This window comes from Cotesia glomerata, linkage group LG4 (genome assembly GCF_020080835.1).
Source record: "Cotesia glomerata isolate CgM1 linkage group LG4, MPM_Cglom_v2.3, whole genome shotgun sequence".
Lineage (NCBI taxonomy): Eukaryota > Metazoa > Arthropoda > Insecta > Hymenoptera > Braconidae > Cotesia > Cotesia glomerata.
In genome coordinates, this window is record NC_058161.1 from 19820491 (window position 1) to 20089371 (window position 268881).

The window sequence follows — 268881 nt, forward strand, 5'->3', positions numbered from 1 at the left end:
TTATATCTTTAAAATTGTCAATAGTTCCCAAGATACAAAGTCATTTCTTAATTATGTATCTAGAGACAGCAATTTGCGATTAAAAATTCAAAAGGGTAATTTAAAAAAATTTTTTTTAAAAAAATTGTTTATAAATTAAAAATAATAATATTCAAACTTTCCCCACCAAAATTTAAATATAAATTTTTCCGCTTGAATTCAAATTTAAATTTTCTTGTCCACCAGGTGTCACTAAACAACAATTACTACACCATTATATTACCATCCGACCAATAATGTGGATAAAGAAGTAAGTGACATTAAAAATATATAAAATATAAGCACAAAGTCGGAATATTTTCCAGCAGATCTCGCTGCTGGAAGAGCCCACAGCCTGCATCAACAACCAGTATTTTTTTGACATCTCCAACTCCCGTCCGTGTCCCAGTGCATCACCCTTATTATCAATAACCTCAACAAATTCCCCAGGTGAAGTGAATATTTATGTGACGTGATGATGCACCCGAGTCGCCGAAAGAAAAAGCGCATTAATTACGGAGTCCGGGCCGTGGAACTAGTAAGAGGCACGAAGGGTTACGGCTTCACCATATCCGGACAGCAGCCCTGCATTCTTTCGTGCATCGTCTCCGGGTCGCCTGCCGAGCAATCTGGCCTCAGAGCCGGGGATTACTTGGTGGCTGTGAACGGGTACAGTGTCGCCAAGTCTCCCCACGACGATGTGGTCAAGCTAATTGGAAACTCCAAGGGCGTCCTGAGGCTACAGATAGCTGAGAATTATTACTCGGACTCCTCTGATGAAGAGGGACACTTGGCTGCTCGCACCAAGCCTAAGTACTCTCACAGGTCTCGCAGTAGTCATCAGATCAATAGTTCACTTTCTCAAAGTAATTATTTTTGTTTTATTATTATCAAATTTTAATCAATAGACATCTGTCAAAGTTTTTATTTTATTTTAGAATTTAATAATATTGACATTTTGATATCGATACATAAGTAAGAAAAGAGCTTGTAACTTGGTAACTATTGACATTTTTAAAGATATGAGCTCATCCCGATGTAACACTCATTGAGACCTTTCATTTGAGTACCCACATCAGTTTTTCATATATTTTATATATTTATGTATATTACATACATGTATATATGAAAAATATATCAAAAATGCATGTGGGTACTCAAATGAAAGGTCTTGATGAGTGTAATGTCCGGATGAGCTTATATCTTTAAAAATGTCAATAATTAAGAAATTATATTAAATTTTGTCAACTTATGACAATTTTAAAGACATAAGCTCATCCCAGTGTTACACTCATCGAGACCTTTCATTTGAGTACCCACATCAATTTTTCATATATTTCATATATTTATGTATATTATATATATATGTACATATGAAAAATATATCAAAAATGCATGTGGGTACTCAAATGGAAGCTCTTGATGAGTGTAACATCGGGAAGAGCTTATATCTTCAAAAATGTCAATAATTAAGAAATTATATTGAATTTTGTCAACTTATGACATTTTAAAAGATATAAGCTCATCCGGACAGTATGCTCATCGAGACCTTTCATTTAAGTACCCACATCAATTTTTTATATATTTTATATATTTACATATATCACATATATGTATGTATGAAAAATATATCAAAAATGCATGTGGGTACTCAAATGAAAGCTCTTGATGAGTGTAACATCGGGATGAGCTTATATCTTAAAAAATGTCAATATTTAAGAAATGACCTTGTATCTTGAAAGCTACTGACACTTTTAAAGATATAAGCTCATTCCTATGTTACACTCATCGAGACTTTTTATTTGAGTACCCATATGAATTTTTCATATATTTATATATTTATATATATTACATATATGATTATATGAAATATATGTATATATAAAAAATATATCAAAAATGCAAGTGGGTACTCAAATGACAGCTCTTGATGAGTGTGACATCAGGATGAGCTTATATCTTCAAAAATATCATAAGTTGACAAAATACAATATAATTTTTTAATTATTGACATTTTTAAAAATATAATCTCATTTTAATGTTCCGCTCATCGAGACCTTTCAGTTGAGTACTCACATGAATTTTTCATATATTATATATATATATATATATATATATATATATATATATATATATATATATATATATATATATATATATATTTGTGAAATATATAAAATATATAAAAAATTCATGTGGGTACTCAAATGAAAGCTCTTGATGAGCGTAACATCAGGATGAGCTTATATCTTTAAAATCATCAATATTTAAGAAAGTACAGTGTAATTTAACAAAAATCATTATTTAATCACTCACAATTCACTGCAGTCACATAGTGACTATAAAGTTGCTTATCAATATACATCTTTCAGACGGGGACAAATTCAAATGTACCGTCGAAAAGGTAGTAAACGACCTCAAAACCGGCGCGATGTTCGACTCGCAGTCCTCAACAACCCGCCATCCACCACCACCACCCCCCAAGATGCAGTGCAGTCAAACCGGCAGCCACCGCCACCTAAACCTAACCTGCAGCTCAAGCTTCGACAACCTGAGCGACAATCCTAGCACCCAGGAACTCTTTTCTGTCGGAACAGCCTGCTCATTATTAGCTCCACCGCCTAAGAAGCGCGAGACCGAGAAGATAGTCCACCGAACAGTAGTGGGCTACCTTGGGACCATCGACATCCCCAACCAATTGCATCCAAGCATGATGATGCAGGTATTAAAGAAGTGTATTAAGAGGTTGAAGCAGGAGAAGCGGAATCCAACGACAGTTCTCCTGACCATCCACGTGACCAACATAAAATTGACTAATGCTGACAATCAAGTAATCGCTGAGTATCCTTCTTACAGAATTATTTTTTGTAATGCTTTTTCGGAGAGTGATAAGCAATTCTTCGGAATTTTGACCAAGTCTGCTGGAGAAAACGACGGAATTGTTTCTAATTCCTGCCACGTGTTCATGATCTTCAACAGGTTGATTGAACATTCATTACACGTCAGTACATCAAGTGCATTTGGGTTCGTTTGCACTCGGACGACTGACTCTAATGTCTGCCAGGAGTTTCCTGACAGTTGTATGGGCCTTATAGGCGCGATTCAGACCCTTTACATCGTCGACGGCGAGGAGAACTACGCGGAGAATATCAGGAGGCAAATGGAGGCTGTGAGTCCTCAACCGAGCAACCTAAGCAGCTCCACGGCTCACTCTAGTAACAGTGACTCGGGAATTGGGTTCCGTGATGACTACGGCCAGGAAGTCTTTAGACAACCTTTCCCTGTTAGGAACAGGGATGAGGATCCCTGGGTCAGAAGAAGGGATCAGCTAATTGATGACAAGGCCCAGCTGGTTGCTGATGATGGTTGTTGTAGCAGAGAGGGGGGTGGTAATGTTGGAGGGGACGACAGCTGCCAAGTAACATCTGCTGGGCCAGTTGCCGCTTGGTCTCTGCCTAGGAAAGTTGAGAAAGGGATGGAGGGCAAGGATTGTGTTAAGAGTTCCAGGAGTGAAATGTGCTGCAAGTTGAGTCCCAAGGTGTTCAATGTTGCTAAATCTATGGTTCATAGCTTGGAGAATCTTAAGGGTGATGATCAACAGTTTACGAAACTGCTGAATTCTTTCGCTGGGAAGAGTTATGAGGCGAGGCAGTGGACCAGTTTGCAGGAGATTAGGAATTTTGATGAGTTTCAGGAGGAATTGGTGAGTTTTTTTAGATTTTAGCTTGTTTCTTGGGAAATATTGAGATTTTTAGAGATATAAGCTCATCTTGGTGTTGAAATCATCGAGAGCGTTCATTTGAGTACCTACATCAATTTTTCATATATTTTATATATATATATATATATATATATATATATATGAAAATGCATGTAGGTATTTAAATGAAAGGTCTTGATGAGTGTAACATCGGGGTGAGCTTATATCTTTAAAAATGTCAGTAATTAAGAATTGACATTGCTATTTTGTGAACTATTGACATTTTTATAGATATAAGCTGTTCGCGATGTTATACTCATTGAGAGCTTTCATTTGAGTACCCACATCAATTTTTCATATATTTTATATATTTATATATATTATATATATGTATATATGAAAAATATATGAAAATTCATGTGGGTATTCAAATGAAAGGTCTTGATGAGTACAACGTAGGGATGAGTTTATATCTTTAAAATATGTATTATATATGTTACATAATTAAGAATTGACATTGCTATTTTGTGAACTATTGAAATTTTCTCATTTTGATGTTACATTCATCAAGACCTTTCATTTGAGTACCCACATCAATTTTTCATATATTTTATATATTATATATGTGTATATATGAAAAATATGTAAAAAATGCATGTAGGCACTCAAATTAAAGGTCTCGATGAGTGTAATATCGGGACGAGCTTATATCTGTAAAAATGTCAATAATTAAGAAATTATCTTGTATCTTGTGAACTATTGATAGTTTTAAAAATATAAGCTCATTTTGATATTACACTCATTGAGAGCCTTCATTTGAGTACCCATATCATTTTTTCATATATTTTATATATTTATATATATGTATATATGAAAAATATATAAAATTGCATGTGGGTACTCAAATGAAAGCTGTTGATGAGTGTAACATCCGTATGAGCTTATATCTTTAAAAATGTCAATAATTAAGAAATGACCTTGTGTCTTGTGAACTATTGACATTTTTAAAGATATAGGCTCATCTTGATGTTACGCACATCGAGACCTTTCATCTGAGTACCCACATCATTTTTTTATATATATGTATATATGAAAAATATATCAAAAATGCGTGTGAGTACTCAAATGAAAGCTCTTGACGAGTGTACTATCAGGATGAGCTTATATCTTCGAAAATCTCAATATTAAATAAAGTATAGTGCAATTTAACAAAATTCATTATTTAATAAGGCAAAATTTTATTTATTTATAGTTGACAAGTCACGGCAGTCACGCAGTGGCTGTCAGATTGCTAGTTATAATTAAAAGATCAAAAATACGATAAAATTAATGAGAATTTTTTCTGTAGAGTTTTAAATTTCCTACAAAAAAGCTCTATTATAATTTTCCCCTATCTCAAATTTTAACCATCTAAATTTGAATTAAAATTTCCCTACTGCCGCGCTTTGGGTTGTACCTTTATTTTTCCAATGACTATAGCTCCAAAACTACTTGTCCAATTTTCCTAATTTTTTTTTTAAATTATCCTAAAATAGTAGACCTTTAATCCCTCCTAAATTTCATTTTAAAAATCTATTAATAATAATATTTTTCAATCTTACAAATCTCATAATTAAAACATAAATAAACTATAATCTAAATAAATATATTTATCCATTCATACTATAAAAAATTTTTTTTATTTCTCTTGCACGTTCTATTGAGGACGCCATAATTTCCTGTTAGGGCTTTTAGATCATGCAAGAGAATGTGAATATAAGTGCTCCATATATATTTAATCACACACACTTGCACACAAATATGTTATACAATTCATCCAATACAAAGAATGAAAACCGAGTCACGCACACTCTCTATATTCATTCTAATAAGTCCATGTATTCCTTATATATTCTTCATGACTAACATCACACATCATCACATTTATATATCATTATTATTATAAAATACAGATACACAAAGAAGTATTACCATGACGTGTCGGTAGTTGTAGTTTTGTGCATGCTGTCAAGCGCACGTTTAGAGCAATCTTCTAACTCTGGGCGGCGCCCGTAAATTTTATTTTTTTAAATTATTATTTATTATTAATTTATTTAATTTTTTAGTCTAAAACATTTAAAAAAAAATTTTTAATTAATCTAAAAAATTTTATTAAAAAAATATATATGAGTAATTTAATAATTGTTTAATGTTGTGCGCTATTAGTTGTTTAAATTACTTACACATGGGATTTCCGTACTATGGATTAAAACTTTCTCTGTATAGACATGGAATTTTACATAAAGTCAGTATGTATTGATATATTATTATTTTTATTATTATTATTGTATTGTGAAGTTGAAGATAAGTTGAAGTGTTCTTTTATTAATTTATTTATTTTATTAATTTTATTGAAGGAATTCAATTAATTTGACCTTCAGTTTTATTAGTTTTTGTTTAGATAGTTGTGAATTATGATGAAGATTTATTTATTTATTTTTTTTTGTTTTTAATTTAAAGTAAAGAAATTTGTGAGTTTGATAAAAAAATTTTGAGCAATAATAATGATAATAATAATTTTGAAAAATTTTTTGAAATAGAAAATTTTCAAAAGTTATTTTTTAATTCTAATTTTACAAAATTTAATAATAACAATAATAATGATGATAATAATAATGATAACATTAATAATAATAATAATTTTGAAAAATTTTTTTTAAATATAATTTTACAAAATTTAATAATAACAATATTAATAATAATAATAATAATAATAATAATAATAATAACTAAAAAAAAATTTTTGAAATATAAAATTTTCAAAAGTTATTTTTTAATTATAATTTTACAAAATTTTCTAATAACAAAATTAATAATAATAATTTTAAAAAATTTTTTCAAATATAAAATTTTCAAAAGTTATTTTTTAATTATAATTTAACAAAATTTAATAACAATAATATTGATAATAATAGTAATAATTAAAGAGTTCTATATTTCAAAGCCATTATCCCCGATCCAAATTGATGTTGAACTAATTTTAAATTTTACATAGTAATGAAAAAATAGTAATAATAATAATCATAATAATAATAATAATAATAATAATATATAATTTTTTATTTATTAAATTTCTTTAAAACTTTCTTTGCACTGCATTGAGAAGTAAATCTAAATGCATTGACATTTAAAATCAATGCGATTAATTAATTTTAGTCAAAATTTTCAATAATTTAACAAAAAAAAATAAATTTAAATAGCTTTTGAATACTAAATAATATTTTTATACTACATTAACTCTCAAAATCAATGCATTTTTTTATAATAAGTGTTCTTACATACATTAAATTATTAATTATCAGAAATTGGAAAAAAAAACCTATTTTACATTACAAATAACTTAATTAAGCTACATTGACTATTAAAATCAATGCATTGATTTTTTAATTGATACTACATTAGTACTACAAACTACAAATTAGTTTCTGTCATAATTTTCAATATTAAAGGTAATAAGTTGGATAAGAAATTCCCTTATACTATATAGTATTATATAATTGACATTTTTGAACTACATCGAAATCAATGCAATCATTTTTTTTTTTGTTTATATCTCATAATTTACTTAATTAAATTTATATGAAAATTTAAAATTGTAATTTAACAATAATAATAATAATAATAATAAAAATAATAATAATAATTATTATTATTATTATTATTATCCATTTGTTTATTTATTTTTTAATTTTTTTTTTTTAATTTTTTATTAGACTAAAATTATATTTCAATAATAATGATAATAATAATATAAATCTTAAACATATATATTTTTTATAAAGTTGGCAGTACATAAAATGTTAAAAACTAAAACGGGATATAGTCGTGAGACAATGTTTCGGTTGGGTTCACCTGGTGAATAAGCGCCCATTGTTACTGTCGAGATTTTAAAATAACATTATGGCGATAGCTGCTCAACTATTTTTTTTTTCTTTTAAATAAATTCTAATTTATATCAAACAACTACAACATTCTATAAAGTATTATATTAAATTAACTTCAATTTTGTGAGTGATTGTCATGTTCTTCGTCGAAATTTCGGTAATTTTTTTCCTTATGTCAAATACTATCAAACTTTATCATAAAAATAAAAATAATTTTAATATACTTATAATTTATAATTACATTAATAGTAAATGACATTTTTTTAATTATATTACTTTACAATTTAAAAATACAATAAGTAATAATGCTAAGAATTTAATTTAAAATTGAATTAATTGACTTCCGGTGACTCATTAATTTTATTTCAAGCAAATTAATTTAATTAGTTAATTGATAGAACAAGATTTAAATAATTTGTAATTATAATTTTTTTTTATTTATTAAAATTTTTAATAAATTTTTTTTATTAATATAATTATCTATATTATAAAGACAATAAGAAAAATAAGTATTAAGGTTGCATTCAAAAATTCTTTATCTCTAGATACATAATTAGAAAATGACCTTATATCTTGTGAACTATTGACATTTTTAAAGATATAAGCTCACCCTGAGGTTACACTCATCGAGACCTTTCATTTGAGTACCCACATCAATTTTTCATATATTTTATATATTTATATGTATTACGTATATGTATATATGAACAATATATCAAAAATCCATGTGGGTACTCAAATGAAAGGTCTCGATGAGTGTAATATCTGGATGAGCTTATATCTTTAAAAATATCAATTATTAAGAAATTACCTTGTATTTTGTAAAATATTGGCATTTTTTAAAATATAAGCTCATCGCGATATTACAGTCATCGAAACCTTTCATTTGAGTACCCACATCAATTTTTCATATATTTTATATATTTATATATATGTATATATGAAAAATATATCAAAAATGCATGTGGGTACTCAGATGAAAGGTCTTGATGAGTGTAACATCGGGATGAGCTTATATCTTTAAAAATGTCAATATTTAAGAAAATACAGTGCAATTTAACAAAATTCATTATTTAATAAAGAAAAATTTTATTTATTTATAGTTCACAAATACTTAGCAGTCACGTAGTGACTGCAAGGTTGTTAGTCAGTTATTTATTAAAAATTTTTTTTTATTTCTTTCTTATAAATTATTAATTATTAATTAATGTTACAGCAATATGGAAGTACCGATTCATGTGATAAAGAAGATAATAATTATGGAGTGCATACTTGGGCTTCAGGATTTGAAAAATTATTAAAAGATCCCGTTGGTCTACAAACATTTGCCGTAAGTTAATTTACTAATTTTTACACTCAAAATTATTAAAATAAAAAATTAATACAAAAAAATATATTATAAATATATAATTATAATTAATAATTAATACAAATTTTTTTAATATTCCAAATAGGAATTTTTGAAGAAAGAATTTAGCCATGAAAATATTTACTTCTGGGCAGCTTGCGAGAGGTACAAAAATACCGAGGACACGTCAAATAGACGTACACTAGCTTGGAAAATCTATGAACGTCATCTGTCAGCGACTGCTGGTGAGCCAGTAAATGTTGACAGTCATGCGGCTGGACAAATTACGCAAGAATTAATCAATTATGCTCCTGCTGATCTTTTTCTGCAGGTAACTATTTAAAAGAAAAAAAAAAAAAAAATAAATAAATACTTGATTGTTATTCAAATTAGGTAATTATTATTCATCAGGCAAATTGAAGATGTTAGATTGATGAATTAATAGAATTTTAATTTTTTTTTTTTTTTAATCATTTTTAAAGTGTTTTTTATTTTCTTTTTTATTTTATTATTAATCATAATTTTTTTATTTAATTAAAAAAAATATTTTTTGGAAAAAATTTAATTAAAATTTTTTTCAATTATAGAATTTAATTAAAAGTACTTTAATTTAATAATTTTTATTTTTATTTTGTTTAATATCATTTTATTATTTTATTTTCTTAGGCGCAAAAACAAGTATTCAATTTAATGAAATTCGATTCATACCCACGATTCCTGCGATCTGATTTATATCGTAATTGTTTAGAGACTGGAAGTAGCGTTGTAAGTACCGAAGACTGTGATTTATCTCTCACCAATTCCCCGAGTGTAAAATTAAAAAAAAGCCACTCGGATGCGGAGGACAGACGTAGGAAGTCTATTTTACCTTGGAATCGAAAAAACAGGTAATAAAATTTTACTTGATTAAACAATGACTTTTGTTAAATTGCACTGTACTTTCTTAACTATTGACATTTTTAAAGATATAAGCTCATCTCGAAGTTACACTAATCAAAAGCTTTCATTTAAGTACCCACATGCATTTTTGATATATTTCTTATATATTCATATATATAGTATATATAAATATATGAAAAATTGATGTGGGTACTCAAATGAAAGGTCTCGATTAATGTAACATCGGGACGGGCTTATATCTTTAAAAATGTCAATATTTCACAAGATATAAGGTCATTTCTTAATTATTGATATTTTTAAAAATGTAAGCTCATCCTGATATTACACTCATCAAGAACTTTCATTTGAATACCCACATGCATTTTTGATATATTTTTCATATATACATATATGTAATATATATAAATATATAAAATATATGAAAAATGGATGTGGGTACTCAAATGAAAGATCGCGATGAGTGTAAAATCGGGATGAGCTTATATCTTTAAAAATGTCAATAGTTCACAAGATACAAGGTCATTTCTTAATTATATAATGTATATTTTGAAGATATAAGCTCATCCCGATGTTACACTCATCAAAAGCTTTCATTTGAATACCCACATGCATTTTTGATATATTTTTCATATATTTATATATATAGTATATATAGATATATGAAAAATTGATGTGCAAGATACAAGGTCATTTCTTAATTATATAAATTCTTTATATATATATATATATATAAATATATATAAATAAATATATAAATATATATATATATATATATATATATATATATATATATATATATATATATATATATATAAATATATGAAAAATTGATAATAATGAAATTTTCAGGTCCAAATCAAAAGACAGGGGCGAAAGCGAGTACAACAAAATACCAACCCGCGTCGAGCCAATGTACAAAAGTTTTTCTTCAATGAAACGCGACGAGAGCTCCAATCATAATATCAATAATAATAACAACAATAATAATATTAACAATAATGAAGACAATATATCGATTTCCAGCAGTCGATCTTCATTAGCGTCTTGGGACCTGGCGCTACGACAATCTTTCAGCAAACATGTAAGTATTTAAAAAAATTAATTTTTTTTTAGCATTTTGCTCATGAAAAATTTTTAAAAATTTTAAATTATTAACTGTGTGTGTTTTAGTGTTTTTTTTTATTATTTAATATTGTCTTGTTTTATAATACTGAAAAAAAAACAGACATCTGAAAATTTTTATTTTTTTTGTCATAAAAAAACAAAAATAATTTAATTTTTATTTTTTAAATAAAATTAAAAATTATCCAGCTGTCTGCTAATTTTTGTATTTTTTTTTTTTTGCTTTTGTGAATTAAAATAAATAATTATAGTCCGTTGCGTCATACGATGGCCAGAACGATAAAAAAGAGGCCCATAGCAAGTGCACGGGACTGTGTCGTGTGATTTTACCTGATGGATCTACAACAGTAGTCCCTACAAGTCAAACCGAGACTATTAAAGATGTGATAACACGTCTGCTAGACAAGCGAGCCTTGAAATATCTCAATTACGATGTTCTCATACTTGCCACGGACGAGGTCAGTTTTAAATAAATAAACAAATAAATATTTAATATCAGCGTTGGGCGAAAAAAAAAATTAACTAATTTTGTACAAAATTAATTAAAAATGTGTTTATTACATTTATTTCAATATTAATTCGGTAAAAATAATTTTTCTGCACTCGTGTTTTAGCACACACTCATTGCTCGTTGCATCAACCGCGCTTATATCTTAGAACTAGATTAATTTAATTTTATAGTTAAATTTATTGTCAATCGATGAAATTGTTTGCATATTTTGTTAAAGACGAAAAAATTTTAATTTTTAAATTTAATAAATAATTCCTCTGGATACATAATTAATAAATGACCTTGTATCTTGTGAACTATTGACATTTTCAAAGATATAAGCTTACCTTGAGGTTACATTCGTCGAGACCTTTCATTTGAGTACCCACATCAATTTTTCATATATTTTATATATTTATATTATTATTTATTATATATATGAATATATGAAAAATATATCAAAAATGCATGTGGGTACTCAAATGAAAGCTCTTGATGAGTGCAACATCGGGATGAGCTTATATTTTTAAAAATGTCAATAATTAAGTATTGACATTGTTATCTTGAGAACTATTGACATTTTTAAATATATAAGCTCATCCTGATGTTACGCTCATCGAGACCTTTCATTTGAGTACCCACATCAATTTTTCATATATTTTATCTATTTATATATATTATATATGTATACTAGTTGTTACCCGCCCGCTCCGCTGGGCACTTGATAGAATTGCATTTTCAGATCTAGACTTGAAATTCAATTGGAGTATTGTTCTGACTTGCACAGATTCAAAATTCTATCGGATTGGCCTGTACCTTTTATCCATGTCATAATTATAGCGAATATCCATTGTAACTTTCAATGTGCAATCACTATAACATTCCCGTGGCTTTCTCCAAAACTGAATAATCATTTTTGGATTTACGATTTTAATTTTTGATTTTACGAAATCTCTTAAAATGAATAGCCAAATTTTTTTTCCACATCTCAAGTGATTAGAAAATGTTTTCATTTTAATCTGTTACATTCCCGCGATCCCGTAATAAGAACAATTCATTGGTTATGTGATCAGCAAAAATAAAATGTATGCAAAATACTTAGTCCGTTGACTATATAGCTACATGTAAAGTTAAATTTTAGAAACCTTACAATGACTTTTTCGCCGCTGCCAAAGAGACGATTGTGGTAAGAAAATATAATTATTAAAAAAGGAAAATATTTTAATCCGTTGACCTTGGAGGCCATCCCTGTAATTACCTGTTTCTCTTAAGATTCTATCGAATTTTATATCTCTAGGAAATATATTTGAAAAATATGAATTTTTTGACAACTATCACTCCCGCACTCTTATGTGAGAGAGAAATTTCGTAAGATCCTATTCGAAATGATTTTTACATTAAAAATAAAATATTCCAACAAAACTTCGAGTCCATAGAAACTATTGTTTTGAAAAGAAAGATTTTCATTGTTAACGCCTCCGCAGTCCCTTTGGGATTGGAATTTGATAAAATTCATTCTTAGCTGAACTTGACATGATACATGAAGACTCCCACCAAATTTGAAGTCTGTCGAAGTTACAGTTTAGAAATTAAAATTTTAGATTTTAACACCCACCCCCGCAATTCCTATCGGAAGTAAACTTTATTGAAATCCATTTTGAGATGATCTCTACAGGAGAAATAACAGATTTCTACCGAATTTAGAGTTTTCAGAAGCTATATTTTGGAAATAAACATTTTTTATTGTCAACACCCACTCCCGCGATCCTTATTGGAGATGATTCGTTGTAAAATCCGTTCTTAGATCATTTCTATATCACATATAGAAGACTCCTATCAAATTTGAAGTCTATAGGAGCTATAGCTTTGAAATTAAAAATTTTAATTGTAAATACCCACCCCCGCAAACCCCTGTGGGGTGAGCTATCGTAAAATTCGTTCCTATATTATTTCTACATCTCTAACAGAAAATTCCTACCCATTTTTGAGTCTATTGGAGCTATAGTTTGAAAACGGGAATTTTTTATTGTTAACGCCCCCGCAATCCTCTTTGGGGTATGATATCGTAAAATTCGTTCATAAATTATTTTTACATCACTTACAGAAATTTTCTATAAAATTTGGAATCTGTAGGAGCTATAGCTTGAAAATTACAAATTTTTATTGTTAATACCCACCCCCGCAACCCTCTGTGGGGTGTAATATCGTAAAGTTCGTTCATAGATTATTTCTAGATCTCTTACAGAAGATTCTTACTAAATTTGGAGTCGATAGGAGCTATAGTTTAAAAATGGGAATTTCTGATTGTTAACGCCCCCGCAACCCCATTTGTGGGTGGAATTTCGTTAAATCCGTTCTTAGCTGACTTCTACTCGGTAAAAAGAATATTCCTACCAAATTTCAAGTCTCTAGGTCTTATGGTTCCAGAGATATCGTGATGAGTGACTATATACGTGGAAATCTCATATATATATAAATGTGGGTGAGTGCATGGATGGATGCGCAGGAGTGCATGGATAGATGCGTGAGAGTGCGTGGGTGGATGCGTAGAAGTGCATGGATGGATGCGTGAGAGTGCGTGGATGGATGCGTGGGTGGATGCGTAGGAGTGCATGGATGGATGCGTGAGAGTGCGTGGGTGGATGTGTGGGAGTGCGTGGGTGGATGCGTGGGATGGTGTGGATGGAGAAGCATTGAAAGCGTAGAGTTGATGTTATACATTTTTCCGACTTCTTTATAAGCTAGAAAAAAAAAAGAATGACGAAAAAACGATCGTCTTTTGTTTTATTGACGGAAACAAAAAACAAATGACTACACACATAAATTAATAAAAAAAATGGGAATTTTCTATTGTTAACTCCCCCGCAAGACCCCTTGTGGGTGGAATTTCGTAAAATCCGTTCTTAGCTGACCTCTACTCGGCAAAAGGAATATTCCTACCAAATTTCAAGTCAATCGACCTAATAGTTTCTGAGATTTCGTGATGAGTGAGTTCAAAAAAGGGATCTCCTATATATATATATAATAGATAATAGATAGGAAAAATATATCAAAAATTCATGTGAGTACTCAAATGAAAGCTCTTGATGAGTGTAACATCGGGATTAGCTTATATTTTTAAAAATGTCAATAATTAAGTATTGAAATTGTTATCTTGAGAACTATTGACATTTTTAAATATATAAGCTCATCCTGATGTTATGCTCATCGAGACCTTTCATTTGAGTACCCTCATCAATTTTTCATATATTTTATGTATTTATATATATTACATATATGTATATATGAAAAATATATCAAAAATGCATATGGTTACTCAAATAAAAGCTCTTCATGAGTGTAACATCGGGATGAGCTTATATCTTTAAAAATGTCAATAATTAATAAATGACCTCGTATTTTATGAACTATTGACATTTTTAAAGATATAAGCTCATCCTGATGTTACACTCATCAAGACCTTTCATTTGAGTACCCACATCGATTTTTCATATATTTATATATATATATATATATATATATATATATATATATATATATATATATATATATATATATATATATATATATGTATATATGAAAAATATATCAAAAATGCATGTGGGTACTCAAATGAAAGTTCTGGATGAGTGTAACATCGCGATGAGCTTAAATTTCTAAAAATGTCAATAGTTAAGAAAGTACAGTGCAATTTAAATAAAGTCATTATTCAATAAAGCAAAATTTTATTTATTTATAGTTCACAACTCACGGCAGTCACGTAGTGACTGCAAGGTTGCTAGTTTAAAATATTTAAAATTTTTTTTTTAAATTAAGTAATTAAAAAATAATTGCCCAACACTGCAATCAAAAATTTTAAGCACTGAAAGAAAAAAGAAGATTGCAATAATTAATTAATTAAATAAACCCGCGAGTCACCAAAATAAATAAATATTAATAATGGACTGTAATAATTGCATGGCTTTGTGTTAACGCACGCATGTTAAATAAACTCGCTTTCTAATTCTGCACCTGCATTAGAATTAAAAAAAAAATAATTACTAATTAAAAATTGTAAATTACAGCTGATGAATCTCAAGTACTCGTCATCGGTGTTAGCAGGCCAAGAAGTCGAAGTAGTACCTGCAAAAGTATTAAAAGTAGATTTACCGTCTCGGCGAATAATCACAGTGGTTGCGCACAAAGGACGAACTCTCAGAGAAGTACTGAGGCCATTGTTGAACAAGTATGGGTTCAAGTTGGAGTTAATAACGATCTGGGGTGACGGTCACCCGATATCGCTGGAAATTCCAGCAATTAATGCTCCAGCGAGGCTAGTTCTTACGTCTAACAATGAAGGTGAAATTTTTTAATTTTAAAAATTTTTTAATTTACTAAATTTTTTTTTTAGTCGGTCAATACTATCTAAAAGAATAATTTTGTAAAGTTTCATAGTTTAAATCACAGTAGTTTAATTTTTATTGAGAAAAAAAAATTAAAACTGGAGATTAATCTCGTCGCTATTTTTTTTAGTTAGCGGGCATGATAAGTAGGTAATTTAAAAATAAATGTGCAGTGACATCTAGATTATTTTGGCGCGAAATTTAAATTTGAAATTTATTATTGGCGCGAAATTCAAATTTTAAATTTTAAATTTATAAATTTGATTTTTTAAATTAAAAATTTTTTTTATTTCAAATTTAAATTCAATTTTTAATTTTTTTGGTTTCAAATTTAATTTTTAACTTTTCTTATTTTAAATTTAAATTTAATTTTTTTTTGAAAATTTGAAATTTTTTATTGGCGCGAAATTTAAATTTGAAATTTTTTTAATTTTAAATTTAAATTTAATTTTCAAAATTTTTAATTTTAAATTTAAATATAATTTTTTAATTTTTTTTTCCAGATTTTCAACGAGACGCTTTAAAATGTCAAGAAAATATTCCTCAAGGACAAACAACGTTGGATGAAATTACAAATAAAGTATTTGAAGAATTATTAGTTGGAAAAAGTGCTAATAAATATCAAAGCGAAGGTTCCTGTAAAGTAAGTATTTTTAATTAATATTAAAAATAATAATTAAATTATTAATAATAAATTTTGTAATTTAGTCAGAGGACCAAAGATCGGAAAGTTCGTCAATTTTATCGAATAAATTTTTCTCCCGAGACTTGGCGCTGTCGGGGAAGAAAAAGTCTAAGTCTAAAAGCAGCAATCTGAGCGAAAAAAGTCATTCTGATTGCGCTGAAGAAATGACACAGACTACGAGGTCACATGCTCCTTTGATTGCTAAGTGGCGGAATGGTGTTAAGTTACAATTACCTGGACGATTTGATGGTGATGGTAAATTTTTTATTTTTTTTTTTTGTAATTGTATAAATTTTGATTCATTGGTTTTATTAATGTATTTTTTATTTTCTTAGAATTATACGAGGGATTGAAAAGAGCTCAAAGATCACGTTTAGAGGATCAAAGAGGAACGGAGATAAATTTTGAACTTCCTGACTTTTTAAAGGTTAATTTTTTTGGTTTTAAAAATTTAGATATAATTTTATGAGTACGGAATTATTTTAATTTGAAATTCAAATTATTCAATTATTAGAATAGTTATTTGATAATATTGTTATCTATGTCATTAGTGTGATGAATATCATCAAATCATGATGAATATCATGATAAATATCATCAATTTTATAATTGATATCGATGTCATGATGAATATAATTTTTTAGATCATTATGATTATTTATGTCAATAATTTAATAATATCAGTATCATGATGAATATCACTAACAACATCATGATGAATATCACTGTTAATATCAATTAATATCACTATCAATATTTTGATGAGTATCGATAGCAATATCACTATCAATATTGTGATGAATATCGATAACAATATCATGATGAATATCACTATCAATATTATGATAAATATCGATAACAATATCATGATGAATATCACTATCAATATCATCATAAATATCGTTGTCAATATCATGATGAATATCGATAACAATATTAAGATAAATATCACTATTAGTATCATGATGAATATCAATATCAAAATAATAAATATCGTTGTCAATATCATGATGAATATCACTACCAATATCATAATATATATCGTCAATATCATGATAAATATCACTATTAATACTATGATAAACATTGATAGTAATATTATGATGAATATCACTATCAATATCATAATAAATATCGTTATCAACATTTTGATGAACATCGATAGCAATATCATGATAAATATCACCATTAATATGATGATGAATATCAATATCAAAATCATAATAAATATCGTTGTCAATATCATGATGAATATTACTACCAATATCATATTAAATATCGTCCTTATCATGATAAATACCACTATCAATATCATAATAAATATCGTCAATATCATGATGAATATCGATAGCAATATCACTATCAATATTATGATGAATACCGATAACAATGTCATGATGAATATCACTATCAATATCAATATCATAATAATATATCTTTATCAACATTATGATGAATATCAATATCAATATCATGGTAAATATCATTTACAATGTCAATATCATGATGAATATCATTAATAATAGCACTATTATAAGGAATATCAATATCATGATGAATATCACTATCAATATCATAATAAATATCGCTGAATTCGATAACAATATCATGATGAATATCACTATCGATATAATAATATATAGTTATCAACGTTATGATGAATATCAATATCAATATCATGATGAATATCATTAATAATAGCACTATTATGAACAGGGCCAGGAAGTTGGCGTTTTTTCTTTATTCAAATTTGAGGTTAAACATATGAATGCTCATTTAAACAACTGCGAAAGTCCTGGCCCTGATTATGAATAATATCAATATCATGATGAATATCACTATCAATATCATAATAAATATCGTTATCAACATTATGGTGAATATTGATAGCAATATCATGATGAATATCACTTACAATGTCAATATCATGACGAATATCATTAATAATAGCAGTATTATAATGAATATCAATATTATGATGAATATCACTATCAATATTTTTATTTTAACCATAAAACTATTTTTTTTTTATTTTATAGGATAAAGAAAACAGTAAAAGCAAAGATGACAAAAAATTACGACGTGCTAGATTGACAGTATCAGCAAATTGCGAAAATTCAAGTTCAAAATTCTTTAACGACGTTTCGATACCTGAAAAGACTCAACACCCACCATCAAATTTCATCGACAGCTCGATAGCAAATCGAGTGATGATAAATGAGTCTCGCAATCAACCATCAGTTCCACCACAGGAACAATTTCAATCAACAATCTCAACGAACAAATCCAGCTTAGACAGTTCGTTGAACCTGGACGTGACTTTGGAAGATGCTGACAAAACAATCATCGACAAAAGTATCGAACTATCTTCTATCGCTAACACGTCGATGTCCCCTATGTCCACGTCGACCTCGACATCTTCTTTGGGAGTGATGGATTCTCCGTCTACGTCTCCGACGAAGCTGTCCAGGCCGCCTCCGTTGCCTCCGAAGCCTAAAGGATTATTGACTAGTGTTAAGACTAATCAATTGTTGTCGAAAAATAATTCAAGGTCCACGATTATCAGTGATTCTTGTGAGAACAAAAATGTTTTTTAGTTTTTTGAGGAAAAAAGTGTAATGAGGCTTTAAAAAAATTAAATTTTATTTTTTTTTTTTAAATTAAATTCAGAATGTTTTTAGTGTTAAAAATGCTAAAAAAATTTTTTTTCTTCAATTAATTTTTAAATTTATATAATAAATAATTATCTAAAAAAAAAATTAGAAAAATTAAATTTTTTGATAATAAAATATAAATTAAATTGAATATTAAATTAAATTGAATATTAAATTAAATTAAATATTAATTTAATTTTATAAAAATAAATTTTCTAAAATTTATTTTTTTAGTTTAAAAAAAAATTAAATATTAATTTCATTTTTTAATTAAAAAAAAAAAAAAAAATTTAATTAGTATTTTTAACACTTGAAATTATTTAATTAAAAATTTTAATAAAAATTAAAAAATATAAATTATTTTACAAATTTTAAAAATGCGAACAAAAAATTAAGACTACTATTAAATTAAATTTAATTTTAATTTAATTTTCTAAAATTTAATTTTTTAATTTAAAAAAATAAAAAATTTAATTACTATTTTTAACACTTGAAATTATTTTAATAAAAATTAGAAAATTAAATTTATTTTACAAATTTTAAAAATGCGAACAAAAAATTAAGACTCCAATTAAATTAAAAAAAAAAAATTCTAGAGTACTAATGATATATTTTTATCATGACTAATTATTAATAATGAGTTTTATAAATAAATATCAATAATTATTTATCATAAATAATGTATTTATACGCTCACAATATTCAGCAATATCACAATAAATTTACAAACTATTTATTAAGTAATAAAAATTATCATTTATCAATATTAAAAAATAAATATATATATAAATAAATATATATACTTGTATATAAATGTTATTACCTATAATTATTTTTTTAAACTAATAAAATAACAATTTTAAAAAAGTTATTTACAAAATTAAAATTTTATATTTTTCCCGCCAAAAAAATTTTAATTAATTAAATTACAATTATAAAAATAAAGTTAAAAAATTTTTATGATTTTTTTTGTTAAAAAAAAATAAAAAAAAAATTTTTTTATTCAAAATTTAAAAAAATATGTGCAATTTTTTAAAAATAATTTATAATTATAAATTAATAAATTAAGCAAAATATTACAATTTGAAGCGAAAAATTTAATTTAAAATATTAATTACAATTTAAAAAAAAAAAATAATTATTTTAATTATTTAAAAAAATCAAATTTAATATTTTTCTCGCCAAAAAAATTAAAAAAATTTTTAATTAATTAAATTACAATTAATTATAAAAATAAATTTAAAAATTTCTATGATTTTTTTTAATAAAGAATTATTACAAAAAAATTTTATTAAAAAGTTAAAAAAATATAAGTGCAATTTTTTAATAGTATATTACACACCTAGGGAAGTAAAGTAAGAAATGTCTCAGATCACATGTAATTGTTGGCCGAGGCGAAGCCGAGGTCAACAAACATGTGATCTGAGGCTTTCTTATTTATTTCCCGTGGAGTGTATACTATTTTTTTGCTCGACGAAGGCAGGAAGCGGCAATTTCGTCTAGCGCAGCGGGCCGAAAGTTGACGCTTTCTGCCCGTCGAGCAAAAAAAATATTTTATAATTATAAATTAATAAATTAAGCAAAATACAAAAATAATTATCAATTAATTAATTACAATCTAAAAATTATTAAAAAAAAAAATAATTAAATTATTTTAAAAAAAATTTTCCCGCTAAAATTTTCCAGTTAATAAAAATTCAAAAGAACCGCTTAGTGGCGCCACCACAGTGAAAAAAGTAAACCAATCATTTAAGAAGTGCTCGTTACTGGACACAGCTCGAGTTGCTGAAAAATAATTAAATAAATTAGTAAATAAATAATTATTGAGTCTTAATTAATTATTAAATAAATAAATAAATCATTTTCGCGCCTGCGCAGTAGTAAAAATAAGAAAGTCATTTTAATTCACGAATTTAGTGCGGAACAATTGTAGTATCGTCTCGCTAATACCGCCCATTTGATAATTTGCTAGTGAATGTGCTATCAGAGATTGGACGTGGTCAGACGTTGCTTTGTTTCGAGTTCCAGGTTTATTTTATTTTTCTCAAGTAAGTTTTTTATTATTTATTAATAAATAAATAAATTATTTATTTATTTATTTTGATTGAATTAATTGTGACAGCTGATATGTTGGTCAAGATATTTGATCAGTAATTTATTAATTTTATTTGTTATTTATTATTTATTATTTATTATTAATTGATTATATTAATAGGATTTATTTTTCAGCTGGCTAATGAAAAATAATCCTGGGTTAATTTTATAATAAGAGGATTATCTTGCTGGTGGCCGGATGGTGTTTCAAGGTAAGGTGACAGCATTAAATTAAATAGTGACAGTTGATAGCTGATAAATAGTGTGTAGAGTGAGTGTCAGTGAGTGTTAGTGGTTGTCATTAATTTATGAATTATCAATAAAGATTTTGGTAATTATTTGTGTAAATTGTTGGAAGAAAAATATTGATAAATGGGTTAGAAATTATTGAGGGAAAAATGGCGGGAAATGTATCTAGTATTTTTGTGGGAGTTTTTTTATCGTTTTTTTTTTCTATTAAAATTTATTTAAAAGATTATTGATGATTTAAGAATTTTTTTAACAATTTCATTATGAAAAAAAAAAAAAAAATTGATAATACTAAAGTTAGCCGACGTTTTTAATTTTTTGATTTTATTTTCAATAATTGAATTAGAATAAAAAAACATTTAAAAAAAATTGCACGAATAGTTTTTCAAATTTTCTACATGTGGAATTTTTTCTTTTAATTTTTTTGTAGTAATCTTATTAATAAAAAAATTTCTGAAATTGTCAGATGTCTGCTAATTTTATTTTCATAAAAATTGACAGAAATTTTAAAAAATTAAAAATGCAATTTTTTATGATACTAGCTGACGTTTTAAAATTTTTTTATTTTTTGAGATTAATTAAATTATAACTAAAAAAATATTTGAGGAAAATTACATTTTTAGTTTTTTAAAATTTTATTTTTTTGTGATAATTTCTTTGATAAAAAAAATTTTTAAAATTGTCAAAAAAAAAGTTAAAAATTGGTCAAATGACTGCTAACTGTAATATAATTTTTTTTTTTTAATAATAAATTAAATTTTTTAAATATTATTAATTAATTAATTGAAAATTTTGATGATTTTTTTTTTATTTAAATCCTAAGTTTTTTTATTGGTAATATTTTTTTGGGATTAGAAATTTGTGAATATTTGGCACTTATGAAGGATTTAAAAAGTTAGGTAATTTTTTTTTTTTTTTTTTTTGGGAGTTTAAGAGTGCAGAGGATATGAGGGCTTAATTGTATAAATTTTGCGGGGATTATATGATGAGGGGCAATAAGAAATTGAGAAGATGAGAGAGGTCGTGTTAAATATCAGTAAGACCGTTGGAAATTTTATACTTTATATCTTTTTATATTATTATTATTTTTTTTTTTAAGGAATTTTTAAATTAGAACTAAGTTTGAATGTGATAAATAAAATTAATCTTATTGGGAACTTAATTTTGATTTTTTATAATTGATGAAATGATTAGAAAAATTTGGAGTAAAATTTTTAATGAATTTTAGTTTTATTAATTTTTATAGAATTATAATAATAATAAAAATAATAATAATAATAATAATAATAATCTATATTATTAAGAGAATAAGAAAAATTTTCTTTCCAGGATAGTCACATAATAAAATCGGTTTTTTAAAATGAAATTTAGTCTCATTGCAAAGGTACCTTTCATTTGAGTATCCACATCAATTTTTCATATATTTTATATATTTATATAAATGTATATATGAAAAATATATCAAAAATTTATGTAGGTACTCAAATGAAAGCTCTTGATGACCGTAACATCGGGATGAGTTTATATCTTTAAAAATGTCAATAATTAAGAAATGACTTTGTATCTTAAGAACTATTACCATTTTTAACGATATAAGCTCATCCTGGCATTGCTTTCATTGAGACCTTTCATTTGAGTACCCACATCAATTTTTTAGATATTTTATATATATTTTTATATATATTACATATATGTATGTATGAAAAATATATCAAAAATACATGTGTGTACTCAAATGAAAGCTCTTGATGATTGTAACATCAAGATGAGCTTATATCTTTAAAAATGTCAATAATTAAGAAACGACCTTGTGTCTTGAGAACTATTAACATTTTTAAAGATATAAGCTCATCCTGATGTCACACTCATCGAGACCTTTCATTTGAGTACTCACATCAATTTTTCATATATTTATATATTATATATATATATATATATATATATATATATATATATATATATATATATATATATATATATATATATATATATATATATATATGTATATATGAGAAATATATAAAAAATACATGTGGGTACTCAAATGGAAGCTCTTGATGAGTGTAACATCAGCATGAGCTTATGTCTTTAAAATTGTCAATAATTAAGAACTGACCTTGTATCTTGTCAACTAACGATATTTTTAGAGATATAAGCTTATTTCGATGTTACACTCATCTAGACCTTTCATTTGAGTACTCACATCAATTTTTCATATATTTATATATTATATATATGTATACATGAGAAATATATCAAAAATGCATGTGGGTACTCATATAAAAGCTCTTGATGAGTGTAACATCGGAATGAGCTTATATCTTTAAAAATGTCAATAATTAAGAAATGACCTTGTATCTTGAGAACTATCGACATTTTTAAAGATATAAGCTAATCCCGATGTTACACTGATCAAGAGCTTTTATTTGAGTACTCACATGCATTTTTGATATATTTTTCATATATTTATATAATAATATATATAAATATATAAAATATATGAAAAATTGATGTGGGTACTTAAATAAAAGGTCTCGATGAGTGTAACATCGGAATGAGCTTATATCTTTAAAAACGTCAATATGAAAAAAAGTATAGTGCAATTTATTAAAAATCATTATTTAATAATGCAAAATTTTAATTATTTATAGTTCTCAAGTCACGGCAGTCACGTAGTAACTGCAAAGTGGCTAGTAATAATAATAATTTTCAAAAGTTATTATTTAATAATAATTTCATAAAATTTAATATCAATTATAATAATAATAATAATAATAACAAAAATTGCATAACTGATCAAACTACCAAAGTAAATAAATAAAGCATAAAAAAGCGTATATACAACAGGAAATGGTTTGTCAACGGTCGTTGTCTGATTCACATTCGACCTCATGCCTCATGCTCTGTTAAATACCAACATTTATTATTATATTTATTATTATTATTATCATTTATTAACCCGGGTGGCATGCCCCCATACAAAGTCATTTTTTTTTTTTTTCTGGCGCACATACATCTAACTTTCGCACATCTTATTACATCACACATTCACAAATATTCCACATGCATTATATACTTGTATGATAGTACCTAATATATAATAAGCCATAGTTTAACTTAATATAAGCCACATGTTTTATTTTATCGTCGCACATGTAATATATATATATATATATATATATATATATATATATATATATATGTGTATACCTACATAACAGTACATATTTAGGTATTTAACCTCGCACACTTTAAATTAGACAATGTATTATTTTACAAGTGTATTAGTGACCAACTGTCATATTTAAGTTATATACATATTTAATTATATATATATATATATATATCTATTGATTTAGTCAAATATTAGAAAATTATTTATAAATTTTTATTTGTGAGTAAATATTTTAAGTTATTACTATTGTAAGAATTTGTCAACAATTCAATTATAAATTTTATATATTTATATTTACATACATATGTTATATACTTTGAAATTTTTGGAATTTTTGTTTTCTTATTTTTTATTGAAATTAAAATTTAAGATTTTATAATTGAGAAAAAAAATTTTTTTAATTAATTAAAAAGTGCAAATAATATATTTTATAATAAATTCTAAGAATTTTAAACTTAAAAAATAATTTATAATAATTGAAACTTAGAAATTTTTTATTAAAAAATTAAATGAAGTATATTGTTAATATTAAACTAGCAACCTTGCAGTCACTACGTGACTGCCGTGACTTGTGAACTATAAATAAATAAAATTTTGGTTTATTAAATAATGACTTTTGTTAAATTACACTGTATTTTCTTAACTATTGACGTTTTTAAAGATATAAGTTCATCCTGATGTTATACTCATCAAGAGCTTTCATTTGAGTACCCGCATGCATTTTTGATATATTTTTTATATATACATAATATGTAATATATTTAAATAAAATATATGAAAAATTGATGTGGGTACTCAAATAAAAGGACTCGATGAGTGTAACATCGGAATGAGCTAATATTGTTAAAAATGTCAATATTTCACAAAATACAAGATCATTTCTTAATTATGTAATATATATATTATATATTTTAAAGATATAAGCTCATCCTGATGTTACACTCATCAAGAGCTTTCATTTGAGTACCCACATGAATTTTTAATATATTTTTCATATATACATATATATAAATATATAAAATATATGAAAAATTGATGTGGGTACTCAAATGAAAGGTTTCGATGACTGTAATATCGCGATGAGCTTATATCTTAAAAAATGTCAATAGTTCACAAAATACAAAGTCATTTCTTGATTATGTAATGTATATAATATATAATTAAAAAATTAATTTTAATATCTAAACAAAAAATATTTAGATAAGAATAAAAAATTTCAAGTGTTAATTACATAATTAATGTTTAAAAAAATTAAATCTATTACGTATAATATACATATATGATCACTGAACTTCTTGAGTGGCCAGTATTTATTTTTAATATTTATATTTATCATTCTTTAGATAATATGAATGAAACCGTTTAATATTATTATTTTTATCACATAACTTCTCACAAACACACTTGTATATTATCAACGAAAATTCTTACATAAATTTAACTGTAGTAGACAGCTGATTAAACTCAAAAATTATCATCATAATTATTATTATTATTATTTAAAAAAAGAATTTTTTAATAAAGTATCAAAAAATTTTTTAGTAACACTAAAATAACTATAACTTTTAAAATAATGATTTTTAATAAAAATCATAAGAATTAAAAATTATAGCTTAGAAAATTTCCTATACAAAAAATGTCTTTATAATATTGAACTATCTTTAATAGTTTAGGAGTTATAATAGTTTTATTAGTGCTCATTATCGACTTATAATATAAATTACTTATAATATAAATATAAGTTATATACCAGTGAAAATAATTTTTTTGTTTCAGATTAAAAAAAAAAAAAGAAAAATATTGTGAGAAGTGAATATAATAAATATAAATTAAATTCATAAACTTTAAACGGTCAGTGGATTATAAACTTGAAACATAAAACAATACTCTAAACTATAAAAAAAAAATAATAATAACAAACAATGAGTAAGCGTAATAATCGAAGCAGTGAAATTCTGTGTAAAATAATAGAAGTTGATAACGAGGACGTTAATTCTCCAACGAAAATTATGTCGCCGATGACGCTGATAGTTGAGGAATTTCAAAAATCTTCTTTAGCTGGTGACACTTCGAGCCGTAAAAGAGGTAAGTAATTTTTTATTTTATTTTATTTTTGTGTCAAAGGACCAAAGATACAAAAAAAGATACGAAACTTTTTCTTAGACAATTTAATTTTCTACAAAAAAAAAATTTATATTATTTTATTTTGTATTTTTTATATTTAGCCCAAAAATTTGATTTTTAAATTTAAAAAATAAGTTTTTTTTTTTAATACTTCCTCCAAAAAAATTTTTTTAAGACTTGTGACTCAATTTTTGACTAAAGAGTTGAAAATTAAAAAAAAAGTTTGGAAAATCCAAAAGTGCACGCCTCATAACGCTCATTCATTTTTTAAGAAAAAATAAATTGTGTAACTGATAAAAAAAAAAGAATATAATAATTAAGTAATTTCTTACAGAGTATTTTTTTTTTTTTTTAAATATCAGCGCCCTTTTTTCTTGTTATATGCGCACGCAGTCTAAAAAAATCTAGCTTTATCAAGTGGCGCCATAGTTTTCACGTGACAAATAAGAAAAATTCGTTTGTCTTTGTACGGTTATATCGTAATAAATTTTAATAAAAATTCAATTTAAAAAAAAAATACGTAAACTAGGCTACTGATATGAAATACGGACCCAGTTCATCGCATTCGTAAACTAATAAAAAAGGTCCGGTCTTGAAATATCAATTTGTTCGGGAGTAATCATTGGTACATCCAAAATGGGGTGACATCCGGACGTCCACGTAAAATTTTTTTCAAAACGTTTTTTTTTTTTTCAAAATAGCTACATGAAATGATTTTAGAATTTAAAAGATAGTTTAATTTAAGTGTTTTCTCCGTGTACATCTACTTATATTATTGTATAGGTAAGTGTAATATGGTTGTGATAGAGACGTTTAAAGATCACAAAATTGCTTGACCTTGACGAGTCGAGTATAAAGCACAACCTCACGCGCTTCGCGCTATGAGGCGTGCAAAAAATTATAAGGACCTGTTTGTAAAGGATTAAATTTACTACAAAAAAAGGTCTCATCATTTTTTTGTATCTTTAATATTTAATCCAGAATTTAGATTTTGAAACTTTTAATTTTATATTTAGGAAGAATTTTAATTAATTAAATTATATTAATTTAAATTTAATGTAAACATTTTTAAAACATTTGATTAATTAGCGTTTAAAATATTATATTGATTTATAAAAATAAAAAGTGTGAAACCGAAAAAAATGTAACCGTAACAAAATGAATGTTAGGCGTATTAAATTAATAGGGGATTCCCCGTCCTTGAATCTTCGGTTCTTATACGTCTACCCGACAATACTCCCCGTGGTTCTCATTTTTCTTCATTCATTCAAATGGTGACACACGTTAATATCCCCGGACAAAATATCCCCGCGACAAAATATCCCCGCGTTTTTGTTGGTTTAATTTTGAATAAATACACAAACACACTAAAAAAATAATGTTAAGATTAATTTTCAAATTATTATTGATGAATTTTTATATTTTTAAGAATTTAGTCCGGGGATATTTTATCGCGGGGATATTTTATCCGGGGATATTAACGCACGTAACCCATCCGAATAATTTTTTTTTCTTTCTTATTTCTTAAATAATATTTAAGGAGATCCAAGTACTGTTGAAACTTTAAATTGTAGGTTAAATATCAGAGATAGGAAAAAATCATAAAAAAACCTTTTTGGTAGGAAATTTTTTCCTCTTCAAAAAAGGTATTTATCAATTTGCACTTATCTCTGACCTTTTAGCCAAAAATAGTGTAAAAAGTTTGCCGATAACTTTTTAAAGAAAAATTCCAATCAAAATTTTATTTATCAAACGTACTATTCAAAATTTTAGTTTAAAAATTAAAAATATAAAAAAATCATAAAAAACCTTTCATTATAGAAAGGTCCTCATCAATTTTTCTCTATCGCCAAACCTTTCATCACAATTACAATTATAAAACAATTTCTATCCCAACTTCGCATTTTTTCCAAATTTGTATTTTTTGCAACTAAAAAATTGCTTATTTTCCAAGGTGTCATATTTTAAATATTTTCTCTACACAGAAAAAAAGGTTGATTGAGCCAAGAAAATATTTTTTCCTAATTATTTTCTTGAGCGAAAAAAAAACTTTTTTTACGCAAGAAATTTCACTTATTCCGATAAAATTAATTCTCTTGAAGAAATACGTATTTTGATCCAAAAAAATTCATTTAAGGCAAGAAAATCTTGTTGTTTTGAGAAAATTCAGCCTCGAAGCTCCAAAAAATTTAGTTCTTGATAGAAGTTAATTTTCTTGTCTTGAGAAAATTTCTCTCTTGCTCCAAAAAATTAAATAGAAAGATAGAAATTAATTTTCATTAATATTTTTATTGATTAACATGTCAATTGGCAAGATCAAATAATATTTCATCATTTTTTTTCATTCAATATGTATAATTGCACGGTAAAATAATATAAAATGGGTATCAAATATTCTCGAGAAAAATTGTCTCAAGGTGAGAAAATTTTTTTCTCAGCTGAAGTAGGTGGCGCTGCTTCCCTAAAGTATCTAAAAATCTTGATCAAATATAAAAATTTATGTATCAAGTATTTATGATAATAAGAAAAAATGACTTCGACCAAGAATAGAATTTAAAGAAAAATTTTAACTTCGGTCAACACAACTTCGGTCTTCCTTCAGGCACCCGACAAATTTTCTTGAGCCAAAAATTTTTTTCTCCAGTCAAGAAACTTTTCATTCTGTGTACAGAAAAAAAAGTTCACTTGAGCGAAGAAAATATTTTTCTTCTTAATTATTTTCTTGAGCGAAAAAAAATTTTTTTTTTGACACAAGAAATTTCACTTATTTTAACAACATTAATTCTCTTGCTTTAAGAAATACGTATCTTGATCTAAGAAAATTGATTTAAATAAATAAAATCTTGTTGTTTTGAGAAAATTCAGCCTCGAAGCTCCAAAAAATTTAATTCTAGATAGAAGTTAATTTTCTTGTCTTGAGAAAATTTCTCTCTTGCTCCAAAAAATTAAATATAAAGATAGAAGTTAATTTTCATTAATATTTTTATTGATTAACATGTCTAATGGCAAGATCAAATAATATTTCATCATTTTTTTTCATTCAATATGTATAATTGCACGGTAAAATAATATAAAATGGGTATCAAATATTCTCGAGAAAAATTTTCTCAAGGTGAGAAAATTTTTTTCTCAGCTGAAGTAGGTGGCGCTGCTTCCCTAAAGTATCTAAAAATCTTTATCAAATGTAAAAATTTATTGTGTCAAGTATTTATGATAAGAAAAAATGACTTCCACCAAAAATAGAATTTAGAAAAATTTTAACTTCGACCAACACAACTTCGGTCTTCCTTCAGGCACCCGACAAATTTTCTTGAGCCAAAAATTTTGTTCTCCAGTCAAGAAATTTTTCTCTCTTAGAATTTCAATTATAAAACAATTTAATCTCAACCCCGAACTATTTCAAATTTTCATTTTTTCCCCTTGTCATAATTCAAAAATTCTTCCCACTTCAAAAGAAGACAACCGTAAGATTAAGTGGTTAAAAAAATTCCCTCAATAAATATTCCAAGGGTTTAAAATCACTCGTCAAATTTACACATTCAGATACTATAAATTAAAGATTCACTTAAGTATACAAATGTCCATAACTTTTCATTTTAAAGTGTAAGGACTAGACTACCTATTATATTAGGCACAAACTCAAAAAGTATAGACTGAGAACCTTTTGGGATCTTTACCTAACCTAGAGGCAAGTAGCTCGTGCTGGTTAAGATGGACCAGGTGCTCACCTGCCTCATTATGAATGGAAGTAGGTAGAAAAGAGAAAGAACTAAGAGCGAGACTGAAGACTGAGGGGTTTCGAGCCCCTTTTGACAGTAAAACTTCCATACCCGGCATATTTCGCGAGTATGTGTTGAATGGAGAGAAAAGAGACCTCTATATATATATATATATATATATATATATATATATATATATATATATATATATATATATATATATATATATATATATATATATATATATATATATATATATATATTCGTGGCAACATCTGTAGAGGCGGGGACCCGTAAGTTAGCGAAAATCTGTGCCCTTTTGGGGCACTGACCTACCCCCGAAACGGAATTCACTTATTCTTTAAACGCGACCGTTATAGTTGCTATCAGCTGTTGATATTTTCTTTTCATTAATTTTCGGCTTTGATTTTTAAAGGTCTCTGTGGGTCAGAGGGACAATACTAGGCTAATGGTCAAGAAAAGTTTGAAAGAATTTGGGAATTATAATTATTATAATTGAGGGTGAAATTTAGAATCGGAATTTTTAGATAAAATTTTCGAGGGAACTTCGGGATACTGTTTTACGTTAAAATGTAAAAAATGAAGACAATTGGTTGAGTAGTTTCGGAGTTATAGTCATTAGAAAGTTGAGGGTATACCTCAAAGCGCGGTCGGAAAATTTTAATTGCAATTTCTGGATCAAAGATTGAAGATAGGGGAAAATGAATTTTGTTAAATTGCACTGTACTGTCTTAAATATTGAAGTTTTTAAAAATATAAGCTCATCCCGATGTTACACTCATCGAGACCTTTCATTTGAGTACCCACATCAATTTTTCATATATTTCATATATTTATATATTTATGTATATGTATATATGAAAAATATATCAAAAAGTCATGTGGGTACTCAAATGAAAGCTCTTGATGAGTGTAACATAGGGATGAGCTTATATCTTTAAAATATATATTACATAATTAAGAAATGGCCTTGTATCATGTGAAATATTGACATTTTTGAAGATATAAGCTCATCCCGATGTTACACTCATCAAGACCTTTCATTTGAGTACCCACATCAATTTTTTATGTATTTTATACATTTATATATATTGCATGTATATGTATATATGAAAAATATATCAAAAATGCATGTGGGTACTCAAATGAAAGCTCTTGATGAGTGTAACATCGGGATGAGCTTATATCTTCAAAATATATATTATATAGATTACAAAATTAAGAAATGACCTTGTATCTTGTGAAGTATTGATAATTGTAACGATATAAGCTCACCCTGATGTTACACTCATCGAGACCTTTCATTTGAGCACCCACATCAATTTTTCAAATATTTTATATATTTATATATTTATATATATCTATATATGAAAAATATATCAAAAATGCATGTGGGTACTCAAATGAAAGCTCTTGATGAGTGTAACATTGGGATGAGCTTATATTTTTAAAAAGGTCAATATTTAAGAAAGTACCGTGCAATTTAACAAAAATCATAATATAATAAAGCAAAATTTCATTCATTTATACTTAACAAGTCATGGCAGTCATATAGTGACTGTAATAATTATCAAAAATAAATTAGTCCAAGCTTCAGGTTGGTAATATTTTATGGAAATATATTTAAAAACGTCCGGTACATAATATTAAGTAGAGTATGAAGTAAGTAGAAGAAGAAGATTATTGTAATATACAAATATATTGGGGTGTGGTCACAACATAAAATGATCCTGGTTTTGGTCCTAGTCTAAATCCAACCCTCAATTGTAAAAGCAAAGGTAAGAAAGACAACTGACTGGTCAAAATATGTTCCCATTCCAGTACGGGCTTTAAATATAATAAAAAGAACCGGGTGGGACTTATTATATTGTACACCGTTGAATAAAAAATCGACTATTTTACTTTTATTATTCTCATTTTGAATAATTTGTTTTTGACGAAACAAGTCCTATCTGTCGGACTACTTTTGTATTCTAAGGACTAGACGTTTGCCCGACTTTCATTTTTAATTCAGTATCGGCTCGTGAGATTTATCGTCGGCTCACTTGGACACGACTTCTCGGACAAATTCACTCATAAATTATTATAATTTCTAGCATATCAAATAGACTTTTAATTGATACATAGAAAATAATTTAAAATTTTTAATTAAAAAAAAAAATCTATTAATTCCCAATTCTCGTTAAAGAGTAAGAGATAAAGGAAAATAATAAGGAACCTTTTTTGTAGAAAATTGAATTTTTATTTTTACTCTAGAAACAATTTTTTAATAATGATTATAAGTTACTTAAAATTGTCCTTTAAAATTTTTAAAATTTTCTCCATGTCAAATATCTCTACATACATAATTAAGAAGTGACCTTGTATCTTGAGAACTATTGACATTTTTTAAGATATAAGCTCATTCTGATGTTACACTCATCAAGACCTTTCATTTGAGTACCCACATAAATTTTTCATATATTTGATATATTTACATATATTACATATATGTATATATGAAAAATATATAAAAAATGCATGTGGGTACTCAAATGAAAGCTCTCGGTGAGTGTAATATCGGGATGGGCTTATATCTTTAAAATATATATTATTTATATATATGTGTTTATGAAAAATATATCAAAAATGCATGTGGGTACTCAAATGAAAGCTTTTGATGAGTGTAACATCAGGATGAGCTTATATCTTTAAAATTGTCAATAGTTAAGAACTGACCTTGTATCTTGTGAACTATTGACATTTTTAAAGATATAAGCTCATCCCGATGTTACACTTATCGAGACCTTTCATTTGAGTACCCACATCAATTTTTTATATATTTATATATATTATATATCGCGTGCCAAAAGGTAAAAGGGCGCATAATTTTTTTTTTTTTATCACCAATCAACTGGTTGACATATTCTTCGCCTAAAAATGAAGCATCGATTTCCTAAAGCTAACAGGGCGTATGTCCTAAAATGCTTATTTTTAGCCTAAAAATTAAAAAAAAAACGGTAGAGTCACACGAGAGAGGCATATTCTAACTAAACATATACTCTTTTAAAATTACAATTAAAAATATTTTCAAAAAATTGCTAAATATGCGTGATTGTAGTAATTTATTTTTTATTTGAAAATTATTTCAATCTCATTAGTTTTCGATTAATTTATTTATCTATTGCTTGTATAAAAATAGTTTAAAATTATTATTTCTTCAAAATTGTTTAAGTACTTAACAGCCGATCTCCTCTTTTTTTTCGCGTCGCACTCACTGTAAGAAACGGTATTATCCTTGTTGCACTCATAATTATAAAACTATTGCAGTTTTATTAGTTTTTCTTTTAAACAAGTTTAAAAGTTTAAGTTTTTATTAGTTTTTCTTTTAAACAAATGAGAATTTCGAAAAAAAACGCTCTGCTATGAAATAGATAATTAAAAAATCTATTACGTAGCAGAGTGTTTTTTTTTTCAAAATTCTTCTTTGTCTAAGAGAGAAATATAAAGTTACAATCGTATAAGGACCGGTAGTTAAGAAATTTTTTTTTATTTATTAAATTTTTTGATTTCATGTCTTGTGAAGCTATTTATCAAAATTTTATACAAAAACATAAATTTTTTTTATGCGCCCTTTTAGCTTTAGGCACTACTTTTCTAAAAGCTAAAAGGGTGCATATCTTGAGTTACGCCCTTTTAGATTTAGGATGCTCGAATTTTTTTTTTTACATATCTTTGTGTTTCGAGTGATTTTAAGAAGAATGGCAAAAAAATTTTTTTTTATGCGCCCTTTTAGCATGGATCCCTACTAACCTGTAGCTATGCGCCCTTTTTGCATTAGTCACGCGATATATTACATATATGTATATATGAAAAATATATCAAAAATGCATGTGGGTACTCAAATAAAAGGTCTCGAAGAGTGTAACATCAGTATGAGCTTATATCTTTAAAATATATATTATATATATGAATATATCAAAAATATATAAAAAATGCATGTGGGTACTCAAATGAAAGCTCTTGATGAGTGTAACATCGGAATGAGCTTATATCTTTAAAAACGTCAATATTTAAGAAAGTAAAGTGCAATTTAACAAAAGTCATTATTTAATAAAGCAAAATTTTAATTATTTATAGTGACTGCAAGGTTGCTAATAATAATAATAATTTCGTTATTAAAAAAAAATTAAGAAACAAATAATGTAATAAAAAACCTACTACCCGAGATAATAGATAAGTCAACGCCCTCGGTTATAGTTTTTTACAAGAACAGGTGAATAAACGACACCATAAGGTGTATTTTCATTTTCATAAACATCCACCCGTGCATAGGCACATTATAAATATACATTCTTTACACACCTTAATATGTTCAACAAGATTCTGGCACGTGCTACGAGTTCTGCCTACGCCATACGTTTTTCCGTTAGACCTATGAGTTCATTCAGCCAAGCGAATCTCTCTTTTTTCAAAATTTCACCCTACTTCGTCTCAGTCTGATTAACTTCCAAAATTATTTTTCAACGTCTTTTAAAAAAAAAAAAAAAAATTTCAATTTATGTTTTAGAAAAAAAAATCTCATATTAATTTGCATGTTAGCAATGCGGACATTTTGTTAATAACACCCGGTATAATAATGTAGGATATGTTAATTATTTTTTATATTTTTTTTTCAGTCGAAGAATTCGGAATTTAAAAAACGTTTTTTGTAAAGTTTAAATACCCCGGTTGGGCCTTTAAATCGGCAAACTATTGGGACCAGTGTATGGACCCAAACCCTAATAATATTCTTTAGAGGGAGAGAGAGAGAGAGAGAGAGAGAAAGATCTGTTTCAGGTACGGCGACAAAAGAATACAATAAAATAGCGGATTACCCTTTTGAGAAGTATAAATAATAAGGATACCGTTTTGTTATAGTTTTTTTTTCTTTAAGTAAAACGTCAAGAATTTTAAAGACAATCGCTTTTTTTTTTGGACTTTTTGAATCGCTGCTTGGCGTGAGAATAAAAATATACGGACGAAATTTTGAGTATTAAAAAATTTTACAAAAATTAATGATCTAAATTTTTTGAAATTGTCAGAACTATAAAATACAGAAAGAAAAATTTTTTGACTGGAGAACAAAATTCTTGGCTCAAGAAAATTTGTCGGGTGCCTGAAGGGAGACCGAAGTTGTGTTGGCCGAAATTAAAATTTTTCTAAATTCTATTCTTGGTGCAAGTCATTTTTTCTTATTATCATAAATACTTGATACAATAAATTTTTATATTAGATAAAGATTTTTAGATACTTTAGAGAAGCAGTGCCACCTACTTCAGCTGAGAAAAAAATTTTCTCACTGAGAAAATTTTTCTCGAGAATATTTAATACCCATTTTATATTATTTTACCGTGCAATTATACATATTGAATGAAAAAAAATAAAATATTATTTGATCTTGCCATTTGACATGTTAACCAATAAAAATATTTATGAAAATTAACTTCTATCTTTATACTTAATTTTTTGGAGCAAGAGAGAAATTTTCTCAAGACAAGAAAATTAACTTCTATCAAGAACTAAATTTTTTGGAGCTAGAGGCTAAATTTTCTCAAAACAACAAGATTTTCTTGACTTAAATAAATTTTCTTGGATCAAGATACGTATTTCTTAAAGCAAGAGAATTTATTTTGTTGGAATAAGTGCAATTTCTTGTAATAAAAAGAAAATTTTATTTTCGCTTAAAAAAATAATTAGGAAGAAAAATATTTTTTTGGCTCAAGTGAACCTTTTTTTCTGTGTAAATATATATTTATCCATTCATACTATAAAAAATTTTTTTTGCACGTTCCACAAGCATTTTTGATATATTTTTCATATTTATATATATATAAAATATATATTTTAAAGATATAAGCTCATCCCGATGTTACAATCATCAAGAGCTTTCATTTGAGTATCTACTTGCATTTTTGATATATTTTTCATATATTATATATATAAATATATGAAAATTTACAAGGTAATTTCATTATTTTTGACAATTTTTAAGATATAAACTCACTTCGATGGTACACTCATCCTTTTATTTCAGTACCCACATGGCATTTTTTATATATTTTATATATATATATATATATATATATATATATATATATATATGCCATATATATATATATATATATATATATATATATATATATATATATATATATATATATATGATATTTGTGAAATATATAAATATAGAAAATATATGAAAAATTGATGTAGGTACTCAAATGAACGGTCTTGATGAGTGTAACTTCGAGATGAGCTTATATCTTTAAAAATATCAATCGTTGATAAGATACAAGGTCATTTCTTAATTATTGATATTTTTAAAGATATAAGCTCATCCTGATATTACACTCATCAAGAGCTTTCATTTGAGTACCTACATGCATTTTCATATATTTTTCATATACAGAGTGTCCCAGAAGTAACGGACGCCATTGTAGCATCTGATAAACAAAATAATTCTGAGACGAAAAGTCATTAGCCAATTTTTAATCAGACGCATAGATAATTAATTATTAATTAAAATAATGTCCTTTTATGCGTTAGAGAGAGAGCACTAGTGTCAAGTCAAGTGCGTTCTAACGAAGACGCTTGCACGTGTGAATGTGTACGTAAATATGTGTGACTACGTAGCTATAGAAACTAGTTAGTCATACAGTTAGTTGTGTCTTTGTTTGGCATATACTTTACTGGACACTGGCGCTCTCTCTCTAATAAATAAAGAGACGTTATTTTTAATTAATAATTAATTATCTATGCGGTTAATTAAAAAATGGCTAAGGACTTTTCGTCTCAGAATTATTTTTTTCATCAGATGCTACAATGGCGTCCGTGACTTTTGGGACACCCTGTATACATACATATATAATAAATATAAATATATAAATATATGAAAAATTGATGTGGGTAGTCAAATGAAAGCTCTTGATAAGTGTAACATCGAGATGAGCTTATATCTTTAAAAATGTCAATATTTAAGAAAGTACAGTGCAATTTTACAAGAGTCATTTGATAAAGCATTATTTGATAAAGCAAAATTTTTTTTATTTATAAATCACAAGTTACGTCAGTCACATAGTGACTGCAAGGTTGCTAGTAATTTTAACTCACAATTTTAAAATAAAATTTTCATTCCGAATAAAAAAAGTTAGTTTTGAATTTTCATCCAAAATTTTGATTAATATATCTAAATTTTTAGAAATTATCAGGATTATAATAGAGTTTCAACGTTTGACTAGAAATCCTGGCTGAAAAGATTTCTTATAATTTTTCCGAATTTTTAACATTTAGTCCAAAAATCTCAATTAAATTTTCCCTGTTGCCGCGCTTTGGGTTGTACCTTTTATTTTTCAATGACTATAACTCCGAAACTACTCGACTTATTATCCGGATTTTTTAAAAACTTACCTTTAAAGAGCGTACCCTAGGTCCATACAAAAAGTAAGGATAAAAAACACATTTTTAGTCGATTAGAATAAATAAAAAAGGAAATTAAAAATTTATTAGAAAAATGTAAAGTTGATAGAATATTAAACAGTCAAGTGTAAATAATTATAGAGGTATGTGTATGAATAAAATGTAAAGTGACTAGTTTATTTATACATGTATATTGTATATAGAGATCCTATCCGTTAGGTGAAAAATTCGTTGGGCGCGTGCCGGCTGCGACTCACCCCTCGTACTCATGCTCATACTCATATGTACAGACTACACACGTTAAAGACCGGCCTTGCTTATATTCCCGAATAGAATGTAAGAGCAACCCCCTGTCTACTACTGTATTACCGTTCCACCGAATATAGAGAGTAATAATAAAACCAGCCCGTCTGTCTACTATCACCGTTCCCGTAAAAACGTGTCGCCAATTGTACTTTTTATCGATTCGCTTCACAAGTTACTCGATACCACTACCTCACGCAAAATCCGTTTGCTAATAAATATTCCACCACTATTTCTCTAATTATAACTAGCAACTTTTCAGTAACTATGTGACTGCCGTGACTTGTGAAATATAAATAAATAAAATTTTGCTTGAATAAATAATTACTTTTGTTAAATTGCACGATACGTTCTTAACTATTGACATTCTTAAAGATATCAGCTCATCCTGATGTTACACTCATTAAGAGCTTTCATTTAAGTACCCATATGCATTTTTGATATATTTTTCATATATACATATATGTAATATATGTAAATATATCAAATATATGAAAAATTGATGTGGATACTCAAATGAAAGGTCTTGATGAGAACAACATCGGAGTGAGCTTACATCTTTAAAAATGTCATTAGTTGACAAGATACAAGGTCATTTCGTAATTATTGATATTTTTGAAGATGTAAGCTCATCCTGCTGTTACACTCATCAGGAGCTTTCAATTGAGTACCCACTTGCATTTTTGATATATTTTTCATATATACATATATGTAATATATAAAAATATAAAAAATATATGAAAAATTGATGTGGATATTTAAATGAAACGTCTCGATGAGTGTAATGTAGGGATGAGCTTATATCTTTAAAAATGTCAATAGTTAACGAGATACAAGGTCATTTCTTAATTATGTATCTATAATTTATAAAAATGATTTTTGTTTATAAGCAATCTTCATATCATATGACATTGCAAGCGAAGCAAATTCACTCAACAAAATATATATTAACTGTTAATAAATACTTATTAACTATTAATAAATGTACTTTCCTCCCAAATAAATATTTATTAAATGTTAAAAAATATTTATTAAAATTAAATAAATTAAAAAATTGTCTTCAAATAAATTAAATTATTAATTATTAATAGTTAATAAATCCTTTTATCAGTGTACTCGACCGATTTTCCTGATTTTTTTTGAAACTTTTAAGAAATTTAATTTTTTCAGGGCTAAAATTTAGAAATTAAATGAAAAAAATATAAAATTAAAATGACAATAAAATTCATCCGTTGGCGGTTAAAGTATTTACAAATTAAACAAAACATAAAACGCCGTTTAACTTTTCTTACAATTGAATTTAACGTTTAGAGTGATGACAGAAAAGGATATTTATTTTTTATTATATTGCTGTATTATAAGAATAAAATAAAATATAAAATTAGTGGACATTTTAGCTTTTAGCGGCGCTATAGTTGTAGTTAATAATTAAGCCATATGGCAGTATCTTGCGTATCTCGTGCACTACCGCAATAACCAACGGGTGTTTCGTGCTCATCAGGGCGCGACTATCAATGATATGAGAAAAACGTGCTACTAATTATACTATATTATTAATATACACATATGTTTTTTACTTATTTTTATACTATATATTAATTATGTCAAATTTTTTCTTTAAGAATATATCTTTGAAATTCAACATGTTAGAAGCGAAATTCTCGTTTGAAAAAATTATAAACGAGATTGCAAAAAGGGAGATGGTTTTTATTTATTAGCATATCTCGTAGGGCAGGTCGCGACAACATTTTATGCTTTATATATAAAGAATATAAAATGTAGAACCTTTCAACGGTTAGAAGACGAATTCCTAATAAACTTTTTTTAATTCTGATTGTTTGAATTTTTTACTTGGAGAAAAATTCATTTTTTACAGTGGAGATAATTGTTTATAAAATTGTTAATTTAACAGGTTATGGGCCCCAATTTAAAAATGATTTTTTTTAGGGAGCTAGGGTTCATTATTTTAGGAAAAGTTAAAAAAAAAAAAAAAAACAGAAAAATCGGACAAATAGTTTTGGAGTTATAATCATTGGAAAATTAAAGGTACAACCCAAAGCGCGGCAGCAGGAACTTACAATTCAAATTTGGGGGCTAAAGAATAATTTTTAGATCAAATAATATTTCATCATTTTTTTTCATTCAATATGTATAACTGCACGGTAAAATAATATAAAATGGGTATCAAATATTCTCGAGAAAAATTTTCTCAAGGTGAGAAAATTTTTTTCTCAGCCGAAGTAAGTGGCGCTGCTTCCCTAAAGTATCTAAAAATCTTTATCAAATATAAAAATTTATTGTGTCAAGTATTTATGATAAGAAAAAATGACTTCCACCAAGAATAGACTTTCTTGACAAATTTTTACTTCGGCCAACACAACTTCGGTCTTCCTTCAGGCACCCGACAAATTTTCTTGAGCCAAGAATTTTGTTCTCCAGTCAAGAAATTTTTCTTTCTGTTTACAATTATAAACTACTGAGGCTTTAAATTAAATTTAGGGTTTAAGGATTAAAATTATAAATAAATTGATAAGAGACCTTTTTTATAATTTAATTTAATACTTATGGATCGTAATGGAAGATAAGAAAATTAAATCAGATTATCTGAATATATAATGGTTCAATAAATAAATATAAAATTAAACGGGTGGAGATTGCAGTTTTAATAATGTAATGTAACGGTTATTGAAAATAAGAGAGACTTGTTCGTCGGGTGTGTGGGGGGTGAGGTCATGTGGTATTTTTCGGGTCGAAAAATGTGTGGTGGAACTGTAGGATGCAGGGTGTAGAGTGTAGGGTGTAGGGTGTAGGGTGTAGAGATAGTAAAGTATTAAGTATTATGAAACGAAAAAGAATGAATCACGTACGCGTGTCTACTTGTTGAGTATGTGAATGTAAATGTATAACGAACTTGCCCGTTTTTTACTTTACATATATCGGTCGGCTCAGACACAGGGGGTAGATTGTCGACTATGGACTAAAATAAGAAATAGCCCTATGCTACTGGTTCCACAGTCCACAGTCGACTTAAATCAAGGGCTTATTGTTATTTACATACTCTCTATGTAGATTTTTAAACTTCTCCGGTGATCAAATTTCGTTGAAAAAATTATTCTAATACAAGTGGAAGAATTATTATTATTTAATTTTTTGGGATGATATTTTGTACGAAGCTAGGGGGACACTATTTAAAAATAAGTTTTTAAAAAATCAGAGAAATTGGTCGAGTAGTTTCGAAGTTTTAGTCATTGGAAAATCGCAGGTACAACTCAAAGCGCGGTAGCAGGAAAATTTTAATTGATTTCTGGGTCAAGGATTAAAAATATAAAAATTACAAGAGATCTTTTTTGTAGAGAATTTTATTTATTATCAAAAAGGTTATTGAAATTTTTTTGATATCCAAACCTTTAGTCAAAAATTGAGTAAAAAGTTTTAAAGACGATTATTTTAGATCAATTTAAGGAGATCCTGTAAAGTAATCAAATTTTTAAAACTTCCTGAAAATTTGTAAATTCAATCTACGTAGCCTAATAATTAATAATAATATTAAAAAACAGTAGGTTTCCGGGATATTTAATTAAATAATTAGGAAAATTGTAATTTTTACATGTAAAATGGAAATTCCACCCGCCGTGTATTTGGTTAAGAATCTAATGCAATTAGCGATTTGAAAAAAAATTTATTTTCATTGAATTTGATTGTAAAAATAATAAGCTAAAGATTAAAACGATAAAAAAGTAGCTTTCTGAACGTATTACGGAGATATTTTATATTTTTTATGAAAAATCACTCGGACACTTGCGTTCTTTAAAGTCTTGTATTTGACTTGGCAACACCGCTTGCTTAGTTACCCAAACCATAAGTGTACAAGGTTTTTTTAAATGCTAGAACATCTTAGTTATTTTAGTTAGACAGTAAACAGAAATAAATTTTAAGGTTAGGGACACTCTTTTGGTGTTGCCAAGTGTAGACCGGTAATTCAGATTGCTAGATTTTTTATTAGATTTTTTATTATTATTTAATGAGTAAATTTATCGGAAATTTCCTCAAAAATGTTATTAATTAATTTAAAAATTAATTTTAAGACAGCAAAAGTATTTCTACGTATTATTTTTTTTATACACGGAAAAAAGTAAACTGTTATATTCACTCGGATTCCGGTTAATTTTTATAGTTTCAAACAGTAAAGTGGACATCGGGGTGGCAAAAATACAAATATTACAGAACTTAATGTAGAAAGTATAAAAGCCACAATTTATAATTTAATATCCAAAATAAGTGATTAGTAGCTGTCACTATAGTAAATAACGGCTCTTTTATCTTAAAAAATTACAGTTTCAAACAGTAAACATTTCAATATATAGTCGATATTATGAGGAGAAGGGGAACTTAGATGAAAGAGAAGGGGGTCTCACTCTGGGAGAATTTAACATTTCAAACAGTAAAAATTATACTTTTTTTGCCCTCCGGGCGGAAAGTGGCAACTTTCGTCCCGCTGCGCTAAACTAAGTTGCCGCTTTCCGCCTTCGTCGGACAAAAAAATAGTATACACTCCTCGGGAAGTAAATAAGAAAGCCTCAGATCACATGTTTGTTGACCTCGGCTTCGCCTCGGCCAACAATTACATGTGATCTGAGACATTTCTTATTTTACTGCCCTAGATGTGTAATATACTATTAAAATATACATTTTACCAGTCCAAGCAAGTCAATAATTACAGTTTGATTTTTAGCGTTGCGTTTAAAATTTACCATTTTACTTTGTAAATATTGACTTTGCTTGTATTAGAAATTGACTAAATTTATTTTATACTTTTTACATATCATTGCGATCATTTTTTAGGTACGAAATGACAAATATTAAAGTCTGAATTCTTAATTATTATACTTAAACATTTTAGACATTTACATAGTAAATATTACTGTTTGAAATAGTATTTTCTTCCATGTAAAGAGTAAATTGTAACGTTTAAATGGTAAATATTATAAAGTAAATAGTAAAATCACGATTTTACTGTTTGAAATGGTAATTTTTAGCAGTTGATCATTACTTATTATAAACTGACTGTTATTTATTACAGTTTACTTTCTTCCGTGCACGGAAAAAAGTAAACTGTAATATTCACTCGAATTCCGGTTAATTTTTATAGGTTTAAACAATAAAGCGGACATCGGGGTGGCAAAAATATAAATATTACAGAACTTAATGTGGAAAGTATAAAAGCCACAATTTATAATTTAATATTCAAAATAAGTGATTAGTAGCTGTCACTATAGTAAATAACGACTCTTTCATCTTAAAAAATTACAGTTTCAAACAGTAAAAATTGCCATTTCAATATATAGTCCATATTATGAGGAGAAGGGGAACTCAGATAAAAGAGAAGGGGGTCTCACTCTGGGAGAATTTAACATTTCAAACAGTAAAAAATTATACTTTTAAAATATATATTTTACCAGTCCAAGCAAGTCAATAATTACAGTTTGATTTTTAGCGTTGCGTTTGAAATTTACCATTTTACTTTGTAAATATTGACTTTGCTTGTATTAGAAATTGACTAAATTTATTTTATACTTTTTACATATCATTGCGATCATTTTTTAGGTACGAAATGATAAATATCAAAGTCTGAATTCTTAATTATTATACTTAAACATTTTAGACATTTACATAGTAAATATTACTGTTTGAAATAGTATTTTCTTCCATGTAAAGAGTAAATTGTAACGTTTAAATAGTAAATATTATAAAGTAAATAGTAAAATCATGATTTTACTGTTTGAAATGGTAATTTTTAGCAGTTGATCATTACTTATTATAAATCGACTGTTATTTATTACAGTTTACTTTCTTCCGTGCACTCTTTACACTAGGCGAATACTTGTATCTCCTTAAGGATAGAAGCCTTACTTTCTTTAAAAAAAAAGAAACAACTATAAGGATGCACCGAATGTAAATGTCATTGACATTGACACTTATGAAACCATACAGTAGGTATCTTAACGAGCACGTGCCACCGCTACAAATTCTCCCTCGCATTACATCAGTTTTTGTATTCATATTTATATTTATATTTATATTTAATAAATAACAGAAAATTTATGATTCAGCAATATCGCGATCGATAAATCAATCTATCATTCTACGGATCACGGATGAAAATGAAATTACGGATTATAATTTAGGGAAAAATAACTATAAATTCATATTATTAATGCAATATAAAAGTCTAGGGTGGAAATTCATGATATAAATTGGGGTTGGAAAAATTTTCTATCATTATAGATCAGATAGTATCTCGACATCTGCAGATGGTGTCGTTGACCCACGAGTTGTAGTTGTAAAAGTGAAGGTGGAAGATGAAGGAAATGGAAAAGGTTTACGTCGGGAGTCAGTTGGTCGCATCGTAGAGCGTTGCATCGAGGTTAAAAGGTGTAGTATGTTTGTATGATAGTTGCACTGTTCTTATATTTATATTTATTTATAGGTAGGAAAAGACGAGTAGAGAATGGACGTATATGCATGCAAGGAAATAGAGACCATGTGTCGTTAGTCGTGCTCATTAGTGAAACGAAACAGGTGAAAACTACCCCGGCGTAACGATAAAATCCATCGGGTTTTAATTTTGTTACATTTTTTGAATATTTTTTTATTATTTTTATTCGTTACAATATTTGAGTTTTCGCGGAAAATTTAAATCTACCGCGGGATTTTTTAATTTTAATTATATTATGAATAATTTAATCATTTTTTTTTATCTAGTCATAATCATTTTTTAATCATTTTTTTTATCTAGTCTAATCATTTTTTTTATCTAGATACTTATTGACTTATAGATAATTATAATAATATTAACTTAAAATTTTAAAATACAATTTTTATTCTGGCTAAAAAAAGTTATTTTTGACATTTAATCCCAAATTTTGGCTAAAATATCCAAATTTTTAGAAATAAAGTATTTAGGCTGCATTTGAAAATACTCTATCTCTAGATACATAATTAAGAAATGACCTTTTATCTTGTGAACTATTGACAGTTTTAAAAATATATGCTCATCTTGATGTTACACTCACCGAGACCTTTTATTTGAGTACCACATCAATTTTTCATATATTTTATATATATTTATATATATATATATATATATATATATATATATATATATATATACATATTATATATATATATATATATGTATGTATGTATATATGAAAAATATATCAAAAATGCATGTGGGTACTCAAATGAAAGTTCTTGATGAGAGTAACATCGGGATGAGCTTATATCTTTAAAAAGGTCAGTAATTAAGAAATGACATTGCTATCTTGTGAACAATTGACATTTTTAAAGATATAAGCTCATACCAATGTTACATTAATCGAGACCTTTCATTTGAGTATCCACATCAATTTTTCATATATTTTATATATTATGTATATGTATATATGAAAAATATATGAAAATGCATGTGGGTACTCAAATGAAAGCTCTTGATGAGAGTAACATCGGGATGAGCTTATAACTTATAAAATGTCAATAAATTAAGAACTGACATTGCTATCTTGTGAGCTATTGACATTTTTAAAGATATAAGCTCATCTTGAAGTTACACTCATCGATACCTTTCATTTGAGCACCCACATCAATTTTTCATATGTTTTATATATTTATATATATTATATATATGTATATATGAAAAATATATCAAAAATGCATGTGGGTACTCAAATGAAAGCTCTCAATGAGTGTAACATCAGGATGAGCTTGTATCTTTAAAAACGTCAATAGTTAAAAAAATACAGTGCAATTTAACAAAAGTCATTATTTAATAAAGCAAAATTTAATTTATTTATAGTTCACAATTCACAGCAGTCACGTAGTGACTGCAAGGTTGGTCGTAATAATGATTTTAGTAAAAAAAATTACTATTTAAACTAGAATATAAAAATTGAAGTTCCAAATTTTCAAAAATAACACCTTGAAAAAAAAAAAAAATAGATGAAATAGAAATGAAAAAAAAAAATAATGAAACATATAATTTAGAAGCATAGCGATGGCACGAGCCAAGTCCAAGGGGGTTGACTCGAATCATGTGTACTTTAATACTCTGGTGTTGGTCGATGAGGGGTGACTGCACATGCTCATACTAATACTAACACAGAGTCGCACTCACGCACACTCGATAGGGTGCAGAATGTAGGGTGCAGAGCACTGGAATATCTAGCTGCGCCAGGTGGTAGTGACAGTAGCAGGGTTCATATTCTCTTCAACAGTTTAGTACTACATACACACTACATACGTTATATTATTACGATCCATATGTGTATATACATATATACTGTATAAAAATGTGGAGGTAAATTTACCCATATGTCATGTGTTACATGTCATGTGTAATCTAACTGTTTCAATTACTCACATACAACTTGTCATAAATCAGCCATTTTCCAATTTTTAATTATTAAAATTGATTTTTGATAATATTATTTGGTATAATATAGAGTATGTAATGTATCGATATTGTGGAAAGATGAATTACATATTCGTTAAAAGCAATTTGATCCGACATCCGAATGTAATATCCGAATGAGGGACAGTAACAGTGCAACGACCTTTGAAAGGAAGTTACCTGCGGCTCTAACTTCTAATATAAGTTCAACCCTTTTCCTTTTTCTTCCGCACTGAAGAGAGGATAGGGTTCAATTAAGCTTATATTCAAAGATTGACAGACAGGCTGAGAAACAGATCAATTTGATTTGATTTCACTGAAAAGAAAAGCGAAAAGTGTAAATTATGGAAATTTTGAGGTTTACAGATTTGGAAAAGTTGATTTTTGTTTTTTTTTAAGGTTTGATTCTTAAAAATTTTTTTTGAAAAATTGGCGATAATATTGATAATGATATTCATCATGATATTTATCATAAAAGTATTATTAATGACGATATTCATCATAAAATTGTTACTGACATTAATATTCATCATGATGTTAATTATGTTAATTAACATTGGTAATGATATTCATCATGAAATAAATATTGATTAAGATAATATTATAATTCATGATATTGACGATGATATTGATATTGGTGAGGATATTTTCCATGATATTGATACTGACAATGATATTTACTATGATATTGATGATATTCATTATGATACTGATGATATTCATCATGATATTGATGATATTTATGGTGATATTCATCATGATATTGATAATGATATTCACCATAATATTGACGATTATATTCACCATGATAATGATTATGATATTCATAGTGATATTCACCATGCTATTGATGATATTTATCATGTCATTGATATTGATAAAGATATTTTCCACGATACTGATAATGATATTCACCGTAATATTGATGGTGATGTTCATCCTGATATTCATTCTGATATTCACTATGATGTTGATGATGATATTCATCACGATATTGATGGGATATTTTCCATGATATTGATACTGATAAGGATATTCACCGTGATATTGATGATATTCATCATGATATTAATGATATTTATGGTAATATTCATCATGATATTGATGATGATATTCACTATGATATTTACGATGATATTCATCATGATATTCATCATGATGTTGATGATATTTATGGTGATATTCATCATGATATTGATGAAAATATTTATCGTGATATTGACTTTGATGATGATATCCATCATAACATTAGAATTGATAACGATATTCATCAAAATATCGATAATTACCATAAAAATTTAATTTTTCTTCATCAATTAATCAATTTTATCTAAAATTTCTTCCAATTTCCCTCAATAATTCTTCCGTTAAAAACGATCCGTTGAAAACTGAATCCTAACACCCTATAAATTATAAACTTTCTCCCTAATAATTAGACCCTTCAGAGCATAACGTACTCTATTTTAAGTTCAATAATACTAAACAGTAATTTACACTAATTCCAAATCATTTCCTACAAGTTAAGTTAAGGACTCTCGAACTTAAAGACATACGACGTGACACAACTAAAACAACAAACATTGACAACATTTAAAAGGTTCTTGCTCTCGACTATTCCGTATCTCGAGGATTTTCCATCCTTCCGTTCTAAAATAACCATTCATGTCCTCTAAGTACTTATTTTATCCATCAAAAATTTATATTTAGGATGGACGAATCCCCAGAAGGATTTCCGTTGGCGCGTGTCGTTAAATTTGACGAGAAACAAGACTGGTTATGTTATAAGTTGTCTCCCCTCTTCTTGAGGGGTCAAATGAATCCTTAGTTATAAATACGCATACTTTTGTGCATGTTGAATTTAATTTTGAATGGGCAAATTGAATTGAATATTAGATAAAGTTTCAATTGCCAATAAGTCGTTAGAATTTTTATTCTTCTTATACTTTTTCTTCAAAGTCGTTGAATGAATTTCATTTATTCCGGAAGCGTATGTATATTTAATCCATAAATATAAACTTAAAGAGATAAGGCTTCCCTGTGTGGCGTAGCCAGGTCGCGTGTTATATCTAGTGCCCAACAGGATGACGAAGAACGTTGAAAGTTTGCTGCAAAAGGTCGAGGGCTAAATAGAGGAAGGAATCACAGCTGAAGGCGTTTCATTTATTTCTTGTTTATTGTTTTCTTTCTTTTTTATGTATTTTTATTTGCAAAATATTTTTTACGCTAATATTTGTTAGAGAGAATTTTCACGGCTGATTTTTTGTAGAGACCTTTATGACACTATTTTATGAAAATTTATGAAAGAAGTAGAAAAATCGGACGACTAGTTTCGGAGTAATTTTAATTGAGATTTTTGGGCTAAATTTCCGTCTCTTATTATTACCTCAAAAAATCAATTTAAAATTTTAATGTCTAACTATTTACACAGAAAGAAAAATTTCTTGACTGGAGAACAAAATTCTTGGCTCAAGAAAATTTGTCGGGTGCTTGAAGGAAGACCGAAGTTGTGTTGGCCGAAGCTAAAATTTTTCAAGAAATTCTATTCTTGGTGGAAGTAATTTTTTCTTATCATAAATACTTGATACAATAAATTTTTATATTTGATCAAGATTTTTAGATACTTTAGGGAAGCAACGCCACCTACTTCGGCTGAGAAAAAAATTTTTTCACCTTGAGAAAATTTTTCTCGAGAATATTTGATACTCATTTTATATTATTTTACCGTGTAATTATACATATTGAATGAAAAAAAATAATGAAATATTATTTGGTCTTGCCATTTGACATGTTAATCAATAAAAATATTAATGAAAATTTACTTCTATCTTTATATTTAATTTTTTGGAGCAAGAGAGAAATTTTCTCAAGACAAGAAAATTAACTTCTATCAAGAACTAAATTTTTTGGAGCTACGAGGCTGAATTTTCTCAAAACAACAAGATTTTCTTGACCTAAATAAATTTTCTTGGATCAAGATACGTATTTCTTAAAGCAAGAGAATTAATTTTGTTGGAATAAGTGAAATTCCTTGTGTCAATAAAATTTTTTTTTTGCTCAAGAAAATAATTAGGAAAAATATTTTCTTGGCTCAAGTGAACCTATTTTTTCTGATCCGAAAATTTAATAACATTAAAAAAAAAAATTTTTTTTTAATCAATTATCTACAAAAAAGATTTCTTATGATTTTTCAAAATTTTCAATATATAACTCACAGTATTAAAATTAAATTTTAATTATTTTCATTTTGGCTAGAAAAATGATGTTTTGATTTTTGACCTTAAATTTTGGGTAAAATTTAGAAAACAGGAAAATTTATCAGGATCTTTTGACAAAGGATAAAATTTCCTACAAAAAAGGTTTCTTATATTTTTTTCATATTTTATATTTGTCCCGAAAATTGCAATTTAAATTTCCTGCTGCCGCGCTTTGGGGTGTACCTTAATTTTGCAATGACTATAACTCAGAAACTAATCGATCGATTGGTCTGTTTTTTTTTTTTAAATCGTGAAATAGTGTCCCCTAGGACCCCTACCTAAAGTAGAGAATAAGTTTCTTGACCATGAATGCATTATCCTTAAAAAATCGAAGATTTCCTTCCATATTACCGACAGTCGATGAAAATCGTTGATAAAGTTGGGTCCAGAGTGTCCGTGCTTCAAGACTTTATCCCGAAAAATCTTAAGATCTCGGGTAATTATCGACGTTAAACGATCTATTACCCTTAGTAACTTACCAAAAATAATCTCTTTGTCTGTCTGAGATTTCTATATTTAGTCCATTAAATCATAACACAGAATCTAGAGTACTTAGTACTTCCGCAGGATGTTAACGCACCCGCCGTGAAAAGTAGAGTTAAAAGCACGGTTATCAGTGGCATGTGCTTCACATTTTGTTTCCACCCAATTAACTCGGCGTTTCTCCTATTTTCTAACGCATTATACATTAAATTAAAGTTCAACAGTTTAGACTACCCTAAATTATTGACAAACTGAAAATCAAAACCGTCTTTTCATTTAAATCTGAAGCAATTCAATTTTTTTTTAATTGGTTTAAAAAATTAAAAATTTATAATTATACATAAAAAAAAATCCACTTGAGCCAAGAAAATATTTTTCTTCCTAATTATTTTCTTGAGCGAAAAAAAAAATTTTTTTTGACACAAGAAACTTCACTTATTCCAACAAAATTAATTCTCTTGCTTTAAAAAATACGTATCTTGATCAAAGAAAATTTATTTAAGTCAAAAAAATCTTGTTTTGAGAAAATTCAGCCTCGAGCACCAAAAAATTTAGTTCTTGATAGAAGTTAATTTTCTTGTCTTGAGAAAATTTCTCTCTTGCTCCAAAAAATTAAGTATAAAGATAGAAGTTAATTTTCATAAATATTTTTATTGGTTAACATGTCAAATGACAAGATCAAATAATATTTCATTTTTTTTTTTTCATTCAATATGTATAATTGCACGGTAAAATAATATAAAATGGGTATTAAATATTCTCGAGAAAAATTTTCTCACGGTGAGAAAATTTTTTTCTCAGCTGAAGTAGGTGGCGCTGCTTCCCTAAAGTATCTAAAAATCTTTATCAAATATAAAAATTTATTGTATCAAGTATTTATGATAAGAAAAAATGACTTTCACCAAGAGTAGAATTTAAAGAAAAATTTTATCTTCGGCCAACACAACTTGGGTCTTCCTTCAGGCACCCGACAAATTTTCTTGAGCCAAGAATTTTGTTCTCCAGTCAAGAAATTTTTCTTTCTGTGCAGTCAAAAATCGAGTATCAAGTCTTCAAAAATTTTTTCAAAACAATCTAATCAACGTTAAAAATCAAAATTTTGGATTAAATATTCAAGAAAAAATGATAAGAAACCTTTTTTCAGAAAATTAAACTCTTCACAAAAAAAGGTTCTTATTACCTTTCGCTTATTTTCAATTTTTTAGCTACAATCTCAGTTCAAATAAAAAAAAACCATCTTAAGAGTAACTTTTCAAGGATGTTTTTGTTTGATCTTGACATTAAATGTTTATAAGCGTCTCATATGTCTCGCGTATGCATCATAACACTTCCAGCCGTTGACTGTTGAAAACATTAAGAATCTAGAGCAGCTATAACCGTTATTTATAATTTACAGTGAGTAAAACAGAGGGTTAGAGCGACTAGCAAGCTGCGGTTAGTTAATTAGTCATGTGATCTCGTGTTTACTTCCCACGTCTCTCTACTTTTTTTCTCCTCTCATCAGCGAGAACATATGTCGTGCATCTTTTGCTCCATATAAAAAAAAAAAATTATAAACAAAAATGACCAAATTCAAAAAATTTGTCACATGATCACTAGAAGTGGATCAATTTTTGAATAGACATTTTTCAATAAAGTAATTTGTTCTTGCCAAGCTCCTTTATGGGTTACAAGCCCCATGATTAGCCTAAAAAGCATGGAACACCGTACGAAATCAATTTCTTTCTCTGTCAATATCCAAAAAGACCTTTTCTAGAAGTCGCTTTCTATCTTTAGAGTCAAAAAATAGTCTTTTTATTTTCATGCTAATGATTCGTCTTCAATTTATCCTCTTCGCTTTTTGTCAAGTTAAACTTTTTGAGGTATGTAGTTTATCATGGAATGATTATCGAAGTTGTCCTTTTTGAAGTGGCTTTTCATCATTTCCTTGGAAGTTCTTTTTTAGATAACAAAAGTCGGTTTCTTTTTGAAAATTTGGAAAAAAAATTATAATTTTTTGGTATTTTTTTCTGTTACTATAACAGAAGATTTTAATTTTATTAAAAAAAAAATAATTTTTTACTCTGGGTTGACATTAAAAATCAATTAATAATACAATGTATTATTTTTTAAACCAGTAAAATTAATTAATAAGCCATAATTGTCAATATTGTTTCAAAAATTGAAAATGACTTTATAAATTACATTTTTATACTATATTGACACTCAAAATCAATGCATTATTAAAATAATTGCAAAAAAAATTTTTTTTGGACTGCATTGATGTTCAAAACTAATTCATAATTGTCTAATTAATAAAATAAGGTAATTGTTGTGATAATTGTCAACAATATAGCGTTATATGATAGATTAAAAGTTCCTTTGCTCTAAAAATGAAAATTTTATACTGCATAGACATTAAAAATCAATGTAATATTTTTTAAACCAATAAAATCAATTAGTGTTAACCATAATTGCCAATAATATTTTAAAAATTGAAAATGGCTTTATAAATTACATTTTTATGTTGTATTGACGTTCGAAATCAATGCATTATTGTTAAAATTAGTAAAAGAATTTAATATTAGTGTTAATTTACAATAATAATAGGCTACAAAAATGATGTTTTCGTACTGCATTGATGTTCAAAATCGATGCATATTTGTCTAATTAGTTAAAAATAAGGTAATTTTAATGATAATTGTCATTAATATAGCGTTATAAGTTATATTTAAAGTGCCTTTGTTCCAAAAACATGTCTTTGCACTAAAAATGACATTTTTGTACTGCATTAACGTTCAAAATCGATGTGATATTTAAAAAAAAATCATTCTTAATCCGATTGAGACCGAATTGTTGCTAAAATTGACTCAAAACGTAACAAAAAAAGACTATTCTACAATAAATGAGTTATTTTAAACTGCATTGATACTTAAAATCAATGCATTAACTTTTGAATCTCTACTACTAATTAATTTCATTAAGAACTCTTGCTATTTTATAATTAAAAACTAAATCTAAAATACATTGTCCTAAAAATCACACTTTTGCTACATTTATACCCAAAATCAATACATTATTGGTAAAATTAGTCAAATAATTTAATATTGGCCATAATTCACAATAATAACGGGGTAGAAGTTTAATAAAATATGTTTCTGTACAAAAATGACGTTTTTGACCTTAAAAATCAATGTAAAATTTCGATAAAAAGCATTATAAATTAATTTTTGTTCTAAAATTGTAACTAAAATTGCTCGAAAAAGTAACTAAAAATACCATTATACAATAAATGACTTATTTTAAACTGCACCGACACCCAAAATCAATGTACTTTAACATTTTCATCAATATTTCAAGGCCAAATCAGCCAATATTGTTCAAATTTTGATGTTTATAAAACTGAAGCCTCCTAACAATAATAACATCAAAACAGCCTATTTTTAACTGCAGTGACATTAAAAATCAATGTAATATTTTCATAAAATACCCTCTAAATCAATTTTAGTTCCAATTGTTACCAAAGTTGGCTCAAAAAGTAACTAAAAATACTATTATACACTAAATGACTTATTTTAAACTGCATTGACACTTAAAATCAATGCACTTACATTGTAATCTATATTTCAGGGTTTATTCGACCAATTTTATTCAAATTTTGATATGTTTTTAAGGCTGAAGCCTTCTAACAATCCTGACAATTATAACGACAAAATAGCGTACTTTAAACTGCATTAACATACGCATAAAACAATTTTGTTGAAATAACAAAAGACGGGATAACTAAAAAATATGTTGTGGTAATAAATGAGTGTAGTTATAGCAACAAATCCATTAGTTGCATTAACAAAATGTTTCAAGTTGTACTAACAAACCAGTTTGTTAAATTACAAAATCAATTTTTCGCTCTAACAAAATCATTTTGTTGCTGTCACAAAGTGACTTTGTTATTGCAACAAAATGATTTTGTTCCTGTTACAAAGTGATTTTGTTGCAATAACAAAACTAATTTGTTGCCGAAATATTTTCCAAATCAGCTATATAGCTGATTATAGCATATTTTTAAATGTATTCTTATAAAATTTACTGTAACAAATTTATATGTTATTCCAACAAATTCTTATTGTTATTATTACAAATTCTCTCTATTACTTCAACAAATTGTTTTTGTTACTCCAACAAATTCTCTTTGTTATTTTAATAGAATAATTTCGCTGTTTCAACAAAAAAAATTGTTATACCAACTAAAGTATTTTGTCGAATCAACTTAAAGATTTTGCTATAGTAACAAAACTGTTTTGTTGTTATAACATATCAATAACTTGTTATAACCTCAATTTTGTTATTTTAACATATAATTTCATTTGTTACCATAACACATCTTAGGTTATCTTAACAAAATTTTTTTCTGCGTGGCACTTAAAATTAATGCATCGCAAAAATCTTACCAAAGTACTCAAAAATAATGAAATTTGGATGACCAAAAACTATCAAAACTTCCTTTCTTTATCAACTTTCGACCACCTTCCAAGAACTCTCAACTTTCACGACAGAAATTAGTCAGTTCCTTTTAAAAAACACCCTCAAATACTGTCATAAAGACAGTCCTTGTTTATCTTCATCTGAAAGGTGTTGGCCTAAAGACCAAAGACCTAGAAGTAACAAGTGGCGTCGATAATAATTAACATAAAATCAAACAAAGTGAAACCCAGCCCAGTCCAAGTTCAAATTTTGGTCCTGGTCCGCACATGGCGTCCACATGCAGGGAGATCTATAGTATAGATATCCGGATAAAATTTCCCAGCGGGTTCCCTGGACTTTTAAATTTAGTGAATGAGTCCTTGCAGACTTCGGATCAAATCTCGGCTAGAAATAATTTTAACCTTCAAGTTAAATCTCGGGCTATTTTCAATTGCATTTTCTTAGAACGGCCAATGGATTGTTCAAATTTTTCCTCAGCAGCAGTTCCTTCCTTTTTATTTTTCTTCGGATCGAAAAATCGTGTCTTGGACCCCCGACCACTACCAGGAGAAAAGATAGCGGTAACTTTTTTATAATGTCCAAATTTTTGTAGTTTTTTCAAAATTTTGGGTCAAATTAATTTTATTGTACAAGTTTTTGAATTTGCGGCAGATGGTTGATGATTCATTCAGTTTTATCAGCTTGATAAGTCATAGATGGTAACAACTACTGCCGGATCGTTTGATTTAATAGCAATAATAATAATACAATAGTTTGGGGTGCGGAGTAAATTTATGATAGGGTTGTTTTTTTGGATGAATAACTAATCAAATATTGTTTCTTTTTTTTTTCAGGTCTGGGGGAGGATGCAGACGACAATGGGTGAGTTTGAAAATTTTTTTTCTGACAATAATAGTAACAATAATTTATAGTAATTGCGCCTCCGTTTTAAAAAGTTATTAAAATTTGTAAGCTTTAAAATTTTGATTAAGAATTTGAGGCTGGTTTTTTGAAGAGACCTTGGAGGCACTATTTAAAAATAAGTTATGAAAAAATCTGGATAATTTAGGAATTTACAAGTACTTTAATGTAAAATATGAATTATAAGCAATCGTGCAGTCACTATGTGACTGCCGAGACTAGTGAACTATAAATAAATAAAATTTTGCTTTATTAAATAATGACTTTTGTTAAATTGCACTGTACTTTCTTAAATATTGGAGTTTTAAAAAATATAAACTCATCCTGGTGTTACACTCATCAAGAGCTTTCATTTGAGTACCCACATGCATTTTTGATATATTTTTCATATATACATATATGTAATATATATATAAATATATAAAATATATGAAAAATAGATATGGGTACTCAAATGAAAGGTCTTGATGAGTATAACATCGGGATGAGCTTATATCTCTAAAAATATCAATAGTTCACGAGATACAAGGTCATTTCTTAATTATGTAATATATATAATATATATTTTAAAGATATAAGCTCATCCCGATGTTACACTCATCAAGAGCTTTCATTTGAGTAGTCACATGCATTTTTGATATATTTTTCATACATACATATATGTAATATATATAAATATATAAAATATATAAAAAATTGATGTGGGTACTCAAATGAAAGGTCTCGATGAGTGTAATATCATGGTGAACTTATATCTTTAAAAATGTCAATAGCTCACGAGATACAAGGTCATTTCTTAATCATGTATCTAGAGCCACAAAATTTTGTTTTTTCTCTTAATAATATCGATAATTAATGGTCGATAATTAATGGAAGTGATTTAAGTCTCAACTATTTAACGGCAGAGACCTGTGAGCTCTAAAGCGATTCCTAGAACTTTAAAACGTTTTCTGCTTGTCGTACAACTGAACGGAAATAGTGCGTCCAAGACGCCGGGCTGAGAAAAGAAGAGAAGTCTAATATATAATATATAATAATAAAAAATGAAAATAAAAAAGTATAAAAGGTCCTCAGTGGATAGATGTACCCCGCGGATGTCCTTTGTACCTTGTAGCCACATAAAAGCTCCGTGTGATCTGAATTAGTTTCGATACTCTGTGCGATTTTCACGTTGTTTAGTCGGATTTTTAGTTAAAGTTTGAGCCTTTTTGTCACGCCTCAAGTCACTTTTTATTCATGAGGAACCGAAAACTATTTCAGCAGCTCGTGCCGGAATAGAATCTGCTGATCATGTTTTATTTAATTCGCCGGAAATTATTATTATTACTATTATTATTGGTTTATTATTCACACGAATGATGATGATATTGATGGTAGATTTTATTATTGTGCGTGTCTGGACCGCATCCTCGTTAAAAATTGGTTTTACGCCAACAAAACCGCAAATTTTAATAGCAATTTAACGAAAAAATAAAAATCAGTGTTATTTTATGGTTGAATTATTTTTTTATTTAAATATTGAATTATATATGGTTTATTATTTGAATTTATATTGTAAAAAATTACGAGCTGATTTTTAGGTTAGAATTCAGAATTTTTGCTATAGAAAAAAAAATAAAATTTTGCTTTATTAAATAATGACTTTGTTATATGTATTAAATATAAATATATGAAAAATTGATGTGGGTACTCAAATAAAAGGTCTCGATTAGTGTAATGTCGGAATGAGCTTATATCTTTAAAAATGTCATTAGTTCACAATATACAAGGTCATTTCTTAATTACTGATATTTTTTAAGATATAAGCTCATCCCAATGTTACACTCATCAAGAGCTTTTATTTGAGTACCCACTTGTATTTTTGATATATTTTTCATATATACATATATATAATATATATAAATATATAAAATATATGAAAAATTGATGTAGGTACTCAAATGAAAGGTCTTGATGAGTGTAACATCAAGATGAGCTTATATCTTTAAAAATGTCAATAGTTCCCAAGATACAAGGTCATTTCTAACTTATGTATCTAGACATAGTGTATTTTCGAATACAACCTAAATATTTGCCATAATAAATTGACTATAAGTGAGAATGAAATGAAACCTTGAAAAGGCACAAATTCAAGTCATAACCTTTTTAATGACACTAAATTTCACTAAAAAAACCGATTTTATCATATGACTATCCTGAAAACAAAATTTTTCTTATTCTCTTAATAATATAGATGACTTTTAATAAAAATTAAATAACTTTTTTCCCTTTCTAACATAAACGAAATTCCGTAAAAAATTTTGAATCAATAAAAACCTTGAGTCCGTTGAAACCTCGAAGGAATTTACAAACCTACCATTGGAAGGAAAAAAGGGACCTTTAAAAGTAGACAAAGCGCGAATGATGCCCACAAAAGGGATTCTATTACATTTATATTTGAAGACACGTATTCCGGAATAGCCGGCAAGTTTACAAAACACTTGGACACCAAAGAACGAAAATTAAATAGAAAAACCGATATTTTTCCATACTATTCCAATCCGAGGATCTTTTACGACCTGCCGGAGAAAAAATAACACAAAACCTGAGCCCTGGACCTCCCGGCAAGTGGAAATTATTACAAGCGAATAGGAGAATATTTTCCAACCAGGTGCTACAATCATTCAATTGCACATTGTACGAAATGACGTCCCGTGTCTTGTAAGATTTTTTACAAGTTATGAATCGCTCCAGTTTGTTCTTTTATTGGACAATTAGCCCTAAGATGGAAACGATTATTCTTTGATGGGCTGCCAGATTTTTTATCGCTCGATTTATGTATCCTGGAGGGCTTTTTGTTGGTCCTTTCTGTGAATGAACGCTAACTTTAATTTTATTCTTTAACTTTAAAGCTGAATGCTTCGAGGAAGACTCAATAATTTTTATTTTGTAGGATCGCGTGCTGCTTTTTGATAGTCTATATTTTTACGGGCGTAGTTTATATTGTTAACAATTGTTGATGTATTTACTATCGGGAATTTTTATTGAGTTTGATGGTATCTGGTGAGAAATGTGTCAAGTGGATTTATCTGATATAAAAAATCGTAATTATGCTGGTAGAGATTTTTAGTTAAAAATACTCGTGATTTTTTATTAGGCACAGATTGTGTAAAACTTTTGTTTACAGATTTATGAGCCAAGGAGTGGAGACATGGAAAAATGATAAAAGAGTTTTTTGTCTCTTATTATTTTCACAAAAAAATCAATTTAAAGTTATGATTAATTTATTGTTCAGGATAATAATACAATTTTGCTTTATTAAATAATGGCTTTTGTTAAATTGCACTGTACTTTCTTAAATGTTGGCAATTTTAAAGATATAAGCTCATCCCGATGTTACACTCATCAAGAGCTTCCATTTAAGTACCCACATGAATTTTTGATATATTTTTCATATATATATATATATATATATATATATATATATATATATATATATATATATATATATATATATATATATATATATATATATAAAATATATGAAAAATTGATGTGGGTAATCAAATAAAAGGTCTCGATGAGTGTAACATCGAGGTGAGCTTATATCTTTAAAAATTTTTAAAGATATTTAGTTAATAGTTGACAAGATAGAAATGTCAGTTCTTAATTATTGACATTTTTAAAGATATAAGCTCATCCTGATGTTACACTCATCGAGACCTTTAATTTGAGTACCCACATCAATTTTTCATATATTTCATATATTTATATATACTATATATATATGTATGTACGCAAAATATATCAAAAATGCATGTGGGTACTCAAATGAAAGCTCTTGATGAGTGTAATACCAGGATGAGCTTATATCTTTAAAATATATATTATATATGTTATGTAATTAAGAAATGACCTTGAATCTTGTGAAATATTAACATTTTTAAAGATATAAGCGCATCCCGATCTTACACTCATCAAGACCTTTCATTTGAGTACCCACATCAATTTTTCATATATTTTATATATTTATATAAATAAATATATGAAAAATATATCAAAAATGCATGTGGATACTTAAATAAAAGCTCTTGATGAGTGTAACATCAGGATGAGCTTATATCTTTATAAACTTCAATATTTAAGAAAATACAGTGCAATTTAACAAACGTAATTATTTAATAAAGCCGAATTATATTTATTTATAGTTCACAAGTCACGGCAGTCATATAGTGACTGTAAAGTTGCTAGTTTTACTTAATATTTTAGAAGATTTAACCCTTCAAAAAATTGATTTTTAATTACTGGAAGATAATTTTGATAAAGAATCAAATTTCTAACTTTGATTCGATGAAAAATGATAACTTTGAAGTGTATCGTCACTTTAAATCAATGTTATTCAACTTTTGGCCATTAAAGGAATTTAAAATTTTTTTTTGCAACAATTGTAAGAGAAATTAACAGAAAGAAGTTAAAAAAAATACAAATTTTGAGCTAAATAGCAATCAAAGGAATTGAAAAATCATTAATTCCGCGGACTCGGAAGTTTAAATTGTAATTTCTGGATCAGGGATTGAATATAAAAAAAACGCTCAACATTTCACTTATTTTGTTTTTGAGCTCTTTGAGCTCAAAAGTACAATTTCTGTGTTATTTTGAGATCTCTGAGCTCAAAGAGATAACTTTTTTATGCTTTTGAACTATTCGAGCTCAAAAGTCTGATAGAAGTTTGATAAAACACTATTTTTTGAGTTTTCAAACGGCAATAACTTTTGACTGAATAAACCGATTTTTACGCGGTTGGTGGCATTCGACGCAGTTTTTGAAACCTCATAACGGATTTTTAAGTTTAAATGGATCGAACAAGGAATTCCGAATTAATTCCAAAAAAACACTTTTTTTGAAATTTTTCGTTTTCGATAACTCTCGAACGAATCAACCGATTTTGACGAGACTGGTGGCAATCGACGTGGTTTTTCAAGCTTAAGAGCGGAATAGTTTTTAGAATTGATCGGTGCAACCGTTTAGAAGTTATTCCAAAAAAACGATTTTTTGAAAATTTTATTTTTGAGATTTCTCAAAATCTAGCGAACCGAATTGATTCAAATCTTCACAAAAATTAATGGCAATGATACTCTTTGGATCGCCACCTATTTCGATCTGATCGGTCAAGCCGTTCAAAAGTTATAAGAAGTTTACACACACACACACACACACACATACAGTCGCATGGACACCATCGCGGGAATAGTCAGGGAAGCTTCCTGTGACCTTAAAACGTCGAGATATGATGAAAACTCAATTTTCGCAAAACGGAGTGAAACCAATAACTTCCCGAATTTTGAAAATCTTCGATTTTCTTAGCGGAAAGTTAAAAATCATAAGAAACTTTTGTTGTAGGAAATTTAATTTTCTATCAAAAAGGTCGTCAATTTTTCTATATTTAATATTTTAGCCAAAATTTGGGATTAAAAGTCAAAAATAACTTTTTTTAATTGTAATAAAAATAATTAAAATTGTGAGCTAAATATAGAAGGTATAAAAAAATGACAGAAGACCTTTTTTTTTTTATAGGAAATTCGATTCTCAATAAAAAAGGATTTTATCTTTAAGAGCGGTTGATATTTGATTTTCAAACGAGTTTTGTTCATGAATGAGATAAAATTTTGAAAAAAACGCTTCGCTCTTCGATAGATAATTTAATTATCTATCGAAGAGCGAAGCGCTTTTTTAGAAAATTTTCATTTATTTATGCATAAAATGCGTTTTAAGATTCCATAAGTTGTACAAGTATGACAGAGATACTTTAGAGGGCGAGAGAGAGAAAAAATGTAAACCCTTCTTTAAATAGTCAAATTTTCCAAAATTCTAATTTACAAAAATTTCCGACACCCGCACTGAGAAAACAGTTCATTTAAATGAAATGAGGCTCGTTAATTATAAATAAATCTCTTATTTAAATATCACAAGAAATATTTATTTGATACAAATAAATTGATTTATTTGAGACAAAGTTACAGTATATTTGAATGAAATTCAGATTTGTTTATAGTTAACAAATATTTCTTAGGTGCTAACAATGATATGTTTCAACCAAATCAGATTTTTTAACTATAAATAAATGGTATGTTTGAATATACTCAAAGCAATGATTTTTAGTTTTAGGTTAGGAAAGTAGTAAAAGTAGACATATCGAACGTTTGGGGTTAAATGGGCACTTCTTTTGGAATTATTAATTATAATGTAATTAACAATAATACTAAAGTTAGTCAACGTTTTTAATTTTTAATTTTTTTATTTATTTATTAAATTTGAACTAGAAAAGATTTTTTAAAAATTGCATTTATAATTTTTCAAGTTTTTTACGAACGAAGTTTTTTAATAAAAAATTTCTTTTGTAACAATTTTTTCAATAAAAAAAATTCTAAAAATTTTTAGATGTCGGCTAACTTAATTTTCATAAATTAACAGACATCTGTCAATTTTTAGGACTTTTATAGTAATAAAATTTTAATTAAAAAATTCCAGGTCTAAAAATTAAAAAAAATTGCAAGTGCAAATTTTTTTTTTAAATATGTTTTTTATCGTTGATCTGTAATAAAAATTTAAAAAATTGACAGATGTCTGCTAACTTCAGCATCATAATTATTAATGTCTATTATATATATATATATTTTTATTTTATTTATTTCTATAAAAATTATACAAACACATTTGTAAAATGAGTTAATTCTCATTATTTACTTTTTACAAATCACGTCGAGAAATAACAGTGGCGACCGCAGCGGCACCAAGCGTAATTTACTTAAAGTGAGATTTGTTAATAGTTAACAAATCTTTATTTGAATGAAATAAATGAGTCGATTCAGTTAAATAAACCAAAACGAAGTAGTATTTGATTCAAAGTAATATATATTTGAATGGAAGAAATTTGTTAACATTAAATACATATTTTTAATTTATTTCAAATAAATCTGCGCATTTGAGCCAAACAAACTGTTTTCTCAGTGGCGACACTTGAATTAGAGTGTTTAAATTCAGGAAAGCCGTTACAGAAAATCCCTGACATGTACACAGATGAACACGTGTTAGATCGGAATTCCATGAATGAAAATAGTATTGAATGAAAGAGTAGTATTGGAAGACTAGGTCGTCGGAATGTTTTTATATGACACATATAAGACATATATGTACATAAATGTGAAGTGAAGAAGAATGATCGGTGGTTTATATTCTCACAAAAGTAAAAATCGGTGAGTGTTTAACATAAAAGCGGTCTGTGTCTACTTTACCCTTTATATATATATATATATTTATGAAAAGGCAAGTAAGGTAAAGGGTATTTTAGTCTACATATGATGTGTATATATTTACAAGGGATGTAGAAAGGCATCGTGGCACGCACTCTTAAGATGAACTCCCATAGTTTGTGTTTATTGTAAAGGCACGAGACACAAAGAGCAGACCCGATATATCCGCTTTTTTTTTCGATATTCTTCTTAATTCACGTGATGGATGTCTCAGAACTTTTTATGAGCCACCTACGACGTGGGAAATAACGTGAATTTTCTTGGAATGCGATGGTCGTTATGATTTAGGATGTTTCCGCTAAATTTAAGATAACGTACGTTTCACCGTGTGGGAAGTAGGAAATCCGAGTGATCTCTTACTTATAAGCTATTTTTATTTGATAAATACACGCTTCTTATTGATACACTCGGCTGTTGAGAGACGAGAAGGTTAATGGTTCTCACAGAAGGGTGGGGGTGCCATTTTTGAGCTGGTTTTTTGTCGAGTCCTTGGGGATACTATTCTGATGTTTTGAAGAAATCAAAGCAATCGGTCGAATAGTTTATGAGTTATAGTCGTTAGAAAGCTTAGGGTACAACCCAAAGCGCGGACAGGAAATTTAAATTGAGATTTCTGGGTTAAATATTGAAAAATTATAGGAAACCTTTTTTTTATAGGGAATTTTATATTTTGTCAAAAAGGTTCTTACCAATTTTTTGATATTTTAGCCAAAATTTGGGATCAAAAGTTAGAAAAAACTTTTGGTCGGAATGAAAATTATACACGGAAAAAAGTAAGCTGTAACAAATAACAGTCGGTTTATAATAAGTAATGATCAACTGCTAAAAATTACCATTTCAAACAGTAAAATCGTGATTTTACTATTCACTTTATAATATTTACGATTTAAACGTTGCAATTTACTCTACATGGAAGAAAATAGTAAATTTCTAATGCAAGCAACGTCAATATTTACAAAGTAAAATGGTAAATTTTAAACGCAACGCTAAAAATCAAACTGTAATTATTGACTTGCTTGCACTGGTAAAATGTATATTTTAAAAGTATAATTTTTACTGTTTCAAATGTTAAATTCTCCCACACGGAGAAAAAAGTATTGCTATTTTCACGATACAGTATAGTGATGATCACGATCTTCGTATGACTATACTTGAGATGTGCATATGCCCGATCTAGTGGATCGTGATTATCACGATCCACATGGATTCGGATATCGAGTGTCTATTATTGCTATGGTTTATAGATGATTAAGTTGTCTTTAATTAAATGTTAATTATATTTTATTGCAGATTATTGTTTTTTTAGTTTTTTGGTATATTATTGTTATTAACATAAATAAAAATTCCTATTGTAGCTTGATTAGTTTAAAATTTTTGTGTAGATTATGACAGTCAAGAATTGGGTTAGGTTTAAAAATTTTTAAATAATGACTTACAGCAGTTGGACTTTATCTTATATAACTTTTTTTTTTATTTTTATAAATATTATTAGCCTAGAAATTTGTATTATCGAAATATTCATTTAAAAGAGGCAAATATTTTTATCATAAGAGAAAAATTTTTTAATGGAATTTTTACTCCTTTATTACTGAACGTACTCCATACAATTATATTTTTTTGTATAAAATAGTATGGGATCAAATCATTTATGCTAAAAAAGACTTTTAATCTTTTATGAAAACAAGAATTTTATTTATTTAATACAATATATAATGTACATTGTTTCTTCTTATCAACGCAATAGAATTATATACAATAACCACGGACACGACATTAACACAGTTAACACAGGAAGATTTATTTCTTTACTATAGCCTTCAAAAATCGACACAAGTTTTTCAAGATTCCACTCCAGTAATTTATCAACAACCCAATCATCCATATCACTGTTGATATTAATTAACTAATTTATGTAATTATCACTATTTCATCAACAAAATTGTAAACAAATCTACTCGTAAGAGTTTCAGACTTGGTTATGCGTGGCGGCGCTGAAGGCGTCGTGGATCGTGATAATCACGATCCGTTTCGCCGTAGCAAGGAAACGTTTCTTTATGATCGCAATACGTTTTGACATATCCACAGATTCGGTAGAATCTGGCGCCAAGTTCCGTTCAAAAACCATTCAAAACTCCCGTTGTAAACGGAGCGCCAGTCTACCGACTGTGTTTACTGTAAGCAGAACGGTTTTTTGGAGTCGCGAAATTTTATTTAATTCTGCGGTACTTTTTTGACCTAATTTGTTAATTATAAGAGTAATTAATAATTTAATTTACCGTATTAATTAATTATATTCACTTATAACAATTTATTCACTTGAAATTATTAAATTTTTTTAGCACATACTATAGCTCGCTCACGAATTCAGATCCTGACTTTTTTTCGATGGGGAATATCAGCGCCACAGACTAGATAAAATAAAAATGTGTAGTAATCCTTCCTATAGACACGCAACTACAGTAAAAAAAAGTGATTCATAGCTTGCATCTATGGCCGCCAGGGTGCACTGGAATTACATCTACATAAACTGTAGCTTCAAGGGGATAGTTTGCAGTAAAAAATGCAGTCAACACGAGATTTAAGTTGTTATCAATTGTAAATTTTCATTATAATTACAAAAAATACTAAAATCCGAACAAAAACAGTTTCACTGTAAAAAAGTCGCGCCAAGTCCACGTTCATAAGACTATTAGGAAAAAAAAAAATTTTTTTTTCTTTACAAAAACATACAAAATAAAAAAATTAAAAAATCCAAGTAACCGATATGATTGTTTATGATTTTCGGAAATTAAAAAAAATTTTATTGTAAATTTAAAAATTAAAAAAAAAATTTTAGAACGTACTTGGTGTGCGTCATTGTGTATTTCAATTTTTTTAAAGTCCTAGTAAATAGATTTTACGAATTTCATTAAAAGTAAAATATTTTGCAACCACGCACACTAAATACGTTCTAAAATGTAACAAAATGTTTATTATCGACAATTTAATTAATCAATATTTTTACAAATTTTACTCGTTAATGTTTAACCGTTGCCATGGTAATCGTTGCTATGATAACCATTGCCAAAAAAGGTCACCATAGCAACGAAAAGCGACAATAATGAAAACGTCACATCAACTTTTTAATAAAGGATTTTAGCGTGCAATTATACATATTTAATGAAAAAAAAATGATGAAATATTATTTGATCTTCCCATTTGACATGCTAATCAATGAAAATATTAATGAAAATTAACTTCTATCTTTATATTTAATTTTTTGGAGCAAGAGAGAAATTTTCTCAAGACAAGAAAATTAACTTCTATCAAGAACTTAATTTTTTGGACCTCGAGGCTGAATTTTCTCTTCACAACAAGATTTTCTTGACTTAAATAAATTTTCTTGGATCAAGATACGTATTTCTTAAAGCAAGAAAATTAATTTTGTTAGGATAAGTAAAATTTCTTGTGTCAAAAAAAAATTTTCTCTTCGCTTTTTTCTCTTCGATTCAAAAATTAAAAGTTAAACATTGAAATTTCTTACAATTTTATTAAAAACAAATAAAATCACTCTTTTATTAATCACTTTTAATAATATACGTCAACGCAAAATTTATAAACCGCTAAAAATGACACAATAACAGTTATTACCTTTAAAGCAATCTTTTTTACAGCTTCCATAATAAAAATAATCTAAAATTCTCTCTGTGAATCTTCAGACAGGAAGTACATTTAAATCAAAATCAAAAGGCGCATTAACCTCGCCCGGATACCGAATCAACCCTTCGTCAATATAAATAACTATTTTCTCATACCAAAAAGGTTCTTTTGAGAAGAATCCTCAATTGCGAACAAAAGTTGACTTTGTCCAACATAACACTTGTACTCGAAAATTTTGTGGCTTTCACTCAAAGTTCTTTCATTATTGTCCACCAGTCCAGCTCCGGTCATTTCCGTTGGTGGTCTCACTTTTATTTGGAACGTAAAGTGTCTCGCCAGAGAAACACAAAGTTATGCTCCATCTTCATCTTCCTCAAAGTCTTTAAATAAATTTCTAACAAAACACCCCGGGATGTTATCAAGGCTCATGATTTTCAGTAAATATTGTTAATGTTGTATAGTTTTAGAATGAAATGAAATTTTTTATTTTTTATGTTGTGGTCAGTCATATTTCTTTGTTCGATTAAGCTTTTAAGTATCCGCATTATACCCCAGGGTTTTTTTTAGTACCTTTCGCTTTATGATAACTAAAGTTGACGCTGCATTTTTTTGTGTTGGTCTAGGCTCTATTGTTCTTTAACTTATTTGTTACTGGTATTATAATAACCTTAAGAATAACTGTAACGGATAGTCCTGAGAATATTTTACAGCTCGGTATAAATTTAAACTTGCAAATCTATATTATGAAGAGAGGAAGCAAAATTTTGTGGCAAGTATGACCTTGTATCTTTTGAACTATTGACATTTTTAAAGATATAAGCTCATCCTGACATTACACTCATCGAAACCTTTCATTTAAGTACCCACATCAATTTTTCATATATTTTATATATTTATATATATATATATATATATATATATATATATATATATATATATATATATATATATATATATATATATTATATATGTATGTATGAAAAATATATCAAAAATGCATGTAGGTACTAAAATGAAAGCTCTTGATGAGTGTAACATTGGGATGAGCTTATATCTTCAAAATATGTATTATATATATGTATATATGAAAAATATATCAAAAATGCATGTAGGTACTCAAATGAAAGCTCTTGATAAGTGTAGCATCGGGATGAGCTTATATCTTTAAAAATGTCAATAATTAAGAACTGACATATGGCTATCTTGTCAACTAATGATATTTTCAAAGATATAAGCTCATCCCGATATTACACTCATCGAGACCTTTCATTTGAGTACCCACATCAACTTTTCATGTATTTATATATATATGTATATATATATATATATATATATATATATATATATATATATATATATATATATATGTATATATGAAAAATATATCAAAAATGCATGTGGGTACTCAAATGAAAGCTCTTGATGAGTTTAACATTGGGATGAGCTTATATCTTTAAAATATGTATTATATATATGTATATATGAAAAATATATCAAAAATTCATGTGGGTACTCAAATGAAAGCTCTTGATGAGTGTAACATCGGGATGAGCTTATATCTTTAAAAATGTCAATATTTAAGGAAGTACAGTGGAATTTAAGAAAAGTCATTATTTAATTGAGCAAACTTTTATTTATTTATATTTCTCAAGTTACGGCAGTTACATAGCGACTGCAAGGTTGCTAGTATATTGTTAAAGGTGATTAATCAAGTATTAATTTTATTTTTTTAATTAAAATTGTATGAAATTTCAATATTTAACTGAAAATTTGTAAATCGAATTTTAATCTATACGAAATTTCATCCAAAAATTCCCATTTGTTCGCTACCAACCATCAAAACCTATTTTATATCTTTCTAGTCATTACAGCAATCTTTATAAACTCAAAACTGCTTCACCAAAAAAACAGTTTCTTTGTCCACTTCAACCTTTTTATCTTCCCCAGCAAAACCAAAACCCAAAATGACAACTTCAATTTCCCTAGTTCCACGAAAAAGCCATCAACAACATCAAAGCCTCTCTTTATTTCCCAACTCCCAGAATTTTAAACTTTGAAGCTCAACAATTTCAAAGTAACCCTGGCAACCATCAGAAATCAATGACATTTATAGCCGAGCGACTTCTTGGCATTATTTTCAGTACTTCCATTAAAAATCCGACTCCAACCACATTGACCATATTTTAACGAGTAGTTTCTCAAGAAAAGCGTCTCTACATATGCTCGAAGTTTACTTAAGAGCCGTATGTTGACGCGACGACAGAAAATTCCCCCCGGTCCCATGTGTGGTCTTTTTCTCACCAAACACCCTGATCCTCCCTCAGACTCAGAAATCGGACAAATACCCTAAATTCTATCGCAGCAAGTGAGTTCTACATAATCCACCCAGTAAATTCTTCAAGTTCAGAATAAAAATTTTAGTATGGGTGCTTTGTATCGCTGGGGCATAAGCATAATAAAACAGTCCTCAATACTATATGCTCGAAAAAATTTAATTTCAATTCTAAATTAACAATTATTAGGACTAAATTATAAATCCTCTTTAATATACCTGAAAAATTTAACTAACAAGAAGAGAAAAAATTATTAGCATTGTCAATTATTTTTACTAGATTATGATAGTAAATTCAACAATATATTACTTAGTTCGATGTATGTTATTTATAAATTACCATGGTAGATATTAAATTTAAAAATGTCCCATAGTAAAAGTGTAAGAGGAAGCTAAGACTTATCACACAGCACTCGGTCCTATTAGTTTTGTCTATAAGACCGTTGTAGGTTAATATATAGTATGTCCTCGAGCCAACAGACCGAAGTTAAAGCCAAATACTTACCGATCCTTCTTGGTTAAGTAGCATTTTAAATGGTTAGTAGCTGGATCGGTGACCCTCACCATTAAATATTATTTATAATCTAATTTTATAACAAAGTATTGTTGTAGCTTTACATTCTCGGTCAAAAGACTCTCAATTATTTTGACAAACACACAAAGTTAATAAAAGGACAAACAAAATCACCGTAATCAATAAACACATTCTATGATCTTGAAAAATTTTATCTTGCTCCAGATAAAATTTAGTTAAAACAAAAATAAATAAATTTTCATGTTAATCTATTGAAAAGTTTTAGTAGCGCTCGTGTTAATTTTTAGTTTAGGCACTAATTAATTTTACTATGTTATATGTAGGAAAATAAATATGTAACATACTAAAAAAAAAATTGTTATGCAAAGTAAAAAATTTAGAGAGTAAAACGAACCCAAATTCCTTCGCGGATCAACCTACCGGCTATTATAATCCGAAAATTGCCGATTGACAGGCTCAAAAGCGTGCCCTTTAACTGACAACATACCAAGCATTGATCATCAATTCACCTGAGATCAACAAATACAAGTTCTTGAGCGAAGAAATAGAAGAAGCTTAACCATATTAGCCACTTTGCTCCTTATACGTCGACATCCGTTGCACACATGAAGTCTTTATTCGCGAGGCAAACAGTAACTTTCCAGGAACCAGAAGAACATTTTTCATTATTCTATTGAAGATAAATACTTATATTGTGAATAGAAGGTTGAGCGGCGCCAGTGAAATCCACCGACAAAATCCCCGTAAGGTTTCCGTCGATATTATATTTTCATTCTTCAGAGGACAATAATCAACAGACCAACCATCAGATTCAATTTTATTCTTTTTATCTTCAACTCGTGCCAAGCCGCCGAATTCAATGAGAAATAAGGGATGATATTCATTCATGGGAAGCTTTTTTGGGGATGAATCGCACGTTTTTATTTATAATCTAGCCTCTCTTCTTTCCTTTCCTACCAGCTACATTCCAACTATTATTTTTTGTCACACACAACTTTGCCACTCACTTGAGGGAGTTTATTGTCGCACAGGTACCCAAATTCCTCAAAATTGGTCTAGCTTGAATGAGATTGATTCGCTTTTTGGTGGTGTTTTAATACACTGGTCGTTGTTTTGGTAATTTTGAGGTAATTGAGAGACAATAAATAATAGTTTAAAAAAACTAAAAACACGCTTTTTATAGAAAACCAAACTAAAAAATAGAAAATAAATTTAAATTAAGAATAGTGTTAAAAATTTCAATAAATATAAATTAATAATAGTGTAAATAAAAAAAATGTATTTTATTTTAAAAAAAGCGTGAGGTGCATGATGTCAATAGTTATAAATATTTTATTGACAGATATGAGTAGAGTGATTATCATTTTGATAATATCTTAAAAAGCACCCACGCTTTTTAAAATAAAATACATTTTTTTATTTACACTATTATTAATTTATATTTATTGAAATTTTTAACACTATTCTTAATTTAAATTTATTTTCTATTTTTTAGTTTGGTTTTCTATAAAAAGCGTGTTTTAGTTTTTAAACTATTATTTATTTTTACTTTTAGTTTGGTTTATTTATAAAAGCGTGATTTTTAGTTTTTAAACTATTATTTGTTGATTATCAAAAATATTCAGGCGCGCAAATTACCCACGGAGAGTTACATACTGACATACTGACATACTGACATACAAGTGAAGCTAATAAAAAAATAATTATTTATAAATATTATAAATACGGGGAATCAGAGTTCGATTTCGGAGAGCGAGCCTGAGAAACGGCTACCAGAACCAAGGAAGGCCGCAGGCGCGCAGATTACCCACGGAGAGTTACTGACATACTGACAAACTGACATACAAGTGAAGCTAATATAAAGCGTGTAAAAAGGGGTAAAAATTAAGCTAAGGTGCCTAAATTGTTGTTTTTTGGAAAAAAAAAAAAAAGATGAAATTTTGGCTTCTTCTCAAAATTATCTTTTAATAATTTCAAATAAATAAAATGAAAGATTTAAATTATTTAAAAAATGAAAATAATGATTTTTCATCAACATTTATTCTTTTTTATCAAACTAGAATTAGTAATTTTTGTCTAAAAAAAGACTCGAAAGTCTTAAGAAGATCCACGCGAAGTAGTCAAATTTATAAAACTTCCTAAAAATTTGTAAATTCAATCTACTGATAATTAATAAAAAAATTAGGAAAACGGTTGACCCTAAAGGCCATCCCAGCAACTTCCCGCTACCTCCATACCTAAGTGCTCAACAATTCACTTATTTTTTAAGCTCTTCGAGCTCAAAAATATAATTTTCGTATGTTTGAGCTCTCCGAGCTCAAATAAATCGCTGTTCTGTGCTTTTGAGCTCGAAGAGCTCAAAAGGCTAATGGAGGTTTTATAGAACACTATTTTTTGAATTTTCAAACCGCAATAACTTTTGAATGAATTAACCAATTTTCTCGCGGTTTACGATATTCAACGCAGTTTTTTGAGTTCTTTAAAAAATCTTTAAACGTAAACTGGTCAGACTGAAAATTTCATAGAAATTCTGAAAAAAACATTTTTTTCAATTTTTTCGACAACGATATCTGACGAACAAATCAACCAATTTTGACCGGGCTGGTGGCAATCGACGTGGTTTTTTGAGGTTAAGAGCTCATTAGTTTTTGGAATTGATTGGTTTAGCCGTTTAAAAGATATTTCAAAAAAACGAATTTTTGGAAATTTTATTTTTGAGATTTCTCAAAATCGATCGACTCAAATTCTAAAAATTAGTTTCAGAATTCTAGGGACAAAAGAACTCTTCAGAACGCCGCTTATTTCTATCGAATCGGATGATCCGTTCAAAATTTATGCGAGATTTACATACACACACTCACACTCACACACACACACACACACACACACACACACACACACACACACACACACACACACACACACACACACACACACACACACACACACACACACACACACACACACACACACACACACACACATACAGACACGGTGACGTCACCGCGGAAATAGTCAGGAAAGCTTCCTAGGACCTCAAAACGTCGAGATCTGATGAAAACTCGATTTTCGAAAAACGGGGTGAAAACAATAACTTCCCGATTTTTGAAAATTTACAATTTTCATAGCGGGAAGTTAAAAATTAAAAAACAGTAGGTTTCCGAGATATTTAATCAAATAATTATGTTTATAATTGTAATTTTAACATGTAAAATGGAGATTCCACCAACCGTGTATTCGGTTAAGAATTTAATGCTATTAACGATTTTAAAAAAATTTTATTTTCATTGAATTTGATTGAAAAAATAATAAGCTAAAGATTAAAACAATAAAAAAAGTAGCTTTCCGAAGGTATTACGGAGATATTTTATATTTTTTATGAAAAATCACTCGGACACTTGCGTTGTTTAAAATCTTGTATTTGACTTGGCAACACCGCTTGCGCAGTTACTCAAAGCATAAGTAACCGCGGTTTTTTAACGTAGTTCCAGCGTGGTATAGTATAGTCAGAGCATTTACTATGGACAAAAATTTAAAAGCCTCGGCACACAGACGTTCACACATACAATTACATATTGTTAGTCTAGTGATCTGGCAACGTTGCTCTTGAAAACCGTGAAAGATTTGAATTTCCCGCTTTTTATGCTACACTATTTCAGGGAGCGTTGCGTACGGCGTTGCCGAATCGCTGTAAATTGTTCAATGAGCAGGTTAGAAACAGATCGAAAATTATTTCTTCTAATTATTATATCTCGATAACAAAACGGTGAGGTGAAATTTTTATTTTTTTAACTTATTCTAAAAACATTTTTCAACACTCTCCTAATTTTTTTTCCAATTCTGTCGAGAGAATTTTTTTATATAATAAAAAATAGTTGGAGAGACCGGACATTTTACATACTTTAAATGGAACATGACCCTCAAAATCGCCAACTTTGACTTTAAATATCTCGCGATCTAAACGGTCAAAAATTATGAAATTTTAGGAATTTATAAATAAAGCTATTCTGAACACGTAAAAAAAATTTCAGCCGAATCTGTCGAAAAGTGATTTCATGCTGGAACTATCTTAAATGCTAGAACATCTTAGTCATTTTAGTTAGACAGTAAACATAAATAAATTTTATGTTTAGGGACACTCTTTTCGTGTTGTCAAGTGTATACCGGTAATTCAGAGTGCTATATTTTTTATTAGTCAATTAAATGTTAATAATTATTTAATGAGTAAATTTATCGGAAATTTCCTCAAAAATGTTATTAATTAATTTAAAAATTAATTTTAAGATAACAAAAGTATTTCTACGTATTATTTTTTTATAGACATTCTTAACACTAGGAGGGTACTTGGATCTCCTTAAAATGGCCAAAAATTGAACTGCTTGATTTTGAGAGACAATACGCGCCAAAATTATCATTTTTTGGAGAAAATAAGGTGTAATTTTTGGTTTTTCTTGAAATTAACTTTCAGGAACTTTGAATCACTTTATTTAAGTGTTAAAATATGGAATATAATGATTTTTTCTTATTTTTCAACTAATGTTTAGTCTAACATTTGTATTTTATTACTTTTTTTACTATAATCGATAAAAATTGAATAATTTTGAATGACGGAACACACTAAAATGATAATTTTTCATATAACTAATCGTGCAATTTTAATTTTTTTTCAAAATTATACTTTTAAAACTCAAAATTAATTTTTCTAAATGTTGAAACTTCTACAATATTGATAATAATTAAATTACAATCTGTAAAATATCAATCAAAAATACGGAAAAATTTATGCGAACCATTTTTGATAGAAAATTGAATTTCCTGACCCCAAAATTGCAATTTAAACTTTCTGCTCGCGCTTTGAGTTGTACCCTTAATTTTCCACAGACTATAACTCCGAAACTATTCGACCGAATTTTTTATTTCTCAATAACATATCTTAAACTAGTGTCCCCTAAGTTCCCACAAAATTTCATCCAAAAATGTCCAATAATTTCCTTTTAAACAAACAATTACAAAATCATGTAAATTAACGCTATTAAATCTTAAATTTTACAACCGGCTGTTGGAATAATTTAAGATAAGACCAACGGAAAAATATTTTCTGACCTTCAAAGATAAGACTGTGAACTAACAAGTGATTGTTCGACCGAAACAAAGCTTGGGGTAAAATATTTACCTTGTTAATTATTAACAGAATGATAAGAAGAATTTTAATAATTGATATCTTTTTTTGCTGCATAATGATCTTGAAGATTTTAAAGCGGCGCCTAAAAATCATGATCTGAAATTATCCCCTTGTTAGATGGCTCATTTTATTTTCTCTTCTCACGCATTCCACGGCACTTAAAGATGTAATTTTAAAAATCTAAGAACAAGACCTACCACCAGGACTAAGACTAATGTGTTGTAGAATAAGATTTTGATCAGAGGGAAAGAAATTGAAGTGGAAGTTAATTTTAAAATGTTTGATGAAAGTTACAAACAAAGATAGCGCTTATTCAGATGGTTAAACTTCTCCGAAAGTGACTAAAGCCTGTTCGCGCTGCTTGATACTCAAAAAAAGGCCCAATTTCTTCAAAGAATGAAGATAATTTTTTAAAAATTTTTCTGAAGGGGCTGCACCATCGAAAAGTAAATAATAAAAACGATTTCTCTTCATTGGACACGAAGTTTTCTTTTACTTTGAGGTCTTCGATGTTGATGACTAAGACACCATATGTTTTTTAGATTTAAAGGTCCGGTCTCTAAAGACGGGGCTTTAAATTCTACGCCGAATTAGAGATTTGATGGTTCGGGTCTTTAAATTTTTTAGGAATTGCGAAAGAGGAAATTTCGGATGTTTCATTTTATCTCTAATAGAAAATTAAACGTGCTTTTGTTAAATTGTTTATTATCGATAATTTAATGAATCAATATTTTTATTAATTTTACTCATTAATATTTAACTGTTGCCAAAGTGGTCAGTTACCATACACGGAAAAAAAAAAAAAAAAAAAAAAAAATTACATTATAAATAGTAATAAGTGTCCCGTCGTATTAAAAACTAGAAAAATTACAATTCGAAATAACATTTTTTTAAATTTAAACTTTGAATGTTAATTTTCAGAGCTTTCAACGTAGTATTTAGGGTAAATACCCCAATAGATGGACATATATTATATCTAGAAGTAATTACATTAGTTTTAAGAACAAAAATCTTAAGTCGTTATATTTTTTTATGTCTACAAATAGTTCTGAGAGCGAAAAGTAATTTTTTTTTAACCTTTTATTTATAATATTAGTTTAAAAAAATTATTTAAATTGGACGTCTCGAGGTTTTGCTCCGAGAGCGCCGCCACTAGTAAGCGTGTGACAGATAGCTGGTGGACATTATTTGTTATTATTATTAAAAATAATAAAAAAAGTAAGATTTGTACATATAATTACGCTTATATTTCACTAAAAAAGCTAGAAATATATTTGAATGATAAAATCGAAAAGAAATAATAGAATTTAGTGTCCATCTATTGGTGACACTTTTCTAACCTTTATCCAATAGATGGACATTGAGTTTATATGATGAATTTTCTTATTTTTTTTTTTTAATTTTATTGGTGGATCAATGTGAGAAAAAGAGTAAAGATTATAGCAAACATACATGTACTGGAAATGAAAGTATTATTATGATTATTGAAGAAATTGAAGAGAAAAAAGAAAACGCTGAATAAAAGAGAAAATTGAGAGAAGGAAATTTAAAAGCAAAAGAGAACATATAGGTATACCTATTAAAAGGAAGAAGAAGACAACATAACGTTTTTAACGTTGTGTTTTATAAATTTATATTGATAATTTATTAATTATTAGTATTCTTTATATTAATATATTTTATATGTTACTTTACATGAGAAAGCATCACGTATTCAAAATTAATAAAATTACTTTATGATGTATTTTGAAAATTACCATCCGATTTATGACCTTTTCTCTTTAATTTTATCAAGCTTTATTTTTTAGTAGAAAAAATTAATAAATTAATTATTTCTGATATAAATCATGAATCGAAAATATCGCTTGTAAGTAGTGTCCATCTACTGGAGATTTTGTCCATCTACTGGGGTTTTGGACTTTTTCTTACATTTTTCTTTTTTATTAATTACTATAAAGTCTTACGAAGTTTTACTTATTTAATCCTGGTTAATTATATATTTTTACATAAATATAATTTACTTTATCACAACTTATCTGTATATTCCTATATTATTTTTTTAATAGAATACGAGAGTTTGCTTAACCGTCCATCTATTGGGGTATTTACCCTACATTTTACAATGTAATTCTTTCAAAATCTGTAATAATTACAATCTAAAACTATAATTTTTCCAGTTTTCATCACGGAGCGCCACGTTACATTATATTATGTAATTTTTTTATTTTTCTTTTTTCCGTGTAGCAACGAAAAGCGACAACAATGAAAATGTCACATCAACTTTTTAATAAAGGATGGTTTTTTTATTTTGCGGAAAAATGGGTGAAGTAACGAGAAAATTAGAGATTTCAGAGATAGAATGCGTGGTTTGAAAGATATTGAGGAATTGGTTTGATAAAAATTGATAAGAAGGTGGTTTTTTTTGGAATTTAAATTTTTGGAGTTATTTTTTGGAAAAATAAATAGAGTTACTAGAAAAGTGAAGAAAGATTTTTTGAAGGAAATATATTTTGAAGAAAAAAGGTCTTATGAAGTTTTGCGATAAAGTATATTGTTTAGAAGATATAATAGAAAATAAAATTTGGAAAATGTAAATCAATAAAACACCACTTTATCAATTTTTATTGAATTCTAAAAGACCTTTTTTATTCAAAATCAAATTTTCTTCAGAAAATCTTTTTACTTTTCCTGTAACCTTAACCATTTTCTCAAAAAATCCAAAAAAATAGATTCCAAAATTTTAAACCTAAAAAATACCACTTTATCAATTTTTATTAAATTAATTTACAAAATCTTCTATATCTTCTAAACAATACACTTTATCGCATTTCTCCAGAATACCTTTTTTGTTCAAAATTAAATTTTCTTGCGAAAATCTCTTCAATTTTCCTGTAACCTTAACCATTTTCCCAAAAAATCCAAAAAATGAGATTCCAAAAATTCAAACTACCAAAAAATACCACTTATTCAATTTTCATTAAGTTAATTTGAAAAATCTTCTATATTTTCTAAACAATGCACTTTTTTAAAAGACCTTTTTTGTTTAAAATTAAATTTCCTTCAAAAAATCTTTCTACTTTTTCTGTAACCTTAACTATTTCCTCAAAAAATCCAAAAAATGAGATTCCAAAATCTTCTATATCTTCTAAACAATGTACTTTATTGCATTTTTCTAAAAGACCTTTTTTATTCAAAATTAAATTTCCTTCAAAAAATCTCTTCACTTTTCCTATAACTCCACCCATTTTCCCAAAAAATTAAAAAAATGAGATTCCAAAAATTAAAACTACTAAAAAATACCTCTTTATCAATTTATCAATTTTTATCAAACCAATTCCTAAATTCTTCAATATTTTCCAAACTATGAATTCTATCGTTTTTTCCCAAAATTCCTTTTTCGTTTAAAATTAAATTTTCTTCGAAAAATCTCTCTACTTTTCCTGTAACCTTAACCATTTCTCCAAAAATAAAAAAAATGAGACTTCAAAAATTCAAACTACTAACAAATACTACCTTATAAATTTTTATCAAACCAATTCCTAAATTCTTCAATATTTTCCAAACTATGAATTCTATCGTTTTTTCCCAAAATACCTTTTTCGTTTAAAATTAAATTTCCTTCGAAAAATCTTTCTACTTTTCCTGTAACCTTAACCATTTCTCCAAAAATAAAAAAAATGAGACTTCAAAAATTCAAACTACTAACAAATACTACCTTATCAATTTTTATCAAACCAATTCCTAAATTCCTCAATATTTTCCAAGCTACGCAATTTACCGCAATTTTTCAAAGAACCTTTTTTGTTCAAAATTAAATTTTCTTCAAAAAATCTCTCTTTACTTTCCTACAACTCCAGCCATTTTCCCAAAAAATGACTCCAAAAATTTAAACTACTAAAAAATACCACCTTATCAATTTTCATCAACTCAATTTACAAAATCTTCTATATCTTCTAAACAATGCACTTTATCGCATTTTTCTAAAAGACCTTTTGTTTAAAATCAAATTTCCTTCAAAAAATCTCTTCACTTTTCCTATAACTCCAACCAATTCTCCAAAAAATGGCTCCAAAAATGCAAACTACTATAAAATACCACCTTATAAATTTTCATTAAATTAATTTCTATAATCTCTCTTCACTTTTCCTGCAACTCCATCCATTTTCCCAAAAAGTAAGATTCCAAAATCTAATTTAAAATTAAATTTCCTTCAAAAAATCTCTAAAATTTTTCCTATAACTCAAACCAATTTCCCAAAAAAAAAAAAACACCTAATTATCATAAGCTAATTTCAATTCCTTCGAGCGATTGGTTATCGTTGAATAGTTCAAATAACTCATTAAATTTCTGTAATGTATTACTGTAATGTATTAAGGCGTGAATGACCATCAAGTATCCTAGAACAAATAGCTGCTTAGAATCCTGCTTGTGCTAAAGAAAGAGGTAAAACGTCAACATAAATGTAATAGCAATAAATAGAAAAACATTACATTACTTAAAGCAGAATGAGTATGTGATGTTGATGCTAAGTCCAGGATACTCTCCAGGTCCCTGGTGAATGCAAATGATAGAAAGATTCTCGGAAGAACGTCGGAACATCTACAAAGTCCCTTTATATTTCTAATGTGTGGGACAGGCTTGGAGGCTTTTTGTCTTCGTCATCCATATCCTCATCTTCCTCTTATTCTTATTCTCCGAGCTGGTCGGTCGGGTTCCACATCAACAGAGCACAAGTCTTGTTGCTTGTTGCTAAGTCCGATCTTTAAGCTACAAACATATCCTATAGATTTGTTGAGGTTCGCGCCTAAACTTGGTCCCGCCAAAACAAACCGCCGGATCAGCTGATCGGGGATCCCTCCAAATCCTCGGGCACATTCATTCACTACAGACGCACTAGAAAGATCGGTGGGGTATCAACAACAAGATGTATGTTATGTATTGCGTGTTGGTGTGTGAGAAGAATGCGGGGCTACTTGACCGGCTAGAATTCATTAAAATAAGAAACTAACCAACGTGGCATATGTATGAGTGGTTTTATTTTATTTCATAACAGTTCGGTTGGGATTTCTGTTATCAGGGAACATGATAGCCGATAACACTATCGGAAATTGTTGGTGTTATTTTTAAGATTTTTGCTGATTCATTATTTGGAGTGTATAGGAGCCTTGGAATAAAAGTTAAAGAAGTAGATTTTTTGGTAATGCAAGGTGGTAATTTTAAAGAGGCATGTAATGGAATTGATGGGGGGTCAAAGAGGATTCTTATGGTAGAAAAAAAATTTTTTTGATGGAAGAAAAGGGATGAATATAGGTATCAAGGACGAGTTTATAATGAATATTGATGATAATGTCGATATTATGATGAATATTTTTCTAATGAAATATTTTTTATCTGATAATGGAGTGATGTATTGATGTATTTATTATAATGTATTAATAATATCTGTAATACACTACTTTTGTTAATTTACATTCATTGTAATGTATTTTAAAGGGCTACAAGGAGCTACGACTCTATGGCTTTAAAACAATAAATAATAATAATAATATCAATAAGATAAATCATGATGAATATCTTTATTAATGTCATTGAACATAGTAAATAATATAAACGATAATTTTTTACGATGAATATCATCATTAATATTGTAAATCATGAATATTATTACCAAAAAAAAATTTCATGATGAATATAATTATTAATATCATGATGCATGATGAATATCTTTATTAATGTCATAAAATATGATGAATATCAGTCTTAATGTCAATCATATGGTGAATATCATAAATCATGATGAATATTATTGTTAATATCATAATACATGATGAATATCTTTATTAATGCCATGAAACATGATGAATATCTTTATTAATGTCATGAAACATGATGAATATCATAAATAATGATTAATATTATTACCATAATTAGTTTCATGATGAATATCACTATTAATATCATAATACATGATGAATATCTTTAGTAAAATCATGAAACATGGTGACTAGCAGTATAAATATCAATTATATGATTAATATCATCATCAATATCATGATTTGTAATGAATATTGTTTTTTAATAACAATTACATGGTAAATATCACTATAAGTATCATGATTCATGATGAATATCGTTATCAATATCAATTCCATAATGAATATCACTATCAGTACGATGAAACATGATGAATATCTTTATCAATGTCATAAAACATGGTGAATATCAGTATAAATATCAATTATATGATGAATATCATCATAAATCTTGATGAATATTATTGTTAACGATAATTTTATGATAAATATGATTGTCAATGTCATGATACATGAGAAATATCATCGTCAATATTAATTTCATGATGAATATCATCATCAATATCATGATTCATAATAAATATTGTTTTTAACAACAATTACATAATAAATATCACTATAAATATCATGATAAATTATGAATATCGTTATCAATGTCAATTCCGTTATGAATATCACTATCAATATCATGAAACATGATGAATATATTAATATCACTATCAATATCATGATACATAGTGAATATCGGTACAAATGTCAATTATATGATGAATATCATCATCAGTATAAAAAATCATGATGAATATTATTACCAAAAAAAATTTCTTGATGAATATCATCATTAATATCATGTAACATAGTAAATATCATCTATCTTATAAATCATGATGAATATCGTGAATATCATCAAGATATCAATATCATCATAAATATCAATATCATGATGAATATCATCATGAATATCACCAATTCTAAAAAAATCCCTAAACTCATTACCTACCGCAAAAAACTACCTTTTAAAAAAACCCATCAACAACTCATAATCACTCTAAAATATCTCTAAACTTTCTTTAACTTCTATATTACCTCTCCGAACTCTCAATTCAATCTACTAACCATTTATAAATTATTCTCACCCATCCCCTAATACACTAGCTCAATAATTCTAACCAAATCGATTAATGCTCCATTCACAAAGTACTCTTTTCCCCGAAAATTTAATGCCTTTTCCACACACATTTGCCGTGTAATTCCCACCAAAAACCGCCAGATCACCTCTCATCTATCACCTTTATTTAATAACACCTTTCTCGAGAAAAATATCCTTCTTTATACTAAATATTTGATGAAATCTTCAAAATTCTTCAACAAATTTCCAACTTTCTTCTCTGTTATCATATATTAAAGCAGTTTGATCCTATCAATGATGAATATCATCAATTTTGCAAGCAGGATGCTTCAAAATAAGAGGGTGGGCATTTAACAGGTACTATAGAACTCTGAAGCGAGTCTTGAATGAAATTCAAGTACAAAATCAACAACTTAAAATCTAGCAATGTAGAGAATTTAAAATCCACCATCCTCTGTGGGTTGTTGTGTGCTTTCACATCGACATTAAGAATCTAAGAGCAGCATATAAGAAAGATCTATTCTGTGTCTGCAGGTAGCGTTGAGGTTTTAAACTTGTATAGACTCTACAACAGGTACAACCGTATTATAATGCCAGTTAGTCTTCCCACACGCTATTCTCATTTTATTCCATGCTATTCTGTTATTATATTATACTCGAATAAAAAATTTCTAAGCTTTTGTCCGAATGATCCCAATCGCAAACTAAAAACTCAAAAATTCCGAATTGGTCAGACGGCTTTTCTTCATTTTTCTTAAAAGGAAAATGACAGCTCGTTTTTTATGTCAAGAGAGAGATGTCGTAATTGGAACACATTCCGCCTTTAAACTTAAAAGTTTTCAAGTTCAAAAGCAAATTCTCAAAAGTTTACAATGATTTGCAACACTTTAAAATGTCATTTTAGAAGATTGCCATCAATGGAAAATTTTTATTTCACGGAAAAATATAAACTGTGATATTCACTCGGATTCCGGTTAATTTTTATTGTTTCAAAAAGTAAAGCGGACATCAGGATGGCAAAAATATAAATATTATACAGAACTTAATGTGGAAAGTAGAAAAGCCATAATTTATAATTTAATATTCAAAATAAGTGATTAGTAGCTGTCACTATAGTAAATAACAACTCTTTTATCTTAAAAAATTACAGTTTCAAACAGTAAAAATTGCCATTTCAATATATAGTCGATATTATGAGGAGAAGGGGAACTCAGATGAAAGAGAAGGGGGTCTCACTCTGGGAGAATTTAACATTATAAACAGTAAAAATTATACTTTTAAAATATACATTTTACCAGTCCAAGCAAGTCAATAATTACAGTTTGATTTTTAGCGTTGCGTTTAAAATTTACCATTTTACTTTGTAAATATTGACTTTGCTTGTATTAGAAATTGACTAAATTTATTTTATACTTTTTACATATCATTGCGATCATTTTTTAGGTACGAAATGATAAATATCAAAGTCTGAATTCTTAATTATTATACTTAAACATTTTAGACATTCACATAGCGAATATTACTGTTTGAAATAGTATTTTATTCCATGTAAAGAGTAAATTGTAACGTTTAAATGGTAAATATTATAAAGTGAATAGTAAAATCACGATTTTACTGTTTGAAATGGTAATTTTTAGCAGTTGATCATTACTTATTATAAACCGACTGTTATTTAGTACAGTTTACTTTCTTCCGTGCACGGAAAAAAGTAAACTGTAATATTCACTCGAATTTCGGTTAATTTTTATAGGTTTAAACAATAAAGCGGACATCGGGGTGGCAAAAATATAATTATTACAGAACTTAATGTAGAAAATATAAAAGCCACAATTTCTAATTTAATATTCAAAATAAGTGATTAGTAGCTGTCACTATAGTAAATAACGACTCTCTTATCTTAAAAAATTACAGTTTCAAACAGTAAAAATTGCCATTTCAATATATAGTCGATATTATGAGGAGAAGGGGAACTCAGATGAAAGAGAAGGGGGTCTCACTCTGGGAGAATTTAACATTTGAAACAGTAAAAATTATACTTTTAAATATATTTTAAATATTATAAAGTGAATAGTAAAATTACAACTTTACTATTTGAAATGGTAATTTTTAGCAGTTGATCATTACTTATTATAAATCGACTGTTATTTATTACAGTTTACTTTTTTCCGTGTGGAAAAAGTTGGAGCTTTGATGGATTTTGGCGATCTTATGGTTATCTTTTGAAGAGTGTGGGAGCGTTGAGATAAAGTTTAAACGCTAAACCTTGGGATCTTGAGCTGGAATTCTCGGAGTGCTCACTGGCGGGAGCACAACAAAAATATGTGCGTGTTGTATGTAATGGGAGCCTTGACAACAAGCCCCGGTATTATATCTTTAAGGGAGCGAGCGAGATGGAAGAACCTTGGGAAGAAACGTGCGGGGTCTTTAAATCTCTGCTGGGATGAGAGGGATTTAAAAATGGCCGGTTTGTTTATATTCCCGCCAATTTTAGTGGTGGGAGAGATTGTGTGAGATTCTGGCAGAAGGAAAAGAGATAGGGGAAAATTTAAAGAGACCTTTTTTATTGGATATTTAATTTTTCACAATGAAGATTCTTGCTAATTTTTCAAAATTTTCAAAATTTTAGTCAGAAATTGAGTAAAAATTCCTAAAAAATTTTTTTTCGGAATATTCTAATAAAAAATTTAGTTTTTAAAGTTTAAATTCAAAATTTTGGGTTTAAAAAATTATTTAGGATTTTTTTTGTAGGAAATTTAATTATCTACAAAAAAAGTTCTTATTAATTTTTTCATATCTTTAATTTTTAAGTCGAAAATCGGGTCAGAAGCCCTAAAAAATATTTTATTTCCAATCAATAATAAAAATTAACTATCAATTATTGTTAATCCAATTCAAATCTATATTATTAAGAGAAAATGCAAAACTTTGTAGCAAGTGTATTTATATGATGAAATGGGTTTTTATGGTTTCATATCAGTCAATTTATGATGATAAGTATTTAGGCTTCATTCGAAAATGCTCTATTTCTAGATACATAATTGAGAAATGACCTTGTATCTTGTCAACTATTGACATTTTTAAAGATATAAGCTCATCCCAATGTTACACTCATCGAGACCTTTCATTTAAGTACCCATATCAATTTTTCATATATTTATATATATTATATATAGATGTATATATGAAAAATATATCAAAAATGCATGTGAGTACTCAAATGAAAGCTCTCGATGAGTGTAACATCGGGATGAGCTTATATCTTTAAAAATGTCAATAATTAAGAACTGTCATTATTATTTCGTCAACTAATGATATTTTTAAAGATATAAGCTCACCTCGATATTACACTCATCGAGACCTTTCATTTGAGTACCCACATCAATTTTTCATATATTTCATGTATTCATATATTATATATATGTATATATGAAAAATATATCAAAAATGCATGTGGGTACTCAAATGAAAGCTCTTGATGAGTTCAACATCGGGATGAGCTTATATCTTTAAAAACTTCAATAGTTAAGAAAGTACAGTGTAATTTCACAAAAGTCATTATTTAATAAAGCAAAATTTGATTTATTTATAGTTCACAAGTAACGGCAGTCACATAGTGACTGCAAGGTTGCTAGTTATTAATAATTATATATTAAAAATAAACAGCTGATGATTATCAATTAAAAATCAATATTAATAAAATTACTAAAAAGCTAAGTAAAAATAAAATTTTCTCACGTATTTTCTTTATCCTAATAAATAACTCACCCTATTTAAATCTGACACTAGAATATTCCAACAACAAATCATATTTTATAATTCATAATTTATAAACCTGTTTACATCCCAACTAATTTCTGGGTTCAACATAGTAATTTCTAATGACAGGGCCTTTTTTTTCCTTCTTCCTCTTTCTCCTTTTTTATTTTCTTCACCTTAATTTAGACACGGATACGCCTTTGAAGGTGCGAAATTTATCATCATTGCTCCGAGCTCAAATAAAATTCCCTAGAAATTGAACTGATGAAATTTTCTTTCACCAACTGACAACTATCGTAGCAAATTTTGTATCCGATATTTTCAGACAGTGTGGGTGGCTAAAATCTATAATTGAGGGTATTTATTGTTATTTAACCATCAAGGGAGGGCCGGGGCGTGAATGCTTTTCTGAAAAACTCTCCTGGATTGTGGACCTAGGATTTAATGTGCCAACTGTAACTATAACTTTGATGCCCTTCGTCTTTTGGCTGATATATATCTTTCGTTTCTTCTGGAGAGTTATTCAGAGGAGGTCTGTCTCTCTGAAGCACCGAAGAACCAAAACCGGTCCGAAGATTCTTGCCTGGATGGCGAACAAATCCCCAGCTCCAGGGTTTCTCAAACAGAAAACTCGCATTTTTTATCCTGTCCGCTCCAGACCGTTTATTATATTTCAAACTCATTATGATATTACTCGGTTGAACTTATATTGAAGCAAAATTATTTTTTTTCTTTTTATACAAATGCAAAATCTTCAAGATAAATAGGGAAAAACTTGTAAATATTTTATTAGGGTTGATTTAAATTCTGGCTAAAATATCGAAAAATTGATTGGGGCCTTCAATGTAGAAAATTTAATTTCCTACAAAGTTTTCTTATTATTTTTTTGTATCTCTGTTTTTTTTTTTAAGAAGTACACAGAAAGAAAAATTTCTTGGCTGGAGAACAAAATTCTTGGCTCAAGAAAATTTGTCGGGTGCCTGAAGGAAGACCGAAGTTGTGTTGGCCGAAGATAAAATTTTTCTTTAAATTCTATTCTTGGTGCAAGTCATTTTTTCTTATCATAAATACTTGATACAATAAATTTTTATATTTGATAAAGATTTTTAGATACTTTAGGGAAGCAGCGCCACCTACTTCAGCTGAGAAAAAAATTTTCTCACCTTGAGAAAATTTTTCTCGAGAATATTTGATACCCATTTTATATTATTTTACCGTGCAATTATACATATTGAATGAAAAGAAAATAATGAAATATTATTTGATTTTGCCTTTTGACATGTTAATCAATAAAAATATTTATGAAAATTAACTTCTATCTTTATATTTAATTTTTTGGAGCAAGAGAGAAATTTTCTCAAGACAAGAAAATTAACTTCTATCAAAAACTAAATTTTTTGGAGCTTCGAGGCTGAATTTTCTCAAAACAACAAGATTTTCTTGACTTAAGAGCATGTAATTTTCTTGACTTAAGAGACATTCAGTCTGTTGTCAGTAATTCAGTTTGGACTAGTGATAACAAATGCCAATTGAATATGTCAGATTGTTTATTTGAAACACATAAAATGCACTGAAGATTATCAGGCTGACTGTCAATACTCCCAACACTGTTCAAAAAAATTAAATTATAGTTTATTTACTATAGTAAATGAAATTTTTTGTTGATAATTAGTTTTCTATTCAAACCTAGTTGCATTTTAATAATTCTGTCTTATAAGTAATCTAAACTAAAGTAAAGATTAACCAAAAAATTCAATCAATCTTAAAGATTATATTGGTTGTAAGTTTATGAGTAATTTCTTTATAGTAAAGTTTATTTACTTGAATATATGATGGGCCCGGAGATAAGGCAGTTTTACGCGCGAATTCTACCTACTTATTTATCATTTTGTTATTTTTTTTCAATGATTAAATTTAAAAATAGAAGGATCAATTTACGAAGGATTATTATTAACATACTCCTGCCAAGTTTAATGATTTTTTGTTCAAAAATTACTTGGTCAAAAAGCGTGTCTCAGTATTTTGTCCAAAATTTAAATATTCTCTGTCCCACATGTTCTTAAATAAATTTTCTTGGATCAAGATACGTATTTCTTAAAGCAAGAGAATTAATTTTGTTGGAATAAATGAAATTTCTTGTGTCAAAAAAAATTTTTTTTTCGCTTAAGAAAATAATTAGGAAAAATATTTTCTTGGCTCAAATGAACCTTTTTTTCTGTGCAGAGAATGAAATTTCAATAATGAACCCAGAAATTAGTTGGGATGTAAACAGGTTTATAAATTATGAATTATAAAATATGACTTGTTGTTGGAATATTCTAGTGTCGGATTTGAATAGACTGAGTTATTTATTAGTATAAAAAAAATCCGTGAGAAAATCCGCGGAATTATTCAATTTTATTTTTATTTAGCTTTTTAGTAATTTTTTTAATATTGATTTTTAATTGATAAACATTAACAGTTTATTTTTAATTTATAATTATGAATAATTAAAATTGGATCAACAATAATTGATAGTTAATTTTTATTATTGATTGGAAATAAAATTTTTTTAAGGCTTCTGACCCGATTTTTGACTTAAAAATAAAAGATATGAAAAAACCGATGACTTTTGTTGTAGATAATTAAATTTCCTACAAAAAAGGTCTCAAATAATTTTATAAACCCAAAATTGTGAATTTAAACTTTAAAAACTAAATTTTTCATTAGAATATTCTTAAAAAAATTTTTCTAGGACTTTTTACTTAATTTTTGACTAAAATTTTGAAAAATTAATAAGAATTTTTTTCTAGAAAATTAAATTTTCAATAAAAAAGGTCTCTTGTAATTTTTCCAATGACTGTAACTCCAAAACTACTCGACCAAATTTTTTACTTTATCAAAAAATTATTTTAAAATAGTTCCCTTTAGGTCCCTACAAAATCTCACTTTTTGCAAGCTCTGTAATTAATAATAAAAAATTAGTACCTAAAATTCAATTTAAAAAAATTTTAATAAATAAAATATTATATTTAAAACCACAATAAAGAAATTGCATCAAACTGGAACAACCACAGCGCAATTTACCAACTATTCCGTCCTCGTAACGGTAACCCAACGAATTTTTCATAAATTCAAAGATGGCTTCATCTTAAAGATTGTTATTGGCCCTTACAATAAAAAATAATTGAATACTTTAAAATGCAGGTCAAAAACATGAAAATATTTTTAATAATTTCCCATAGTTACTTCCATTTGACCATAAATTTGTTTCACCACCGACAAAAAACTTGTAAAATATATATGTATAATAAAGTGAGGATCTAGAAATTCTAGCGGTTCAGTTTAAAGATCTTTAAAGGAACTAGACGTCTTGTTAGCTTCTCAGAATCGAAAAATTTACCAGTTTTATTTTCTGTGCATGGTCATGGCCATACCTAATACTCTACATTTACCATCTAACTTAAAAAACATCCTCCTGAAAACACATTTTAAACATAAATAATAAAATCCTTTTCGGCACCCAAACTCTTTTAAATTCAAATAATTGTCTCTTTTATTGTTATCGAAGTTAATTCTCTTGTCATTGAAAATTTTTCAATAAAATTTTCTTCTGTTAAAATACCGACGGTTTTTTTTTATTTTCTTTAAGAAGAAGCTTTGAAAAATTTTATTAAAATATCCAAAAGTTTTTTTTTAAATGTCTAAATCTGAAAGAATGATAATGATAGTGTTTTCTTAGGATTTGTTTAAAGGAAAATTTTTTTTTCTTAAGGATATATGTATGAGAAAAAATAAAAAATTGAAGAATCATTAATCAGACTGAAGACTAGAGACACTTTGAGTTTTAGTTTTCAACAGACGTTGAACATGTTTATTTTTTGGAGTCTAAGTAAGTTTTCATTGGAATTAATGTTGGTGATTGGTATAAGTCAAGTGTGAAAATTATTTCTGTGTTAACACTTGTTATATATTTATTATTGGGTTATAATGAATATTATTGATAACTAGTAACCTTGCAGTCACTATGTGACTGCCGTGACTTGTGAACTATAAATAAATATAATTCGGCTTTATTAAATAATTACGTTTGTTAAATTGCACTGTATTTTCTTAAATATTGAAGTTTGTAAAGATATAAGCTCATCCTGATGTTACACTCATCAAGAGCTTTTATTTAAGTACCCACATTCATTTTTGATATATTTTTCATATATTTATATATATAAATATATAAAATATATGAAAAATTGATGTGGGTACTCAAATGAAAGGTCTCGATAAGTGTAATGTCAGGATGAGCTTATATCGTTGAAAATGTCAATAATTCACAAGATACAAGGTCATTTTTTAGTTATGTAATATATATAATGTATATTTTAAAGATATAAGCTCATTCCGATGTTACACTCATCAAGAGCTTTTATTTGAATACCCACATGGCATTTTTGATATATTTTATATTTTACATATATGTAATATATATAAATATATAAAATATATGAATAATTGATGTAGGTACTCAAATGAAAGGTCTCGATAAGTGTAATGTCAAGATGAGCTTATATCACTAAAAATGTCAATATTTCACAAGATACAAGGTCATTTCTTAATAATGTAATATATATATAATATATATTTTAAAGATATAAGCTCATTCCGATGTTACACTCATCAAGAGCTTTTATTTGTATACCCACATGGCATTTTTGATATATTTTATATTTATCATATATGTAATATATATAAATATATAAAATATATGAAAAATTGATGTGGGTACTCAAATGAAAGGTCTCGATGAGTGTAATGTAATGGTGAGCTTATATCTTTGAAAATGTCAATATTTCACAAGATACAAGGTCATTTCTTAATAATGTAATATATATATAATATATATTTTAAAGATATAAGCTCATTCCGATGTTACACTCATCAAGAGCTTTTATTTGTATACCCACATGGCATTTTTGATATATTTTATATTTATCATATATGTAATATATATAAATATATAAAATATATGAAAAATTGATGTGGATACTCAAATGAAAGGTCTCGATGAGTGTAATGTAATGGTGAGCTTATATCTTTGAAAATGTCAATAGTTCACAAGATACAAGGTCATTTCTTAATTATCTATCTAGAGATCGAGAATTTTCGAATGCAGTCTAAATACTTGTCATTAGTGTTTATAAGAAAAATACTATTTTGATTTTGAGTGTCAATGCTACCGCAAAATATTATTTATTATGTAAAAGAATTTTTAATTCAACTTTTGATGTTATTTTAGTGATAATAATTACTAAAATTAGTCAATATTATTTATTTAATAAATACTGCATTGATTTTAAATGTCAATGCAGTCTTAAATTTTATAATTATTATTATTATTATGATAGAAATATTGGAAGTAAAAACAAAAAATAAATAAGAATGAGGTTAAATAAAAGCATATTCCGGAAGCAAACAGGTGAAAGAAGCTCAAGTGAAATCCCATTCAATGAAATACTTGTGATAATAATAATAATAATACCACCAACAAAATAAAAATAATTTGATCCCCCGTAAAAGGACCTACTGAGGCAGACATCCAACTACTTACATATATTCTTATACTTATATTGTTAATGCTCGGTGCTGGTCCTTTTTTGCTTGAAATTAAATGTCAACACGCGCTTATTGATACCCTTTTTAATCGTAAAAGTGAAATTATATTTTCACTTTTATCATTTCACTTTTAAATTATCGGCCTATCAACCTAATTACAATTATCAATTTCAATTAATTATTATCGGAATTTTTATTTCAATAATCACTAAATTATTCATATTATTATTATTACTAGCAACTTTGCAGTCACTATGTGACTGCCATAACTTGTGAATTCTAAATAAATAAAATTTTGTTTTATTAAATCATGAATTTTGTTAAATTGCACTGTACTTTCTTAACTATTGACATTTTTTAAGATATAAGCTCATCCCGATGTTACACTCATTAAGAGCTTTCATTTGAGTACCCACATGCATTTTTGATATATTTTTCATAAATACATATATATAATATATATAAATATATAAAATATATGAAAAATTGATGTGAGTACTCAAATGAAAGGTCTCGATAAGTGTAACATCAGGATAAGCTTATATCTTTAAAAATGTCAATAGTTCACAAGATACCAGGTAATTTCTTAAATATTGACATTTTTAAAGATATAAGCTCATCTTAAGGTTACACTCATCAAGAACTTTCATTTGAATACCTACATGCATTTTTGATATATTTTTCATATATACATATATATAATATATATAAATATATAAAATATATGAAAAATTGATGTGAGTACTCAAATGAAAGGTTTCGATAAGTGTAATGTCAGGATGAGCTTATATCTTTAAAAATGTCAATAGTTAACAAGATATAAGGTGATTTCTTAATTATGTAATATATATAATATATATTTTAAAGATATAACCTCATCCCAATGTTACACTCATCAAGAGCTTTCATTTGAGTACCCACTTGCATTTTAGATATATTTTTCATATATACATATATATGATATATATAAATATATAAAATATATGAAAAATTGATGTGGGTATTCAAATGAAAGGTCTTGATATGTGTAACATCAAGATGAGCTTATATCTTTAAATATGTCAATACTTCACGAGATACAGGGTCATTTCTTAATTATGTATCTAGAGATGGAGCATTTTCGAATGCAGCCTAAATATTTATCAAAAAACCGATTTTATCACCTGACTATCTTGGACACAAAATTCTTCGTATTCTTTTAATAATATAGATAATAATATTTTCCAATTAAATTCATCAATGCCATATAGTATCCATCAAGTACATAATAACATTAGAAATCGCTCTGGGAGTTCTTGTCCTCTGCATTGGCATAAACACCGTGACCGTATGGTATGACGGCGACGGAGAAAAAGAAGAAGGAGGAGGGGGTGTAGGGGGCGAGGTTGAGGTTGAGAAAAACAAGTGAAGGATAAAGAAGACAAGCATTATGTGCTCGATGGTTCAGGCTTACATTAGGTTAGTATTAGTGAGAATAATACTGAGAATAAGGATAAAGATAATGGAAGAAGAGGAGATACCAAAGAGACTGTAGCTGAACCAGAAGATCCTCCTCGTGTTATAATATTATGTTATATGTTGTTTAGGCGTCGGCGAAGAAACCGTTGCTGTTGCGAGGCAGAACCTCAGCGCCACTCTCACACACAAATTCGCTGTTACGTTTGTGTGTTACGGGAAGAAAAAAAAATCACGGTTAAAAAATAAAACTCTCTGAGGAAAGAGAAGAACCTTCTCAGCAGAAATATACACATATATATATATATATATATATATATATATATATATATATATATATATATATATACATGTATATATATAGTGGTCCTGGTGGAGGTGGAGATGGATGTTGGAATTGAGAATCGGGAGAAATAAAAATAATAATAAATGACTTGAGAATAAGACGACGATAAAAATCATGATGATGAGAATAAGAACCACCGAGAGTAATATAGAGGAAGTTACGCAATTTTTAACCGTCGTTTTGATCCATTACAATCAATCTTTTTTTTAGAGCATAATTTTTCTTGTAACAATTGCAATTTGTGAGAATTGGAATTAATTTAAGAACTTAAGAGGGAGATTTTTGGATTTTAGGGAAAATTTCTGAAAAAATGAATACCCACATGACCTAATTCGCAATAAATGAATATATGTGATCACATATGTCAAATATGATCACATATGTCACATATTGCACATATGATCACATATGTGACATATGATCATGTGATCACAAATGAGCATATGGTCATGCGATCACATATGACCATATGGTCACATATGGACATATGATATTATCACATGTGATTATATGATCACATATAGTCACATATAATCATGTGATTATATGATCACATATGGTCACATATAATCATAGGATTACATGATCACATATGTGACATATAATCATATGATTACATGATCACATATGTGTCACATGATCATGTGATCACATATGATTATATGATCACTTATGGTCACATATGGACATATGACCACATATAATTATATGATCACATATGGTCATATATGATCATATGATCACATACGAGGAAATATAGGCGTGTGGGTAGTCGTTGGATAGGGAATTTTAGGCTCTCTTGAAATTTTTTGATTAATTTTTGAATAGTAAAAGATTTTTCAAAAACCAAATTTTAACACTACCCAAAGCGCAGGATTAGTAAAATTTTAATTGAAGTTTGAAGGTTAAAGATTGGAGATAGGAAAAAATTATTATTAATTTTTCCGTATTTTTGATACTTAAGCCAAAATTTGAGATCAAAAATAATTAATTTTTGTAACTAAAATAAAAATTATAAATTTTTTCTTCTGGAGGATCATAATATTTCATATTTTGAGATTTAACGACTATTGATCCGAAAATATCTAACCGTTTAGTTATGTATTGCAGATATATATAGATACAAATGTCAATTGACACAAAACTCATTCATAAACTGATAACCAGATAAACTTCCTTTCAATTCATAGTTACAAGGCTAAATATAGAAATAAAATAAAAATTGTGATACTGTTATCTATTACAGAAACTGTCAGTTGATAAAAAAAGATAATCTTTTTTAGAAAAAAAACTATCTCACCATTTATTAAGTTATTATCAAACAATTAATTATTACATTTTTTAAAAATTAAAAAAAAATTTTTAGATAGGAGAATTGAAATTGTGGCGAAGAATTATTTAAAAAATCTTTGATCGAAACTTAGAATTTAAATTTTAAGCTTAATATTGACAATATTAAAAAATTATGAGACTTTTTTATAGAAAATTTAATTTTCTATAAAAAAAGGTCACATCATTTTTTTGTATCGTCAATATTTAACTCAAAATTTTAAATATTTTTATTTTAAATAAAAAAAATTGTTTTATATTTTTGATCTTAAATTTTAGCTAAAATATCAAAAATAAATCAAAATTTTCCTGCTGCCGCGCTTTGGGTTATGCCTTTTATTTTCCAATGACTATAACTCCGCAACTACTTGCCCGATTTTTCCGATTTCTTCAAAATTTATCTTAAAATAGTGTCATTAATATCCCCACAAAAATTCACTTAAAAAATCCTACCCCAAATTAGCAATCAACACATCCGTAAATTTAAGCAAATTTTTTTAAATAGACTTAACTAATATATTAGCAAAATTGTCAACCATGACGAGTTACCGAGAACGCAGTAGTAGCGGTACATTAACCGTCTCCTGTTGGAATTTCTTTCTTCTCTTTCTGTTCTTCTTATTATCCTTATTCTTAACATCTCCGCACACATACAACACAAGCTCAGAGGTAAAATCTCAAAGCGCTCATCTCAAGAGTGCAGATCGAATACGGAGGTAAAAACTTAAAATGTTTTTTTTTCTCAACACAACCTTCTGGGATTTTATCTTTAGTTTCTCCGAACCCAAAAATCAAGACAAAATTTATTATTTAATTATTGTTAAATATATTTGTTCTTAAAACTCGAAATTTTTGTGTTGAGTTAAGGGTTAGGGTTACGGAGGATATATGGATGAATAAATGATAGCATATGGTTATCGGGGAACTACATCAGGTGTAATTGTATGGAAAAAGTTCACGGAAGTCGGTACCGTGTGGGTTACACCGGGTAGCTACATGCTTGAGTTGTTGAGGCAGGTAAGGTTACTATTTTTAAGGATTAATTGTCGGGGAAAAATAATACTATAAAGTTTTTTTTGGAGTTTTTTGGTGATTAAATTTAAACTATGGGACAGATTGACCTGATTTTAGAAAATTAGCATATTCTTAGTATCTCTAATTATCCTCTGAAAGATTTAGATTTTAATCCTTCTAGTTTCGTTTAAATTAATTGGGATTTAACAAAAATTTCTGCAGTTTTTCGGCTTTGCGAATCTTTAAAAATTTAACTTGAAATTCTGGATAAAAGGTTGGACATAAGGAAAAAATGATAAGGATTGTTTTTGTAGGAAATTTAATTTCGTATCTTTGATCCTTAACCTAGAATTTTGATTTTGGAGTTTAAAAAGTAGATTTTTTGTTAAGAACTACACAAAAAAAAAAAAATTTCTTGAAAATTGATGAGTATATTATGATTTTGTCAAATTTTCAATCCTAAACCCAGAAATTTAATTTAAAGTTTACAAAGAAAGTAAAATTTCTTGACTGGAGAACAAAATTCTTGGCTCAAGAAAATTTGTCGGGTGCCTGAAGGAAGACCGAAGTTGTGTTGGCCGAAGTTAAAATTTTTCGAAAAATTCTATTCTTGGTGCAAGTCATTTTTTCTTATCATAAATACTTGATACAATAAATTTTTATATTTGATAAAGATTTTTAGATACTTTAGGGAAGCAGCGCCACCTACTTCAGCTGAGAAAAAAATTTTCTCACCTTGAGAAAATTTTACTCGAGAATATTTGATACCCATTTTATATTATTTTACCGTGCAATTATACATATTGAATGAAAAAAAAAAATGAAATATTATTTGATCTTGCCATTTGACATGTTAATCAATAAAAATATTTATGAAAATTAACTTCTATCTTTATATTTAATTTTTTGGAGCAAGAGAGAAATTTTCTCAAGACAAGAAAATTAACTTCTATCAAGAACTAAATTTTTTGGAGTTTCGAGGCTGAATTTTCTCAAAACAACAAGATTTTCTTGACTTAAATAAATTTTGTTGGATCAAGAAACGTATTTTAAGTGAAATTTCTTATAAAAAAAAAATTTTTTTTTCGCTCAAAAAAATAATTAGGAAAAATATTTTTTTGACTCAAGTGAACCTTTTTTTCTATGTGATAATCATTAACTGTTTATTTTTAATTTATGATTATCAATAATTAAAATTGGATCAAACATAATTGATAGTTAATCTTTATTATCGATTGGAAATAAAATTTTTTTAGGGCTTCTGACTCGATTTTTTACTTATAAATTAAAGATATGAATTTGTTTTCTTGTTCAAGAAAATAATTAGAAAAAATATTTTCTTGGCTCAATTGAACCTTTTTTTCTGAGCACAAAAGAATTTTCTCAGTTGATTTTAAGCTTAAAAATTGGAAATTTTGAAAAAGTGATGACCTTTTTGATAGAGAATTAAATTTCCTACAAAAAAAGTCTCTTATAATTTTCGTATTTTTAATATTTATTCTAAAAATTGCAATTAAAATTTTCTGCTGCCGCGCTTTGAGTTGTACCTTTTATTTTCCAATCACTATAACTTAGAAACTACTTCTCCGATTTTCCTGATTTTTTTAAAACTTTTTCCCGAATAGTGTCCCCTAGGCTTCCACAAAATTTCACCTCAAAATTCCTTTTATTTAAACTACCATAAAAATTTTTTTAAATTCCAAATTAAACTTGAATCTTATTTGAGTTTTTCTAAAAAATAAAAAAAATTCTTGGGATATTTACAAACATATTTAATTTAAAAATTCAACACTACCACATAAATATCCCTTATATTATTATAATATACATCACAAATAAATAAAATGACTCTGTTAGTATTCATCGGCGCTAAATAATAATAGATCAATTTTATTAACATTTAAATACATAAAAAAGAGCATAAAGTTATTATATTATACAACAAAGATAGTATGGTTAAATAATTACAAAAGGAGAAGGTGTGTGTAGTGGTGAGTACCTCTGTTTACACCATAAGGAATTTAAAGGCCAGACCGCCGGAGTGGCTTGCCCTTTACTTCCACTCAGCTTGTATATTATACACATCAGCTAAAGCTATCCTTTACCTGTATGTTTCTATCGTTTCAATCCACCCAAGAGGGAATGAAACGTAACGACTAAAGTGAAAAAAGTCCAAAATAACAAGACATTATATTTTTTCTTTTTTCCTTTCTTCATTTATCCAAACATACTATTTCATCATATACTTATACTTATACATATATAAAGACCTTAACCCTTTTAAGGCTCCATAAAAAAAATTTATCGTAGGCGTGTATGTAATTTTTATTTTTAATTTACTGTCATTTTTAAGGTAGCATTTTTGGGATGAAATTTTGTGGAGACCTAAGGGACACTATTCTAGAAAAAGTTCAAAAAAAAAATTAGGAAAATCGGGCGAGTAGTTTCTGAGTTATAGTCGTTGGAAAATAAAAGGTAAAACTCAAAGCGCGGCAGCAGGAAAATTTTAATTGTAATTTTTAGGGTAAATATTGAAAATACGAAAATTATAAGAGACTTTTTTAATAGGAAAATTTATTCTTTATCAAAAAGGTCAAAATTTCCAATTTTTAAGCAAAAAATCTACTGAGGAAATTCTTTTCTGCACAGAAAAAAAGATTCACTTGAGCCAAGAAAATATTTTTCCTATTTATTTTCTTGAGCGGAAAATTTTTTTTTTGACAAGAAATTTCACTTATTTCAACAAAATTAATTCTCTTGCTTTAAGAAATACGTATATTGATCCAAGAAAATTTATTTAAGTCAAGAAAATGTTGTTATTTTGAGAAAATTCAGCCTCGAAGCTCCAAAAAATTTAGTTCTTGATAGAAGTTAATTTTCTTGTCTTGAGAAAATTTCTCTCTTGCTCCAAAAAAATTAAATATAAACATAGAAGTTAATTTTCATAAATATTTTTATTGATTAACATGTCAAAAGGCAAAATCAAATAATATTTCATTATTTTCTTTTATTCAATATGTATAATTGCACGGTAAAATAATATAAAATGGGTATCAAATATTCTCGAGAAAAATTTTCTCAAGGTGAGAAAATTTTTTTCTCAGCTGAAGTAGGTGGCGCTGCTTCCCTAAAGTATCTAAAAATCTTTATCAAATATAAAAATTTATTGTATCAAGTATTTATGATAAGAAAAATGACTTGCACCAAGAATAGAATTTAAAGAAAAATTTTAACTTCGGCCAACACAACTTCGGTCTTTCTTCAGGCACCCGACAAATTTTCTTGAGCCAAGAATTTTGTTCTCCAGTCAAGAAATTTTACTTTCTTTGTAAACTTCTAGGACTTTAAATTAAATTTCTTGGTTTAGGATTCAAAATTTGACAAAATCATAAGATAAACTGTAATAAATAACAGTCTATTTATAATAAGTAATGATCAACTGCTAAAAATTACCATTTCAAACAGTAATATCGTGATTTTACTATTCACTTTATAATATTTACCATTTAAACGTTACAATTTACTCTTTACATGGAAGAAAATATTATTTCAAACAGTAATATTCGCTATGTAAATGTCTAAAATGTTTAAGTATAATAATTAACAATTCAAACTTTGATATTTATCATTTCGTATCTAAAAAATGATCTTATGATATGTAAAAAGTATAAAATAAAGTTAGTAAATTTCTAATGCAAGCAACGTCAATATTTACAAAGTAAAATGCTAAATTTTAAACGCAACGTTAAAAATCAAACTGTAATTATTGACTTGCTTGGACTGGTAAAATGTATATTTTAAAAGTATAATTTTTACTGTTTTAAATGTTAAATTCTCCCAAAGTGAGACCCCCTTCCCCGACTAGAAATTGTAGTGAGGAATGCCGAAGAATTAGTGAGGGGCAAGTTTGGCTTGCCTAACTTAGGCAAGCCTAATTTACGCCTTCTTAAATCCACGTTAGGCAAAACGAAGATTGGCATGCCAAATTTGCATGTAATTTGGGACATCTATGGCAAGACGAACTTCGGCAAACCTTTGGAATGCCTGACTAGCTGGAGGTAACGATAACCAAAGATTTGCCGAAGTTTGGCTTGCCATAAATGTCCCTAATTACCTTTAAGTTTGGTAAACCGAACTTCCGTAGACCTTTGGATTTTATAATTTCCTGCGAGTTAGGCATTCCAAACGTTTGACGAACTTCGGCGTTTCTTGCCAAAGTACTCTAAAACGGAGTGGGAGAAGATATTTGGCTTTAAGTCTTTCCAAGGTTGAGCCTTTTAGTTCTATATATATAAAAGTGTGTATTTATGAGAGTATTTGTGTATTGTACATATAAACATGGTGTCTCATGTACCCGACTAGAAATTTCAGTGAGGCATATGCCGAAGAACCAATTCGGGGCAAGTTTGGCTTGCCTAACTTAGGCTTGCCTAGGTTGTACCTCATAAAAACCAAGGTAGGCAGAACGAAATATTTGGCTTGCCATATTTGAACGTAACTAGGAAAGTTTCATGGATTCCTAAAGTCTGATATATCATGGGAACGCCGAACTGGTTTCAAGTAACGATAACCTGAGTTTTACTAGTTTGGAGCGAACTTGGCTTTCCGAACTTAGGCTAGCCCAATTCGAATCTTATTTGTTTTAAATTATATTAGCAAGCCGAACATTGGTTGTGCTTATAAGTATCTTGAAGTAAGAGGTCGCTCATCATCGGCGTAGCGTCGCGGTATGGTATAGGGCCCTCGTGCGTCGGGTACCGTGTTCGAGTCTCGCGTTCGACATGTACGATTTTTAATAATTAATAATTACTAATTATAATTACTATTAAGGCGAGTGTGAAGTAAAGGTAAGTGTTATGTGTGATTAGTGTATCTAACTCCTCCATCATCTCCTTCCCCCTTGACTTATCAAATCTAACAATCAAAAAAACCTCTTCACATTAAAAAACGCTCCAAAAAACGAAAAAAAATTACAGAAAAAATAAAATTAAATAATAAAAATAATATTAAATAAAAGCAACAAAGAATTTGTTTTTTTTTTTATTCATGAAATATTTAAAAAATTTAGTCCTAAATTTAATATTTATACTTAAAATAGTAAAAGAAGATAAAAAAATAAGCATTTGTTATTATTAATTTTCGCTTGATAATAAAAAAGCTAAAAATCAAGAAAGAATTAGATTTGGATTCTTCGTTGCGAATTTGGTTTCCAAACTGCAACCTAATCAGGAAGCCAAAAGTTAGGCTGAGCCTCGCAACTGCGTTACATCCCAAACTTCGGCCTGGTTTGAATGCCTCACTTACTGCAAGTTTGGAATTCGGCATGCCTTACTTGCGCCAAATCACTGCCTCACTGAAATTTCTAGTCGGGATAGTGACAGCTACTAATCACTTATTTTGGATATTAAATTATAAATTGTAGCTTTTATACTTTCTACATTGTTCTGTAATATTCATATTTTTGCCACCCTGATGTCCGCTTTACTGTTTGAAACTATAAAAATTATCCGGAATCCAAGTAAATATTATAGTTTACTTTTTTCCGTGTGAGTCCAATTTTAAACTTCTAGGACTTTTAACTAGATTTCTAAGCTTAGAATTTCATAAGACACCTTTTTTTCTCAGAAATTTTGTTCTCCACAAAAAAGGTAATTAATTTTCCTCTATTCTCTTATCATTTCAAATGACCTTGAAAATGAAAATCGAAGCCTTTAACCACCGTCAAAAATAAAAAAAAAAAAAATAGATATAGCAACCCGAAAAAAGACGCGAAATACTGGTCAGTACCTCCTCGGCGGCCACGTCGGAGATTCCCAAGAGTCGGCGCTCCCATCCCCACTTAGTACGCGCGGGAATTTAAATCTCAACGGTCGGTACCAATACTACTACATAACACACAATACTGAGCACAATAATAACAAGTTCCAAGGAGTGCCGTCGCAAAAAAATAAATGAACCACGAAACGTGACTTTAAATGCGGGGGATTCCTCTTTATACCCCATGCGATTTTACAAACGCGAGAAAGGGACCAACAGATAAAAAAAGGCTCGAACAAGAAAAATATACCGACCGCATCAATACAAGGTTCACTTTTGTTGTGTGTTTGTAAACAATGTTTATATTTATGAATATTGCGGCCATTGCTCCCTTAAATTTTTTTCAATTGACCAATTACCTAAAATTTTCAGTTAAAAATTTATTGCATGTAATTTTGCGGTCGGTAAATTTTTATTAAAGGAAGAAAAAAAATTTTAGGGTCTGTTTTTTTTTTCATGAAAAATTTTTTATAATTTTTTAGTTGAAATTTTTGAAGAAAATTAACTTGGAAAAAATTAAGGACAAGAAGTAATTGCCGTAAAAAGGCAATACTTGATCGTGGGAACAAAAATCTCGAAAAAATAATTTCGCTTACTACCTTTTACTCTTTTTGATCCTTCTTTACGTATTCACCGCGCGAGATTCAATTCAAATATGTGAATGTATATGTACAGATTCTTACTCGAGGCTCTGCGTGTTATAAACTCGCTCGATATGTATTTCGGTGTAATTATATTCCGTCATACACATCATAAGGAAGTTATTGCACGCTTCGTCATGCATATGTTACCATTTTTTGCATATTTACTCAAATTTCTTCAATGTAAGTAAAAAGATAGGGATTTTTTTGGAGTATTGTAATTGAAGGAATTTTGGGATAAAATTTTAGGGGTAACTAAGGGACAGTATTCTGAGATAAGTTTTTAAAAAAGTAGAAAAATCGGGCGAGTAGTTTCGGAGTTAGGGACGTTGGAAAATTAAGGGTACAACCCAAAGCGCGGCAGCTGGAAATTTTTAAATGATTTCTGAGTTAAGGATCCCGTGTAAAATAAAATCGTCTTAAAATTGTCATTCGTTTAAGATCTTAAACGTGAGACAAACCAAGACTATTTTAAGACTCTTTTAAGACGCAAAAAAAATTCCAAGAGCAGATTTTTGAAATTTTGGTTTTCGAATTTGTTGTGAAAATTAATTTTTAGACATTTTTTAGACGATTTTACAACTTTCTAACCGCAATATATTTAAGTAAGATGTTTTTAAATTTAATTTAAAATTGTTAAAAAATTATCATCCGACAATTTTAAGACTAAAAAGTCTTAAAAAAATTATTAAAAAATTTCCAGGCTATTTTAAGATATCACAATGATAGCTCCGGAAAATTATTTATGGAGCGTCTTTAAATTGTCTTAAAATGATCTTAAATTAGTCTTAAAAAAATCTTAAAACCGTCTTGAAAAAATCTTAAAATAGTCTTAAAAAAATTATTAAAAAATTTCCAGGCTATTTTAAGATATCACAATAACAGCTCCGGAAAATTATTTATGCAGCGTCTTTAAATTGTCTTAAAATGATCTTAAATTAGTCTTAAAAAAATCTTAAAACCGTCTTGAAAAAATCTTAAAAAAATTATTAAAAAATTTCCAGGCTATTTTAAGATATCACAATGACAGCTCCGGAAAATTATTATGGAGCGTCTTTAAATTGTCTTAAAATGATCTTAAATTAGTCTTAAAAAAATCTTAAAAAAAAATTTAGAGACTATTTTAAGATGAGCTAACAGCGACAGAGCCCCGGAACATTAAAACGAAACGTCTAAAAAAAGTCTTAAAATTGTCGGATGATAATTTTTTAACAATTTAAAATTAAATATAAAAACATCTTACTCAAAAATATTGCGGCTAGAAAGTCGTAAAATCGTCTAAAAAATGTCTAAAAATTAATTTTCACAACAAATTCGAGAACCAAAATTTCAAAAATCCGCTCTCGAAATTTTTATTTTTTGGCGTCTTAAAAGAGTCTTGGTTTGTGTTACGTTTAAGATCTTAAACGAACGACAATTTTAAGACAATTTTTTTTACACGGGATTGAAAAGGAAAAATTTTAAGAGACCTTTTTTGTAGAAAATTTTATTCTCTATCAAAAATATTCTTACCAATTTTTTCATATTTTTGATATTTTACCAAAAATTTAAGATCAAAAGTATAAGACATTTCTTTTTTACTTTAAATAATACTTTTAAAAAATAATACATAAATTTTGAGTTTCAATGTAGTTTAAAAATCTTATATACAGTAAAAAAAAAAAACATAATGTGATTTTTACTGCTTTGTTATTGAAATTAGTCACAAAAATCAATTGATTGTATAGTTTAAAAAATAATGCATTGATTTTAAGTGTCTATGCAATTTTAAATCTCATTTAACGCTAAAAGGTATTTTTAATATGACTTTTGACGCTATATTATTGTAAAGAATGTCTAAAATAAATTTTTAATAGTGTTTTGAAAGAATACATTGACTTTGAGTGTCAATGTAGCTTGAAAATTTCATTTAAAGTATATATGCATTTTAAATTTGATTTTTCATGCTTTATTATTGAAATTAATTTCATAAATCAATTTATAGTACAGTTAAAAAAATTATGCATTGATGTTGAGTGTCAATGAAGTTAAAAAATTTAATTTGAAATAAAAATAAAATTGTAATTGAATTATTCACGCTTTATTATTGAAATTAGTTACAAAAATCAATTTATAGTGAAGTTTAAAAAATATTACATTGGTTTCGAGTATCAATGCAGTACGAAAACATGATTTATTGTTTGAAGATACTTTTAATTCGATTTTTCATGCTTTATTATTGAAATTAGTTACAAAAATCAATTGATTGTACAGTTTAAAAAATAATACATCGATTTTGGGTGTCAATGCAGTAAAAGATCATTTATTGTCAAAAACACTTATAATTTTATTGTTTATACTATTTTATTGAAATTAATTACGAAAATTTATTGATAGTACAGTTTAAAAAATATTACATTGATTTTGAGTGTTAATATAGTTCAGAAATCTTATTTAAAGTCTAAAGACACTTTAAATTTGATTTTTCATGCAATTTCATTGAAATTAATCACAAAATTAATTTATAGTACAATTAAAAAAATAATACAATGATTTTCAGTGTCAATGCAGTTTTAAACCTCATTTAACGTAAAAAGACATTTTAGAATGACTTTTGACGCTAAATTATTGTGAAAAATGTCTTAAATAAATTGTTAGTACTGTTTTAAAGTAATACATTGATTTTGAGTGTCAATGCAGTGCAAAAAACGTAATTTTATGTTTAAAGACGCTTTTAGATTAATTTTTCAGGCTATGTTATTGAAAAGAATCACAAAAATTAATTAACAGAACAATTTAAAAATATAACACTAATTTTGAGTGTCAATGCAGTGCAAAAAACGTAGTTTTATGTCTAAAGACATTTTTATATTGATTTTTCATACTATTTCACCGAAATTTATCCCAAAAATTAATTAATAGTACAGTTTGAAAAATATTACATTTATTTTGAGTGTCAATGCAGTACAAAAACATTATTTATCATTTAAAGACACTTTTAATTTGATTTTTCATATCATCTCATTGAAATTAATCCCAAAAATTAATTAATACTAAGTTAAAAAAATAATATTTTGATTTTGAGTGTCAATGCAGTGCAAAAGACGTCATTTATTTTCTAAAGACACTTTTAAATTAATTTTTCGTACTGCGTTATTGAAATTAATTACAAAAATTAATTAATAGTACAGTTAAAAAAATATTACACTAATTTTGAGTGTCAATGCAGTGCAAAAAACGTAATTTTATGTCTAAAAACATTTTTAGATTGATTTTTCATACTATTTCACTGAAATTAATCCCAAAAATTAATTAATAGTACAGTTTGAAAAATATTACATTTATTTTGTGTCAATGCAGTACAAAAACATTATTTATCGTTTAAAGACACTTTCAATTTGATTTTTCATATCATCTCATTGAAATTAATCCCAAAAATTAATTAATACTAAGTTAAAAAAATAATATTCTGATTTTGAGTGTCAATGCAGTGCAAAAGAAATACGTCATTCATTTTCTAAAGACACTTTTAAATTAATTTTTCGTACTATGTTATTGAAATTAATTAACAGTACAGTTAAAAAAAATATTACATTGATTTTGAGTGTCAATTCAGTCCAAAAAATTCATTTATTGTTTAACGTAATATTATCAATTAAAAAAAAATCAGGATTTTTTGTAGCGACCTTAAATTAATGACACTTAAATCTTACTAATTAAAAAAAAAAAATCAGACCATCGGGTCAATTATTTTCCAAGTTATCATCAAACTTTGATACGACATGAGTCACAATCGATTATTGTTTGGCGTATTGTATATAAATATGAAATACAAACCAGCCCTTCTAAAAGTCGTTATCGATTATTTTTCTATCCTCGAGTTTGAGCCGACTCTGGTCGAATGTAAGTAAGCCCCATTGGCATTATTCGTAATAGTGCAACGATATTAAAACATCTGCTTACCCGTATATGACCCCGATGAGGCTGATGTTAAACAATAACTTGCTTTGCCCACTTTCGGTTGTCGAAGTCCATGGGGGCGTTGATACCCCACACAACAATCTATATCAATTCTACAACTCAACAACCGCTTGGTTAACGAACCTAATATAAGTGCTTTTATCAAAAATTCAAATCGTACTTTGATTTAATTTTATATTTATTTAAAGAAAATCATTTTTCTGTCTTAAAACTAAGAAAATTTTGCATTGATGTCACTTGAGATTAATATTAAAGAGCCAAGATATGATCTAATCTTTTTAAAAAATCGGACAAAAGATTTGAATACAAATGTATTTTGTTGTAATTAGCGTTTCCATTTCACCTTAAAACTGTTCAATTAGCATCTTAAGACACCATTATTTACGCTCAAGGATGAACATAATTTATGATGGGATTTTATAAAATTAAAAAAAATATTTATTTATTCTATATTATTAACAGAATAAGAAAAATTTTGTATCCAGGATAGTCATATGATAAAATTGATTTTTTTTAGTGAAATTTAGTTTCATTCCAAAGGCTGCATTCGCCATTTCTAGATACATAATTGAGAAATGACCTTGTATCTTGAGAACTATTGACATTTTTTAAGATATAAGCTCATCTTGGCATTACACTCATAGAGACCTTTCATTTGAGTACCCACATCAATTTTTCATATATTTTATATATTTATATATATTACATATATAAATATATGAAAAATAAATCAAAAATGCATGTGGGTACTCAAATGAAAGCTCTTGATGAGTGTAACATCGGGATGAGCTTACATCCTTAAAAATATCAACAATTAATAAATGACCTTGTATCTTGAGAACTATTGACATTTTTTAAGATATAAGCTCATCTTGGCATTACACTCATCGAGACCTTTCATTTGAATACCCACATCAATTTTTTATATATTTTATATATTTATATATATTACATATATGTATATATGAAAAATATATAAAAAATGCAAGTGGATACTCAAATGAAAGCTCTTGATGAGTGTAACATCGGGATGAGCTTATATCTTTAAAATATATATCATATATATGTATATATGAAAAATATATCCAAAATGCATGTGGGTACTCAAATAAAAGCTCTTGATGAGTGTAATATCAGGATGGGCTTATATTTTTGAAAACGTCAATAGTTAAAAAAGTACAGTGCAATTTAACAACAGTCATTATTTAATAAAGCAAAATTTTATTAATTTATAGTTCACAAGTCACGGCAGTCACATAGTGACTGCAAAGTTGCTAGTTATCATTATTGTCATTTTTTTCAGTCTCAATTATTTTAAAAAATAATTGATTTGAGAATTTAAATTGTAGCTAAAGGATTAGAGATAGGAGAAAAAATAATACGAGACCTTTTTCATAGGAAATTTAATTTTCTATTAAAAAGGTATTTGTCAATTTTTCCATATTTTTGAGATTTTAGCCAAAATTTAGGATAAAAAGTTAAAAATACATTTTAACTGACAACTCATCGCTTACCGATGAATATCTCTGTAGAAAGCAAACTTATGAAGAAAAGTCGTAAATTTGAATAAGCTGAGAGAAACAACCTCGATAAATTTCTTTAGAAAAAATTATTTACTGCTTGTTTACTCAGTTTGCGAAAAAAGTATTAATTTACAGCCCTCATATTTCCACAATTGAGTCGAAAGACATAAAATAACACTAAGTGCCTTTAAAAATAATTTTGGGAATTCCCAAAATTATTCATCGCGACTTTAGGCTTGTTTTCTTGAGAGTGTATTAGTTAATAGATGTCTCCTGAGTCTACCTGATCATTGTCAGTGCAAGTACCGCTCTTAATTTTGGGCTTCAAAACTAAACAGCGGAGAGTTTGTTGGGTATTAGTTTCGTTACTTACGCATTATTTTGTTCTATTGTACTCGTGCTGCCTTACTGGCGTATTGCCGTCACAGTAGTTTGCCGATAATAACCTAATGAGATTAACTGCACCCATATTTAAATTTACCTATTTACCTACTTTTTTCTTGGAAGCACTAAGTTTATATTTTTATGGTTTTTGACCTGACTTGAAGAAGTTTAAACGTATTTTAGAGAATTTAAACTTGGTAGTTTTAGTTTCAAAGTCAAAATAATTAGGGATATTTTTAGTTAAAATTTTTAAAAATTAATTATTTATTTATGTGCAGCTATAATGATTTTCAATGATTTTTGGTGTACAAAATTAATAATTAATAATTTTGGGCGTAAAATTAATAACTCTAAATAAGTTAACAATTATTTTGGGTGTAAAATAAAAAAATTATAGATAATTTTGGGTGTAAAACTAATTATTAACAATTCTAGATGATTTTGGGTGTAATTTCAATTATTCTAGAAAATTATGTGTGTATAAGTTTTCAACAATAGAAAATCTAGAAAATTTGGTGTAAAAAGTGAAGAAGTATAAATTCTAGATAATTTTGGGTGTAAAGTTAATTATTAAGAATTAAGAGTTTAAAGGTAATTATTAACAATCCTAGACGATTTTGGGTGTAAAATAACAAATTATAGAAAATTTAGGGTGTAAAGTTAATTATTAATAATACTAGATGATTTTGGGTGTAATGTTAATTATTTTAGAAAATTATGTTTGTATAAATTTGCAATAATAGAAAATTTAGGGTGTAGATTGATAATTAAAAATTCTAGAAACTTTGGTGTAAAAAGTGAATAATTATAAATTTTAGGTCATTTTTGGTGTAAACTAAAAAATTATAGAAAATTTAGGGTGTAAAATTAGTTATTAAAAATTCTAGATGATTTTAAGTGTAAAATTAAGTGTTGTAGAAAATTATATGGGTAGTTATTTTGCAATAAAAAAGCTCTAAAAAATTTAGGGTGTAAATTAATAGTTAAAAATTCTAGAAAATTAGGTGTAAAAAGTGAACAATTATAAATTTAAAATAATTATGAGTATAAAATGGAAAATTTTAGAAAATTTAGGGTATAAAGTTCATTATTAACAATCCTAGATAATTTTGGGTGTAAAATTAATAATTCTAGCAAATTATATAAGTAATAAGTTTAAAATAAAAAACCTTTAGAAAATTTAAGGTGTAAATGAATCATTACAAATTCTAAAAAATTTGGTGTAAAAAGTGAACAATTATAAATTTTAGATAATTATGTCTTTAAAATGGAAAATTTTAGAAAACTTAGGGTGTTTGGTGGCTGCCTTGGACATCAAAAATGACTTTAATTCCGCTAACTGGGACTGCATCATGCGAGCTCTCGAAGATAAAGAAGTGCCAGGATACCTGCGCAGAATGGTAGCAAACTACTTTACAGACAGAGTCCTCAAATATGACACGAAAAACGGTTCAAGGGAGTACAAAATAAGCGGAGGAGTGCCACAGGGCTCGGTTTTAGGTCCTTTGCTGTGGAACATCATGTATGATGGTCTCCTGAGAGTTGCATTACCATCAGAGGTGAAACTTGTTGCATATGCCGATGATGTAGCGGTAGTGATTGTCGCGAAACACTTGGAAGAGATCAATCTGGCTTTCGATATCACATTTAGCCGGATTAACCTATGGATGGAGATGATGAAGTTGGAGTTAGCCAAGCACAAAACTGAAGCTGTGCTCATCACCAGCAGAAAGATCGTAGAAAACATCAAGCTGAATGTCGGCGAGCAGGAGATCGCATCGCAACCATTTATCCGATATCTGGGGGTGACGCTGGATGCCCGACTGAACTTTAAGCAACAGGTCGAACACGTAAGTGCTAAAGCATCAGCGGTGGTAACTAGTCTATCAAGACTGATGCCGAATGTTGGAGGCCCGAAGCAGAGCAGGAGACTATTGCTGTCGTCAGTAGTCACATCAGTGCTCACATATGGAATATCCGTTTGGGCAGACGCGCTGGAGACCCAAGAATCATGGAGGAAAGCCGGACCGGTCTACCGATTAAGTGCACTGAGAGTTGCAAGCGCCTTCCGCACAATATCCGAGGAGGCAGTGTGCGTCATTTCTGGAACTCTGCCTCTTAGAGTCCTAGCTGAGGAAAGACGGAACCTATATCACCGAAAGAGGTCATCTACAGTGAGCGCTGAAGAACTGAGAACTGAAGAGCGACAACATAGTATAGCAAGATGGCAACAACTATGGGATGCTGCGGAGAAGGGAAGATGGACTCATCGACTTATACCAAGGATTGACGTTTGGCTTAACCGGAATCACGGCGAAGCCAACTACTATCTGACCTAGATGTTGTCAGGACACGGCTGTTTCCGAGAGTACCTTCATCGCTTTAAGCACGATAATTCCCCAGAGTGTCTGTCTTGCCCAAGAGTTGCTGAAAATGCGGAGCACGTTTTCTTTGAGTGCCCTCGTTTTAACCCACAGCGTGATGAGTTAGAGAAGATCCTGAACAAGAAAATTATACCAGAGTCAATAGTAGAAGAAATGCTGTCATCCGAAGCTGCCTGGAACGCCACAAGCACGTTTACCACCGAAGTGCTTACAGAGCTGCGTTCCCCTTACACACACACATACATACATACAAACGTAGTGACACCCTCGCGGGAATAATCAGGAAAGCTTCCTAGGACCTCAAAACGTCGAGATCTGATGAAAACTTGATTTTCGAAAAACGGGGTAAAACCAATAACTTCCCGATTTTTGAAAATTTTCAATTTTCTTAGCGGGAAGTTAAAAAGCTCTAAAAAATTTAAGGTGTAAATTAATTAAAAACTCTAGAAAATTTGGTGTTAAAATTGAACAATTGTAAATTTTAGATAATTTTGTGGGAAAATGGAAAATTTTAGAAAATTTAGGGTGTAAAGTTCATCAAGAATTCTAGATAATTTTGGGTGTTAAATTAATGATTCTAGAAAATTATAAAGGTAATAAATTTGAAATAAAAATAGCTCTAGAAAATTGAGGGTGTAAATTAATAATTAAAAATTCTAGAGAATTTGGTGTAAAAAGTAAACAATTATAAATTTTAGATAATTTGGGGTGTAAAATAAAAAATTATAGAAAATTTAGGGTTTAAAGTTAATTATTAACAGTTCCAGGTTATTTGGTGTGTACAATTAATAACTCTAGACACTTCAGTGCTTTAAATTTATAATTGAGAAGTTTAGATGATTTAAATTTGGTGTGCAATAAAATAAGAACCAAAAATTCTAGAAAATTGAGGGTTTGCATAACTAAAAGATCTAGAAAATTAAATATCACTAAAATTTAATATTAAAAACTAACCGACTTGCTTACCATCTGTGTCGTAAATAAAATTTTCCCTCGTAATTACAGCAATTACAATAAATTTTCCTCCCCAAAATACATAATACAAAAGCCAAATAAAAATTTAACAGTGTGTATTAAAAAATTGCGGTAGGACATGGGACATGTGATGATGTCGCGACAGATGATCTCGGTATTAAAAGACAGTCAATCTTACTTATGGCCCAGGTGACATGCACACCTCTTACGAAAAATCATGTATTTTCCATTTCCATTTCCCTCTTATGGAGGCCCGGGGGTGAAAAAACATTAGTCCGACTGTCAATGTAAGAATACACACCCTCTTGAAGTAACAATTACGCCGCGAAGAAAATCACCACGTAGTTAAATGCACACCCCAGTTGATACTCATTTTATTTTTATTCTCTCGGTAAAAATACACTGGGGTCCGATAAAGTTAAACTCGACAGCTGAATCTGAATCTTCAGCAGTCCTTTGGGGTCCAACTTACTCTGAAATTGTGACCCCGTCCCCTACTGTCTGCACTGAGGTCTACAAGGAGGGTGTGCATGTAGATGCCAAAAATAAGTCAACGTACCTTGCTAAGGTAATCGTAAAAATACCTAACCAGACGTTAGACTCATCAATTTGACACGCATTTTTATTTTACGTTGCATTTATTTTATACAGACAATTTACGGTGTTATCGATTTATTTTCCCGCCAACTGTATTTTTTTTTTTTTTTTATAACGGGAATAGTCTCTGGTTACATAAGAAGAGTCTATTGATGTAGAATAAATTAAATATTTGTTTTGGGTATGCAATAAATAACCGGTCGAGAATTCGATGAATTTGCGGGTCATTCACTCGAGGTCTGTGAATATTAAACACCTTAATTTATGTTGATTTACTGAATTAATTGTTTTTATTGGTACTAGAGATTTTATATTATTTAATTTTATAGATTTTTATTAATTTTAGACTCCAAATTATTTTAAATTTTAAATTCTTAATTTTGAATTCTAGATTTTATATCGATTTTTATTTTACATCCAAAATCATCTAGGATTATTAACAAATAACTTTACACCATGAATTCTCTATAATTTTTTATTTTTACAACAAATTTTATAGAATTTTTAATTTTTAATTTACACCCTAAATTTTCTAGAGATTTTGTTCTAAATTTATTGCACACCAAATACACACCAAATCATCTAAAATTTTTAATTAATTATTTTAAACACTTATTTCTCTAGAATATTAAAATATGCACACAAACTATCTATACTTCTTATTTCTGCCGTTTAAACTTTTTAAAAACAAAATCTGTAGACGTTTTCCCCCTCTAAAGTCTCTATAATTTAAAAATGTACACCAAATTCCCTAAAAGTGTTAATCACTACTTTTTTACCAAAAAAAACTCATCCAATCCATCGCTAATTAATTAACACCCCAAAAAATCGAGCCAAAATTTATAATAGTTCACTTTTTACACCAAATTCTCTAGAATTTTTAATTATTAATTTATATCTTAAATTTTCTAGAGCTTTTTTATTACAAACTTATTACTTACATAATTATCTAGAATTGTTAATTTTACACCCAAAATTATCTAAAACTTTTAATAATTAACTTTACACCCTAAACTTTCTAAAATTTTAAATTGTTCACGAAATACACCAAATTTTCTAGAGCTTTTTTAATGCAAACTTAAGACTTACATAATTGTCTAGAGTTATTAATTTTACACCCAAAATCATCTAAAATTTTTAATGATCAACTTTACACCCTAAATTCTCTATAATTTTTTTATTTGACACCCAAAATCATCTAGGATTGTTAATAATTAACTTCACACCATAAATTTCTATAATTTTTCATTTTTCATCTAAAATTTATAAATGATCATTTTTTACACCAAATTTTCTAGAATTTTTAATTATCAATTTACACCCTTAATTTTCTAGAGCTTTTTGTTCTAAATTTATTGCACACCAAATCATCTAGAGTTTTAAATTAATTATTTTACACACCAATTTCTCTAGAATATCAAATGTTGCACACCAAACTATCTAAACTTTTTATTTCTGCCCTTTGAACTTAAAAAAAAATCTATAAACTTTTTCCCCCTCCAAATTATCTAGAATTAAAAAATGCACACCAAATCTTTTAAAATTATTAATATCTACTTTCTTTCCCAAATAACTCATCCAATCCATCCTTAATTAATTAACCTCCCAAAAAATGGACCCATAAAAATTTTAAGTACCTGTAGATAGCCAAATACCTGCAATAAACACCATACACACCAACACATAAACTTGTGCGCGGGAAATACCTGCGCATTGCACTGAATGTGAAATAAGAGCGCGAGTGAAATAACCCTCTACCCTAACATAAAGTATGTTAATGTGAATAATTCTGTCAGTCCGTCTTTATCTACCTTATATCACATGTGCCTTCCTGGTGTGCATGTGCATGCACACATATGATGCGCATACGGTTGTGTTTACACAGACAAACATATATGAGTATTCCGAAGTGGATGAAATCGAAATCGCACATGGGGTCTCTGATGCACACCATGCACACCACACACACCATTGAGAGTAAGAAGTAAGACGTGGGGCACGCGCCACACCAGATACCCACAATAAGCTCCCCTATCCCCTACTATGTACTCGTTATTTCATATATTATGTATTATATATTATATATGACCATCTGCGGCCCTCTTATTCACAATACAACGAATCAAGGGTGCATGTGTGCTGATATATACATGCTGGTTGTTGAATCTTTTTGGTACGTGCCAAATATATGGATATGTGTGTTTGTGTATGTGTGAGAGTTAAAGGAGGTAAGGGTAGAACTCTCTTTTATGTTTTTACCGGAATATATTTTTGCACAACCCCCACGATGTCATGGCCGTGGGGAATATTCCTTTTCTTCAACCCTTTTCATGCTTTTTTACTCCAACAAACCGTTTATACTTTTTTTTATTTTAAATTTTGCCCTTTTTTAGGAGAACAGATGAAGAAATTTGGGATTTATGGTGTGCTAAATTTTTAGTTTGGGATAATTTGGTGTGAAAAATTGATCATGAGAAATTCTAGAGTATTTGGTATGCATAATTTGGGATTTAGTAGAAAAATATTAAGTTACTATTTATAATTCTAGACTTTTGGTGTACAAAATTTTATTTTTAAATATTATGGATGAAATGGTGTGCACTTAATAAGTATAATTGCCAGGTTATGAATTTAAAGTCTTGAGAATTTGGTGTGCAAATTTTTTTTATTATAAATTCTAAATAGTTTGGTGTAAAATCAAAAATTTTAGATATTTTGGTGTGCAAAGTTTTCTAATAATATTTCTTGATGGTTTGATGTGCAAAATTGTATTATTAAAAGTTCTAGATGATTTGGTGTACACTAAACAATTTTAATTCCCAAGTTATGATTTTAAATTCTAGACAATTGAGTGTGTAATTTTTATTATTAAAAATTCTAAATGATTTGGTGTGTAAAATAAAAAATTCTATTTAATTTGGTGTACAAAATTTTCTATAAGAAATTCTAGACGATTTGGTGTGTATAAAAATTTTTTTACTTAATTCTTACAATTTGGTGTGCGAAATTTTAAATTACAAATTTTTAATAGTTTGGCGTGCAAAATTGTTTTATTAAAAATGATAGATGATTTGGTGTGCATTAAAAAATTTAAATTCCTAAGTTGTGATTTTAAATTCTAGACAATTGGGTGTGCAATTTTTATTATTAAAAATTCTAAATGATTTGGTACTAAATTAATACATTTAGTTTCTAAAATCAATCGACCAATTTAATAAAATTTTAAACTGGACCACCGTATCTACCCACAAAATACGTCTCAAAAAATTCACACCGATCTCTTGAACATTTCGGTAGTTATCGTTGTTAATCTTGGCGAATCGTCCCAAGAGAACTTTTTAAATAAAAAGGAGAGCAAAAAGTGTTACTGGTTTTTAACTTGGAATTCAATGACCCCGGGATAAGTCCTATTCTATTCTATTATACACACACATATGTTGTCTTCTCTTCGGAAGTTCCTAAACGGGATCATCATCATCATCTGTTCCTCACGAAAACGAAAACGTAAGCGGGACACCTTCCTGCGATCCTACGGGATATGCCTTGTATGTACCTTGTACCTTGTACCTTGTACCTTGGGTAAAAATCTCACCCTATTGCTGTTTCACATTGGTATGACGACATTTAAGAAGCAACCCCGACCGTTCAAGTTCGACGTTATAACATACACAGCATACAGTGGTAGTTTTTGCCATTATTTCGTTACGCAGCCGCCGCAGATGCATCTCCTCACATCAGACATCAGACATCACATATCTCACACTCTCTAAGTCTACATCTAACGTGTATTACTTATTATTATTATTGTGTAAGAGAAGAGAGAGTCTGTTCTGGGACTAGGTTGTTCACCGCTCTCCCAACTTCAGGGTACACCGTTTTAATTTTCGCAAGTTATTCTTTTCAACATCAAATATATACCCAGTTCGATAATAAGAATCAGAATTATATTAATATGGATAAGAAATTTTTTTACGATAAATTGTTGGGAATTTTAATTATAACTTTAGAAAATTTTGCACATTAAATTATTAATAAAAAAATTTGCACACCAAATTTTCTAGAATTTAAAATCATAACCTAGGAATTAAAATTGCTTAATGCACACCAAATTGTAAAAATTAAGTAAAAAAATTTTTATGCACACCAAATTGTCTAAAATTTCTTGTAAAAAATTTTGCACACCAAATTAAATAGAATTTTTTATTTTACACACCTCATCATTTAGAATTTTTAATAATAAAATTTACACACCCAATTGTCTAGAATTTAAAATTATAACTTGGAAATTATAATTGCTTAGTCCACACCGAATCATCTATAACTTTTAATAAAACAATTTTACACACCAAATTGAATATAATTTTTTATTTTACATACAAAATCATTTAGAATTTTTAATAATAATAATTACACACCCAATTGTCTAGAATTTAAAATTTTAACTTGGGAATTACAAGTGTTTAGTGCCACACCAAATCATCTATAACTTTTAATAAAACAATTTTGCATACCAAATCATTAAAAATTTGTAATTTAAAATTTTACACATCAAATTGTAAGAATTAAGTAAAAAAATTTTTATGCACACCAAATCATCTAGAATTTCTTAAAGAAAATTTTGCACACCAAATTAAATATAATTTTTTATTTTACACACCAAATCATTTAGAATTTTTAATAATAAAAATTACACACCCAATTATCTAGAATTTAAAATCATAATTTGGGAATTACAATTGTTTTATGCACACCAAATTATCTATAACTTTTAATAAAACAATTTTGCACACCAAACTATTCAAAATATTTAATTTAAAATTTTGCACACCAAATTGTTAGAATTAAGTCAAAATATTTTTATGCACACCCAATTGTCTAGAATTTAAAATCATAATTCGGAAATTAAAATTGTTTAATGCACACCAAATTGTCTATAACTTTAAATATAAAAAATTTACACACCAAATTATATAAAAATTTTTATTTTACACACCTAACTATTCAAAATTTGTAATTACAAATTTTGCACACCAAATTCTCTAGAATTTAATATTGTTTATCTTGCACACCAAATTGTAAAAATTGAGTAAAAAAATTTTTATGCACACCAAATCATCTAGAATTTCTCATAAAAAAAATTTGCAAACCAAATTAAATATAATTTTTTATTTTACACACCAAACAATTCAAAATTTGTAACTTCAAATTTTGCACACCAAATTTTCTAGAATCAATTAAAAAAATTTTAATGCACACCAAATTATCTAAAGCTTCTAATTCAAAATTTTGCACACCAAAATTTTCTGAACAACTTTCACAAATTAATCTTACAAAAATATTTTCATAAAAATCAAAACTCCAATTTTTGACAAGTACACACCAAAATTTTCTCCAAATTCTTCTAAGATTGACTTAAAGGGTGTGAATTAATTTCTCCTTTTAGCACCTACCTCAAAAATTCCAAGTCCAAATCCTAAGCTAAAAAAAAATAGTTTACAGAAGAATAAAAAATAATATTAATGAAACAAGGGAAAGGGAAATGTTGAGTCATAGATTTAAAACGAGCCGAAAGAAAACCTTTATAGACAAGCTACACGTTTTTTATTTTCTCAAGGATTACCTTTTGTACCTGAAGGATCAAGGCTTCTTTTTTTTTATTTCGTCATTAAATAGCCAGACGTGGAATTTCCATTCTCACATCAAAGATCAAATATTGACACTTGATAAATTTTAACACCATTATAAATAGACTTTTTACCCCAAAGGGTTGGCTACTTTTTTTTCAAATTTTTGAACTTACGCCCAAACTTTCGCACGAGAAAGTTTTTGGGGGAAAAATTAAATTTATGGAAAATTTATGATGTAAATGTCAGTTTATGTTAAAAAAAAACAAATATTGATTGTAAATTTTGAATTTGAAGACTCAAAATCAATATCGTGAAAGTGAAGCCTGAAATAACTGAATTTTAAGACCCGGTGTGTTGTGTGGTGTTGCATAACGAGGGTGAGACTGGCCAAGGGTGAAATCTTCGGGGGTAAACTTTAATATTTTATCCTCGTGCCATTTATGTACACATTTATGTTTGTAGTGTTCAAAAATAAGAAGTAAGCGCAGATGGATTTTTAGTTAACGTTTGGATTAATAAACGTCAAAAAATTATTATTGATTAGTTTTGAAAAGTTGAGTTTGGTTGGAAAAATTTTTGATTGGTAATTTTGAGTCAAATTTTTAACTTCCCGCTAAGAAAATCGAAGATTTTCAAAAATCGGGAAGTTATTGTCTTCACCCCGTTTTGCAAAAATCGAGTTTTCATCAGATCTCGACGTTTTGAGGTCATAGGAAGCTTCCCTGACCACCCTCACAATGTTGTCACTATGTCTGTATGTGTGTGTGTGTGTGTGTGTGTGTGTGTGTGTGTGTGTGTGTGTGTGTGTGTGTGTGTGTGTGTGTGTTTGTGTGTGTGTGTGTGACTCGCTTATAACTTTTGAACGACTAAACCGATCGGAGTCTACTAAACGGCGTTCTAAAGAGTTCCCTCAAACTTAGATTTCCTGTGAATTTGAACCGATTCGGACCCATAGATTTTGAGAAATTTTAAAAAATCTAAAAAAAAAGAGAAAAAAATTTTTTTTGAAAGTGGTTTTTTTGGAATAACTTTTAAACGGCTTTATCGATCAACTTCAGAAACTAATCCGCCCTTAAGTTTGAAAAACCACGCCGATCGTCGCTAATACGATCAAAATCGGTTGATTCGTTCGAGAGATATCGTGAACGAAAGAAAACCGAAAAAAGTGTTTTTTTGACATAACTTCATCATTTTTTCTCGGATCGTTTTTGATGATATAGAATAATTTCAGAGCTTAAAAAACCGCGTCGATCGCCGCTAAAAACGTAGAAATCGGTTGATTGATTCGAGAGATATCCTCGATAAAATATTTGGAAACAAGTGTTTTTTTAATATAACTCCGACATTTTTTGGAATAACTTTTAAACGGCTGCACTGATCAATTTAAAAAACTAATCAGCTATTAGCATGAAAAAATTACGTTGATCACTGTCAAGCCGGTCAAAATTGGTCAATTCGTTCAAGAAATATCATGAACGAAAGAAAACCAAAAAAAGTGTTTTTTTGGAATTACTCCAAATTTCAGTACCCACATGCATATTTGAAATATTTTTCATATATAATATACATAAATATATAAAATATATGAAAAATTGATATGGGTACTCAAATGAAAGGTCTCGATGAGTGTAACATCGGAATGAGCTTATATCTTTAAAAATGTCAATATTTCACACGATACAAGGTTATTTATTAATTATGTATCAAATGCAGCCTAAATAATTATTATAATAAATTGACTTAAATTTTCTTATTCTCTTAAAAATATAGATAATTACAATTTTTAAATAAATATTCTTTAGTTCAATTAAATAAATTAAAAACATCTATAGTAGTATTCAAAACTTCCTACACGGAAAAAAAAATTTCGTTCTGGTAACGTAACTGTAGAGTTACCACAACTATACACAGTTTACTTTTCGTTGTAGAGTTACAGTAACAAAATATTATTAATTCTGATAACTCATTGTTGTTGAGCTCTCAGAGCTCTACGGGATTGTTCTCAGAGCCAAACGGTATAGTTGGGAGCGCTCTACGTTGCTCAGTAGTGGAGTGCGCTGACATATTTCATAACCTTTTAAAATGACAAACAGAATTATTTTGTTACTAATCCATATTATTAAAAATATATGAGGACAATTAAGTTCTCAGTTTATTTATTTAAGGAAATAGGTTTTTTTTTTGTCAAATTGAATTTCGTTAGAACAGTTTTGTATTTATGGTTTTTCAAGGTTCATTTGCAGTGACTGTTAATTTAATTTATTAGTTGAATATATTGTGATAAGTAATAAGTTATCGGAATTCATTAAAAAGACCCCATTTAACACTAAATAAAATTTGTTTTCGTTTATTTATCTTTTCTTGTGCATATACGGTAGTGATTTTATGTCCAATATTTATTGATATAATTAAGAAAATAAGATAATTTTGTGACGACCATAGATAGATAGATAGATAGATAAAAAATTTATTTGGCTCTGGAACCTAAGCTCCCTCAAAGCCATCAATATTTAAATTACATTGGTTTACATAGGTTACAAGATTACTTAACTAATTAAAAGTTTACAATTAGATTTAATTTCAAATGTTATAAAATCCAAATATATTATTTAATACAAACAAATAACTTAATTTAAAGTCATAATAATTCTACAAGAAAAAATATTTAAATTTTTATATTTTTACAAATATAAATAATGCTGTGAAGCGGGAAAGAATAGGAGTTACGGTAATTATTACGTGAAGCGTTCCACATTCACGTAACAGGATATTGGTAGGAAAGGATTGAGAAAGGGATGTGGAGAGGATCATCTTAATGTGAGTTTATAGAATATGCGAGAAAAAATTATTAGATAGCTCGGACTGGGATTCGAACCCAGAACCTTCTGAAGACATGTCGGCTACTTTACCATTTGAGCTATCCGGTCTATACTAAATTTCCTTTCGCTTATTCTATATACATTAAGCCACACCGTCCATCTTACGGCAAGCATTTTTACAAATATAAATAATGCTGTGAAGCGGGAAAGAATAGGACCATATTTTTATTTTACAAATAATTTTTATTTGTAATATAAGTTCTATTATTATTTTATTTCTATTATAATACTATTCTTATTTGTCATATACAATTATTTTTGGCAATATAAATTCATTCCGCCGCATGTATTTATTAAATTATCAATGCTAAATCGTAAAAAAAAAAATTATTAAGCAGACTTCCAAAAATTTGTTATAGTCTCAGAACGATCCTGTAGAGTTGTGAGAGGTAAATAACGTTTAGCTCTCAGAGCTCAACGATGTAGAGTTGCAGGAGCCAAACGGTATTGTTACTATTCGCTGTGAGTGAAGCCGTGGTAGGGGAAATGAAATCGACTGAAGCGTTCGCAGTGGTTACTTTCGGAGTTACGGGAGGCTATTATTCCTAAAATTATAAGCAAGTACACGTGGAAGTATTTATTTTGTTTTAATTTTAATAAATTAAAAAAAAAATGAGACACCAGAGTTGTTGTGTCTTAAAAAATACCAGCAGAAATATTTACTGCATTCTTTTTTATTTTTTATCATTATACGTACTTGTTGTTGATTCGTTTAACTAAAAAACAAAACTGCAATTATTACACTGATAAAAGGATTTATTAACTATTAATAATTTAATTTATTTGAAGACAATTATTTAATTTATTAAACTTTAATAAATATTTTTTAACATTCAATAAATATTTATTTGGTAGGAAAGTACATTTATTAATAGTTAATAACTATTTATTAATAGTTAACGAATATTTATTAACAGTTAATAAATATTTTGTTGAGTGAATTTGTTTTGCTTGTAATATCATATGATATGAAGATTTCTTATAAACAAAAATCATTTTTATAAATTATTTGTATTAATTATATTACATTATAATAACGTTTATTGTAAAATACCGAATTCTATCATAGCTCATAATTATCTTTTGTATTTATAAATATTAAAAAGGTTAATTTATTTAGTGAATTGAATTATTATCATGTATTCCAGCTATAGGATTATAAAAAGTGTCAAAAGAAAATGCTATTTTTGCTTTTGATTTTAAATAAATATTTGCTAACAGTTAAAAAATATTCATTAACAAACAAATCCTTCTATCGGTGTATAAAATTGTCACATATTTTTTATAACTTTTTTTTTTACAATTATTTATAAAATTTATTTATTTTTATGTTTCTTGCTATTGACATACGTATAAAAACATACTCTGACAGCCTCCCGTAGTTCATATTTTGACTGGCGCTGCAGTCACACTCATAGCGAATAAGAATACGTTAACCTACTGGAACTTTTTACAACTAACTAACTACTATAGAGTTCCTATAGCAAAATTTTTTTCTCCGTGTATACACCTAAATACATATATATATATATAGAACGGTTATATACTCCCCATAAATAATTTAAAAAAAAACACAAATTAGCTTGTAAATCTTAAAGAAGCTTTAAATTTCCTTCAATTTTGGACACTAAATATATGTCTAGCTATTTAGTGTTTGTATCTAAAAATTTACCTTCGGAGCTGTACATTATAAAGCAACAATGAAAATAATAATAATAATATATCCACTTCATTTTTCTTACACATACATGTATATACTTCTTAGTGTAAATTAGAAGTGGACGTTGTACATATTCTTCAATACTATTTCTACAATTTCTTGTCGTTTGGTTTTGTGACAATATATATTTTGTATATTTATATATACGGACAATTTGCACTTGCTAGACGTCGAAAAGTATTTAAAATTATGTCCAGCATTTTCTATTGTCTAAAATTGCTATATACTTACCATTATTTCTTCATTTATTCTAAAATAAGGTATTTTTCAGACCTGAGTCCTAAAGTACCTATTCTTGAGTACACTTCACCTTCTAACTCACAAATTATCAATTTTGATCCTATTGTCAGCTTAAACTCATTATTTATAACTAGGGCCAGGTACTTGGTGTATTTATAACTCTATATTATACTCTAAATATTTTCCGAAAAATTAAAATCTACTTTAATTATAAAAATTGTAAAATAAATTACAATTAAAGTGGAGAAAAATCGGAAAGTACAAAAGTAGTTTTTAGTGATTGATCAGGTGAATTCGGTATTGTGAGCCGAAGGAAACCGAAGGCAAGAGCAAGGTACTTTTTTAGCCCTTGGTCCTTAGATTCTTTTGAGAATTTGCTGTTATATTATATATAATAAGACCCCCGAGGTATGCGGTGGTGGTTCCCTTTACAAGACAAACATACATATCGGATGTATAGAAAGAATCTCCTTGTAAGGATGGATAAAAAAAAACCTGAGAATAATCTTTAGGGTACCTGTTAAAGGCCGTTAATCATTTTTATTTTATTTATTATTGAGCTCTTGTTAACAGATTAGCGGATTAATTAACGAATTATGAGGATTAAATTTGTCTTTTAGATTTATATTTATTTATTTATAAATTTATATTTATATTTATTTATTGAATTGAAACGATGATTTTAATAGCTAGAAGAAAGTTTTAATTTTTGATTGCTAATTTTAGATTAATTAACACCAAATATTTAAAAACTTTTTATTTTACCCCAATTATTGTAAAATATTTAATTTTATAAACAAAATAATTAATCATTTTTAATTAATAGTTTTTTTAAATTGAATTATCTAAAATTTTCAATTTTTATACACAAAATAACTAATTATCAATTTTACTTTCAATTTTACATCAATTTTTGTAGAATTGTTAATTTTATGAACAAAATAATTGATAGTTTTTTTTTAATTAATTAAATGATCTAAAATTTTGAATTTTTACACCCCAAAAAATTAATTATCAATTTTACTTTTAATTTCATACCAATTTTTGTAAAATTGTTAATTTTATACAAAAAGAAATTCATAATTTTTAATTGTTAGTTTTTTTTTTTAAATTTAATTATCCAGAATTTTCAAATTTTACACACTCAATAATAATAATAAATTCTTAAAAATGGTCTTATATCTAGCGAATTATTGACATTTTTTAAGATATAAGCTCATCCTGATGTTACACTCATCGAAACCTTTCATTTGAGTACCCCCATCTATTTTTCATATATTTTATATATTTATATATATCATATATGTATATATGAAAAATATATCGAAAATGCATGTGGGTACTTAAATGAAAGCTCTTGATGAGCGTAACACCGAAATGAGTTTATATCTTTAAAAATATCAATAATTAAGAAATTATCTTGTATCTTGTAAACTATTGACATTTTTGAAGATATAAGCTCATCTTGACATTACACTCATCGAGACCTTTCATTTGAGTACCCACATCAATTTTTCATATATTTTATATATTTATACATATTATATATATGTATGTATAAAATATATATAAAAAATGCAAGTGGGTACTCAAATGAAAGCTCTTGATGAGTGTAACACCGAAATGAGCTTATATCTTTAAAAATGTCAATAATTAAGAAATTATCTTGTATCTTGTGAACTATTCACATTTTTAAAGATATAACCTCATCCTGATGTTACACCCATCGAGACCTTTCATTTGAGTACCCACATCAATTTTTCATATATTTATATAATTATATATATTATATATATGTACATATGAAAAATATATCAAAAATGCAAGTGGGTACTCAAATGAAAGCTCTTGACTCGTCTAATATCAGGATGAGCTTATATCTTTAAAATATATATTATATATATGTATAGATGAAAAATATATTAAAAATGCATGTGGGTACTCAAATGAAAACTCTTGACTCGTCTAATATCAGGATGAGCTTATATCTTTAAAATATATATTATATATATGTACATATGAAAAATATATCAAAAATGCAAGTGGGTACTCAAATGAAAGCTCTTGACTCGTCTAATATCAGGATGAGCTTATATCTTTAAAATATATATTATATATATATATATATATATATATATATATATATATATATATATATATATATATATATATATATATACATGTATATATGAAAAATATATTAAAAATGCATGTGGGTACTCAAATGAAAGCTCTTGATAAGGATAACATCAGGATGAGCTTATATCTTCAAAAACTCCAATATTTAAGAAAGTACAGTGCAATTTAACAAAATTCCTTATTTAATAACCCAAAATTTTATTTATTACAGTTATTACAGGTCACGGCAGTCACGAAGTGACTGCCTTACTAGTAACATATAAATTAAATTTATATTTTTCAAGTACAAACTTCTATTAATATAAAATTAAAATTATTTCTGGAAAACAAAATTAAGAATTAAAAGTATAATTTTCCTTAAAAAAATATTGAAATGAATAATTAAAGACCTTTAAACTTAAAACTTCGCGATCTATTTTAAAAATAATAATAATAACCATTTAAAAGGGTGTCTTGTCCGTCTGGTTCATATATATATGTTTATAAATATATACATATATATATACACACCAAAGTGCGTATTTTAAGCCCCTACTCCACGCTGCCCCCTACTGCGCTTCTAACCGCTCGAACGTGTACAATATCCCGAAGAGGCTCAAAGAGTGCGCAGTGGATCTGCGTTTACGCGGGACTTCACCCGGGTGATTATTGGCTCACTAGCGATCCCCACTCGCGAAGCCCAGAGTCTATATAACCGCTCTCCACTAGGTTTTACGTCACTTCTCCGCGAGTGGTGATCGAGTAAAGAGCTCCCTGTAGTTGTTCTTGTTTCAGTCTTTAGCGTTATTGGTGTAGGTCACGTATCTTAATTTGTAGCCCTATTTTAAATTTGTATTCAAATGTGTCTTAATAATTGATAATTATTAATATTAATCATTAATATTGATGTTAATATTAATTTTAATGGTATAAAAAGTCAAATTTTGGATTTTAACCGGTTAGTTTTTGGATATTGATTGTCCAAGTGAGCACGTGCGTTCGGAAAATGTTGTGGGAAACTGTTACGGATTCTTGTGAAGTTTATCAGTGCACAAGGTATGAATTTGATATATATTTTTTAAGGTTTTTATATCGAAATTCATTCCGAACTTTTTTTTAAGATGAAATTTTGGAAAAATTATGGAATTTTTAAATCTTTTGGATTGTTTTTTATTATGTTGATAGAAAAATCAAATTTTTAATGATAAAAATTGAATTTTATGAGTCAAGTCTGAAAAAATAGAGATAATTAAAAAATTTTGAAGGTTTTTATATTGAAATTCACTCCGATTTTTTTTTCAAGATTGACATTTTGGGAAAATTATGGAATTTTAACTTTTTGGATAGTTTTTTATTATGTCAAAGGAAAAATTCCATTTTTTGATGGTAAAAAATTGAATTTTTTGAGTTCAGTTAGAAAAAATAGAGAAAATTGAAAAATTTCAATGTTTTTACATCGAAATTCATTCCGAACTTTTTTTAAGATTGAAATTTTAGAAAAATTATAGAATTTAAAATCTTTTGGATTGCTGTTTACTATTTTGACGGAAAAATTCAATTTTTTGGATGTTGAAAACTTGAATTTTTTGAGTTAAGTATGAAAAAGGAGAGAAAATTAAGAAATTTTTAAGGTTTTTATATCGAAATTAATTGCGAACTTTTTTCAAGGTTTAAATTTTGGAAAAATTATGGAATTTTTAATCTTTTGGATAGTTTTTTATTAAGTTGACGGAAAAATTCAATTTTTGATGATAAAAATTGAATTTTTCGAGTTTTTCATGAAAAAACGGAGAAAATAAAAAAATTTTTAATGTTTTTATATCGAAATTCATTCCGTACTTTTTTTAAGATTGAAATTTTGGAAAAATTATTAAATTTTAAATCTTTTAGATTGTTTTTTATTATGTCGACTGGAAAATTCCATTTTTTGATGATCAAAAATTGAATTGTTGGAGTTTAGTGTAAAAAAGAAATCGAGAAAATTAAGATATTTTTAATATTTTTTGTTAAAATTACTTTTAATTTGTTTTTCTTCGCGGAAAATTATGTGATTTTTCAAGTTTAGACAAAAAAAGTTTTAAAATCGTGATAAAAAGGGAGAGATTTTTTAATTCTTGATTTTTTTTAATGAGAATAACTATAAAGTCTATTAAATATTTTTTAAAATATATAAATTTATAGCTTGATTTTTTTTAATTTCATTTTTTATGCAAAAGATTTTTGACTTGTATAAAAAACACTTGATACTTTCTAAAATTTCTTCAAATTTTTGAAAAATTGAGAAATCTTAAAACTTTCTTTTAGAATTTTACTAAAAAAAAGATCGAAGCGCATAAAAATTCATTTTTTCCATGAAAATTACTTAAAATTTCATTTTATATTTTTAATTCTTCTAAATTTTGCATTTAAATGACTTCAAACGTTTGAAAACTCAAAAAATTCTTTATTTTAATAATAAAGTTATAAAAAAAATCTAGATTAGTTTTTATTAATATTTTTTGAGGTAAAAATTGATGAAAATTCCAAAAATATTTTCCAATTTTCAAAAAAAAATAAATTGTTTATTTTCTCAAAAATTTTTTCTAAATTTTTCCGAAAATAAAATTTCCAAAATTTCTTCAAAAAATTTTCATAATTTTTTCAAATTTACTCAAAAATTTTTTTTTCACAAAAAAAAATTAATATCAACAAAAATAATTCTTACAAATTAAAAAAAATGAACCATGCTGTCATCTAGCGCCAAAACTTCCAACCAAAACTCATTTGCGATTAATAAAATAATAATGAGCTCATCATGATCAGTTACGCGCCATATCTTGGCGAGTATACTCCTAAAACTTTTCCAAATTTTACAAAAATTACCTTTTTTACTCCCAAAAATAAAAAAAACTCAATTTTAAGTGTCTAAATTAACAAACTTAATTTAAAAAGTGTAAAAAGCCAAAAAAAATTCTTTTAAAACTCAAAAAAATTACAAAAATGCTCCGAAAGTAAAAAACGCGGGCTTTGATTTTATTCCCACGCTTATTTTACAAATTTATGAATTAAAAGTGTCAAAAAAATTGTAAATATTAAATAAATATTTTATAAAAATTGTAAATTAACTTAAAATTTGTAAAATTTCAGTGTAATTATAAATATTAATAAACAAAACTCGGTGAAATTTATAAAAGTGAATAAAATTGGAGGTTAGCTAAAAAATGGAGGTGCCTTTTTTGGCGTCTAATTTAAAAGTGTAAATAGTGAAAATAAAAAATGGCTGACTGAAGTTATTTTTGAATTTTAGGCTGTTCAAAAATGTCTTCAAAATAAAAGGGACGCCGGAAGGTGCAATGAAATCGCGTTTGAAGTCTCGTCGCTCGGCAACCATGACCTCCAGACGGGTCTCCAGCCCGGAGTTCTCGTGTTTGTCTATCGACAACAAGGAGAATGGTGGCGCCATCTGTAGTCCGCTTAGTAGTATGAAGAGTCCTCTTAAGGTAACACTCATTTATTATTTTATTTATTAAATAAACTTTTAAATTGATTTTATTAAATTTTAAATTTTATTGGCGGTAAAATTTTTTTTTCAAAAAGCGCGGGAATTTTTGAAAAAGTTTTTTAAATATTTAAAAATTTGTAACTAAAATATTTTATAAAAATGAAATAAAAGTGAAAAGAACATTTTTTTTAGATAAAAATAAAAAGTTAAACAAATTTGAAACAATAATAATAATTTAGTTAATTTTTAGTAAAATTAAAAAGTAAATTTTACTGCATTGACATTAATTTTCAATATTTATTGCATTAACATTTTTAATCAATGTTATCTACATTAAAATTTAAAATCAATATTTACTACATTGAAATTAATAATGAATGTTTACTACATTGACATTAATAATCAATGTTTACTGTATTGATACTCATAATCAACGCAGCGTCATATATCGGTTTCTAGTAACTAAAAAATGTAATTTTTTAAAATTTAACATTATTACAATATAATTAACAAATTAAATAACTATTACAAATTTACATTGACACTCATAATCAATGCAGTGAAAATGTCTCGGCTCCTAATGGCTAAAAAAATTTATTCTTGGATATTTTACATCATTAAAAAATAATTAACAAATTAAATAACTATTACAAAGTTACATCGACACTCGTAATCAATGCACTGAAAAATATCTTCCGTTTTTCTTAGAAAAAAAAAATTTTATTCTGTACTTAAAATCCTAACAAGATTCTTATTAAATAAATTCACCTACATTGACACTCATAATCAATGCATTGCATTATCTGAGCTCCTAATGACTAAAAAATATTTATTTTTTAATATTTTACATCATTAAAAAATAATTAATAAATTTTCTCTTTGAAAAAAACAATTTTTCTTTTGTACTTTAGATACTAACAAGATTTTATTAAATAAAATTCATTAACATTGACATTTATAATCAATTCAGTGCCATATTTTGCCTCCTAACGACTAAAAAAAATGTATTTTTGAATCACATCATTGCGGAATAATTAACAAATTGAGTAACTAATACAAATTTACATTGACATTCATAATCAATGCAGTGCCATATCTCAGCTCCTATTGGTTGGAAAAATTTTTTTATTCTTAAATATTTTACATTATTACAAAACAATTAACAAATTAAATAACTATTACGAATTTACATTGCCACTCATAATCAATGCAGTGCCATATTTCGGCTCCTAATTACTAAAAAAATTATTTTTGAATATTCTCCATGATTACATAATAATTTACAAATTAATTAATTACTACAAAATTACATTGACACTCACAATAAATGCACTGCCATATCTTTGCTCCTAATGACTTAAAAAAATTAAATTCTCAAATATTTAGCACCATTACAAAATAATTAATTTAAAGAACTCCTACAAATTTACATTGACACTCTTAATCAATACAGTTTCATATTTCAACTTCTAAATACTCAAAAGTTCATCTTTGAATATTCTCCATGATTACAAAATAATTATCAAATTAATTAATTACTACAAAATTACATTGACATTTATAATCAATGCAGTGCCATATCTCAGCTCCTAATGACTAAAAAATTTAATTCTTGAAAATTCCATATCATTTCAAAATAATTAACAACTTAAATAACTACTATAAATTTACATTGATACTCAAAATCAATACAGTGAAAATTTCTGGCTCCTAATGGCTAAAAAATTTATTTTCTAATATTTTACATTATTACAAAATAATTAATAACCACAAAATTACATTGACATTTGGACACTGTTATGCATTAATGTGTTAAGTGCTATGGAAATCCTATGAACTTAACACACTATTGCATAACAGAGTCCATTTATAATCAATGCAGTGCCATATCTCGGCTCCTAATTACTAAAAAAATTTGATTTTTTAATATTTTACATAATTATAAAATAATCAACAAATTCAGAAACTCCTACAAATTTACATTGACATTTATAATCAATGCAGTGAAATATCTCTTCTTCTTCTTTTTTTAAAAATTTTTTTTGTACTTTAAATCCTTACATGATTTTATTAAATAAAATCACCGACATTGACACTTATAATCAATGCAGTGCCATATCTCAGGCGCTACTCCAAAAAAAAATTCTTATTCACAATATCACCACGGATTTTTCCTCTTCCAGAAGTCAAGGCTGCATAGCCTTCGCTCTCCCCTGGAAGACTACGACCCAAACAGCCAAGACAGCGGATATGGAGCCTCATCAGAATCTTTATCCACCTTCCGGTTCTTAGAACCCCATGGAGTGGCTCCTCGTCGAATTTCAATGGACAGAAGTCCGCAGCAGTCTCCAATTCGTTCTTCTCCGCACCGTCGGCCAGTTTCGAGTCTCCGACGACGTTTATCAGCCGACCCGGAGCTGGAGTCGATGGACGACGGGTTCAACGAGCTGATTGACCTGGACAACTTCCTGGACTCAAACGGATCGATGCCCAACGACTTGAGCACGTTAATCTCCGGAGCGATTTTCGAGAAACCGATGGAGTGCGACGCAACGACTCCAGAATCTCGTCCCCGCCCTCCAGGAGTCCGTCGGTCGTTGTCCCTCCAGGCGACTAGCCCCGAGCACGATACTCCGCCATTATCCAAGGTCAGGTCTTGTCTCTTCAGGTCGCCGACTGCCACCTCATCGACCTCCAAGCTCAAGTACCAGGACAAGCCTCGGGCTTTGTTCGCTGATTCTCCAGACTCAAGAGTTCCAGCTCCAGTAAGAAGTTTCAAGCGTCCGGAACCGCCCTCGGACTCCAGTCCCGTCCTGGTCAAGCGGACTAAAAAGACCTCCAGCCTCAAGGAAATTTCGGAGAATTCTGAACGGAAGGCTGCCCTCCAGAGGTCCTTCTCGGAGCCTGAAGCTCATGCGCATATCAAGTCTGCTATTCATAGAAGCACCACTGATGCTGATCTTACTGGAGACTTTTCCAAGACTTGTATTTTGCCTTTGGCTGAAGGTCATCATGAGGATTTGAAGTCTATCACTGCTGAGACTCTAGCTAGACTTATCAAGGGAGAGTTTAATGAAAGAGTCGCCAGCTATAAGATTGTTGACTGCAGGTAATTTCAATTTATTTATGCTCTATCTCTGCTTGTATCTTGTGAAATATTGACATTTTTAAGGATATAAGCTCATCCTGATGTTACACTCCTCAAGACCTTTCATTTGATTACCCACATGCATTTTTGATATATTTTTCATATATACATATTTCTAATATATATATAAATATATAAAATATATGAAAAATTGATGTGGGTACTCAAATGAAAGCTCTTGATGAGTGTTATATCAGGATGAGCTTATATCTTTAAAAATGTCAATAATTAAGAAATTACCTTGTATTTTGTGAAATACTTACATTTTTTAAAATATAAGCTCATCCTGATGTTACATTCATCGAGACCTTTCGTTTGAGTACCCACATCAATTTTTCATATATTTTATATATTTATATATTTATACACATGTATGTATGAAAAATATATCAAAAATGCATGTGGGTACTCAAATAAAAGCTCTTGATGAGTGTAACTTTGGGATGAGCTTAAATCTTTAAAATTGTTAATAATTAAGAAATGGCATTATATCTCGTAAAATATTGACATTATTAAAAATATAAGGTCATCCTAATGTTACACTCATTGAGACCTTTCGTTTGAGTACTCACATCAATTTTTCATATATTTTATATATTTATATATATTATATACGTATATATGAAAAATATATCAAAAATGCATGTGGGTATTCAAATGAAAGCTCTTGATGAGTCTAACTTTGGGATGAGCTTTAATCTTTAAAAATGTCAATAATTAAGAAATGACCTTGTATTTTGTGAAATATTGTCATTTTTAACGATATAAGCTCATCTTAATGTTACTCTCATCGAGACCTTTCATTTGAGTACCCACATCAATTTCTCATATATTTTATATATTTATATATATTATATATGCATGTATGGAAAATATATCAAAAATACATGTGGGTACTCCAATGAAAGCTCTTGAGTGGAACATCAGGATGAGCTTATATCTTTAAAAATATCAATAATTAAGAACTTACATTGCTATCTTGTCAGCTATTGACATTTTTTAAGATATAAACTCACTCTGACATTACACTCATCGAGACCTTTCATTTGAGTACCCACATCAATTTTTCATATATTTATATATACTATATATATTTATATATGAAAAATATATCAAAAATGCAAGTGGGTACTCAAATGGAAGCTCTTGTTAAGTATAACATCGGGATGAGCTTATGTCTTTAAAAATATCAATATTTTAGAAAGTACAGTGCAATCTAACAACAGTAATTATTTTATAAAGCAAAATTTTAATTTTTACTAGCTCACAAGTCACAGCAGTCACGTAGTGACTGCAAGGTTAATAGTATTTTTTATACATTAGTTCAAATGAAAATGTTTAATTAGAAACTGAAAATTGAATCAAAATTAAAAATTCACTTGTTTTATAAACAACACTTTTTATGACTGCATTGACACTCTAAAATAAATTCACTTCTTTTTGAACAATATCTCAGGATCTACTGACTTAATTTAGTTAAAATTTTAATATATTTTTTTGACTAAAGCCACTTATTAATAATAATAATAACAATAATTTCTAAGGACCAAAATCAGGATATAGTAGACCAAATAATTTATGTTTTTTTTTTCTTTTTATTTATTTCAATTTAAGGTCAAAGCCCCAATATATGATCATGTACCAGTATATGATCACTCCATGTATTTGTATACCTATATGTACATGATCATATACTGGGGCTTTTACCTTACTAAAAAATAAATTCAATTTGCTGATAAATTGAAATAAATAAAAAGAAAAAACATAAATTATTTGGTCTACTATATCCTGATTTTGGTCCTTAGAAATTTGTAATACTTAGACCTGAAAATAATGAATAATAATAATAATAATAATAATAATTATGATGATGATGATGATGATGAATAATGATGATTAATAATAATAATGATGAATAATAATAATAATAAATAATAATAATAATAATAATAATAATAATAATGATGATGATGATGATGATGATGATGATGATGATGATGCTGATGCTGAATAATAATAATTATGAATAATAATAATAATAATTATAATTATAATTATAATAATAATGATGATGATGATGGTGATGATGATGATGATGATGATGATGATGATGATGAATAATAATGAATAATAATAATAATAATAATAATAATAATGATAATAATAAATTTTTTTTATATTAAAGGTATCCTTACGAATACGAAGCAGGCCACATCGAAGGTGCTCTAAACTTATACACAAAAGACCTAATCGAAGAGTACCTGATGAAACCCTTACAAGAACGTCCAGAAATCCAACCAGATAGTGACCGTCGCAGCATCCTAGTGTTCCACTGTGAGTTCTCCTGGGAGCGAGGTCCTAACCTCTCCAGGTTCCTCCGGAACATCGACCGAAAATTGAACAAAGAGCACTACCCCGCTCTGCACTACCCGGAGATCTATCTTCTTCACGGCGGGTACCAGCAGTTCTACCGCGCCCAGATGGAGCTCTGCACTCCCCAGGGCTACAGACCCATGACTCACCCCGACCACGAGGAAGACCTCCGAAGGTTCCGTAGTAAAAGCAAGAGCTGGCAAGGTGAAAAACGCGTCGGGCTTAACAGGGGTAACCTCAAGAGACTCGGGTTCTAAAAGTGCAAAATTTTTATTTTATTTTTATTTTATTTTGTGTACATATTTGAGATTTGGGGCGGGTTTTTTTTTATTTCACTAGCAGACTCATTATCATTATTATTATTATTTTCATTTTTTTTATAATTGTTTCGAGGTCTGGAGGAATACATATCAAAATTTCAGATAAATCGGTCAAGTAGATTCGGAGATATTGATGAAAATATAAGTGTATTAATTTCGAAAGTCAATGCAGTCAAAATTTTTTATTATTTTTGAACGTTAGAAAAAAAAGTAAGGATATTATTATTATTTTGATCGAAAATATGTCTTCATTCATTTTGAATGTCAATGTCGTAAAAAATGAATTTTTTAAATTTATATATAAATTTAATGGTATAGAAAATTGATTATTTTAATTTTGAGCGTCAATGCAGAATGTTTTGAATTTAAGAGGCAATGTGTAACAAAATTTCATTTTTTAAATAAAAATAAGAATTATAATTAAATAAACAAAGAATTGACAACAAACTGTATTGATTTTGAGCGTCAATTCCGACTACATTTATATAGATATCCAATGTAGTCAAAATGTCACTTTTTATTATTTTGATCAAAAATATAACTGCATTGATTTCAAGTGACAATGCAGTAAAAATGACATTTTTGTGGATTTCTTAAATTATTATAATTGAATTTAATAGTATAGAAAATTAATTGTTTTGATTTTGAACGTCAATGCAGACTGCTTTGAATTTAAGAGTCAATGCAGTAACAAAATTTCATTTTCAGTTGAGAAAAATTATTAATTAGTTTCATTAAATAAATTGAGTATTGACAATGTTTTCTGCATTGATTTTAAGCCACAATATCGACTACATTGATATCGAAAGCCAATACAGTCAAAAATGTCATTTTTATTATTTTTAAAATTTTTAACAGAAATAATAAGGATATTATAATTATTTTGATAAAAAAATATGACTGTATTTATTTCGAAAGTCAATGTAGTAACAAAATTTCATTCTTTAGTTGAAAAAACACAATTTAGTGTCATTAAATAAATACAGAATTGAAAATATTTTCTGCATTGGTTTCGAGCGTCAATTCCGAAGGCCTTAATATTGAGAGTCAATGCCGTAAAAATGTCATTTTTAAGCTAAAAACAAAAATTTAGTGGCAATTTTTGTGAATTGCAAATTGACAATTACAAAGTATTTTGATTGTGCCAATGCAGACTGTTTTGATATCGAGAGTCAATGCAGTAACAATCTTTCATTTTTTAAGTTAAAAAACAAGATTTACAGTTTAATGTCTTTAAATAAAAAATTGACTTTCTTCATAAAGAATTGACAATATTTACTGCATTGATTTTTAACAGTAATGCCAAGTACTTTGATATCGAAAGTCAATGCAGTAGCAAATGTCATTTTTTAGTTACGAAAAAAAACAAAATTTACAATTTGATGCCATTAAATAAATAAAGAATTGACAATATTTACTGCATTGACTTTTAGTGTCAATGTCGTAGCAAAATGTATTTTTTAGCTCAAAAAAAATTTGATTTGATGTCATATTAACTAGACAATTGATAAGACTTACTGCATTGATTTTAAGAGTCAATGTAGCTACAAAATTGTTTTTAATTTGAGTGTCAATGCAGTAAAAAAATTTGTAGTTAAAAAAACATTACTAATTTTTTTTTCAGGTACCCATAATAATAATAGAAAAAAATTTCAAACTTAAAAAAAATTGTGATAAATAAATAAAAAAAAATTTGTACAACAAAATTAAAAACAAAAAATGAATCTGCTAAATAAAAAATCTCGCGTGGAAAAGAAGTATGTTTCGGAGTCGAAAATGCAATAGCCTAGTCTTTTGATAATTAATTATAACCATAATTATTATTATCAATATTATTGTTTATTATTATTATTTTATAATTTTTTATCGACAGTTTTTTTTTTTTTTTTTTCGATAATTAGTTATTGAGAGACAGAGGCCTAAGGAGTAGAAATATAAAGTATTTTTTTTATAGAGGGCAGGCATCCCAACTTGTATAAATATCATTCATTATTATTATTATGATTATTATTATTATTATTAATATTATTATTATTATTTAATATAATTGTGTGGGATGTTTGATAGGAATGAAAAGATAAGTAAGCTAGCAAAAAGAATGGAAATTTGAATGAGAAATGCTGGAAGTTTACTAAAAATGTGCAAATTATATTAATTATATATTTTATGTGAATTTGATACAATTGATAAGTTATTATTATTAGTTTAATTAAAGAAGCTAGTTTCGGCTTATGTTGAATCGAATTTAAAGAAGAATAAAGTATAAATATTGTCTTAATTATTTTTTATTTTTTACCAAACCTAAGAATTATTAATATGATAAATATTTAGGCTGCATTCGAAAAGATACAAAATTAAGAAATGACCTTGTATCTTGTAAACTATTGACATTTTTAAAGATATAAGCTCATCTTGGTGTTACACTCATCAAGAGCTTTCATTTGAGTAACCACATCAATTTTTCATATATTCATATACACTATATATATTTATATATGAAAAATATATCAAAAGTTCAAGTGGGTATTCAAATGAAAGCATTTGATGAGTGTAACATCAGGATGAGCTTATATCTTTAAAAATGTCAATAATTAATAAATGACATTGCTATCTTGTCAACTAGTGACATTTTTAAAGATATAAGCTCATCTTGGTGTTACACTCATTGAGACCTTTCATTTGAGTACCTACATCAATTTTTCATATATTTTATATATTTATATATATGTATATATGAAAAATATATCAAAAATGCATGTGGGTACTCAAATGACAGCTTTTGATGAGTGTAACATCGGGATCAGCTTATTTCTTTAAAAATGTAAATAATTAACAAATGACCTTGTATCTTGTAAGTTATTGACATTTTTAAAGATATAAGCTCATCCCGACATTACACTAATCGAGACCTTTAATTTGAGTACTCACATCAATTTTTCATATATTTTATATATTTATTTATATTATATATATGTATATATGAAAAATATATCAAAAAAGCATGTGTCTACTCAAATGAAAGCTCTTGATGATTGTAACATCGGGATGAATTTATATCTTTAAAAACTCCAATATTTAGAAAAGTACAGTGCAATTAAACAAAAGTAATTATTTAATAAAGCAAAATTTTATTAATTTATAGTTCACAAGTCACGGCAGTCACATAGTGACTGGAAGGTTGCTAGTAATAATAAATAATTGTTGATTAAAGCCCAATTTTTTTGTAAAGCAGCGGAACATAATCGTCGTAAGCGGCTTCGTAAAAACTCCCAGCGATTGGAGCACCAAGTTGATATTTATTAGCAAACTTCTTCATAGACTGGTTTGGTCGGCCAATTGCTTCAGTTTCGGAGATACGCTGTTCGTCGAAAGTGAGTTTCTTCGGCTGTTTATAAACCACGAGTATGTACCGATGGAACCCGGAGTCTTTAGGGGGTCCGGGGCCTAAGTACCCGACTACGACCTCTCCTTGAGATATTTTGTCTTCTGGGATGTTCACTACTGTCCAGTGGAAGAATTCCGGCATTGTCGGGTTACTGCGGCTGGGTATGTCGGGATCTGTAATTGTATTATTACATGAATAAGAAAAATTTTGTCTAAATTAAGAAATGACCTCGTATCTTGAGAATTATGGACATTTTTAAAGATATAAGCTCACCTTAACGTTACACTCATTAAGACCTTTCATTTGAGTACCCACATCAATTTTTCATATATTTTATATTTATATATATTATATATATGTATATATGAAAAATATATCAAAAATGCATGTGGGTACTCAAATGAAAGCGCTTGATAAGTGTAACATCAAGATGAGCTTATATCTTTAAAAATGCCAATAATTAAGAAATAACCTTGTATCTTGTGAACTGTTGACATTTTTAAAGATAAAAGCTCACCCTAGTGTTATACCCATCGAGACCTTTCATTTGAGTACCCACATCAATTTTTCATAGATTTTATATATTTATATATATTATATATATGTATATATGAAAAATACATCAAAAATGCAAGTGGCTACTCAAATGAAAGCTCTTGATGAGTGTAACATCAGGATGAGCTTATATCTTTAAAAACGTCAATATTTAAGAAATGACCTTGTATTTTGAGAATTATTGACATTTTTAAAGATATAAGCTCACCTTGACGTTACACTCATCAAGACCTTTCATTTGAGTACCCACATCAATTTTTCATATATTTTATATATTTATATATATTATATATATGTATATATGGAAAATATATCAAAAATGCATGTGGGTACTCAAATGAAAGCTCTTGATGAGTGTGACATCGGAATCAGCTTATATCTTTAAAAATGTCAATAGTTAAGAAAGTACGGTACAATTTAACAAAAGCTAAATAATTACCTGACATAATTAGCGTATAAAATGTTCCTTCTTCATGTTTGTAATGAATTTCTGGAGGATCTTTGGCCTCAGTCGGCGTCAATTTTTCACCTAAAGAAACTTTTTTTTCTCCTGGGTAAATAACCTGGATAATTACATCATTAAAATAGAAGGTTTTTTTTTTAATTACTAAAAAATTTTTTTTTAGTACTCACTTCTAACTCATCTGTTGGTGGAGTATCCAAAAGATCGGGAACGATCTCTGCATCCCAAAACGCGGAATTTACATCCCCAGTAACAACTCCAATTACTCCAATAGCGACTAATTTTATCGGTTTTTTAGATTAAAAAAATATTAAACGACTAACAGGTTATGGGCCCAGACTCATAAAAATTACAAATATCTGTCCTGGGCAGTAGATCCGGAGATATCGACGATAAATATAAGTGCATTGATTTTGAGTGTCATTGCAGCTCAAAATTGTCGTTTTTCCCCCAAAAAAAAACAATTTTTAATTACTTATACCATTATTATTAACCAATAAAATGCCTTAAAATACTTAAAAAAAGTTACATTGATTTTTAGAGGCAATGCAGTAAAATTCATCAATTTTAGTACAAAGACATTTTTAATTTAAATTTTACTACAATATTATTGCAAATATTTTTTATCAAAAATACATTGATTTTTAGCATCAATGCAGTAAAAATAAATTCAATTTAAAAAAAATTAATTATCTGGGCCCATAACCTTAAAAATTTCAAAAACTAAAAATATAAAAAAAAACTTACTTGTTAATAATTTGATCATACTCGCAGCGTAAATAGCTTCTCTTTAACAAGACTCTTGTTAAACAAAATAACATGACTAGAACGTATCATTGATTGTATCAAGAGGAAACAACAAATGACCCAACAAAACACTGGGTTTTTATCGATACCGCTTTTAAAATAATACCAGGTAATTAATTTAATTATTAATAATTAAAATTAGTACTCGAGAAAAAAAAAAAAAAAGAACAATTTTTTTCTTCGTATCAAACTTGCCTTTTATTGTATTATAAATTTATATTTATAATATAAATATAAAATTTTAATAATTATTATTAATATTAATTTTTAATTAATATTTTGTTCCAGAAAAAAATTAGTCGCCCAATTGTTTGTAAAGAATTGGAACATAGTCATCGTAAGCGGCCTGGTAGAAGTTCCCGGCGATTGGAGCGCCAAGGTTGTATTTCTCCGCGAACTTACTGACGGAAAATTTGGCGCGATTGTCGCCGCTGCGGTTCGTGAGGCGCTGCTCTTCGAAGGAAAGCTTTTGGGGCTGCTTGTAGACCAGGAACACGTAGCGATGGAGGTCTGTTCCTTGGGGCGGCCCGGAACCGATGTACTCCGAAAGAACCTCCCCTTTTGACACATCATTACCGGGAATGTTCCCGACTAACCAGTGGTGCCACTCGCGGTAGGTTGGTTGTTTGCGACTTGGAGCGTCAGGATCTGGAATTTTATTTTTTGTTTATTATATTTAATTATTATTATAGGAATAATGATTAGATTATTCACCGGTCATGCATAGGGTGTAAAATGAGCCAGAGTCAGCGTCCCAGTGGACAGTCGGCGGGTCCTTAACTTTAGTAGGAGTTAGCTCGTTCCCCAGGTCAACTGTTACATTGTTAGCGTAAGTAACTTGTAGGATTGATGAAGGAAGAGTCTTAATTACGTCCGGAAGTACTTCGTGGGTTTTAAATGCTTCGGTAGACATCTTTAGGAAGCGCGAGCTGGTTTTGAATAAATTTCTTGTAGTTATACCTGAAAAAAAAAAATTTTATTAGAATAATAATAATAATAAAATCATCGGTAAATGTAAACTCCTATTCTTTCCCGCTTCACAGCATTATTTATATTTGTAAAAATGCTTGCCGTAAGATGAACGGTGTGGCTTAATGTATATAGAATAAGCGAAAGGAAATTTAGTATAGACCGGATAGCTCAAATGGTAGAGTAGCCGACATGTCTTCGGAAGGTTCTGGGTTCGAATCCTAGTCCGAGCTATCTAATAATTTTTTCTCACATATTCTATAAACTCACATTAAGATGATCCTCTCCACATTCCTTTCTCAATCCTTTCCTACCAATATCCTGTTACGTGAATGTGGAACGCTTCACGTAATAATTACCGTAACTCCTATTCTTTCCCGCTTCACAGCATTATTTATATTTGTTTCATATCTTGTTTTATATTCACATCCGTCATTGTTTAAATCAGGTCCAAAGGAATTAATTAAATGAAAAATCATAACTTGAAAAATTCTTTATCTCTAGATACATAATTAAGAAATGACCTTTTATCTTGTGAACTATTGACATTTTTGAAGATATAAGCTCATCCCGATGTTACACTCATCAAGACCTTCCATTTGAGTACCCACATCAATTATTCACATATTTTATATATTTACATATATGTATATATGAAAAATATATCAAAAATGCATGTGGGTACTCAAATGAAAGCTTTTGATGAGTGTAACATCAGGATGAGCTTATATCTTTAAAAATGTCCATAATTAAGAAATGACCTTGTATCTTGTGAACTATTGACATTTTTAAAGATATAAGCTCATCCCGATGTTACACTCATCGAGACCTTTCATTTGAGTACCCACATCAATTTTTCATATATTTTATATCTTCATATATATGTATATATGAAAAATATATCAAAAATGCATGTGGGTACTCAAATGAAAGCTTTTGATGAGTGTAACATCAAGATGAGCTTATATCTTTAAAAATGTCCATAATTAAGAAATGACCTTGTATCTTGTGAACTATTGACATTTTTAAAGATATAAGCTCATCCTAACATTACACTCATCAAGACCTTTCATTTGAGTACCCACATCAATTTCTCATATATTTTATATATTCATATATATTATATATATGTATGTATGAAAAATATATCAAAAATTCATGTGGGTACTCAAATAATAGCTCTTGATGAGTGTAACATCAGGATGAGCTTATATCTTTAAAAATGACAATATTTAAGAAAGTACAGTGCAATTTAACACTCATTATTTAATAAAAATTTTAATTTTTTATAGTTCAGAAGTCTCAGCATTCACGTAGTAACTCCAAGGTTGCTTCTAAAAATTCAATTATAAAAACTTATATCTCCAAAATTTAGTTTTTAAATTAAAAAAAATTATTTTTAATTTCTGATAAGTGGAATTTTTTAGTCGGCTAATTTTATTATTATTCTATATATATATATATATATATATATATATATATATATATATATATATATATATATATATATATATATATATATATATATATATATATGAGGTTAAACACTTGACACATGTGAACTTTTTTATCTCATAAAATTTTGAAACTATTTGGATTAAATAAAATATATAATGTTTAATAATAAAATTCAGAAACTAAAAAAATATATAAATATAATTTGGATAAAATAAAATATTATAAAAAATTATAAATAATAATTAAAATAAAATTAACAAACATCTGAAAATTTTTCTTAAATTAATTTCAAATAAATTCTTTTAAAAAATTTTATAATATTTTTATTAATTAAATTTTAATAAAAAAATATGACAGATGTTTATTAATTTAAAAAGAAAAATATTAAAAAAATTCATAAACTTATTACTTGCAGCGTTGCAAATTACTGATATAGACATTAAATATTTATTTTAATTTTAATTGATTAAAATCGCGAAACACAGCGCAGAAACTTCTAGAATATTTAACTTACAATTACATTAACTATATATAAAAATTTTATTAATACATACTATAGATTATCTTCAGCATATATAATATAGGTATATATAAAATATGGCGCCTTGGCGCCATTATAGATTCCCACGTGACCGAATAACAGTGTAGTGCGTTGCTTGTAATTTGCAGAGTTCATCATTTTTTTTTAATAAAAAAATTGAATCAGCACATAATTAATAAAGTACAAATTAAAAAATAAAAATTAACAATGAAGACTCCTGAGAAAGATAATGGCGATAATTCAGAACAAACAATTATTTATTTAAACGAATTGTGCCGACTGTGCTTGGCTAGAAAGAAAACAATGGTGCCGATTCACGATGGACATAATGATGACGTTCCTATTCCTGTTAAATTAATGGCTTGCGTTAATTTAGAGGTAATTAATTTTTAATTTTTTTATTTTAATTTGTAAAATTAGAAAATATGATTATGATTATTATTCCCTTTTATTTTATTTTATTATTGATTTATTTATTTTTGAGGTTAGAGAGAAAAGCAGAGAACTCTAGTTTATCTGCTGGATTTTATTTCTCGTGTATGATAAATAAATTTAAGAAATATTTGATAATTTTATGAAGATTCAAATAGCTAAAAAAAAAAATTTTATTATTAGAAAAATTGAAAGAAAAAAATTTTATATGTACAAGGTTTAAAAAAATTACATGTGGAATTTTTTATAATCATTTAGTAAGGCATCTAGAACATTTTTTTTAATGAAAAATTTATTTAAAAAAAAAACTAGCAATCTTTTAAATTTTGAATTTGAAGGACTTTAATTATTAATTTTTTTATTTTTATACGGAAAATTACAATTTTAATTCTTAATTTTGTTTTCTATATTCAAGGAAGTTTGTACTTAAAAAATATAAATCTAAAGGAAATAATTTAATTTATATATCACTAGCAAGCTTGCAGTCACTACGTGACTGCCGTGATTTGTAAACTATAAACAAATGAAATTTTGATTTATAAAATTACGACTCTTGTTAAATTGCACTGTACTTTCTTAACTATTGACATTTTTAAAGATATAAGCTCATCCCGATGTTAGACTTATCAAGAGCTTTCATTTGAGTACCCGCATGCATTTTTTATATATTTTTCATATATACATACATATATATATAAATATATAAATTATATGACAAATTGATGTGGGTATTCAAATGAGAGGTCTTGATGAGTGTAACATCAAGATGAGTTTATATCTTTAAAAATGTTGATAGTTCACCAGATACAAGGTCATTTCTTAATTATTGACATTTTTAAAGATATAAGCTCATCCTGATGTTACACTTATCAAAAGCTATCATTTGAATACTCACATGAATTTTTGATATATTTTTTATATGTACATATATATAATATATATAAATATATAAAATATATGAAAAATTGATGTGGGTACTCGAATGAAAGGTCTCGATGAGTGTAACATCAAGATGAGCTTATATCCTTAAAAATGTAAATAGTTCACCAGATACAAGGTCATTTCTTAATTATTGATATTTGTAAAGATATAAGCTCATCCTGATGTTACACTCATCAAGAGCTTTCATTTTAGTACCCACATGCATTTTTGATATATTTTTCATATATACATACATATATATATAAATATATAAATTATATGACAAATTGATGTGGGTATTCAAATGAGAGGTCTTGATGAGTGTAACATCAAGATGAGTTTATATCTTTAAAAATGTTGATAGTTCACCAGATACAAGGTCATTTCTTAATTATTGACATTTTTAAAGATATAAGCTCATCCTGATGTTACACTTATCAAAAGCTATCATTTGAATACTCACATGAATTTTTGATATATTTTTTATATGTACATATATATAATATATATAAATATATAAAATATATGAAAAATTGATGTGGGTACTCGAATGAAAGGTCTCGATGAGTGTAACATCAAGATGAGCTTATATCCTTAAAAATGTAAATAGTTCACCAGATACAAGGTCATTTCTTAATTATTGATATTTGTAAAGATATAAGCTCATCCCGATGTTAGACTTATCAAGAGCTTTCATTTGAGTACCCGCATGCATTTTTTATATATTTTTCATATATACATACATATATATATATAAATATATAAATTATATGACAAATTGATGTGGGTATTCAAATGAGAGGTCTTGATGAGTGTAACATCAAGATGAGTTTATATCTTTAAAAATGTTGATAGTTCACCAGATACAAGGTCATTTCTTAATTATTGACATTTTTAAAGATATAAGCTCATCCTGATGTTACACTTATCAAAAGCTATCATTTGAATACTCACATGAATTTTTGATATATTTTTTATATGTACATATATATAATATATATAAATATATAAAATATATGAAAAATTGATGTGGGTACTTGAATGAAATGTCTCGATGAGTGTAACATCAAGATGAGCTTATATCCTTAAAAATGTAAATAGTTCACCAGATACAAGGTCATTTCTTAATTATTGATATTTGTAAAGATATAAGCTCATCCTGATGTTACACTCATCAAGAGCTTTCATTTTAGTACCCACATGCATTTTTGATATATTTTTCATATATACATATATATAATATATATAATTATATAAAATATATAAAAAATTGATGTGGGTACTCAAATAAAAGGTCTCGATGAGTGTAACATCAAGATGAGCTTATATCTTTGAAAATGACAATAGTTCTCAAGATACAAGGTCATTTCTTAATTATGAATCTAGAGATATTTTCTAATGCAGCCTAAATACTTTAGATTAATATGAAAGCTTGAAAAGGCATAAATTAAAATCAAGACCGTTACAATGACACTAAATTTCACTAAAAAAAAAACGATTTTATCATATGATTATCCTGTGCACACTTTTCTTATTCTCTCAATTATATAGATTAAATTACTCGACACAAAAATCTTGATAATTTTATTTATTATAAAAATTTTAAATCTAATTTTTTTTTTTTTAGGTTTATAGAGGTGATGGATTACCAAGCAAACTATGTCAGACATGTAAAGACAACTTGGACCAATCCTATCGATTCCGAAAGAAATGTCATGACGCTCACAAAAAATTGAACAATCACAAGCAAATAATCGCAGATTTACACGCCGAAAGTGAAGATAACACCGATGAGTCTCCCGAGACCCCAGTGACTGAAAAATCACTTCCAATTAAACAACAACTCTCTCAAGAAGATCAGCAGAAAGTATCATCGCTTACCAGCGAAGCATCAACAGCAAAAAAACAAAATTCTGAAGACATTTATAATTTTAAATTAGTAGAGATGAAACGCGAAGAAAGCATGACAAGAGCGTCATCTGATTTAACAGACATAATCAGTGACTATAATTTAGCGGATGGAAGTACTTGGGACGGGAATAATTACGTTTACACCATGGAGGTGTCTGAGGAGGGTGGTGCGAAAGCATCAGGAAGATTAGAACCGCTTGAAGAGACCACTGTGAGTGAGAATGGAGAATTGAAGGTCTTCAAGTGCGACCAGTGTCCCAAAGCATTTACCAGACGAATAATGCTCAAGAGCCATCAAACTGTTCACTCTACTCAGAGAGGATTCACCTGTCCAGCTTGCGACAAATGGTTCCCTACTCGGTCCGCGTTGATCAGACATGAGCGCACGCATACTGGTAAATTATTTATTTTTTAAGAAAGTATTCTGGTCTACATGCATTTTTGATATATTTTTCATATATATAATATGAATTTTAAAGATATAAGCTCATCCTGATGTTACGCTCATCAAGAGCTTTCATTTGAGTACCCACATGCATTTTTAATATATTTTTCATATATACATATATATAACATATACAAATATATAAAATATATGAAAAATTGATGTGGGTACTCAAATGAAAGGTCTCGATGAGTGTAACGTCAGGATGAGCTTATATTTTCAAAAATGTCAATAGTTCACAAGATCCAAGGTCATTTTTTAATTACTGAAATATTTAAAGATATAAGCTCATTCCGTTGTTCCGCTGATCAAGAGTTTTCATTTAAGTACCCACATGCATTTTTGATATATTTTTCATATATACATATATATATATATATATATATATAAATATATATAGAATATATGAAAAATTAATGTGGGTACTCAAATGAAAGGTCTCGATGAATATAGTGTTGATATGAACTTATATCTTTAAAAATGTCAGTAGTTCGAAAGATACAAGGTAATTTTTTAATTATTGATATTTTTAAAGATATAAGCTCATACCGATGTTACGCTTATCAAGAGCTTTTATTTGAGTACCCACATGAATTTTTGATGTATTTTCGATATGTACATATATATAATATATATGAATATATAAAATATATGAAAAATTGATGTGGGTACTCAAATGAAAGGTCTCGATGAGTGTAATGTCGGGGTGAGCTTATATCTTAAAAAATGTCAATAATTAAGAAATTACTTCGTATTTTTTCTACTGATGATATTTCAAACGATATAAGCTCATCCCGATATTACACTCATCAAGAGCTTTTATTTGAGTACCCACTTCAATTTTTCATATACTTCATATATTTATATATATTATATATATGTATATATAAAAAATATATCAAAACTGCATGTGGGTACTTAAATAAAAGGTCTCGATGAGTGTAATGTCGGGGTGAGCTTATATCTTTAAAAATGTCAATAGTTTACATGATACAAGATCATTTCTTAATTATGTATCTAGAGATAGAGAGAATGAATATTCCAAAATTTCTAGACCAGAATTACCCCTTAAATTGACACGCTACCAAGTCTATTATTAATATTTCATTAAAATTCTAACTTATTTTGTTTTGTTTACAGGTGAGAAGCCTTTCGGGTGCAATATTTGTAATCGTGCTTTTGCCCAAAAAGAAATTTTGCTCCGACACTTGATGACCCACTCGGGACAAAAACCTTACCAGTGTCAGGACTGCGACAAGAGCTTCACTCAACGTGAGGCTTTGAGAGTTCACATGCGTCGTCACCAAAAACTTGACCCTAATGACATTCAACTGCACCACTGTCAACTTTGTCCGAAAGCCTTCTGCTATGCCTCTGGTCTCAGTCGGCACTTGGTCACTCACACTGGAAGAACTTACAAGTGTATTGAATGCGAAAAATCTTTCACTGACAAAAGCTCTCTGTTGAGACACAGTCGTATTCATGCGGCAATTTAGTTAGATAATATTATTATTAAAGTCGAAATTTTTGCCAAAAATTACAATTTTTAATTAAAAATCACAATTTTTAACTAAAAATCACAATTTTTAATTAAAAATTGTAATTTTTAATTTATTATTCAAATTTTTAATTTTTTAGAAATAATTTTGGTCTTATAAAAAATTTTTTTTCACCAAAGTTGTTCAAAATTTAATTTTATAAAAAAATGTCTTTAAAAGTAAAATTTATAATTATTAAAAAATAAAATTTGAACTTTAATTTTGGAATTACAACAAAAATATTAATTTTTTTGAAAAATCATAAACATTTTTTTATAAAATTAAATTTTGAAATATTTTTGTTCCAAAAAGTTTTTTTAGAACTAATTTTTTTGCCTTAATTTTAAAAAATTTGAATTATCTATTTTAAAATTAAGGCTAAAATTTTGATCATATTTATAACTAGAATACATCACAGATGATTAATATTTTTTAATAATAAAAAAAACTAACTCTGTAAAATGTAAATAGCGTTTTAGATTTACTGTAATATGTTTGAATATTAATATTTAAAATAATTTTCATTCTTTTACAAGCAAATTATTTTTATAAACGTACAAAAAGTATTTTTTTTTTTTAATTAGTTTAATTATTATTTTATTTTTCAAAGTGAGTTTTTTTTTAATTTTGCTGCTTCTTATGATACCTCAGAATTGAAAAAAAAAAAAAAAAAAAAAAAAAAAATTTTTTTTTGGTATTAATATTCAAGTTCATTTTATTTTTCTAAGGGTAATTATAATTTCATAAATTATATGAAAGATTTTTCAATTAAAAATGATACAAATAATTACAAAATTCTCTTGAAAATATTTATTCTTATAATTTGAAAAAAAAATTAGAAATGTTAATTGTGTGGTTAAAATAATTTTTTATTTAATTTAACTTATCTAACATTTTCTTGAAAAAAAAAAAATTATATCGTTAACATAATAATTAAAAATAATAAATCAACAAAGCGATTAATAAATAAAATTAAGATTTTTATATTTGAGTAGCGAACTTGCGCTATGTGATTTGTGAAGTATAAATAAATAAAATTTTGCTATATTAAATAATGACTTTTGTTAAATTTCACTGTAATTTCTTGAATATTGAAGTTTTTAAAGATATAAGTTCATCTTGGTGTTACACTCATCAAGAGCTTTCATTTAAGTACCCACATGCATTTTTGATATATTTATTATACATACATATATATGATATATATAATTATATAAAATATATGAAAAATTGATGTAGGTACTCAAATGAAAGGTCTCAATGAGTGTAATGTTAGGATAAGCTTATATCTTTAAGAATGTCAATAATTCACAAGACACAAGGTTATTTCTTAACTATTGACATTTTTAAAGATATAAGCTCATCCCGATGTTACACTCATCAAGAGCTTTCATTTGAGTACCCACATGCATTTTTGATATATTTTTAATATCTAATCTAATCTAATATATAAAATTCTCGTGTCACAATGTTCATTCTCATGAAATTTTTTATAGTCCATTGAAAAGTTACATTTGGGGTTGCGTTTTTTAGAGGACGCAATTTTATTTTTTTGATGTGTAGGGGGGGTCAGTGTAAAGCTAAAACCAAGTTTGTGGGGTCGCCACCCTTGTCCCACGGCCGCCATCTTGAAAATAGGGGTTGAAATGGTTTTTACGGAATATCTCTTAAACTATTTTTTTGATAAAAAAAATTTATTAACATTTTTTGTTGCAAATTAAATTCTCTACAACTTTGGTCCAGTAACTTTTTGTCGTAGAACTATAAATAAAAAAGTTATAGGTGAAAATGTTCAGAAATTCGAAAAAAAAATTTATATTTTTCGATATAACTTTTTTTTTTATCATTTTACGAAAAAATGATCTCAGACCATTTTTGTTGATCGTTTTTTAAGGAACAACTTTTATTAGCAACATTTTTTCATTAAGTCAATAGCTAAGGTTTTACAGCGCTCCGAAGTGAGTACTATTTTTCAGTACTCTTAACTATACATATATCCGTTATTTTTTTTTTTTTTTAATTTTGTTATTATAATTTTTTTAATTATGAATAATTAATTATTGACTCTTTTCCCCACCACCCACGAGGTAGAGTCTAGAGGCGCGTTTTTTTTTACGTGGTATCCCCAATAGGCATAATCCACGATGATTTTCTAAATTTGAACTACTCCGTCCTCAGTCTTTTCGATGGACCAGGCTGCGGCTCAGCATCTGATCGGCTTCCTGAATTAAATATCAGTGGGGGAACTGGAGAAGGAAGGGGTGTTAATGTCGGCGGTTCATCGTCAAAGTCATTTTCATTTATTAATTCTGAGAGCTCCATTACGTTGCTGCAAGTCTCTCCAGAACAATGGAAGCACACTGCAGAACATTTTAGCCCTGCTTTTCGACATCCACACATCGCTCCGCAGTTTCCTTTGCATTTGCAAAAGATCAATTTTAGAAGCTCAGGGTGTGCTGGAGGTTTAGAACTCTGCACTGGCATCAATAATTTTCCACTTTTTTTCCAGCCCCAGTCTTCAGGATCAATGTAATTACCAAGCCACGACTGGACCTGATGGTAGACTCGTAAAGTATGAAAGCGAGCTGTGTCTTGTGTTGGAGGAAGTGAAGATAAGTTAAATGTACTTTTTGTCACTGCCTTGGTGAATTGTTTGTATCTTAGGCTATCAAGAGAATTATCATCTTTATTACCACCGTATAAAGAGATAAAAAAACGTTCACCAATTACAATGAGTAAAGCAGGGTCAACTCTCTTGTTGAGAAACAAAGCCGTTCCACTTGCAAACTCTAAATGTTTTTCCAGGGTTTTCAAAAATTTCATTTTACCGATATTGTAAGGAGCTGAAGTTGTGTCACATCCTGAAAAAGCATGAAGAAACAGCAAGTTGTCCGCAATGACATCTCCGTAAATAAAACCTGACGCACAATATAATTGTTCTGCTGTTAGTCCTTTTGATGGTTTCAAAAAAAATACATTTGCTTGTTCTCTACCAAGTGCTGTGAGCAATATCAGTATGTCAATATCTTCAGCTACAATAGTAACGGTATCGAATAATGGAGATGCAGCAAGAGCAGAGCGAACGATAAGAGTGTCTGCATCTGATTCTGCTTGGTCAACAGTGAAACCTTTTTCCGAGAATGCAGTTTTAAGAAGTATAATAAAGTTAGATTTGTTCTTCTCATTACCAAGAAATTTCTCTTGTGATAACGTCGGTATAGTGTTCTTGTTAAATATTACTTCTGTCGACTGGTGTTTTTTCGTGCGGCGCAAACGCTCCCAAGACTTTGTTCCTGCAATATCAGGGTCATCCGAGTAACCGTCAAACACAATGCTTGCAGAGAGCCCAAAGTGTTCTTGTACATATTTGACATATTTAGTAGTTATATCATTGAAGGATGAATTTCGATCCCAAACTACTTTATGTAAAAGAAAACCACCGTCAATGACAAAATGACTCCTGGCGCTGGTGTTAGAGGATCGTTCCACCGGTGTAAAGGCATTAAACAAAGACGACTTAGTACCTTTTCTCATGCCATCCTCCGCAAATAATGACAATGGGAAAGGTGCTAATTCATACCCTAAGTATTCTTTGACATCACCGATTGTTTCTCTTGAAATGCACATTCGTTGAAATAAGAGTAATGGATTTATGACGACACGAGATTTATCAACTTCAATTGTACTTGTCATAGCGCTGAAAGGAAGAACCTTATTTTTACGCTGAAATGATAGCCGTTGAAAATCAGATCCTGTGATATTAGTAATCAAATCTTCTCCTATCTCAAAGGCCCGTTGACAATTAATATTCTCTGAAGCAACTATACCGTCAGCAATGCAAATTAATTCAGAGCGATCTAGGGTAAAGACATGAGTTGCGAACCAATTATCAATTTTTTCAAGATCTTCGTTGTCACGTTGTATGCGTGAATCTCGGTAATCAATATGTTGTTCTGAAGTATCCATTGAAAGGTTGCAGTATTCTGTTATTTGCTCACAAACATCTTGTAGACGTATCATTCCAAGGGTCCACGATGCCAGCGTACTCTCAGTAATACCACGACCGTGTGTTAATCCTCCAGATGATTTAAACATTCTCATAAGAGTCTGTTCAATTGTTTGATCAGACATGATGCCACTCCAAAATTTATCTGTTCGTCTAATAGTAAAATAGCCTAAAGCTGTGAAAGAGTGAAATTCTTCGGGAGTCATTGTTTTCTCAAGATTCAGCATATCTTGCAAATATAGATGACTCGACTTGGCATACAAGAAATGCCCACTTGAGTGGAAAATCGGGAGCATGTTTCTGATAGTCTTCAGATGCAAAGACCAATTTCCGGAACGTTCTGCCTCTATGAAATGTTTCACAAGAGTGACCAATCTATAATATTGAATCCATAATTTTGCCGTTGGTCCTTTACTTTCCAGCATGCTTAAAGCCTCCTCAAATTTGGTTGTTATTTGTTGGAATAGAGGATTATGTATAGCTTCAAAAATTCTTGTTCTATCAATATCAGTACTATTATCATCCAAAAAATCTCGTTCTTCTTCGGTAAATTCTATCGAATCCATAACTATTTTTGTTACTGATAAATGCACTAGCAAATGAGCACGTACAGCCCTACCATACGCATGTCCAGACATTATGTGCTGAACACAGTTCTCAGCATAAATTAATTTGAAAATATCTTCGAGTCCACTACCAGACATGATATATCCAATCGAACCTATGAACGACATGAGCAAATGGAACCCACCTAATCGAACTACGACCTTCGATAGATCGGTATTAGGATCAGCAGCAGCTGTAATGTCTCGAGCCTTCCAATATAGCGGTTGATCAAATGTCACAATGCATGTATTTTGATTGGAAGCTTTACATTTTTCAATAGAAAACAGAAGTGATGTTAAAATTGTATCGTAATCTGATGGCGGAGCGTTTATAAATGGCAAACATATAATTCTACTTCTTTGAAAAGGTTTTTCAGCAGTAGCTTCAATCATAAATCCGTTCCATCCGCTGATATTCACAGTGCATGACCACTTACCATACAGCCACATAAAATCACAAGGTGTAGGAACAATTTGTTTGGTCGATTGTGTGGCCTTTTCAATTACTGAAACATTTATTTTACTCAGACCAACGGTTTTGCCTTTTGAGTAGGATGCAAGAGGAATTAACCCAAGCGTAGATTTAATTGAAGCTGGTATTTTTTTGGATACTCGTGGTAAACTAGTATCAGTTTCGATACTGTCGTAAGGTGTAACGCATTGAATACCACCCATCGCATGGAAGGTATTTTTACCATCGATTGTATTGCAATTAAAATCAGCATTGTCAAAAACAAACTGAAAAAAAGCATGTGGTAAGATATTACGCGCCGGACGAAAAGCACAAGAATCTTCGAATAATGAAATGGCATTATAGGATGCGGAGAATCCTAACGATGAAAGAACATCAATAAGATTACTGGAGCCATATTTTTTATACAGGAAAGATCCTACTCCAAGTAGCAGAGGAGAAATAAATGAAGCAGGTCGAGTTGCTGCAATGATTGAATGAGCAATTGATGCGCACTTTCTTTCCGCTGCATTTAGTGACTTGCGTTTTGATTGGCAAATAATTCCTTTTAATAAAACTGATAAAGTTTCGGGAATCAGAGTATTAACATCCTTCAGAAAACTATCAGAAGGTGGATACTCCTTTGTCTCGTAATACTGTGAACGAATATCTTCTAAAATAATAGCAGCTGCATCTCTAACTATTTGCAATCTCTCTTCACGAACATCATTTTTCTTATGAGAAGGCGGTTTGTTTGATATAATTTTATAAATGAACCCTTTAAAACAGACTATACAATCGTGACCGGATTCGTTAAAAAATACAATTTCGTCTTTGTACTTTGCTTTCAATCGTTCAATAATTGTACGCTTCTGGGGAATGTACTCTCCTGTAATCGATTTCATTAAATCCGTCATGAAGAATTGACACTCTTCACTATTTTCATGCAAGTAAGAAAAAACATCCGCCATTGCTGCGTCAATATTATTTTTACGTTCATCTTTTTTATTTGTGACCGACCATTTTTTGGAATACAATTGCTTGCTGCAGTTGTTATGATACCTTGCTCCAACTGCCACTAAGCTGGGAATATTAGCTATGCGATTAGTAATGTCCATTGCAACCTCATCGGAACGTTGGTTTATAAGGTCCATAATACTTGTTTTTGTACTCTCATTACGTACAATACAAACTCGCGGTTGTCGGCTTGTACGCGAATTACTTGGATCCTGAACTGCTTTGGCACAGATGAAGCAATTGTTCTTAAAATCAAAGTCTGGCTCTGGAGCTTCTGAAACTGACGATAAACTACTGGAGCTGCTGCTGCGACGACGAACAACATTATCGGTTCGATTGTCCACGTAATAACAATAACACGCAACATGTAAAGTAACTTCCGAAACAGTTCGTAAAAATTGTTCATTAACCTCATCATTTTTTGCTATAGCTCGGTCTAGTAAAGTTTTTACACCTTTTGCCTTCACAGTTCTTATTTTATTTTCATCTAAAGGTTTTTTACAAATAAAACAATCACTCATGATGAAATAATATAAAAAGCACGCTTAAAAAGTCTAAATACTAGTCAAAAAAAAAATAGTTTTCACTGAAGTTAAAATTGTATCTAAAATCATTCGAAATCGTCGTCACAATTAAAAACAAAATAAAATACATCCGCACGTACCAAAATATGTAGCACAACTAAAAGGTATAAGTTGAACGACAACTTGAACACAATATTATCAGCTATTCTTATAGTAAGAGAGGTTAGAAATAATAATAATAATAGCAGGCAGATGTTCTTTTGTTCCCTAATGGTCGCTTGGGTATTTTCTACCTGAACAGTATTCTCGGAAACGGCCATCAAATTTAAAATTATTTTAAAAATCAATAATTGTAAAATTCTGTAATAGAGTGGAAAAGAGTCAATAATTAATTATTCATAATTAAAAAAATTATAATAACAAAATTAAAAAAAAAAAAAAAAATAACGGATATATGTATAGTTAAGAGTACTGAAAAATAGTACTCACTTCGGAGCGCTGTAAAACCTTAGCTATTGACTTAATGAAAAAATGTTGCTAATAAAAGTTGTTCCTTAAAAAACGATCAACAAAAATGGTCTGAGATCATTTTTTCGTAAAATGATAAAAAAAAAAGTTATATCGAAAAATATAAATTTTTTTTTCGAATTTCTGAACATTTTCACCTATAACTTTTTTATTTATAGTTCTACGACAAAAAGTTACTGGACCAAAGTTGTAGAGAATTTAATTTGCAACAAAAAATGTTAATAAATTTTTTTTAGCACCAATTACTACTTTTGAATGAGCATAATATTCAATATCGGGCTCATACTGAAATGCTAGACGCAGAAATGATGTAGCTACAAATGCTCGATGTGCCTGTTGGCGTTGTTGGTCATTCGCTCTGCGTCTATTGACAGTAAAACGGTGTGATTGTCGTTGTTCTAATCTCATGACTTCATTGCGTTCAGCTCGTGTATCGTCTGATTGTTCTTGACGCAATTGCGCCATTCTCACACGCGCTCCAGTATTTTCTTCCTGAACTTGTTCTTCGGTTCTTTGGGCTCTTTTATTTCGAATGCTTCTAGATTTATTTGTATCACGGCTCAAATTGGCCCCTTTGCGTTTTGTTGGCATTGTTCACTGTACATTACAAAACACACATGAATAGAACTGATTGAATTATTTAATTATTATATTAATCATTTATTTTATCTTTGATTACATTAAATATACATGTAAAAATTAGATAGTTTCACGAAAGCGAAAAATTGTATGTTTCTTAATTATATCGAAAATACATATTGTTAGAAATAGTGAAAAAAAAAATTCTGTCGAAGTTAGAGCTCTTATAAGTAAACACAAAAAAAATTTCCCAATTGTAATAAAAATCTAACTTTCACCGAATTCGTTTTTCACCATTCCCAACAATATTTTCGTTATAAATAAGAAAGAATAATTTTTGATTTTATAATAAACGTAAAAAATAATTTATACTTACAACTCAATAGCCGTTGTTTGCAGGAACTCGTGACACGTGTTGAGTATTTTAGAGGTTATGTAAGTCACTTAATTAACTGATCGTGCGATTTACACTCAAAATTAATAATTTTATTAGTTATTAATAATTAATTATATTTAATAATATTAGTTATAATTAAATAAATAATAAAGTTACTCGAGAATATATTTGATATGAGAGTTACACTGAGATAGTAAAAATGTTTAACTACTACGCTTGAAGCATATACACTAGGGATGGGCGATATACATCGATGTTTCGACTATCGATGTTTTTTCCGGGAAACGTCGATTTTTTTAGTCGATTTTTTTTGGAATCGAAACATCGATGGTCGATGTAGAATAATGAACCATCGACATCGAAATAAATTTCTACTAGAAATTATTTAGCGCGCGCTAAAAATTAAAAAAAAAATCTGAAAATACCAAAAAAAAATCGTAAAAATTACAGTTATAAATATGGGAAAAAAAATCTATTAAACACAATTGTTAATGACTTGCAAGTGCATTTTCATAGCTGGAATATGATCTTAGAATTCAAAAATAACGAAATAACGATATTTTGGAATTTCAAACTGTCGTTCGATTGTATTGAATTTTTTTAATCTTTAAATGACCTACATAATGTTTAATAGATTTTTTTCTCTTATTTATAACTTTAATTTTCCCGATTTTTTTGGTTTTTGAGATTTTTTTGAATTTTAATCATACTCAATTTGAATCCAAAAAATTTTTATATTCTGATAATTTCCATTTTTCATGATTTATTGTCAATTTTTTTAGTTTTTTGTTATTTTTTCAAATTTTGACGGCTCAACGGGCTAATTAACGTTCAAATTCAGATTCAGTGAATTGAAATATATAAAAATCATGCTTGATCTAGGTCCGCAAAATTTTATTCATCGCTGTGGCTGCAATTTTTCGAAATTTTTTGCCTTATTTAGGGTTTTTTTGATTTTAGTGAAAATTTTGAGGGTGTACGGGCAATAATAATTAAAATAATTAAAAATTTTTTCTTTTTACACCAAATTTGGTTATAAGTATAATTTTTTCGAATTTTCGCGCGCATTTTCAACATCGATGTCTACAATCGATGTTTCGATGTTTTTGTCAAAACATCGATGGTTCGATGGTGAAAAATTTCGAAAATCGATAGTCCGATGTCGATTTTTTTTGCTAACATCGCTCACCCCTAATATACACTAATAATAGCCGAAAACTGTAGAGGTAACATCCCTACTCCGTGCTGTTTACAGGGTGAGAAGTGACACCGGTAGACACATGGAGGGGATAACTTACCAAGTGATAATAATTGATGTTATCGAGCGGGATAGAAAATGATAAAATTATGAAAATGACTATTAAAAAGCAAGGGTTGGTGATAAAAAAGTGAAAATTTAGAGTTGTATGTATTTTTTGATGCTACATAATAAAAAAATTAAAAAAAAAAAAATTTTGGGGTGAACACCCCTTATCACTTAGAGGTTAGAAAAATAGATAGTAGCCGATTCTCAGGCTTACTGAATATGCATAAAAAATTTCATGAGAATCGGTCAAGCCGTTTCGGAGGAGTATGGGAACGAACATTGTGACACGAGAATTTTATATATTAGACAAGGTTATTTCTTAACTATTGACATTTTTAACGATATAAGCTTATCCCGATGTTACATTCATCAAGAGCTTTCATTTGAGTACCCACATGCATTTTTGATATATTTTTAATATATACATATATATATATATATTAGGGTGTGCCAAAATGTAACTCCCGTGGAGAACCTTTTAAAATTGGAATTTTGAGTTCCGCTTTTAACAGCGGCTGTGTTTGGGTATTCCCTGAGATATTTTGGGGTGAGACGAAGTTTTTGATTTTCATAGAATTTTTTAACAGAAGCTTAGTTTAGGCATTTCCGGTGAAAATTCAAAATTTGGCCGGAAGTGCCCAATTATATCTCCTGTTAAAAATCCTATAAATAATCAAATGAATCCTCTCACTCCGAAATATCTCAAGAAATGCCCAAACACAGCTGCTGTTAAAAGTGGAACTTAAAATTCCAATTTTAAAAGGTTCTCCACGAAAGTTACATTTTGGCACACCCTAATATATATATATATATCTATGAAAAATTGATGTGGGTACTCAAAGGAAAGGTCTCAATGAGTGTAACATCAAGATGAGCTTATATCTTTGAAAATATCAATAGTTTCCAAGATATCTAGTGATGAATAATTTTCGAATGCAGCCTAAATACTTATCATCATAAATCGACTATCGGTGAGAATAATGTGATTATTTTTATAAGAATAATTATAATTTTATAAATTATAAAATACTTGTGTGTCTTTTGCCATATAACATGACAGGGGACTGACTGCCAGGGGACTTTTTTTTTTTTTTATCAAATTGAGAAAAATCAAGCAAACTATTTCAATGCATTTAACTTTTCAAGTTATCAATGAATGTATACATTAATTAGAATAATATTAAGTCTTCTCGATCGAATTTTATAAATAAATTATAAATAAAAATAGTTGCCAGGAGACTGAGTTTTGAAGTGGCCCAGACACATATTTCCAGCACAAACGGTGCTTTGACACTAAATAAAATGCCGATAAAGCGCTAACAGCCCTATGGTTATATTAACTCAAGGCTAGTTAGATCCTTATAAACTTTACAAAAGGTAAAATAACACGGTGGATTTTTTTTTTTGGCTTTGAACTTCTGGCAGGGGACTGTTCTTAAAACGCCAGGGACAAACTTTGGTTTAATGAATTTAATGAAACAAATTAATTTTCGGTACTTTTTATTGAAGAAGATTGTTAGTTAACTAATTAAGCTTATAAACATTATGGACCAAATTATATATTACGGACGAATAACTTAAAATTTAATCTTGAAGTTTTAATTTTGGGAATGGGACAGCCCAGGGGACTATTATTTCGGTGGTTTACCAATTTATAGCAAAAAAACCAAAATTTATTTCATTTTAGTTTTCAATGCTCCAAATAGAAATGTTGTTTTACTTTCGTAATAAATTTTTTTTAGTAACTAAATAACAATTTTTCTAATAAAAAAATACCTGGGACAGCGAAAAACATCCTTACAGATAAACACCCATAAAAAAAAAATTGACATTTAGAAAATTGAAAAGATAAAAAATGCAATTTTTTAGTAATAATTTTTCGGAGAAAATTTATTTATTAAAAAATGATATGACGATTTAAAATTGTCGAGAAAATAATTTTAATTATCTTTATAATTGATATTTTGTAACAATATAGAAAATTTACTTAATCAAGAAATTTTTATTTTTAATTTCATTAAGAAACATTTTACTCAATAAAGTTTATTTAAAGAAATTAAATATTTTTATAATTAAATGCTATACATTTTTTTTTAGTATAGTCAATATAAGCCAGTTTAATTACCTGGTTAATATTAACCAAATATTAAAAGGCAATAATGATAAAAATAAATTAATAATTATAAATGGAATATCTCTTGCCACTTTTGATACCCAAAAAATCTCATCTAAAAATTCGTATAATTTTCTAAGGAGTAAAATAATAAAATGACGAAAATTATCTGATACAATAAGATTATTTTGAGCTTTTGCAAGAAATCTATGAGAATTGAAATTATAGTTAGTAAAATTATTTACTTTTCTATTATAATCGATATTAAAGCTATTATAATGAATATAATAAAGAAATACAGCAATTAAAGACCCCCACAACGTAAGAAATATTTCATTAAATCTTATTTTGTACTCAATAACTTCTTCTAGTGTAAACCTTGACGAATCGAAAAAAATAATATAGTAGCTTATTGTTGCACTTAGGATCCCGAAACCTAGCGTTAACATAATAATAAAAAAGTATCTTAAGTAGCAGGAGTATTTCAAACTGTGATTATGACATTTCTTCAATTTAATTTTCAGCTTCTTTATAATGCTTGAGAAATTTAAATATTTTTGGTAAGAACACAATGTTATTATTTTTGGACGATTTTGCTCCCGTAAGTAGTACTTGATTCTAAAATAGAAAAAAAATAAAAATAAAATAAATTACACTGAAAAAATAATTTGATCTAAATTCGTAGTTTTATTTCATTAAATTAATATAAAATTTTTTAATAGGGGGGCGTCCATTAATTACGTGAGGTGTTCTAGGGGGGGAGTGGATCATGCTAAATCTTACCAAATCTCACTTAGGGGGAAGGGGGGGATCTTAACAAATATCACGTAATTTTTTCTCTAGCAGAAAACAGTGTAAAATTGCGTGAAAAAGTATTTCTATAATAAAATATGGCCAAATTTGACACAATAGTGTTTGTCGTATTCGTCTGAACCCTGTAGAGCAGCAAAGTAGCGCTCGATTGTTTAATTTGATTATTGATCGATAGGATTCACTAATTTTTTAGGTATAGATTTCTTTAGAAATCTATCGGTGGTAGCCGGTCTCATGTCGTAATTTTAATACAATTTTGTCATAATATGTTTAATTATCTTCAATTTAAACTATTGTTCGTCGACTTTTAATACTTTTTTCAATTTATTTCGTAGTTGAGAAAATTCAAAAAATCAATAATAAATTAAATTTTTAGCTTTTATCATCAAATGACTTTTATATGTAAACAATCCTCTTTTTTAGGTAGATGTCTTTAAATATCTATTTGCTGTAGTCAGTCTCATATCGTTATTTGCAAAAATATAATAAAAAATGAATTTTAGGACATTACGGCCTTTTAATAACGTGTTTTTTTCAATATTCAGACAAGAAATCTACCTATCCATGTCGGGTGTAGCCGAATGGCACTTTTTTTCTCAATAATCCAACCCGTTTACAGCCAAAACATAAATTTTGAATAATCTCGCGTGAGATTAGGAGAGGGGGGAGGGAGTTGAGGAAAATCTTACGAAATCTTATCAAGGGGGGAGGGGGGGTTAAAAAATTCTCAAAAATGCCTCACGTAATTTATGGACGCCCCCATATATATAATATATATATAAATATATAAAATATATGAAAAATTGATGTGGGTACTCAAATTAAAGGTCTCGATGAGTGTAATCTAAGGATGAGCATATATCTTTGAAATTGTCAATAGTTCACCAGTTTACATATAATTTTCAAAAATTTTTTTTTTAAAGTTTATAAAATATTTTTCTCATCTTTTGGTATGAGAAAAATATTTTTCAGCTTATAGTTATACTAAATGACTTACCTTTCTGTAATAAAGTCACATTCCTCTTTCTTACGATGAAAATAATAGACTCCTAAGTAGATCAGGAAACAAAATAACAAATAGATCACCGCCAGAATCGGACAGAATTCGTTAAGAGTTTCTACTGAGGGCAAAATATGTGAAATCAACGGTCCTGAACCAACAGATATAACACAAATTCAGTATAAGTAATGTATAAGTCATTAATTATTTATAAAAATCAAAAACTACATACTTAAGTATTAACTTACCAAAATAGTATAAGAGTCAATTATTCTTCATTTTTAAAAATTAAATTTTCACTTATAAGAATCGTAAAATCACTTTTTTATTTACTTACGTTTTAAAATGCATGAGATTTATTGTAAAAAATCTTTGAGTTAATAGATCAATAGTCTGCATCCGACTGGTTAAAGTATAGTATCAGGGAGAGAAAATAGAAAATTACTATTCGTTGTCTCCTTGGGGTACACGAATTTTGGCTACGGAGTGTACGATATATGTATACTTGGAAAATATTTTTGGTTCATGTATTTATCATTCATATAAATATATCTCTGGGCCAAACACTCAAAAATCTTCAGATCAAATTTATTTGATAAAAAAAATTAAAAAGTAGTCAAATGACTGCTCACTTTAATGTCATAAATTAATTAATCATATATTTGACAATTTTAATCATTTTCAAACAAATTAATCACAATAAAAAAAAATTAACAAATAGAATTTGTAAAAAATGAAAAATCCAAATTTTTAGAAATAATTTTTCAGAGTATAAAAATTTTGTCTCTAGGATACATAATTAAGAAATGACCTTGTATCTTGTGAACTATTGACATTTTTAAAGATATAAGCTCACCCCGATATTACACTCATCGAGACCTTGCATTTGAGTACCCACATCAATTTTTCATATATTTATATATTTTACATATATGTATACATGAAAAATATATCAAAATGCATGTGGGTACTCAAATATAAGCTCTTGATGAGTGTAACATCGGGATGAGCTTATATCTTTAAAATATATATTATATTTATGTATATATGCGAAATATATGAAAAATGCATGTTGGTACTCAAATGAAAGCTCTTGATGATTGTAACATCGGAATGAGCTTATATCTTTATAAAAGTCAATATTTAAGAAAGTACAGTGCAAATTAACAAAAATCATTATTTATTAAAGCCAATTTTTATTTATTATAGTTGACAAGTCACGGCAGTCATATAGTAACTGCAAGGTTGCTAGTAAATATTTATTAGTTAAAAATGTAATTGATTAAGAAATGACGTTGTATCTTGTCATCTTATGATATTTTTGAAGATATAAGCTCATCCTTATGTTACATTTATCGAGACCTTTCATTTGAGTACCCACATCAATTTTTCATATATTTATATATATTACATAAATGTATGTATGAAAAATATATCAAAAATGCAAGTGGGTATTCAAATGAAAGCTTTTGATGAGTGTAACATCCCGATGAGTTTATATTTTTAGAAATATCATAAGTTGATAATTACAATATCATAAGTTGATAAAATACTATAAAATTTCTCAATTATTGACATTTTTAAACATATAAACTCATTCTGATCTTACGCTCATTAAGAGCTTTCATTTTTATACCCACATCAATTTTTCATATATTTATATATATTACATATATGTAAATATGAAAAATATATCAAAAATTCATGTGGGTACTCAAATGAAAGCTCTTGATGAGTGTAACACCATGATGAGCTTATATATTAAAAAATATCATAAGTGGATAAAATACAATATAATTTCTCAATTATTGAGATTTTTAAAAATATAAACTCATCCTGATGTTACACTTATCGAGACCTTTTATTTGAGTACCCACATCAATTTTTCATATATTTATATATATTACATATATGTATGTATGAAAAATATATCAAAAATGCATGTGGGTACTCAAATGAAAGCTCTTGATGAGTGTAACATCCCGATAAGTATATATTTTTATAAATATCATAAGTTGGTATTTACAATATCATAAGTTGATAAGAAACGATGTAATTTTTCAATTATTGACATTTTCAAAGATATAAACTCATCCTGATGTTACGCTCATTAAGAGCTTTCATTTAAGTACCCACATTAATTTTTCATATATTTATATATATTACATATATGTAAATATGAAAAATATATCAAAAATGCAAGTGGGTATTCAAATGAAAGCTTTTGATGATTGTAACATCCCGATGAGTTTATATTTTTTGAAATATCATAAGTTGATAATTACAATATCATAAGTTGATAAAATACTATAAAATTTCTCAATTATTGACATTTTTAAACATATAAACTCATTCTGATCTTACGCTCATTAAGACCTTTCATTTAAGTACCCACATTAATTTTTCATATATTTATATATATTACATATATGTAAATATGAAAAATATATCAAAAATTCATGTGGGTACTCAAATGAAAGCTCTCGATGAGTATAACATCGAGATGAGCTTATATCTTTAAAAATGTCAATATTTAAGAAAATACAGTAGAATTTTCCAAAAGTCACTATTTAATAAAGCAAAATTTTTATATATTATGCTTATAAGCCAAGGCAGTTACGTATAGTGACTGCAAGTTATGAAAATTAAATTAGCCGACATTTAAAGATTTATATAATTTATTTTGTTGAAAAATAATTTTTTAAAAATTAAAACAAAAATTTTCACATGTATAAAATTTTACGAAGTATACGTGGAATTTTTTGAAAATAGTTTCTTAGTTCTAATTTTTAAATGAAAATTAAGTTAGCCGATATCTAAAAATCTTTAGAATTTTTTTGATATTGAAAAAATTATTATAAAAAAATAAAAATTTCATTCTTAAAAAACTTGAAAAACTGAAAGTGCAATTTTTTAAAAATATTTTTTTGTTATAATTTAATTATTGAAACAAAAATCAAAAAATCAAAAACGTCGGCTAACTTTATCATTATGATTTTTAATTAAAAAAAAAATCAAAATTTGTTGTGTCGGCTAACTTGATTTCTATTTTATTTTTTAAAAAATTACCAAGTAACGCTACTTATACTCTAATATCATAAATTCTTACCTTTGACAATTTTTAAATTTCCAGTAATAAAAATTATTCCTAATTTATTCTTTCAGTCCACTCGAAAATACCTAAAAAAAAAAAACTATTAAATTACTCCCTAGTATATAAAACCCCAAAATAAAAATAAAAAAAAAACAATTTTATTATTAACATATTACCTTACCTAAACTTTAAAATTTTTCCAGCCGGGCAATAAAGAAAAAAAAAGAAAAAACTCGGAAATTAAGCATAATATTCTCGCTATTATCGACATTTCCGATAGAGACGCTAGTATCGACCATGTTGCCACGTTATTTCCGCGGGATCGTTGTTGCCTCTCGCAGCGCTCTCTCTCGGTCTTATAAATTCTGACAAAGAAGGAGAACGACGCTCCGCCATATTGTGAACGTTAAAGTGGCCACTACGGCTGCCATTATAGATTCCGTTGTGACCGAGTTGGAGGTTGGAGCTGCAGTGCACAGTGTTACTGTTACTAAACATCTCGTTAATATATCCTAATAAATAAATAAATAAATAAATAATAAAAATAATAAAGTTTAAAAAGTGGTGATTTAATAATTAAATAAAAAATAAAATACAAAAGATAATAAAATGAAAACATACAGCAGAAAGAAGGGTGATAGCCCAAGTAATGTTATTATTCACGTAAACGAGCTGTGCCGACTGTGCTTGGCCAAAGAGGAAGAGATGGTGCCGATTTACGATGATGACGCCGTTCCTATGCCACTCCGTATTATGGCTTGTATAAATCTTGAGGTAGATTTTTAAAATAAATTATTTGAAGTATAAATCAGCTGATTTAAAAAAAATTTTTTTTTTTTTTTTTTTTAATTTGACAAAAAATTTTTTTACGTGTAATTTTTTTTTATTAAAAACAAAAAATTCTTTTTTTAAATGTCTGATTATATTTTTTTTCATTGAAAAAAATTATTGTCATTTTATTTAAAATTAAATCAGCTGATTTTAAAAAGAAAAAAATTTTTTTTTTTTAAATTTGACAAAAAATTTTTTTACTTGTAATTTTTGTTTTATAAAAAAAAAATTTTTTTTTTATTTTTACTAATTTTTTTTTTGTTAAAAAAAAATTATTTGATAGTTTTTGTTTATTTTTATTTAAAAAATTTATTAAAAATAGGAACCTATTTTATCTCGACTTGATTGCGCCCTACCCCGTTCCCGAGTACGCTACTGAGACTTGGACAAGGTATATTGTTGGGATATCGACTTGCTATGCTGCTGCACTGAGTCTTTACTTTTCGAGCACAGAGCTCTCACTTTATCCTACCTACCGTCCTACCTACCGTCTAGATTAATAATACTGTAAATTTTGTTACGCTATGAGATCTGTACTCGCTGCTGTTATGTATATGTATTTCACGTTGAAACTTGGCTGTTATTATATGACTATGAACTACCGTCTTTACCGAGTTATCGACTTGTATAATGTATTTTATTTTGATATTATTTAACCGTTTATCTTTTGAAATTAAAAAATGTCAATTTTTTTATTAAAAATTTGATAAATTTTTATTTAAAGTACTTCAACATAGCAGTCACTACGTGACTGCAGTGATTTATGAAGTATAAATAAATAAAATTTTGCGGTATTGAATAATGACGGTTAAATTGCAATGTACTTTCTTAAATATTGGAGTTTTTAAAGATATAAGCTCATCCTGATGTTATTCTTATCAAGAGCTTTTATTTGAGTACCCACATGCATTTTTGATATATTTTTCATGTATACATATATGTAATATATAAAAAATTGATGTGGGTACTCAAATGAAAGGTCTTGATGAGTGTGATGTTAAGGATAAGCTTATATCTTCAAAAATGTCAATAATTAAAAAATTATATTGTATTTTATCAACTTATGATATTTTTAAAGATATAAACTCGTCATAATGTTACACTTATCAAGAGCTTTCATTTGAGTATCCACAAGGCATTTTTGATATATTTTTCATATATACATATATATAATATATATAAATATATAAAATATATGAAAAATTGATGTGGGTACTCAAATGAAAGGTCTTGATGAGTGTGATGTTAAGGATAAGCTTATATCTTCAAAAATGTCAATAATTAAGAAATTATATTGTATTTTATCAACTTATGATATTTTTAAAGATATAAACTCGTCATAATGTTACACTTATCAAGAGCTTTCATTTGAGTATCCACAAGGCATTTTTGATATATTTTTCATATATACATATATATAATATATATAAATATATAAAATATATGAAATATATGAAAAATTGATGTGGGTACTCAAATGAAAGGTCTTGATGAGTGTGATGTTAAGGATAAGCTTATATCTTCAAAAATGTCAATAATTAAGAAATTATATTGTATTTTAACAACTTATGATATTTTTAAAGATATAAACTCGTCATAATGTTACACTTATCAAGAGCTTTCATTTGAGTACCCACAAGGCATTTTTGATATATTTTATATTTATACATGTATGTAATATATATAAATATATAAAATATATGAAAAATTAATGTGGGTATTCAAATGAAAGGTCTCAATAAGTGTAATGTAAATGTGAGCTTATATCTTTAAAAATGTCAATAGTTCACAAGATATAAAGCCATTTCTTAATTTCGTAATATATATAACCTAAATATTAAAAAAATAAACTCATTCAGATGTTACACTCATCTAGAGCTTTCATTTGAGTACCCACATGCATTTTTGATATATTTTTCATATATACATATATGTAATATATATTATATATATATAAATTTATGAAAAATTGATGTGGGTACTCAAATGAAAGGTCTCGATAAGTGTAACATCAGGATGAGCTTATATCTTTAAAAATGTCAATAGTTCTCAAGATACAAGGTCATTTCTTAATTATATATTAAAAAAATATTTATTTTTTCAGGTTTATGAAGAAGACGGCCTGCCAAACATGATTTGCCACCCGTGCAAATACCAACTGGAAAAGTCCTACCAGTTCAAAAAAAAATGCGAAGCAGCTGACACAAAACTGCGCAAGCATATGAAATTGATCCAAAAATTAACAGGCTCGGAGGATGAATTAGAGGCCCAGGAAAGAGTAGAAGACTCAGTAGGAGACATAGGCTCAGGAAAGTCGCGGCAAGTTAAGCAACTTCTCGCGGACTTGGTATCAACCAAGGGAGACGTGACGGAGATCGACGGTGACCCGATAGAAGTAACAGAAGAGGAGTTAGTAGGAGGCTACATCTTGGGAATGGGCGCTGAAAATATGGAGGCCGAGGAAAGCATCTCTGAGGGTCCGTCGAACATCACCCTGGTGCCCTCGGAAGAGAAAGCCGCCAAGGCTCGGTGTACTATTCGCGCGACTCGCATCAAGCAAGAGCACGAGTCCGATGAAGAAGCTGATGAGGTCCAACGAGCCATTGCTAACGCTGACAGGAAGAATGTTTATATGATGGAGGTGACCAGTCACAGCGCTGGACAGACTGAGTCCATGAAGCTGCAGCCTGTTGAAGAGTCTATGGTCGACGCAAATGAAGAATTGAAGGTCTTCAAGTGCGACAAGTGCCCCAAAGCATTTACTAGAAGAATAATGCTCAAGAGCCATCAATCTGTTCACTCTACTCAGAGAGGATTCACCTGCCAAGCTTGCGAAAAATGGTTCCCTACTCGGTCTGCGCTGATTAGACATGAGCGCACGCATACTGGTAAATTATTTACTTTTTAAGAAAGCATTTTGATATATAATAGGAATTTTAAAGATATAAGCTCATCCTGATGTTATGCTCGTCAAGAGCTTTCATTTGAGTACCCACATGTATTTTTGATATATTTTTCATATATACATATATATGATATATATAAATATATGAAAAATGCATGTGGGTACTCAAATGAAAGGTCTCGATAAGTGTAATATCAGAGTGAGCTTATATCTTCAAAAATGTCAATAGTTCTCAAGATATAAAGTCATTTTTTAATTATTGATATTTTTAAAGATGTAAGCTCGTATTAATGTTAACATCATCAAGAGCTTTCATTTGAGTACCCACATGCATTTTTGATATATTTTTCATATTTACATATATGTAATATATATAAATATATGAAAAATTGATATGGGTACTCAAATGAAAGGTCTCGATGGGTGTAACATCGGGATGAGCTTATATCTTTAAAAATGTGAATAGTTCTCAAGATACAAGGTCATTTCTCAATTATTGATATTTTTAAAGATGTAAGCTCATCCTGATATTACACTGATCAAGAGCTCTCATTTGAGTACCCACATGGCATTTTTCATATATTTTATATATATGATATTTGTGATATATATATAAATATATAAAATATATGAAAAATTGATGTGGGTACTCAAATGAAAGCTCTTGATGAATATAATGTCAGGATGAACTTATATCCTGAAAAATGTTAATACTTCTCAAGATACAAGATAATTTCTTAAATATTGACGTTTTTAAATATGTAAGCTCATCTTGATGTTACATATATATATATATATATGTATATATGAAAAATTGATGTGGGTACTCAAATGAAAGGTCTCGATGAGTGTAACATCGGAATGAGCTTATATCTCTAAAAATGTCATTAGTTTACGGGATACAAGGTCATTTCATAATTATGTATCTACAGATGGAGAAAATGAATTTTTTAAAATTTCTAGACCAGAATACCCTCATAAATTGACACGCTACCAAGTCTATTATTTATATTTCATTAATATTCTAACTTATTTTGTTTTGTTTACAGGTGAGAAGCCTTTCGGGTGCAATATTTGTCATCGTGCTTTTGCCCAAAAAGAAATTTTGCTCCGGCACTTGATGACCCACTCGGGACAAAAACCCTTCCAGTGTCAGGACTGCGACAAGAGCTTCACTCAACGTGAGGCCTTGAGAGTTCACATGCGTCGTCACCAAAAACTTGACCCCAATGACATTCAATTGCACCACTGTCAACTTTGTCCGAAAGCCTTCTGCCATGCCTCTGGTCTCAGTCGGCACTTGGTCACTCACACTGGAAGAACTTACAAGTGTGTTGAATGCGAAAAATCTTTCACTGACAAAAGCTCACTGTTGAGACACAGTCGTATTCATGCGCCCAAAAAAATGTAATATTTTCACTAATATAATATAATATAATATTGAACATAATATCTTTAATTTTATTATTCACTAATAATAATAATATACGCTGGTTATAATTATGTTTATTATTATGAGCCAAAATTTTTGGCTTGATTTTAAAATAAGTACCTTAAATTTTTGATATTGCGACAAAAATATTGGTCTTATAAAAAAAATAAAAAAAAATATTTTTTCGAAATTTTATTTTATAAAAAAAATTTTTTCAAAATTCTATTATAAAAAAAATTTTTTCAAATTTTTTTTTTTTTTTTAAATTCTATTTTTTTTTAGGACCAATATTTTTATTATTAATTATTTTAAAATTAAGACAAAAATTTAAGCCCTAAATTATAATGTATTATTTAAGGAAATATTATTAGAGTATGAAAATTTATAAAATATAAAAAAAAAAAATTGTATAATTCACACTAGTTATAATAATTATTATAAATTATAATGAATATTTTTTGATCAGTTTGTAAATTACAATGTATAAAATTAAGGGTGAGCTTAATTAAATTCTAAATTTTTTTATTTTATTACTGCAAAAAAAAAATAATCTAGGTTGAAAATTATTTTTTAAAATAGATTGGGATTATTTCAGATAATAATTTTTGACAAAAAATTTTTTTTTATTTTGATTTAAATTTATAAATAATTTTTTTTATGTTAATTAATTAATTAAGTTTATGATATTAATTAATGTAGAATAACTGTTTAGTTATTGTAGTTTTTAAAATAAAAATATTGTCTAATATTACTTGATATATTTTTTTGAACCTTAAATTTTTTTTTTTTTTTTCATAAAAAAAAATTTATTTTTTAATTAAGAAAATAAAAAGTTAATTTTTTTTTTAAATTAAAAAAAAATAAAAAATAATTTTTAATCCAAAAAATTATTTTCAATTATTATACATATTTTATTTAATTACAATATAATTATAATTGATACTACATTTAATTAATAATTCTAATTAATTTTTAATTAATCATCCCAATTAGTTTTACTCATAGCAATTATTTATTTTTTAATTTTAATTATATATAAATTTTTCTTTAAACTATTTAGTTCATTCAATCGATCTCTCTCTCCCACACACACATACACATATATATATTTATATAGTAAATATTAAGTAAAACATTTAAGGATGATTTATAAATTGACAAATTGATGGATGTACCATGTTAAGTATATTATCTATTATTTATTTCGTTATGCACATAATCACTAGAGTATGTCTTAAAAAAATTTTTTAACAATAATTTAATAATAAATAATTTCGAGGATTAATTTTTTATATTTAAAAATATTTTATTCTTTTGCATTTATTTATTTTTTTAAGCCTCTGTATTGTGCAGTTAATTTTTATTAAAAAAACAATTTTTTAATTGAATTTGGGCTTTTAATATTCAATTTAAATATTAAAAAAAATCTATATATTTTTATAATTACGGAAGAAAATTTTTAAGTTATAAACAATTCGTATTTTTTCATTAAAATTATTATAAAATAAAAATTATAAGAATCCATATTTATTTATGATAAGTATATAGGCTGCATTCGAAAATTTTCTATCTCTAGATACATAATTAAGAAATGACCTTTTATCTTGTAAACTATTGACATTTTTAAAGATATAAGCTCATCCTGATGTTACACTCATCAAGACCTTTCATTTGAGTACCCACATCAATTTTTCATATATTTTATATATTCATATATATGTATATATGAAAAATATATCAAAAATGCATGTGGGTACTCAAATGAAAGCTATTGATGAGTGTAACATCAGGATGAGCTTATATCTTTAAAAATGTCAATAGTTAAAAAAATACAGTGCAATTTAACAAAAGTCACCTAGTATTTTTTTTTTTGTAATAAAAAATGAAGCGATCATTCTGGGGGTGATTGTTTTTCAGGAAAATTATGGGGGTGGATATTATAATTCTTATTTCATAATAATTTTAATAAAATAATATGAATTTTTCATAACTTAATAATTTTTTTTTTTCGGTATACAAATAAAAAAAAAACAAATCTCACACATTCACATTTATTTTTTCATCTCAAGCCTTTGTCTACAATTATTTAATTTTTTTTCATTTTTATTCACTATCGCTCAAATATTATTCAGTTAGATGAGATGAAATTGACAGTAATGATATAGTTTAAATTTATTCTTTATATTTACATAGACATACACTTCATTTATTAAATAAAAACATGGATTTAAAAAGTTTGGAGAAATTTTTCTTTCTATTTATACAATTCATTATTTTTTTTTTCCAAATTAACTCTAATGCAAAAAAATAAAATTAATATATAAAAAATTATTTTTTTTTGTCATTCACCGGATGAATATTTTTATTTTAAAACTAACTTTATGAAAAAATAATAATTTCAATTCTTGGTAAAAGTAATTTAAAGAATATTTACTATAAAATTAATTGTTTTTTTTTTTTCTTTTAAGTCAAGTATAGTAAATATTTTTTACATTAATTAATTAACTTTACTCTTAAATCTTTTTCTCCCTTATTTAATTAATTTTATTTTGTTTATTTTATTTTAGTTAATATTATGTCTCTCATCAATCAATAATTAATGTTTTGGGTTGCTCCCAAGAGAAACCATCACGACCGAAATGACCGTACGTACTAGTCTGTTGATAAATTGGATGACGTAAGTTCAATTCTCTGAAAAAAAAAAAAAAATAATTAATTAGTAAAATAATTAAATTACTAGCAACCTTGCAGTCACTATGTGACTACCGTGATTTGTGAATTATACATAAATAAAATTTTGCTTTATTAAATAATGACTTTTGTTAAATTGCGCTGAACTTTCTTAAATATTGACATTTTTAAAGATATAAGCTCATCCTGACATTACACTCATTGAGACCTTTCATTTGAGTACCCACATGCATTTTTAATATATTTTTTATATATACATGTATACAATATATATAAATATATAAAATATATGAAAAATTGACGTGGGTACTCAAATGAAAGGTCTCGATGAGTGTAACATCGGGGTGACCTTATAATTTGAAAATGTCAATAGTTCTCAAGATATAAGGTAATTTCTTAATTATTGACATTTTTAAAGACAAAAGCTCATCCCGATGTTACACTCATCAAGACCTTTCATTTGAGTACCCACATACATTTTTGATATATTAATATATATAAATATATGAAAGATATGAAAAATTGATGTGGGTACTCAAATAAAAGCTCTCGATGAATGTATTGTCAGGATGAGCTTATATCTTTGAAAATGTCAATAATTCACAAGATAGCAATGTCAGTTCTTCATTATTGACATTTTTAAAGATATAAGCTCATTTCGATGTTACACTCATCAAGAGCTTTCATTTAAATACCCACTTGCAATTTTGATATATTTTTCATATATACATATATATAATACATATAAATATATAAAATATATGAAAAATTGATGTGGGTACTCAAATGAAAGCTCTCGACAAGTGTAACATCGGGGTGAGCTTATATCTTCAAAAATGTTAATAGTTCACAAGATACAAGGTTATTTCTTAATTATTGACATTTTTAAAGATATAAGCTCATCCCAATGTTACACTCATCAAGAGCTTTCATATGAGTACCCACATACATTTTTGATATATTTTTCATATATACATATATATATATAATATATACAAATATATGAAAAATTGATGTGGGTACTTAAATGAAAGGTCTCAATGAGTGTAATATCGAGGTGAGCTTATATCTTTAAAAATGTCAATAATTCACAAGAGACAAGGTCATTTCTTAATTATGTATCTAGAAATTTTTTTTTCTTCTATACTTACTTTACTATTTTACCAGGTCGAAGATCAAAGTTTTTATTAATAATTCCCAAGAGTTCATTTTGCCCCAATTTAGAGGTTCCATAGTCAAAAACAGTAATAGAAAGAGGTTCTGCGACACCAATCGCGTAAGATACTTGTACAAGGCAACGCCTGCAGAGTCCAGCTTTAACAAGTGACTTAGCAACCCATCTTGCAGCGTATGCTGCTGATCTGTCGACTTTGGTAAAGTCTTTTCCTGAAAAAGCACCACCGCCGTGAGCACCCCACCCTCCGTAAGTGTCGACTATTATTTTTCTGCCAGTGAGACCAGCATCACTCTGAAAATGATAAAAAAATTTTATTAAAATTTAATTTTTTTTACAAATTTTAATTAAAATTTCTTTACAAATTGTCATTCTCAGGATTATTTTTTCACATCATGGCACTCAAGAGTAGCAAATACTAATATAAAACATCATTGAATGACAATAATTAGTAAAAAAAAAAAAAAAAATTTTATATGCAATATAAATCAATTGTTAATTTTTAACAATTTTTTTTTATAAAAATATTTTTGACAAAAAAAAAAATTGATTATAAAATAACATTTTTAATTTTTTACTGTTAATTAATTTAATAAAAATTGTAACTACTAATTATTTAATTAATTAATTGGTCTTAATGATATACCTGTGGTCCACCAATGATGAAATTACCGCAAGGATTTACATGGAAAACAGTTTTCTCATCAAGGTATTTAGAGGGGATTACTTTCTTGATAACGTCGCTCATAACGATTCTACGTAATTCATCAAGTGTTATTTTTTCGCTGTGTTGAACTGATACAACGATTGTGTGAACCCGAATTGGCACACATGCACCATCTTCCATTATGTACTCGCAGGTCACCTGAAAAAAATAATTTAAAAATCACATTAGTAATAAATTCTTATTCTTATAAATTATAAATGAAAATTTTGTCTAGAGGACTCAGATTATTTTTACTATCATGGCATTCAATAGTAGCAAATAAACAAACATCATAGTTGTTAAATACTAATTAAAAAAATTTTTTTTAAACAAAGTTAAAATTATTATTTATTAATAATAAATTAGCAATCTTGCAGTCACTACGTGACTGCTGTGACTTGTGAATTATAAATGAAGAAAATTCTGCTTTAGTGAATAATGAATTTTATTACACTATAATTTCTTAACTATTGACATTTTTAAAGATGTAAGCTCATCCCGATGAAACACTCATCAAGAGCTTTCATTTGAGTACCCACATACATTTTTGATATATTTTTCATATATACATATTGTGACGTTATTTTTTCGACCAGGGTCTATTTAAAATGAACGTCACTAGCGTCAACGGATTTTTTGTGATTTTAAGTCGATATTCCAAGGCCAAAATTTTATAGAAAATAATTCAGAGGATTAAAAGTGAGTCTTTAGCGAACCTTCAGTGAGGAGAGTCCGAGTTCTTAGCGAGTCTTTAGTGAGTAGAGTCCGAGTGTAGATGCCGAGTAACGAGGAGCTACAGTTTTAGTGTGAATTTAGAGAGTTACAGTTACAGTCAAGCTTTTGGGATTTTTGAAATTAGAGTCAGTTTTAGAGTCAAGTTTTTGAAAAATATAGAGGTCGAGTTATTTATGGGTTTTATTGAGTTATTTTGAGTTTGTGGGTTTTGAATTTTGAGTTTTGAGTTTCGAATTTTAAGTTTTGAGTTTTGAGGCTGCAGAGTATGTGGGTAAATCAGCGTTACCGTGGAGCGGGACTATAAGTCACCCGGTTTCGTTTGATGCTAGACGCCAGTCTAACCCTTTGAGACTTCCAGGTGGAATGCCTAGGTCTGTTTGAGATGCCAGCGCTCTGATGTAGAGGAACATGACGAAAGCATATGGGATCAGTTTGAGTTACGTTTACGTTTACGTTTTTCGTTAAGTTTTTGTTACGTTTAAGTTACGTTTTTGATATTTTAATTTTGAGTTTAAGTTACGTTTTGAGTTACGTTTTTGGTTTCGATCCCAGCAGTAGTCAGTTCCCGGAGAGCATCCACTAAAGGAATATCCGTACTCCGAGCCTCAATTGTTTGATTTAGAGATTAAAATGTTTATGGGGATTAATTGAATATAGAAATTTTAGTTGGGAGTGAGTCATGTTTAAGAATACTTGAGTTTTCGATTTTGTTAAAGTTAGTTGGATTTTAGATTTTGTTAAGGAGAGTTGAGTCTTAGACCTCGTAGAGGACAGTCGAGTTGGAGAGTCGCCTCTGATCACTTCAAGTGATCGGATGTGCGTATTATTGCAGCTACAGGTTAAGAGTTTAGTCTCTTGCATTTTAGTTTACGTTACAGAAATGAATATAGTTATGAGGTTTATTTAAGTTGGTATAAAAAGTTACTCAGCATCGGCATTGTTTATATCAGATATGATTTTAGTTTATTTATTGTAATTTGAGCGTTAATAATTTAGTTTTTGGTCTTGAGATATCGGATAGTCTCGTTTATAGTAAACTTTTGTATTATAAAGAATTTAGAGTTTTGTTGATAGATTTAATTGAGATTGTTATTCGAGTCATTAAGATTTATTTATTTATTTGTTTTATTTTATAAGAATAAGGTACTGTAACTTGGCTATAGCGTTGATATTGTTAGCTATATCGTTCTAGTAATTTTATATGGATTTGAGATTAAGTTTGTTAATTAAGTTTACGGTTTACTGAATAAATACCGATTTTGTTTTAATGATAAATTTTTAGTGTTGCGTATAAAATTATTACAATTATGGATCCTCTCTAACCGAACCACCCCCTCTCTCCACAAACCAGCACACTGAGCGACCCCGAGGTATTCCGTTGTCCTTCTGATTTTTGGTCTTTATTTTGTTAAGTTTTCTGTATTTTCGATTTAGTTTACGTTTTAGCTAGTTTGATAATTTCTAGCGAATAAAAATTATCTAATTACGTTTAAGTTTAAGTTTGAGTTCTGATATTGTTTGAGTTTGCGTTTAAGTTTAGCTAGTTTGAGAATTCCTAGCGAATAAAAATTCTTTACGTTCCGTGTTCACTAGTTTGGTAATTCTAGTGATTAAAAATTACCTGGCGCCCTATTTTATCGAGACTAGAGACCAAGAATCGGAAAGATAACGAAGTATAATCCAGATTTTATTTTTAGAATTAAGTTTAGTTAAGTTCCCGTATACCCCCCTTGAAAATTTTGGGTTATAATATATATGATATATATAAATATATGAAAAATTGATGTGGGTACTCAAATGAAAGGTATCGATGAGTGTAATGTAAGGATGAGCTCATATTTTTAAAAATATCATTTATTAACAAGATATAATGTAATTTCTTAATGATTGATATTTTTTTAAATATAAACTCATCTCGATGTTACCTTTATCAGGAGCTTTCATTTGAGTACCCACATGCATTTTTGATATATTTCTCATATAAACATATATACATATATGTGATATATATTAATATATGAAATATATCAAAAATTGATGTGGGTACTTAAATGAAAGGTCTCGATGAGTGTAATGTCAGGATGAGCTTATATCTTTGAAAAAGTCAATAGTTTACAAGATACAAGGTCATTTCTTAATTATTGATATTTTTCAAGATATAAGCTCATCTAGATATTACATTTGTTAAGAGCTTTCATTTGAGTACCCACATGCATTTTTTATATTTCTCATACACACGTATATATAATATATATAAATATATAAAATATATGAAAAATTGATGTGGGTACTCAAATGAAAGGTCTCGATAAGTATAATGTAAAGATGAGCTTATATCTTTAAAAATGTTAATAGTTCATAAGATACAAGGTCATTTCTTAATTCTGTCTATTCTCTTAATAATATAGATTAATATTATTGTTTTTTTAATGGAAAATTGAGTATTTTGTTTTTAAATATTTGTCAAAATTTTGTATTAAAACTTTAAAACTTAATTTTTTTCTATTTTTAAATTAAACTTACTTGTGTTTTAGAATCAGGGCGAGCCCACCAAAGCTCTCCACTTCGTCTTAATTCAGCAATTTTTTGATTCAATCTGTGGGCCAAAACTACAGTAAGTGGCATACACTCTTCAGTCTCATCGGTTGCATAGCCAAACATCAGTCCCTGTATTAAAAAAAAAAAAAAAAAACCCAATTTATTATTATTAAAATATAAATTCAAAATTAAAAAAAAAAAAAAAAATAAAAATAAAAATAATATATAATAAAAATTTATAAGCAAAAAAAAAAAAACGTGCTTAAATGTGCCTTTTTTACAGAGCAAAATAAAATAAACCAGATCATGCAATCCCTTTTTTGTGAACCACCATGTTAAGAAAAAAATAATTAATTAATAATTAAAAATTCCAAACTTAATAAATAAATAATACCTTTTTAATAAATAGTGTTGCAAGAAACCATAAAATATAAACCATAAGTGCGATTAAATAATAAATTTATTAAATAAATAAATTTATTACATAAATAAATTTATTACATAAATAAATTTATTAAATAAACAAATTTATTAAATAAATAAATTTATTGAATAAATAAATTTATTAAATAAAAATAACAAATCGACGAAAGTATCTACACAGAAAAAAGAGAGAGAATAACTCAAAAACTACTAATTAATTAATAATTGACCTGATCGCCTGCACCAACTTCTTCGTCGTTACGATTAATGTGTACTCCCGCAGCGATATCCGGCGATTGTGCATCTATTGCCAACAAGACGTTGCAAGTTTTATAGTCAAAACCTGTTGAATAATTTAAATATCAACCCAACTGTTACACTGAGAGAATAGTTAATTCAAATTAATAATTTTATTATAAATAAATGTTATTTAAATACCACCCAATATTTTGCACAAATAAATTTATTTGCGACAAAGATATGGTTTATTCAGTTTATTTATTTTAATTAAATAGTTATATGGGTGATTCTCTGTAAGGATGTTTTTCGCTGTCCCAGGTATTTTTTTATTAGAAAAATTGTTATTTAGTTACTAAAAAAAATTTATTACGAAAGTAAAACAACATTTCTATTTGGAGCATTGAAAACTAAAATGAAATAAATTTTGGTTTTTTTGCTATAAATTGGTAAACCATCGAAATAACAGTCCCCTGGGCTGTCCCATTCCCAAAATTAAAACTTTAAGATTAAATTTTAAGTTATTCGTCCGTAATATATAATTTGGTCCATAATGTTTATAAACTTAATTAGTTAACTAACAATCTTCTTCAATAAAAAGTACCGAAAATTAATTTTTTTCATTAAATTCATTAAACCAAAGTTTGTCCCAGGCATTTTAAGAACAGTCCCCTGCCAGAAGTTCAAAGCCAAAAAAAAAAATCCACCGTGTTATTTTACCTTTTGTAAAGTTTATAAGGATCTAACTAGCCTTGAGTTAATAACCATAGGGCTGTTAGCGCTTTATCGGCATTTTATTTAGTGTCAAAGCACCGTTTGTGCTGGAAATATGTGTCTGGGCCACTTCAAAACTCAGTCCCCTGGCAACTATTTTTATTTATAATTTATTTATAAAATTCGATCGAGAAGACTTAATATTATTCTAATTAATGTAAACATTAATTGAGAACTTGAAAAGTTGAATGCATTGAAATAGTTTGCTTGATTTTTCTCAATTTGATAAAAAAAAAACAGTCCCCTGGCAAACAGTCCCCTGTGATGTTATATGGCAAAAGACACTCAAATATCAAAAAAGCAAAAATTAAATCGGCTTTTTATTTATTATGTTTAAGCTGATAGTTTTGTAGCCCTTGTTAATTTTTTTCTAATAAAATCAAAAATAATTTGGTCGGACAATTTTGTACAGATTTAAGACGTCCTTACAGAGAATTACCCAACTATTAAAAAATCGTATTTTAATTAAATAAACAGGCTAATCAAATGAAATAAACCAATACAAAGTAGATTTGATCCATATTCCTTAAGGAAGTTCGAGCGTAACTAATGAGTCAAAATAATGTTAAAATTTTTTTTAAATTTTAGTCTTCCCAATATTCGTAAAAATTCTTTATTTTAATCTAAAATAATTTAAACAATTTAATAATTGATGATTTTTACTTATTTAATAAAGCAAAGTAATAAAATGACTTTGGTATTTATTACTTGCCGGAATAAATAAACAGATTTGGCAATAACAAGCTTGATTATACCCATAACCTGAGACGTGGATGAGTGTGTGAATTAAACATTTCTCTCTCTGTAACTATATGTCTATCCTTTTGTTTTTTCTCAGCTGTTGACGCGATGTTGTCAAATCTTTATTCGAATAAATGGCTGACGATAAACCAGTTACAAACATAAAATTGAACTTTAAATATTTCAAAAATTATATCGGTAATGTATTATTATTAAATTGTTTTTATATTTTGCAATAATCCAAGTTTCTTGTGTATAGTTTTTTATCCGTTAAAGTTGGGAGGTTAATATTGAAAAAAATAATTAAAGTCTCGACAAAACGTTTGTCCGCCATAACAGCCCGTGTATAAGGAGATAAAATATGTGATTTTTAAAATTTAATATCTAAGTAACTAAAACGGTGAATCTTTTTTAAATTTTGGGATTAGATAAATTACGTATTTATTTATACGTAGGGGAGCCTGGGGCACGACGGCCCTCTTAAGCCGATTTTTCCTTTTTGTGGCTTTTAACCATCAAATTCATTTATTTTCCATCTATTTCGAACGAAACAGTCGAAATTTTGCAAAAAATCGAAAAAAAAAAAAAAATTTTTTTTTTTTCTGGGGCACGACGGCCCCCTCCCCAAAAAATCATATAGAAAAAATTTTTTTTTATTAAAGCTATTACCATCAAAATCTAGAGATTTTCTTCCCAGAAAACGTCGTCGAGGGAAAACCACGATTCTTACGAATTTTGAGTATCGCCGAGAACTCACAGAAAAAAAATCAACATGAAGCAAAAACGTTGTTATTTAAAATAATTTATAATTATTACATTATTAGTAATAAAGAAGTATTTATGCTTATTGTTTAATCCGTTTCAAATAAGATGATTGTTGAGTCAAGTTTAAATTTGTACACTGATAGAAGGATTTATTAGCTATTAATAATTTAATTTATTTAGAAGAAAAGAGTACATTTATTAATAGTTAATAAGTATTTATTTATATTTAACCAATATTTATTAACAGTTAATAAATATTTTGTTGAGTGAATTTGTGTTTCGCTTGCAATGTCATATGTTATGAAGATTGCTTATAAACAAAAATCATCTTTACAAATTATTTACATTAATTATATTATTTTATAATAACGTTTACCGTAACATATCTTTTATATTTTAAAATAATAGAAAGGTTAATTTATTTAGTGAATTGAATTATTATCATGTATTCCAGCTGTAGGGTTATAAAAAGTGTCAAAAGAAAATTGCTATTTTTGCTTTTGATTTTAAATAAATATTTGTTAAAAGTTAACAAATATTCATTAAACATTAATGAATATTTATTAACAGTTAATAAATCGTATTTAATAAATAATTTATAAACTGTTAATAAATATTTATTAAACCCTATGATATTAACAAACATCATTAAATATAAACAAATCCTTCTATCAGTGTAACAAGTTTAAATATGAATTTTTTTGTTGATATTAGAAATATATAGGCATACATTTATAGTAATTAATAGTTTATTTTAAATAATAGTTATTATTTTTAATAATTGCATACGTGTGTCTCAAAAATAGTATATTGTGTGACTAGGGATGAAACAAAACGATTTCAGACCAGAGTGAAGTTGCCTGCCCGAGCTTCGCTCATATATTTTTCATATAAGTTGCATTAAAAATGCTAGTTTCAATGTCTGGAGCCAACCAGAACTAGATAGTTTCAGACGAACAGCGAAAATACCATTTTATTATGAAACTTATAATAAAGTAGAAAGTAATAGTTTATTTTTTACCAAACATTATTCGTAAATTGACAAGTTTTCTTTTATCATTCTTATTTATGCTTAATAACAGAATTATGATATGTCAATACAGATAACGGTTAGAATGACCATTATAAAGGTATAAAATAAACAAACAATTGATAGGATTGAAAATAAAGCTGCAACTTCACCTCGCGGACAGAAAATCGTCATTTTCTGTCCGCCGGGAAGAAATAATTGATACCTGCCCGGCACAGTCGCATTGGTCTGAAATTGTCTAGTTTTGGTTGGCTCAAGAGGCATTGAAACTCACATTTTCAATGCAGGTTATATGAAAAATAGTATATTACATACCTAGGCCAGTAAAATAAGAAAAATCTCAGATCACATGTAATTGTTGGCCGAGGCGAAGCCGAGGTTGACAAACATGTGATCTGAGGCTTTCTTATTTACTGGCCAAGGTGTGTATACTATTTTTCTGCTCGACGTAGCCGGAATGTGGCAACTTTGTTTAGCGCAGCGGCCAGAAAGTTGCCACTTTCCGGCCGGAGGGCAGAAAAATATTTTTTTTGCCCTCTGGGCGAAAAGTGGCAACTTTGGTCTCACTGCGCTAAACAAAGTTGCCGCTTTCCTCCTTCCTCGGACAAAAAAATATTATACAGCCCTTGGGAAGTAAAAAAGAAAACCTCAGATCACATGTTTGTTGACCTCGGCTTCGCCTCGGCCAACAATTACATGTGATCTGAGGCTTTTCTTATTTTCCTTCCCAAGGGGTGTAATATACTATTTTGCTCGACGGGCAGAAAGCGTCAACTTTCGGCCCGCTGCGCTAAACGAAAGTGCCGCTTCCTGCCTTCGTCGAGCAGTAAAAATAGTATACACTCCACGGGAAGTAAATAAGAAAGCCTCAGATCACATGTTTGTTGACCTCGGCTTCGCCTCGGCCAACAATTACATGTGATCTAAGACATTTCTTACTTTACTTCCCTAGGTGTGTAATATACTATGCTTTTGTCATTATTGAATCGAAGTTTAATTTACTATAATCTGTTACTTTTTTATTATTATTAGTTTTGTTCTAAACTAAACGAATTTTGTTTACTAACAATATAAATCTAATTTAAATAAATAAGCATAAAAACATTATACATTAAAGATAAAAAACTAATTAAAATTTACAAAATAACCAATGTTTGATAATCGGTCAACTACTGGAACACTCCGGTCAATTTACTGGATCAAGCCGGTCAACTACTGGTGTTTTTATCTTACCTGCATTTAAATGTGAATTTATATGTAATTTTATGAATAATTCGATTAAATAACATCTCATATCAAAAACTTGAATATTTAAAGTTTAAATAAACTTAAATTTTTTTTTTTAGCGTAAGGTAAAAGACCCAATACCGGAACGATTTTTTTTTTTTATTTTATATTTTATCTCGTACTCAATCAAATTAAACAAACTTTTCTTTATTAGAAACCTCAATCTTTTTTTTACATAATAAAATATGAATGAAACTTTAAATTATATTGGAAATATTGAAAAAAAAAAGTTAATGATGTCAATAGTCTTAGATTTCTGACTTATCAAGGTCTCTTAATGGTTTTGCTAAGAAATCACTCGATGATCTTAAAAGCTCATAGAAACCTAATGGAAATACTTTTCACTAAAATTTTTTTTTATGTATTAATACAAATACTAAGAATTCGATGCAATTAATTGATAATACAAAATAGACCCTATTGTTATTTAAAATTTACTGTTCGTCTATTGGTACACCCGAAATGAGCTAATACCCAGTATCGGAACAGTCAGCCATATTGATATTATTTGTTGACATTTACGATATGTACTACGTTGATTGTTTACATCAAGCACAACAACAAAAGTTTTTGTGAAATAACATTTAATACAAAAAGTAATTTTATTATAAAAATTGTTTCAAATATTCGTAAATTTTAACTTGAAGAATAAAAACAAATTTCTGTTTTGAAATTTTCTTTTTTACATAAGTGTCGTCAAGTATAACCTCGAATCGTTTATTTTTTTTTTGGATTTTTAGAAAAAATTTATTTGATTTTTTAATATTAAATAATTATTGTTAGTTTCACTATGCATAAATGTCATTTGAGTTCTGAATTAACTGCTTAATTTTTTATAGGTAGTAGTAGGATGCCGAAAGTTAAGTCGAAGATAACATTTTATAAAAAAGTTTTATAAATTCAGAAAAATTCACATAAAGTATTATGATTTGTTAATTAATTATTTAATTAATCCAGCTTACGAAAACCGAACTCTTTAGATTAAAAAAATTAGTTTTATTTATCGTTCCGGTATTGGGTCAACCGTATTCCGGTATTGGGATTAGGCATTTAAGGTGTTCCGATACTGGGTCTTTTAGACTTTTTCAAAAAACATGTTTTTTTTAATATTAAATTCGACAAAATTGATAAATTTAATTATTTTCGTGTAACTACATGTTTATTCTATATGATTGGATGAATTATTATTACTAATGAACCATTTGAATATTTTCTAAGTAATAAAAACCAGTCATGTACCCTTCGTCGTTCCGGTATTGGGTCTTTTACCTTATAATAATTAAATTACGATCAATTGAAATGCTAAAAATCCTTAATCGGTCAACTACTGGTACATTTACCCTAACCGATATGATTGTTTATGATTTTCGGAAATTAAAAAAAATTTTGTTGTAAATTTAAAAATTTTAAAAAAATTTTTGGAACGTACATTGTGTATTTCAATTTTTTTAAAGTCTAGTAAATAGATTTTACGAATTTCATTTAAAGTAAAATATTTTGCAACCGCGTACACTAAATACGTTCTGAAATTTTTTTTTTAATTTTTAAATTTACAACAAAATTTTTTTTAATTTCCGAAAATCATAAACAATAAAATCGGTTACTTGGATTTTTTAATTTTTTTATTTTATATCTTTTTGTAAAGAAAAAAACAAATTTTTTTTTCTTAATAGTTCTATGAATGTGGACTTGGCGCGATTTTTTTTTACAGTGAAACTGTTTTTGTTCAGATAGAGGTCATAACTTGAGTGAAATTGAAAAAAATAATTTTTACCTAATTTTTGAGGGGGGCCTTCGTGCCCCAGGTTCCCCTATACTTAATTTCAAAGCTCCAAATTATTTTGGAAATTATTTTTTACATTAAATTCGCTCGAACCTCCTTAATATTTAATTTGTATTTTTATTTTAAATAAATCTACCAACTGTTTTCTCAGTGTAATTATTAATAAAAAAAAACATATTTATTTTTTAAATATTCAATGCTAAAAAATAAAATTATTATTTAGCAGGTTATATATTAGTTTTCAGCGCATGATTTTTTTTTTTTCAGTAAATGAGAGCCCCAATTAAATGATGCTGTTAAATGTGTCCATTGATAATCCATGAGACGATTTTAATTATAATTCCTTCAATATAATTTTAATTATCTTGATCACATCCACACAATTCCAATTATCACCCATCAATCAATTTTCCAATATGAAATTATCATTATTATTTATAATATATATTTTTTTCTGTGAAACATATTTTTGCTCTGTGGCACAGGCTGAGAATGGATTATGTACCTGATCACCGGCACCCAAGTCCTTCTCTTCCCTGTCCACATGAACCCCATCTGCGATATTTGGTGATTGCTGTTCGATCGCCACCAAAAGGTTCAACGTACGCCAATCAAATCCTGCCACCACCCAATTTATATTCTTACGTTATAAAATTCTTTTTTTTTTCTTCTTTAATATTCATTTTATTTATTATTACTTCTTCTTAGATTATTAATATTAATTTTAACCAGTACGGAAATTTTTTTTATGTCATTCTCAGGATTATTTATTAACATCATGGCACTCAAGAGTAGCAAATACTATTATAAAACATCATTGAATGACATAATACCTATAAATACTTTTTTTAATGCTAAAAAGTTATGGGATATTTATACAGAGTATTTTTTTTTTATTAATATTTATTTATTTATTTTAGTACGAAAAATTAATTGAAAAAAAAATTTTTTTTTTAATATTTTAAATTGAAAAAAAAAAAAAATTATTTTATTAACATATTAAGTTATATTTTTTTTTTTTTTGTTGAATATTATTGAAGTAATTTTTTTAAATTAGAACTTGAAATTAATAGTTGTTAATAGCTAATGGAAAATATTGTTTCCTTGTTTTAAAAATGATAAGATAATACTATGTTAATTTTATAAATAATTAAAATTTTTCTTTTAAAAATAAATAAAATTTATTAATTTGAAATTTTAATAAAAAAAAAAAAAAAATTTTAAGCATCTTTGATTTTTTTTAATATTAATTTATCACATTAATTAACTGAATAATTGAGCAAGTGTCTGATTAGAAAACATTAGTAATAAATAAATATTATGAAAAAAAAAAAAAAAAAAAAAAATTATGTAAATTTGATAAAATTTCTAATTTGGAGTAATATAATATTTAAATTATATACAGTTAATATCAACAAGGATTCCTTTTAAAATTGAAATCAAGTAATTTGTAATAAAATAAAACAAAGAGCCTTTTTCGTTCTAAAGATTGATAAATATAAATTAAAATAATGAAATTTGATATAAAAAATAATTATTTACCTTTTGAAGAATCGTCATAGCCAATGTGATTCACGGTGTCTCTTACAATTTTCTGGTAGTCAACGACAGCCTTAGATGTTATTTCACCGCACAAAAGTATCATACCAGTCTTGGTCACAGTTTCTACAAAACAAATAATTATATTTATTTATACACTTAATCTATATTATTCAGAGAATAAGAAAAATTTTGTTTCCAGGATAGTTGATACATAATTAAAAAATGACCTTTTATCTTGTGAACTATTGACATTTTTAAAGATATAAGATCACTCCGACATTACACTCATCAAGACCTTTCATTTGAGTACCCACATCAATTTTTTTTATATTTCATATATTTATATATATTACATATATGTACATAATGTATATATGAAAAACATATCAAAAATGCATGTTGGTACTCAAATGAAAGCTCTTAATGAAAGTAACATCGGGATGAGCTTATATCTTCAAAAATGTCAGTAATAAAGAAATGACTTCGTATATCGTGAACTATTGACATTTTTAAAGATATAAGCTCATCTTGACATTACGCTCATCAACACTTTTTATTAGAATACCCACATCAATTTTTCATATATTTTATATATTCATATATATTTCATATATGTATACATGAAAAATATATAAAAAATGCATGTGGGTATTCAAATGAAAGCTCTTGATGAATCTAACATCGAAATGAGCTTATATCTTTAAAAATGTCTGTAATTAAGAAATTACCTTATATTTCGTGAACTATTGTCATTTTTAAAGATATAAGCTCATCTTGACATTACGCTCAGCAAGATCTTTCATTAGAATACCCACATCAATTTTTCATATATTTATGTATAATACACATATGTATATATGAAAAATATATCAAAAATGCATGTGGCTACTCAAATAAAAGCTCTTAATGAATGTAACATCGGGATGAGCTTATATCTTTAAAAATGTCAGTAATTAAGAGCTGACCTGGTATCTCGTAAACTATTGACATTTTTAAAGATATAAGCTCACCCCGACCTTACATTCATCAAGACCTTTCATTAGAGTACCCACATCAATTTTTTATATATTTCATATATTTATATATATTACATAAATGTATATATGAAAAATATATAAAAAATGCATGTGGGTATTCAAATGAAAGCTCTTAATGAATGTAACATCGGGATGAGCTTATATCTTTAAAAATATCAGTAATGAAGAAATTACCTTATATTTCGTGAACTATTGTCATTTTTAAACATATAAGCTCATCTTGACATTACGCTCATCAAGACCTTTCATTAGAATACCCACATTAATTTTTCATATATTTTACATATTTATATATAATACATATATGTATATATGAAAAATATATCAAAAATGCATGTGAGTACTCAAATGAAAGCTCTCGATGAGTGTAACATCAAGATGAGCTTATATCTTTAAAATCGTCAATATTTAAGAAAGTACAGTCCAATTGATCATTTAATAAAGCAAAATTTTAATTTATTATGGTTCACAACAGAGCATTTTTTATTCTTTTATTTAATGCAAAATAGCATTTTTTATTCTTTTTAATGTTTACATGTCAATTTTTTTTCGCTCCAATTTATTTGTTTGAAAAAATTATTAAAACTATCAAATATCTGATAAATTAATTTTCATTAAAAATAAATGATCCAAGGATTATTCTTATTAAAAAAAAAAAAAAAAACTTACCACAGGCTACTTTAGCGTCGGGATCTTGTCTCAAATGTGCATCAAGAATAGCGTCACTAATTTGATCGCACATTTTATCTGCAAAAAAAAAAAAAAGTCAAATTTATTTAATAAAATTAATTCAAAATTTAATTTTTTACTAGCCAAACCGGAAGAAGCGAGCACATGGCGGTGATTAGCGACCGGAAAAAAAATAATTTACTCTCACCACGTGCAATTAATAAAATAAAAAAATTAAATTAATTAACAAAAATAAAATAATAAAAAAAGTGTAAATAAAATAGAGAATTAAAATTAGAATCTGAATTTAGAATAAAAATAAAAAAAGTAGTTAACTTAATAAGAAAAGCATGCGCAGGAGATTAGACGCGATGGCGGCACGAGGATGTAATGATGGCGTACTCAAAAATTAGGGGAGAATACTAGCGAGTAATAAAAAGATGATGAAATAAACAACAATAAAAACTCACCAGGATGTCCTTCGCCAACAGACTCGGATGTGAATAGAAAAGAGCCAGCTTGTTGTAGCTCTGGTGGAGCGTGTCCATTGGCATATCCATTGACATGATGTGATGGTGTAGTTTCCGGCATTTTTGTTATTTTATCGTTGCCTTTTCTAGCAAGTAACACGAGTCGAGTTTGATTTAAAAAGTTACTTTGGTAATAATTATACACGTTATTACTGTCAGCACTTGGTAAATTTTTTTGAATTATTAAATTATTTATTTTTTTTGTTAATAATGTTAAACACTTTAATTTATGCCTGTTTAATTTAAACTTTAAGTTAACTGATGAGCGAGACACTATTTGACCCACCGACAAGGCTAACAAAGTATTCACCAATGAATTCACTGTGCCAACGTTTTAGATGTAAGAGACTCGCTGCCAGCTTATGCCAGCTATTTATAACCTCGGACTACTTACCGACTCCCTCCGGTTCGGGCGCTTTCGGAAACACGAATGGGTCACGTGACTTTTTTCCCGCCAATTATTTGATGATAGAAGTGAGTAAGTACTTTATGAATTTTTTTTTCAATTTTATTATTTTTGTAATAAATAAATTATAAAAAAATAAAAATGCAAATTTGGTTGACGTTTGGTAAATTGCACTGTATTTTCTTAAATATTGACATTTTAAAGATATAAGCTCATCCTGATGTTATACTCATCAAGAGCTTTCGTTTGAGTACCCACATACATTTTTTATATATTTTTCATATATACATATATATATATATATATATATATATATATATATATATATATATATATATATATATATATATATATATATATATCATATATTTTTAAGATATAAGCTCATCTTGATGTTACATTCATCAAGAGCTTTCATTTGAGTATCCACATGCATTTTTTATATATACATATATGTAATATATATAAATATATAAAATATATGAAAAATCGATGTGGATACTCAAATGAAAGATCTCGATCAGTTTAATGTAAGGATGAGCTTATATCTTTAAAAATGTCAATATTTCATAAGATATAAGGTCATTTTTTAATTATATAATATATATTTTAAAGATATAAGCTCATCCTGATGTTACGCTCATCGAGAGCTTTCATTTGAGTACCCACATGCATTTGTGATATATTTGTCATATATACATATATATAATATATATAAATATGTAAAATATGTGAAAAATTGATGTGGGTACTCAAATGAAAGGTCTCGATGAGTGTAATGACGGAGTGAGCTTATATTTTTAAAAATTTCAATAGTTCACAAGATACATTGTTAGCTGTTTATTTATTTAATTGCCGTTAATTAAAAACTAGTAACCTTGCAGTCACTATGTAACTGCTGTGACTTGTGAACTATAAATAAATAAAATTTTGCGTTTTAAATAATGATTTTTGTTAAATTGTACTGTACTTTTTTAAATATTGACGTTTTTAAAGATATAAGCTCATCACGATGTTACATTCATCAAGAGCTTTCATATGAGTACCCACATGCATTTTTGATATATTTTTCATATATACTTATATATATATATATATATATATATATATATATATATATATATATATATATAAATATATGAAAAATTGATGTGGGTACTCAAATGAAAGGTCTCAATGAGTGTAATATCAAGGCGAGCTTATATTTTTAAAAATATCATTCATTGACAAGATACAATGTAATTTCTTAATTAGTGATATTTTTTAAGATATAAACTCATTTCGATGTTACACTCATTAAGACCTTTCATGTAAGTACGTACATGGTACTTTTTATATATTTAATATATATACATATATATATATATATATATATATATATATATATATATATATATATATATATATATATATATATAATATATATAAATATATGAAATATATGAAAAATTAATGTGAGTACTCAAATTAAAGGTCTCGATGAGTGTAATGTCGGGATGAGCTTATATCTTTAAAAATATAAATATTTCACAAGATACAAGACAAGGTCATTTCTTAATTATGTATCGAGAGATTAGGGAGCATTTTTGAATGCAGCCTAAATATGACTATCCTGGACACAAAATTTTTTTTAATATTATTTTAATAATATAGATTAATTCATCACATATTTAAGAAATTTTGTAAGGATGAATTTTTTAGATAAAACATCTGAATTTTACCGTGATTTAAAATACCGATTAAATATTTCTAGAATTCTTCCAAAGAATCAATAAATCCTCAATAATTTATAAAATTAATCAATTTATCCACTAAAAATACGAGTTAACATAATTTTAAGATTAACTTGTCTTTCAAAAGAAGCATTGTCGATAGAGAGGTCGTTTACCTCCGTTATGCAAAAGATATCTTTTGGTTAAACTTGAACGTTATTGACCAAATTTCATTCTAGTTAATTAAAGATAATTTTTAAAAATAATAATATAAAACTACAATTTACCGAATGAACATAAAAGATCAATTTTTTTTTACATTTTTGGAAAAGTTTTAGTGTTTTCGATGAACTCGGTTCATCCGTTGTTGGTTAATATAAAAAATAAAAAAAAAAATAAATTTAATATTAATACCTTTAATAGTTTCTGGGCAAAAAAATCAATAATATTGTTTTGTTTTTGAACGCAGGAAACTGAATCACCCATTAATAAATTTTTTTAAAAAATATTACACAAACTCACACTATTCTTTGGAAATCTAAATTGAAGTAATGCGCATTTGTAACTAATCACTATAGTAATCAGTAATTTGTAACGTAGCTATAATTTTCATCGAGTCATTTTACTTGGAATGACATTAATCGATTAATATTGAGTTAGTAAAATTTAAAAAGTATTAGTTTTCGTCAGTTTTATAAAATTTAATCAATAAAATATTTTTAAACAATTTTAATATTTTACGACGTCATTAAGTTGTAATCTTTATTTAATAAATAAATAATTTATTTGTAATACTTAAATAAAATAAATAAAAATAATTTTATAATTACAAAGAATTAAATTTTTATTTTCAATTAAATAATAAGATAATAAAATTTTAGTTAAATAATAATTTAAAAAATTCATTAAAATGATAATAATAATAAAAACATAATTAGAAATGATTTTTATTTTTATTTCTTCTTTAAAATTGTTTTTTACTTTATTATTATTATTATTAAAAATTTTTTTTTTGTGTTAAAAAAATAAATGAAAAAAATATAAAAAATTTTCCATTAATATTTTAAACAGAATAAAAATTCTTCAATAAAAATTAAAAATTTTTTAAATAAAATATATTACACTTATAAATAAATGCTGAAGATATTTTAAAAATAAAAAATATTAATCAATCTTCTATCCAACAAGATTGTAATTATTCTAAAATATTTCATCAGCAAAACTACCAAAAATATCTTCTAAATAAATTCAGCTCTGATAAATGATAAGTGTATCTTTTCCATAATTCAAAAACTCAATTATATTCTTAATAAATTTAAACCCTAATGATAAAAAACCTATCTAAAGATTTTTACAAATGTAAAATTGAAAAAGAAAAATTTTTTAATTTTTTCCTGTACTATATCTTCGCCATATTGCGCAAAACACTTGTACATTATGTAGTTTGTATGAATATCACATGTTACTGATAATTCGCGGAATTTACTCCAATAAAAATTATTAGTAATTGCACCAAAACATGTAATGTGTCGAAACAATGTTATATTTTTAAATAATTTATTTGTAATCTCATATTTAATTATTTATTTACTTTGTAAACTACTTATTAGCTTCCGCACGTGCTAATCAGTTCATAAAGTTATACAAAAAGTCATTTGTTTTATTATATTGATTAATTTAATTTTATTTTATGAAATTATGCGGTTTATTATTTACAATCGCCATTTTTACGCATATAATTCATAAAATTCAAAATATTTATTTTAAACTTGAAAATTATTTTAATTTACAATTTTAAAATTATTTTTAATTAATTATTTTTTAATTTAACAAATAAAAATTAATTAGGATTAATTTTTTTGAGTTTAAATATTATAATAATTAAAATTTAATTTTTTTTTGACAAAAAAAAATATAAAAAATTTCCGATGTAAGCTAATTTAATTTTAATTAATTAATTATACTAAAATTATTAAAAATTTGACAATTTTTAATTAATTAAATCATTAAAAATTATTATTAAAAAAAATTACTTCAAATTTTATTTTTTTTTAATTTTTTAAAAATAATTTTTTTTAATAAAAAAATTTTATAAAAATTTTACGATTTTGTCTAATTTAATTATAATTAATTAATTATACTAAAATTATCAAAATTTTGATAATTTGTAATTAATTAAATCATTAAAAAAAATTGAACTTAAAATTTTTCAAATTTGGTTTTTAATTAATTTTGTTAAAAATAATTTTTTTCAATAAAAAATTTATAAAAATTTCTTTAAGTCAGACAATTTAATTTTCTTAAATTAATAATAATAATTTTAACAAAAATTAACATAAAAAAAAAAAAAAATTTTTTTTTTTTTTTTTTTTCAATGTCAGACACGTGCAAGTTCGGGTGAACTCGACTTTTATCGTAATTTAATATTAAAGCGCGATATCAAAGATCTAACGCAACTATTTCTGATGCAACTATTTAAAAATTTAAAACATTTTTTTAAATATTTACAATAGTTAAATAAATTATTTAAAATTCTATATTTTTTTAATTGAAGGATTAATATATCAATAAATATTACGAAAAAGTAATAAATACAATAAAAGGGGAATACAATCTTTAATGATTAAAGATATAATAAATAAATGAAATTTTAGTGTTTAAATCTTGTGCGAAAAAAACGATAATAAAATTATTTCCTAATAGAATAATTATTATTGATTAATAACTTTTATCTTTTAGCGTTAAATCTTAATAAACAACATTACAAGGTTTACAATATTAAGATAAAGGCCGGGGATTTGTATTGAGAGAGAATATAATGCGTGGAAACTATTTAATTGAAATTATTTAAATAATAATCTTACCAGTCAACAAAATAATTTTTATTTTTGTAATTAATGGTGATATATATTATATAAATTTCAGATATTGTATTTATTGGTTCAATACTTTGTAAGTTTTAAGAATAAAGTTAAAAATTAAATTTTTAAAACAAAAAAAAATTCTAAGAAAAATATATTTTTTTAACAAAAATTTAAATTGTTGGAAATTTAATAAATTTTTTTTTTTATAAAAAATTAAAATAAAATATTTGACATTAAAATTGTTTTTTTTGTTGAGAAAAAAATTCAATTTAATAACAAAAATTGTTAATTTTTGAGAAAATTTGGATGAAAAATATTTTGTATCGAACCAAGACGACAAAATTCAAGACAAGAAATTTTTAATAATATTTACTGTATTAAATTGACCAGAAAAAATTTTTTAATTATTATATCTCGATAATAAAACGATAAAGTGTTATTTTTTTTATTAATTAATCAAAAAAATATTCTTTTTTATTCTGCCAATTTTTTTGTTTCAATTTTTTCGAGGAATTTTTCAATACTATAAAAAATATTTAGGTAAGAGAGAATTTCAGATGCTTTAAATCAGAAGTAAGCCTAAAAATTTTCAAATTTTTTTATTAATAAATCCAAAATTTAAAAAAGATCTTAAAAATTTGTGGAAAATTTAATTTTTTTATATGACCAATATTTTTATCATAATTTTATAATTAAAATTTATAATAATAAATGACTCAAATTTTCTTTAATTACAAAAATCTTAACTTGTAAATTGCGCCTTTTTTTATTGGTTTTAATTAAGAAAAAATTATAACAGACATTTTTTTAATAAAATAAAAATTTTAACACCTTTTATTTAAGAAATTTTTTTATACAGCCAATATTTACGCCGTAATAACAAAAATTTGATGAATTATTAATTCTTTTTTTGAAATTATGGCAAAAATAGTAGCTTTAGGTATTAAATATATTTTTAAACGATTAAAAATTTTAAAATTTTCGAAATTTATTAAAAAAAATTAATTCTTAAACTACACAATGAAAAAAAAATTATTAATTCTCAATATCTACTTAATAGTCCCGATTTAAAATTTGAATCGTAGATTCAACGTATTGGACGTTAAGGAAGTTCGAGCGTAACTAATGAGTCAAAATAATGTTAAAATTTTTTTTTAATTTTAGTCTTCCCAATATTCGTAAGAATTCTTTATTTTGATTTAAAATAATTTAAACAATTTAATAATTGATGATTTTTACTTATTTAATAAAGCAAAGTAATAAAATGACTTTGGTATTTATTACTTGCCGAAATAAATAAACAGATTTGGCAATAGCAAGCTTGATTATACCCATAACCTGAGACGTAGATGAGTGTGTGAGTTAACCATTTCTCTCTCTGTAACTATATTTCTATCCTTTTGTTTTTTCTCAGCTGTTGACGCGATGTTGTCAAATTTTTATTCGAATAAATGGCTGACGATAAACCAGTTACAAACATAAAATTGAACTTTAAATATTTCAAAAATTATATCGGTAATGTATTATTATTAAATTGTTTTTATATTTTGCAATAATCCAAGTTTCTTGTGTATAGTTTTTTATCCGTTAAAGTTGGGAGGTTAATATTGAAAAAAATAATTAAAGTCTCGACAAAACGTTTGTCCGCCATAACAGCCCGTGTATAAGGAGATAAAATATGTGATTTTTAAAATTTAATATCTAAGTAACTAAAACGGTGAATCTTTTTTAAATTTTGGGATTAGATAAATTAGGTATTCATTTATACGTATACTTAATTTCAAAGCTCAAAGTTGGAAATTATTTTTTACATTAGATTCACTCGAACCTCCTTAAAAAGAGTCTATCAAACGCCAAATGATCAACTAGAAAGATAATTTTGAGTATGTGAATTACGATCCTTGTAACTTTTGATTTTTACGATGGATCATATATTTTTTTTTAAAACAGTTGAATTTATTCTTCTTTGAAAATTTTGAATCTATATTTTTTACGTCCAATTCGTTAAAACTGACCTTTTAAACGTTCAATACATTGAATCTACGACTTAAATTTTGACTCGGGTAATAATCTAAAATTTTCTGTCGGAGAATTAATAATGTTTAAAATTAGAGCGAGTTCTCTATTTGAAATAGAAACTGCAAATTTAAAAAGAATAATAAAATATTAATAAATAGATACTTCGAGATGAACTTTCCTCCATTATCTCGAGGCTGAGAACAATGAAATGAAATATACATTATATTATTAATATCTTGTGACTTATGACAGAGTAACCTATCGACCTCAAAAATTTTATATTTAGATATACAACAACACTGGAACTTTAAGACGGAAGTAACTTTATATTTAAATAATAAATGTGTCAAAATTATTATTATTTGAAATTAAATTATACTAATTACTATTTAAGATAAATTACTATTTTTAGCGATATTTTGATTTTAATATTAAATATTTTTGCGATAATAATGGGAAGCTAAGATGTTGCGCAAGCTATATTGTTACACGTGGTCTTAATAGACAAAATAAACATATGATACCGATGTAAAAAATTTTATTTAGCAAAATTATATCGAAAAAATAGCTTTTAAAATTTCAATTTTAATTATTGCTAGAAAATATTTAATTAGATTCAATTTTTGAAGGTAAATTTAATAGAGAAAAAATATTTTATTTTTGTACCAAACAAAAAAATAGTCCAAGTTTTTTGTATGATCATATTTGGATCGAGAAAATAATTATTTTGTCGAGTTAAAAATTATTTTGTGTAACAAAATAATAATTTATTTATTTTACTTGAAAATTATTTAATGTATATTATTCAAAATATTATAATGTAGAATGATCTCTGACATATGCTATGTCATGTATTTAATATCGCGTTGGTATATCAGTATCTTTATTTAATCTTGACCTCACAATGTTTTGCTCTTGCAAATTTTTACATCTCTGAATTTTTCTTCTACATTTTTAGACGGAGATATCTGCATGGAAAAGTGCATAGTTAGCTGAATTATAACGTCACAAGTATTAAAATACAGTTTTCGAGACTTTTTTTTTGTAATTACTCTATGCATTAGTTTAATTATTGATAAATAATTATATCGAGTATATTTTAATAAGTATTTTTCTATCGTGTTAAACAAAAAATTATAAAACTGAAAGATTGTTACGGACAATGTCTCAGATAGCTTAACTGAAAGCGCCCTTGGTGCGCAACCAAAAGAAACCGGGTTCGATTCCCGGCCGAGGCGGCACGAATTATTTTTCTGTTTTCTGTGTTCAAATTAATCAAGATGACTATTAGAGTCACGTGGGGTAACTATACTTAGCGGGTAAGTGTGCGCAACCCCTTTATTTATGAATGCGTAGAGGGGGAAGTTTCTGAAATGTGTAGGCAAATTAAAGGTTTGTTGGTGGAAAATAAGCTTATGCAAGAAAAACCCACGTGGAATCATTAGTTTACTGAAAAAATTAAATATTAACAATCTGGTGGTGTAAAGGTTAAATTTTCTGTCACGGCAAACATTGTCACACTGTACTAAGGATAGTAACTAAAGTAAATTCATTTTTTTTCAGTCAATAATGTATCTGAGCTTTTTATTTAGCATAACATTCCAAGTTATGTTATGTCTCAATAAAGTTATGTAAGTATTATTAAAATCAGTCTGCTTAGGGCATTAAAAATCCACTTAGTTCCCTTAGTTGTTTAAATTAACCCCACACGAGTAATTACACTTACCCTTAGTACGGGGAAAGGTGTAAGCATTTAGAATCATTCGGATTAATCTGTTTTTTTTTTCCGGTGTTAAAGTTTTAGACTTTATTTATTAATTTAATTATTATCTAGATAAATACTCTATCAGAGACATATTTTTAATATCCTTTGATGCTTATCGTTTAATTTAGACACTAGTTTTAATGGTTAAGTGGTTACACTTGCCCCACATTACTCTATTATTGTATCCATCAACCATAAAACTGTGTTGTGCTGTTTTATTATAAAATTCCAGAGCTTTTCAAAAGTATTATATTGTTAATTATTAAAACTACAATGTAATTTTGCCAAAAAATATTTCAGCGCACCATCAATAATTACAATGTTTTGCGCTACGATAGTGATTTACAAAATTACTATATAATTTTACGATAAAATTTTACTGTCTTTCACAGAACTGTGGATCAGTTAATTACCTAAATGAATACTCTATAGTCGATATTTAATTAAAAATAGTTTAAGTAACTTATTGTGGTTTAATATACTAAATAATTTTAGATATAAGACCTCAATAAACTTTATTTTTTGAATTTCGCTGTTAATAAATTTATTCATTTATTGAATTTAATGAATTATTTTTTAACTTTTAATAAATATTTATTAATTGCTAATAAATATTTTCTAAAAAATGTTTATTAATTTTTAATAAATAATTTATTAAATTATCTAAATTTAAAAACAAAAATTATTATTATTAATTAACAAAGCTCGTTATAAATTAAAAATAAATTGAATACAGTTAAGCATTCATCCAAAAGTTAATTAATAGCACAAGAACCTATCTTTGATAATAAAGAAAAAATTCAACCGCTTCTTAATTATAATAAAGTTATCAAAAAATATCTATTGTTGTCGACCTAATTTTTATCTTATCTAGCGTAACATCATTAGCAAAGTCCACCCGAACGGGTAAATTGGACATACTAGAGACATCTGTCGGGATTTTAATCAATTACTATTCTAAGAAATCGCATGACCGTCGATTGATAGTGTAGAAATTTAGTTTAACAAACTTTAATCAAATATTTTTAATTAACTTAAAAAATTATTATATTAATAAGCTTCCGTATATCCGGATAGATTAAATCAGTTAATACAATTTTACTACTTAGTATTAATTATTTTTATCTTTTGAGTCATTATAACAAATTTCAAAAATAAACTACTTTTTATTTGAATGTATCCGCTTCGGATATTCGAATTTTTACTGTAATAGTGATATAATTTATTCATAAATTATTTTTTATACAAAATCATTGCTAAAATAAATATACATTTTAATTTAATAATAAATTTTATCTTAAAAAAATTTTTTGACATTTTGATAATTTAAAAATTAAAAAAAAATTTTTTTTTAATAATTTATTTTCATTATAGTAGCGTAAGGGGAGTATATATATATATATATATATATATATATATATATATATATATATATATATATATATATATATATATATATATATATATATATTTATATATATACATTAAAAAAAAAATCTATAGCTTTTTAAAATTAGAATTAAAATTTTGAACAAATCTATTTTGTATATTAAGAGATAAAACTAGAATAATATACATTAAAAAAAAAATTTGGTACTCTGAAATAAAAATATTTAGTTAATTAACATCTCCATTATTTAATTAAAGCTTTTATACCTAAAATTATTAATTATTTTGAACCTTAATAAGTTACTTAAACTATTTTTAGTTAAATATGGGCTCAATATTAATCTTGATTAATTTTAACACAGAAAACAGAAAAATAATTCAGACGGTTCCGAGCCGGGGATCGAACCCGGTTTCTTTCGGTCGCGCACTAAGCGCTCTTCCAGTTAAGCTATCTGAGACATCGTCCATAACAACCTATCAGGCTAATAATTTTTTATAATTAAACATGAGAAGATGTAGGATTTTAATATAATATAAACGCTAAGAAATTTTATTATTTAGCGACGTTTCGTGCACTTTATTTGCACTTACTCAAGCTATCTACAGATACAAACATAAAATTAATACACACAACTTGGCATCGACAACTTAATATTAAATCTCTTGTCATATCTCATACTGTATCACGATAATTGGTCATGATTAATTTAAATGAGCTAAAAAATCAGCTAGCAACAAAATTAATTATATTATTACAAGGATCTTGAAGGATTAAAATAATTATTTTTTGTTTAACACGATAACAGAAAAATATTTATTAAAATATAATCGGCATAATTATTTATTAACAGTTACTTGAACTAATGTATAGAGTAATAAAAAAAAAAAAAGTTTTGAAAACTGTATTTTTATACTTATGACGTTATAATTCAGCCAATTATCTACTTTTCTCGGTGCGGTATTAATTATCGGTAATAATTATCGCACGTAAGGAACTAGAACACATTAATTTGATAAGAAATAAATAACCAGGAAGTTTTTGCTGGCTTATTATATTACTCACTGATAATACTTAAAATAATAATTAAAACGCTTGAATAAGTTTGATTATGAAGTTTGTCATCTACACAGTAAAAAATTTTGCGTCATTGCGTCTAAAAATTTTGTGTTAAAAATTTTTGTGTTAAATATTTAACACTTTTATGTGTAAATTTAACATTAATTGTGTTAAATTAACACAGAAAAATGTTAAATTAACACAAAAAAGTGTTAAATATTTAACATAAAAATTTTCAACACAAAATTTTTAGACGCAATGACGCAAAATTTTTTACTGTGTATTTCGTTACTAACAATCTTATATTTATCGCTATTTTTCCTGAAAGAATTTTTATAAAAATGTTGCGCTTGGCAACATGCCTACTTGCGCTATAAATTGATATCAATGACATTGAATTTTGGGCTTTCCCCGACTATAAAAATGTTTACGCATTACGAATGGGTTCTCTGAATATACAATCATAGTGAGTTATTTGTTTTCCTGAAAAATCCCAGTTAGTCATAGATCTCTAACATAAATTATTTTGTTTTTAACTTCCCGCTAAGAAATTCGAAGATTTTCAAAAATCGGGAAGTTATTGTTTTCACCCCGTTTTGCAAAAATCGAGTTTTCATCAGATCTCGACGTTTGAAGGTCACAGGAAGCTTCCCTGACTATCCCCGCGAGGTTGTCACTATGTCTGTGTGTATGTATGTATGTGTGTGTGTGTGTGTGTGTGTGTGTGTAAGTATGTGAATCGCTTATAACTTTTGAACGATTGAACCGATCGGAATCTACCAAACGGCGTTCTAAAGAGTTCCCTCAAACTTAGATTTCCTGAGAATTTGAACCGATTCGGACCGATAGATTTTGAGAAATTTTTAAAAATCTAAAAAAAAATCGGAAAAAAATTTTTTTTGAAAGTGGTTTTTTTGGAATAACTTTTAAACGGCTTCATCGATCAACTCCAAAAACTAATCCGCCCTTGAGCTTGAAAAATCACGTCGATCACCGCTAATCCGGTCAAAATCGGTTGATTCGTTCGAGAGATAGCGTAAACGAAAAAAAACCGAAAAAAGTGTTTTTTTCACATAACTTCGATATTTCTTTTCGGATCGTTTTTGGTGAAATAGAATAATTTTTAGAGCTCAAAAAACCGCGTCGATCGCCGCCAAGAACGTAATAATCGGTTGATTGGTTTGAGAGATATCCTCGACGATATATTTGGAAACAAGGATTTTTTCAACATAACTCCGACATTTTTTGGAATAACTTTCAAACAGCTCTACCGATCGATTCCAAAAACTAATCAGCTCTTAACATAAAAAAACCACGTCGATCGCCGCCGGTCCGGTCGAAATCGGTTCATTCGTTCGTGAGTTATCGTTGACGAAAGAAAACCGAAAAAAGTGTTTTTTCAGAATTACTCCGATGTCTTGTCAATTGAATTTGCTACAAGTATCTGGAACAAGAGCCATAGGTAGAAAAAGATACTAACAACTATCGAAATTGAGACCAGACTTGCTCAAGCCTTGAAAAAGATTGCCATATGGGTATTGACTACATATTAAGGAGATTATAATTACAGTCTCATTCGAATTGAACCCATTTATTAAAAAATAGATAAAGATATTTTATACTAAAAATAAACATCGTCTTAATTCTAATATATAAAATCAGTATAAACTAATTATTTAATAATTAAGATCTAAATGATCTATCAATATTGTAGATCAATGAAATTTTCTGAATAATGGAGATCCAAACATAAATCAAAGTAGTAAACATAAAAAAAATTCCTGAAGTAATAATCCAAGGCAATGCTACCTCCAAGCTATACCAGAATCGCCTGTAACAAAAGTATACTATTTAAAATTTAGGGACCAAAATTTTGACTTTGACCTCCAAATAACTTTCTAGCTAGAGTAACTAATTAGCAAAAAAAATTAATAGTAAAAATTGAAAAAAGACCGAGGTCTGATGGTCAATGCCAGTTGCACAAACTGCAAAACTTGATAAAGAATATGTAGTAAGAAGCGTTAAAAAGTGTAATAACTTACTGAGGTTGCGGCGGGCAGTGATAACACATAATGTCCCATTTATTTTTTGAAATCTGCTGTGCATTAACTATGGAAGTTTCTGTCGTAGACTCGCCCGATTCAACGTTAGTCCTGAAAAACTCAAATCGTTGAAAAAAATTAAACTTTTTTCGTCCTACGAAGCTACATGATAAGTTTATTAAGTAATTGATTGGCGGAAAATATAACTAGCAACTTTGCAGTCACTATGTGATTGTTCAACTATAAATAAATAAAATTTTGCTTTATTAAATAATGACTTTTGTTAAATTGCATTGTACTTTCTTAAACATCGATGTTTTTAAAGATATAAGCTCATCTTGATGTTACACTCATCAAGAGCTTTCATTTAAGTACCCACATGCATTTTTATATATTTTTCATGTATACATGTGGCGCAAAAAAACCGACTATTTTTTTTTTTGAGTCTCGAGTGAAAAAATGTTAGTTTTTGATGTTTTATGAGCTCCCTCCAAAGGACAGCTAAAAAAAAAATTTTTAAGATGTCGCTCCAAATTTTTTTAAATTTCAAAAATCGTCAAAAATCGAATTTTTTTTTTTTTATTTTTTTTCTCGTTACGGTATAATTTTATAGACTAAAAAAAATAAGTTTCTGAAATTATCAGTTCAAAATTTGAATTTTGAAAGGTCGCTCATAATTTTTTTCAATTCATTAGTGCATTAGTTTAGATTTTTTCGAGCGACCTTTTACTATTCAAATTAAAATTTCATGCATTTTTTTTTTTTTATTTAGTACGATAATTGATAAAAATACATCACGAGATGAACTAAAAATCAAGCACAACATAGAAAATATAATTTTTTTTTAATTTAATAATTGTATTTAATCAACTGCCAGGCGTGGGTTCGAATCCCAAGTTGGTCTTAGAAACCAGCTTGGTTGAGATTTGACCTCGCCGCGTAGGTCAAGATTTTTTCAAACAAAAAAGACCCCAACGTACCACTCTCAACACTTAAAGTCGGCGATATGACTAATTAAAGAAAAAAAAAAAAATTATGAGCGACCTTTCAAAATTTAAATTTTGAACTGAAACTTTCAGAAACTTATTTTTTTTTGGTCTATAAAATTATACCGTTATATATATAGATATATAAAATATATGAAAAATTGATGTGGGTACTCAAATGAAAGGTCTCGATGAGTATAATGTGAGGATGAGCTTATGTCTTTAAAAAAGTCAATAGTTATCAAGATACAGCGTCATTTCTTAATTATGCATTTAGAGATAGGGTATTTTCTTATTCTCTTGATAATATAGATAAATAATTTTTGGTATAAGAATTTTAATTAAATAAAAGTGATGGTCATCCTTACATAATATCATCGAGCCACTTGATGTTGTGAACTCTATACGTTGTACATATAGCATAATTGTACTTTTCCGAGCCTTTGATGCCTTTTAGTAGTAAAAACCTGTGAAAATATTTTCAGGTACATGCAAAGACATTTTTATGCAATTAAAAGATGAAAATAATTAGTTAAAGACTTACTTGTTAACGTCTGGAACGATTGTCATAACTGTGTGACGATCAGGGTTTGTAGAAACCAATTTTGCAATTGGATGATCAAATTTAAGATTCATGGGCAGATATTCTCTGAAAGAAAAAAAATAAATAACAATGATAAAAATATATATGCTTCTTTAAGTTACGCATTTTTAAATTAATGTAATAGTTTGGAAATACTTACACCGCCTCATCTTTTTTGTCATTAGGACCGATATTAGTATGCTTTAATATCGTAACTCTCACCGGAATTATTAAATCAATTTTGTAAGTGTCTTCGTCTTTTCTGAAAAGAAAGAAAATAAAATATTTATTTGTTTATAGTTAAAAAATCTTTCTTTAATACTTTAAAATCATATATTTCAGTAAAATCACATTTTTTAACTATAAACAAATGTGATATTTTAATTTTGGTAAAGAAATCATGCTTTGTAATATAGTAAATAATATCTGAGATATTTTTAGGGTCATCAAAGCAATCAGGATCACTTTATTTATATAATTTCTATTAGGGTAATTTATAATAAACTAAAATAATTAGCTAACAGTTGGATTTTTATAGTTTTTTTCCATTATTAAATTCATTTTAAATTTATCTATGTATATTAAATTAGTGAATTATGTTAGGCTTTGGATAAAGGCATTAAAATTAGGATAACTCAAATAGCAAAAGTACCCACTCAAACGTCTTATCATTTATTTCAAAGGAGATTTTTTAACTATTAAAAAATGTTATTTTAATTAAATAAACAGGCGAATTAAATGAAATAAACCAAAACAAAATAGATTTGGTTAAAAGTAATCCATATTTAAATAAACCAAATTTTGTAATATTAAATCCTTATTTTTAAGTTACTTTAAACAAATCTACAAATTTAAAAAAACTCTTCTAAACAAAATTGCCAAAGTATACTTACATTTCTTTTAATTTTTTGAAAACATATCCCGGCTTAGTCCCGTTGTCCTTAATCATAGCCGAGACGTTTCCTACAGTCATGATTAACTTCTTTCCCGATCGATAACAATTAATTGCATCCTGGACCACGAATTCTACTATGTTTTTTATACCATTCACCGGCCATTCCTTCGGTACTTGAATCTCTGGTGTCAGTGCTTGGTACTCATTCATGTTTCAAAAGATCTGAAAATTATATCAAAGCTAATTAAATATTCCAAATAAGATTTTTTAAAAATCTAGTTCTTAAATAGTCACTTAATATGCATGAGAATAATTAAAAAAATAAATAAGATAATTACTGCAATTGTGAAGCTGCGTTCCCAGATGGATTCACAGGAGTGACTAAAGCGCAGTGGGCACCGATACAATTAAGCTGTACTTCTGTTATCAAAGATACCACAATCACTGTTAAATAAATGTGTCCACACGTCAATAATAATGACATTGGGCTGACAAAGTAAGGTGACCTATTACACTTAAAATAAGATATTAAAATAGGTTTATAAGTTTAAGATCTGCAAATTAATTTAGATTGTGTTTATTCGTCCAAATTTCAAAGAAATTACTTAGAGACACGTGGAGCAAGTGTGTGCACTTGAGCATTAAAATTAGTGTCGAAATTAAACAAGCATGAAAGGAAAATAAAAATATTTTTCTGATAGAGTATTCATTTAGGTAATTAACTGATCCACAGTTCTGTGAAAGACAGTGAAATTTTTATCGTAAAATGTTATAGTAATTTTGCAAATCACTATCGTAGCGTAAAACATTGTAATTATTGATGGTGCGCTGAAATATTTTTTGGCAAAATTATATTGCAGTTTTAATAATTAACAATATAATACTTTTGAAAAGCTCTGGAATTTTATAATAAAACAGCACAACACAGTTTTATGGTTGATGGATACAATAATAGAGTGATGTGGAGCAAGTGTAACCACTTAACCATTAAAACTAGTGTCTAAATTAAACGATAAGCATCAAAGGAAAATAAAAATATGTCTCTGATAGAGTATTTATCTAGGTAATAATTAAATTAATAAATAAAGTCTAAAACTTTAACACTTCGGAAAAAAACGGATTAATCCGAATGATTCTAAATGCTTACACTTTCCCCGTACTAAGGGTAAGTGTGCTTACTCGTGTGGGGTTAATTTAAGCAACTAAGGGAACTAAGTGGATTTTAATGCCCTAAGCAGACTGGTTTTAATAATACTTGCATAACTTTATTGAGACATAACATAACTTGGAATGTTATGCTAAATAAAAAGCTCAGATACATTATTGACTGAAAAAAAATGAATTCACTTTAGTTACTATCCTTAGTACAGTGTGACAGTTTTTGCCATGACAGAAAATTAAATCTTTACGCCACCAGATTGTTAATATTTTATTTTTTTAGTAAACTAGTGATACCACGTGGGTTTTTCTTGCATAAGCTAATTTTCCACCAACAAACCTTTAATTTGCCTACACATTTCACAAACTTCCTCCTCTACATTCATAAATAAAGGGGTTGCGCACACTTACCCGCGAAGTATAGTTATCCCACGTGACTATAATTTCGAGCGTATTTTCGAAAAAAATGAAGTCTTTTTCGAATTACTTTACTATAGATAAGGAGCCAGAGAGCTTATCTGGCTCGAACATTACAATTAAAATTACATCTCTGAGACCCATTAAACAAGTTGTTATACAAGCCATTATAGATAAATAATAATTTCAGGGGCAGCAAAATGTAAACATCTACTCGACCTTTAGTTTAAATACAAGATAGAATTGTTTTACTTTTCATCTTCAAGTAATATTCACCGCAATTCTAAGATAACAACTATAATGTTTACACGAAAAAGTTTAATCGCACCGAAATATGTTATAAGACACCGCGAAAAATAAAATTAATTGCCTTGGGATAGGCAGGTCTTGACCTGGACAATAATCGAATAATTGTGCGTTAAGTAGAGAAGATTTGACAGCGCGACGGCATTTTTTATTGAAAAAATTGCTTATTCAGGAAGGTACTTAGCTACAATTGAGAGTTCTCAAGTTTGTCTTTACACAAAAGACCACCTACATTGTTTAGGTTATCAACACGTTCTCGGTAGGGATTAAACGATTATGTAACATTTACATATTATTGTTAAATATTGCACGGGTTACTATGCGAAGCATCAGAGAGTGCTTTACGGTCGAAAAATATTTTTCGCCCCATTTCGGCGACTATTTTTATTATTTAACTCTTGTTAGTTTCGAAACTTTTCTAAACGAAAATTAGAAGTTGAATTATCTAAAACAATGTTGAAATTTAGTTAAAATTAGAATGTTTTAACGAACTACGTGCGAGTCCTTCTTATAAATTTTATCTCGGGTTTCTTCGGCTTCTTTCGGATTTACCACATGATTAACTCCTTTGGTAACTGAGAGTTTAGAAAAATTCTAACCTGATATTTAAAAAAAAAAAATGTTGTTGGTATTTTGGACGACTGATGATAAGAAACATCAGAGAGTGGTTTACGATCGAACAAATTTTTTTCGCCCCATATTTCGGCAACTATTTTTATTATTATACCCTTGTTAGTTAACGGAATCAAAATATTTAGCATACTATTGTCTCGATTATTTAATGGAGATTAATTGTATACTTTTAAAAAATTTATTTAGTGCAATAGAAACGGAAAAAAACATCAAAATAGTTTAAAAAATTTTCCTGTCCGTCAACTATGGACCTTGTAAACACTGTAGTTTGCCAAAAAATCCATTAATTCAGTCAAATGTTTTTTTTTTTAATTCTTTAAAGGAATTGCAGGCCCCCTACCGCGGATGGCTATGTAACTCAGTGTCGTTTAATTGCAATTAATAAAATAAAAAACCCAAAAGACTGTATATCTTTATATATTATGTACATTTATCCCACTATTGTTTAGATTTTTCACTGTAATTCTGTGGAAATATTTCAATGCGTACATACTTTATAGGCTGACGAATTACAGTCAAAACTCTCTGAAATCGCTGTCTGCGGACAAATAGACACAATAAGATAAGATAGACAAACGGACACATAGACAAAATAAGATTCAGACGCCGAGCGTCATCACTTACTATATTGATGATGCAGTTTTGAAGTGAAATAAATCTACGAATTTACACAAACTGTTTTCTCAGTGTAACAAAAATAGATTATAAAGATCTTGATTATATCACATGTTAAGGCAGTTCGAGCGTAACTAATGAGTCAAAATAGTTTTAAAATTTTTTTTTTAATTTTAGTCTTCCCAATATTCGTAAAAATTCTTTATTTCAATTTAAAATAATTTAAACAATTTAATAATTGACGATTTTTACTTATTTAATAAAATAAAGTAATAAAATGACTTTGGTATTTATTACTTGCCGAAATAAATAAACAGATTTGACAATAGCAAGCTTGATTATACCCATAACCTGAGACGTAGATGAGTGTGTGAGTTAAACATTTCTCTCTCTGTAACTATATTTCTATCCTTTTGTTTTTTCTCAGCTGTTGACGCGATGTTGTCAAATCTTTATTCGAATAAATGGCTGAAGATAAACCAGTTACAAACATAAAATTTGACTTTAAATAATTCAAAAATTATATTGGTAATGTATTATTATTAAATTGATTTAATATTTTGCAATAATCCAAGTTTCTTGTGTATAGTTTTTTATCCGTTAAAGTTGGGAGGTTAATATTGAAAACAATAATTAAACACTCGACAAAACGTTTGTCCGCCATAAGAGCCCGTGTATAAGGAGATAAAATATGTGATTTTTAAAATTTAACATCTAAGTAACTAAAACGGTGAATCTTTCTTAAATTTTGGGATTAGATAAATTACGTATTTATTTATACGTATACTTAATTTTAAAGCTCAAATTTGGAAATTATTTTTTACATTAGATTCGCTCGAACCTCTTTAATACACTATTATAGTTTCAGTATTTTTGGATCGCTTGGATGCCTTTTTTCCTCGTTAGTTACCGGAAAACCCAGCTATACAATTAAATTACTGGATATACCTAACAAATACTTCAATTATAAACCTAAAGTAGGAAATTTTGTTTGACGTCAAGTTGATTAGTATTATCAGGAGGAAAATCGATCCTTATAGCCTGTACCTCCGCTAATTAGCCTAAAACCTAATAATATTCGATAACGAACTTCAAACCACTCCAGTACTATAAAAACCATCATTAGTGTAACATAATCATTAGTTGCGTTCACACTTCCGCTTAAATTTTAATCTAACTCCAATGGCTGTCATTTCTTCAGCATTTTTCAAAGTTAGTGACTATGTGCGTCGATCAGCGGACCCAATATACCTTGAAATGATCTGTCAAGAGCATTACAGCATCATTAACCTACCAATTGTCGCCACTTGCGTTAATTTTTTCCTTCCCTGCAACGCAAACAAGAACAAATGTACTGATTATCCATGTTGGGACATTTCCCGGGTGGTCCTTAAATCTAACAACAGCTCGGATTACATCAACGCGAATTATATCACAGGATTTGATATGAGTGCCAAATTTATTGCAACGCAAGAGCCAATGCCTGGAACGTTCAATGATTTTTGGAAAATGATCTGGCAGGAGAATTCCCGAGTGATTGTGATGTTAAACGGCACCAAGCAACAATCAGAACAATTAGAACCAAGGAATCTCCAGTATTTCGCGCCAATTCAAGATAACACACTGATTAAAGACTTCATTATCAAGGAAGAACGCATTAAGCGGAATTCTCATTATATTCAAACAACATTGAAGGTAACTCATCTAGAAACTGGAAAAGTGAGGCTCATCCATCACTTCAAGTACTTAGATTGGCCGGAAAATGTAGCTCCGGATGTTAATAAGCTTATTGACTTCTTGTTAGCCGTCAATAGAAAATACCAAGCTTTTTTTAGAAAAATGTTGAAGACTAACCAAATTTTACCGGGTCCAATTGTCGTTCATGGGGAAAAAGGTATCGGAAGAACTGCTGCGTATTGTGTTGCAGACATATGCTTGTACCAAATAGCACACACTGCGAGTGTATCAGTGCCTTCAATTGTGATAAAAGTAAGACAACAACGGAGATTAAGTATGCAAACTGCTAACCACTATATTTTTGTTAATAATCTTGTGCTTTATTTTTTGGTTACTTTGAGGACGAATATTAAAGTGTACATGGAGTTGCGCTCACACTTGACTAAAAGTGATGTAGATTTGTTGTTCAGATCTTGATGTAATTTTGAATAGGATTTGTAATTAATAGTGGGATAAAAGTAGACAATATATAAAGATATACAGTTTTTTGGGTTTTTTATTTTATTAATTGCAATTAAACGACACTGAGTTACATAGCCATCTGCGGTAGGGGGCCTGCAATTCCTTCAAAGAATTAAAAAAAAAAACATTTGACTGAATTAATGGATTTTTTGGCAAACTACAGTGTTTACAAGGTCCATACTTGACGGACGGGAAAATTTTTTAAACTATTTTGATTTTTTTTTCCGTTTCTATTGCACTAAATAAATTTTTTAAAAGTATACAATTAATCTCCATTAAATAATCGAGACAATAGTATGCTAAATATTTTGATTCCGTTAACTAACAAGGGTATAATAATAAAAATAAATAAATTATAATAAAAAAATTTGTTCGATCGTAAACCACTCTCTGATGCTTCTTATCATCAGTCGTCCAAAATACCAACAACATTTTTTTTTTGTTAAATATCAAGTTAGAATTTTTCTAAACTCTCAGTTACCAAAGGATTTAATCATGTGGTAAATCCGAAAGAAGCCGAAGAAACCCGAGATAAAATTTATTAGAAGGACTCGCACGTAGTTCGTGGAAACACTCTAATTTGAACTAAATTTCAACATTGTTTTAGATAATTTAACTTCTAATTTTCGTTTAGAAAAGTTTCGAAACTAACAAGAGTATAATAATAAAAATAGTCGCCGAAATGAGGCGAAAAATATTTGTTCGATCGTAAAGCACTCTCTGATGCTTCGCATCATGAGCCTTGCAATATTTAACAATAGTATGTAAGTGTTACGTAATCGTTTAATCCCTATCGAGAACGTGTTAGCCAAAACATGCTCATCCAATTTCAATTTAATTGGTTTTTATCATCATTATACAGGACATTGTTGATAACCTACACAATGTACGTGGTCTTTTGCTTAAAGCTTGAAAACTCTCAATTGTACCAAGGTACCTTAGAATAATAACAGATTTCCGGCAAATTATGCCATTGATATACAGTCTTCTAGACTCCTAAATAAGCAATTTTGTTTTAAGAAAAATTCCGTCAAGCTGTCAACCTTCTCTACTTTATGCGCAATTGCCAGATTTAATATTTTTATAATTTACTCTAATTTTTTATAAAATAACCACACGCCTTTTTAAACAATAAACAAAGTCAATCGTTAATCACCTTATTTTCATTTAACCCATCTTGCAAATCGTCTTAAAGATTTACAATGCAATAGTAAAACTTGCAAAAGTTTTCTTAACACCATTTAAAAATTGTTTTCGTCAAAATTTCTTTTTAAATAACTGTTCATATATAGATCTGTGTAATATACTGGTCCATAAATTCGTATAAAACATGACATGTGACAGAATACATTTCGTTGGAAATTGGCCGCTCAATCGTTTCATTAAGCTAACATCGTAGAAAGCGGTCACGATTCATTCAAATTATTATTTCTTGGGAAACGATGTAAATACGACGAGGAATCTTTATAAGCAAACTTTACTGTCTTGAGCGTTCAGTCTAACACTGTCAGTGATCGTGATAACAATTTAATCATTCTTTGCAAAAATGAAAACAGAAAGCATCCAAGAGTTTCAAAATCGAAGAAGCCGCCTGGATTTTGAGCAAATAATCAAAAATGAACATTCATTAGTTAACGAACACCAATTGACAAAAAAGGCGGAAAAATGGGACCGTGAATCAATTGTTGGGAATATTGGCTTCGATATATTTTCCACTTACTACGTCGACGGGTTTAAGATTGAAAAGAAGTTTGTGATAGTCAACAATTCTGGACCAGAAGTTGATTCTTACAATTTTTGGAGCTTTATATGGGAAAAGTGTTGCAAAGTGATCGTTAGATTCGACGGAACACTAAAGAATCGCAATTGGCTGAACAATTCTCAAGATGATGCATATGCTGTTGGTGAATTCCTTATTAGGAAGAAAACGGCAAATAATTCTTGCAAGTATTACACACAATTGCAAATTACGATAAGGAACATAATGGAAAGAAAATCAAGAAAAATAACGCACTTGCAGTTTCACTTGCACTATCTGGATAAACTTCCTTCAAACGGATCTGCGCAGCTGATATCCTTCTTGGAGATGGTGAACAAAAATCGTGGAGCGAAAAGCAAGAAGAGTGCTTCTGGCCCTACTGTGATCCACAGTGTAGGTTGTTTTGAAAGGGCAGTGTCTATCTGTGTGCTGGACATTTGTTTGGACCAGTTGATAGAGACTGAGGAAGTTTCAGTGATAGACAATGTTTTAAGTGTCAAAAGTCAAGTGTCCTTTGAGTTTTTCAGCTTGGAAGAGTTTAAGTTTATTAATAAGGTCTTACTGGGTAGCTTAAAAGTGTTGCGTTTGAAAAAAGCTAGATCTTTGGACGGTGAAGTGGAAGGTAAGGCTTTTATTGACCAAGTTAGGAAATTTAGTTTGGTTTTTAGGAAAATGTCTCTTTCTTGCTTAAATAGCTTTGTTAAAGATATAATTGGATGTCGCTTTAATGTTAGAGTTTATGAATGTTATTTGAAGACAATTAGAATGGAATTGTCAAGAAAAGTTTGCACTGAAAGAAAAGTGGATAGTTAGCTGAATTATAACGTTATAAGTATAAAAATACAGATTTTAAAACTTTTTTTGCACGCCTCATAAGCGAAGCGTATATGTCGTTAAATTATTATTTATAAAAAACTAATATATGACTATGGATTTTTTATCTATACATTTTATTATAGTATTATTTTCCTCACCTTAGAGTTATAACGCCACTAAATAATATCAGTTTTATGTTCTTTATTATTTTGATTTTTATATTTTATTTTAATCAATTTTATTGTGAAAAATGAGATTATGAGGCGTGCACTTTTGGATTTTCCAAAATTTTTTTAAGAAATTTTTTTTCAGCAATTTAACGTTTTCGAAAATATTCGAAAGAATTATTAATATATTCTAAAATGTTTAAGAAACAAAGTCAAATTTTTTTGAATAATTTTAGTAAATATTGGAGATGTAATAAAAAAAATATAACTGAGTGCAGCGTCACGCTTATACGTTGACCAGTAGAATTAATGTACTTTTCTACCGATTTTATTAATACCGCAGTTCAAAATGATTGCGTTGAGAGAAAAATAGATTGTTAGCTGAATTATAACGTTGCAAGTATAAAAATACAGTTTTCGATACTTTTTTTTTGTAGTTACTTTATGCATTAGTTTAAGTATTGATAAATAATTATATCGACTATATTTTAATAAGTATTTTTCTATCGTATTAACCAAAAAATTATTAGACTGATAGGTTGTTACGGACGATGTTTCAGATAGCTTAACTGTAAGCGCTCTTAGTGCGTAACCAAAAGAAACCGGGTTCGATTCCCGGCTCGGGCTGTCCGAATTATTTTATCTGTTTTCTGTGTTAAAGTTAATCAAGATGACTATTAAGCCCATATTTAACTAAAAATATAGTTAGTATAGAGTAAGTAAATTCTCGCGTATTCATTCTTTGGTACACAATAAAAAAAGTGATTCTTAATTTGTATCTATACGTAGTTCTAAATTTGTATCTTATGTAACATATCTATACACTTATTATACTAAAAACAGCAGATACTATAGCACTGAACCAAAAAATGGCACCGCCGTGATACAAAATTAAAAACACTTTTCCAGGTATGTTAACGTTGCAACCATGTTTAATATTGTATAATTGTAATAGACTAATTTACAGTTGATATGTTAATTACAGTGTTATTAATTAAACTCCACGGAAAAAAATTGAAGGAATTTTTACTATTTCACTATCGTAATTTTTATTGAATAAAATAGTAGCGGTGGACTAAACTTGTTATTTTGTAATTTTTACAATCTACTATTGTAAATTTTATCCAAAAAACAAGACTAGCAAAAGACTTAAAAAGTCGAATACTATAGAGCAAATTATACACACAATATGTGTTTGTGAACTTTACAATTTAACTATTGTAAAAGTTCACAGTCGGTTTTTTTAAAATAAATGTTAGGGAGGGGGAGAGATAGGAGGTTGGGCTAATTGATACCATACAGTAACCAAAAAAAGAAATCGGAATTTCCGTCCTATCCGGGAATCGAACCCAGAACTCTTTGGTGGCTGCCAGAGACTCTCCCTCTACGCTATCCGAGGTAAACTAGCACTCGTGTCCTTTAACATTTACATAAACTCGGAGTCTAGCGCTGTGCACGGCCAACACTCACACTAATTGAGAAACATTCCAATTCAACTATTGTAAAATTTGTTATAGTTCTAGTGGAAAGATACAGAGGCAGCACTGGAAATTTTAATTCTTACTTTTTACAATAGTAATATCGTATTTTTTCTAATCGTAAATTGTAAAATTTCATGAATAAATAGTAAATTTTCTTCTAAAATATTTGAAAATTAATAGTAATAAAAGTATAGTCCAGCTTTACAATAGTTGTATCGTAAATTTTCCCAGAAATTTTTTTCCGTGTACGCAGAATCCTTTAAAAATACATCTGCATAAAAATAAAGAATATTTGGGTGCAACTTATTTTTATAATTAATGTGTTTGTTTAAAACGGAAGTTACTCGAGTTTCTCGCCAAAACATTGAGTCATGTAAAAACATTTTACAAATTAGTATAATGAAAAACTAAGTTAATTATCGACAGATTATATCTGTTTTCAGAATAAACTTTTTGATGCGCAATAGAAAGCTTTTTACGGTAAAAACATAGCCATCCATTTTTAATGAATGTTTCTTGTCACTTTAGAGAGCGAGCACCTTTATAGGGCTTCTTACGAATCATATAAATAACAAAACAACTAATTAGTTAGTTACTGTTAATTTTTAACTGACGAAGAATAATCCCAATATCTTTATATTAAAATAGAGATGAAATGTATGTGAAGCCAATTTATTCGTAATGTATTGGTCAAATATATCATAAGCATGAAAATATAGAAAAACTCTGTATTTAGGCGTGCGCTTGCGCGCGCCAATTAACTTCTGGTCTCATTAATTATAGGTGTAGTTATTATTGGACAAAATTGTTTAATAGCAAACAGAAAATATAATTATAGTTGCTAAAACTGTTTAATTGTAGAAATATAATTGAGGAAAGTTATGGTCGACTGGATTAGTTAACGATTAATAGGAAAAAACAATTTATTTTGCGCATTATAGATAGGTTTTATCGTCACAATTTTAAGAATCATGTGTATAGCTGATTTTATCACTAATTAGGTACATTTTCCGTATTATGTAGCAGTTTTAACTAAAAATTATTTCAATAGTTTGATATAGATACCAATGGGATAACAAAACAATTAAAATTGAGTATGATGATAATAATATTTTTTTGGATAATAAAATGCTAATTCGCAAAATTTTGGACTTTTAATTGGTAAAACACCCTTCAAAATATGCAATGAAAGTTAATTAAAAAGAAATGAAATTTTTGAGTTGATGAGAACTCAAAAAATCTAGTTTAATTTTCGTTCCAAATGATATTACTTCACTATCAGTAAAGAATAATAAAGGCCTTGAATTTAAAGAATGTTTTGCGTATAAAAACAATTTTTTTTTAACTATCAAATTTTTTGGGTTACAATTTCTAAATTTCATCATCGAGTTGAGCCCAGGTGGGCGTTCAGTATATTTTGTATAGGAAATCGCATAATCCTAACAGTAATGTTAGCGATGTGAAAATTATTGGACTAAGAAAAAATTCAGCTTTAAAGTTGATGACGTCACGATAAATTCAATGTCAAGATTTTTTAGATAGTCGGTGATGTCACAGTGAATTCGATGTCAAGATACGGGCTATATTTAGTTGCGACACAATAGTAGTTCATGACTTTCATGATAATGTTTCGGAAGTTATTGTGTGATTCTGATAAGAGTGAATTTAGTTAGTAAACAGATGGTTTACTAAAAATGTATTATTATAGAACGATTGAAGAATAGAATTTGAAGTATATAGCTTTTGAAATTATAAAGGAATTGCAGGATTTGATATTTTTATTATAAAATTGAGGTAAAATGTATGAGAAGCTAATTTATTCGCGATGTGATTGGTCGAATGTATCATAAGCATGAAAGTATATGTAAATTCTATATTAAGGTGCGCGCGTAAGCGCGCACCTTAATTCTGGTTTTCGGAAAAATTAGTTTTTTATGGGGCAAGTGTGCGCACTTAAGCATTAAAATTAGTGTCAAAATTAAACAAGCATGAAAGGAAAATAAAAATATTTTTCTGATAGAATATTCATTTAGGTAAATAACTGATCCACAGTTCTGTGAAAGACAGTGAAATTTTATCGTAAAATGTTATAGTAATTTTGCAAATCACTATCGTAGCGCAAAACATTGTAATTATTGATGGTGCGCTGAAATATTTTTTGGCAAAATTATATTGCAGTTTTAATAATTAACAATATAATACTTTTGAAAAGCTCTGGAATTTTATAATAAAACAGCACAACACAGTTTTATGGTTGATGGATACAATAATAGAGTGATGTGGGGCAAGTGTAACCACTTAACCATTAAAACTAGTGTCTAAATTAAACGATAAGCATCAAAGGAAAATAAAAATATGTCTCTGATAGACTATTTATCTAGGTAATAATTAAATTAATAAATAAAGTCTAAAACTTTAACACTTCGGAAAAAAAACGGATTAATCCGAATGATTCTAAATGCTTACACTTTCCCCGTACACTGATAGAACAACAATCTTGATTCAAAAAACTTTTTTTCTTCAAAACTTGAACTCTTGAAATTAGATATAAATATATTTCTTTCAAGAATTTTTGTCTCTTGGTTCAGGATAGGCGATAACATTGATTCAAGATGTAACCGACTTGTGTTAAGAATGGCTTTTTTTTGAGTCATTAATTTACTTATTTCCAAGAAATAAGTTTTTTATGGTATAACAATTAAAGACTATTTAGTTTTTGAAATATACTTTGATGAATTATTCTGTTTTTTAAACGATAATGTTATTTTGATTGAAAAACTTTAATGTATTGATTGAAGATAATATAGTTTTTAAGCCAAGAAAATCTAAATTAAGACAAGAAATTCTTAAAGCAAAATAATCATTTGTCTTCCAAAATAAATTCTTAGATCAAGAAAATATCTCTTGAGTCAACATAAATTTTCTATCAGTGTACTAAGGGTAAGTGTGCTTACTCGTGTGGGGTTAATTTAAGCAACTAAGGGAACTAAGTGGATTTTTAATGCCCTAAGCAGACTGATTTTAATAATACTTGCATAACTTTATTGAGACATAACATAACTTGGAATGTTATGCTAAATAAAAAGCTCAGATACATTATTGACTGAAAAAAAATGAATTTACTTTAGTTACTATCCTTGGTATAGTGTGACAATTTTTGCCATGACAGAAAATTAAATCTTTACGCCACCAGATTGTTAATATTTTATTTTTTCAGTAAACTAATAATACCATGTGGGTTTTTTATGCATAATTAATGTTTGATGTAATGATTAATCTCATAGTCATTATCGATACATATCACTCGTTTTTGTCCCGCTAGAATGTATACTTACGACAATTTTTATTAGTCACAGATTTATTTTACATTGTAATCTTACTTGATAGCCGAATAATGATATCACAACTATATATAGACTATTTATAATTTAAAAACTCTTTAATAGTGATATAATTTATTTATAAATTATTCTCACAGTAAAATACCGCTAATCCGAATTTTATATTTAGATAATAAAATTATCTAAGTCTTCTTTTCATGAATTTTAAGGATTATTTTCTAGATAATTGCGCAAAGTTTATATCAATGCAGTGAAATAGTTATCTAATAAGACTTCGGTTATAAAGTCTCTTATATTAATTAAAAAAATTAAGAGTCAAATTGGCACCAATCTAACAGCAACATTTGAAAAATCTAGGTTTGCAGTGAGCTTGACTTCCGATTGACACCAATCGATAACAACTTCTGCACTGCAAGTTTGGTTGTTGGGGTAGTATCTAAAATATCGGCTTACTGACGGTAACAGTAACAGCCATTATTACTGACAGTAGCTTCGATTGTCGACTGCTGCCCTAATAATTAAAATTGCAGTGTAGATCCCTAAAAATATGTTAGATATTGAATAAATTCGCCGATTTATTTAATTAAAATAACATTTTTTAATAGTTAACAAATCTTCTTTGAAATAAATCATAAGAAGTTTGAGTGGGAACTTTTGCTATTTGAGTTATCCTAATTTTAATGCCTTTATCCAAAGCCTAACATAATTCACTTATTTAATATACATAGGTAAATTTAAAATGAATTTAATAATGGAAAAAAACTATAAAAATCCAACTCTTAGCTAATTATTTTAGTTTATTATAAATTTCCCTAATAGAAATTATATAAATAAAGTGATCCTGATTGCTTTGATGACCCTAAAAATATCTCAGATATTATTTACTATATTACAAAGCATGATTTCTTTACCAAAATTAAAATATCACATTTGTTTAAAGTTAAAAAATGTGATTTTACTGAAACATATGATTTTAAAGTATTAAAGAAAGATTTTTTAACTATAAACAAATAACTATTTAATTAAAATAAATAGACTGGAACCATATCTTTGTCGCAAATAAATTTATTTGTGTAAAATAAGTATGAGGCGGTATTTAAACTACAAATTTATTTATAAAAGTCTCATTTGATTTAAATAAATTATTCTCTTAGAGTATTATACTCAGAAAAGAGTTTGTTTGATTTAAATTCGTAGATTTATTTAAAATAGCTTAAAAATACGGATTTAATATTGAAAAATTTGTTTTACTTACCCGAGTAAAAACAGAATTCCGCCGCACCACCGCCGCAACACCGCTGCACGGCTTTTTAAGCGCCGCACCACTGCTGCACTACAGCCGTGACAATTTTGGTTATTTTATAAGTGCCGTATCACCGCCGCACCACCGCCGTGACAAGTAAAGAATTTATCTATTCACCGCACCACCGCCGCACCACAGCTGTGACGCACCCGGGTAAAAATAAAATTATTAATTTTGACGAAAAAATAATAAATTTCGTTCGACCGCCGCACCACCGCTGCACCACCGCCGCACCATACCACTGTTTGATGGTATATACATTGAAATAATATATTCGTTGATCATTCAAATAGCTTAACTAAATTTTTTAAGTTAAGTATGGCTTGCAGTGCAGTTGGCAATGTTCGAGACTTCCATGCAGACGATCCAGGTTCGAATCCCATCACAGTTCAATTTTTAAAATTCTTTCAGAGTATTTCAATAGGCGTACTGCTTCTGTGCAACCCGAGGACGAAATTAAAAATCTACATCAACAATACGACTAAAAAAATCAATAATTTCGCGGTGCTTTGGCCTGATTTAAAAAAATTTTTTTTTTTAATATTAGGCATTCGATTAAAAGGAGGTTGATCAATAGGTCTTACATAAAGATTTCTAGTCGCATTATTTATTAATTAATTATTGCGTGATAAATTAATTATGATACCATTTTTTGTGAAATTGTAGGTATGATTTAGCATTGGTGCGGCGGTGGTGCAGCGGTAGTGCGGCGATGCTAGGGGGAGTAAATTTTTAGCGTGCAGCGTAATAGTCCGCCAAACGGCGGTCGTGCAGCGGTGGTGCGGCGGTCGAACGAAATTTATTATTTTTCCGTAAAAAATAATAATTTCATTTTTACTCGGGTAAATATGGTTTACTTTTAACCAAATCTATTTTGTTTTGGTTTATTTCATTGAATTCGCCTGTTTATTTAATTAAAATAACATTTTTTAATAGTTAACAAATCTCCTTTGAAATAAATGATAAGACGTTTGAGTGGGAACTTTTGCTATTTGAGTTATCCTAATTTTAATGCCTTTATCCAAAGCCTAACATAATTCACTTATTTAATATACATAGGTAAATTTAAAATGAATTTAATAATGGAAAAAAACTATAAAAATCCAACTCCTAGCTAATTATTTTAGTTTATTATAAATTGCCCTAATAGAAATTATATAAATAAAGTGATCCTGATTGCTTTGATGACCCTAAAAACATCTCAGATATTATTTACTATATTACAAAGCATGATTTCTTTACCAAAATTAAAATATCACATTTGTTCATAGTTAAAAAATGTGATTTTACTGAAATATATGATTTTAAAGTACTAAAGAAATATTTTTGAACTATAAGCAAATAACTATTTTATTAAAATAAATAGACTGAAATCATATCTTTGTCGCAAATATTATTTGTTTAAAATAAGTATTAGGTACTTAAATAACAGATTTATTTATAATAAACAATTAATTATTAGTAAGTAACACTTACTAATAAGTAAATGCCGAGAATTAATTGACAATTTTAATAATTAAATAACAACTAAATGATAGATTCATCTCAACCTCAAAGAGGTTATCTATTACCACAAGAGAATGCTCGGACTTCAAAGAATGCTTGATATGAGCGTCGCAACGAGTCTCGAGGGTCTTTATTAAAACGGCATTGATGCCCTAGAAATTCCCCTCCTGTGACTTCCATACCTATTTTTCATTTCTTTATCTAGTGGTAGAAAAACATAAAATAATAATAATAATCATAATAATAATAATACTAGATCAAGTCGATATCATTTCCATTCTTATTTCTTAGATTTTAATATGACGGAAACAAGGAATATACATTGCCCTAAAAGAATTCCTAAAAGAATTATGTATGAATAACACATTTATGCTATAAAACAATTTCATTATTATCTTAAAAACGTGATATGAATAATAAAAATACTATAAAAGTACTGAGGATTATTTTTCTCTATATATATTCTACTATACACTATCTACTGCTTAACTCGTGTTTCAATGGATTAAATATATGGGTGATTCTCTATAAGGATGTTTTTCGCTGTCCCAGTTATTTTTTTATTGGAAAAATTGTTATTTTGTTACTAAAAAAAATTTTTTATGAAAGTAAAGAAACATCTCTATTTGGAGCATTGAAAACTAAAATGAAATAAACTTTGGTTTTTTTGTTATAAATTGGTAAACCACCGAAATAACAGTCCCCTGGGCTGTCTCATTCCCAAAATTAAAACTTTAAGATTAAATTTTAAGTTATTCGTCCATAATATATAATTTGGTACATAATGTTTATAAATTTAATTAATTTGTTTCATTAAATTCATTAAACCAAAGTTTGTCCCAGGCATTTTAAGAACAGTCCCCTGCCAGAAGTTCAAAGAGAAAAAAAAAATCCAGCGTATTATTTTACCTTTTGTAAGGTTTATAAGGATCTAACTAGCCTTGAGTTAATAACCATAGGGCTGTTAGCGCTTTATTGGCATTTTATTTAGTGTCAAAGCACCGTTTGTGCTGGAAATATGTGTCTGGGCCACTTCAAAACTCAGTCTCCTGGCAACTATTTTTATTTATAATTTATTTATAAAATTCGATCCATAAGTCTTAATATTATTCTAATTAATGTAAACATTCATTGAGAACTTGAAAAGTTGAATGCATTGAAATAGTTTGCTTGATTTTTTTCAATTTGATAAAAAAAAAACAGTCCCCTGGCAAACAGTCCCCTGTGATGTTATATGGCAAAAGACACACAAATATCGAAAAAGCAAAAATTAAATCAGCTTTTTATTTATTATGATGAAGCTGATAGTTTTGTAGCCCTTGTTAATTTTTTACTAATAAAATCAAAAATAATTTAGTCGGACAATTTTGTACAGATTTAAGCCGTCCTTACAGAGAATCACCCATATATATCCTTTGAAAAGTAGATGAATTATATTTTATGATTGTCATTAAATTAAAAGTTTGAGGATTAAGAGTTTTGGGTGATGCCACCTGTGGAACGGAGAGAATTAAGTTTAAATTTCATACCGAGAAAATAGAATCACTTGTTGATATGACTATAGAATACTTATCGTAAAACATACAAGTATAACAACTTGTTGCTGAGAACTGAGAAGTTTGCAAGCCTTTTATTTTTTATACGGTATTCAATATCCTTTTGTATAAAAAAAAGATATTATATAGTCATGTGGGACAAGTGTGCGCACCCTTACGGTTTTGCAATTGCCGTAAAGATTCGGTATTTATACGATATGAATGCTGTATTTTTACCGTAATACTTCAGTTATTTTAGCCAGTTTTTTTGTCGAATTATTACGAAAAAATTACGAAATAAATTCAGAATATTTACGGCAATACAATAGAAAAATTACGGTATATTAACAGTATTTAAACCGTAAATGTATCGAATATTTACTGTATATCTGCGGCACTATTGCAGCAAAAAACCGGAAAAGAAGATCCCTACTTTCTATTACCGGCAAAATACCAAAAATATGCTGCTTTACTACTATTATTCAATAGCTTAAAATTTTTTTTTATAATATTATAAATTATCATGAATAATTTTTAAGAGGTTGATAAATTAATTTCTCTGATTTTATTATTATTATCATTTTTTTTAGTCCAGACCAGGATTCGAACCCGGATCATTTAGTTACGCGCCGAAGGCTCTACCAGTTGAGCTATCAGAGACACTATCCGTATCTATTTACTCAGTCACCTAATAAGACTCACCGAGTAATGAACACAACCGTCCATCTTACGGTAGAAAGCATTATATCGTTAATTATATCAGTATAAACGCGGTAAAATTTCAGTATATCTTTGGTATTTTTACCGTAGAAATACGATTTTATTATTGTAAAATTATAGTAATATTATAATTAATACATAGATTTTTTACGGTAAAAATTCTAGAGTTTTACAGTAATTTTATCGTATTATTTCTGAACTTTGCAGCAAAAGTACGGTAGAAATGCTGTATAAGTCTATAGTAAAAAGACTGGCCAAAATAACCACAAAAATACCGTATTATTTCAGAATTATAACGGTAAATTTATGGTAAATGCATTAATACCGAAAATTTACGGTATTTCAAAAACCGCGAGGGCACTTATAAGCATTAAAACTAGTGTAAAAATTAAACAAGTATGAAAGAAAAATAAAAATATTTTTCTGATAGAGTATTGATTTAGGTAATAATCTAACTGATCCACAGTTCTGTGAAAGACAGGGAAATTTTATCGTAAAATATTATAGTAGTTTTGCAAATCACTATCGTAGCGCAAAACATTGTAATTATTGATGGTGCGCTAAAATTTTTTTTGGCAAAATTATACTGCAGTTTTAATAATTAACAATATAATACTTTTGAAAAGCTCTGTAATTTTATAATAAAACAGCACAACACAGTTTTATGGTTGATGGATACAATAATAGAGTGATGTAGGGCAAGTGTAAGCATTTAACCATTAAAACTAGTGTCTAAATTAAACGATAAGCATCAAAGGAAAATAAAAATATGTCTCTGATAGAGTATTTATCTAGGTAATAATTAAATTAATAAATAAAGTCTAAAACTTTAACACTACGGAAAAAAAACGGATTAATCCGAATGATTCTAAATGCTTACACTTTCCCCGTACTAAGGGTAAGTGTGCGCTCTCGTGTGGGGTTAATTTAAGCAACTAAGGGAACTAAGTGAATTTTAATGCCCTAAGCAGACTGATTTTAATAATACTTGCATAACTTTATTGAGACATAACATAACTTGGAATGTTATGCTAAATAAAAAGCTCAGATACATTATTGACTGAAAAAAAATGAATTTACTTTAGTTACTATCCTTAGTACAGTGTGACAATTTTTGCCATGACAAAAAATTAAACCTTTACGCCACCAGATTGTTAATATTTAATTTTTTCAATAAACTAATGATACCACGTGGGTTTTTCTTGCATAAGCTAATTTTTTACCTACAAACCTTTAATTTGCCTGCACATTTCACAAACTTCCCCCTCTCTCCATTCATAAATAAAGGGGTTGCACACACTTACCCGCTAAGCACAATTACCCCATGCGATTCTAATTCGGAAAATGTGAAAAAAAAAATTTTTTTTTTTTCAAGTTTTCAATTGAATAAAAATTACTAATTTATTTAAGCTTCGAGGGTCATAATCCTTATTGTCCGGAGTATTATTGTTATAGATCGTTAGACATATTAAATTAAGTATTCCGAGTATCATGCTCACTATTGTTCTCGAGACAATGATACGGAAAATCTAAATTAATATCTTTCAGAACTACAGAAACTTTAAGTCATTCAAGTAACTTGATACATTTATTAAATATAAAAAAAAGGTTAATTTAATCTATAAATAGAAGTTAATTTTCTTGTCTTGAGAAAATTTCTCTTTTGCTCCAAAAAATTAAATATAAAGATAGAAGTTAATTTTCATAAATATTTTTATTGATTAACATGTCAAATGGCAAGATCAAATAATATTTCATCATTTTTTTTTTTCATTCAATATGTATAATTGCACGGTAAAATAATATAAAATGGGTATCAAATATTCTCGAGAAAAATTTTCTCAAGGTGAGAAAATTTTTTTCTCAGCTGAAGTAGTAATCCAGTCGGCAGGGAAATATTAGGCCGTTTGTTTACGACTTCCGATGCAAATGTAGTAAATTGCAATTTTTTTTTTCAAAATACTAAGAAAAATATGTAGATCATTGTTTAAAAAAAAAAATCGCGGAAAATCAATTGTTTAAAAAATAGCCATTTCGCAAGTAGCTTTAAATTAAAATATCTTGGAAACTACGCAAAAGTAGTCGAGACATGCTGCGTATGAAATTCAGAGAGTTAAATAAGGAACAAAATGAGCTAAACCCGATGTCTCTACGACCAATAGTTTACGAGATATTAATTTTTTAATGAAAAAACGCGCGGTTCCGCTCAAGCGCTTATAAACAAATAGCTGTAACTCCGCGAAAAATCAATCGATTTACTTTTTTTTTTTTAAATTAAAGCTTTTGTTGTCTTCTATGAGCAAAAAAATCAGCTAAGCTCAAAAAAATTTTTTTGAATTTATATGAATAATTTTCAGTTTTTCGAATTTCTGCATTAAAAAATAGTTAAAATGAAAAAAAAATTATTTTTTTTGCATGAAAAAATTTTGTCGGCAATAAAGAATCGATATGAGAAAAAAAATTTTGAAAAAAAAAAATTTTTTAATACAAAAATATAGGTAACTAGTTTAAAAAAATATGAGCTCTACGGGGACTCGATGTCCGGATCCGAGGAAGTGCGCGTGCGCCATTCCCCTCAAACCGTTGTCGGAGAATGATGAGGGAAATAATAATAATGTGAAGCGAATACAGTCGACGCTCTCTGTATTGGACCTCTCTATATTTGACCACATTCTTCCTCTGCATTCATCCTCAGAGAGCTTTGACTGTAATAACAATCCGAACAAAAACAGTTTCACTGTAAAAAAGTCGCGCCAAGTCCACGTTCATAAGACTATTAGGAAAAAAAAAATTTTTTTTTTCTTTACAAAAACATACAAAATAAAAAAATTAAAAAATCAAAGTAACCGATATGATTGTTTATGATTTTCGGAAATTAAAAAAAATTTTATTGTAAATTTAAAAATTAAAAAAAAAATTTTAGAACGTATTTAGTGTGCGTGGTTGCAAAATATTTTACTTTTAATGAAATTCGTAAAATCTATTTACTAGGACTTTAAAAAAATTGAAATACACAATGACGCACACCAAGTACGTTCTAAAATTTTTTTTTTTATTTTTAAATTTACAATAAAATTTTTTTTAATTTCCGAAAATCATAAACAATCATATCGGTTACTTGGATTTTTTAATTTTTTTATTTTGTATGTTTTTGTAACTCCGGGCGGAAAGTGGCAACTTTCGTCCCGCTGCGCTAAACTAAGTTGCCGCTTTCCGCCTTCGTCGGACAAAAATAGTATACACTCCTCGGGAAGTAAATAAGAAAGCCTCAGATCACATGTTTGTTGACCTCGGCTTCGCCTCGGCCAACAATTACATGTGATCTGGAGACATTTCTTACTTTACTTCCCTAGGTGGCTGTAATATACTATTTTTCCTAATAGTCTTATGAACGTGGACTTGGCGCGACTTTTTACAGTGAAACTGTTTTTGTTCGGATTTTAGTATTTTTGTAATTATAATGAAAATTTACAATTGATAACAACTTAAATCTCGTGTTGACTGCATTTTTCACTGCAAACTATCCCCTTGAAGCTACAGTTTATGTAGATGTAATTCCAGTGCACCCTGGCGGCCGTAAATGTAAGCTGTGAATTACTTTTTTTAACTGTAGTTGCTTATCTATAGGAGGATTACTACACATTTTTATTTTATCTAGTCTGTGGCGCTGACTTTTCTCCATCAAAAAAAAGTCAGGATCGAAATTTGTGAGCGAGCTATAGTATGTGCTGATAAAATTTAATAATTTCAAGTAAATAAATTGTTATAAGTGAATATAATTAATTAATACGGTGAAATAAATTATGAATTACTGTTATGATAAACAAATTGGGTAAAAAAAGTACCGTAGAATTAAATAAAATTTCGCAGCCTCAAAAACCCGTTCTGCTTACAGTAAACATAGTCGGTAGTCTGGCGCTCCGTTTACAACGGATTTGAACGGGACTTGGCGCCAGATTCTACCGAATCTGTGAATTAAGTGCCCGCCCAGATTTTCATAATTTTTATAATTTTTTCTAAGTCTTAATTAACTTTTGAAAAATCGATTTCACAATATAGGTATCAATCGATTCCAAATTTTATGAATCGTAAAGATATCCTATCGTTTGGAGAACTTTTTTTTCAATTTTTTTCATTTAAAATTTAGATATTTTTTATTTGAATTTTAGCGCCTCTGTTGATTCACTCTGTATGTCTCTGTTTTATCATCAGGTTATTTCGATAAGTATGTATACTGTTACCATAGGATTGTATGCTGTTTTGGTATACGTAGTTCTTTGACTCACGTGGTATTGAACAGCTGTTATAGTTTCTGCGGAGAATAAAATCCACTTAAGTATTTCTATTGCTATTGTACGTTTAATTTTTTTGTGTTGCAAACATTATATCATTTCATTCATATTTGTTTCTTTTGCTGATCTACAGTGTTATTATTGTGCGTAGTGAATTATTTCTATGATAATGTCTGAACCAGAAATAATTTGCTCAATTTGTAATAGCAAAATTTATGACGCTGATAAATTTTGTAAGATAGGGTTACGTGGATTAGAAAATTTGATACAAAAAAGTTTTGAACGAGGTGATAATAATCATAAGAATTGGATTGGACTGAATGAACTTATAACTCATACATCGTGTCGTAGCACTTATATTAATCCGGGTACCGTTGTAGCCGCTAAAAAGAGAAAACTCTCCGTTGAACTACCTGAATCTCCAGTGTTAACTAATTTTGACTACAAAGGACTGTGTATCATTTGTGGTGAACGATGCTGTGCTAAGCTAGAAGGTAAAAAACCTGTAAATCGACGCAGAAAAATTCATTTGGTGACTTCAGAGTCTAATTTTAAAAATCAAGATCTTAGAAGCCTGTAAAAACAGCGATGACCCTGAAAGTTTGGAAGTATCATCTCGGTTGACTGACGTCGAAAACCTGCAGTCAGTCGAAGCCAAATACCATCACAATTGTGATGTTAATTTTATAAGAAAACTTACAGCTCGTGAACCTACAGTTAATATTGGAAATAGTCGCTATGTCCAACAGTTCGAGAAATTGTTTACTTTTTTAGAAGCCGCAGAAGATCCACAGTGGACTCTAGACGAAATAATCCAGTTCTTGGGTGAACCTTCGCCATCAAGACAGTATGTTAGAGAAGTTTTAACTCGAAAATACGAAAATAACATAATTTTCAGTTCTAGGGGTCGAAACCGAACTATTGTTACCTTAATAGGCTTCAGTAAAGATATATTTTTAGATTTTTTTAAAAATAGTATTCCATCTGAAAACGACGCTGACAAAAAAAACAATATTTTGAAGTTAGCAGCCAAGTATTTACGAGATGATATTCGTACTAATGGTATTGACAATGACTACTATCCTGCGTCAAATGAATTCTTTGATGATGGTAACATCATTGATGTATTGCCAGAAAGTTTACGTACATTTTTAGGCAATATCATTTTACCTCAAAAAAAAGATATACACACATATACCAAGAAAGTTACAGCTATTGGCCATGCAATTATGTGTGCTACACGTCCAAAATCATTTGTTTCTCCGTTGCAACTAGCTACATCACTCTATATCCATTCTAAATATCAATCTAAATTACTTATCAGTATTCTTCATCGTTTGGGACTATGTGCTTCATATGATGAGACATTATTATATGAAGGGTCAGCTATGATGACATCATTGCCACTACTTCAACCAACACCCGACAGTTTTGTTCAATTCGTCTATGACAACGCAGATTATGACACTAATACTATCGATGGCAAAAATACCTTTCACTACACTGCTGGGATTGAAACGATTACACCTGAAAGTTCAGTTGGAATAAATCTGAGCATCCAACGTTTGAAACAATTACCACCAGCTTCTGCTATAGCCAATAAATTTAAAGTTAAAATTTATGATTACGCGGTACCGGAAACTCGTGGACTACGGCAGATTAAAATAAAAGATATTCGGGCTCTCCGAACTTTAAGAAGTAATGATACTTATTTATTACCCGGTGAAATACTATGGACTGCTGGTTATTATTTAAAAATGCCCGAACATCCGGGTTGGAGTGGTTTTATGGAGCTTCGAACTAATTCGGCTGTTTTTAATGTCAGTAAAATAAAATACCTTCCTTTTATTTATCTAAAAGCTACTGATAATTCAGCGATATTTTCGGCAATGATGTTTGGAATCAAAGAGGCAAAAAAAATTCAACAGAAAAATGTATTCTTCACTTTTGATCAGCAATTATATATCAAGGCGCGAGAAATTTTAGCCGACGTACAACAAAAATTAGTTAACTGCGATGAAAACATGGATCATGTCTTCATTCGTCTAGGTGGTTTTAATTTGATTATGTCTTTTCTGAACTGTATTGGAAAAATAATGGAAGGAAGTGGGTTAAAAGAGGCCTGGAGTTTAATTTATGCTGAAAAATCTACAGAGAAAATGCTCAGTGGGAAAAGTTATAGTCGCGCAGTTCGAGCTCATTACTACACTCAAGCAGCTTTACTATTGCTAATCATGAAAGAATGTAATTTCAATGACGTCGACTTATTAATTGAACTTTTAGCTATTGGCCCTAACGATTGTGGACTTAAAACGAAACCAGATGAGCAGACGATTCTTGAAAAGCTTGAAGCCAATTCTACAGTCATTAAATTTGTTGATGCTGTTAGACATGAAATGAACGTTATAGGAGAGAGAGGGAAAACTGCTAGGTTGTGGATTCAATATGTGAAGATGGTTTCATTGTTTCGTAGTTTTATTCAGGCTGAAAGAACTGGAAACTTCAATCTCCATCTATCTACAATTATTGATATGATACCATTCTTTCACGCCTGTAATCATTTTAATTACGCCAAATGTGCCCATTTATATGTGCAAGATAATTTAGACCTGAATTTGAAAATGGATTCGCCTGAAGAATTTCAAAAGTATGTAACAAATGGATACTTTACCATACGCCGTACAAATAAATTTTTTAGTGGAGTGAGCACTGACATGGTTGTTGAACAAACCATGATGAGATCAATCCATTGTATGGGTGGTTTAGTTCACGGTCGTGGCATAACTGAAAGTGTTGCAGCATCTTGGCTAAACACTTTAAATTGTTCTGCTTACATCAACGATGGTTTAGAAGAATTTTGTCGGTTAGAAATTAGTCACAGTGAGCAACACAAGGATCTTCGGAACCATACTATATCTCGAGATGCTAAAGACCTTGAAACGTTGATAAAATGGTTCACAGAACATCTACCATTTCCAACAGCTGATGCAATTATGTCGTTGTCAACCGGAGTAACCGAAAATCCCGATGTGAACTGTTTTAATGCAGAATACATCGGTCTTCAATCATACAACTCAATTATCCCAAGTTACTCTCACGAACCGGATGGCAGCACGATACTGATTGAAAAAGATTTTGGAAGTTTAAAGTTTACTCAAAATTTTCAAGTTATACCGTTATCAGTTTCCAGTGGGTCAATTAAAATTGGACAAAATAAGTTTCCCATTGATGAGAAAATATTATTCAATCGTTTCGAAAAATCCGAGCCAGACCCAAGTAAATATCCAACTTACTTTGCGTACGAGCTGTGTCCATTTCCTATTTCTATCTTCGAGAGTCCTGCCATGATCCGTTCTTCAAAAGACGATTTTTTTTCGTTTTTTAATCACACCGATAAGCCCAGTAATATTAATTATTTTTTAATTGATGGTGAAACACTGCTGAAACAAATTTCGTGGGCAATCAATAGCACATACAAAAGTGTTTACGATCAGTATGTATATTTTCTAAGACAAAATTATGGGAACCAATATATTATTGTCTTCGACTCAATGATGTCTGATTTAGCTTCTATCAAACAATCTGAAAAATTGTTGTCATTGCCAGCGACAACAGTAACAACAGAAATCTATTTTGACGAGTCGAAATCAACTACTAAAAAGAAGGAAATTCTTTTTCAAAACCAAAAGAATAAATTAAGATTCATTGAACAACTGATTAATGTCTTACGTGCCAACGGATTTCTGGTAAAAGTAACACAACATGATGACGTCAATAGAAAAATTGTTGATGAAGCTATTATCAAATCAAATGAAAAACTCGTCACTGTAGTTAGCGGTAATGTTGATGCATTATGTTTACTTGCTGCATTTACTCCAAATAGTAGTAATATTTATTTTTATACACCGGGAAAGAAGTGGTATTCGACGTCTATTATTCAACAACAATATCAGCTGTTATATCCGTATTTGCACGTTATTAGAGCTATAACTGGTTGTGATGTCACTTCAAGCTTCTTTAATGTCTCCAAGAAAACTTGTTTAAAAAGATTTCTCCAAAAACAAGAAGAAGTATCTCAATATCTGCATGTATTGACGTTGGCAAGTTCATCACAACAGATTCCTGAAATGATATCAGCGGCAGAGAGAATAATAATTATGATGTACAATGGTCAAGCTAAAAATCTCAATGATTTAAGGTGTCAAAAGTATTCGGCAGCCTTGAAAGCATCAAGAAAAACTAGTTTTAACATCGCAACATTACCCCCAACATCAGCAGCAGCATCAAATCACATCTTCCGAGCCTATTGGTTAGTTCAACGGTGGCAAAACAACATTTTGCCGTCAATATTATGGGGTTGGCAGATAGTCGGTCAAACTCTTGTTTTACCGGTGACAACATCATCACCACCTGTTCCAGAGGATTTGTTAAGTTTAATTGTTTGCGCTTGCAAAAAAGGATGCAAGGGCAAAAGCTGTTCATGCATCAAATCTGGACTCTTTTGCTCACACTTATGTAAACAATGTACAGATATGTGTACGAATAAGGCCCGTATACCTGATTGGCAAATAATTAATGAAGAGATGAACGATGATGAGAATGAATCATCAGCACTGTTTGAACCAGTTGATGGACGAGGGCCTGAAGAATCAAGAATAGATGACGAAGCTATTGCAGGACCGTCAGGGATGTGATCGTTATTAAAAGATGATAAAACTATAAAAATTAATGACAATAAAAATATACTAAAAAATATTCAAAAAATAATACTCTTTGATAACTTGTTTTTTTATCTTTCCCCGTCATTTAATGTAAGATGTTAATTTAATTAGTATTACATTAGATTATAATAATTTTAAGTGTAGATGTATCAAAAAAAAAGCAAAGTAAAAGCGCAATATAAAGTACAAAAAAGTTTCTAAGAATAATATACCAGTAAGCGTTGATGACAAGTTATCAGTCATTAGCTAGATCACGGTGATACAAGGTGAGTAAGTTTAAGAAAATTATTTTAAAACATGTCTATCAAACTTCCAATACAAGTAAATTAAAAAAAAATTTGGAGAACGCTCGAAAATCTATTTATTTTTTGAGCTCTGCGAGCTAAAATTTTTAAATGGCTGCAATTTTTAAATGCGTTGTTCGACTCTGACTTGCTTGCTGGCATTCGACGTGGTTTCTTAAGCTTTTATAATAATTTTATTACATCAAGAACGATCCAAATATAAATTTCGGAGTTATGGAAAAAAAAACACTTATTTCCAAATTTTTCATCAACAATATCTCTCAAAACGATCAACCGATTTTGACGTTCTTAAAGCCAATCAACATGGTTTTCCATGGTTAAGAGCTGATTAGTTTTTGAAATTGATCGGTAGAGGCGTTTAAAAGTTATCAAATAAAAAGCACATTTGAAAAAATTTTTTTTGTAGTTTTTTTGAGATTTCTCAACATTTACTGATCCGAATCGATCCAAATTGTAATAAAAAACTTAGTTAGGTCGAGCTTTTTTGAATGGCACCAACCACGATTGAATCGGTCGAGCCGTTCAAAAGTTATGAGAGGGTTACACACACACACACACACACACACACACACACACACACACACACACACACACACACACACACACACACACACACACACACACACACACACACACACACACACACACACACACACACACACACACACACACGGACACGGACACGGACACGGACATAGTGACATCCTCTGCAAATTGGTCAGGATTGCTTTCTAGGACATCGAAACATGGAGATCTGATGAATGGAAACCTGATTAACAATTTTTATAAACAAATAAATAAATTTTTTATAAAAAAAGTTCCCTACACGATAGGATATCTTTACGATTCATAAAATTTGGAATCGTTTGATACCTATATAGTGGAAACAAATTTTTTTTTGTTAATTAACAATTTATTTAAACAAATAGAAAAATTTTTTATAAAAAAATTTCCCTACACGATAGTATATCTTTACGATTCATGAAATTCTGAATCGTTTGATACCTATATTGTGAAATCGATTTTTCAAAAGTTAATTAAGACTTAGAAAAAATTATAAAAATTATGAAAATTTGGGCGGGCACTTAATTGTTATTATTCGCTTCACATTATTATTATTTCCCTCATCATTCTCCGACAACGGTTTGAGGGGAATGGCGCACGCGCACTTCCTCGGATCCGGACATCGAGTCCCCGTAGAGCTCATATTTTTTTAAACTAGTTACCTATATTTTTGTATTAAAAAATTTTTTTTTTCAAAATTTTTTTTCTCATATCGATTCTTTATTGCCGACAAAATTTTTTCGTGCAAAAAAAATAATTTTTTTTTCATTTTAACTATTTTTTAATGCAGAAATTCGAAAAACTGAAAATTATTCATATAAATTCAAAAAAATTTTTTTGAGCTTAGCTGATTTTTTTGCTCATAGAAGACAACAAAAGCTTTAATTTAAAAAAAAAAAAAAAAGTAAATCGATTGATTATTCGCGGAGTTACAGCTATTTGTTTATAAGCGCTTGAGCGGAACCGCGCGTTTTTTCATTAAAAAATTAATATCTCGTAAACTATTGGTCGTAGAGACATCGGGTTTAACTCATTTTGTTCCTTATTTAATTCTCTAAATTTCATACGCAGCATGTCTCGACTACTTTTGCGTAGTTTCCGAGATATTTTAATTTAAAGCTACTTGCAAAATGGCTATTTTTTAAACAATTGATTTTCCGCGATTTTTTTTTTTTTAAACAATGATCTACATATTTTTCTGAGTATTTAAAAAAAAAATTGCAATTTACTACATTTGCATTGGAAGTCGTAAACAAACGGCCTAATATTTCCCTGCCGACTGGACTATAGGTGGCGCTGCTTCCCTAAAGTATCTAAAAATCTTTATCAAATATAAAAATTTATTGTATCAAGTATTTATGATAAGAAAAAATGACTTGCACCAAGAATAGAATGTAAAGAAAAATTTTAACTTCGGCCGACACAACTTCGGTCTTCCTTTAGGCACCCGACAAATTTTCTTGAGCCAAAAATTTTGTTCTCCAGTCAAGAAATTTTTTTTTCTGTGTAGTCATGATATTAATTGTAGAAACATCACGCCAATGTTAAACCTTAAGATTTGCAAGCTGAGTAAAAAATATATAGCAGCTAAAGGTAAAAATCCTTTGGAAGATGTATTTTTGTTTACTTGAGTGTGCTTACTCGAGAGAAATATTCGCCTGAAATTTATCAGTATATTTCAGAGCTTTACGCCTCAAATATTATCTTAAGTTGAATATAATTCTTTCATTTTTCAAAATAAAAGAATTTACTATTGATTGATTACAGTTCAGTAAATATTGTAACTTATAACTATAACAATAAAATTAACATTAATATTAAAAAATTTGTTTTATTCAAATATGGGTTACTTTTAACCAAATCTATTTTGTTTTGGTTTATTTCATTTAATTCGCCTGTTTATTTAATTAAAATATCATTTTTTAATAGTAAACAAATCTCCTTTGAAATAAATCATAAGACGTTTGAGTGGATACTTTTGCTATTTGAGTTATCCTAATTTTAATGCCTTTATCCAAAGCCTAACATAATTCACTAATTTAATATACATAGATGAATTTAAAATGAATTTAATATTGGAAAAAAACTATAAAAATCCAACTGTTGGCTAATTATTTTAGTTTATTATAAATGACCCTAATAAAAATTATATAAATAAAGTGATCCTGTTTGCTTTGATGACCCTAAAAATATCTCAGATATTATTTACTATATTGCAAAGCATGATTTCTTTACCAAAATTAAAATATCACATTTGTTCATAGTTAAAAAATGTGATTTTACTGAAACATATGATTTTAAATTATTAAAGAAAGATTTTTTAACCATAAGCAAATAACTATTTAATTAAAATAAATAAACTGAAACCATATCTTTGTTGCAAATAAATTTATTTGTGTAAAATAAATATTAGGTGGTATTTAAACAACAAATTTATTTATAAAAGTCTCATTTGATTTAAATAAATTATTCTCTTAGAATATTACACTGAGAAAAGAGTTTGTTTGATTTAAATTCGTAGATTTATTTAAAATAGCTTAAAAATACGGATTTAATATTAAAAAATTTGTTTTATTTAAATATGGATTACTTTCAACCAAATATATTTTTTTTGGTTTATTTTATTTAATTCGCCTGTTTATTTAATTAAAATATCATTTTTTAATAGTAAACAAATCTCCTTTGAAATAAATCATAAGACGTTTGAGTGGATACTTTTGCTATTTGAGTTATCCTAATTTTAATGCCTTTATCCAAAGCCTAACATAATTCACTAATTTAATATACATAGATAAATTTAAAATGAATTTAATAATGGAAAAAAACTATAAAAATCCAACTGTTGGCTAATTATTTTAGTTTATTATAAATTACCCTAATAGAAATTTTATAAATAAAGTGATCCTGATTGCTTTGATGACCCTAAAAATATCTCAGATATTATTTACTATATTACAAAGCATGATTTCTTTACCAAAATTAAAATATCACATTTGTTCATAGTTAAAAAATTTGATTTTACTGAAACATATGATTTTAAAGTATTAAAGAAAGATTTTTTAACTATAAACAAATAACTATTTAATTAAAATAAATAGACTGAAACCATATCTTTGTCGCAAATAAATTCATTTGTATAAAATAAATATTAGGTGTATATAATCACACAAATAAGAACTGTCAAAATGAAATCAATAAATTTGGTGGAGAAATTGAGTTAATTGTATGGGCTTTGGTATTTGACATATGGTAGGGTGTAAAGATACTTTTTCGCCCTTTTAAATTAGTAAAGTGACACTGATAAATAAATATAAACTAAATGTTAAATAACTAAATACTTTTTATATTATAATGCACCAACAATGTGACAATGTAAGTAATTAATCTAAGTGCTTTTGTGTCACTGCAATATTTATTTTTTTCGCCTACTTTATCCAGATAATTATTTCTATTTGATTTCTCTCTTATTCATATGCCCATATCATAAGGTCACTTGTGATCGATGAGATTCTTACAAGTTACGGCTAACTTTTCGAGATAATAAAAAGTCCTCGTAAAAGAGGACGTGATCATCGATAGCTAGGCCAATAGGGGAATCCATAAGCAGCAGGTGGCTACCGGCCGCTGGTGAATTTAACAAGTGAAGTAAGCAACTTCTTGGGAAAAACGTGAGTTTATAAATTCATACTAATTTAATAGCGATTGAAAAACTGGATTTTTATATGAATTTTGTGGCCAAAAAACAATTATTGATCTTTAAGATTATTACATCTTTAATTTTTGGATACTTTCACTTACAACATTAAAATTAAATGAGACTCGTTAATTATCAATGAAACTATTATTTGAATACCACCTAATACTTATTTTACACAAATAAATTTATTTATTCAGTCTATTTATTTTAATTAAATAGTTATAAGGCATTAAAATTAGGATAATTAAAAATAAAATAGATTTAGTTAAAAATAATCCATATTTAAATAAAACAAATTTGTTAAAAATTTTTTTGACGATTAATGATGTACTTAAACTTTGTTTGTAACAGTTTTCAAAGAAGTTAAATATTAAATTATTTATTACAAGCAATTTAAAGTATCGGAAATCACTTTTGATGACAGCAAACTTTATTTTCTTCCCGTTCTGATTCGCTATTTGTGATATAAGCTACCTTTTCAGTCGAGGAATCAACGCTATTAGTTACATACGTTTCAAAATAATTACATTTAACAATATCTTAAAATTGTTTTACATTTTTCTATTGATAATTTAAATTTAACTGAAAAAAAAATAAGCAAGAAAGAAATTTTTGAAAAATTTTTTTCTTACGAATTACTTTTTTTTAATTTTCATTCGAAAATGCTCTATTTCTAAATACATAATTAAGAAATGAACTTGTATTTCATGAACCATTGACATTTTTAAGGATATAAGCTCATCCTGATGTTACACTCATCGAGACCTTTCATTTGAGTACCCACATCAATTTTTCATGTATTTCATATATTATATATATATTACATATATGTTTATATGATAAATATATCAAAAATGAATTTGGGTACTCAAATGTAAGCTCTTGATGAGTGTAACATTAGGATAAGCTTATATCTTTAAAAACGTCAATATTTAAGAAGTGACCTTTTTATCTTAACTGACATTTCTATCTTATCAACTAATGATATTTTTAAAGATATAAGCTCATCCCGATGTTATACTCATCAAGACCTTTCATTTGAGTACCCACATCAATTTTTCATATATTTTATATATTTATATATATTACATACATGTATATATGATAAATATATCAAAAATGCATGTGGGTACTCAAATGAAAGCTCTCGATGAGTGTAACATCAGAATGAGCTTATATCTTTAAAAATGTCAATATTTAAAAAAATACAGTGCAATTTAATAATAGTCATTATTTAAAAAAGCAAAATTTTATTTATTAGTAGTTTACAAGTCTCAGCAGTCACATAGTGACTGCAAGGTTGCTAGTTTATAATCATTCAATTACCAATAAACTATTTCGGTTGATAAAAATTAATCTTACATCTCGGTAAATATCCAGCCCGTTAGTTCCATAAGTTCCGTCTCTTGAAAACTAATGAATGCTAAGATCTATTGGACCCGGAGAATTCCATTATGATTCCCAAGATCGTGGAGGACGTGCGAAAGACAGAAGATAAAAGAAATCGTAAGAATGAGTGGGTGATAATGGTGATGCGTAGAGGGTGAAATGGGATGTAGGATGTGGGGGTGTAGAAAGAGGGTAAAATCACCGAGGAAGAGATATAGAAAGGGAAGTTAAGTCACTCTCTACTGACTTTATGAAAGTAGTGGGAGTGGGAAATGCTCGACCATGCGCTTTGCCAGTTGGGAACATATTGTAAACGTTAAATTGAAAGAGGAACTCGAGAAGAACTTGAGAGACGTGGCCAGTTGGAGCTGTTGCCAGAGATCGGCCTGGTGTGCCGGCGATAACACCAACCCTCACTAGGATGCGACCACCGTGGATCTACTTTCATTCGGCCATAAGGATTCCACGGGTGATCATCCGCGTTTACAAATTTACCTCAAGGAATCTAGAGGACTAGCCGGAAATTTTTATTCCTAAAAAGTTGCTTTATTTTTGGTAAGTTTTTTTAATTTTTCATTTATAATATATAATATTTTTTTAATAATTATTTTTATTTTTAATTTTTTTTTTTTTATTGAAAAATATTTTTTTTATTAATTAAAATAAAAATTTAGAATTTTTTTTCCAGCTATGTTAATTTATTATTTTTTTTTTTTATTGAAAAATATTTTTTTTATTAATTAAAATAAAAATTTAGAATTTTTTTTTCCAGGCATGTTAATTTAATAAATTTAGATTAATTATTATTCAATTAAAAAAATTTTATTTTACTTTTTTAAAGTTTTATTTATTATTAAAGAATTAATTTTTTTGTTTAATTAACATTTTTATTCATTTATTAATATTAAGATAAAAATTTTTTAGAGTACAGAGAATAATTGAAGCTTACTTTTTAAAACTTGCAACAAGATTTACAGAAAAAATAATATTGAATCAATAAAAAAAGAATTGTAATTATAAATTTTTATTTCTTCTTAACTTAGAAATTTAAATTGCGCGCGCTTTAATCTAACACTGTAAAAATAAATTTTTAAATGTTAAATTATAAAAGTGAAGATATTAAGGAGATCCACGTGAAGTAGTAAAATTTTTAAAATTTGTAAATTCAATCTACGTAGCCTAGTAATTAGTAAAAAATTAAAAAACAGTAGGTTTCCGGGATATTTAATCAAATAATTAGCTTTTAAAATTAACCCTCACGTTTTTGAAAATGCCGCAAAGATTCGATATTTATACGATATAAATGCTATATTTTTACCGTAATACTTCAGCTATTTTAGCCAGTTTTTTTGCCGAATTATTACGAAAAAATTACGAACTAAATTCAGAATATTTACGGCAATACAATAGAAAAATTACGGTATATTAACAGCATTTAAACCGTAAATGTACCGCATATTTACTGTATATCTGCGGCACTATTGCAGCAAAAAACCGGAAAAGAAGATCCCTACTTTCTATTACCGGTAAAATACCAAAAATATGCTGCTTTATTACTATTTTTCAATAGCTAAAATTTTTTTTTATAATATTATAAATTATCATGAATAATTTTTAAGAGGTTAATAAATTAATTTCTCTTTTATTGATATTATTATCATTTTTTTAGTCCAGACCGGGATTCGAACCCGGATCATTTATTTACGCGCCGAAGGCTCTACCAGTTGAGCTATCAGAGACACTATCCGTAACTATTTACTAAGTCACCTAATAAGACCCACCGAGTAATAAACACCACCGTCCATCTTACGGTAGAAAGCATTATATCTTTAATTATATCAGTATAAGCGCGGCAAAATTGCAGTATATCTTCGGTATTTTTACCGTAGAAATACCATTTTATTATTGTAAAATGATAGTAATATTATAGTTAATACATAGATTTTTACGGTAAAAGTTCTAGAGTTTTACGGTAATTTTATCGTATTATTTCTGAACTTTGCAACAAAAGTACGGTAGAAATGCTGTATAACTATAGTAATAAAAACTGGCCAAAATAACCACAGAAATACCGTATTATTTCAGAATTATAACGGTAAATTTATGGTAAACGCATTAATACCGAAAATTTACGGTATTTCAAAAACCGCGAGGGTTGTAATTTTTATATGTAAAATGGAGATTCTACCAGCCGTGTATTTGGTTAAGAATTTAATGCAATTAACGATTTAAAAAAAAATTTATTTTCATTGAATTTGATCGAAAAAATAATAAGCTAAAGATTAAAACAATAAAAAAAGTAGCTTTCTGAACGTATTACGGAGATATTTTATATTTTTTATGAAAAATCACTGGGAACTTGCGTTCTTTAAAGTCTTGTATTTGACTTGGCAACACCGCTTGCGCAGTTACCCAAAGCATAAGTAACCACAGTTTTTTAAATGCTAGAAGATCTTAGTCATTTTAGTTAGACAGTAAACATAAATAAATTTTAAGGTTAGGGACACTCTTTTTGTGTTGTCAAGTGTATACCGGTAATTCAGAGTGCTATATTTTTTATCCGAACAAAAACAGTTTCACTGTAAAATATCGCGCCAAGTCCACGTTCATAAGACTTTTAAGAAAAAAAAATTTTTTTTTCTTTACAAAAAGATATAAAATCAAAATATTAAAAAATCCAAGTAACCGATATGATTGTATATAATTTTCGGAAATTAAAAAACATTTTGTTGTAAATTTAAAAATTAAATAAATAATTTTGGAACGTATTTAGTGTGCGTGGTTGCAAAATATTTTACTTTTTATAAAATTCGTAAAATCTATCTACTAAGACTGAAAAAAAATTTGACATACACAATGACGCACACCAAGTACGTTCCAAAATTATTTCTTTAATTTTTAAATTTACAACAAAATGTTTTTTAATTTCCAAAAATTATATACAATCATATCGGTTACTTGGATTTTTTAATATTTTGATTTTATATCTTTTTGTAAAGAAAAAAAAATTTTTTTTTTTTAAAAGTCTTATGAACGTGGACTTGGTGCGATTTTTTACAGTGAAACTTTTTTTGTTCGGATTTTAGTATTTTTTGTAATTATTATAAAAATTGACAATTGGTATCAACTTACATCTCGCGTTGGCTGAATTTTTTATAACAAACTATCCTCTTGAAGCTACAGTTTATGTAGAAATAATTCCAGCGCACCCTGGCGGGTGTAGGTTCAAGCTGTGAAATATTTTTTTCTAACTGTAGTTTCCTATCTATAGAAGGATTACCATGGATTCTCGAATTATTTAGTCTGTGACATGTCACTTTCTCCATAAGAAAAAAGTCAGGATCTAAAAATCTGGGTCGCTATAGTTTGTGCCAGTGAATTTAATTAATTTTAAATAGAATTTATTATTTCAAAGACCATTATTAATTAATATTGGTAATATAACATATAACGTATTATTATAGAGTATCATTGAAGAAAAAAAAGGTCTGTAGAATGAATAAAATTTTGCAACCTGAAAATATCGCTCTGCTTATGGTAAACATACTCGGTAGTCTGGCGCTCCGTTTACAACGGATTTGAACGGAACTTGGCGCTAGATTCTACCGAATCTGTGGATTAGTCAATTAAATGTTAATAATTATTTAATTAGTAAATTTGTTCGGAAATTTCCCAAAAAATGTTCTTAATTAATTTAAAAATTAATTTTAATATAACAAAAGTATTTCTACGAATTTTTTATAGACATTCTTTTTACAGTAGGAGAGTACTTGGATCTCCTTAAGGAGGTTCGAGCGAATCTAATGTAAAAAATAATTTCCAACTTTGAGCTTTGAATTTAAGTATGCGTATAAATAAATAGGTAATTTATCTAATCCCAAAATTTAAAAAAGATTCACCGTTTAGTTATTTAGATATTAAATTTTAAAAATCACATATTTTATCTCCTTATACACGGGCTCTAATGGCGGACAAACGTTTTGTCGAGACTTTAATTATTTTTTTCAATATTAACCTCCCAACTTTAACGGATAAAAAACTATACACAAGAAACTTAGATTATTGCAAAATATAAAAACAATTTAATAATAATACATTACCGATATAATTTTTGAAATATTTAAAGTCAAATTTTATGTTTGTAACTGGTTTATCGTCAGCCATTTATTCGAATAAAGATTTGACAACATCGCGTCAACAGCTGAGAAAAAACAAAAGGATAGAAATATAGTTACAGAGAGAGAAATGTTTAACTCACACACTCATCCACATCTCAGGTTATGGGTATAATCAAGCTTACTATTGCCAAATCTGTTTATTTATTCCGGCAAGTAATAAATACCAAAGTCATTTTATTACTTTACTTTATTGAATAAGTAAAAGTCATCAATTACTAAATTGTTTAAATTATTTCAAATTAAAATAAAAAATTTTTACGAATATTGGAAAAACCAAAATTAAAAAAAAATTCTAACATTATTTTGACTCATTAGTTACGCTCGAACTTCTTTAACAAACAATTATAATTTTTTTGCCGTCTATAATTGTATAATTTATTTTCAGTGTTTTTAAAAATTCATTCTTAATACTGAGAGAAAAAAATGTTTCTTAAAAAAAAAAGCGAGGAAATAAAATTATTTTAAATTAATTTCTTGTCCCAACAATTTCTTTTTTTTTTTTTTTAAAGAAATTTCTCTCAGTACACCCTCTTTAATTTCCTCTTGTCACAGCCAGAAAACACTTTGATAAGTCTTTATACAATATGAACATATATGTATGAATATATATGCATGAATGTATGCATATAGGGGTTAAAGTAACTTTGTACAAGTTTCCGGAACAATTGAAAACAGAAAGATAAAGTTGAGACCGCTTAGTAAAGTTAATATTTAATAGAGTGATCGGTAATGACATTATAAAGCAATCTGCATAACCTGGCACTCTGTTACTGAGTCTAGGCTACTTGTAATTACTGGCGATAACGTTATTACCAGAGAGTTGAGATAGTAAAATAGATTAATTGACACCATTTTATCAAGCTTATTTTAAATATCTAAAGCTATAGTTATAATTTATAATCTATCATCAATTACTTTTTCATTAAAATTTCTCCTTTAGTCAATACTAAGAATTTCTTCAAAATATTGCACGCCTCATAACGCGAAGCGGTTGAGGTAGCGCTTTACTCCCGACACAACGTCAAGGTCGAGCAATTTTGTGATCTTAAAATGCCTCTATCACAAGCATATTGCACTTATACAATAATATGAGTAGACGTACCTCGAGAAAACACTTTAATTAATCCATCTTATAGTTTATAAAAATAATTAAATGTTGGTACTTTTAAATAAAAACGGTTAGAAAAAAATTTTACGTGGACGTTCGGATGCCTGTACGCTGATTTAGTATGCAAACACGATAACTCCCGAACAAAATAGATGTATCGAGACTGGGCTTTTTTTATTAGTTCCACAATTCGATTATCTGCTGCCGTATTTAATATCAGTAGCCTAGTTTACGTAGTTTTTTTTTTAAATGAATTTTTATTGAAATTCACAATGATACACACGTACAAAAACAAAATAACTTTTCTTATTTCTCTCACGTGAAAACTATGGCGCCACTTAATCAAGTTAAAATGAGATCAACTAATCATATCACTAGATTTTTTTACGCGCGCACATTTGACAAGAAAATTCGGCGCCAATAATTAAAAAAAAATTATAAAATACTCTGTAAAAAATTAATTACTTTTTTTTCTTTTAAAAATCAATTATACTAATTATATTAATTTATTTTTTTCTTAAAAGGCGTGCACTATTGGAGTTACCAAATTTTTGGTACAATATACTAGTATAGAAGCAAAATTGATGCACATTGATATTGATGAGTTCTATGCGGTTGATTGGTTAATTGGGGGTGTGACATTGCGTGATAAAAGCCGTGAAATTTAAGATACGCTCAAAATAGGTGAACGTATCGAAGAAGAAAGAGATGAGTGAAATGAAAGCGTTTTCCGCAGTGGATAATGTAATTGACGAAGTAACTCGTTTAAAGTGCAATATCGCGCGACAAAGTGGCGAGACGGGTACCCAAATGGATGGGCGAGAAAGAACCAAGAGGAAAGTATCCCAACCACCCGTCAACACTGTTGCTTTGCTAATAAATTCGTGCATGTAGTCATGGATACATTATAATTATTTATTTTTTTAAATATTATGAGACTTCCATGACTTGTGAAATATAAATAAATAAAATTTTGCTTTGTTAATTAATGACTTTTGTTAAATTGCACTGTACTTTCTTAAATATTGTCGTTTTTAAAGATATAAGCTCGTCTCGATGTTACACTCATCAAGAGCTTTCATTTGAGTACCCACATGCATTTTTGTAATATTTTTCATATATACATTTATATAATATATATAAATATATAAATATATATAAATATATATAATGTATATAAATATATATAATATATATTATATATATTACATATATAATATATATAATATATATAATATATGTAATATATATAATATATATAAATATATATAATATATATAAATATATATAATATATATAAATATATAAAATATATGAAAAATTGATGAGGGTACTCAAATGAAAGGTCTTGATGAGTGTAACATCGGGATGAGCTTATATCTTTAAAAATGTCATTAGTTGATAAGATAGCAATGTCAGTTATTAATTATCGACATTTTCAAAGATATAAGCTCATCCTGATGTTACACTCATCAAGAGCTTTCATTTGAGTACCCACATGCATTTTTGTAATATTTTTCATATATACATATATATAATATATATAAATATATAACATATATGAAAAATTGATGTGGGTACTCAAATGAAAGGTCTTGATGAGTGTAACATCGGGATGAGCTTATATCTTTAAAAATATCATTAGTTGATAAGATAGCAATGTCAGTTATTAATTATTGACATTTTCAAAGATATAAGCTCATCCTGATGTTACACTCATCAAGAGCTTTCATTTGAGTACTCACATGCATTTTTGATATATTTTTCATATATAAATATATATAATGTATATAAATATATGAGAAATTGCTGTGGGTACTCAAATGAAAGGTCTTGATGGGTGTAACATCGGGGTAAGCTTATATCCTTAAAAATGATAATAGTTCAGAAGATACAAGAGTATTTCTTAATTATGTAATATATATTTTCAAGATATAAGCTCATCCCGATGTTACACTTATCAAGAGCTTTCATTTGAGTACCCACATGCATTTTTGATATATTTTTCATATATACATATATATATAATATATGTAAATATATGAAAAATTGATGTGGGTACTCAAATGAAAGGTCTTGATGAGTATAACATCGGGATGAGCTTATCTCTTTAAAAATGTCAATAGTTCACAAGATACAAGGTCATTTCTTAATTATGCAATATATATAATATATATTTTAAAGAGATAAGCTCATCCCGATGTTACACTCATCAAGAGCTTCCATTTGAGTGCCCACATGCATTTATAATATATTTTTAAGCTATTTTAAATAAATCTAAGGCCTCATGACCAGATAGGCTACATATATGACGCATATATAAAAATTTTTTTCACGTATGGCTAAACAAAACACAAAAATAATGACAAGAATTGTCAACAATAGAACGTATATCCTTAATTTAGTGACTCGACACCGTAATGCAGAATTTAATTAATTTAAAACTCAAGGCAGTAGTTTCTCAAAAGCAAAGAGCTCCAATTAGTGTTATCAAATTTACAGTTGCTCCTTCATTGAGTATATTTACGGATCCTCGCTATCACAGATCCTGTGATCAAACTTGTAGAATCGTCAATTAAGAAACTCTCGTACTTGTAAGTAAGGAAGGAAGACGATGAAAATTATACTTGCTCATATCACAGACTTTGATCTGATTATAACCGATTTTTTAATGCGGAATAGAAACATCGACTGAATCAATTTCTGTTTGTTAAGACCAACTGTTGCTTATATCCTCTCAACAAGTTTCTGTGCTACGCTTCAGAAAATAAGGAAATTATTTTTCGCTTCTCGGGTAAAACTAAATTTGATTTCAAAATTTAATTTTAATTTATTTAATAAATATTTAGTCTTCCTTAATATTTTCTTGGACTTAGAAAATTTATCTCAAGTCAAAAATTATTTTTGTTCACGCATGTGCGTTATAATGATTATAGTTGATGCTCAGTTAAGTAATAATTTTAAAACGTGTTAATAAATAACAGTCGATTACATTTTAAAACATGTAAATAAATAACATAATTTTTAAACTGTAATAAATAACAGTCGATTTATAATAAGTACACGGAAAAAAGTAAACTGTAATAAGTAATAGTCGAGTTGTAATATTACTATGTAATATTTATCATTTAAACGCTACAATTTATTGTTTACACGCTAAAAAATACTATTTCAAACAGTAATATTCGCTATGTGAAAGTCGAAAATGTTAAAGTATAATAATTAAGAACTTTGACTTTGATATTTATCATTTCGTACGTAAAAAATCGTATGATATGTAAAAAATATAAACCACAGTTAGTAAATTTCTATACAAGCAACGTCAATATTTACAAAGCAAAATGGTAAGTTTTAAACGCAACGCTAAAAATCAAACTGTAATTATTGATGTTCTTGGACGGGTAAAATATACATTTTAAAAGTAGAATTTTTACTGTTTCAAACGTTAAATTCTCTGAGTGTGGGACCTTCCCCTTCTCCTCATTTGTAAAGTTAATGCTCTTGCAGAGCAGTAAATTAGTATGTACTATCTTTTTCGCCAATGCACATGACTTTTTCTTTATTCACGGCCGAAAGCACGTACTTGCTACTTCTGTTGGGAATCAGAAAGACCGACATTTATGCTTTGGTAGGGGCGCGCATGCGCGCTGCTCTAGTGCGCTGGAAGAAACTAGTTGTGCACTGAATTGATGTACGAGGCAGCGAAAAAAGTATTCACCAGAGCTGACGCGGTTTATTGTGCACTCAGGCCTAACCTTAAAATTGCTTTTGTGGGTTCTTATGTCGTTGTGTGTTGAAATTTATAATCTAAAAATTATATCGCGTGAAAAATAATAAAATTTTAAAAAATGAATGCGTTATCATCATCAAAAGGAAATTTTAAGGAATTTCGATACGGTAGCTAATCTAATTATAAGAACAGATACGTTACCTAAAAAGTCTGCAGATAAATATTTATACAGAAAGAAAGGTTCACTTGAACCAAAAAATATTTTTCTTCCTAATTATTTTCTTGACACAAGAAATTTCACTTATTCCAACAAAATTAATTCCCTTGCTTCAAGAAATACGTGTCGTGATTCAAGACAATTTATTTGAATCAAGAAAATTTTCTTGTTTTGAGAAAATTTCTCTCTTGTTCCAAAAATTAAGTTCTTGACAGAAGTAAATTTTCTTGTCTTTGAGAAAATTTTTCTTTTGCTCCAAAAAATTAAATATCTTAATAATAAATTTTCATTAATATTTTTATTGACGAACATGTCAAATGGGAAGATCAAATAATATTGAATCATTTTTTTTCATTCATTATTAATAATTCTTATAGTTCATGTACTGGTAATAGTTGTGATGAAAAAAGAAAATATGCAATAATTAATTAAAAATAGTTGAAAAATTACTCGAAATAATTAAAATTCTGATAAAATTAATGATTTTAATGTATTTGAGTAATCAAAAATTAATAAAAATAAGACTATTCAATTGAATTAATTTAATTTTAAAAGTTACTATTATTTTTGTCTATTTAGATGAAGTCGATGCCCGCCCCTCGACCAGCCGCACTCGCTTCGCTCGTGCCGCAAATGTTGGGCGGGCATCGACAGCATACTAAGAACATTTAACTGTAACGTTAATTGATTTGTAAGTCAGCGTACTTTCGGCCGAAAATAAAGAAAAATAGTATACACCACACGGGCAGATGGTGTATACTCGGCTTCGCCTCGGGCATCATGGCGCACAGTGCAGGAATCTCAAACTTTCTGCCCTTGTAGTGTAATATACTATTTAACACGTGTTGGACAGCGCCGACAACAATTTTAATGAAAAAAATTTTTAAAATAAATATTAATAAGTTTACAAAATAAGATCATATATTTCATAACTGGTCTCTAAATTGATTGTAAAACGTGAAACTTCTCATTTCATTAAGGTACGCGATATATTGTAATTATAATTATAATTATGATTATTATGATTATTATAATTGTTATCATTATTACTATTAATAATATTTTGTTGAGATATTCCAAGTCATAGAAAGATTATAATCATCATCGCATAATAATTTTATTAATCAATATCACTGCACCAATGAAATAATCCTTCTGTGTAAAGAATAGTCTCTTTGTTTTATTTTTTATTTAAATTCAAAAAATAAATTATTGGTATTGTTTTTTATTATGATTAATATTATAAGTATAATTATTATTAATTAATTAATTTTTATATAATTATTGTCAGTAAATAGTTTTTACATATAAACGAAGATATTTAATATTTTCAACGTATACTCGGCACGAGACACTAACACTGTCAAGATAGCCAGTAATACGTGGTTAATCAAACTCCTGACAAAAAAGTTTCTCCAACGTTTGCATAGCGTTGCGGTTAGGTGATAGTCTCGCGTGCGTTAGGGGTACTAATTCGAATCTCGGATAGGGCAATATTTTTCTGAATTTGTTTTTAAGGCAAGCGTAAAACTTCATCAAAATGAATGAATGAGAAAATGTGATTGAAACCTTAGCCCTCCTCCAGCTCCTTTAAAAAACTCCAAAAAAAAAATATAAATGAAACAAAAAAAAAAAAAACGAAATAAAACAAGATAAAGACAAAATGAAAAAAAAAATTTTTATCAATAGTTTTTTTTTTATTGTTAATTTTTTTGTTGATCCCGATAGCAAATTTAATAAATTATATTCGAAAATAATATTTAAAACTATAAAATTTAAATAATCAGGGTTGTTATTTACTATTATTATTGTTAAAAATTACTTGGCGTGATATTATAAAATACATATTAAAATGGCGATTTTTACTGTTTGAAACTGTAAAATTTATAAAACCACTGTTGTTATTTACTATGGTCATAGTCACAAGTTACTCGGTATGATAGTATAGACTCCACATTGAAACGGCAATTTTTAGTGTTTGAAACTATAATTTTTCAACATGCGAGAGTTGTTATTTACTATAGTAACAGCTACTAATCACTTATTTTCGATATTAAATTGTAAATTGTGGCTTTTATACTTTCTACATTAAGTTTTGTAATATTTACATTTTTGCCACCCCGATGTCCGCTGTACAGTTTGAAACTGTAAAAAGTAACCGGAATCCGAGTGAATATTACAGTTTACTTTTTTCCGTGTAATGATCAACTGCTAAAAATTATCATTTCAAACAGTAAAATCGTGATTTTACTTTTCACTTTATAATATTTACAATTTAAACGTTACAATTTATTCTTTACATGAAAGAAAATATTATTTCAAACAGTAATATTCGCTATGTAAATGTCTAAAATGTTTAAGTATAATAATTAACAATTCAGACTTTGATATTTATTATTTGGTACCTAAAAAATGATCTTATGATATGTAAAAAGTATAAAATAAAATTAGTAAATTTCTTATACAAGCAACGTCAATATTTACAAAGTAAAATGGTAAATTTTAAACGCAACGTTAAAAATCAAACTGTAATTATTGACTTGCTTGGACTGGTAAAATGTATATTTTAAAAGTATAATTTTTACTGTTTGAAATGTTAAATTCTCCCAGAGTGAGACCCCCTTCTCTTTCATCTGAGTTCCCCTTCTCCTCATAATATCGACTATATATTGAAATGGCAATTTTTACTGTTTGAAACTGTAATTTTTCAAGATGAAAGAGTCGTTATTTACTATAGTGACAGCTACTAATCACTTATTTTCGATATTAAATTATAAATTGTGGCTTTTATACTTTGTACATTAAGTTCTGTAATATTTATATTTTTGCCACCCCGATGTCCGCTTTACTGTTTGAAACTATAAAAATTAACCGGAATCCGAGTGAATATTACAGTTTACTTTTTTTCCGGGTAGGACTAATACCTTGATGAATTTATTTTTTCTTAATTTTTCATTCGTTTTTTCACTTGAATAAATATTTGTTGATATAAATTGAGTTGTGGAGTGACAATTTCTATTACCTTTGCAATTTTTTTTCTTACTCTGACCTATAATTGATAATAAACCGAAAAAACAGGATACACCTTTATGACTTTAGAAACAATTTTTTCTTAAAACCAAAAGAGCGTATAACAAAAAAAAATTTTGTTTGATTTAAATTGATAAATTTATTTGAAGTAATTATTTAAATTTTTTATTTAAATTTAACAAAAATGACTAAAATTATAAAACAATAAATTTTCCTTATTTAGCAACGGGAATTTTAATATAATCAAGATCAACAATCAAATTGTCAATAGATTGTAAAGAGCTATTGAATTGGAGAGAGCACGCTCGATTGACGTCTGTGGTTTGCAACCGACAGATCTCAAGTTGAATCAAGTACTTCCATTTATTTGTTGTCCAATTACTAAAATAAACTCTAAATAATAATTCATTTTTACAATAAATTTATAAATTCACCGGCAATTTTATAAAAATAAAAAAAAATTTTCAAAAGTAATACTTTATCTTTTTTTTTCTAAGAGTTTCTAGCCATAAAAAAATTGTCACGTACAAACATTTCAACCACTTGAATCAAGAACAGCAAAGACTCAAGCGCAGTTAATAGAAAAATCATGTCACCCGCCATATCTACGGAAAATTATGACAAAACGTGACTATGCACCGTTATATGCTCGTTTTTTACTTCGTTGCGTAGACAAATCAAATTCTAAGGGTGTGTTTTATACCAAATACTTATTTTACACAAATAAATTTATTTATTTACGACTACTATATTCTGCAGAACCAAAAGGGCATATAAAAAATTTTTTTTTGCTCCAATCAATGTAAAAATGTTGAAAACATTCACATCTATGAAAGAAACGAAAAAAAAATATTTTTTAGTAAAAAAAAAAATTATTTTTATTTTAAGTTAAAACTCTTTTAAAAGGGGAATTACGTTTTTTTATCCTCTGAGAAAATTAATTAAGAGATTTATATAATATTTCTTTTATATAAAAAAAAAAAAAAAAAAGTATACACTGAATCGTGTCTTTTTACCCTCGGTGACTAATTTAATTGACTTCCGATGAAAGTTTTAACAAAAGAGCGACCTCAAATAAGAACTTTTTAAAATTGACACCATTTACTTGGTCAAAGTGTAAAAGAAGTACCGGAATAAAATTTACGGAAATAATTTTAAGAGTCTTCAAGTGGTTTCGACTTTACAATTTTTCACTTTTGTAAATTGCCACTCTCCACTTTACTTCAATTTTATAAATTTCAGTCTATTTAAAAAACTCGAAATCATCTATATTATTAAGGGAATAAAAAGAATTTTTTGTCTAAGATTGTCATATTATAAAATCGATTTTTTTAAGGCTGCATATTAAAATTCTCTACACGCAGAAAAAAATTTTGTTAAAATAACCCAAGATATGTTCTAGTAACAAATGCATTTGTTAACATAGGGATAACAAACCATATGTTAAAATAACAAAATTTAGGTTATAGCAAGTTATTGATATGTTATAACAACGAAACAATTTGGTTACTATAGTAAAATTTTTAAGTAGATTCGACAAAATAATTTAGTTAGTATAGCAAATTTTTTTGTTGAAACAGCAAAATTATTCTATTAAAATAACAAATAAATTTGTTACAGTACATTTTATAAGAATCTATAATTTAAAAGTATGTTATAATCAGCGATATCTGATTTGGAAAATATTTTAGCAACAAATTAGTTTTGTTATAGCAATAAAATAATTTCGTTAGGACAACAAATTGATTTGGTGATTTAACAGACTGGTTTGTTAGTACAACTTGAAACATTTTGTTAATGCTACTAATGGATTTGTTACTATAACTACACTTATTTGTTACCAGAACATATTTTTCAGTTATCCCGTCTTTTCTTATTTCAACAAAATCGTTTTTATGAGTGTAGATACATAATTAAGAAATGACCTCGTATCTTCTGAAATATTGACATTTTTAAAGGTATAAGCTCATCCCGATGTGATACTCATCAAGACCTTTCATTTGAGTACCCACATCAATTTTTCAAATATTTCATATACTTATATATATTATATAGGGTGTCCCAAAAGTATAACGCCATTGTAGCATCTGATGAAAAAATAATTCTAAGACGAAAAGTCCTTAGCCATTTTTCAATTAACCGCATAGATAATTAATTATTAATTAAAAATAACGTCTCTTTATTTGTTAGATATGAGCGCCAGTGTCCAGTAAAGTATGTGCCAAACAAAGACACAACTAACTGTATGACTAACTAGTTTCTATAGCTAACGTAGTCACACATATTTACCCCACACATTCACACGTGCAAGCGTCTTCGTTGGAACGCACTTGACTTGACACTAGCGCTTCTCTCTCTCTAACGCATAAAAGGACGTTATTTTAATTAATACTAATTATCTATGCGTCTGATTAAAAATGACTAAGGACTTCTCGCCTCAGAATTATTTTGTTTATCAGATGCTACAATGGCGTCCGTTACTTCTGGGACACCCTGTATATGTATATATATTATATATATGTATATATGAGAAATATATCAAAAATGCATGTGGGTACTTAAATGAAAGCTCTTGAAGAATGTAACATCAGGATGAGCTTATATCTTTAAAATAATATATTATATATATTACATTATTAAGAAATGACCTTGTATTTAGTAAACTATTGATATTTTTCAAGATATGTTCATCTCGATGTTATACTCATCAAGAGCTTTCATTCGAGTACCCACATGCATTTTTGATATATTTTTCATACATACATATATATGATATATATAAATATATGAAATATATGAAAAATTGATGTGGGCACTCAAATGGAAGCTCTTGATGAGTGTAACATCAGAATGAGCTTATATTATTAAAATATTTATTATATATATTACATAATTAAGAAATGACCTTGTATCTAGTGAACTATTGCCATTTTCAAAGATATAAGTTCATCCTGATATAATACTCATTACGACCTTTCATTTGAGTACCCACATCAATTTTTTATATATTTCATATATTTATATATATTATATATATATGCATAAATGAAAAATATATCAAAAATGCATGTGGACACTCAAATGAAAGCTCTCGATAAGTGTAACATCGGGATATTCTTATATCTTTAAAAATGTCAATATTTAAGAAAGTACAATGCAATTTAACAAAAATCATTATTTAATAAACCAAAATTTTATTTATTTATAGCTGCTAGTAAATTTTTTATCATTAATTTTACCTTTTTTGAACAATGAATTATCCACATTGATAATGGCAAGTACCCGCGGAAAAAAAGAAGATTAGTGGTAAGGGAAATCAATCAGAATTTCCTTGAGAACACAATCCCTTGGGTGCGAGCATTATTTTCATGGAAGAAACGAAAGTGGAAAAAAATAAAAAGTGTGTATAAAAGATAAAAAAAAAATACCGCTGCAGTTCTTTTACAACAGAGCTCTTCAATTCTTCGTCTCTTCTGAGTAATTATAAAGAGAATGACTGACGTTATTTATCGAGTACTTACGGCTTCGAGAGTCGATCCAGGAGATTACGTGACGTCTTGATATTTTTTTTCCGTCATTTGTTCCCGGAATTTCTACGATCTTTACAATCAATTTAGATCCTATTCTTAGAATTTAAACACAAATATACATTATTTTTCATTATTGAAAATAATTGTGATATTTAACATAGCAGTTAATTTTCATTAATATTTTTATTGACTAACATGTCAAATGGCAAGATCATATAATATTTCATCATTTTTTTTCATTCAATATGTATAATTGCACGGTAAAATAATATAAAATGGGTATTAAATATTCTCGAGAAAAATTTTCTCAAGGTGAGAAAATTTTTTTCTCAGCTGAAGGAGGTGGCGCTGCTTCCCTAAAGTATCTAAAAATCTTTATCAAATATAAAAATTTATTGTATCAAGTATTTATGATAAGAAAAAATGACTTGCACCAAGAATAGAATTTAAAGAAAAATTTCAACTTTGGCCAACACAACTTCGGTCTTCCTTTAGGTACCCGACAAATTTTCTTGAGCCAAGAATTTTGTTCTCCAGTCAAGAAATTTTTCTTTCTGTGTATAATTTATAATCCCTCGCGGTTTTTGAAATACCGTAAATTTTTTGGTATTAATGCGTTTACCATAAATTTACCGTTATAATTATGAAATAATACGGTATTTCTATGGTTATTTTGGCCAGTTTTTCTACTCTAGTTATACAGCATTTCTACCGTACTTTTGCTGCAAAGTTCAAAAATAATACAATAAAATTACCGTAAAACTCTAGAACTTTTACCGTAAAAAATCTATGTATTAACTATAATATTACTGTCATTTTACAATAATAAAATTGTATTTCTACGGTAAAAATACCGAAGATAGACTGCAATTTTGCCGCGTTTATACTGATATAATTAAAGATATAATGCTTTCTACCGTAAGATGGACGGTGGTATTTATTACTCGGTGGGTCTTATTAGGTGACTGAGAAAATAGTTACGGATAGTGTCTCTGATAGCTCAACTGGTAGAGCCTTTGGCGCGTAACTAAATGATCCGGGTTCGAATCCCGGTCTGGACTAAAAAAATGATAATAATATCAATAATAGAGAAATTAATTTATTAACCTCTTAAAAATTATTCATGATAATTTATAATATTATAAAAAAAATATTAAGCTTTTGAAAAATAGTGGTAAAGCAGCATATTTTTGGTATTTTACCGGTAATATAAAGTAGGGATCTTCTTTTCCGGTTTTTTGCTGCAATAGTGCCGCAGATATACAGTAAATATGCGGTACATTTATGGTTTAAATGCTGTTATACCGTAATTTTTCTATTGTATTGCCGTAAATATTCTGAATTTATTTCTTAATTTTTTCGTAATAATTCGGCAAAAAAACTGGCTAAAATAACTGAAGTATTACGGTAAAAATACAGCATTTATATCGTATAAATACCGAATCTTTGCGGCATTTCCAAAACCGTGAGGGATTTAATTTATTTTTAATTTAAATAATAGCTCTAAAAATGAATAAATTTTGAAGTTTTTAAGGTGCTGAGGAAGACAACGAAAAAATATATCAAGCATGATGGCCGGGGGAGCATGGAGCGGTTGGTTACAGCGGTGTCGAGAGTCCCGGAAGCTCGTCCTCGTTATCGTAGCCATTGCGCTTCTTCTAGACAACATGTTGCTTACTACTGTAGGTGAGTAATAAATAATTCACAATTCTTTTATTTAATTTAATACACCAATGAGTGACTTGAGGTGACCATATTTTATTCATAAATTCCTCTGCAGAAAATAAATTTTCGCTAATGGACTTTCGAATGCAAAAGATGAAACGGCGCATTCTGTCAAACAGCGTAATTTTATTATAAAGCTTTTAGACTCATTAGATTTTTAATGCTTTTGTAGTAAAAATTGTTTTTTCTATTTTATCTCGCCTTTAGTTCAGTCCTATCATACATTTTTTTTGAATAAATAAATTGTATAATTGATTTTTAAAAAGAAAAAAAAATAATTAATTTTTTACAGAGTATTTTATAATTTTTTTTTTAATTATTGGCGCCGAATTTTCTTGTCAAATGTGCGCGCGTAAAAAAATCTAGTGATATGATTAGTTGATCTCATTTTAACTTGATTAAGTGGCGCCATAGTTTTCTCGTGAGAGAAATAAGAAAAGTTATTTTGTTTTTGTACGTGTGTATCATTGTGAATTTAAATAAAAATTCATTTAAAAAAAAAAACTACGTAAACTAGGCTACTGATATTAAATACGGCAGCAGATAATCGAATTGTGGAACTAATAAAAAAAGCCCAGTCTCGATACATCTATTTTGTTCGGGAGTTATCGTGTTTGCATACTAAATCAGCGTACAGACATCCGAACGTCCAAGTAAAATTTTTTTCTAACCGTTTTTATTTAAAAGTACCAACATTTAATTATTTTTATAAACTATAAGATGGATTAATTAAAGTGTTTTCTCGAGGTACGTCTACTCATATTATTGTATAAGTGCAATATGCTTGTGATAGAGGCATTTTAAGATCATAAAATTGCTCGACCTTGACGTTGTGTCGGGAGTAAAGCGCTACCTCAACCGCTTCGCGTTATGAGGCGTGCAAAAATTTTTTTTCCTTCAAGTTAAATTTATAAGGGTGATTCTCTGTAAGGACGTCTTAAATCTGTACAAAATTGTCCGACCAAATTATTTTTGATTTTATTAGAAAAAAAATTAACAAGGGCTACAAAACTATCAGCTTAATCATAATAAATAAATAGCGAAATTAATTTTTGTTTTTTTGATATTTGTGTGTCTCGTGCCATATAACATCACAGGGGACTGTTTGTCAGGGGACTGTTTTTTTTTATCAAATTGAGAAAAATCAAGCAAACTATTTCAATGCATTCAACTTTTCAAGTTCTCAATGAATGTTTACATTAATTAGAATAATATTAAGACTTATGGATCGAATTTTATAAATAAATTATAAATAAAAATAGTTGCCAGGGGACTGAGTTTTGAATTGGCCCAGACACATATTTCCAGCACAAACGGTGCTTTGAAACTAAATAATATGCCGATAAAGCGCTAACAGCGCTATGGTTATTAATTCAAGGCTAGTTAGATCCTTATAAACCTTACAAAAGGTAAAATAACACGCTGAATTTTTTTATTTTGGCTTTGAACTTCTAGCAGGGGACTGTTCTTAAAATGCCTGGGACAAACTTTGGTTTAATGAATTTAATGAAACAAATTAATTTTCGGTACTTTTTATTGAAGAAGATTGTTAGTTAACTAACTAAGTTTATAAACATTATGGACCAAATTATATATTATGGACGAATAACTTAAATTTAATCTTAAAGTTTCAATTTTGGGAATGGGACAGCCCAGGGGACTGTTATTTCGGTGGTTTACCAATTTGTAGCAAAAAAACCAAAATTTATTTCATTTTAATTTTCAATGCTCCAAATAGAAATGTTTTTTTACTCTGGTAAAAAATTTTTTTCAGTAACAAAATAACAATTTTTCCAATAAAAAAATACCTGGGACAGCAAAAAACATCCTTACAGAGAATCACCCATAAATAAATGGATGAAATTTCTTAAATGTTAACATTCAACACCTGCTTGTTAAAAAAGCTAAATAATGTGTATATTATATCTTTAAGAGATCTTCCATAAATGCATGACCACTTATCGGAATTGGTAGCTATTTTTCCATGTACTGTATAGTGCCTCGGATAGATCTCATACACCATGAATGAGCAGCTATTGAATTAAAGATTGTACTAGGGGAAAAAAATACCGAGGGAATATCAATGCCGCAGAGTTAAAAGCTTGAACCAAAAGTGATTGACCGTATGTTTTATTTCTCAATATTTTTCCAGATATTTATATACGATTATCATGATATTTATGGCAACACAATCACCGTTTATTTATTGATACTCGGGTTCTTTTACCCGAGCCCGACAAGCCGGACCCTTTTCAATAAAAATAATAAAAATAAAAATAAAAGACTTTTTTCTCTTGTAAATTATTTCAGATTCCTTTTCTTTTTAGGTTTTACTTATTCGAGTAATAAAATTTGCAAGGTTCAATTGTTCGCGACTTAAAGGAAAATCTTACCTAATCCGAATGAATCTGTTCAATTTTATTGAAGAAATAATATCGATTGGTACATGAATTCTACGTAGCATAGAGTCTTAATAAAATAGTCAATTTTGTTCAGTTCCCAATAGAATAAAATTTGCTATTCGCTATACTAGTAATGTGATTTATTTATTTATGAGTGTTATTTAAATTTACATGAGCAATTTTCAGAAGTAAAAAATTTTCCTTTATTACGTTAAATAAATTTTTTTGGATAATATATCGAAACAATTAGACAAAAATAACGCGAATTTTTTTTTAGTATATGTTAGAGCACAAAATGGATTTTAAGAGAAGAGTTGACTGCTTGGAAAGTTTGAAGAATTAAATTAAGGGATTCAGAGTACTCTTGACCTAGTAATGTGAACAATTATAAGTTACAAGTGTTGTATATAAAGGAGCCGACTTTGATGGTTATAAAAATAAAAATACTTTGTGAGAAATGACTGAATTATTGCAGGATGATGCAAAGCATCATAGAGTGCTTTACGATCGAAAAATTTTGAGAAAATATTATTATTGCTAGCAATGTGGCAGTCACTACGTGACTGCCGTGACTTGTGAGCTGTACATAAATAAAATTTTGCGATATTAAATAATGACTTTTGTTAAATTGCACTGTACTTTCTTTAATATATATGTTTTTAAAGATATAAGCTCATCTCGATGTTATACTCATCAAGAGCTTTCATTTGAGTACCCACATGCATTTTTGATATATTTTTCATATATACATATATATCATATATTTTAAAGATATAAGCTCATCTTGATGTTATACTCATCAAGAGCTTTTATTTGAGTACCCACATGCATTTTTGATATATTTATCATATATATATATATATATATATATATATATATATATATATATATATATATATATATATATATATATAATGTATATAAATATATAAAATATATGAAAAATTGATGTGGGTACTTAAATGAAAGGTCTTAATTAGTGTAATGTCAGGATGAGCTTATATCTTTAATAATGTTAATAGTTCACAAGATACAAGGTCATTTCTTAATTAATGATAATTAATTTAGCATTTATTTAATAATTTAAAAAAATTTATAACAAACAAATGGCAAAAAAAATTTTTGAAAATGAAAAAATGCAATTTTTTAAAAACAATTTGTTTTTTTAATTTAATAGAATATTAAATTTTGATATATTTTTCATATATACATATATATATAATATATATATAAATATATGAAAAATTGATGTGGGTACTCAAATGATGGGTCTTGATGAGTATAACATCAAGATGAGCCTATTTCTTCAAAAATGTCAATAGTTCACAAGATACAAGGTCATTTCTTAATTATGTACCTAGAAATAGAGCATTTTTGACGGCAGCCTAAATACTTATCATAATAAATAATCTTTTATTAATAATAATTATTATTATCATAATAATTACTCTCTTAATAATGTATATGATACTCTTGTAAGTTTCGAAACTTTTCTAAACGAAAATTAGAAGTTGAATTATCTAAAACAATGTTGAAATTTAGTTCAAATTAGAGTGTTTCTTCGGCTTCTTTCGGATTTACCACATGATTAACTCCTTTGGTAACTGAGAGTTTAGAAAAATTCTAACCTGACATTTAAAAAAAAATAATGTTGTTGGTATTTTGGACGACTGATGATAGGAATCATCAGAGAGTGGTTTACGATCGAACAAATTTTTTTCGCCCCATATTTCGGCAACTATTTTTACTATTATACCCTTGTTAGTTAATGGAATCAAGATATTTAGCATACTATTGTCTCGATTATTTAATGGAGATTAATCTCATACTTTTAAAAAATTTATTTAGTGCAATAGAAACGGAAAAAAACATCAAAATAGTTTGAAAAATTTTTCCGTCCGTCAAGTATGAACCTTGTAAACACTGTAGCTTGCCAAAAAATCCATTAATTCAGTCAAATGTTTTTTTTTTTAATTCTTTGAAAGAATTGCAGGCCCCCTACCGCGGATGGCTATGTAACTCAGTGTCGTTTAATTGCAATTAATAAAATAAAAAAACCAAAAGACTGTATATCTTTATATTTTTCAGTGCCAATAATTCCGGAATTTCTTTACGACATCAAACACCCGAATAATACACTAAGTCAGCACTTAGATGGGCCTCATTATACGACTCGGCCAATGACAATTGCCAGTATCATAAGCACACCCATCCCTCCAACTAAATGTACCTGTCCCCAAGTGAATGCTTCAAATAATGGACAACTTGAATTTCTTCAAGCAACTACCGGCGCTCCGGTTTCTATTGTTAATGGTTAGTCATTTTTCTTTTTAAGTTAATATATCTTACTCTCATTCTTTGATTAATAAAAATTCTAATTTAAATTTATTAGCTATTTATTTTTAATTCATGAAGCTGACGTTTTCCAAGTAGTGTACTGAGAGGATAGAAAATATTTATAACTTGATATTACGTAATTGTTATTTTTCTTGTATAATAATACAGGTTCTACTATTATGGTGCCGATAAACACAACTTCCTTAGAAGATGTAGAGAAATCTCAGAGACATAAAGAGTTATTGGAGGAAACAGTGGCCGTGGGGATAATGTTCGCTTCGAAAGCTTTTGTTCAGTTACTTGCCAATCCTATTGTAGGACCTTTAACTCACAAGTATTTATTCATTTAGTTTTTATGTATAAAAATGCATGATTTCATTTTTCAAAAAAGAAAAAAAATAATTTAATTAAAAAATCTTGCAGAATCGGATACAGTGTTCCAATGTTTGCTGGATTTGTCATAATGTTCGTCTCAACTTTGATATTCGCATTTGGTAGAAGCTATAGTGTACTTTTCATAGCTCGGGCTTTACAGGGTATTGGTTCCTCCTGCTCAACTGTTTCTGGTACGTATTTTCACACAGAGAACAGTTTATTTAAATTGAATGAGTTTATTATAAATAAATCTGTTGTTTAAAAATCACCTAATACTTATTTTACACCATTAAATTTATTTGCGGCAAAGATATGGTTCCAGTCTATTTATTTTAATTAAATAGTTAATTGTTTATAGTTAAAAAATCTTTCTTTAATACTTTAAAATCATATATTTCAGTAAAATCACATTTTTTAACTATAAACAAATGTGATATTTTAATTTTGGTAAAGAAATCATGCTTTGTAATATAGTAAATAATATCTGAGATATTTTTAGGGTCATCAAAGAAATAAGGAGCACTTTATTTATTTAATTTCTATTAGGGTAATTTATAATAAACTAAAATAATTAGCCAACAGTTGGATTTTTATAGTTTTTTTCCATTATTAAATTCATTTTAAATTTATCTACACTGTAAAAAAAACGGTGTTAAAATGAGTCCATTTTAACACCGCTATGTAACACCTGTAAATTAACACCGGTGTAGCGGTGCTCTTTTGCGGTGTTAAAAATCCGGTGTAATACCGGTGTAACAGTAGAATAAATTTACACCATATCGGAGTATGAATATTACATGATCCATAAAACAAAATTAAGATTCAATATTTACCAAAATAAGATAAGTAACATTTATTTAAGAATTTTCAATTTATTAAATTACGCAGAAATCGATTTAATGAATGTTATACAACAAGTTAAATAATATTTACAATATTATATGTTTAGGAGCAATATAATAATTATTTTTATCGTAACCATGATGTTTCTCACAATATAATGGATGCTTTAAACATGAAAAAACTACAGCTGTGAAAAAATATATTATCTCTATGAAAATCATTTAAAAAACGTTCAAAATTGTCGTAAAATCATTCTAAAAATATTTCAAATTTGTTCCAAAAACACTCTAAAACTGTCTAAGAAATGTTCCAAAATTGTCTCAAAAATTTCCGAAAAATGTCTCAAAAGTATTCAAAATTTGTTCTCAAATAGTTAAAAAAATGTTTTAAGAATATTCAAAAAAGGTTCTACGTAAAATTTAAGGAAAGTTATGAAATAATTACTAAAATGCACTATTTTGAAGTTTCCGATTATTTATATGATCTCCTAAAATTGTCCTTTAATAATGGTGTTAAAGTAACACGGATCGAAAATTAACACCGAGAGAATTTCACACCATTTTTTCACGCTACACAGCCGTGTAAAGTGCTCCGGGTCCATTTTTACATCAAAATTTTTTACAGTGTATTTATTTTAATCAAAAATTTTTATCTACTTAATATTTTATTATTTTAAACTTTATCTATTAAATACTAACTTTTTTTGATTATTTATTTTCAATTATTCAACATAAAAAGTTTAATTATAAAAATTGTGTTAGTTCAAATATTATCAACACCGGAAAATTTATAACACCGAAAAAAAATATTTACACCGCGAACGGTGTTACTGCTACACCAATTTCGGTGTTGAATTTAACACCGGAATTTTTAACACCGTACACCGCATGGACTCACACCGGTTTTTTTTTTACAGTGTATGTATATTAAATTAGTGAATTATGTTAGGCTTTGGATAAAGGCATTAAAATTAGGATAACTCAAATAGCAAAAGTACCCACTCAAACGTCTTATCATTTATTTCAAAGGAGATTTGTTAACTATTAAGAAATGTTACTTTAATAAAATAAACAGGCGAATTAAATGATATAAACCAAAACAAAATAGATTTGGTTAAAAGTAATCCATATTTAAATAAACCAAATTTTTTAATATTAAATCCGTATTTTTAATAAATCTACGAATTTAAATCAGGCATGGGAATGTTGGCCGAGAGATACCAAGATGACAAAGAGCGGGGTAATGCAATGGGTATTGCACTTGGAGGATTAGCTCTGGGAGTGCTGATTGGTCCTCCGTTCGGGGGATTGATGTACGAGTTTGTTGGCAAATCAGCGCCATTCCTTGCGTTGTCGGTGCTGGCCCTAGGTGACGGACGTAAGTACCAAACTACTTAATTAAACATACTTACAGTAGTTACAAATGGTGTTGCAATACCAATTGTTCCAGTGCTCCAGCTGCTGATGCTTCAACCAACGGTTGTCTACACGGAAACTGCTTCTCCATCGTTGAAGGCCTTGGTAACGGATCCTTACATCATTGTTGCAGCAGGTAATTAATTAGTCCAACTCACAATGAAGTTCCACCTTTTGCGTTGAATCAAAATAACTTGGGCTTGAAATTTAGGAGCCATCACATTTGCAAACATGGGAATCGCAATGCTAGAACCGAGCTTACCGATCTGGATGATGGACACAATGGGTGCTAGTAGATGGAAACAAGGTGCTACATTCCTTCCGGCTAGTATCAGCTACCTCATAGGCACAAATCTATTCGGACCGCTTGGTCATCGGATGGGAAGATGGCTTGCTTCTTTGGTTGGATTAATTGTTATAGGTTTTTGTCTGATGTGTGTAAGTATTATTTTTCCGAGACTTAATCTGATAAGTAATTAATAATTAATAATTAGTAATTAATAATTATTAATTACTAATTGCTAATTAATAATTACTAATTAATAATTACTAATTAATAATTACTATTTAATAATTACTATTTAATAATTACTATTTAATAATTACTAATTAATAATTACTAATTAATAATTACTAATTAATAATTACTAGTTAATAATTACTAGTTAATAATTACTAATTAATAATTACTAATTAATAATTACTAATTAATAATTAATTGTTAATAATTAATTATTAATAATTAATTATTAATAATACTAGTTAATAATTACGAATTAATAAATAATAATTACTAACTAAGAATTAATAATTAATAATTAAAAATTAATAATCAGTAATTATTAATTATGCACTGAGAGAAAAATTAAGAGAAAAGCTAATCACATGCGTTTGATGGTTTAGATACCTCTGGCGACGAATATCAACCACTTGATAATGCCAAATGCTGGACTAGGATTTGCAATCGGTATGGTGGACAGCTCTATGATGCCAGAGTTAGGATACCTTGTTGATATAAGACACACGGCTGTTTACGGCAGCGTCTATGCGATTGGAGATGTTGCGTTTTGCTTAGGTTATGTTGTTGGTACGCATTAGGTTTAAAATTCGCAAGTTCAATTAAACCTAAAGTTTTTTTCATGTTTTTGGGCGTAATTGCAGGTCCTGCTTTGAGTGGAACGTTAGTTAACACTATTGGTTTTGAATGGATGCTCTTTGGAACCGCAATGTTATGCTTTATGTATGCTCCACTGATGTATTTTTTGAAATCTCCGCCAACCAAAGAAGAAAAAAAGGTAATTTAATTATTTTATTCTAATAAAGAATTATTTGGAAATAACAAAATTTAAATATGCTCAAAATTATGTTTACAGTCTCTGATCATCGGTGAAAAATCATCAGTTCGATATGTGTCTTATGAAAACGAAGAAGAAGAATAATAGAAATGTTGGTAAACAGTTATCAATTTTTTTTTATCTATTCAAGGAGTTATAATTTACGCTAAATTACATCTAGTCACCAAATATTGTTATATAATTGAAAAAAAATTTTTTTTTCTCATTTACAGTAAAGTAGAATCAGCGGATCTAGTTTTTTACGGATAAATATTTTAGATAAAAAGTTTCAAAGCTTATTTTCTAAACGAAAATTAAACGTTAAATTATCTAAAACAATGTTGAAATTTAGTTAAAATTAGAGTGTTTCCACGAACTACGTGCGAGTCCTTCTAATAAATTTTATCTCGGGTTTCTTCGGCTTCTTTCGGATTTACCACATGATTAACTCCTTTGGTAACTGAGAGTTTAGAAAAATTCTAACCTGATATTTAAAAAAAAAAAATGTTGTTGGCATTTTGGACGACTGATGATAAGAAGCATCAGAGAGTGGTTTACGATCGAACAAATTTTTTTCGCCCCATATTTCGGCAACTATTTTTATTATTATACCCTTGTTAGTTAACGGAATCAAGATATTTAGCATACTATTGTCTCGATTATTTAATGGAGATTAATTGCATACTTTCAAAAAATTTATTTAGTGCAATAGAAACGGAAAAAAACATCAAAATAGTTTAAAAAATTTTCCCGTCCGTCAAGTATGAACCTTGTAAACACTGTAGCTTGCCAAAAAATTCATTAATTCAGTCAAATGTTTTTTTTTTTAATTCTTTGAAGGAATTGCAGGCCCCCTACCGCGGATGGCTATGTAACTCAGTGTCGTTTAATTGCAATTAATAAAATAAAAAATTATATCCGCTGTATCTCATAAATTTCTTCAGTTGATTTTGGAAAATAGAAACAACCAGATGATTTATCTTAACAAAATATGCACAATGCATTTTGTGAGCTACGTGTACCGTCTGTAATATACAAATTTACTTTTGAAAGTATAATATATTATATATTATATATATTTACAAAAAAACAAAAAATCATTAACGTGAAAGAAGATGAGACTTTATTTTTCAGCTTTAATTTTGAAAACTAAACAATAATTAATAACAATTAATAATAATTATATCTTACCTAATTTTTTAAGTCAACATTTGCATTAAAGATGGCGTGAAAAGACACTTGAGCCTTAAAATGGTACTTAAAGAACACTATAACCTAGTATTAAACCTCATTATTATTAAAAGTAGTTAAATTTTCTCTTTTTTAAACAAAAATTATATTTATAAATTAAATTATTATCAGAGAAACTGCCTAGTTAAGATTCTCTGAATGGCTGCAGAGAAACTGAGCTTAAGCGGCTAGGTTATTTTTAAAAGTTTCTCAATTTTCGGACTTAAATTATCCATTTGCGCATTAACAAATTTTGAAATGGAGGTTAGGAGCCTCGAAGGAAATAAAACTACTTTTTTTGATGATGAGAATCAAGGATATTGTCAGAAGGTTCAAGTGTAAATGGAGTATTTATTGCCAGGTGTTTGTCAAAGTGCCAAAAGTTTAATGATAAGTCATTAATAAATGCTCTAATGATAAATTTGACGTGAAAATCTCTCCAGCGATAATAAATATATTAATAATAATATTAATAATAATAATTGTAGGTTAATTGAATAGTAAATTTGTAGTTGTCTTATCGAATAGTATTTAAAGTTTTTCGAAGGTGGAACCGAAAATAGAAAATTCGTAGAAGCAATACAAAGTTTCATATACTCATGTGTACTTTTAACGTTAAAAGCTTCACTTATTAAATTAATATTGTAAAACGCTATCGCTATTAGAAAATAATTTTAATCTTCAAGTATTTAATCACTAGATGTAGTTAAAAAAATTTATAGTGGATTGTTTATAAAAATCGGGAGTTAAATTAGAAGAGCCGGAAAGTTTGCTAAGACAGTGAAATTTTATCGTAAAATGTTATAGTAATTTTGCAAATCACTATCGTCGAAACATTGTAATTATTTATGGTGCGCTTAAATATTTTTTGGCAAAATTATATTGCAGTTTTAATAATTAACAATATAATACTTTTGTGAAAGCTCTGGAATTTTATAATAAAACAGCACAATACAATTTTATGGTTGATGGATACAATAATAGAGTGATGTGGGGCAAGTGTAAGCACTTAACCATTAAAACTAGTGTCTAAATTAAACGATAAGCATCAAAGGAAAATAAAAATATGTCTCTGATAGCGTATTTATCTAGGTAATAATAAAATTAATAAATAAAGTCTAAAACTTTAACACTTCGGAAAAAAAACGGATTAATCCGAATGATTCTAAATGCTTACACTTTCCCCGTACTAAGGGTAAGTGTGCGCACTCGTGTGGGGTTAATTTAAGCAACTAAGGGAACTAAGTGGATTTTTAATGCCCTAACCAGACTGATTTTAATAATACTTACCTTACATAACATTATTGAGACATAACATAACTTGGAATGTTATGCTAAATAAAAAGCTCAGATACATTATTGACTGAAAAAAAATGAATTTACTTTAGTTACTGTCCTTAGTACAGTGTGACAGTTTTCGCCATGACAGAAAATTAAACCTTTACGCCACCAGATTGTTAATATTTAATTTTTTCAGTAAACTAATGATACCACGTGGGTTTTTCTTGCATAAGCTAATTTTCCACCAACAAACCTTTAATTTGCCTATACATTTCACAAATTTCCCCCTCGACATTCATAAATAAAAGGGTTGCGCACACTTACCCGCTAAGCACAGTTACCCCACGTGACTCTGTATATTAAATATTTCGATGAGACCATTTGCGTTCGTATAAAAAATTTTTTCACGAGACTTTAAATTCTTTATAATTTATCTGAATAACTATCTTATTGATAAATTTCAGATCAAAAGATTTTCAATGAAGTTACTTACAAGAAACAATCAATTTACAGCTTACAATTTCTTCCCTATTAATTGCACTTTACTTCACACAGTAAAGTCTAATTATTATTAGATTTAATAATTATTAATTAATAATCATAACTATTAATTATTAATCATAATTATTAATTATTAATCATAATTATTAATTATTAATAATTATTACAAATTAATTATTATTAATTCTTAGTAATTATTAATTATTAATAATAATTATTAATTTTTACTAGTGAGTATAATAAATTAATAATTATTAGTAATGATTAATTATTAGTAATTATTAATTATTAATAATTATTGATTATTATTAATTATTAATAATAATTAATAATTTTGACTAGTGAGTATAATAAATTAATAATTATTATCAATAATTATTAATTATTATTAATAATTATTAGTAATTAATAATAATTATTAATTATTAATAATAATTATTAATTTTTACTAGTGATTATAATAAATTATTTCACTTATTTTTTCTTATTTAAATTCTTCTATAAATTTTTAATAATTATTTCTTAAAAATATTGCAAGCTCATGGTATTGAATTAGATGGCATTATAGTCTGCGATCCGTCAAGAAAAAGTGTATCCATAATTATAAATATACTAAAAAAAAATTAAATAATTACTGACGTATTTATTAGACTTTTTAATGTTCAGGTCCTAAAAATAAAAAAAACTAAATTTTGATCCTTAAATTTAATAAATAAATATTGCACATTAAATTTGAATAGTTGGATCTACTTTTCCTTAATTTATTTGTCTAGTTAAATAATCGTAATAGATTTAGATAATTATCTTAAAGTGAACTGAAGAGTACTTGATGTTCTGTGTACTGTTGGAATAAATATATAATAATAATTATTATTATTAATTATATAACTTAGGAAGTTTAATAATTAAAAAAGTTTCTATCGTTGATCATTGTGTCGTGCTAGAGATAAAAATATATTACAAGGGTTCCATTACCGAAATAATTATAATAATTATAAATAAAAATATGACAGATTTTCGCGGCGAATTTACTTAAAAGCCGCTTGCGGCTACTCCTTATACGCAACGCGAGTCAATTTTAAAAAGTGTTGGAAAATAAATAAAATAAGTGACATTTTGACAAACACCTACAAATACTGCATTGCTAAAAGTTTTTATTTTAATTAAGATAAATTTAGTAATGCAAATAGTATTGGAAGATTATTTAAAATTTTTAACCATATCTTAAAATATTGTTTGTAATATATATTATATCGACAATTTATGTGATTAACATCAAGCTTTCATATCTAATGACTATATTATACTGGCACTATAAACGGCCGGACAAAAATTGAATTGCCGAAGCAATCAAGACTAATAAAATTAAATGATAAGTAATGTTACGGAAAAGTATACACTTATAAATTGTTTAGCGTGTGTTGAAGAGTAATAGATGGGTTTTATTTTTGTTGATATAAAATGTACTTATTTGATTAATTATGAAATTTAACTCAGGTATAAGCTTTGTGGGCTCAAACGGTTTTAGAGCGTATCAGTGTGCATCGAAATTATTGAAAAAATAGTAAGAGATACTAGAAAATTTTGAAAATTTAAGAAAACATATAGGACAAGGAAAAGATATGAAGAAAATTTGTTATACATGAAGTCCATATATCCATATATGGAGGGGATATTTATTAGTGAGCAGATATGATGACATATGAAACATATGTGTTCGAATATAATGCATTTGTTTAGGTATGAAGTATATATTTTCACATATGAAGCATGTGTACGTATATGAAGCATAGATGTTTTTATATGAAATAATATCTTCACATATGGACAACTTTTTTTTTATAGAAAAAGCATTTGTTCACTTTTGAACTATGGTTTCATATACATAACATACGTGTTCACATATGTAGCAGATATGTTCACATATGTGAACATATGTTTCATATATATGAACATATATAGCATAGATGTTCACATTTGTAGAATATGTAGCAGATATGTTCATGTATGTAGCATATGTGTGAACATATGTAGCTTATGTTCAAATTTGTAGCATATATATGAACATATTTAGCAGATATGTTCACATATGTGAACATATGTAGGACATATAGCAAATATGTTCACGTATTTGAACATATGTAGCTTATGTTCACATTTGTAGCATATATATAAAGATATTTAACAGATATGTGAACATATGTAGCATATATGTGAACATATAGCAGACATGTTTACATATATTGCATATATGTGAACATATTTATCAAATATGTTCATATATGTGAACATATTTAGCTTATGTTCACATTTGTAGCATATATATGAAGATATTTCGCAGATATGTGAACATATGTAGCATATATGTGAACATATATAGGACATATAGCAGATATGTTCACATATGTAGAACATATAGCAGATGTTTACATATGTAGCAGATATGTTCACATATGTGAACATTTGTAACAAATATGTCTACATATGTGAGCATATGTAGCTTATGTTCACATTTGTAGCATATATATGAACATGTAGCAGATATGTTTACCTATAGAGAATGTATTTTTACATATAAAGCATATGTGTTCATATATGCTACATATGTAGCAAATATGTTCACATTTGCAGAAATATGTATTGAAATTTGAAGTGCATATCTTCACATCAACCATTTCTTCAAATATGATGCATATGTTCACATATTGAATTTTTATATCTTTAAATATGAAGCATATGTTGAAAAGTAATGCTAATATTACTCAAATAAAAAAGATATGCTACATAACATTCAGAAAAAAATTTTCCCGCCAAAATGAAAAAACGTCATATACAATCATATAACTTATGATTATTTACTCTGGGCCGTATTTCTTCTTAAAAAAAGGAACAATTGTTTAACGACACCTAAGCATCGATGTATGAAAATTAAATTAATTAATTAGTCAACACTTAGTTTATTCTAATATACATATAAAAAAACTGGGAAACTATCTGGAATAATTAAGAAAATATTAAAACATGATGAGGCATGTGCATTGATGGTTATTATATATACTTAACTCACGGGCTGCTATTGTGAACAGACAATAAGCCATGATAATGAGCTCAACTCCCTAAAAATCTTATATTGATTGGAGTGTAGAGTTTGTCTATTTTATTTGAAAAACTATATCTTGATGGACTTATTTCTGAATTTTATTATCTCGTCATTCTTTCACGTATACAAAAATCAAACTACGTGTGTTATTAAATATAGTATTGAATTGATAAAATAAAATTTTCTAAATAATTTTGTGTGAATGCGCAAATATATATTATTTGTAATATTAAAAATAATATTTGTATTTATCTAAATATATATATCGATATTGTGATGAGACTAACAACATTAAAATAAAACAAAAACAAAACTATATTTCCATTATAATTAAAGTTAACGAGCTGGTGTATGGGTCCGATTTATTATATGCCTTTTTTTAGTAAAGGAGTAACAAGAAAAGAAGATTCGAGTGATATTCTCTTCTTTACTTTATTATTATATACTTTATCGAATAAAAAAAAAATGAATTATTGAATCAACATATTAAAAATTAAAAATAAATAATAAAAAACATTATTAAAATTTATCATATTGCATATGTGTATTTATTAAATCTAGACAATAAGTTAAGCATACATTGAAAGTATGTTAAATAATATGTACTATGATTACCAGGAAATGTATTTTAAAAATTACACTAAGTATTATATTTGTGATGTTCAATTTATGTATTATATTTAACTGATGTATTGAATATTCAAATAAAGTCAACTAATCATCAAAATA

General features: G+C 27.8%; 11 protein-coding genes and 2 long non-coding RNA genes across 22 annotated transcripts; 7 read left to right on the forward strand and 6 right to left on the reverse strand.

Annotated features, from left to right (window-relative positions):
* The first annotated feature begins 347 nt into the window (after nucleotides 1-347).
* On the forward strand, nucleotides 348-19239 carry LOC123262770 (regulator of G-protein signaling loco). Of its 4 annotated transcripts, none has more exons than XM_044725182.1 (12): nucleotides 348-884; nucleotides 2391-3721; nucleotides 8858-8971; nucleotides 9096-9320; nucleotides 9656-9876; nucleotides 10739-10970; nucleotides 11263-11469; nucleotides 15566-15839; nucleotides 16387-16526; nucleotides 16592-16817; nucleotides 16904-16995; nucleotides 18608-19239. In XM_044725182.1, the coding sequence occupies exons 1-12, from the start codon at nucleotides 494-496 to the stop codon at nucleotides 19163-19165; spliced, it is 4011 nt and encodes a 1336-aa protein (XP_044581117.1). In that variant the 5' UTR covers nucleotides 348-493; the 3' UTR covers nucleotides 19166-19239. The 4 variants fall into 4 exon arrangements, with proteins under 4 accessions (XP_044581117.1, XP_044581118.1, XP_044581119.1 ...); XM_044725183.1 differs by having other exon boundaries at nucleotides 349-884; nucleotides 11287-11469; nucleotides 16592-16823; XM_044725181.1 differs by having other exon boundaries at nucleotides 350-884; nucleotides 16592-16823; nucleotides 18608-19238.
* A 429-nt stretch (nucleotides 19240-19668) lies between these two features.
* On the forward strand, nucleotides 19669-135764 carry LOC123262954 (M-phase inducer phosphatase-like). 3 transcript variants are annotated; one of them, XM_044725461.1, is made up of 6 exons: nucleotides 19669-19684; nucleotides 26638-26825; nucleotides 55825-55852; nucleotides 127451-127643; nucleotides 129829-130754; nucleotides 132979-135764. In XM_044725461.1, the coding sequence occupies exons 2-6, from the start codon at nucleotides 26663-26665 to the stop codon at nucleotides 133421-133423; spliced, it is 1755 nt and encodes a 584-aa protein (XP_044581396.1). In that variant the 5' UTR covers nucleotides 19669-19684; nucleotides 26638-26662; the 3' UTR covers nucleotides 133424-135764. The 3 variants fall into 3 exon arrangements, with proteins under 3 accessions (XP_044581396.1, XP_044581397.1, XP_044581398.1); XM_044725462.1 differs by lacking the exons at nucleotides 19669-19684; nucleotides 26638-26825; nucleotides 55825-55852 and adding an exon at nucleotides 124912-125220; XM_044725463.1 differs by lacking the exons at nucleotides 19669-19684; nucleotides 26638-26825; nucleotides 55825-55852 and adding an exon at nucleotides 127295-127352.
* Nucleotides 119340-129511, reverse strand: LOC123262955. The gene is made up of 3 exons (XR_006509061.1): nucleotides 129431-129511; nucleotides 122117-122119; nucleotides 119340-119353 (listed from the first exon to the last, which is right to left on the reverse strand). It is a non-coding gene; the product is annotated as an uncharacterized LOC123262955 (long non-coding RNA).
* An 863-nt stretch (nucleotides 135765-136627) lies between the features above and the next one.
* Nucleotides 136628-138798, reverse strand: LOC123262709 (protein D2-like). Its single transcript, XM_044725057.1, has 4 exons — nucleotides 138637-138798; nucleotides 138060-138166; nucleotides 137866-137989; nucleotides 136628-137044 (listed from the first exon to the last, which is right to left on the reverse strand). Exons 1-4 carry the CDS (start codon nucleotides 138653-138655, stop codon nucleotides 136692-136694), a joined length of 603 nt encoding a protein of 200 aa, XP_044580992.1. The 5' UTR covers nucleotides 138656-138798; the 3' UTR covers nucleotides 136628-136691.
* Nucleotides 138799-138946: 148 nt separating this feature from the next.
* Nucleotides 138947-141641, reverse strand: LOC123262693 (protein D2-like). Of its 3 annotated transcripts, none has more exons than XM_044725034.1 (3): nucleotides 141533-141641; nucleotides 139411-139656; nucleotides 138947-139344 (listed from the first exon to the last, which is right to left on the reverse strand). In XM_044725034.1, exons 1-3 carry the CDS (start codon nucleotides 141561-141563, stop codon nucleotides 138992-138994), a joined length of 630 nt encoding a protein of 209 aa, XP_044580969.1. In that variant the 5' UTR covers nucleotides 141564-141641; the 3' UTR covers nucleotides 138947-138991. The 3 variants fall into 3 exon arrangements, with proteins under 3 accessions (XP_044580969.1, XP_044580968.1, XP_044580970.1); XM_044725033.1 differs by having other exon boundaries at nucleotides 141530-141633; XM_044725035.1 differs by having other exon boundaries at nucleotides 138948-139344; nucleotides 141526-141621.
* Nucleotides 141642-141739: 98 nt separating this feature from the next.
* Nucleotides 141740-146929, forward strand: LOC123262692 (zinc finger protein 32-like). Its single transcript, XM_044725031.1, has 3 exons — nucleotides 141740-142042; nucleotides 144645-145323; nucleotides 146514-146929. Exons 1-3 carry the CDS (start codon nucleotides 141872-141874, stop codon nucleotides 146867-146869), a joined length of 1206 nt encoding a protein of 401 aa, XP_044580966.1. The 5' UTR covers nucleotides 141740-141871; the 3' UTR covers nucleotides 146870-146929.
* A 16427-nt stretch (nucleotides 146930-163356) lies between these two features.
* On the reverse strand, nucleotides 163357-164052 carry LOC123262694. Its single transcript, XR_006509017.1, has 3 exons — nucleotides 163966-164052; nucleotides 163526-163856; nucleotides 163357-163430 (listed from the first exon to the last, which is right to left on the reverse strand). It is a non-coding gene; the product is annotated as an uncharacterized LOC123262694 (long non-coding RNA).
* Nucleotides 163847-168530, forward strand: LOC123262691 (zinc finger and SCAN domain-containing protein 30-like). Its single transcript, XM_044725030.1, has 3 exons — nucleotides 163847-164118; nucleotides 166280-167063; nucleotides 168130-168530. The coding sequence occupies exons 1-3, from the start codon at nucleotides 163954-163956 to the stop codon at nucleotides 168489-168491; spliced, it is 1311 nt and encodes a 436-aa protein (XP_044580965.1). The 5' UTR covers nucleotides 163847-163953; the 3' UTR covers nucleotides 168492-168530.
* Nucleotides 168531-171075: 2545 nt separating this feature from the next.
* On the reverse strand, nucleotides 171076-187532 carry LOC123263836 (S-adenosylmethionine synthase). Of its 2 annotated transcripts, none has more exons than XM_044726867.1 (8): nucleotides 187115-187532; nucleotides 186645-186722; nucleotides 184939-185061; nucleotides 177010-177122; nucleotides 176342-176485; nucleotides 173024-173242; nucleotides 172355-172671; nucleotides 171076-171203 (listed from the first exon to the last, which is right to left on the reverse strand). In XM_044726867.1, exons 1-8 carry the CDS (start codon nucleotides 187233-187235, stop codon nucleotides 171098-171100), a joined length of 1221 nt encoding a protein of 406 aa, XP_044582802.1. In that variant the 5' UTR covers nucleotides 187236-187532; the 3' UTR covers nucleotides 171076-171097. The 2 variants fall into 2 exon arrangements, with proteins under 2 accessions (XP_044582802.1, XP_044582801.1); XM_044726866.1 differs by lacking the exon at nucleotides 177010-177122 and adding an exon at nucleotides 183902-184014.
* A 12498-nt stretch (nucleotides 187533-200030) lies between these two features.
* LOC123263855 lies at nucleotides 200031-204941 on the reverse strand. 2 transcript variants are annotated; one of them, XM_044726889.1, is made up of 8 exons: nucleotides 204462-204941; nucleotides 203231-203406; nucleotides 202891-203114; nucleotides 202158-202259; nucleotides 201959-202063; nucleotides 201783-201881; nucleotides 200429-200539; nucleotides 200031-200217 (listed from the first exon to the last, which is right to left on the reverse strand). In XM_044726889.1, the coding sequence occupies exons 3-8, from the start codon at nucleotides 203100-203102 to the stop codon at nucleotides 200070-200072; spliced, it is 777 nt and encodes a 258-aa protein (XP_044582824.1). In that variant the 5' UTR covers nucleotides 203103-203114; nucleotides 203231-203406; nucleotides 204462-204941; the 3' UTR covers nucleotides 200031-200069. The 2 variants fall into 2 exon arrangements, with proteins under 2 accessions (XP_044582824.1, XP_044582826.1); XM_044726891.1 differs by lacking the exon at nucleotides 204462-204941 and having other exon boundaries at nucleotides 203231-203449.
* A 2039-nt stretch (nucleotides 204942-206980) lies between these two features.
* On the forward strand, nucleotides 206981-208175 carry LOC123263842 (tyrosine-protein phosphatase non-receptor type 9-like). The gene has a single exon (XM_044726876.1). The coding sequence runs from the start codon at nucleotides 207204-207206 to the stop codon at nucleotides 208173-208175; it is 972 nt and encodes a 323-aa protein (XP_044582811.1). The 5' UTR covers nucleotides 206981-207203.
* A 1567-nt stretch (nucleotides 208176-209742) lies between these two features.
* On the forward strand, nucleotides 209743-210792 carry LOC123263950 (tyrosine-protein phosphatase non-receptor type 9-like). The gene has a single exon (XM_044726995.1). The coding sequence runs from the start codon at nucleotides 209767-209769 to the stop codon at nucleotides 210790-210792; it is 1026 nt and encodes a 341-aa protein (XP_044582930.1). The 5' UTR covers nucleotides 209743-209766.
* A 25352-nt stretch (nucleotides 210793-236144) lies between these two features.
* LOC123263830 (synaptic vesicular amine transporter) lies at nucleotides 236145-262603 on the forward strand. Its single transcript, XM_044726859.1, has 11 exons — nucleotides 236145-236371; nucleotides 253136-253295; nucleotides 257825-258049; nucleotides 258242-258407; nucleotides 258497-258639; nucleotides 260486-260668; nucleotides 260741-260842; nucleotides 260918-261144; nucleotides 261610-261793; nucleotides 261868-262001; nucleotides 262080-262603. The coding sequence occupies exons 2-11, from the start codon at nucleotides 253178-253180 to the stop codon at nucleotides 262143-262145; spliced, it is 1548 nt and encodes a 515-aa protein (XP_044582794.1). The 5' UTR covers nucleotides 236145-236371; nucleotides 253136-253177; the 3' UTR covers nucleotides 262146-262603.
* The last annotated feature ends 6278 nt before the right edge of the window (nucleotides 262604-268881 follow it).

Coding starts and splice junctions, on each gene's coding strand:
- LOC123262770 (XM_044725181.1), top strand. CDS start 494: ATGATGCACCCGAGTCGCCGAAAGAAAAAGCGCATTAATTACGGAGTC. Junction 9,877..10,738: donor CCTTGGAATCGAAAAAACAG/GTAATAAAATTT, acceptor TGAAATTTTCAG/GTCCAAATCAAAAGACAGGG. Junction 16,527..16,591: donor AAAGCGAAGGTTCCTGTAAA/GTAAGTATTTTT, acceptor TTTGTAATTTAG/TCAGAGGACCAAAGATCGGA.
- LOC123262954 (XM_044725461.1), top strand. CDS start 26,663: ATGAGTAAGCGTAATAATCGAAGCAGTGAAATTCTGTGTAAAATAATA. Junction 55,853..127,450: donor GAGGATGCAGACGACAATGG/GTGAGTTTGAAA, acceptor TTTGAATTTTAG/GCTGTTCAAAAATGTCTTCA. Junction 130,755..132,978: donor TATAAGATTGTTGACTGCAG/GTAATTTCAATT, acceptor TTTATATTAAAG/GTATCCTTACGAATACGAAG.
- LOC123262709 (XM_044725057.1), bottom strand. Junction 137,990..138,059: donor CACCAACAGATGAGTTAGAA/GTGAGTACTAAA, acceptor GTAATTATCCAG/GTTATTTACCCAGGAGAAAA. Junction 137,045..137,865: donor TTATACGCTAATTATGTCAG/GTAATTATTTAG, acceptor ATACAATTACAG/ATCCCGACATACCCAGCCGC.
- LOC123262693 (XM_044725033.1), bottom strand. CDS start 141,563: ATGTCTATATCAGTAATTTGCAACGCTGCAAGTA. Junction 139,657..141,529: donor AATTTGCAACGCTGCAAGTA/ATAAGTTTATGA, acceptor TTTTTTTTTCAG/GTATAACTACAAGAAATTTA. Junction 139,345..139,410: donor TTACACCCTATGCATGACCG/GTGAATAATCTA, acceptor ATAAAATTCCAG/ATCCTGACGCTCCAAGTCGC.
- LOC123262692 (XM_044725031.1), top strand. CDS start 141,872: ATGAAGACTCCTGAGAAAGATAATGGCGATAATTCAGAACAAACAATT. Junction 142,043..144,644: donor TGGCTTGCGTTAATTTAGAG/GTAATTAATTTT, acceptor TTTTTTTTTTAG/GTTTATAGAGGTGATGGATT. Junction 145,324..146,513: donor ACATGAGCGCACGCATACTG/GTAAATTATTTA, acceptor TTTTGTTTACAG/GTGAGAAGCCTTTCGGGTGC.
- LOC123262691 (XM_044725030.1), top strand. CDS start 163,954: ATGAAAACATACAGCAGAAAGAAGGGTGATAGCCCAAGTAATGTTATT. Junction 164,119..166,279: donor TGGCTTGTATAAATCTTGAG/GTAGATTTTTAA, acceptor TTATTTTTTCAG/GTTTATGAAGAAGACGGCCT. Junction 167,064..168,129: donor ACATGAGCGCACGCATACTG/GTAAATTATTTA, acceptor TTTTGTTTACAG/GTGAGAAGCCTTTCGGGTGC.
- LOC123263836 (XM_044726867.1), bottom strand. CDS start 187,235: ATGCCGGAAACTACACCATCACATCATGTCAATGGATATGCCAATGGA. Junction 186,723..187,114: donor TGTTGGCGAAGGACATCCTG/GTGAGTTTTTAT, acceptor TTTTTTTTGCAG/ATAAAATGTGCGATCAAATT. Junction 177,123..184,938: donor CTATGACGATTCTTCAAAAG/GTAAATAATTAT, acceptor ATTATTCAACAG/GTTTTGACTATAAAACTTGC.
- LOC123263855 (XM_044726889.1), bottom strand. CDS start 203,102: ATGAATGAGTACCAAGCACTGACACCAGAGATTCAAGTACCGAAGGAA. Junction 202,260..202,890: donor TTCAAAAAATTAAAAGAAAT/GTAAGTATACTT, acceptor CTTTCTTTTCAG/AAAAGACGAAGACACTTACA. Junction 202,064..202,157: donor GACAAAAAAGATGAGGCGGT/GTAAGTATTTCC, acceptor TTTTTCTTTCAG/AGAATATCTGCCCATGAATC.
- LOC123263842 (XM_044726876.1), top strand. CDS start 207,204: ATGGCTGTCATTTCTTCAGCATTTTTCAAAGTTAGTGACTATGTGCGT.
- LOC123263950 (XM_044726995.1), top strand. CDS start 209,767: ATGAAAACAGAAAGCATCCAAGAGTTTCAAAATCGAAGAAGCCGCCTG.
- LOC123263830 (XM_044726859.1), top strand. CDS start 253,178: ATGATGGCCGGGGGAGCATGGAGCGGTTGGTTACAGCGGTGTCGAGAG. Junction 258,050..258,241: donor TCCGGTTTCTATTGTTAATG/GTTAGTCATTTT, acceptor ATAATAATACAG/GTTCTACTATTATGGTGCCG. Junction 260,669..260,740: donor GCTGGCCCTAGGTGACGGAC/GTAAGTACCAAA, acceptor CAATTGTTCCAG/TGCTCCAGCTGCTGATGCTT.